This window comes from Phalacrocorax aristotelis, chromosome 3 (genome assembly GCF_949628215.1).
Source record: "Phalacrocorax aristotelis chromosome 3, bGulAri2.1, whole genome shotgun sequence".
Lineage (NCBI taxonomy): Eukaryota > Metazoa > Chordata > Aves > Suliformes > Phalacrocoracidae > Phalacrocorax > Phalacrocorax aristotelis.
In genome coordinates, this window is record NC_134278.1 from 127,382,259 (window position 1) to 127,620,883 (window position 238,625).

A 238,625-nucleotide genomic window follows, 5' to 3' on the forward strand; every position below is an offset into this window, starting at 1 on the left:
ATGCCTGCCACCATATGAGATCTCTGAGAGGGTGGGACACTGTGAAATATGTCACTCCTGAAGAGCTTTCCAAAGCTTCTTTCACAGGGCGAAAGCAAGCAGGGGCAATTAGCACGTGAGGAGCCAGCCAGGGGCTGCACATGCTCACCATAGTCATCACTGAACTGCTCAGCTCTTCATACTTCTAACGCCTCAGGGAAGTCCTAGCGAACTCACGTGCCAGCCGTGATCGCTGGCACGAATTGTTGCTTGTAACAGGCCAGCCGGGCTCTGCGGCGGCGGGGTCAGGCAGAGATGTACACATTGGCCCTGCCGAAACGCTGGCTGCCCAGGAGATCTGGGGGTCTCCAGCCCAGCGTACCACTACAGTGCCACTGAACCCCTGTCCATTGGGCAGGGGGAGTCTTCTCCACCCTTGCTCATGGAGCAACTGGCAGAGCTACAGTGGATGCAACCTTACAACTGTTTGGTAAGGCGCTGGGCTCGCTCCTCGTTTGAGCTCACCAAGACAAAATTAAATCCATAAAATATACGTGCCAGGAACGAGATCGTTTGCTGTCTTCCATCCTGAGGTGGTAAACAGAAATGCTAGTGACAGCAGGGAGGCTTTTTAGAGCTAAATTTGTCTGCGCTAAGGCATAAGTGACCTTGAACAAAAGATTTTGAAGTAAACAAGACCATAACAGAAGAGTCTGCTGAAAAGCAGGAGGATGGAGGAGGTAAATTACGCTCTGACTCAATTCCTGTTACTCAGGACCACATGGGCACAAGTACAATAAATTTAAACATTTTTTAAAAAACCTTTTTTGGCTGTTAAGAGTGGTCAGACCTGGTGACACCTTGCCTAGAGAGGCTGCGGGGCCTCCACCCCTGGCGATACCCAAGCCCCGAGGGGCTGTGGCCCTGGATGACCCCACTCAGGGCTGGGGGCTGCACCATCCTGCCCCCTGGAGCCCCTTCCCACCTCCGCAACCCTGGGTCTCCACAGCTTGCGCTATGGGCCCTGACAGCTGGCCCTTGCAGCTTTACTGGGTCAGTTTTATGTGCTCAGTGCCTGCCGTGGGGCACCAGGCGCCCCTTCAGCAGCACAGCCCAGCTGCCCTGACTTTACATAGCGGCAGGAACCAGAGGACTTCCTCTGAAGGGGGTGGGAAGGCCAGCTTTAAAGCCCCGCGTCCCACACGCTGGCACCCACAAGCCGCCCCGCCATTTTGGGATCGCTGCCGCCCGCCCCGCCCGTTGCCGCCCGCGGAGCCGCTCGGAGCCCTCCAGGGGGCGCTGCCGTGGCGGCGGGGGCCGCCGCGCCTCTCTGGGCGCACGCTCCGGTCTGGCCCGCCCCGCCGCTGCCGGCCGCCGCCGCCGTGCTGGCGGGGCGGGGGGGCGGTGCTGCGGCAGCGGCCGGGCCTGCCGCCGCCTTGGGCCTGCCGGACCGCGGGTCATGGAGGCGAAGAAGATGAACCTGCCGCGGGGCCCCGAGAACCTGTGCTTTGACAAGGACGAGTTCATGAAGGTGGGTGGGGGCTGCCGAGGCAGGCGGGGCGCTGGGGGCCCGTGGGGGCCTCCTGAGGCGGGGGCTCCGGGTTTCCTGGGGGGTCCGGAGCCTCTGTCGGGGTCTTATAGCTCCGCCACGGCTTTTTCCCCGGGCCGAGCCCCCGGGAGGAGCGCTGACTGGGCGGGGCTGGGGGGTCCGCGCCCTGCATGAAGGCGGGCGGCTTGCCTCGCACCTCCCCGGCTGTGTCCGAGCAGGGGCCGCGTCTGAGTGTGGCGAGGCTCGACGCGGAGCGGGGAGGGGAGGCCGAGGCCCGCCCGAGGGGAGAGGCGGCAGGTCTGCGGCCGGCTGGCCCGGGCCGGTGCTGCAGGCCCCGCCTGGGGCAGGCCCGGGGTGCGCGTCCTCCCAGGCGTGCGGTGCGTGCTGAGGAGCCAAGCCGCAGGCGGGCCTCGGTCCTTAGAGAGCTTAAAGTAGTTCTTGATACTGTATTTCGGCTTTTGTTTGGTTGGCTTTCTTTAAACTGTATGCAAGGAATATACAAACCTGTGTTTTGGAGAGCTAGTCTTCTTAGGTACCCAGACGCACGACATCGTGTGCTTTTGAGATTAAAGATCAAGACCTTGGAACGTTGGAAACTACTCCGTTAAGGGGCCCTTTTGCCCCCCTGACCTTTATTTTGGTCGGCTCACTGGCATATGGAATACTTTATTTTGGGGGTGGGGAGGGGTGTGTCCCTGGTTTGAACTTTTTCCCTACATCCTTCTCTCTTTCCTGTTTCATTTTCAGCCGGATTTTGATGTTGATCACTTTGTATCAGACTGCAGGAAACGTGTGCAGTTGGAAGAGCTCAGGGAGGATCTGGAGCTCTATTACAAACTCCTTAAAACTGCCATGGTAGAACTCATAAATAAGGACTATGCAGATTTTGTTAATCTCTCAACAAATCTAGTAAGTCTTATTAAGTTACATTATGCAGTTCACACTTAACACGTTTTAGTATGATTTTTATTTTTCACATGAAAAGTATGTGGTTTTATTTTGGCATTACTAGATTTAAGACATCTTAAACTGTGACCCCTTGCACTGAGAGAAACTGAAAGATCGTTAGTGTAGAATATAGCTGCTGTACAGAATTGCTGTTGTCCCATAATAAATGTTTGAGAGATGCTTTTTGTCTTAACAAAAAATCAATTCATTAGGAAGTTAGATTCAAGGCAAACCTTTTTTTTAAAAAGCTAGTAGTAGTAAAATTGAAGGAAATAAGTCATTAAAATTGAATAGCAAAGATAAAATAAAGCCATTCTGGGGGATTCTTTCAGGAATCTTTATATTTATTATACAGTCAATATATCTTAAAAAACCCCAGCTACTTGACTGAGAATTTTAATAGTTTTCGTATTGAAATGTCTTGTCCACTGTGTATCCTGCTCTTTTACTCTAGTTCAACCAGGTTCCAATTATATAGGTTCAAAGACTGAGATTTAACATTTTTATTGGAAGAAAAATTTCCATAGGTCAGAGTTTTCTTTTATTTTGGCTTTGTGTGGCGAGCGGTCTGATATCTTTATCCCTGTACTTGAGGGAACGTATTTTTGCATTGTACTTAAAACGAGACTATAAAGGGAGGTATCATTTGTCAGTTCTCTTTTTGTTTCTGTAAAATGTTAGGCTTTGTCAGTAATTCACATATGAACTAATCAAAAAAGTCATCAATGTTTTTATGGTAATTTCTTTAGGTTGGCATGGACAAGGCCCTTAATCAGCTTTCCGTACCCTTGGGACAGTTAAGGGAAGAAGTTATGGTATGCTCAAAACAACCATTATACACGGCTTGGTGGAATTCAGCTCACTTCCATATGATATATAGAATGTCTTTTATTCATTATAATAATTATTATAATAAACTCTTCGAAGAGGATCACTCTTCCCTTGAAGAAGTCATTGACTTCTTAGAGCGGTAGTAAGAGAGGCGTGTTTTCAAGCAGTTGTAGAAGCAGTAAATTTATACTATTTATAGTACCTTTTAATGAAGAGATCAATGATTTGTTAAATGTGATAAATGAACAGGCTCTTGCAAGACAAGAGTAGGGTGAAATATTGAACTGTTCATATTTGAGTAACTTAAAGATGGTAGTAAATAAATCAGATACAACAGAGTCCCACTAAGGACTTTTTTGCTCAGCCCTGTGGTTTAACCGTGAAAGATCTACCTCTTGAAGGTTGGTCTCATTCTGACTCTTCCACAGTGACTTGGTATTTGGTGAAGGGCAATTTTTGTTCGTCGTGGCAGCTGGTGGAAAGGGATGTTTGCTGCATAAATGTGCCTTCAAAATATCTTAGCCTTCATGTCTGAAACAGAAAATAGGTTCACAGTTAGCATAAAGAAATATTCTGTGAAAAATGCTACTTAAGTCTGATTTATAAATTCACTTTCAAGATGTAGAGTCATATTGGTTTTATTGCTTATTTCTGGGTGAAGGATGGTTTGTTCTCTATAAGGTACTAAAAGAATGCTTCTGGTTGAGATAATCATACTTGTAACGGCAGTACTTTAGGAGCAGGTTAAACCTTTGGTTATTTAGTCTCATTTCTGTTTTTTTCACTTAGAGGACAGTTGGTGTACTGTAGCTTTTATTTGTCCTACATTCTTATTAATCTGTTTCCTGTTTTAAGTTTAGATTTTTGAGTTAAGGTTTTTTTTAAACCTTAAATGGGAAGCCAACTTTTCATACCGACTTTCTCTCTCACAGAGCCTTAAGGCATGTGTCAGTGAAGGAATTCAAGCAGTAGATGACCGAATGACTAAACAGGAAGATATTAGAAGAAAAAAGGTACAATAGACGAGTGATTACCTCGGAAAGATCCTCATGAGGGCAACTATTGTTCTTGCCATTAACCCAGAGAAAATGAGATTTTAATAGTTTTAGGCTGTCTAGATGTATGCTGTGCAGGATTTTGCACTTGTAAAAATAATGATTGACGTTTTGATTGACAGACTTCATTTTTACAGTGTCTAGCTGATCATAAATCTTTATTTTATTTTATTTGCAAAAACTTCTGTTTGGTTTTATTGGCTTTTTTTAATTATGGTTACTCATGTTTCTGCTTGTGGTAGTACATAAAGTTGTTTATTATGAATGTAATTGAAATACAGCAGTTTAATTTTTATATGGGGGGAGGAACTAACGTTTGTCTTTGTGCTTAACTTGGTAAAATCAGAGATAAGAACAGCTGTTCTAAATCTATGACAAACATTGTGGGATTTTATGGACTTACGTGAGCAAGGCTTCAACTGAGACATGACTGAAGTATTAAGATGGAAGGAGAGACCTTAACACCGCGGGTGGAGGGAGGGTGGAGAGGAACCTGAAAAAAAAATCCAAAATATCTTCAGGGCTGTTAGGAAATGTAAATTGGGATTGGGGTCAGACGTGAAAAATCTTTCTTTAATTACAGATGTGTGTCCTGAGACTTATTCATGTCATTCAGTCTGTTGAGAAAATTGAGAAGATTCTACATTCCCAAGGCACTAAAGAGTTGTCCTCGTTAGAGGGAAACAGGTAAAAAATATGTAAACGTTCAGTTCTGTTTGTAATTGATGAGACTTAATTTCATTGTATTGGTGTAGACGAATTTACAAATAATAGGATATATCTTGAGAAACATAACTGATGGAATAAGTGACTGACTTTAGTATTTTCTCAGGTTTAGTCTTCTGCAAACCAGTCATTCACAGAACATGTAACTCGGCCTCCAAAGTTCTGAATTACTTCTAGTGCTTCCAGTAAATGTGTCCTTTTTGAGATTTGCATCCAATAATTATTATTTTTTTTCTTGGAAGTCACTAATCCTGTCATGTCTGAAATACTCTCTACAGTACAGATTACTTCAATATCATTTGGAAGTAAAATGGGAAATAGTTTTTCTTGTTTTCCCTGCAAGAATAGTCTGAGGTAGGGAAGCCACACATGTAATACTTCTGGTGGAAGGAGAACTTGTGACAAATTCCAGTCAGACTCAGGTTTTGTTTCTTAACAACTTTATGGAAGGCGTGCTCTCCCTCTGTCTTTGAAAGATGGAAAATGTCTTTCAGCCAGTTTTGGAACTGATGTGCCAGCTACGTGCTTGAAATAATTGACTGGGATGCAAATGCAAATTGCACTGGAGGAAAAAGACAATTTCATGAACCTGTTTGTATATGAGACTGTCTCTTCAGTTCAGTTCACTGGATCGCATGGTAATGAGTTGGGGGAGGTAGGCAGAAGAGTAGGTTGATACCTAGAGGGACAAAGCATGTGCAGATGTTTTCAGTCAGGGTGAGGCACTTTGCAGAATCATGTTTTGAAGCCAGATTGCACTAAAGTGGCTGAAAATTTGGCGAATTATTGGGACTATATAGACCTGAGAAGGGTAGGACTGTTTCTGTAGAGGTAGCTGTCATTAGTTTTACCCCTTACAGAAAGGGTAAATAAACAAATGTAGCTGGCGAAGAGCACTTACTGCAGTATGAGCTGTAAGACTGCCTTTTCACGTGACAATAAGCAGCACTACCATAAAGAAAACAGTGCTTCATACTGCTGACGCGGCTTCTTATGTTCCTCTCAGCTTCTGCTTCACCCACTTCTTATCTTAGTAGCTCCAAAACAGCTCTAATCACGTAGTCTGTTCCAGATTATTATTGCATGATTGCAATAATTATAGTAGTACCTGTCAGAATTCCAAATATTTAGATTAAACCACAAAAAATGGGGGAGAGCGTTATCTATCTGGTGCAGAGGAAAAGTGAGTTGATTTGAAAGGATCTAACTGTGTGTTCTCATTTTGTGTCGCCTCTCTTCTAGCCCGCTTTTAACTGGACAGGTTTTAGAAAGAATTGCCACAGAATTCAATCAACTACAATTTCATGCAGTACAAAGCAAAGGAATGCCCCTTCTGGACAAAGTGAGACCAGTAAGTGTTGCATGATAGCCAGCTTAACACTTGTAGGATGAAGCAAAACCAGTACAGTTGGAAGAAAAATGCCTGTTTCCATGGAGTTTTACTGAATTGATTTATGGGGGAAAATGAGTTTCAAGTGGTAATTTTTGTCAGTCGACTAGAAGTATTGTGTCTTCTGAGGGTTTATGCTTTGTTTGCTAACTTCTTTAGGATAAATTACTTAGAATAGGAACAGGAAATAAGACATTTTTGTCAGCCTAATGTATCTTGCGGTTTGTCTGCTTGCTGATATTGAGGCCTAGTTCTAGAGATTTATGTTGGGTTTGTTAGCTGCAGCGTACAGACCAGAATATAAATGGAATGTGCCTCCAAAGTGGCTGGCTTGAATATATACAACTTTGTCTTTTGGTGAAATTTGTTGCCTAACTCTGGCTGTTCAGGCTGGTAGGCTAATCTCCCTACTCTTCTGTTTGTAATAACTGTCTACTGTAAAAAATGGGTTGATGTATTTTTTTCTGTTCTGTCTGTTCATCGGAGAGAGGGAACAAATGAAGACTGGTGCTTAAAGGCAGGTAGTGTGAATATGGAGGCAGGGTAATGCTTTAAGCTGAGTAGCATGGAGCTGACATTCTTGATGGCTTTTGAGCTCACTAGGTAGTTCATAGTTCCAGTTTTTCACTATATGTCTGTTGGCAATATAAATGTGTTTCAGCTCAAGACTTCCATGGTACCACGTTGATGCACAGGCAGTTTAGAAGACTGTTCTGGCCACTCAGTTATCAAACATGGATAGCAACAGAAGTGTGAGCAACAGGGTAGTATTTATGGTGGGAGGACCTTTGTGTGTGGCTTCCTCAACAATGCGTGCCAGGGCTTCTGTCCTGTACCTGGTGTTGCTAAGGGTCGTCAGATCATAGTTTTCGTGACTAGTTAGCAAGTGGGTTATGGGCTTTGCGTGTTCAGAACAAATTCTGTGTCTATTTAAAGAATCGTTTTGGGATGAATGGACACGATGTAGCATACAAAAGACCAGAGAAAAAATTTTGACGTGTTAAAGTGGTAGTTCAGCTGTGATTAAAGTAATGCGTGTTGCTGAACTTGCTTCAAATACTGAGTTGTAAGGGACCATTTTGGGCTAAGCGTATATCTGCAGGGAGCGTAGCAGGGAGTTGGGTCTGGTGGAAGAGATGTTGCAGGAGATGAGGAACAATGGTTAGCAAATGGGAGAATGTATGTTGACTGAAGCAGCTGTTTGGCAGAAGCCAGAAAGGATCTAATGGCCTGTCTTTTTTTTTTTGTTTTTTCCCCCCCCATCAGCGTCACTCAGTGTCTTTGGTTTGCAGTAATTTGACAAGTAGTGCTGGGAACACACTATTGTGTTTTGACAATGAGGGGTAAATGCTGCAGTTGTTATCCCTGGTGACTTTTGTGTATTATCACTGTGTTAAATAGCATCAGTAACCTCTTCAGCTTGTGTTAATATTCATCTGATGCTGGCAGCTATCAAAACTTGTGCATCTTTCAAAATAAAATGGAACCTGAATTAGGTATTTTTGGAAGAATTTACTTCCGTGGTGATAACGAGGCTTTGATTTTTTGTTTTTTTTATTACTATATTCCATTTCTTTTCGTAGCGTATAGCTGGAATAACAGCTATGTTGCAGCAGTCTCTGGAAGGACTGCTCTTGGAAGGCCTTCAAACTTCAAATGTTGACATAATTCGTCACTGTCTTCGCACTTATGCAACAATTGACAAAACACGAGACGCAGAGGCATTAGTTGGTCAAGTGCTTGTAAAACCTTATATAGATGAGGTAAGATAAAATCAAGAAACCTAAGCAAGTTTGTAAATCAATTGCTTTTTCTTATTTTTCCTGTTAACCTTCAGCTTTCATTAGCAGCTTCTAAAAGCCTTTGTGGAGAGAGCAGAACTGGGCCCCACCACAGTGTCAATTTGTTTGTTGTTGCTGTTTAAGAAAAAAGGATGGAGGAATTCTCTATCTGCCTGTCATTAGTTTCAGGTTATATCCAGCTGTGATCCTTTTTCTAACCTATATTTTCCTTGGGGTGAGGAATTCAAAAAACAAACCTTAAACCAAGCATATGCCTGGAGTAAAATCCAGTTTATTCTGGACCAGGGTGCGTCTGTGGGAACTGGATCAGATCTGGAGTTTGCATTTCTCCATGGCTGGCTCAGGAGCAGGCAAATGCAGCAAAAATAGTCCTTAGTGTACTGTCCTTTTCTTTCCATTGTATGAAGAAGCAGTTTCTGCAGTTCCCAGCTGGAACAGGACATTAGCAGGAGCTGGAACAAGTGTTTGTTAGGGAAGCATTTGCTGTTGTCTGGTGGGGAAAAATGTGTCAGATGGCCAGTTTCTCAGCTGATGACAAACTGATTTTAGTAGGCCATCAATTCACAGTACCAAGTTGGACCAGCCAGAAAGTACTGGCTGAATTTTCTGAAATTAGGGGGCATTCTGCAAATTCTCTTGACTCTGCAACTTTTGCTGCTACCTGTAAAATGGCTCCTCACCTTCTTGGAGCACTGTTCTTACCGCTTCTTCTGGCCTGAGCAGTTGGTGACCAGTCTACACTAGTTCGTTTTTTCTTTTTCTTGTGGTTGGTGGTAATGTAATTACTCCAAAAACAAGTTCAGACAGTAACCTGCCACAACAGTGTCACAGTCAGCAAGTCAGTCAGATTTTCTTGTGTGTCAGCACACCTGCAGTTGCCACTGAAAACACTTTTAAGGACCCAAAATTCTATTGTGGTAACTCTAGTTTCAAACTTCAAGTAAAAATCTAAAGATTCATTTTAAGCTATTTGATAGTCTGCTGTGTTTGAAATGACTTCATAAACCAGGTTTGTGCTGAAGTGATGTTGCTGTAATACCAAGACTTCTTTTGACTCTTTTCATCAGTGTGTTGGGAATTATGTCCAGGTCAGGTAATGATTCCGTATCATTTCAGGCGATATTTGCTCACTACTGAGATCCAAATAAGTGTCCTTTTACAATGTCATTACTAGTGGTAACTGTAGCCCTGTTCCAGGCATTTCCCTGGCTTTCACTAGATTGTCAGGGTATTTCATAAATGCATTAAATTCACTGTCCTTAAAGAAGTTGTTAAACTGGGCCAGCGCCAGGGCTATAAAGTTGTTCTGAAACTAGCATTATGAATCTTTCAGCAGGATTAATTTTCCTGCTCCTGTAGGGAGATAAAACTGTGAAGTACAGGAGCTGCCTTGGTGATTGCAAATATACGCTTGCTTGAATTTATGCATGTTAACAGAAGGTAGAATAGATCTTCCCCTCATCGTTGCCTCTGTAATACAGAGCACGTTTCAGTGGCTTTGAGTCCCAGGTTATGCCATTGATGGGTCTTTCTTTTTGCTGTCAAGATTTTTTTACTGTCATTACTCTTTAAATCGAGGTATTTAATAACATTCTCTTTGCTCAGTAAACTATGAGAGGCATGTTATGATGTGAGGTACTCTGTTCTGCTTTCAGGATATTTAAAACAGTTTGTTCTCTACTGGCATTTTACAAAAAAAAAATGAGACTGCTTATAGAGATGACATTTTTATTAAGACCCATAAAGCAATGTGAACATTGTTTCTAAAAGTATTGGATATCTTTCTGTAGGCAATAATACATTTGCTTTTTCTTACACTGACTGCCTTTCTGAGCATGAATACAGAAGTGACCTTAAGGTATTTGCTCCCTTTTTAGTGGCTGCTTGCCACAGTGTTTCCAACCAAGGTGAATGAAGAGTTAATATGTATAACTTTTGCTGAAGGAGTTCTTCCAAATCCAGATAGAGATAAGAAATGACCTTTTTTCCACTGAACAATGTCATTAGCAGACAAGAGATGGAATTGTTACCTTCCCCTTCCCCTCCCTGTGAAAGAATAGTATGTCTGGTAACACCTGAGCTGTACATCATTCAGTAGGATGTTTCTTTTCTGCTGTTCGAAAGGAAACATGTAAAATTATTCTGGTTTTACTTTGTAGGCATACAGATCTATAAAGCAAAGCCAGCTCCTGGCTTTTGGATGGGAGAGGTAGTCAAACGGTGGTGACCTCTGTCCTGAAGGACAAATTTCCTTTGGGTGTTTGCTAATGCTGTAGCAACTGCTATAGTGGAGGACAGGTTATCTTCCGCACTCGATTTTTCTCAGTGTCTATTCCTTCCACGCTTCTGTACCATTCCACTTCTTTATGTAGCAAGAGGCAAAAGTGTTCAGACAGGTGGAAGAATACCAAGAAATACAAGCTATTGTTCTTTTCCTGTATTGTCTGACTATTGCCTGCCTTCTCTTTATGGCAGAGATAACCCCTTTTCACTGGATGTGAGGTACTGTCCTGACAAACTGCTTTGCCAGCAGTGTTAAAGGCTTAGCATTGTCACAGAAGGTTCTTGGCTATTGACTTACCTGCCTTGGGGATTGGACCAACAAGCTCTAAATTTGGAAGGAATTTTTTACTTTATTCTGAGGTTTGATTACCTTTTGCCAGTCACCCATTTAACTTTGCAGGCTGCTTCAGGGGACGGTGATGTGTGCAGTGGGTGGAGAGCCAGACACAGTGGCTAACTTCTAAAAGCCAGAAGCTCATTCCCATTCTTGTGGCCAGTCTTGCCAGATGGAGTGCTGCATTAAAGGAATTAATAATTCAAGCTGGCAAGTGATACTTAGAAACTATAACGTAAAAAAGTAATATACTGACTGTCCCAATATTTGGGATTATGGTGTTAAGGAGTTTTGAAGGAGTAGACTGTGAGTCTTTCATTATGCTATTCCATATTCACTTTTCTGACATTTAACATGGAGCTCTTCCTGGCAGGTTATTGTGGAACAGTATGTTCAGTCTCATCCTAATGGCCTCCAGGCTATGTACAATAGGCTATTGGAGTTTGTTCCTCATCATTGCCGTCTCTTGCGTGAAGTAACGGGGGGAGCTATTTCAAGGTAAATATCTTGGGATTTCTTTTGGTTGCACTGAAGTTACAGCAAGTATCATATACTTCTGAAATGTTATGCATAATTAGCTTCCATGTGCAAACTATTTATCTGGCCTTTCCTGAAGGTTCATAGTCAAATTTGGTTTTTCTGTCATGTGTGCCTTTCAAAACAAAACAGTGAACAAACTTCCTTGTTTGTTCTGGTGCGGCCCAGACCTTCAGAGGAGGCGAAGAGAATCCTGTATTTCAGTAGTAGAACTGAGTACTGTTCATAATAAAATGTGTCAGATACCTTGTTTTTTTGGATCCATGAAACATAATTGTACACTTCATCCAAGGAGAAGGGCATAATAAAGCTACTAAAACATGTAAGTTCAAAACTTAATGCATTGTTAGTGTACATCGGAAAAGTAGGGATGATCCCCAGAGGTTTGACTGATGTATTGCATGTACTGGAACTACAGGTTTAATTGATTTGTGTAGTGCTTCCACTGTCTTCTCCAAAAGTGCTTAATTCCTTATGCAATTAAATTGCCTGTTTTGAAGTTTAAATAATTCAGGTCTATTGAATTGTATCATTTGTTCATCTGTTTGCAGGCTGGTTAATATACTAGACTGCTGTAATTAGCAGAACTATGGATGTAGCCCCTAGGGACTGTAGAATTACTTTTCTAATTAGTCATCCATTGCTGAGCTTTTTATGACTCCTAAGTTTTACTAACACTTCAATTCCTTTAATCCTTCAGCAAGTTTTAATCTTCCTTCTTAATAATGGAACGTTTCTACTTTATACTGTGGTGTACTGAACTTGAATTAAATACTTGTATCTCTTCTGCTTTCAATTTATAAATTTTCATAATCAAGGTAGCTTTTAATCTTTCACTTCGAAGTACAATATCATGTATAAATACAGCTTGGAACAATTATTAAAAGTTCTGCTTCTTTCCATTGCGTTATTCACAGTCCTACTTGGTACCTCTTTGAAGTTTGGAGCTGTTAAAACTTGAAATATACAAGTAAGAATAGAAGTTGTGAGCTGAAATGTACTCATTTTCCAGACAAACTTGCAAAATGTTTAACTAATAAAGTTTTAAAACACTTTGAGAATTATAAAAAATGCCTTGCATTTGATGAGTCTGTGGGATCAGATAAAAAAAGCTGGAAGGAAGAACAGTTTAAGGGAATCAGCGTACCTATGAGAAAACCTTAATTGCGTTTTGTCTAATGCAGTGCATGTCTCTTTAGTTATCCCTACCTCCAAATAGAAGCCTGGTAGTAAAATATAACCATGGAATAATTGCCATTTTATTTCAGTGAAAAAGCAGATATTGTTCCTGGATATGATTTCCTGGTGAATTCAGTGTGGCCAGAAATAGTACACGGTTTAGAAGAGAAATTGCCATCACTGTTTAACCCTGGAAACCCAGATGTATTTCATGAGGTAATTAATTTTCATTTTTTCCATTTGTGATTCCTTTGACACACACAAGAATTGAATGAGTCGTGTTCTCTGGCTTTTCCCTGCTGCTTCTGTGTAAATTCATGTTGCTGCATAGGTCAGGAGAGGAGGTTATCTCAAATAATTTGATTTAATTTTTAGAGTAATTAATTCTCCCCTCAAGTTTGTCAGGAAAGTTCATACAGAAGTTATTGGAAGCCATTTGGTCATGTGAATTTGGGCTTAATATTTCTTTTAGGAGTAGACATACGTTCTTAGTTGTAGAACTGCAACATAAATTAAGGCAGGAGTGGATGACTCCAGTGTTCACCCAAGACTGGGACTTCTGTATAGGAGGGACTGTAAGGTTAAATACCTGGGGTACAACTTGCCCCGTATTATGGGAAGGTTAAAAAAAGTTCTTTGTTTCATTTGCTTGTTTAGCTTTTCCTCTTTTTCCGTACTGCAGAGTATGTTGTGATGAGAAACACAAGTCAGCTAAAAGAACCAAAAACATTTGGAGGCAGTGTGATAAGTTTCAGAACGTAAAAGAAGTATTTTCTCTGGTACCGCAAACAATTATGAAGGGAGCTTGCATTATAAAATGAGTTTCAAGTATTTGTCACTCTCATATTTTCATCATTGGCAGTGCTGCTCTGCCTCTAAAAGATAATCTTTCAGTGATGTTGAAACAGATATCTTGGTCTAGGATGAAGATTGGCTCTGGCAGTACTTTATTAGTATGTCACAAGTAGAAAGGGTGAGCTTTCTGCTTCTCTTCATGTTCTGTGTGTCTGTATTTAACCAGGGTTGCTGAAATATTTGGATTTTTTTTCCTTGCAGCTTGACTTATGATTAGTGTGAAACCTTTTGTTTCCTAGTTGGAGATGGCAGGCATAGTAGGTGGTCAGGACAAAAGACTTAGGGAAATGTTGGATTGCTGGTGGAGGCTTATGAGGCAAATGATTCTTCTTGTGTTCATGCAGAACTGCTTTTACTAAATACTTATATTTTTCTTGGAATTTAAGATCTATTTCATACAGATACATTGAATATTTGAAGGCAGGCAGGCACAATGGTGAGTGTTTGCAGGGCTGGCTCTGAATAAGAAGCAAATGATGAGGATGTTGGAGAAAGTTGTGGTAATGCGATGCAAATGACATTATAGGGTGTTTCCCCCTCCCCTATGAGAATGCTTCTCAGTTTCCTATAAAGTTTCTATGCCTAATGCCCTGCATGCTGCAGATTGTGAGCCGTGCTGGGCTTTTGTCATCTGTGCTCCTTGGTTTTCACAAGAATGTATTTTTTCTTCAGAAATACTTGGTTTGCTGTTTTAAATGAATTATTTTTAAAAGGCTGTCATCTTATACTAAGCTGATATTGACCAACAGTACCATTGAGTTTGTTTAAAAAACCAAAACCATAAAAACCCAGTATCACCCCACTGCTTTCAAGTAAATCATGTAGTAAGTCTGATGTACTTTTCAGACTGCTTTTGACTACTTAAGTGACTCAGTCTAAATCCTTAAAATATTTTCTCTAAAAATCAATAAGAAGTTGAAATGCTAAGTGTATAAAAGTGCAATTCTATCTGTCAAAAGGCTAATAGTTCTGAATTGAGGGTGGAGGCACTTTAAAATTGTTTCTGCGCTGCTGATAATCCAAGTAATGCAACACAGATTTTAGACAGTAATCTTCTAGCTCTGTTTCCTAAGTTGATAGAAATGCAGAAAAGTCTTTCTCCAGGCTTGTTTGCATATGCATATATGTACAGGTTTAATGCTGAGAAGTTGGAATATGCAGTATTATCTGTTAGGTTTTTAGATGTAGAGGGAGGAATGGAAAATATTTTATTTTTTTAATCCAGTAAAAATCAGACTGGCCACGTTAAGCATGTACGTGAAAATAACTATTGTGCAGAATTTGTCCTTTTTTTTTTTTTAATTGCTTCAGGTTGTTGTGCCCTTATTTCCGAGTCAGACTTGTAGATTTACAGGCATCTGAAAAGGATACTACTTCTATCCCTAAACATCCATTTGCGACTGTTAAGTTTACATTCCCGTGTTTGAAAATTGCTCCATTTTGTTTCCCACTTTAGCTTCTCTTAAATAACTTTGTGCAGTCAACAATCCAATCCTGGAAGCTGAAATGGGAACCAATCTTGCAGTTAGTTCCCTCTCTTGGATATAATGTTATTGGTAACTAGATAAATGTCTCTTGAGGTGTCTTCTATTTCGAAAGTGATAGGTCCTTTTCAGAATGTTTGGTTTATATCTCTGACTAATATTTAAGGTAGCAGAGCATTAGTGGCTTAGAATCATAGAATGGTTTAGGCTGGAAGGCACCTTTAGAGGCCATCCAGTCCAACCCCCTGCAGTGAGCAGGGACATCTCCAACCAGATCAGGTTGCTCAGAGCCCCGTCCAACCTGGCCTTGAATGTTTCCAGGGATGGGGCATCTCCCACCTCTCTGGGCAACCTGTTCTAGTGTTTCACCACCCACAGAGTAAAAAATCTTTTCCTTATATCCAGTCTAAATCTACCCTCCTTTAGTTTAAAACCATCACCCCTTGTCCTGTCAGAACAGGCCTTGCTAAAGAGGTTGCCCCATCCTTCCTACAGCCCCCCTTTAAGTACTGGAAGGCCGCAATAAGGTCTCCCCGCAGCCTTCTCTTCTCCAGGCTGAACAACCCCAAGTCTCTCAGCCCGTCCTCGCAGGAGAGGTGCTCCAGCCCTCGGGTCATTTTTGTGTCCCTCCTCTGGACCTGCTCCAACAGGTCCATGTCCTTGTGCTGAGGGCTCCAGAGCTGTGAGCAGTACTCGGGCTTGTTTGCCTTTTTGCAGCACTGGGTTTATTGTCTAAGAAATGAGGCCTGAAAGAGCTCTAATCTGTTACTCATTCTGGATTTAACTGCCATAGCTTTTACGGTTCCATCATGTTATGGATACAGCCCCGTTGGAAGAAAAGCAGTTACCTAAAAGCTTTTGTGTGCAATTTCCAGAATACCATTTGGATACCCTGAAACTGCCATACCACAAGAAAAAATGCTGTAATTATAGTCTTAACAGAAAGTTATGAACTTACTGAGCTACGCAACACAAAAGCATGCTGTGTCAGTGCGTGTCCTGTGGTCGCAGGAATGTTTCTGAGAGCAGAACCTATAAGCAGCAACTCAGGGGCTTCTCCTGACAATGTTCCGCTGCTTCCTAAGAGGTACAGTCACATCACTCGTGTAGTTCTCTGGTTTTGGTAAAAGCCCTGCTGCTACAACCCTGCTGCTGCTCTTAACGCAGTGAAGTCAGAAGGACTGAGAGATTCAGTCAGGCTTATTTGATTAATTCAGCAGTGGCTTAATGAGCATGTATGATAGTTTTTATGGATGTTTTCTACTTCTTTTTTTATAGAAGAAACTTGACATAAGCCAAACTATTTTTCACTGCAGAGAGGTAGATTTTAACTGTAGCCATATTTTGACTACATTGATTTCTTCTGTAACCTTTGTATTCTGTTAGCACAGTCTGTTTTGTGTGAAAGAATACTTCTGTGCAGTATTTTGCTTCTGTTTTTCACTCAAGTGTTTGCATTCTGCTTTGTGTATGATTTAATTTATTATTTCATTTACTTTCAGGGTGTTAGTAAGTTACTGTTGAGAGTAAGCCCAAAGTGTATTTGAAGATTAATGTAGTTTTTCTTTGCTTGCAACTGACTTAATACTATTCATAAACAACTTATTAGAAGTATACAACTGGATAAAGTTAATCTGAAATTGTTTAAAGTTCTTCTGCAAATATTTGGTGTTTGCAAAACATATTTTTAGGGAAACAGTTTTAGCAATTCCTGTAATACAGGTCCTATATGACAGGAAAAATATCATGCTTTCATTCTCATGTGTGTTTGGTTATGTGTACTTCTGGGTTTTACGCCTGACTATTTCTATTTGTTCTATCCCTTTACCTCCTGAGACTGACTCTGTTCTTAGTTCTGTGCAGCGCTGTTGTTCAGTGAATCAGCTCAGAAATACCAATGCATCTCTCCGATCACTTCTGTTGTTCAGGGTACTTGGATAATTTTATACTTTCTGGAAGTGTCCTGCACTAGCTTTTCTTATCGTGGGATAACACCTACTAGTTAATTGGTTTCGGTTTCACTGCAGTCCAAGATTTTAGCCTTGTGCAATTAGGTGATGGGGTGGTGTCAGCCGATTTTGAACCCTGAACTTAAGTGGAGTGTGGTACAGGAGTTCTGCTGAATGGGTGGCGGCCTTTCTTCTTTGCTGGGACCCTGTACGTGATCAGAATGCTCATTCTCTTTCTGCAGAAGTACACCACTAGTATGGATTTTGTACGAAAATTTGAACGACAGTGTGGCTCCCAGGCCAGCGTGAAACGGTTAAGATCTCATCCCTCTTACCACAGCTTTAACAACAAATGGAATTTGCCTGTATATTTTCAAATAAGGTTAGTATGCATTTTTTTGCAGGGTTCAGTCAGTCACAGCAAGATGATCTGCCTTGGGGTCAGATCTCATTGTTCAAAGTTTTGTTTGTCAGCAAATCACAGTACAAGTCAAACTATGAATTCAGTTACTAAGTCAAGTAACTTTTATATATCTTTCAGCAATTTAGCAAAATCACAGCCAGCTACTCTTCAATATGTACCGTGTTCTTGTTACACCGAATTTGATATGCTACTCGCAAGACTTTCAGGAACAGGTCTAGATAAGTCTTGAAATCTTGTTTCAAATTCTTTCCCTCCACTGTCCCTGAAACTAAACTGTATGTTGAAGGATGCAACTTGTGCAAATCCAGAGGAATACTTACTATGAAGGAATAAGTCTGTCGTTCTTAGAAATACAGAATTAGACTTGACAACTTGCAGCTTTTCCAGATCTAGCCAAGGATCTGTCGTCCTTTTTGTCTCATAGGGTGTACTCTGTAAAGTGCTGGGTATTGTAGCATTGCCTTCCCAAAGATTGCCCTACTCTGCCCTTTTCCTGAGGAGCTAAGCAATAAGTTTTAACTTACTTTTCCAGCAGGCCTGATGTACCTATAGTATTACCTTTGCAGATCTTGCAGCTGGAAGAGAGCAGAAAGACCAAAGAAAGCCCCATTTTAATTCTTGTAATGCTAGAATTTTAATGAAAGGAAAAAACCAGAATATAAAAACCGTATTTTTAGAAAGTGTAGTCTGATTTCAGGGCTGGATAGCAAGCCTCCAGGCAAGAAAGAGAACTGTTGATGAAGTCTGCTGTGACCTAAGTGTGCTGTGTGTGATCTTTCTTGGCCCAAAATCTTCTGGGAATCTCTTAAAACAAACAAAAAACCCAAAACACACAAAAAGAAAAACCTCAAAAAGAAAAAAACAACCTGTAGAATTTCCAAAAGAGAGGGGGGAGAAACTGATGTTTGTTTTCAACCCAGATCGCTTTAGTGGCCTTTTTTATTGCATGATTCTGTAACTGGCAATAACAGTACAATCATATTCACAGTTATACAGTTTCTTTAATCCAGGATAAATCCACATTGCTGCTGAAAAATCCCATCCAGGAATCTTATGAGTGCTGGAGCTAATATAAGATCAATGGCAGGAGCATGCAGCTGGGAGCAGGGTCTTAGTTTTTTGTGGTTCACTGTGTTTTGTAAAATGTAGCCCAGCCTCTTGGCGTCCTGGTTTGGTTTTTTTGCTTGCACATCTGTTCCTGCAGCTGTGTAGTGAACTGATATGAGGATCTTTACCCTGGGCAAAAAAAAAGGCTGGTGTTCAACTGCAGTCAATTCTCCAAACCACTTAACTGTACAAGTATTCGTGCTGGCCCAAGGGAAAGGGCAGCAGTACTCGCTACAGTAGCCGTGCTGAGTGCCCAGACTAAAAGTGTCCATGGAACTGTAGCCATTATGAACCTTTTAACAGATGTGTAGGTCTGTGAGTCTGCCCCTTTTGTTTCTGAATGTGCAGCTTTTCTAGTAAGTGACCACTTGATCAAACTTTGATACTCTTGCTCATAAAATTGAAATGGAGCTTCAGCATATTCTCTCTGTTCAAAAATGTTCTTTCCCCTGAGGTATTTTGAGCTCTGATTAAAAAAAAAACTTTTTAAAAAAATCATCTTCCTTTAATTCAAGATACTATAAATAGTGCACTATGTCAATAAATGGTTGGATAACAGCAGCTGGTTCATCTTTCACCAGATTATTCCTATATACTGGAATAATCTGATAACTTTGGGAAGTGCCCACGTATTTAGCGCACAACTGTCAAAATAATGCAACATATTCATTACATATCAGGGAAGCTTTTTCTTTGTATGTTAATATCCTTAAGTCATACAGGATTTTTACTGAAGTATTATCTCACACTATGGCATTTATAGTTAAGATTGCTGGTTTTTTTTTTTTTCTTTTTTCAATCACAGAAATTACCCAGAACAATCAGCCTTTACTAAAGCCTTTACAAATGCTCTTTTGAGGAACAGAGGGGTGTACAGGCATTTCTCCTGTAGCAGTGCTCGCACAAACAGCCCCAGTAACTCTTTCCCTTGCCATTCCTTCAGTTATGTCAGTACAACTGATCGTTGAACTGTAGTGAACCCCACATTGGGGAAGTTTTTTTCCTACGTAAGAAACATTCAGCAAAAATAATGCCGTTGTTAAAAATCTGATTCCATTCTTAAATCCTTTTCTCTTAAAGACAGTACTCCGTTGGTGGAAGTGCATGGGCAAGAATGAGGTTTTGAAGCCATTTCCCAAATATTTGTAAAAACATGTTTAGTTGCTGAACATGCACCTATTCCATTAGGAGTTTGAACCAGAAAAGCTGGGTGGGCCCCTGTTCTACAGATGACAGTTAAGAGGCTTTAAGAGGAGCCCTACAGGTTCGTAATCAGTAAGTTTGATAGGAAGGCTTACAGAGTTCCTCTCATGCACCTAAAAGCAAGAAAGGGGAAACCAATAACAGGACTGTCTATAGGGGAGCTTAAAATGATAGCTTTGTCTCAGCATTTAGAGGGAAAACCTGGTTAAAGAAGAATTTTGTGCAGATTTTGCTTGACAATTTTTAGGTAAGGGAAATACTATGTTTTATCCAGTGTGCTTTAAATATGGAGAAGTATCAGAAGTTTTAATATTAGCTTTGCTCTTATACCTAAAAAACTGGGAGGAGGGATTTTTTTTTTTTACTTTGAAGGGTGATTTTTTTCAAAAAAAAAAAAGAGGTCAAAGCATCCTGTGAGGAACTATTGATTTTTATCAGGTACAGAACTGTTTGCAGAACCTTATGCCACGGTTCATTAACAAACATGTAGAAAGCTGAAGGCTCCAGTGTCACACGCCAGATCTGAAGGTCAGCTAAAGCAAGTGTGACACAATGTGTTCACTTTTAGTTTAAAAACAGGAACAAAAAAAAAATTCACGCCTCAAAAAAGGTGGGGACTTGACACTGTGAGCTATCATTTTGATAATGTTTGCAACCGTGACTTTAATAATTTCCCAGAGTATAAGCTTCGTATCTGCCTGTAAAATGTCAAAGGTTCTCTTTCAAGTGTTTGAATGGTGGTCTGGTTTATATCCCAATTTATGTTGGGCAAAAATAACCCCATGTTTAAAATCTGTGTATGTGCGTTGATACCACATTGAAATAATATTGAAATAAACATTGAAAAATAGTTTGGCATCAATTTAAGCAGCTGTTGAATTGTAATATTCAAAACTTTTATGTGTTTCAGGTTCAGAGAAATAGCAGGGGCCTTAGAAGAAGCACTTTCAGATACACTAGAGGAAGCACCAGGTAAACTTCTATTGCAAAAAATAACTTCTCTGTTGTGAAGGAATTGGTAAACAGCAGTGGTTACTGCCTGAGTATTTAGTAACACGCATCCCACGGGTTCACATGAGCTTTCTGTTTCCCAATGAACTGATTAAACAGTGTAATACAATTTTATAGAGAAGGCAATGTGAAAGTACTGCTCAGTGATCACTTTCTAAAAACACTCCTTTTGGCAGCAGCCACTAACATAGCTGCGGAACTATCCCCTCAGTGCAGGGAGGAACTAAACTGGCACTTGGCATCCTCTACGTGACAACCAAAAGGCTATGCTGTGTTACTGGCATATTTTTCTTAACTGTTGCAGGGCTATGCAGAGGCGAAAATTACTATCCGTTGGCAGCATTTAGCCTTGCTATGGTTTATAATGTTGGTGTCTGCTCCAAAACCTACCTTGATCTATGAGCAGATGAGGAGGTATGCACAGGAAGGGTTAGCGTGGAAGGGAAAACCTGGTATATTTATTAGAAGTATATTGTAATCAGAAAAACTTACTTCAGTTAACAGAGTAAATACTTATGAAGAACTTAGGTAAGAGCCACATAAATGTGTGTGTAGATGCACACATGGTCTCTGAAGAGATCAAGGAGAAAAAAAATCCTAATGGAGATGAAATGCATAAATTCTACCCCTTCAAGGCGTTTGCCTGGAACTTGCTGACGTGTTCCTTAGCTCTCTAATTGTATGCTATAAAATGTTAGTGCATGAACTGCTCTAAAATTATTTGGTTTAAATATGGATATTCCTACTGTGTTTTAAATAATTATTTCTAGCAGATATCTCGGATATAGCTGTGACAGGAGTAGTAGTTTAGTGCTAAGGGAGCGTTACTGTTATGGCTGGCAAGCATGTCTAATATAACTTCTTCATAAGACAGCCAAACATTATGCTGGAAATGTTATCTCCTGAAGTGGATTATTTGGCCAAGCTGTTCCTGCCTTTGTTGAAGGTGATTTCTCATTTATTGCTTTTGCCTGCATAGCTACAGCAAGACCTAGTGGAATTTGAAATCTAAAGCAATGAGGAGCTAGTGTTTTAGGAGTTCGTTTCAGACAATGCTTAATAAATCCTCTTTGATATCTTTGTCTCTTTGGAAGACTTTTTTACCTTTTTTTTTTTTTTTAAAATGCAATTACACTGATGTTACATCGTTTTAAATGTGCTTAGGAACTTGACCTTTGTTATCTGATTGTTTCTAGCTGGCAGCTCATACTGTCTTTTGGCCACTCACATGGTCTGGATGAGTCTTCTGAGGTGCTGGTCAGATCAAATGTTTTTACCGCTATTAGCCCACCGTCTGTGGAAACTTAGTCTGCAAATTTTGGCACGCTACTCTGTGTTCATTGGTGAGGTAAGAGGACAGCATGCTTAGGGTTTTGGTGTTGGGGTATGCCCATCAGTAAGAGACCTTCTGAAACAAAGTGTGTGACCTCTTTTTAAGTGCTTTCTTTCTGAACTTAACATTCTTTAACTTTCAACCAGTTGATGAGTTTGTTTTATAAAAAATATCACTGCAAAATAATGTTATTAAATAGAAATATCAGTGCTGCTGCAGTATTACTGTCTGGTGGTTGCCCAGGCTGTACTTCCATGTATGCTTAAGGCTGCCTCTGCCACTGAAAGAAGTAGCCACAATCTTTTGGTTTTGTTCTGTTGATACAGTTGATACAGTGAACAAGGTTGTGAAACTGAGCCAGGTGAAAACTAACCCTGCAAAAAAAAAATAATAGGCGGAGGGGAAGGGGTAGGTTAATCTGGATCAGTTGCTCAGTGTTGAGACTGTAAAACTGGAAGTTTCATGGGCAACTGACTCAACATCAGTGATTCTCTGCTTCTGAGCAGGAGAAGTTTTACCTTGCTTTTCTACTCCCTGCTCCCAGCCATACAAGTTTCTCCCTCTTTCTTGTGTCATAGAAAGGCAGCATGATAGAGTAATGGGGGTTTAAAGGGACTTTAGAATGTCATCTGGTCCCAATTCCTGCTCAAAACAGGGCCATCTTGGGTAAGGTTGTGCAGAGCCTTTTCAAGTTGCATTTTGACTATATCCAAAGATGGCAATTCCATGCCTCTCTGGGAATCCTGGCCCAATAACTGATCACTTTTTCCTTGTATTTGATCAGAATTTCCCTTGCTACAGTTCATGTCCATTGCTTCTTACTCTGTCACTGTACCTCAAGGAAAAGTCTGATTCCATCTGCTTTATACATGCCCCTTAGGTAGTTGAAGACAGCAGTAAGGTCTCCCTTTGTCCTTTTTTTAAGACTCAGTGACTCAGTTCTCTCAGGTAAATTGGCTCATGAAGTACTGATAAGGACCAGTGTTAAAACAGTAGTTGAGTGAAGCACATGCCTGACAGCAGAGGGCTTGAGGAGGTGGGAGAAGGGGGTTGTTTGACAGCAGTGAATGGTTATGATTTTTGTACTCCAGCATATGAAAATAGACTGTGTTTCTGCAAAGCAGGCAATGATCAGGCTTTTGGTCTTGCATGTTCCTCCAGTGCAGTAGTTCATTTGGACACCACACAGGTGAAAATTGCTGTACGGCTGGGCTGCCCTCTATTGCAGTGACACATTTGCTCCAAATCATCAAACTCCATAGTGCACCAAAAAGAGTTTTAAAAATATTTTTTACATGCAATTTAAGAATGCTAATGTCCTTGTCAGTGTGGCATTCTAATGCTGAGAACTTACAAATCCTTTATATACTGTTCCTGTTTGTCCAATTTCAACTGCCTTTACTGTTCCTAGGGTTCACATCTCCATTTGATGTTTCAGGTTTCTGTAAGGCCCATTTCCAGTGAGAATACAAAGGAAAGCAAAAAATCTGTGCCAGCTGGTAGAAAGGAGTCTTCTGTAAGCCTCAACCCTAGTGAGGACCAAGGCAATGGGTCTTCTCCAGAAAGTCAGCCGTTGCCTTCTATATCTAGTACTCAGTTGGTATATGTTGCTGCAGATCTGGACAAACTCCAGGATCAGGTTTGTGCTTTTGACTTTACTTACAAAAGAGTCCTCCTTGATCTATGTGCCAGTATTGTTTGGCACCTTGTTAAGGACGTTAAATTGTTAGAAATAATGTATCATAAAGCATTTTTTAATCTTAAATGCTAAAACTATAGTCTGGTTTAGAAAATATCACCTGAAGTAAATGGCCTACTCTGTGCTTATTTGGAGTGGCAGATTAGAGAGAAACCACTTCAGGCATTTAAACTTTTTATCAGGAGCCGCTGGACTTAACCCTTAAAACATTTCTGCTCATTTTTGGTGCAAACCATCACTGTGTCAGAATCTTACCTTTGCTAGCAAAAATCTCTGTTGTGGCTTGGAGTGTGGAGCATTTTTCAGCATAAATATTTTGTTCTTTTTTAAATGTTCACTGGTTTTAGTCTTTGAGTTGAAAAATCTTTTATCATCATGATTATACTTTACTAATGATCCAGAATCTTGAAAAGAGACACAGGGTATTAATTTTCTTCCAGTAGGGATGACTTCCATGGTCAATAAGGCTGCAATTGCTGTAATTCGTGAAGTTGTAAATTGCATCTGGGTTGATGATAATTTCTTAATTCTAAATTATTTCCTCTGAGGGCAATAGTGAGGTTGGGGATTTAGTGCATAGGCCCTAATCCTTGTGAATATTGTGTTCTTCTAGTACTGGTTTCCCACAAATGCAGTAAAAATATAGAAAAGATTGAAGGTGTCTTTTGATGCACTGGAAAGTTACAGAATGTAAGAATAGTAATTAAAATGTGTTTATAACCTGACCGTATCTCTCTTGGGTTTTTTGTTCAGATTCCTGACATCTTAGAAATGATTAAGCCAAAACTTGAGATGATTGGCTTCAAGAACATATCTTGTATTGCAGGTAAAGCTGAGACTGAATTCAGTCCCTTTCCCCTAAATCCCTCTGCCAACCAAACAAAATCAGCTTTTACATACAGTTTCATTATTTACAATGAAAATTTTGAGAATACCCATGCTTTTATTACTTAATGAAGCTTGCTTTGGGTTTAAATTGTTAAACAGAAACTATCTTGAACAGACATGCTGAGTCTGGAAAAGATTTGGTTAAAATTGAGTGAGTTGGAAGTGCTTTGGGTTTTCAGTTTGGGGTTTTCTTTTTTTGTGGGGCTGGTTTGGGGTTTTTGGGTGGGGCTTTTTTGGGGTGGTTTTGTTTGGGTTTTGTTGGGGATTTTTTTTTTTTGAAGTTGTGATTGTCCGGTAATTAGGATGCTTCTCCAGGAAGTGGGGAACCTTAGACTAGAAGATTCATACCATATCTTTAAACTCCTGCTGGTAAAGGAAATGGGGAATAATTAAGGAGAGGCTTTGCGTTACACAGCTGGAGCTAAAATATTTTTCTAAAAAGATTTTTCTCCCTCTGGCCAGATGAATCATGTAAGGAGGAAAGTTATCAAAGTTTCATAGTTAAATACCTTAGCTTTGGAGGACAGAAGCAATTAAGTATTTAGCCTCTTTTTTCCTGGAGGTTTGTTTTCATTTTTTTGTGTGTGAAACATGGAGTCTGATTTTAATTTAGTGATTAAAGCCAGGCATAGAATCACAGAATCATTAAGGTTGGAAAAGACCTCTAGAACCATCAAGTCCAAGTGTCAACCCAACACCACCATGTTTCCTAAACCATGCCCTGACATGCCACGTCTGCACGTCTTTTAAATACCTCCAGAGATGGCGACTCCCCCACCTCTCTGGGCAGCCTGTGCCAGGCATGTAGCTGGGTGAGTGAACTAGTCCCGCTCCTCAAGTATAGCCGGAAGTTCTGCACTGTGAATTCCACTTAAATCTCTAAATCAGGATTATTGGTAGATGTCCAAGTCCATAAGAGAGGTAGGAGCTTGTGCACAACCCCCTGCTCAGTAGATGGTCTGTTGTCAGTCACAACTGAGTTGATCATGTTCCAGTCACGCCATAGGAAATTAGATACTGTGAGAAAGGACCTCACAACCACAGTTTCCTTGGTAGGTCAGAGCCTTTTGATTCAAGCCCATTGCTACATTGGTAATACTGAAAAACCTGTGAACCTGGAGAATGTTAGTTTACCTCTTTTTTTCTTCCCTCCATCTGTTTTTTCTGGCTGAGGAATAGTTGATGTTACTGGTGATGTTTTATATATAAATTGCTGGTGTGTTTTTATTTAGCAAGCATCCTGTACTTGACACCGACAGCCATCTAGGGCAGTGAGTGAGACTGGGGGAGGGGTTCACATAATTTATGTTGTGATTGGGCAGAGTAGCTCAGTTTAAACTTTAGAATTTTTACTTCAATAGGAGCCTTGGAAGACTCAAAGACTTCTTTATCAGCCTGCGTGCCTACCTTGAATAACAGGATTATCCAGGATCTCAGTGAGTCCTCCTTCGCTTACCTGAAGAGTGCACTGGAAGTTCCAAGGTTATATAGGAGAACCAATAAGGTCAGTGCTGGTTGCAGATGAAAAAACAAATATCAGATAGGCCTATGCTAAAAATGTTAACTGGGCAGTATATTTATGAGTTCTTCAGGCCTGTCCGTCTCTGCTTGGCAGTCAAGAGCCCTCTTAAATACCTTGAGATAATTTAGTGATGTACTGTTTACCTCATTGCAAAGGGGAAAAAAAATATGGTATTTTCAAGTCTTCAGGTCGTGTAACAATGATGAGGGCACAGGCCTGAGATAGAAGGAAGGGCAAAGAGTAGAACCGTTGAAGTGCAAAGAATAAGGGTTAACGAGAATAAACGTGTTTCCCTCATGTCATAGCATATACCGTAAGATGCAGTGCTGCTGAGTGGCAGGCTTCTTTTGGGAGGATGACGCTTTTGCCTGCTATGTTAAGAAACTCCTTCCCAGCAAGCCAGCTGCTTGGATTTGACTCAAGAAGTATCTTGCACAGAAGGAAAAAGACAAGAATGGCTAAAAAGAGTAATTTGTTGAGAAACTAATAAAAAGTAATGGTGAAATACAGTACCGAAACCAATTGTCTGATCTTGGCTTGTTCTGCTACTGTGACTTGCCTTTGCCAGTCGTGTTGGTAGTTAGCTTGGTATCATTCAGGCAACAGAGAAAAATTTGAGTAATGGGAACCACAGACTACCACATCCTTGCCTAATTTGAACACAGAAGGCAGGCTTAAATGGGCAACACCGCAATTCTTTCCCATTCACCCCTCTCCCCTTACACACTCTCCCTGCTTGTTTGTGGGGTGGTTTTGGTTGGAGGTGGGAGGAGGGTTGCCTTGATTCACCAAAACAAAAGCACTTTCCTGGCTATCATGAGGAAACTGCACTGCCACCAACGAGGCTGTACTTCTCCAATGGCTAAATGGAAAAAATTAGAGCTGTTAAGTCTACTGCTTTCAAGGATATTAAATTTCCTTTGGGTGGTAAACATTTAGGGTAAGCTGGAAGAGAAATTGTTCCTAAGGGAGTAGTTTATGACTTCAGTTTTTTACTAGAGTTTCTCACAGTCTTAGTTTTAAAGATGTACTTAATGAAAAATTGTATTTAAAAAGAAGAAACAACCTCAAGGCTAATAAATTAATCTGTGTAGTGACTAGATTGTTCTGTCTTCAACAGAGAGTTAAAGTTCAGTCGAGTTGCTAGCTTGAGCTCTGTACTCCATGAGTGTGAGTGCATCAGTCTAACTGGCTTTATGTGGTACGAAGCCTGAACTGATAAACAGGAACATGACAACTTGGGTAGAGAAGGTACATTATTACAGTCATGTTAAGTTCTGGCAACTTTTTTTATTACATTCCAATATTTTGTTTTACAGCAGAATTCAGAATTTGGCATGAGGATAGTCTTTGCAGGAATCGGATGTGGACAGACTTTTGCTTGGCCAAGTTCTAAGATTTGGAACTGTTAAGAGGTTAATGAGGTGTTTCAGGTGTCAGGGATTTTGTGTACCCTGGATATGTTCTGTTGCTTTGCAATGCATGAAGTTCATCCGAGCTGTGTGTGGATCATCCCTCGAGATGAAGCATTCTGCAACCAAAAGTAGCTGGGAGGAAGATAGAGAGGGCATATTGGTTATCCCAAAAGTGTTCGTCTGGAAAATATACTGAGGGAGCAGAATGGTATAAGAACAGAAGGAACAATGTCTTCAGTTTAGCGAAGTTTAGTGTGAAATAGTAGGTATTTTAACAAAAGAATAATAGGCTGTTGTAGACACTGAGTCTGCTCAGCTTTCTCGGAAATCAGCAGAAAGTGTGTTCAGGATCATGCCCTGATAATAGGAGTGGCACCTCCCAAAAAGGTTTAGTCGTTTGGAACCTTGTTCTAGATTACATCCCATAGTATAACAATACTGAATGGTTTTGTGATTGGTGTCTTTCCTGTGTATGATGACCTTTTCATTGTTATGTCACGAATGGAGTATGTATCTATTTGCTTAGGTACAGGCTTAGCATTTTATATATGTGTTATAATTCAGCGTCAATGCTTTCAGTAAGTAAATTACTGGCTCTTTTTCCCTGCCTTCTTTCTCTGTCATCTACCAGGAGGTCCCAACTAAAGCTTCACCTTATGTTGACAGTGCTCTTAAGCCCTTCTACCGACTGCAGAACGAATACAAAGATATATTGAAGCAGCCCGTGATTCATCAATGGTTGGAAGGTGCCCTCTCTGAAAGCACACAGAAGTAAGAGAACCATACGAAACATTCTTTGGGTTAACTAAAAAGTCTAGTGTCCATTGAATGGGCACAGGAAAAAAAAACACAACTATGAATTAACACAACTGTAAAGAAAACAAGAATATATCGCTCTTTTGGCAGGCTGTATTTCTTCAGATTTACTCTGGTGTTGTGTATTCCGCAGATGAAAAGCAGGGCAGGGAATCCAGAGACCTGACTTCTGCTCAGATCTGTGCAAACCATGGCATTGGGGGTGAGGCATTGGAAAAATTGTTTAGCTCTAGTAATGCAACAGTGAACTGAAAACTTGCATTTTGTCTCAGAATTGATATGAGACCTTAACCTCATGTTATTTTCAGTGAACAATGGTCGCATTTTCAAGAAAGTTGAGTTCTATTTTCCTTTTACTGTTTTAATGTATGTAATGATTATCTAACTTCTTAGCGGTTTAAAAAAAAGCCACCTGGATTTTTTTAACTCTTAAAGACCCAGCGGTTCACAGTTTAATAAGGCAGTCATAAAGCAATGCTTTCTTTAATAGATCTTCTATTTCCTAGTCAGCATCTTGAGGACTTCTTCAACATGAATATCCATCTGCATTAAGTTCCTTAATGGATTTTATTTCTTTTTGTCTAGCTGTATTTTAAATTCATACTGCTGTGGGTTGTTGCATTCTGTGAGTTCAACCGGTTGAACTATGTAACATGAGAAAGCAATACTTGCCTTTGTTGGGAAGTTCAGATAATTTCCCTGGATACCCCCTACTTCTTGCATTATGGATAATTTATTCCTTGTGACAGTTGTAATTTTATATATCTCTGTAATCTTGCTTCAGACTAAAGAGTCCCTTTAGCCTATATTGTTGTTTCTTCTTCCCATCTGTATAGGTGCTGTTTGCTGTTCTTCTTTGTCCCCTCGGATCATAGGTGATATGATCAAAAGAGTCCATACTGGTTAAAGTGTGATGCTGGTGGTTTCTCTGTCCTCACATGGTTTACCTATTCCCATTCTTAGCATGTGGGTGCTGCTGAGCATTGGATTGATGTTTGCTGAGAATTAGCCACATAATTCTGAGGCTTTGAATTGTAGTCAGAACGTGAGTCCTTTCCTGCCCTTTGCCTCCTCATCCCTCCCTGCTGCTCCACTCTGGCACCTCTCAGGTTCATGTTAATGCCCAATGCATCTGCAGCACTTTGCAGTCACTTTTTTGGTTATTCAGAATAAACTTAAAATTGTAAGACAGTTTTAACGCTCAAATATTCACTAACTGTCCTTAAAATTATTCTTACGTATTTTGGACAGGGCTAAGCATAGATTGGTCTGGATTCCACCAGTCATTTCCATTTTGCACAAAAACTGCTTATTCAAGCCTGGTGTCTTTTCTTTTGACCAGTTTAGTCCATAAAGAGCAGTTATGTTTGTTTAAATAACATTGCTGAAGGACTCCAAAGACTTCTGGAATGTCAAGTCGCATGCTTGGAGAGCTGAAATATCTTAGAGTAACTCTTGTCTGTCTACCTCGCTGTGTCTACTAAGCCTTGCTTTTAAAGTGCAGTAGACCTGGTGACACCACACTGAAAGTAAGGAGCTGTTCTGTAGTTTCTTGGATCCATCTAGAATTGTGGGGTTTTTTTTCCAGAAAAAGCAGTTTCTCACTTTCTGTGTCAGTGTTACTAAAACTGACTTAAGTGCGAGGTTAAACACTACGGTAATGGTTAAACACAGGAGTAGATTTGGTGGCTTCGTTTGTCAATTCCTTAGATCTTTCTGTTGAATTCTGTTCTCATGATTTGTTGTTACTATTTTTATCAGTTTGTTTTAAAATGTCTTATCCTCACTGAACAAGAGAAGAGACAAATAAACTGAATTTCTTCAATAGAGTAGTCTTGCCCCTGCTTTCTCAATGAAGAAACTGCAAGTAACTAAGTTAATTTCACACTAGGATTATGTGACGATATCTTTTTTGCATCCAGATAAGAAAAACAGAAAAGAGCATAATAAGCTCTGGTTAAAAAAATCACTGGGGACTAAACTTGCTTAAAGGCAGATGAACTTCTAAGTACAGCAGAAATAGGAGGTCTTCACAAGTGAGTGGGTCTGGGAAATAACCAAGATATGGAGAGAGAGCACGGTTGACTTTTATTGGTATGCTTTTACTTCTTGTAGAATGGTATCTTGAAATGGTTTCCGTGGCACTGACAAGCACTTTTTCTTTAGCCATTCCTATCTAATCGTCTCTTTAGAAAGCTTGCTCGCTTTCTGTTGCCTCCCTGTTTAGAAGTAAGCATTGGGAGGATTCTTTCAACTTTCTTAATTCTTACAGGAATAGTTTGATCACTGTCAGAGAGAGGCTCTTTGAAAGTTACTGATTTTAGAAAATTATAGAACTGGTCTGGTCACTTCTCTTATGGATCTTCTAATTTCCCATTGTTGCTCTATTTTCTCCTCTTAGCTGTTTTTACCAAGTCACTGTCTTGGGCATCTGTTAGCTAATTTACATGATATTATGCCTTTCCCATTTCAGCATGGGATTTCAGCCCGTAAGGCTTTTTGAAATTTCGTTGATTAGTTGATTTGTTCACCTTGTTTGATTCCATGCTTTCTTTAATGTGGATCCCAGTATGTGGGAAGCAATGTTCTATTTCAGCTATACCATTTCTAACTTGGCATTAGTGTTCTTCTGACTTCTCCTGCCAACTTCCTGAGAGTCCTATTTAGATCAGTTTCTTCGTTTTAGAAATTGGCCTTTCTGACTGGTGTGCACTTGCATGCTCTCATGTACACATACACTTAAATTTGTCTAAAACTATGCAATTTTTTGGTTTGTCAGGCTGTTATTCTTGTCCTGTTTGTAAAAGAAATTTTACTTAGTGCTCTACTGGTTGTAAACAGAGGCTGATCCAGACTGTTTGAAATTGAGCAATTGCATTCTGTGGTCTCTGTTGAGATGAAACATCTTGAACAGGTCAAAAATGAGATGAGAAGGAGGCTTCAACACTGAATGGCGATTTTCAGATTGACTTCTAGAACTAATGATGGAAATACTGATTAATTGATAATGATGAAAACATAAGTAGCTTCCTCACAAGGAAAACCGTTCCTCGCAGCAGTGTTCAGCATTTTTCTCAGGGCCGGTGATGTACTGTTGTGTATGAAGTAGGATTTTCTGTAAAATTGTAATTTTTTGCTTTCTCATTAACCTTCCTTAATTTAGGTATTATGAAACTGTATCTGATGTGCTAAGTTCTGTTAAGAAAATGGAAGAGAGTCTAAAAAGGTTGAAGCAAGCCAGGAGAACTGTAACATCAAACCCTGTTGGCACGAATGGAGGCATGAGTGATGATAACAAAATCCGACTGCAGCTGGCCCTAGACGTTGAGTATTTTGGAGAACAAGTAAGTTATGAGAAGCAAGTTTGTTTACTATTATTACTGGGTTTGGAAGGGAGTGAGGTAGAGGAAGGAAGGGAAGCTTGGCTTATTTTTTTGGTCTTGAAAACTTTGTCGCTGTGGTTTTGGTTTTTGAGCTTTTTGCTTTGTTTTATCACAGCTGTATAAAGGAGGTGACTCAAGACCTTGGTGACTGTAGCTGCCACCTGAGCAATGCATGCTTTCCTGTGCTTTCTAATACAAATGCAAACCTTGTATTTCTTACTGTTGAAAATTCAAGTACTGCTTGGTGCTTAGAAGCACAGAGGAGAAACACTGTATGGACAGATTGGAGGGCAGGGACCTTCCATAACTCTGATGTCTTTATGGCCCTGCTTCTGTTTGCCTTCTCTCTGGATATTTCCAGCCTTGGCTTACTACTGCAGTCAAGGGTCTGTTCCCAAGAGCTGTGAAGAGTTAGCCTTATTTGTTGTGGTTCATAACTGTAAGTTTGTTTCAGTGCCAAATACGAAACCTTAAATAACAGCAAATAAAAGAAGAAAATATTCCAGGAAATGTGTGCAGTAGCTACATCAAATTGTATAAGCATACTGTTTTGTGCTCATTTAGTTTTGGAAATTGTATATAGAAATAAACAAACCTCCAAGTGCAAGTCCGTATCATTACGTGCCAAGCAGTTGTCATCAGTCTTGGTTATGAGCAGATGCTGTCGATGCATTGTAACAGGTAAAGTCTGCCTGTGTGCGAGCAGGTGCCTTTCTCATATCTGAGACATAGCATAAAGGAAGAAGATTTGGGTGGAAGTACGGAAATCTTACAATCAAGAACTATTATTTGACTGGTTTGGGACTTATTCCTATTATGTGCGCTAACATCACTGCAATGTGAATTTAAGCTGGACTGGGCTAGGTTATTCATAATCATTTGGGAGCTGTTTTGGTACATGTGAACACTACAGTGAGTTCCAGCAGTAAACACCTTTTTCAGAATCATTTCATTATGGTTTTATTTAGGTCTAGATTTTTCTTTTTCAGTGCAGTCTTAGTTTTCTCATGGCCGTATTTTTCTAATTGTCAGAGCAATATATTTCCTGGGTAAGAAACGACTCGTAGCAACCTCTTTATTTGTAAAGCTGTTTTCATCTCCCAGGAAGTTCGAGGCTAGAACCATAGGCTCTCGCAGCTTATTGAAATGCTTTCATCATCATGCTGTTTGCTGTTCTTGGATTTATTCATGTTTACCTTTCAAATTTTGCCCAGAAACATCATTTGGAGTTTGAAAAAAATTTCATTTGAAATCAATGCATTAAAAACAAATTTACAGCCAAGTTTCTCTTTCTGACTGTTTCATTGGAAAAATTCCAACTGGCTTTAGTTACAAGTTCCCTGGAAGATGGTTAAATATTTTCCCGCAAGACACTACATTAACTGGAAAGACTTAAAGTTGGATAGAAATTTGTTTTTTTATAGCGTTCACTATATGCAGTTGTGTTGTTTTGCCCCACGTCGATGCAGGGCAAAACGTATGCTCTGCTAAATGGTTTAAGTAGAATCATTAATGAGCTTTTGATGTTGTAAAGAAAATTAACGTTTCTTCTGTGTCTTTTTAGATACAAAAGATGGGACTGGAAACGAGCAGCATAAAAAGCTTTTCAGCCCTTACAGAGCTGGTTCTAACTGCCAAGGATCAGGCTACAGCGGAACAATCCTAGATATTTTTGAAAGCATGTGACTGAAGATAAACAGTGTCCCTAAAAGAAAGAGAGAATTTAACTCTTCTTTATTTTACCAAATAAGTAGCAATGAAGTGCTTCCTAATGTATCTCGAGCAACAAATCAGTGCATCTTCTGTCAAGATAGGCTCGTTTCACCAAAAGACTGAGAATTTTCCATAGTTTTCCATTATATGGAAAGCAATCAAAAGTTCTAAACTTTCTGCTATAGAATGGAAGTGGAAGAAAATGGATTTTTTTTATTTTTGTTGTACACTTTAAAATGTAGAAGAATGAACTTATATGATGAAAATAATGTGTAATAAATTGTCTTCCTAACTTTTGATGTCCCCTATGTTTTTGAATCAAATGTATTCATTGATGGCTGTCAAAAATCTTTCAAAGAGACTTTATTCCAGCTCTTTTGGAATGAAGAGAATGCTCACAGGAATAGGAATCTATTTCTTGTTACTGCTTTGCACTTACCTGCTTTCCCTCATCATGGAATATCATCAGCTCTTGTCTGGGTTTTGAATGTTTTCATTTTACTGGTTCAGTTTTCCTGTGGTCCTTGTTGGTGAGACGTGCTGCATAAAAAAGCTCACACTTTAAATTTCAAACATAATTTCTAGTATCAGTGTCACTTACTGGCTGTTACATTCAGGCTACCTGTTTGCCTTCAAACTAAAACTTAATTCACTAAGCTAGAATTTATACAGAGTTGGCATATTTCAGATTTGTCTTATATTGTCTATTAGAATTCAGTGGAATATTTTTGCCTGGATACATGTAGAATTCTTGTAACTTCAAACCTAGTTACTTCAGTACAAGGTGCATCTTTATATCGCAGGAAATTTGGAAGTGTTATTAGGGTTTTAAATGGTTGAAGGATTAACAAAGAGCTCTCCTGAACCTAGAGTGATTTGCCTGTTGACGCTTCTCTTTGATATATGAGGGACAGGTAACACAGTCTGGGGACAGCTGGAGATGAATGTGAGGCCTTGAAATGAGAGAATGCGCCGTGTGAGAGAGGGAAGGTTTTGTTCAGGGTTTTGTGTGTTGGGTTTTTTTGGTTTGCTTTTTTTTTTTACCCTGTGAAAATGTAACACTGGATTTCTAGTTCATGTTTAGTAATTAAAAAATAGCCATTTCTTCCTGAAGTATTTAGAGAGCTTGGGGTCTGAATGGGGGAGCTGAAGATGATGCAAATCTTCCAAGTACTTCAAGATACGGAGTTCGTAGCACATGGCTGTTACGTAGCATTGAAGTGGTGGTGAGCATGCCTTTCACAGCATTCAGGCTTTTATTCCTCACTAGGGGAGAACTGACCATATTTTAATTGAGAAGACACAACTGTGGAAACACTGCGCTTCTGAAGCGATTAGGATGGGTGGTAATTTTGACTTTTTCTAAAATTTTATGAAGGGGGGCCATGGGAAAAGTACTGCTGCTTAAAATTATGTTGGTGGTTCTTGCATTCAATCTGAGTAATGGAGAGCAGGATTTGGCTCTTCTAATTTGCTTAGCATCTCTCTGTTCATGGCAACACATAGAATTGAGAGAGCATCCAAATTTATTGCTGAAGAAGGAAAGAGCAAAGCAAACCAACTTGCCGGATATCAGGTCTGTTTGTCTTATTCAGCGACGTGGAGCTTCTCAGCCAGCCAAGGGCTGAATGAACTTAACTCTTCTTCAAAAGAATAAGAATTTTGTTGTCTATTATATTTTTCTAGGCTTCTAACTGGCGATCCTAGAAAGCTTGGTCTCCCTGCACCTCTTCACTTGCTTTTGTCAAGAGCTGGGAGTAGAGGCGCCTTGCTGCCAGTAGCTGCTGTTGTTTTCAACGACGTTTTCTTATTACAAAATAAATGTGAGTTGTAGTCTGAGACTGAGATTGTGGTATTGTAAATGCATTGTGCAACTTCGTATTGCGGAAGATGTGTGTCTCTAAATTTAGATTTCTGTAACAGCTGTCGCAAAAGTAGCAGATTCCAAGCTCTGTGCATACTAGTGATTGAAGATAGAACAGCTTTGTTTGTATCCCCCACAGTTGGGGAAGAGGATGCAATCTGCATACCAGACCAGAAAGGCATGGAAAGGTTACTTGCCCTTCTGTCACATGTGATCTCCCACATCTTCCTGCAATAACAACTCTTCCTACTTGTTGTCATCAGCTTGCTGAGTATGCAGGCTGAATTCTGTTCTTTTCCATTGAAGACCAGCTTTAATTTCGGGGCAGGAAATAACATTGTCTAGAAATCAAAATTATTGAATGGTCCTATGATTGCTGTAAATGTCTACATCACTGGTTTTATGTCAGTTCCCCACCTTTTATTTTTGTTCACTTGAATAACATTTAATTTTCTTTCAGTGGAATATGACGTTGGGTAAAAACTTCCATGATAACCCTGTGGAAAGAAAGAAGAGGTGTGAATTGGCTTTGTCTTTGGTAAAATGAGTTTTTCACACTTTCAAATACTGCGGATCAGTCAGGAGGAGAGGATCTGCCACGTAAGTGTGCTCTGATAGAGATCTCTCCTGCTACTAATCCTCTTCCTTCTATTCCTCAAGTTTGTGTTCTTTTAAGTGTACTTTGCCTCATGACAGTATCGCAGATTTTGTGCCTTTTTCTTCTTCCCTTCTAGGACTTCCAGAAAACTTGTTATGCCTCTCTAAGTCTGGAAGGGATTTAGCTGGAAGAGGTTCTGTATAATATCATTGAGGAGGGAAAGAGTGGTGGCATGCTCTGCTCTGAAATGGTGATTGGATTCTCAAGTTTGTGGGTTGTACCAGAATTGGGCCGGAGTGTGTTAACGTTATCACCAAAACATAACTAGCAATATGTATATTTGGCCAGACCTCTCAATATTGAGGAATATTTCCTTCCACCAGCAGTTGTATCTTCATGCTTGAACTGAAGGGGTGAGGAAGCAAATTGCCTAGATATCTTTTTTTTTTTTTAAGCTTGTCAGCATAATTGTCAGCTATGCTCCGGGATAAACTACATTGTTCCAATGAAACTTTAAAAGCCTGTCCTTGTCTTGATTTTCTTTCTCCAAATCTCCCGTCCGTTAGAGCATGAGTTTAGGTGCTTCGTTCACTAAGCTGTTGAGCTGTAGGCTGCAGCTGAGAGCTCAGCGCGTGGATGATGCTTAGGGTGCTTGGGATGTGCATCCTGTGCCTGGCAGAGGAATTTGTTGGAACTGGAGGAGATCGAACAGCATGAAATGCCATAATTTTAGATGTAAAAGTGATGCCAGGAACAAGGCTCAGGGGAGTATATATTGGTGGGGAAGCAGAGAGTTTTAGTTCGGGGGTTTCCGGGTGGGGTTTTCTGGTTGGTTGGTTTTTGGGTTTGTTTTTTACCGTTGGAGTATGTAGGAGAATGGGTACATGTACAGATAGCTTATCTTTTTGGTACTGTAGCACTAGCTCCAGCACCTCTCGCTTCCCAGCCCTTGCTCTGGCCAGTATGCTTTTTGTTCCCTGCCTCGGCCCTGTCTTCCTTCCTTTGCTTCTCCAGGGTGTCAGTGGAGAGGTGCCCCCCGCCACAAAGTTTCTTCTCGGAAAGTGTTTGGTTTTGTGGGTGGTAGGTTTTATTTGGTTGATTTTCTGCCCGTAACTGCTGAACGGGGAACAGAGTCCTCCAACAGCACGCAGCAGCTACCTGTGAATAACGCCATTTCGTCCCAGAACTTACTGGCAGCGTGGCCAGGGGCTCCCTTCTCTTACCCTACATCTCCACCAAAGAAGTGGAACACCTTGTGGTCTGAAATCTTACTTGTGGCTGATGCTACCTTCTGACTTTAATAGAGTAAATGCGATAACTCTTAAATCAGTATGAGCGTGTGGAAGCTGCCTCCCCCGTGCTTATAGCTGTGTCGCTGGCTGTATCGCGTGATAATTTACAACTTACTGTCTCAAAAAACATAAATCTGACGTGGAGCAAATTTCAGAAGCCAGAACAAGGGATGTAGTTATGGACATAAACCCAATTGAACTGTGGCAAAGCAACTTGGAAGTGGTTTTATTTGCATCTTTCCATCTCTGCATATTTGTAGTTAGTTGCTTCTGTATATAATACCGTACTTAGATGTTAGAGCATCTGGAATACATACAGTATGATTGGATAAATACATGGATGCTGTATCATGGCACTTGAAATCCTAGTATTCTCGAGAGTGAGTTGTGTTATTTATTAGTCTTTTCCCTTAAGCTAGAAGGGCATTTCGCATATCTCCGCCACCGATAGCTAGCCCCTGGCATTAGTGGGTTTGGGTTAGGTAGACATTTGGGCCACTGTGGACGACAATGAGCTACCATGCTCTGGAGCATTCGTCTAGCATCGTACACCGAAGCGGTTTGCGGTTATTTTCTAAATGTCATCAGTGCTAAAGCCAAATCTGGAGGTGAGATGGAAATCCTTGTTCCACAGAGAGACTTTCCTTAGTACCAAGATTTCACTTCCTAATTCAAGAGTCGTCTAAAAATCTGTTGTTCCAGTTTAATGTTTCAAAATTTTTGAGTCTGTTAAAGGTTGGATTGGACCACTGAAACCTTTTATTGAGGTGTAGCAGCACATCCACTGGTTATACTGGTATTGATTATTGCCATTAATACTATTTTTTAAGAACATATGGTTTGGATATGTTGAAGTTTACAGATCTGGGCTCTAACCAGTAATGTTCTTTTTCACTATAAGACTAATAAATGCCTCTCAGGTTAGAAAGTAATCCAAAGAATGGAATTGTATTGGAATAGTAGGCCTTGGGTTTTTTTCCTAAAAAAAAAAAAAAAGTAAAATAAAAAACGTGGAGGTAATCCTGTCAGGCTCTGAGAATTTATCCATCACAGTTCATTAATGCTACCAAACCCTATTTTTAGCTTTTCCATAGAGTTAAGAAATGAACTCATCCATCTGGGCTATAGAAAGAAGAAACTTCCTCTAAATGTGTTTTTGCTTCCAAGGCAAAAACATCTCGTCTCAGTGGGACAAGCGAAGCCTGCCCATGCTGCTGGCAGCATTTTAAAGGAAAATGTTGCTGATGAAGCTAGGAATCTCTGCATAACTGTAAGCCTTTCACTGGGACCTAAAACGGGCTCTGTCTTACAAAACTGACCAAACTAAAAATTAAAAAGTGACCTCTTAAGGAACGAAGAGCTCCTTTTCTGTACCTTCCTATAGTAAATGTTGCTTGTGCTTAGAAAACTGGCTATTTAAGTCAATGCCTTGCTGGCTACTACTTTGTCCCCACTGCAAAAAAGGGAGCTGGAGGCAGAAGGGAGACAAAGTGGGAATAAGGAAAGAAGAGAAGCTGGAGGAAGAGTTTGAGTCGCCTCAGGTGAAATAGGTGAACAAGGATGAAACACTGCAATATTTTAGCTTTCAAAAAAGCTGTATTTCAAACACTACCTGCTTCATCTCAAAGCCAAGTAGAGCACTCAACAGACCATAAAAATAGCTGATGAATAAGAAAAAAGTAATGGGAAATGTGCATCGTTCCTGTCCCTGTGCTCGCCTTTAAAGCCCGTGCAGTGGGTTTGTTACTCTGCCAAGGAAAAGCATTGCCCTTGACTTCTCTTCGAAAACGGCCAAAAGGAATGGCTTGTTCAGCGTTACTTCCAGGAACACCAAATCTTCCTTCTGTGCTGTGGGGTCTTCTGGCTGATCTGTTCCATCACTGGTCAGTTTGAAAAAGGCTTTATTTATTACCTGTAAGGCAAAACATATGAGTAAATCCAGTGTTGTCAGAGCTTAATAGTGAAAAGATGAATGAGGGTTTAAGTGCTTTCTATCACATGAAGTAATCGGTAACTTAGATCAGCTGTAAGCAGCACAGGATGGACTCCATGGGTGTTTAAAAAAGACCTTGGAGACTTGTTCCGTGACATGTGAAAAAGCTGTACAACTGCTTGTACCCTTGGGCTGTATGAAATCCTGGTACCCTTGAAGCCCCTGACAGAACTTCCAAGGTAGGACACCTTCTAAAAAGAAAATAAAATCAAAGGCACTCGAATTATACTTCTGGAACAGAATTTGCCTTCTTTTTATGAAAGACAGCCTTCTCCTTCAGGCTCTCCCTTTTTCCCCTTGGGACTTGAACACTGGAGCCTCTCCTCAGGTGAGGTGGTGTGCTGCACGCGCCTCTGTTTGCGATTTCTGGGAGTAGTCCCAAAGTGATGGAAAATTACCCTCCACAGCCCAGTAGCTGCGGCCTCTTCTACTTGCTTCAGCTGTAGTGCCTGGAGGTGTCAGACTGCATTCGTTACCACCTCCAGCTCAAATTTGTCCTCAGAGTACCTAGCACGCTCAGACCTTAAACTTCAACTCTCTTGCTTGTAATGTTTGCTGCAGTGACGAAATTTAGATAGTTTAAAGTGAACCTGTTCCCGCTGATGGATTAATCTAAAAAGTACTCGCTATCATTCAGTCGTCTGGAAAATCCCCTACTAGCACGTGTCCCGCAGGGCTCTGGTTTGTTCTAGGTAAATTTATACAGTTAGAGAGGCTAAAACTGAGCAGGAGGTGTATTTTTTAAATGCCAGTAATGTGAACCGTACCTTTCCAAGTGTTAGATTGGCGTCACTAATTTTACTGAGATCTGCTCCCTTCCCCAGCAGCGCAGGCAGTCCCATCTCTGCAAGAAGCTCCTGTAGGTCGGAGCTGCCTTCTATTGTCAACTCCGGCAGCGTTAATTTAATTTCTCTACAGAAAATAGAGACACGTGAGCACATACTCTCCACTATGAAAGGATGGTGGGCCTTGGGCATGGGCATGTGAAAACAGCCACAAGAAGCGCTCAGTACGTGGGGACAAACAGCTACCAAGGGCTGATGGGTGTCACGTTACAGTTTCCAAGTGGGGAGTCATCCTAAATCTGCCCCAGGTATGCTACCACATCCCAGATCATCCCACTTCATGGGTCCTGTGTTGTCAGCTATGGAAGAGGCGCTTGTTTCCTTGAAATACCCCCAGGGGAAAAGCCGATCCCACTGAAGTTGAGCTCCCTCGGGGGGAAGGCACCCTGGGCTTGCAGGTGTTTCTTTGCTCGGTGTTAAACCCCCCCCAGCAGGACCCGACCCTGGCCAGCAAGCAGGCGGGCCGGCGCAGCGCGGCTACCCGTAGGCCCCAGCCCTACCTCGGGGACAGCGGCTGAAGCCAGGCCGAGGACTGCAACAACAGCTCCGACTCCACATGCTCCAAGTCGCTGCCATTGACGGGCTGCAGCAGCACCAGCAGCGCTGTCTTGCTGATGGGGACTTCCACCACAGAAAAACTCCCGCTGGCGTCAGTTCTGTACTTGAATGTCCCCGTGACTGACAACATCGGGACCGAGACCTTCGTGTGCGAATCCACCCAGAATTCCTGAGGCTCTTTGAGCCGGGAGGCTTGCTCGATGGTCACTGAAAAACAGATTGAGAAAGAAGACATGGATTCTTTTGTTTCTTCGCTCCTCCCCTCTGCCCCTTAGCAGGTATATGTTTGTTTAAAATCAACACACTGCTTTAGCAAGGGCTGTGTGTATAAAATCATGTTGAGCTACTGTAAACATATGTATTCTGCCTTTTAATATGCCTTCTGGTAGCATCAGGCGGAGGCTGGTGTAGGCTCGCAGGACAGGGACAAGCACCATCAGGACTGCAGCCAAAGCTGCTCTATTTCTACTGGCTTTGTGGCCTTTCCTGGGCACGGTATCTCTGCGTGGTTGCCTGCTTCCTCACAGGCTGCCAGGGGCTCCCGGGTGGCCCGTAGGCCTGTGTGGAGGGTCTGCTTGGATTTCCTCCAATGTGCAGCTGTGCTGGCACATTGCGAGCTCACCCATCAGGGACGGTCCTTGCTGCAGGAGTGCTCCTGGGCAGCCGGGTGGGCTTGGGAGAGGGAAGGCAGTGCAAGCTCTGGCTGAGGTCTCACCCTTGGCGATCTTATGAACCAAAGCAATGGGGAAGGCAGTAAGCATAGAACTGAAGTGTTGACTGAGCCAAGGAGGTTAAAAAGGATGTAGCTGAACACTTGCTAAACCTTAATATAGTTTTCTTACCCAATTCACAAGCTTGGGAAGCCTTGCTCTCAGCTCCTGCTGCTTCTGTGCAGCTTTGCCTTTCAACATGTTATCTGCTCACTGCCACAGATCAGTGCTGTTGCCCCCTTAGGCAGATAGTCCTGTTGGCATTAAAGAAACTACTGCCATCAGTGAGAAGGGCAACGATCAGAAGTCTAAAAATTGCTCTTTGGTGGAATTAGGAAAACAGATGTATATGTTGTGGTAAAGAAAGGACCTCCTTGCATTAAAGTAGTTAATACTGGTATAAAATAGGAGCTGGTCTGGCTGTACTGTTAACTAGTCTATTCTCCAATAAATCCAGATAAAAGCCAGACCCTAACATATTAAATATGTAAGAAGTGGTTTTGCATATGAATACTTGCCTTTTAAATGACCTTGCATAAATAGAGCATTTAGGCGCTTTCATCTATAACTTCACCAAAAAGAAGCAGCATGTGGGAGATGTGAAAGATCTAAGCAAAAAAAAGAATAAGGAAGCAGAGTCGTTCACCTTTTTTTTCTTACTTTATAAGAACAAGGGATGCAAGCAGAAAGGAGCTGCTTTCACAGGGTCTGTATAACCTACAGAATTTATCCTCACAGGATAGCAAAATTCAAGACTCTAACAGTTAAATAAAAGGAAAAAAATAATTGAGCATTCAGATTGCTAACTGTGTCAAGGTGGGATAATAACTGGCTTTAATTAGTCTTGGGAAAGATACTGCAAAATTTCAAAGCTTTGCTATTGACTTTGGGACTGAGTCCATTAATACTGTGCCAGTTGTGAACTGTGACAAATCAGCTCCCCTGTGTTTGAAATGGTTCCCTGCGGCCTTCTGCTAGGTGAAGGTCTGGGCATCAGCGCCCTCAGACGTGTAACTAGGTGTGCATTCCCCTGAAAGCACTCAAAAAGATGTTAGTAGTCTTAATACAGCTATTTGTTTCTTACAGTATGTTTTTAGGACATGGAAGAGAGGTATTTACTAAAGAAACCTTGTTTTTGCCTCAGACACCTGGATTGTAAATCGAGGAAAACTGGAGATGATGAGCATCCCTTCTAAGAAGGTGACAGCTGACGCTTTGGAAGAAATGTTTTCGTACAGTGAGATCTCTCATATCAGAACACAGGCTGTGGGATGGGTCAGCATTTCAGTAACCATATCACAGGAGGGAATAAACCTGTGTTTACAATCTAGGGAAGGTAACTGAAGTGAAAGAGGCTGTCAATCGCAGGGTGAAGAAGTAGCCTGGGAGAGTAAGAGAGTACTGCGCAGTACTGACTTGGGGGTGCGGGAAAGAAAGGTCGGACCTCTCTGCTTCAGGTGAAGATCTCCATGTTCTGTAATACAGGCTTTATGCCAGCCTGACAAGCTTAATAAGAGGATGACTTTCTGTGGAAAGCTATGACTCTCCTTATTCACCTTCCCACACCTTTCCTAATCCTTTGCTTCCTGGCTGAGGAAGATTTCTCAGAGGCCATCTCCCTCCACCCCCTCCCCATTGCCCTTGCTGACTTGTGGCAGAGCGCAGGCAAGACCCCTGGCACAGCGGTGGGGAGCAGGGCACTGTACAAGGAGCAGCGGTCCAGCCTTTCATCTGAGCCCTTCCCTCTCGTCGCTGGCCAGGTGTGACCTTGCTTCCTGCCCAAGAGCAGGGCTGCTGGTCCTCAGCTCAGCCTGCCCCCAAAGCGAGCAGTGCTGCCTCATACCTGCCAAGCGGACGTCCACTGCAAACAGCAGGTCGGCGGATGGATCGATGTCTGTCAGTAAACACTTGCTTTGGCCCTTGCTTTTGGCCTCCACAAAGGCGTTTATTTGTTTCGCTGCTTCGTTTGGGTTTGTAAAATCAACAGCTCGGGCATAGAGAGCATCAGCAGAGGGGAGCAAGTCCTGCACGAACAGCTGGGATAGAGGCACGCCGGGAGCAGAGAACAGGCAGAGCGTCTTGGAAAAGAGCAGCTCCTCGTCCCTGCTCTTAATAAGGCTTTCGATTGTCCTCAGGCTGGAAAGGACTTTGTGTCCATCCACCCTGGAGGTGCAGTCAGGGTTTCCAGAGGGGGGAACAAATCCCAGCAAACCCTGTAAATCAGCTGCCGTCTGGTTTGAGGCACCCAGGTAGAAAGACGCCAAGGAGCCATAAAGACTGGTTGGGGACAGGAGCACGTTTTCGCCCCGCCGCACCTCCCGCAGCTTGCCATAAAACCGCGCGCCCAGGACGTAGACAAAGTCCTTCAGGTAGCTCAGTTTCTGCCCCCCCGAGCCACTCATGCTCGGGGCTTCCAGCTTGTCCTTGTCATTCAGGTCATCTTCATAGGCAGGTGTGGTTTGAGACTCGATCGAGACAGGGACAAAAGTTTTCTTTCCTTCCTGGACCAGGCTTTCCAGCTCCTCACAGGTACTCTTGTCGAAAGAAAACAGATTGAAAGGGTGGACGTAGACCCGGTCACAAGTCACTGCAGTGAGGCACACCAACATGCGGAGAAGGTCCGCTGCCAGGTTCATGTTGAAAAATTGCTTCCACGGTGTCTGCTGAAAGAAAAAGTGGGGAGGAAAGAAGCCTGATCAGCCTCTCGTAAATACAGTTTCTCTTACTCGCAGGGTGAGGTGCTAGTGCTGCGTTGGAGTTACAAAGGCAGGAATTTCTGTATTTAGTGCTGGTTGTTCTGACTGTGCCCCCTGAAAAGCCCAGGGTGGGATGGTCACCAGCTTCAGTGGTGGCAGGTGGGGAAATTCTGAGCACAGGTTTGACTCCATTACCTGCTGCAGTACCCCAAGGGTTTAGCATGGGAAGCAATATGGTTGTGCATGCTGACTAGTTAGGCTTGCAAACTAGAATGTGCTAGGACTGGCAAACCATTATAATAACGCAAGAGTGTTGCTCCCGGGAGCTGGTCAGAGCTACCTCTGCAAACTGCTGCACTAAATCTTGCTGAGACACGGACGGGCTAAGCAATTTGCCTGCTGTTACATGGGAAGAGCAGGTTTGGAAACCAGGTCTCTTAAGGTCCGACCACAGAATGATCCCACTTTGTCTGTCTAGTCAGCATAATACTTGGCACTAGCACAGCATTTGTGTTTTCATAGCCCAGTGCAAACATTCATTCTAGCTTCTAGGCAAACACACTCAAGGCTTCCTTATACGAATGTGGTAACACTGAAAACATTTTCACAGCACCTTCTTTATCGGAATACAGGGTTAGAAAGGGTAAGATGAGTTTTATTCTACTTTACAGGCAGTCTTCTCCTGCAGTAAAAGACTACCTGGTGCTCTCGTTTTTCCTGATGGGAAGTAGAGAATTTTACTGGAGGTGGATGTCACCGGTGTTTTGACACAAAGGAGCTGGTGCACGTTGGGAATGAGAAAGTCACGGGCACACATACATACATATATGTGCAAACACACTGACATTTTTTGCATTTTTATAACTCTACCTTCTCCCAGATTTGATTATTTTAATAACTAATGGTTCTGCTATACCTTCCTTGGATTTCTGGTGTATGACTTTGAATTTGTGCATTTGAAATCCAAGTGCACTGGAAATTATGCATCTATAACACTTATCATCGGCCAGAATGACGTTAGTCAGAGCTGTATTTTTATTCTACTAGTCATTTCTTGTTTTCTGTAGCTCTGTTCACCCTCTTGTGCCTTTTCCAAGCTCTGCAGAGCTCATTGGATCAGCAAAATGCTAACAGACTTGCTGGTAACCAGGCTCTGCTCTCCACCTTCTTTCTCCAAGATTTTTTAAGTCACACCAGCCTGTCAGGTACTGTAAATCTGGTAGCCTGAGCCTTTTGAGAGGACGCAATGCAGTGTCTGGCTCACCAACACTTTAATTTACACAGGGTGGAGATGTCTGGCTTTAAATCCAGCCATTCAAGATCTGTCACCTTCCCAGCCTGATTTATGATGTGTAACCGTATTCACTTCACTGAGGGATCCCCAAGTGTTTCATGCCTAATAATATTCTGGTTTTCAGTATCACCACTCTCCTGCAAATACAAAAACTGAGATGCGCGGGTGTTCGGCGATTAGGCATACCTTGCTGAGTGCACATGCCTGCCAATGTGCACCTCTGCATCCCCAGACTGTAGGCTCCTATCTAACAGCTTGGTTCCCAAATGGAGTTTCTGCTGTTGTGATGGTTCCTTGGGATGTCCGAGCATCTTCCTAGTGGGTGCCTGTGGGTCAGGCCTGAAACTGCTCCCCAGAGGCATGCAGGTGAAGACCTCCAGCCCTGTGCCTTCATCCAAATATTGCTCTTCCCCATTATCTCCCACCCCATCCTCTAGGGTGTAGGCAACGGCAGCCGGCGCTGCCATCCCCCTTGCTCCCTGACATGTCTTTGCCTCCGGAGCCCCACTGGCAACAGGTGACATGCAGCACTGCAGGGCTTCCTCATTCCTCGTGACCTGTTAAAAAATTATCTTGGGAAGCATCTTCCCAACTTCAGCTTCACAATTAGCCCAGCCACTGTGCATTTCTAGTTCACTCCCTGCGTTTTCCAGATTGGGACAGCTCAGGAAAACAACCTAAAAAGCCATGAAAGGCACTGCCCTTTCCACCCTGTTCTATGCACCACACAATTCTTTTGAAGCATTTCTTAATGCTGCTTCCCGTAGCAACAGTGAGGATGACTCTGTGCCACCCGGCCAGGCTGTGCCTTTAGGCAGCGCTGGTGGTTACTTCTCTAGGGCTGCCAGAGCCACCATGTCAACTCTTCTCATGAGCAGAAACAAGAGGGGCTGTTCTCACTGCCGGCACTTACACTAGGCCCCGCCTGTGGGAAGCCAGCGTTGGTTATTTCCCTAAAGAAGTCAGCTCAGAGACTTTCAGAAAAGCATGAAAACGTGAGTTGAAAAATTGGCAATCAAAGTAAATCCAGTAAGCGTGCTTACCCGGCTCTGTCCTGGTGTGTGCCACCCCTCCGTCGCCGTCCCACCTTGGGCAGGCTCCTCACAACACCTCTTCCCCCTGGAGCGGTGCAGTGTGATGGCTGGTGGACTTATGCCCTTTCCACGGGAGGGCCCTTTCTACATGTCCGCAGTGGCATTGCGCAAAGCTACTTTACATCACAGGCTGAGGGGCCAAAAAAGTTAGCCCAGGCCAGACAGGACCCGATGAAACCTGAGCACGGCTTAACACTGACTGCATAGAAAGTTCCACGGATGGATACACAACCTTTAACCGGACCCAGCGCATCTGTGCAGCCTGCAGTTACACATTTACTGGCAGACGCAGGCATTTTACTATGCAGAAGAACTGATTATAGGAGCTGAAAATAACTCAGCTCATTTTGTGCTAGACTCAAAGAAATGCAGGTTTCTTTGTACCTGTATTTGTTGTACAGTTGGACCAGATTCTTCTTGGATAAACTGCCTTTAATCTCTACCTTGCAGCTTGGGTACCCATCAGTGAGTGGGACATGTACGCTACTGCGAGTAAAACGATTAAACTCTCAATTTTTACCCTTTTTTCCCTCTTGACCTATCTAGAACATCAAAAGCTTGTTCTTTTTCCTCTTCAAAACAAGATGCATTGAAAAGGAGAGGATGAAAGTAAGATGAATTAAGTTGCCAGAACCAGATCACCAAAACACCATCCCTTCCAGCCTCAGGTTCCTAAGTCCTATTTGGCGAAAGGGAGTGGGGATTTGGAGGTCTTTCTGCTGCTTTTGAAACGATCCTCAAGTCTGGCATGGCCCTTCTTCCTCTTTAAGCAAATAAACAGTGAATCAAACCAGGGGTGGAGCGGTTGGGTTAGACTGGGTCTCATTCAGTGCCCCTGTTATAGTTAGTAATTAAAATCCCATGGCTCTAATGGGAGTAGGGCTGATTTAACATCTGTGCCCTGATTTTAGATGGCCAGTCAGGGGTGGTTTGCACTGTGGTGCCCAGTTCCGTGTTGGCTTCAAGGAGAGAGCAGAGAGAGGGGGATGTTTGCAGTGCACCTGGGCAGTCAGAGCTGGTGGAGCTGGAGACAGGGACAGCCAAGTCCTGCCGGCCCAAGCGCTGTGTGCCAGGTGACTGATGCCAAAGGGGTGGGAAATTTCTATCTCTGCAGCCCTGCTTTTCATTCAAACGATCTGATTACCTTAGCTCTAATGAGGTTTGAAAGCGGTTCTGAGCACAGGCCCATATGTCATGCTATCACTCACACAAGGCTTAAACAAACAGCTTGATATATTTAAGGTGTTTAGCCCTCTTGCTGCCTGAGCATCTCAGTCGAGGAAGCATCTGGCAACAGAACAGTCCCTGAGCATTTGTACCGTCTCCAGACGGCTATAAAATGCATGCAGCCCAGCCACGGTCCAGGCAACGGGAGAAGTAGTTCCCCCATTAAAAATGCCTTTTGTTCAGCTGAACGCTAAGTGAACAACTGAGGTTTCGGGTTGCAATCCCCCTTCTTTCCCCTCTCCCCCAAAGAGTCCTTCCCACAGGCAGGCTGGGGGAGAAAGCTGGTCCCTCAGAGACCAGTGAAGGTGTGGGTGGGACGTGTGACAGCACGGCCCAAAACTGTCTCCTGCACCTCCACCCATGTGGGTCCACGTGAGGCACTAGGCAGCAGCGGTGTGCACGAGTGGCCAGACCACAGCGTGCCTGTGAGCTATAGCTGGTCTACTGCATCCTTCTATGTCCTTCTAGGCGAGGCTTGAACACAGGGAAAAGGCAAACCCGGCCTGGTACTCTCAGTATTGAGTACACAAAAACCAACGCTGTTTCGATGAAAGGCACCTTGTGCTCTGTTAAACACTGAAAAGTATCCTTATTAACAAGAATTACTGACTTTGGCCAATAAGCTACAAGCAATGCTAATAACATATACAACAGCTGCCAGTCTTACATGTTTACTGTGGAAAATAAACACCGCAAGGGGAAATCACATAACCTGCAGCCACTGCATTTTTTTTCCGCTGAAATCATTATGCCTCTATGCAGGATCCAGAAATGCTGCTTTAGCACCTGGAGGGCATTGTTTGAGCACCTCCTGCTTCCAGCCCCCCTGCAGTCCATGGCCAAGTCATGCTGCAGCTCCTGGTAGTCTCCTTTTGCTGTGGGCACCAGCCCCAAGGCAAGCATCCCTGGCCGCAGGGGACGCTGCCCTGCAGAAGAGGGGGAGCAGGAGGCAGCTGAACGATTACCCCTGTGCGGTACTCTGGTGGCTCTGTCACATAAAGCAAGTTCAGGTTTAAGTTAAAAGTTCTCAGGGGTTTTGGCCAAGTTGACCTTTGGGGCTCTTTTGGTGCCCGTGCACTCAGTTCTATTGTTTTCTGTCGATAAAAAATTGTCAATATCTTTGGGGAGCGCAGGAGTCTTCCCTCCCTCTCCCCCGCCCCCAACTCAATCAATAAAGTAACTGAAATAAAATACCCAGCTTTCTCCATAAAAAAATGTTTCACCAGAGAATGTTCAACAACCCACTTTCACCACAGTGCTCCTCCCGCTTCAGACCACCGAGAGTTTGGCTGGCCTCAGTAATGACGGAGAACCTTTGATTTCAGCTTACGTTCAGGCCCTACTACAAAGCTGAGACACACACCACCCCCACCCCCCACCCCAATTTGCTGGTCACTTACTCTCACTCAATTAATATTCCCCTATTAAGGTGCATCACACACTAGTGCGCTTCTTAGATCTTTATCTTTTATCTTCTCACAGTTTCTACTAAAAGAGAAGCTTTCAGATTATGAAGAACATCCACTGCTACACCTGGAATGTATTTTATCCTAGTAGGACTTAATTACAGTTAGTCTTTCATTTAACTTCTGAGCCATTTTTAAGTAGGAGGACAGAAGCATTATTCCGATTACTATATGTGGACCCTTTTGTCGGGCTTTTTTTTTTTTTTTTTTTGGGTTGCCATGGTTTTAGGAACGAGTATATGCTTAAAGATAGAGCTTTGGCTTCAGAAAGAAGAGAGTCTCTATCCCACCCTTCGGCTCTGGGGTCCAAGGATTTGGCTCCCCTAACAGAGCTGCACCGAACTTGGGAGAAAAGCTTTCCAGCAACGAGGGACCGCAGAAGGTCAAAGAAAGGTTGTTCCTAAAGGCATCCCCTACGCAAAATAAGCCCGGGGCCCACACACGTTTCCTGACAAATCTCGCCCTGCAACAGCGCAGTAAAGGTACAAAGAAAGACCTCTCAAACCTGCTTTTCAGCGAAGAGGTTCGTGCTCTCCTTTTACCCCACTCTTCCTGATTTTGGTGGGGGGAGTCAGCTCCCCCTTTTGTACATCCTCTTGAATAAGCAGGGCCCTCCCTCCCTCCTCCCCCTCACTGCCCTCATTTCTCTTCAAAACCTGTCTCTGTTTTTGCTGCTTGTTATTCATGGTCGCTGCTGAGAGGGAGCAAAGAGGGGCGGAAAAACACTGGTGCTGCAGTTACGGGTTCCCTCGCAGCCTCGCCTCCTTTGCTCTGTTGAGATCTCTGTTGAGAAGTGCTAACGGGGGAGCCCTCCCCTGCCCCGTGAAAATTTCTCAGTGGTGGTGCTGCTAGTGCTACCTCATGTAAATGTCATCAAACGGGCTTCGGGAATTCCAACCCTGGCACAGGAGCACTCACCCTACAGCTGGCAGCAAGTAATTTCATCTTGAATGGGAAAATGATTTTGTCTAAGCTAGAATTTGGATTGATCAGCCAGGCGGCTATTCTTTTGCTGAAGAACGTCGTGTCTCCACTATGTCAAAAAGTGTTTTCATTGATCCGGATCATTCTGGGAAAAGCTGTATAAAATTCAGCACGTTGTGTGGCAACAACAGTAAATATTTTAGCCTGTTTTGTTCAGTTTGTTTTCCAGCTTTTCTGAATTTTGATCTGAGATCTGAACTCAAAGGGGCCAGATGTACTCCTGTGATGATGTTCTTGTCACTTGCTGGGAGTCATGGAGAAGAGATAATAAATTATTCTGCTCACAGCCCTGGTCAACAGACCTTCACATGGGCTCTTCCTAGGCTGAGTTGGCATGCCTGACCTACATAGATTATGAATTAATGTGTGTCTGATTTGGGCATAGTAGCATGTACATGGTCATATATCATTCATTACTAAATTTGAGGGTTTACTTTTTTTAAGATTGAAAGTACTTTGGGTGAGAAGTAGGCCACAAAGGGTTTGTTTATACAACCTGTGGGTTGATGTTGGTAGTCGTAAACATCTACCCCCCATCAACATTCATAATGTTTCCTCTCTCTTCTGCTTCAGTAAGGGAAGACAGCGTCGGGTCTGGACAAGGCACCCAACAGAGCGGGCCAACAGGCATTGGGAAAAGGACAGGAAGGAAAGGAACAAGAGGATGCCCGTGTGGGAGATTCCAACAAGAGGAAGACGGGGAATATCGCTTCATCAGCTGGTGCAGCGGTTGCCCGGGTGTGGCAGGCACTCGTGACAGTGGAAGGAGCACCTTCTGTGAGACATCCAGGGAAAACTTAATAGAGCAACCAAGGGCCTACGGAGACCAAGACGCTTCAGTTTGGAAGAGAAACCGCTGGTATGGGGAGTATAAATGTGAAATGATGAAGGTGAACAGAAAGTCCTGAGTCACTGTTTTGTAGTGACGCCAGAATCAGCAGGTTCCCAGTAAAATTATCAGGCAGCAAATGTAAATGAAAGGAAGGGCCCTTTCACATATATAAACTGCAGGAGGCACTGCTGTAAGATGCTGTGGAGGCTGAAAGTCTTAGCTGGTACAACAAGAGATTAAATGAACTCACACAGGGCACGACCATTGGAGGCTGCAGAACATGATGGCCCAGGTGTGACTGCTAACTCGGGAAATCCCCGGACAATCGGCTGTCGTGAATTTTAGCTTCATCTGTACAACAGCTCTCGCGCTCCTCTCTAAGGGCTTGCCTTCAACTTGCCATGGAAATAGAGATGTCTGAGCTGAGGCCAGCTTATGCTGGCTCATTTCGCGGCACAGATTGGAGATACTCTTTCAGTGGAGCCATTCCAATGAAACATCCACCCAGCAAACCCACCCTCAGCCCCGGCATTGCTGGGCTGGGCTACTGGGCACAGCGTGTTTAGGAACGCGCTGCAATCTCTTCAAAATCAACATAAGCCCTGGAAAATATGAACAATTTTCCAAAACTGTAGGTAGGTTCTCAATATTAGTTAACCACTTTTCAGGGTTTTTTTCTCTCTTAACCAGGGTATGTGTACTGCTTAGTGGCAGAGTTACTCTACAGGGGTCTGAAATGTGCATCTGTCTCCTGCCAGACCTCTGGGCTCTGTTCTCACTTCAGCTGTACACAAAATACTTAGTGACTTTTTCCAGAGTAAATAAGTAGGGAAGAAGGGGTGCAGTCAGGCAGGTTTCTATACATTAGTAAACCAATTTTCCCCGCATTGTGTGAGAACTATGGCAAGCTGCCATGGGCCTGATTTTATTTGTTTATTTTTGCTATCTCTGGTGGGGAAAGGCTGTGCAAAGTAATTTTTTTTTTTAGCTGTTTTAATAAAACTTTGATAAGAAATAGGCTTGCATGTGATTTTTCCCATGTTTTCTCTGTATGCCTGACCTCTGCCCGTGTTGGGTGGAACCACTTTTCTATGAAAGCAGGTGATGAGCACGGGGGATGTACTCAGCTTGCCCAATTTTTTGTGTAAAGAGGATTGCAAAAATGCTTTTCAATAATAGCATTCAAAGTACAGATGATGAAAGAGAGAGATTATCTCGCTTCTGCTATGGGTTCCCACAGCGAGGATCAATGAAAAAATTGGTAATGTGACTGTTACAAACCCCAAGGACCATGTGTGCCGCCCTTGTGCTGGGGCGGAGGGACGCAGCGTGCCAGCCTGGAGGATGCCAAAATACGTGTGTGAGTGGGTGGCCGGAGAGCTGACTCAGGTAGCTGGGGCGTCCCCGAAAGGGCGTGCGGCACGGCGCTCCCTCCTCGCAGCGGGAGAGGTGCCCTGGCTGCGCCGGCTGCCCCGGCAGCCGCCCCCCTGGCAGCGCCGCAGAGCCTCCGTGATGGAGGACGGAGCATCACCATCCCCACATCTCTTTCTGCTCCTCAAGGAACAATCCCCACGAGGGAGGTCTGTGGAGCTCTTCTAATGGTTTAATACCCAAATGAGCTTATATTAACACTAGCACATGTTGTTCCAGCTTATAATTACATTTGATTTGTTACGGCTTCTGTTTGCAGGCCCTGAGTGTAGAGATTGCTTTGAATGTTTGTAAGCTGGTTTTTAACTCTCCCAGTAGAAGATGCAGTTTATAATAGGGTTTTAAGAATGGTCCATGCACAGCCTGCACGTGCACACACAGGCACAACCATCTGCACACTCTGTGTGTGGGCAAAGAGAACACCCTACCCTGGGGATCTCAAAATACTTTGCAGTGTAACAGTTATATGGGCAATGTATATTTGATTTTGGGTCCTTCCCTGTGCCTGTGAGGAGAGACAATCCCGGACCGAACCAGCCAGGACAGAGCGACCCTGTCTGAAGAGGGAAAGCAAACACAAAGAGGTGACGTGATTCACCTTGGTAACATCTCAAGGACAAACATCCAGGTTTCTTGAAGCCCAGGCCAGTGTGTTACCTCTTTGATCACACTGTATCTTCAGCCCTCAGGTGAGGGCTGCAAGGCAGAGGAGCAGGGACAGCAGTGTCTGCACACTGAGGTGTCTGCCTCAAAGCCGGAGCCAGCTTTGTTACCGCAGCTGATGGGCTTTTTATGATGCTCTCCTGCTGAATGCCTTTGTAGCAGGAAGGGATTTTGCACTGTCCCAACATTTCCCAGCTGGGTCAGCCACTGAAGTCTTCAAGTTGTTCCCCACCATGAGTGATGGAAGCAGCCAGGTGACCAGTGTCTGGGAGGCTCCAAAAAGCCTCCACCACCAAACGTCCTCCTCCCCTCAGTATTGCAAGGTTGCTGCTTAGAATCATAGAATAGAATCATAGAATCATTAAGGTTGGAAAACACCTCTAGGGTCATCAAGTCCAACCGTGCATGAAGCTCAGGGAAGATTTGCTCCCTGGGGATCTTCTAAATGAGACGCTGGGAGGCTAATCCTTGCTGGCACTACTGGGATTTTGAAACTCTTACTGCACTTTTTGGTCCTGAGCCAGGGCACCGTGCATGGCAGTTGTTTTCTTCTAGCCTGGAAATGGCTGCTACTCAGTGAAACTAAAAGCAGAGCCATAGAAGGACCTTTGGAAGCTGGGATACCCCTGTTCCCTGTGCAAACTCAGGTTCCCTTTCATCTTCTCCACAGCCTCCCTCAAGCCACCTCTACTCTTCCTCCTGCTCCTCTGCCCACAGCCTCTTGCCCTGGGTGGGCAAATAGTTTCAAGCAGCAGGACCCCTCTGTTTTGGTTGGTATTCTGTGTTCCTCTGAGAAGACTACCTGTGGTGGTCTCCTGCCTTACTCGAGGCATGGGTTTAATCATACATGGTTTATGCAGTTCATTAGTGAGAAACAGACTGGCTCCTTCCCCACTGTGCGGCTTACGGGACTCTTCCATTGTCTGGAGCCGTAGCCACTGAAAGGCAGCTCCCACCACAGCCAGCTACAAGGGCAAAACCACAATTCTCCTGGGCCAGCAGCAGCAATAATCTATGGTCTAAAAAAGGACAGATGCCTTTTGCAGCCTGAGGTAAGGATGTGTCTTTCAGCCTCACTTTAATTTGAGGGGTGCACAACCGATGACAGCAAAATTGTTGGCCTCCCTCCCACTTTCAGATCCTGGTAGAAAGATGGAAAGGTAAAAAGCAGAAGACAGACTGAGCCAGGCAGCGTTGGGTTAAGGCTGCCCAGGCTGCTAAAGCCTCGCATGGTCTCCCTCCTCGGGGCTGCGGTGCAGAGACCCGTCACCTCCTTCAGGACCAGCTCCAGCCACTCGACGCAGAAGCGGGAGCTGCCTTCCCACGCCAGTGTCCACGTCGAACTATTCGCACAGGTCTGAAGTTCTCACTAATCCAGGCCATGGCAGAACCGCAGGGATTGCTGCGGATCCCTCTCTCCTTAGCTGAAGCTGCCTCCGTGCGGAGCGCCTCCGCATCGCTGCTCCCAGCTCGGCAGGGGCTGTGCTCAGCGCCCACCCCCACGGCTGCAGTGCCAGTAACATTTGGAAATGTTATTACCTTACTGCACTTTGTGAAGCCAATAATTCTGAAAACAGGAGGAGGTAAAAGTTAAATTTATACCCAGTGGTGGATTTTTACAGGGGGGAATGCGAGAGCTTGTAACTGAAGTTTCTGGGGTTTCAGTAAGTGGCAAAAATCAGTCTTTTTGCAGATCAGAATTTCCTGCTCTTTTGTTTTTCCTGGATGATTTTTTAAGGAAAGACTTAAATGTTTGCTGCAGTTTGGGATTAGTTTTATTTTTACTTTGCTTTATTTTTCCACCTTTTCGATGTTACTTGTAAAAACACGAAATAACATTTTGGTTTACTGCTTAGGGATAAAGCTGAGGAACAGTAAATTCAGTCCAGGATTTTCCTAGTGAGAAAAGAATTAAGATTGCCTCCAAGTCAGGATGCTGAAACACACACTGATGAAAGCCTCTGAAAATCATAAGGTCCCCCAAAAAAGATTGGTGGGTGCTCTTACAGATATCCTACCAGGAAAAGTTGAGCTCTCATAGGGATTGCCTCTGACTCAGGGGGTTGAAGTCACGCTACAGCTTGGCTCCTCTCCCACACTGTCACTTGGTGTTTCACACTCTAAAGAAACAAAACAAAAATAATCTTAAAAGCCCTCTTTTGTTTGTAAAACAGTCCCTCTCCCGAAGTAATGGATTAATGCAGCGGTGTATGCTTAGCTCTGACAAAAGCCTGGAACAACAGCTCAGAAAGCCATGCCTGTTTGTCTGAGTAAAGCACTTGGACAGCTGTCTGATGATAATATTTGAGCTGCCAGCACAGATAGTGTTGTCATTACTTACCAAAGCACACAAGAAGATGTGTTTCATATCTCTTTCTGGGCATACAAAAGCGGGGGTAGCCCACCGGGTGATGCTGGGCAGAGCGGGGACAGGCAGAGCAGAGCCTCCTGGCCCTGGGGCGCTGTAAGCGTCGGGGTGACCTGGGCAAGGTGGGCTGCTGTGGGGGAGCTGCCCCGGGAGGTGACCCCAACTCAGGGTGACGGCTCAGCACCCGCCTCCCCTCGGCCCTGCAGCATGTCTGGCCCATGTCAGCGTTTCGCAGCCAGGCACGGCGGTGATGGCAAAGCTGCAGGTGGTGTGAGCACAGATTAGTCCTAAAACCACATTTGGGATTGACACCCCTTTAGGAGAAGGACCTTTTTCTATTACACAGCACAGTGAAAGCAGCCAGGCTGTGGCCTCTGGCTCTCACCACTATGCAAAATGATAACGAACATTCACTGTAATTTTAGCATCCTCCTTTGAATGAGATTTTGAAATCCTGCAATTCCTCCTAGATAATTTTTTTTCTTTAATCAGCCTAGGGCAGGATTTTCAAAGGGCACTTCTTAAAACCCCTCCCCTTGATTTTCAGTACCCTTTTTCTCATTGCTCTCCAGCATTTTTCACTAGGCTGTCCATAACATTTTGTAGGGCAGTCCAGTCCTCAGGCCTGGCTTGCAGTCCCTGCACAACCCCTAAAGCTCTGCATGACCCTTCTCACCTCCCCTCCCTCTGCCTCACTTCTGCTTTTGGAAATGAGGGAGCGAAGGATGCTCCAGCCCCGCTAGAGTGAACCCTGGTAATACCAGAAAAAGCGTGTATTACCTTATTGCTGGAAGCTGAAGGAAAATTCCTTAAAAAAACAGCCTCAAGCTGGGCTCAATTTCATCTGGTCGCAGCTGTTGTTAGAGCAATATAACATCTCCCCAGTTAGCAAAGACGTGTGCAGGAGCATGTGCAAACCCTGCCAGGCTGCAAGCCGCTGGGCAAAAGTCCATGCTCTGCATTGAGCCAAAGTAATGGAAAATATAAGAAACAGCATGGTTTCATGTGACCGCGACTGTGGCATTTGGATTCAAATGAATGCAAGGTTCAGAGGGCGCCAAGCAGTATGAAATGAGACTAATTTCAGAACAAAGATGTTTTATATAACTTCATACAAATTCAGAGGAGGAAGGAAGGACAGAGAGCTGCTGAGCTTCACAGATAGTACCTCAGTCCACATATCAACATCTACCCTTAAATCTTTGCAAATATAAAGGAGCTATAAAAGGATGAAGACAAAACCAGTTATGTCTCTCAAATTCCTGGAGAAAAAGCACAAAATTAAATAATCTAGCCTAAACCAGACCCTTAGAGAAGGTCAGATGACACTGAAGGGTCTTAGCCAGCAGGCAACAAGCACTGCAGAATGTGGGATCAAAGTCAAAGGCTATGGATAAATCCTCCAACATTAGACTGGTGACAGGGCATGAGGTTTAATGACAACAGGGTTATGAAAGACTTAATCAGGTTGCTCTCATTTGAATAACCAACTTTAAATCCTGAATGACCAGGGTCCACCTGATGTTAAAAGGGAATTACAGAAGTGTGACTCAGAAAAGCACATGCCAGATGCTGAACAGCGGGGGCTGAAAGTCAGAGCTGTAGCATGATGTAGCAAGGAGGCCAAGAAGTGGAAATCATAGTTTCCTACATCCGGCCTCTTGGGTTCCCTTTATGTCACCTTCTACTCCATGAATTACAGCTGGAGAGAGAGAGAAGAGCCTCTCTTAGATAAAAAGCAGTTAAAAACACAGAAAACCAAAGTAGACTTTCTGCCTTCTTGATGAAAACAAGAACCTCCAAGGGAGTCTGTCCCAATAGCACCAATGATAGACAAAGAAAGGACAGAAATGACTCTGCTCCTGTTCCCATCAGCCGTGAATGTGCCTGAGGCTCTGCTCTTGGCAGAGGATGCTCGCCCTCTGCCAAAGCCACCGCTTGTCCAGTGCAAGGCCCACCAGGCCCCCTCTGTGGATGTCGTGGGATGAGCAGTGTGGCTGGGCAGGAGAGCAATGCCTGCGAGCAGCTGCAGTTGCGCTGGTCTTCATGCCCTCTGTGTGCTTTGGAGCCGTGGCTGAAGGTGACAGATAAAACTCCTGGTGGTTCAGGAGCAGGCGTTTAATGAAGGTGCCTGGAAGAAAACTGTTCAGCTCTAACATACATCGCCAGCTTGTGTGTTACCCGTGCTGCTACGCCGTCACTTCGAAGTCTTGCCTGGTCGAGCGGTATCTGCAGACTGCGGGACCCTAATGGTTTCCAGAGGTGGCCTGTGGGGAATTAATTGCTTTTGACCTGACATCTATCTCTCAGCTGGCAGCACCTTCACACCCTGGCAGGCAATCTCTTTGCAGACCAAGGACAGACCTATCCTACTGCCCCTGCTAGGAGAGAGCTGGTGGGCTGGAAACCTACTCTTCCTGAGACAGCGTAATTGTGGAGGAAGGACTTTGTTACTCAGGGCTGTCTTGTATTGCTTTAATGTCACAACATGTCTGTTGCAATGGTGTGCCAAGAGAAAACGCACACAGCCTGGTTTCACAGCCTTTTATCATCTGTGTTCACCTGCCGTTCAGGGAGTGTTAAAATCTAGCCTGCTTTTACTCAGTGGACCAGCGCATCTAAGGAGCAAAGCAAAGCCAAAGTCAGTGGTTCAAATCCTGCCCGCTGCTCTCCTGAGCTAGTAGCAACGTGTTGTCGGTGTCTGTCCATAACGGAGTATCACAATACCTGTGTTTCGCTTTCCTCCCACCTCTAACAGTCCCCAGGTCCCACAGACAGCGCCAAGTGGCAGCAATAACAAGAGTCGTCTTAGGGGAGAAATGCACTTCTCACAGCTTTCAAAAGGGCTGTCATGGTAAAAAAGCAAAACTGCCCAAATTCCCTTTTTCCTTGTAAAACACTTGAGTGGGATAGGTATGTGATACATATGGCTGTATGTTTCTGCCCTTCCAGGCCAGAGGGCCATGATTCTTAACATGTGACTGGCAAAGTGCTGCAATTTAATGAGAACTGAGACATCTTGTTAGCATCTTCTGCTCATTCCTCTTTTTTTCCACTTGCCCCCGGGCACCATCTCTCCTGAGCGCTTTCAGTGCCTTGACACCAAGGCTGAGATCTCAAAGACGTAGAGTTTCCCTGCAGTGTCATAACACAAAGCAGCAGGGTGAGGAGAGGGAAAGGCTGCCCCTGCCCCCTGGGAGAAAGGCTGCAGTGTGAAAACATCCCTTGTTACACACCAGAGTGGTCACATAGGAGAGGAACTGCATGAATTCCCCTGCCACAGGGCAAGCACCCACAGAGCTCAGCCCACACATTTTTATGTGCATCTGAACTCTGAAAAGCAGGAATTCCCTGAAGTGCTATGGTTACTCTCCTTGGGCTGCAGCGGGTGTGGAGGCTGCACGTCTACAACACTGAACATCTCCTTCCCCAGTCAGCACGTTAGCCTGGTGTATGACAACGTGCCTCGGCCCACACAGAGGTGTTGTGGATAAAGTAAGTTCCTGGGTTTGCCACTGGCTGAATGTGAGATGTTGGATACACCGTGTCCCTGGGTTTGTGCTGGCATTTCAATGCCTTTCTCCTGCCTTAGCCCCTTGGCTGGGATCCCTCTCACTTGACTATACGCATTTAATAGCTGGGTGACTACCCTAAACTAGTCCATGAGGGTCCCTCTGCAGGCAAATAAAAGGCACAGTCATCTCCAGTGGGATCTCATGGGCGAGTACATGGTGAATTACTTTCTGGAGGTGCCAATCTTCTGCACTGACTATAGAAAAAGCTGAGGTGAGTAGCTTGGACTCTCTTCTGCAGACCTAAAATTCGGTCAAATGACAGGCACCTTTGGAGCACCAGGCCTGCCTCCTCTCACACGCTTGGACAGCATCCATATATTTGGGCAATGGGAACTCAGTCTCAGCAGGGAGCCTGCAGGCATCAACAATGGATGCATTTATGGGGATTGAACATGGGAATATACGCTCTGAAAAAGAAAGCTTTCCTCACAGCACTGCTGTGAAAAATAGCAGAACAGAAAGAAACTAATTCTGTTTCACCTAATTGCTCTCCATAAATCACCTCTTGGCAGTAAGCTCGACTGGTCCACCAAAGGGCCAATTAAAGCAAAGGGAAGCTGGGTGCTATTTCTGCTCAGGGCTGTGTTTTGTATTACAGGAACTGTAATTTATTCCAAGAGGGTGGCATCTCTTCCCTTTCCAAGCAGAGAGGAACATCCATGCCCATCTGGCTCCAAGCCTTGCCATTATTCCTTCAGAGCATCCACGGCGCTCTTATCCATGACTGGCGTCCTCTCCAGCACAGTGTTTTACTGCCCAACGTGAGATACGATTCTGCAGGTAAAAGTTGGGTAGCAAAAGAAGCACAGTGGCAGACAAGCACGGTCATGAAACCTGGAAATCAGTGGCAAGTACGCATGTATTTGTTTTTAAAATCCTGTGTTACAATGCACGCAGAACTCCTTCATTGCGTGGCCCATTAAAATCCCTCCTCAAGGTAACATTTTCTGACACTTTCCCTGGGTTTGCCCTGCTGCTCGGTACCCGTCCTGCCCTGAGCCCTCCCCACTAGCTACCACCACCCCTCCTGCACACTCCCAGCCCTTGCCCCATAGCCAGACCCCCCCGGCAGAGTGGCCCAGCCCCTGGCCACCTCTCAGCCCTGCTCTCCTTCCTGTGCATCATCCGTCGAGGACAACACCTGCCTGCTGGGGTGGCCCCACCGGCAGCCACGCCGTGCTGCTCTTCCACCTGTGAGGAGCAGCGGTTACACCCCGCTGAGCAGCTGGCGTGGCCAGCACCGGCCGCTTTTGTTCCCTGTTTGCTTTCAGGGTGTTCATCTCTGCTCCCGTACGGAGATGCTGGGAGGCCAGCCTTGCACTGTGGTTCAAGGAGACGTGACAGAGGAGGGCCAGAGGACGCCACCAGCTTCCCCAGAGCACGCTCCTTTCCTTCCCCTTCTCCTTCGCAAGGCACTAGAGGTATTTTTGCTCCCTCGTCTTTTTCCTCCCGTTCCCCGCCTCCTCCTGCCCCCACCGCCTCCTAAGCCTTGGCTGCCCGGGATCTCTCTCTGGCCGGCGGGAGGGAGCCATGCCCTACCTGTACCAGGACGCGAAGCCGAGGCCACCCACGCTGCCCGGGGCTGCACGTGCCACCCACAGCTCGGGGAAGACCTACAAGGAGCTGAAGCAGGAGTGCCTGTACAAGGGGATCCTCTTCGAGGACATCGACTTCCCCGCCTGCAACTCCTCGCTCTTCTTCAGTAAAAAGCCACCCATTCCCTTCATCTGGAAGAGGCCCACGGTGAGTATGCTGCTGTGCAGAGGAGGGTGAGCCTTCCTCTCCTTTCTGCCTGCCAAAAGTCAGATGTTGCTGTGCTTTGGGGTTGCAGCAAACGCGTGGCATGTTCAGGGAGACGTGGAGGCGAAGTGCGGGGGGAAACCCTCCCCACTTCAGGGGCAGCGGCGTGGGGTCGGGATGTCGTCCACAAAGAGCTCAAGCTGTGGGATTAGAGGGTTGGAAGGCTTCATCCCACTTCTTAGATGTAGCTCGTTGTACAGCCACACTTCATGGATGTATATTTAGGCACATGCATCAACAACTTGTAATCAGCCTTCTCTCTTACATTATTGCCAGACAAAAGCAATGTTAAAATGAAAATAAGAGGACATGCGAGAAATTAAGGGTAAAATACATTATCATCACGTTTTAACTATGTAAAAATCAAGTGTCATTAATGTAGGAAATTCACAATTAACGTTAAACGTTAAAAATTCAAACTTTTAAACTTTTAGAGACTCTTATACTTCCTTGCTCGCCTCCATCATGAAACACTGAGAAATTATGAACACATGCCATGGTTACTGAGCCATTCAGCAGTAGCCAAGGGCTTGATGAGTTATCTCTTAATGCATCTTGCATAACAATCATTAATAACACTGCAAAAGCCTGAAGCTTCACTAGTCATGCACTCTCAGATCACAAACCCAACATCACTCTGGGTTCCTTCTCCCCACTTAACTCTGTAACTAATAGCCACAGAAAATCTGTGGCTACATTTCATTTCTTTGCTAATGACTGACATTTATTCTCTTTTTCTTCATAGTCTGAAAGCTTCTCTTTTAGTAGAAAACTTTCCTTTGGCGACAGTGATACCAAGAGAGAAAAAGAACAAAATAGGCTTAAAGATGGGTTTAAATTTTGGCTTAACTTAATCCACACTGATAGGCGTTCAAATGCCTCAGCGTCAGCTAATGTAGTGCAAAGCAGAATTAAAGCTATCACTCCTGGACATGTTTCAGCTATGAAACAATAGGGGATCCCTACATATGATAAGTGCAGCCTGTGCCCCAAAACCCAGGTGGGCTATAGAGCTGTCCCCAGGCACAGAATGGGGCTGAGATGCTTTTGGTGCGGTGGCTCTGCAGTGCTGTGGGGCATCAAAAATGCAAGTGCCTGTGACACTAAATCAGAAAGAATGGTTTTCCTTTGGCCAGCCATTAGGTGCTAGTTTGCCTTTTTTTCCCATTTGGGGCTTCACAATAGTTAAATTTCGCTGTAAAATGTGACCAGGAGCAGCTGAGAGCTTGTGTGTCCTTGTTCATGGTACCCAGGGACAGCAGAGAGTGGTCTGTCTTGTAGTTGTTGCAGTCTTCTTCAGGATCTTTCCGTGCTGAACTGGAAACATTTCCAGGATGAGTAAATTACCTGAAATGGGATGTGCCTTTACGCTCCAATTCCCGCCATGCAAAAAGGTGAACTTTTGTGAACTGCGCAGCAAGAAATAAAGCTCAGGGGAGGATGAGAGGATGTGTAAGGGCAGGGGTTTAGTTATGCTCTTCTCTGCCTCCTCAGCATTTAAGCTAAATCAGTTTCATCTCTATTATCCAGCAGGAACAGCAGCAGAATAGAGGCACACTAAACACCGTTTCAAGCTAACTCTTTTTACTTTGCAAGTGGGAAATAGGCTTGGAGCACGTGCCAGGTTAGTTGCCACAGCTGAGCTGGCGAAGCTGTGGTGCCAGAGAGGGTGAGCACAAGAGCACGGCCCCTGTGTACGGTATCTATGTTCAAACTGCTTTTCACGGTGACTGGTTTTTACTTCCTCTCCTACCAGTATTTTACAGTAGCTTGGATGAAGTGTAGCACAACTGTGGGTAATTGCTGGGACAAATAATGTTAGTCTTCAGATTTACACCCTGCTGAGTTTAATCTTTAGTAATGAGAGTAGAGAAGGCTTTCTCATTATTTTGACATCTATACACCTGCATGTATACGCTTTTGTACGCAGCATGATCAAGATCCTCAGCTAGCCCCAATCTGTAAGTCTCCCACTGCAATCAGTGAGCTACATGGATCTGCACCAGATGAATATCTTGCTTTCTACATAAATCGAAACTGCTCTAAGATTCAGAAAGCTATTAAGCAATTTTGTTTAGCAGTCCCTTTTCAGTACAAATTAAACCTTTGAAACTGTACCTTATCAAAATTTTAGAATAATCTGAAGACCTTTTTCTCATTGTATTTCCTCTCCTCTCCTCTCCTCTCCTCTCCTCTCCTCTCCTCTCCTCTCCTCTCCTCTCCTCTCCTCTCCTCTCCTCCTTTTTTCCTTCTTAATTTATATCTAAATCCAACTGCTGGGATAAATTCATTAGCTCAGCGTCTGGGAAAGTTAGACATACAAGTTGAAGAATGAAAAAATCCAAAAAGCAAAAAAGGAAAGACAAATGTGTTTTGCCAATGCCAAATGAGTCTATGGTCTAAGGAGAAAGAAGGAAATTCTCCTCATATGAACAGCCACTGGCAACTGGTGTGACAGATATTGTGTGCTGGAACCAGGCAGAGAAGTGTAATCACAGAAATAAGGCCACCTGAACAGCCTCACCCTCAGCCTTTCTTAGGTCTCCATGTGCCCCTTCTAGCAATGTAAGACAGAGGCGCAGGGGATGCAATTTGTTTTCTTTTGAGTCTAAAGAAACACAGCTTTGATGCAGCATCAGGAGAGCCACAGGTTGCCTTGTTTCATCTCCCTGAGGACTGCACCCCCCTACTTCCAGGCAGTATCCTTGTGCAGGTGAACCCTTGAACTCCCATATGCTGTGCGTGAACGCAAGACCCAGCTCTGGGTTTTGCCCTTTAACATGCTGAAAGCCCTGACACACATTATTATACCATCCAGTCTGAAAATCCCTTTAAAAATTATGTTATTTTTGCAACATCCACATAAAAACTGTAGAATGTGCTTTTGTTTTGTGTAGCAGAGAACGTGACACAGGTGGAGTCAAAACCCCTTCAATTCCTTTTTATTGCTTTTTTATCATTATTTTTGTTTGCTCAGTCTCATAGGAGATTGGAAATATTTTTCCATACATCAGTTGTAGAGCTGTGTAATAAGCAATGAGCCATGAATCGAATCTTCAACCTCATACCAGTGGAAAGGTTTTTTTTACCTCATCCCTTGCTAACACATGGAGTTTCTTGGTAACAGCTAAATACAGTTCTTGCCATGAGAATTCTGTTCCCCAGGAGCAACGGTGCTAAAACAAGGTGTGTTATTAAAGATCAGCTACTTTATCAGCCGCTGTTATATTTATGTCTAAAGGCAGTGAGCTGTGTTTTTTATTGTTCACGGCCAGTCCCAACCAGACGGTGTGTATTTAACAAGCAGGCGGGCCAGGTAAGGAGGAGCTGCTCTTTGATTTCCCTTTACCACTGGGGACACAACGTGCTGCAGGGCATCTGTGGCTGAGGCACAACCTGGCCGCCACCTCAAACGCAGCCCACCCCAGCAAAGGCAAACAAAAAATACGCAAGCCAGCTTCCTCCTGAGTGTTGCCTCCGCAGGGTGAGCTCAGCAGGAGCAGTGCTGATTCACTGGGGAGAGTGTCCTGGCTCCAGCAGCGGCCAGCAGCAGATGCCCCAGCAGCAAGTGCAGAAAGCTGGAAAAAACTATCAATATTCTGCCCTGACGGCCTCACAAAATGCAGCGATACGAACCAAAAGCACCTCTGTTTCCTTCTAGGCAAATGCAGGGGTGAAATGACTGAAAGTGTTCTCTTTTTTCCCCCTCCTTTAATTTTTAAATTTTTTTTGCAAGCTTCTGCCGCTTAGGCAGAAGGGTCTGCTTCCTGCCATAAGGTCTACAATAACATATCAGGGCAGACTGATTAACTACCAGCATGTTCCTCTAGTAATATATTAGACACCCTCCTCCTCCCTCTTCTGTTCTGTTCAATCAATTAAATTCAATTTACAGTTCATGGGAAAGGGGAAAAGAGAGGGGAATTTCTGCCACATTTATTGGTTTACCGCTGTAATTTCTCTATCCAGTTGTGGTGCTAGTAATTGAACTAAAACAGTCAAACGAATGCTTGAGAATTGCTTTAATGCCACCGTGAGCACCAGTCCCTCCGACCTCTAAGCACACACGGGTGGGTTGTGTTAGCTCCTCCTAAAAATTAACTCTGTAAAACAAACAAGGCTGGAGTCTACCTTTGTTGTTTGCTTATTTGAGGAGGAAATGGTCTCATGGTTGTCAGACACTGTATGTTCCAGGTAAATAAAAGGCTTAATAGGGCATTTAAAGGTAAATTTCCAGTTTTAGGGTTTTTTACAGCCATTGAGGGAAAACAAACAAATTAAAAAAAAAACATTAATCAGGGTTGTAGACTAGAGTCAAGGTTCTGGACCAGGTTGTGCTATGATATTTTAACAATTGCGTACAAATTAATAAAGAACGCCAGCCTTTCATTAGCAGCCAGCCAATTATGAAAAAATGAGGACAGCTGATTCTCTACACCTAGTTTTTCGTAGTGGCCGCACTGCTGCAGGATAATATAGCTCATGTGGCACACACCACGCAGCACATCTGGGCTCAGAGTGAGGGTGATATTTTCCTGGCATATTCTAAGCCTTTTCTGTGTCTCCCACTCTCGCAGGACATTGTCAAAGACCCCCAGTTTATCCTTGGAGGAGCCACAAGAACTGACATTTGCCAAGGGGATCTTGGTGAGTGATTCCCCCTGGGTGGATGTGTTCATGCCTACACCCCATGAGGAGCAGCAGAAATAGCCTCACACAGGAGGGGATGTTGTGCCTCCTGAACTGGTGGGAGAGGTGGAGCTGGAGGTACTGCCCATGCTCACCTTGCCCACAGCCACCTCTTTGGTAGCACCCTCCCATCCGTGCCAGGGACCATCCTGGTGCAGTAGGATGCAAGATCAGGAGAGGATCTCTGCATGAGGGTACTGTGAGCCCAAGGGAGCCTTTTGCCTACCGGCACCTCCAAACTGCAGCCCAGTCTGCCCTGGCCAGGCAGGGACAGGCATCCTGGAGACACAGGGGCTGTCTTTTGGATTTCAAGAGGGATGGCAGCTAACTTCATAACATCTCCTCTGGCCCCTACACCACCTTATCCTCCTCTTGAAGGGAAGAAAATGAGGGTCTTTTTCCCCCTTCTCAATTCACAGGTGACTGCTGGTTATTAGCAGCCATAGCTTCTCTCACACTAAATGAAAAAACACTAGCCAGAGTGGTGCCACTGGATCAAAATTTTGGGCCAGATTATGCTGGAATATTTCACTTCCAGGTAAGACGAACATCTGACACAGCATGAAAACATTTCTGTCATTACATGTCACGGTCTATTTTGCAGTGGGGTTGCCGGTTATTGCAGAGTGGATATTCAAAAAACAGGGATTGCGGAGCTTACGCTGTTGTCCGTGTTTTGAGTGACAACCTAGAGGGCTACCCAGCCTCCCACAGGCACACACATAGCCGCTTCTGTTCTGTGCAGAGAAGAATGCCTTTAGAAATCATTTCATATTTTCCAGAGTACACAAACCCCACTTAGGATAAGGCCTTAAAAGAGTTGGACTGGGATCTATAATAGGTGTGTATCTTAAAGGTGTCTTGAATCACTGAGGGGCTGGAGCGTGTCCAGAGAAGGGCAGCGGGGCTGGGGCAGGGTCTGGAGCACAAGTGTGCTGGGGGGCGGCTGAGGGAGCTGGGGGGGTTTAGCCTGGGGAAGAGGGGGCTGAGGGGACCCCTTCTCGCTCTCTGCAACTACCTGAAAGGAGGTTGAAGCAAGGCGGGGGTCAGTCTCTGCTCCCTAGTAACAAGGGACAGGACGAGAGGAAATGGCCTCAAGCTGCACCAGGGGAAGTTTAGGTTGGACATTAGGAAAAACTTCTTCACCGAAAGGGTTGTCAGGCATTGGAACAGGCTGCCCAGGGAGGTGGTTGAGTCTCCAACCCTGGAGGTATTCAAAAGAAGGGTAGACGTGGTGCTTGAGGATATGGTTTAGTGGTGGACTTGGCAGTGATAGGCTAGCAGTTGGACTTGATGATCTTATGGGTCTTTTCCAACCTTAACGATTCTATGATTCTATGTCGTGACCACTTGTGTAGCTACATGAGTGACATTATCCAGACAAGAAGCTACAGTACGGCTCTGCACTTCTGGTCTTTTCTTAAGACAGATTACCCTTCCTTCAGAGCAGCCTAGCATGGTGTAGTGGGAACGGATGACTTACATATGCCTTCTAATTAGCCTATGACTGTCACTAACTTAAAATTAGAAGTGCTGGGACACCAGAGTCCTACGCTCAGGAAATGACATGCTGTCAGCAAACTCATGCCCCACCCTTTCTAAATAGTTTTGGCAGCACAATGAGTGGCTGGATGTAGTGATTGATGACCGATTACCCACCTTCAATGGCCGGTTGGTTTTCCTGCACTCAGCCGAACACAATGAATTTTGGAGTGCCTTACTGGAGAAAGCCTACGCCAAGTAAGTCGCACTGCACATACATAGTTTGCTATTTGTACATACATTATTCAATGTGTAAATACATTATTTACAACTCAAGCGAACATCTTCTATCCAGTATTTTTTGGTGGTGGTGGTGGTGGTGGTTTTTGCATTCGCTGCTGCCCTGATCTAGAGCCATTAGGCCTATCTCTTGTGAGCTGGTCCAGCTTCCAACACATCATTAGGTACAACCCTAGCGAGAGCAGTAGAGTTGGACCAAAGCCTGAATCCTGCCATTTGTGTCTCTTCTGAGACCTCAGTTGATGGTTTTGGCTAACTCTGTATTTTTAAACGATTTGGCAGGTAGCAAGTCACTGACACGCAGTGATATTCAGTCCTTGCCAACCTTACAACTGGCACTAAAGAAAGAAAAGCCCCAGGCTTTAAGGATGTGGAGAAATTAATGAATTAAAAATGCAATTAAGAAGAAAAGCAGAATAATCCCAATACTCCTGCCATATATCCTGGGTATATATTCTGGGGTACTTCTTTTGGCTTCAGTGCCATTGCTGCAATTTTACACCCTTGTGAGAAAGCTCTCAAATGTGGGTAACTTCAAAGCTCTGAAAGCATGTCTCATGGTCAGCATGTGTTTTCCAGGCTGAACGGCAGCTACGAGGCTCTGAAAGGAGGCAGTACAATAGAAGCCATGGAGGATTTCACTGGGGGCGTAGGAGAAATGTATGAGGTTAAAAAGGCTCCTGACAATTTCTATGAAATCCTAGAGAAAGCTCTGAAAAGATGCTCAATGGTGGGCTGCTCTATTGAAGTAAGTAAGAAGTGGGGTCTGAATTTCTCAGTTTAGTTTTGTGCTTTCTGCATTAAAGCCCCCCTACTTTTTAAAGATCGATGAAATGAATGACAAGTAGATGGATATACACTTAACTCTGCAAATAAGCCATGAATGAGATAAGTAATATTAATGTAGTCCTTAGTACGGTTGTTTAAAAGAAAAGAAAAACATTAGTCACTTTTCAGCAGGTGGTGGCCACTGTATTTAAGGCAATAATGACATGAGTACGAGCACTTGGTGAGAGTGAGCTGTATTTCCTGACTTATTTGGTCACTTAGTATTAAAATTGGCCATAGCTTTTTGAGGACTAACTGGTTTCAGAGACTACAAAATTGGTTTTTTTCAGCCCTGAATTCTGTAGCAACACTTGTGGGGACTTGGGGGACTCAAGACAATTTTCAGGATCAGTGTGTTTGTTTGTAAACAGGAGCTGGGGCTTAGGGTATGTCGGGCTTACCCCTCCAGAGACTAAAACCTCCAGCTCTCCCAGAAAAGGTGGGTAGCACATGCATGGGTGGGTTACACTGCTCTGCCAGTGTGTCTGACCCAGGGTAAAAGGAGCCATCCATGTGTCCTTGGCTTTCTGGTGAAAAATTCCAGAGCTGCCCAACAGCAAGAGTGAAAGCTCCGTTGCTGTTCCTTGCTGACTGCGCTGAGCGGGAAAGGCAGTTCAGAAACAAAAGTGTGCTAGATTTCTCCACCGGAATGTGCAGCTGGAGAAAAAGGTTTCAGAGCAAATGAAATAGCCCACCAAGCAAAAAACGTTTAATTTCCCTTTCATGCACTCACAGCAAAGGCAAAGGAAGTGCCCAGGCTGGGGGAGAAAAAGAGACGCTTTTGTTTGCCCTCTGCCCAAGATCCTCATCATTGAACTTTTGGCTGAGCTGAGGGAGACCTGTTGTCTCAAACCCATTGCCTGCCTGACTGAAAGCAGGGCTTTTCCACAAGCTCTCTCTTTTACTCCAGACTGTAACCTCAACTTTGGCATTTAGTGTTTTCCAATTTGAGTCTCCCTTTCTCTCCTGATGAAGCTTTGCTGCTTGCAAAGACTAATTAAACATTCGTTGGACTAGAGAGAGAGCGTGATACTCACCTGACTGATGGGACCCTTCACTGCCATCACCACTCCACCAATGCCTTTTTACAAGAAATTAGACCATATCAACACTTGATCACAGTCTAAGAGCATCTTTTCCCATCCTTTAGCTGATATAAATTACATTTGAATGGTAGTTAAGATTTTGGTCCTGGAAATGTAGATGAAGTTGATACAAAACCACAGGGCTGGCAAAGGTATTTCAGCCTGGAACCATGTTATTTTCCCTCTGAGTGAACAACGCTAAAAAACCAATCCTTTCCTTTCCTCAAAGGGCACCATTGCACCATCACTGTCTGCCTCAGGCAGACAGCCAAGTTCCCTGTTCATAGTACTGGTTAGCCGTTGACCTCCCACCTGATGCTTGGAAGGGACCAGGTGGCACCACTTGTGATCTCACTCTGAAGAGAGAAATTCACATTTTTTCTCCCCATATTTCAGACCAGCAGCGCTGCCGAGTCAGAAGCCAAAACCCCCTTTGGCCTTATAAAGGGCCACGCTTACTCCGTGACTGGCATCGACGAGGTACGTTCAGCAGCGTGGGGCAAGGAGAGACCAGGGGAAAAGATAAGGGAGTGTCCTCCCACCTCAGGTGACAGGGGGAAGTTATCCTCAGGGAGTTATCCAAATTCCCACCCCTCTTTCCCTCCCCCATCTCCTGCAGCAGTCTGCACCCTTTGCCCAGCCATTACACCAGCTTGCCCAGGCTCTGCACACGGGGGAGGTCCTGCTCCCTAGCAACTGACTCTTGGTATTTTCTCTATATTTTTCTTTTCCAGGTGAGGTATCGGGGCCAGCAAGTGCGGCTCATAAGGATAAGGAACCCCTGGGGACAGGTCGAGTGGAACGGCCCTTGGAGCGACAGGTATCCCGTACTCGCTGGCCTCACAAAGGCCAAATCCCAGCTGCTGCTCCACAGTTAGCTTTCTGCAGCCCCAGCTCTTCCACAGAAAATTAAATCAAGGGTTTGCACATGCATAACAGTATTATTGCCGTACTAACATCCCACCCTCAGTATTTTCAAAGCTACTCAATTATGGGGACCCTGACAGGGTTGTTTAGTCCTCAAAATCTAGCATTAGCAAAAATCATGCATTAATATAAATGGGATAAGTGAATTTTAAGACAGTCCCAACTGGAAAAAATTATACATTTAGAGTGATTTTTTGTTTATTTTTTTTGCAAGCCTGTTGCTGTAGTACTTGTAACACAACATCCATACTTTGTCCTACTGCAGACAAGCTGGAAACTGATATTTCATTACCCCCTTTAAGTAGCTTATGAGTTTCTAGCTTCATTTACTGTTTTGAGTTTCTAAACACGCCAGGAATAGGAAGGAACCTTAAAGGTTGATCATTAAATGAGACCCTCTCCATGTGGTACCCACCAAGGTTGTGGAAGCACCCAAAACCAACACAGGATTGGTCTGAAAACCACTCTATTTTTACTACCAAAGGTACACAAAGTGCAAATAATACAGAAGAAAAATAATTAGAGAGTAAAAAGCAATACTGCATTCCCCTCCAACATACGCTTTTCAATATATTTTTGCATATATGCATTGTTTCAGTTTTGTTTCACTTCCTTCTACAAAGTTTTTTTTATTTACACAGATATAGAGGAGCCATAACCTGCCTGGCCCTTTAAAATTGCTGAGACACATAGTCGTCTGTAGGACTACTTTGAATGTCCCTGTCCTTAACAGGGCTCAGAAATAAATTAATTATTTCCACATCAGCTCTGAACCTTTTTTATCTTGAAAACAAATGTGGATAATGGCGTATATAATGAGTGATTAAATCTCAAAAAAACCTGGAGAGGTTAAGATCAGGAGAGGCCTCTGGCAATTTGTGCTGTTTATTGAAAAGGCTGTCCCTGCAAAGCGGAGCTCTGACTCTGCGCTTTGGAGGTTTTTCAGAACTCAAGGTGCAGGGAGGCTCACAGGTCAATACAGGAGTCTGCATTAATATTTCGCAGTGGTTGCTGGACTTAAAAACCTCAACACAAGGTGCCTGCTGCTCCCTGTTTATTATGTCCGACTGGAAACGTAGTAGGGGATCAACTCTGTGCAGGAAAAGGAGCCTATTCAGTTCCCACTGACCTAATTTTGAAGAAACATCTGGCCCTAAATTGCTGACAAACATAAAAGAGGAGATGGTGCTACAGATGGAAAATGGATTTAAGGAGGCGTGTGACTTACCAAAATCTTGAGGTTTCCCAATAGCCACCTTATACCCGACACCGACACCAGACACCAGGATGTCCCAACTCTGAGTGCAGGCAGTAACTCACACAGGACCATCCTGGAGCAGCTTTGGGACCTTTGGCCAGGTCCTGCTTCCAGCTACATTAGTTGGGTCTCTAAGACCACGAGTAGTAGCAGGATTTGGGAAACCTCTTAAATGCATCTGTGTTTGTGTGAGCCGCTCAAAAATAACACATCCAGAAGAAGAACAGCCTGCTGCTGTGACCAGCAAGTCATTCTGAGCCAGGGAAAATTAATTGCCATGTACCCATCATAAAGCTCGACTTTTTCTTGCAGCTCTCCGGAGTGGCGCTCAGTCAGCCCATCAGAGCAGAGGCGCCTATCTCAGGCAGCCCTGGATGATGGAGAGTTCTGGTAAGCCATAGCTTTTTCAGGTGTGTAGCTCTAGTTGGAAATCAAGGTGCAAGTGACCAAGACAAGCAATAAGGAAGAAGTCTCTGTGTGAGGAAATGTTCGCTTGCTGCCTAGGAGAGGGCAGGTAGAGTGCTCACTTGGATTTCTGTGTGTTTCATGTGTGCCCATGTCTATTTTAATAACAAAAAGCATTTTAAAAGTCAGCTTAGTTAATCGCATTAGCATATTTCAAATACTGTGTGTCGCCCATGAATGTAACACCCTTTAAATCCTTCCCATGAACAAAGGCAGGCTCTACAGAAGGGACCATTTTATTGCAGCGTATCACTTACGAAATGCCTTCAGGGTTGATGCTAGGCATACACTGGAAGGCAAGGGAGTCCTGAGAAGCAATACTGCTTGTAATGAAAGCAAAAGTACACCAAGATATGTGTGAAATGATGGAAAATTTTAAGAAATGAAATGGAAAAAAAAGTGGTAGAAATTGCTTTAGAAGTGTGAAGTGTTCTTGATGCCAAATTCCCGCTCTCAGACAGAGCAGATGGCTGACTTGCACATGATCCCTCCCTGTATCAACCATGCTGTGCACTACCGACAAGGTGTCTGGTCACATTTTCTAGGCCCAGATGCTTATGTCTTTTACACAGAGGTAAATCTCGAGAGGTACGCAGTGGGGCTATCCCAGATTTTTCCCACAAGTTAAACCAAAGTTCAACTTTAGGCCTGGAAAGTGACTTGAGATAGACAACGCAGCACATTAAGTCACATAAAATTATATATCCCAAACTTCGATAGCGCTGGAGGGAAGTGGGTCCAGCGGCTGACCCATTACTTAAATTTTTTTTTACACAGGACACTCCGAGTTACCTTGCTAGTCACATTGCAAATGCAGGAGGGCATTTCCAGTTTTTCCAAAAAGCCTTTGTGGGTTTTTTTTTTGTGTCTGTATTTGACCCAGCTATAGCTGGAGCTTATGGGGTGAAAGAAAAGGAGGCAAAGACTTTACCTGGAACCCATGTAACTCCAGCAAGTCTCTCAATACAGGGTACGACTTAAAGCCTGACTGTGTAAAGGAGGTACAAGTGTGTAAGTAGGCATCAAGTGAGCAATGAAATTCATGAAAAGTTGACTGTCCAACAGAGCTAAGCTGATAGTTCAGTAAGTCCTCGCAAGGTCAGGAAAAATTAATGAGGTTGAGCATACCCAGACAAATGTTGGCCTTCCTCATGCAGCATTTTAGCCATTCAGAGCAAAACCAAAAGCCATTATGACTGAAATTACTGCCGATGAGGTTAAGCGGACAAAAGTCATATGCAGAAGATAAGAAATGCTTCCAAAACCGGTCAGGTAAGTTTCATACCACCTAAAACCTCCACCCAGTCCATTAGACTTATTTTTGCTAATGCCTTTTGACTTCTGTGTACTTCTCTAAGGAGTGTTTGCCTCTTTGCCCCGTCTAAGCCACACCTTGATGGTTTCCCCATCAGGCTTCACATATAGGCTTTGCATGAGCAATAACATGATGTACCACTAAAGACATTAAAACGGTCAGATGAGGAAAGAGCTGAACATAGCTGCTTCTCTCCGGCTTTCAGGTTGCTCCTACTGTGGTTTTTACTGATGCAGTTTAGCTGAGGAGATGGTGAATGAGCTATATTCCTACTTCTGCAGCTGAGGACCTTCAGCCGGTCTATTCACCACTCCTGGCGGTGACTTGGCTGGCCTCCCTGGAAAGCTGGGGTAATCTTTATGAGGTGCTTTGAAACCTGCTGCTAGAAGTAGTGAGTAGCAAAGTAATTATGTCATAAAAAGTTGATAACATGTTCTCCATGACATGCATTATCTTTGGACTTAGCAAATCCTGTAAGGTGCAATGGGGCTTTTCTCCTTGTTGACCACACCAGGTCTACTGAAGTAGTCTTAATACCAAGTTTTACAGTCAGCAAGATCTTTGTATGTAATTTCTTAATTTGTCTGGAAGCTGAAAGGGAGCCCTGCTTTGCACTCATGAACAACTTCTGTAACTGTGCCGCAGGTTTTGGACCCAGCTTAGTCCATGTTTTCACTGCACACAAAGCAATGGTCATTTCTCCTACACAGGCTCATTTATGTTAAATGAAAGAGAAGAAGAGTAAGAAGAAATATACCTGTTTATTCTCATGTATTGTGTTAGATTTCATCCTAGGTAGAACAGGAAGTCTAGAAGGAAGGATGGTGCAGCAAGGGAAGTTAGATCAAAAACTATGGAACATTTAAAGCAAGATAAGTGTCATATCACCAGTGTCTTCAGTCGATGCAAAAAGGCAGCACAGCTGTAGAGGACTACATGGGATAAGGCAGCCAAGGTGGGAAATGTGGTCTAATAAGAACTTTTATCCCTTTTGTTCTTTGGATTTGTAAGGACTGAAGAAAATCTTCATGGTAACATGCTGAGGGCCTGCCGACCTCATTAACTACCCCAAAGATATTTTGGCTACATATTAGCTGTTCAGATCAGTCTTGTCCAGATGCTTCTACTAGATGCGAAGACGGCACCCTGCTGTTGGCTAAGAAATGAGCTTCTCACTCATTCTAGTCCCTTCCCTACTAAAATCAGAGGGTCAGAGTCTTCTCTTCCCTTCACCAGTACAAATCCAGGACAGCCCTAGGGAAGTCAGAACAGGTGTTTTACCCCTTAGGAGCCAAATCTGATCTACAAAGCACAACACCTTCATCTGCTTTGCAGCATGTTTCCAAAGAGCCCAAAATTGCATAGTGTGGCCAGGAAATGGAGCCACTGAGATTTTGCCATGCTGCCCCGGCTCTAGTGCACTGACCATCAAAGTGAGAATTAGCAGTGCCTAGGGCTAGCAGCACATAGGAACAGCTGACAAGAAGGACAGAGCTCAGGAAAGCAAACCCTGCTGTTTCTTACCACACTAAAAACAGGGTGTAAAATGGCCCATAGCAAGTGTAAATCAATACCACCACAGACATTTATTTCTTATGCAGCAGAAAAAATGGACCTAGCTGTGTTTTGTGAGCTACACTGAGGGCTCGCTAGGTCCTGCCTGTCACTGCTGCAGGTAAACATGCAGTCTTGGAGAGCTTTGCTCTCCTGCTACTCCATTTTGTTGTTAGGCATCAGCCATTGGAGGAAAAGGGTAGCTATAGACGTTCATGTTAGAGAGGAGATCAATTTCTGTATGTTATTTCTGTGGTCTGTGGAGAGAGAGAGGCTTATAGGAAGATATATAAATATATATATATATGAGCAGGGTAGTTTCAACCAGCCCAGTCTAGCAGCTCAAAAACGTCCATACTGTGGTATTTGCTTCCTCCTTCCCATGGCCATGTATATGTGTCCACCTTGGGTATAAAATATATGTAGTGTAATCTACGTGACACGGTAGCAGGCAGCAGTGTCCATACCACCTTCAAGGGCAGGTTGGAGCCACTATCAAGTCCGAACACACTTTTTGTCTCTTGTGTTTGATGTATGTTTTTGCTAGGACAAGGTCTCAGGCACCCATAAAGGAGGGGAGGGTGACCAACTTGAGCCTAGGCACCTTAGCAGAGGCTCAAATGTGGTTTCAACTGCAGTGTGGAGAGGTTAATCATACCACAGCTTGGCTAATCCATCACCACGTGTCCCTTGTAGTCCTGTCATGTGGCTGGTATTGAAGACACAGCTGATTTGTAGGCAGATACAGCTCCTGCACAGATGCCTGCCGTCCTTTGGTTGGTGCTTTGGCAATATAGATGCAGCCATTAAGGCTGAATAAAATCAAAAGGGTTATAGTGTAAAAAGAACGGTATAAGAGATGTCAGAATCAGACCCAGACAATACAGTTACTTGTGTTTTACACTACAGTGAGTGAGAGCTAGCTTCTCCCCTGGCATACATCAGCATATCTCCACGGACACTGAAACTATTCAGATCCACAGGAGCTGATGATCTGGCCCTGGGCCTCTGGGGCGTAGATAGTTCTGCTGAGCATCCTTCACTGAAGTGAATGACTGTCTGTTCCTTCCCATGCCTTTTGCTCAGGATGAAATTTGAAGACTTCAAAGTGCACTTTGATAAAGTTGAGATCTGCAACCTGACTCCAGATGCCCTAGAAGACAGCACTACCCACAAGTGGGAGGTGACCGTCCACCAGGGAAGCTGGGTCCGGGGATCCACCGCAGGAGGATGTAGAAATTTTCTAGGTAAACAGATACTTCTTTGAAAATGAGAAACAGACACTGAAATCTTTACCCACCCTCAGCCACCTCTCCTGTTACCCCATAGCCAGAATTGTGGGTGCAGGCCGGGCCAGCTGAGTCTTGGCTAGCAGGAACCAGCCAAAGGGACAAATGTTCATATGGTCCCACTTGAGACTTTGTGGTAAAGAGCCTGCTTTCTTTGGCTCTCAGGTTCATTGGATCTGATGTGCCTCTCATTTACATTTGCATGAGCAGGACTAGCTCCAAATAAGTCACTTAAACTGCAGCAGTAAGTGTAAAATGAGACAAAAATCCAGCTCAGCCAGCAGGTTTATGTGGCTCTGAAGTAGCATCACGGATCCGAACTGTGTTATGCCAGACTGGCACCAGCACTATGGGATCATTGTAGCTATGTATTTTTAACAAAATCCCATCTGACAACTTTATTTAAACCATGGTAACTTAATAAAATATCAGGCCTAAAATCTTTCTACACCTAGTTCCATGAAGGACTTTGGGATTTGGCTTATTTTCTGCAGAGCTTAGTGGAAAGAAGCATGACAGCTAATGGAAAAACTAAATTTGAGCAAAACCTCAGCTTAATTGTCCTTTTTGTCTCTTTTTTTTTTTTTTTTTTTTTTTTTTTTTTTTGTGGTACTAGTAATGGTGGTATTATTGTTCCGAGGCAAGAAACTCTCTGGTGTTCTTTACATTGGCAGAGACTTTCTGGACAAATCCACAAATCAAGCTACGTTTGACAGGGAAAGACGACGGACAAGATGACTGCACATTCATAGCAGCACTGATGCAAAAGGATCGCCGTAAACTCAAGAAACTCGGCGCTGAAATGCTAACCATCGGCTACTCTATTTATGAGGTACTCTATTGCTTTTGCAGTGCAGTAGCCACACTACCAGTATCTTTCTCTGGGTTTGTACCCCTGCCAGTCACCATGTATTTTTAGGGCCCTTGTTCTTAAAATAATCTTCTCAGTTACATCAATCCCATGGAGAATTTTGCTGTGGTTGGGGCAGAGTCCTGTCAGAGGAGGATTTAGGAGTCCCTGGGGGGTCACGGGCTCCCAGGATAGACTCCTCAGCCCCATGATTCTGCCATCCCCTGCCTGGCTCCAGGAGAGGGGACAGTGCTTTTTGTGAGCCTGTTGGGGCACATCACACACAAGGGTGCCTGCCCCTGAGTGAGGTTGGGACTGGCAAATCTGTTGTCACTGCTCTGTGACACACTGCCTGGCATGGTGATGTTTAATGGCAGAGAATGTTTAAGCAGGAAGACAATGTCCCAGAGTCCTCTTAGACTGCCTTCTGGGTGGGAAAGGATGACTGGTAACGGGTCCTTGCCATAATGTGGGAGCTAGGTTGCTGTGAGCACCTGGGTGAAGGGATGAGAGCCAGGGTCACAGCCAGGAGAGAGGCTTGTGCCAGGTAGAGTTTGGATCTGTGATTGGGAAAGGGAAAAATACGGCCCCCGGCACACTCCGGCCAGTGCAGTGCTGCCTTTGTTTCCCATCCTAGAGCCCCGGCAAAGATGGACATTTGGGAAAAGACTTCTTCAGGTACCATGCCTCCAAGGCCAGGAGCAAAACCTACATAAATTTAAGGGAAGTATCTAACCGATTCAAGCTGCCGCCGGGCGATTACATTCTTGTTCCGACGACGTTTGAGCCACACCAGGAGGCAGATTTCTGCCTGAGGATTTTCTCTGAGAAGAAGGCCATCACTGAGTAAGTCAGCAGCGAGCCCCAGGCCCTCCGGCGCTTGCCTGCGCGTGGGGCCAGAGGCTGCTGGGGACGGTCTGGCTGCCAGGCACCCAGCCCTACAGCCGAGCCCTGGCGTGGAAAGCTCCCGATGGTTTTTTTTTTTTGCATTTGCCTGTTTTTGCTAAACGTGGCCTTTGTTTTTTGGAGAGGAGTTTAGGAGGTGGGGAAATAGGGCTTGTCATAGTGAATCTGCGGGAAGGTTGGCAAGGAAGAGTTGCTGGCTGCCTGATACTGTTCGGGAATCTGTGAATGCAGAAGTGTTTGTTTCCTCCCACAGATTGTCCAAATGACAGGTGTATACTTAAAAGGGGTATTGAGGAAATTGTGTGCATAACGAATAAAGAATGAGGTGAATTCTTTAGGAAACGGCATGCACAGCTGTGCCCTCCCTGAGTCCTACTTAAAGTCTGTTCTAAGGGATTATACCAAAATTTAAACAGTGCAAAAATCTGATTGCCTGGTGAATTTTATCTAAACTTAACCTGTTCAGTAGAAAATGCAGCTTTATCATTGACCTCTGGAAAATCTAATAAGCAAGCTACCACCCCAAGCAGATGTTGAATATCTCCAGATACCAAATAAGGTTTTGTTTTCTCCAGGGATCTAGATGAAAACGTTGCCATTGATCTCCCTGAGGTAAGTCTACAGAGTTGAAATAGGAAGAGAATAGCTCAGCAGAAGCCGGCACACACCGCTCTTACTGTCTTTGGCTAAAACACATTCATTTCACAGGAATGTTACACAATTGCCAGCTTTGTATATGTGACTGAAACAGTCAGTTCTGCTGAATATGGTCAAAGAGCTGTAACAATCAAAACCATAATAATTATGCCTCTGCATCTGCTTCAAGGCAGTCGCGTCAGCAAGCGTCAGAGGCGGGTGTGAGCCACTGTGGGTGCGCTGAAAGCACACCCGTTAGCGCTGGGGAGGCACATGTCCATTCACATCTTTTAAAATTGTATTTATTATGAAAAAATAAGAGGCAAGAAAATGTCCACAGCCCTACATTCATTTTACATACAAATATCTTTATTTTACTTATTAGTATCTGCAGGGCTTGCAAGGGGATGCTTGATACATGCTTGTGCCTACTAAAACGATTAAACTATTTTTGTTTCTGAATGGCCTGGTTTGCCTGCTAAGCACTAATTGCAGCTGTGTCTGAATCAGCTCCTGTTTAAATGTATCCCTGCAAATAAGGCATTAATTGTGGTGTGCCTTCCCATGGAAAGCCAGGATCTCATCTGTCCCTCTTTAGTAAAACTCTCCTCCAGGGACCAGCTAACAAGTTTGTCTCCATTTCTGGGAACTCAGGGCCATGTTCAGTAGCAAAGTAAATCTGTTCACCTGTCCCAGCGTCATTAAGTGACTGCATCCAAACTCAAGCAGAAGGAAGTGAGGAACACACATACGGTCAAAAAAAGTGTGACCAAGCAATGTCACCAGGGTCACTCTGACGACAGCACCCATGTTGTATCTTCTGTGGGTAGAGAAAACAAAACCTGATTCTTTGTTTCCTGTGCTGTGCTGTTAGCTTCTTTTCCCTCACTTTTCTGGCCGAAGAACTCCTCTCTGTTCACACAGTCACCCCAACTCTAGCAGTGGCTCTCCGCTACTGCACCTCCCAGCTCATCAGCATAGACTGGAGCCTGGGCTCTACTCCCCTGCAACTGCACTGGGGCACTCGGCTGGCAGCCAGCTGGAAGTGCTTCCAGGCTCGGGATGGCACTAGGTAACGTGCCCAAGTGCAGCCACCTCTGGCTGGTGCTCTCAAGAAGGGCCGAAGTTGCTGGATGATGCCACTGGAAAGAGCTCATGGTAGAGCTATGGTTGCTCAAGGCCCAGGGAAGCAGAGTAGCACAGGGGTGGGATGAGAGGAGAGGTGTTTTCCAGGATGGGTGCTCTTGGTTCTGATGTAGCCAAGGCAACAGCACACTACGCAATCGCCCAGGCAAAGGAAATGAGGGGGTGAGACTCCCCTTGGGCAGCTAGATGGTTGGGAGGCCTCAGGTCTAGCAATGTTCAGGAGCATGCGTACCCTTGTTTTAAGGCATACTATGGTCCCCTGATGCACAGAGGGGCTATGTGCAGGAGAAATGTCATAGTTTACAATTACTTATGGTTTATAATGACTTGTGTGGTTGATGTTGCAGCCTTTAAACCCAACCCCAAGCCTACAAGAAACTGAAGAAGAAAAGCAGTTCCGGGAACTGTTTGAACAGATTGCAGGAAAGGTGAGTAGTGCAAAACCCTTGTGGGTCATATCAAGAAGTAGAAAGAGGGAAGACACTTCTGCTCCCACCCAGGGCCAGGTGAAATGAAAATTAGGTATTTTGGGAGGAGTATGCTTAGTTGTAGTGTGTTGTTTGGGCACCAGGTGTCACCATGCCTTGTAGCTAGATGGAGGAGGGTGCAGTCCCTGGTGAGCAAGCAGAACCAAAGCTAGAATGCAAGCTCTGAGGGAGCCTACCTGGTTCGGTGTCCAGCTGCAGTTTATTTTCCTTTGAATCAATGGTTCCCACTTGATATCTCCTTCAGACAGCCTTATGCACAGCAGCACTCCTGTATTTGCCAGCCCTTTAGTTTTTAGCCTTTTCTGGCTTTTGTATGGTACTCTTTTCCTGAACTGCAATAAAGTACAGATGAGTGATGTTTGTGTTTTCTGAGGTTTTTGGTACGTCTGATTACAGAAACATTCAAGTAACAGATGCTGCACCTTTTTTTTTTTTACTTTAGGACATGGAGATAGATGCAGAAGAACTCAAATATGTTCTAAATGCTGTTTTAAAAAAAAGTAAGTGCTGATAACCCATAAGTTAAGGGCTGCAAGAACTTTATAAAAGCTGCCACAGAATTCACTTACAGATAGAAAAATGAAGCCTGGTGTCCACCAGCCAGCCGGGGCAGAGCCAGGAAAACATCTGGTCCATGATCTAACCATGAGCTTGCCCTGCCTCCAGCATGCTCCATGTCTGCTCAGTGAGGCCAGCTCTCCATTGCACTACTGCTCTGCTGTGGAGACAGACACGGGGTTGGGACTTGTAAGGCCTCGACGTAGCTCATGACCTGCTACAAGCCCTTGGTACAACGGGAAACCTGTCACTCTCTGAAGCTCATCTCCTGATTTACAAAACAAGGGCAGTATTTCCTGTCATGTCTTCAGTAAATACCTCTTCTGTCTGGACTGTGACTTTATAGTGAGGGCTGTCTTCATCTTCCAGTGCACAGATCCTCCCACAATGAGGACTAAGAGCCAGCTATCTCTGCTTATGAAACCCTATTTTCTACTTTCAGTTTACAAAAGGCAGACTTGCCCAATGACTTCTTTCTTATTATTGTCCTTTTTCAGAAAACAACATCAAATTCAAGAACTTAAGTCTCATTTCATGCCGAAATATAATTTCTCTCATGGATGTATCCTTTCAAATAAGTGCTTGTGAGGCTAAATGACTACTGAATGTAATTGCCATAGCATTACCTGCCATGGATATCAGAGGTGGATGTGGTGACGCCATGGCAGAACACTACCCAAAGAAAAGTATTATGTGAAAGTTGTATCCTAATTTTTATTTTAGAAAGTTAGAGTTAGGAGCTTCAAGACAGACCATTTTCTACTGCAGACTTAGAGGCAGATGCTTTAATCCTGAGCATTTTTAAAAGTAAACCTCAAATTACTTCTGTATAGAACGGTGCATTTTTCAAGCTGTGGCTTAGTTGAAAAAAGGCCTAGAAGCGATAACTCAATAAAAGTCTGTTGTCTGAAGGGTTAAATTCACCGGAGCTATGCATGCAAGCCATGGGTCAGAAATTAAGGATCAGCAGAGTGTTGAAAATTACTGATATCAAAGCTGTGGTTTTTCTGACAACCAGACTAAAAGCTGGAAAAACTGGTATTTCAGCTAGATCCTGGAACTCCAGGAAGCAGACGTGGGCGAGAGTTATCTGTCCAAATTTAGGCACTTGTGGTGTAGGTGTCTACATCTAAGCTAGTTTTCTAGACTTCCTTTGTAGATAGTGAAAGGATGGCTTGTTCTGGATGAGCCTAACTGCGAGGGATGCTAAATGACTGCTCAGACATTACATGAGATGAATCACGGCCCTGGTACTTCCCTACCAGATTCGTCCTTCGCAACGTTCTCGTGTCTGCTGAGTTTGCTTAGCATGGCTTCTCCTCAGGTAGAGCTGGTTTTTGCGGGAGGCTTTCCTGATAGAAGATCTTGTTACACTTGAGACAAAACAGATACAGTCTTAACAAGGCAAGATTCTAACATTTGGTTTACGTCTTGCTTGTTCAGCTGAGAAGTTCTTTTCCCTTTGTTGCTCCAGTCCATGACAGAGGTAACATCCTCTCGAACATTTCTAACAGAAATCCAAACACACAACACTTTATCCCATTAAAGCTATGTCCATAATGTCAAAATTCTCTATCATCATGCATGTACAGTGAGAAATAGGGGACCAGTCCTAAATTTCCTCCCTTAAAAACAAAGCTTCAGCAGGGAGCTGGTCCATGTTCACATCTCATCCTTACATGGTATTGGGACAGAGCCAGGGTCTGCACTTGACCCAGAAGCATGGCAGCAGTCCTAGGTTTACTATTTAGGATATAACTAAATAGTTTCCATGATTTGCAATGCTTCCAAGCAAATCTCTGCATGGTTTTGAAAAAAATGGGGAGACATCTCTTCCTCTGCTTTGGAAGCACAAGGAACACAGACGTGACCATCCCACTCTGGATGTGGTATTTGGAGCACAATGAAGGAGCAAAAGGACACGAATGCAAACCTCAGTCAGTGCTCTCAGAGTCCCCTCCGTGTCATGTGCCACCAAATTCCCTGGCTACTGTCACCGTGCAGAGGCGTGGAGTGAGGGCAAAGCTCTGCATGACCCCAGGAAGAAGAACCTAGCTGGGTAAATTTGCAGGAGTGGTAACGTCCTCGGGATCTGTGGGTGCCCTCAATAACGTCACTGGAGTAGGCGCTTAAATAATGACAGGCATTAGCTAGACCCCACCGGCACGTTTTGACCTTTGTGAGTGCTCGCTGAGCTAGTGTCCATCTGAGCAAGGGCTTTGTCCTGGCAAGTAAGATGGAAAGCAGAAGGGGAATGGGCCCATTCCTTATTTAGCTTTTCAGAGCAAGTGCCTCATCCTGCAGGTGAGCTGTGCTTGGGCTACATCTGTAACTCAGTAAAATAAGTGTCAGGACCCGTACAGTTTAGGCAGAGGAAAGGCCAGGCAGATCTAATCACTGCCTCTTAGAACTGCTATACAGACATTTTTTTTCAGACCATAAGGACCAGATTTTGCCAGCCTCACCCCACAACACCCATTAATTTTTGGTTGAGACATGGCAACAGAGCCTGGCCTCTAGATAAAAATACTGAATAGCACATTGGTTGACTAACTCCCTTGAGTACAGTAGCAATTTGTTTTAATCAGGTAATGTAATTCACTGAATCATTTATATCCCATTTACATCCAAAGCTGTTCTTGCCTTAGAACAATCTGTCTTTCCTTCTCCTGTGGAGCCTGCATTGCTCAGCTGTGTTTTTATATCACATAATGTTCCCCAAGTATCACAGCCACAGCCATGACTGTAAGTGCTCGAGCTGCACCTCATGAGAAGTCCCAATATCGGTTTCAGCGGCACCATAGGCTTTCCAGGCAACTTAACATTTTCTGCTTAAAGGAACAGCGCTGATAAATTCAGACAGAATTGGGACCTTTGTGTAACAAATCCTTGTCCTTAATGCAGATTACCAGACCAGCGGCAATGGGAAACTGGAATTTAGTGAGTTCAGAGTTTTCTGGGAAAAAATGAAGAAATGGATAGTAGGTGACATTGTATTTCTCTGTTTTGTTAGTTACTATTTCCTGCGTAGTTTATTATGTATGCACAGACAAAAATGGAGACAGGAGTGTTTACAAGCCATGAATTTTAACTCAAAACAAATGTTTTAAAAGTATGGGGGCTTGTTTTGAATAGTTAAAGACATTCTTAGCTTTCCATGATGCTAAACCATAATGGTTTTCTGGAAATAACAGAGATTTTTGTAAGTAAATCGACTATGTTTGGGATAAAGAATGCAACGGGCACTAATAAGCAAGCCAATAACAAAACTTGAGGAGTTTCCATTACTGCTGTTGTACAGAAGAAGAAAGTGATGATTCATGACTAGTAGGAAACAACCATTTCCTAAGACACTGCGTTTCCATTATTGATCTCTCAGGAGTCAACTGTATTGAAGTCTCAGAAAGCATTGGTTCTAATTTTAAACACATTTCCCTGCCACTGTATGTGGCAGTAAGAGTAAACAGGATTGCAGAATCAAGCCACAGAGGGAATATTCACATAAAGGCATCATAATTGTTTCCTCATGGTCATTAATAGTTTCTTCTGAACTCATGCTTCACCCAAGTATTCAAAATATGCAGTTCTCTGCTTCTTGTCTAGCCCGTCGGAAATGGCAAAAGCTTTTTCTGGGTACTAATGCCACATCTCTTTTAACAAAGGACGTATTGTTTCTTAACAAGGGGGCATGAGAAATCCTTGTATTCTGTAGGAAGATTTGCACGTATATCCACTGGAAAATTTTAAGCTGAATCTGACAACAGCTCTAAATAACTCATATTCCAAGGGACAGTCATGTTTGTCGTCTCATTAAAAGGATGGAATTTAACTCCAGCTTAACAATTATTTAATATTTAGGTCAAAATTCAAATTATTTGTACCAGTTCTCTTGGTTGTACCATTAATGTGGCTGTTTAGGTCTTTTATACCTAGAAGCAAATGAGTAAGAGACAATCTTAACTTCACGTTAAAAAATTGGTCTCTAGCCTTCAGAATTATAGAGAAAAATATCAGAAGAGGTTAGAAGAATGTGTCAGTTCAGAGTTAAAAGGCAAAGAAAATACATCCTTCCCAGATAAAATCACTTTCTTAAAAATCATGGAATTTTTTATGAAGAGCATCTCATTATTTTTGAATGCTTGGGTTTGGCAGCACTTGTTTAAGTTTCACAACAACATATTCATATGACAAAGAGTATTGGGACCCAGATTTGCTCCTCAGTTACAAAATCAGGCTGGATCTAGACCAAAGTCTTGTCAGCTTTCTTAAATGTTTATGCTACGCAGTTAGTGATAAACTAACTTGCCTTTCTATGCCATATCTTTGCTCCCTTTCATATGCAAATACTGAACTTTCCATGTGCCTCTTTCATAACAGAATATCTTTCTTCAATTTGACTTTGATAAATCTGGCTCCATGTCCTCCTATGAGCTTCGCAGTGCTCTTAAAGCTGCAGGTAAGATACTGCATTTTGTCTGGGAAACCTGTGGAGCCGATCAGCTGTGGTTGAAGAGGGCTGCAACCAATTACACAGGCCAGGTGGCCCTGAACAGAGAAGATGTCTAAATCCCAGAAAGTCCCTGGGCATCTAGAGACGATGCCCTTTTTTGGGCTTATTTTGCCCCAGGTATCTCCAACCCTGCAGGGCACTCCGTCAGAGCAATCCTTCCCTTTTTATTGAGCTTTGTTAAACTCAACGAGGCTGCGCATGTTCAAGGTTAGACCCTGAAACAAACCACTTCAGGGTCCATCTCCACTCAAGGGTTGGAGGAACAGCAAGTAAGTAGTTTGTTATGAAGAGCAGTAAGTGCATTTGTGTTTCACCTCAAAGTGTTTTTATTAAAGCACCTCATTTTGCAGAAATGCCTCCAAATTTCAAGGAGGCAGAATGGTCCCTCATAGATCAAAAAGCACATGGACTAGAAACTGCAGTGACTGCAAAATTTCCTGTTCAGAGTTCGTTATTCATTACAAGCTTAAAGAACTTTGTGGTCAGATTGCTTTCTGGGTGGATGTGTGCCACAGAGCATCCTCCTGTTAGCTGGTGTTCAAGATCAGTTAGTAGAGCTCTGCAGATTCCTCCCTGGCCTACGAGGTTGCTCACTTTTCCTTTGTGCATGTGTCTTTGGGAAGGCTACCAACTCAGCAACTACCTGCTGCAATTGATTGTCCTCCGATACTCGGACGAACAGTTCCAGATTGAATTTGATGATTTTCTGAACTGCTTAATTCGCTTAGAGAATGCGAGTCGTGAGTATCTTCTTATTCTGGAACTTCTTCCCCTCTGAAAAAAAAATTGTTCCACTTTTCGGCTGTCGTTGAGCATATTGAACAATATCTAAGATCAAGTGTGTACATGGCTAACAGAAAGGAGCTGTGTTTAGCATTTGCTTTTAGGATGGCTTTTCCTCTAGAAAGAGAAAAATGTTCTGCTGCTAATGGAAAATTTCCCCCTGTGAATAGAGGCTGCTTCATAAACTCTGCAGCAATGTAGAAGGCATGTGAAGAATGCTGGCAAAGTCCGTGTTATAGCTCTTCTTGTGGCTCACCCACGAGCTTAATTTGGGATAGCAGAAGTTCAAGGTTCAAATGTTGCTTGTGCCTCATGCAAAGAGATAATTGGCACGTGCTTGGGCAGGTATTGCCTGTACTTTTTATGTCACTTGTCCACTTTCAGCTGAAGGTAAGGTTTCCTGTACATCGAGACACCCTAGGTCTCAGTTCATTTGTGCTCAGGGTCACTCAGGTTCCAGAGCAGCAGTAGTAGAGATAGGCAAAATGGCTGGATAAATGCTGAAGTAATCATTAACGTGGCTCCAAATTCAAATCAAATACAGCTCGCCCTATGAGAAGCAAGATCGACTTTCTTGACTGATTCTTTTTTGTTGTTGTTGTTCTGTTCTTCTCTTTACTTTCTGGTTCAATCTGTGGCAATAGAATTATTAATCTACTGAGATAAAAAAGTTAAGTATGATATATAAAGAAATGTAAATTGCTTGGCTTCATTTCAGAGTAACATCCAAAGCCGACTGTTTAACACATCCAGGACACCCTCTTCCAAACAAGTCCTGAAGTGAGACTTGCACAAAGGCCTTAAGTCAGCAAGACATTTCCTCTTGCAAGGACTTTGTTTTGTCAGAGCAGCTACCACCACCAAGCAATCGTCAGCGATCCGCCTTTGCACCAGGCCCTCCCTCTCCTGGCACGGCCACCCATCGTTGTGGGATGGGGAGCTTATGTATGAATATGAATGAGGTGTATTTATAGCGCCGGTGTCCTGTTTTTCATTTCAGGAGTATTCCAAGCACTGAGTGTGAAAAACAAGGAGTTCATTAACCTGAATATAAGCGAGGTATGAGCACAGCTTCATAAACACTGACAAGATGATAGGGCTTCTCTAAGGTTTTGTCCTCTTGTAAGAAATGGAATATTTCTGCGTGACGTTTCAGTGACATCTATGTCCGTGAGAGTGCAGGGGGCATCTGCCATAGGTTTCAGCAGGGCTGGGGTTTTATAGCACATGCACTGATTACATCTCCTCCCTGCTATCTCCTTCCTTCTTTGCCCTGTGGCATACTGACAGCTTCCCATCTCCCTTTCTAGATTCCCTGCCTTTTCCTTCCTCAGGTGTCAGCTCTCAATGGGGGAAAGGGGAAGCAGCAGATGGGAATGGTGGGTCTTTCTGTCTCCCTGAGTTCTGCAGGAGTTCAGATCAGCCTCTCCTGTGCATGTCCATCATCTGCTTTTCACACTGCTCAGCACAGGCTTCTTATTTTCTTGTGCTCTCTTTGTCTCCCTGTCGCTTAAATGGGCTGTCTCTCCTTTTACACGAACCCAAAGCTTGCCAGAGCAAGGCACAATGAATTCCCTGGCACAACAAACATGGGAGCCTGAGCTGGGATGCAGACAAAATCACTGCCATTGTCAGCATCTAGTGCTTGGAGAGCTCGACCTCCTTCCCTCCAAACACAGAAGTAAATGTTGGGTGAGGACTCTCCTTAGTAACAGGACATAAAAGCCTAGTGAGCAAAGGTCCTTTTCCCTGCGTGGGGTCAGTTCAGAGCACGACACTGCTTTTGAACACCTCTCTTTCATTTGGGGAGGGGGAGGGAGAAGGGCCTGAAATAATTTATTATAAAGTTGATCTTTCTTCCAATATTAGTTTATCAACCTGGCAATGAACATCTAAAGATGTCTGACTTGGATGCCATGAGTTTCTTGCAACACTGCTGCCAAGGCTTCTGCCCCAACAGCTGAGGTCCCCTTCACCTGCAAACTTTACCAGGAGATTTCGTGTGGAGGAACATGCATGCTGCCCACCCTTTCTGGTCTCCAGCCCTGTTGATGAGTTCAACAGTCAGATCACATTTTGTCTTTATTTTTGGTAAATGATACCGGTCTTGTTACTGTGAGAACCATTTGGATGGGGCACACATGCCTCCCAAGCAGACTGAAACGGATGTCCCTGGGTGCCCACAGGTTTTTATGAGATAATATTGTATTTGGTTTCAGCACAGCACAGAATAGAGTGATTAAAAGTCTTTATTGCTGCTTGGCTACAGATTACTGTAAGGTGTTTTTGAAAATATAAGGTTGCTTAAAACTTCATTCAGTTTGGAATTTATTTCCAGGCATGCTGTGTGGCTACATAACAAGTCCCCTGTTGTAGCCACATGAATTGCAGTCTGGTGGACTGCAAACAAAGGAAGACTAGGGAATGTACGGGTGAAAATTCATCCTTGAATATTTATTACAGAGGTCCCTGGTCCGGGCTTCCTTAGAAGGACGCTTACCCTAAGGTTTGCCATTCATCACAGATTTAGTTTAGGGAAAAACTGTTGCATCTCACATTCCCTTAGTCCTTCCTCTGCTACCAATGAAGTTCCTCTGCTAAAACACTTTGATCTGTGACCAGAGCGTGTCCCACAAGCCAACCTCTGCGGAGTTGCACACAGCTTGCCTTCATCTTCAGAGAAACATGTGGCCCCTGAGACAATGAGCCGGGGGGGGGGGGGCATTTTCTTCCAGGCAGTCCAAAATTGTGTCCCACACCAACCATGCTGCAGAAGAGCAACTCTAACCATTTTAGATTAATTAAATGTACCCATTGATAAAGTCTTGATCTCTGCAGCTACTGCTATTTTGCATCTGTGACTTACAAGTCCAACAAGGACAAGTGTAAGATCATGCACCTGGGAAAACATAATCCAGGAATGCAGCACAGACTGGGATCCACCTGGCTGGAGAGCAGCTCTGTGGAAAAGGACTTGGGGGTCCTGGTGGGCAGGAAGCTCAGCATGAGCCAACAGTGGCTGCTGCGGCCAAGAAGGCCAACAGGATGCTGGGTTGCTTCAAAAAGGGCATTGCCAGCAGAGAGAAAGAAGTCGTCATCCCGCTCTACTCAGCGCTTGTCAGGCCACACCTGGAGTGCTGTGTCCAGTTCTGGTCCCTGCTGTACAAAAAGGATGTGGACAGGCTGGAAGGGGTCCAGAGAAGGACCACCAAGGTTATCCAAGGCCTGGGAAGCTGCCATATACGAGGATAGGCTGGGAGAGCTGGGTTTGCTCAGCCTTGAGAAAAGGAGGCTCAGAGGGGAGCTCATCCCCATGTACCAGTACTTAAGGGGTAGCTACAGAGCAGATGGAGACTCCCTTTTCACAAGGAGTCCCATGGAGAGGACAAGGGGGGATGGAAACAAGTTGCTCTTGGGGAGATTCCGATTGGGCATGAGAGGGACATTTTTCACAGTGAGGACGGTCACCATTGGAATAATCTCCCCAGGGAAGGGGTTGACTCGGCCACGTTGGACACCTTCAAGAGTCGGCTGGACAGGGCGCTGGGCCATCTTGTCTAGGCTGGGCTCTTCCCAGAAAGGTTGGACTAGGCGGTCCCTGAGGTCCCTTCCCACCTGGGATTCTGGGATTCTGTGATTCATGTGACGTATGTAGCCAATGCTGACTTAAAAAACAACAGTAATAGCAACTAGGGACTTAAGAGGCCTTCATAGGATTTGTTTCCATTATTATCTTTATAACTTATGTCTATTTTATAATGAATCAACTGTCGGGATATGTTTTCCAAAACCGGTCTTGCAGCGAAACAGATGGCCCTAGAATAGCCTTGCATTCCCTGCTGTCCAGGATCACTGAGACAGCCAGGGTTTTGTTTTCTCTAGATTTAGACCTAATGAGCAATTCTGGAAGGAAAATCAAGCTGCAGTAAACGTGAAGTTCAAACATTGAAAAAACATGATATTTAAATAGCCACTTTCTTTTTTTCTAACAATTATAATCTTGTAACTTCACCGAAAGTGCTCTGGAGCTATCTGGAAGCTGAGCAAAAGCTAATGGTTGCAGTATTTGATTAACCGAGGTACTGCACCCCATGAGGTGTATTGATTTTCAGATGTGCTGATTGTATGCCCTTTAGACAGCACCGGAGGCAGCTGTGTAAATTTTTGAAAGTTTGGATTAAAATCTAGACTGTCCTATAAACATTCGGCCACATAATTGAAACAAAAAAATCACAAATCTTTAACTGGTTCATTGTGCAAACTTAGATGTGGATACAAATTTGTTGTAATATAGCATCATTCACAAGCTATGCAGAAGAAAAGAGATGTCTCAATGCATGGCATTGCCACTGAAGCTTTCTGTTCCTCTACATAGAGCTGGAAATGTCTTGGCGGAATCAGAATTGATGTAAGAATGTGATAAATATTGAGGTGGGAGCAATGGGACACAGGTAAACATCTCTGCATTTAAAAGAAAATTCATGCATTTAAGAGAAACACACCCTGAAGTGTCTTCTGCCCTCTTGGAGCAGTTACTCGCTGACTGTGTCACAAGGAATTTGAGAGCTAACATCTGAGTCAAGCCTCTTTTCTGGCCAGCCAGCTCGCTGCAGAGACCCAAGTCCCTGTCCTACCTTGGGGTTTACGCAACACCCGTAGCCACAGCAGAGGTGCATGTAAGGGGAGTTTGGGACAAGAAAACCTGTACATACGGTGGGGCTGGCCCATGACCACCATGTCTGTTGCAGCACAGTCCCTATCTCACCACCTTGGCTATAAAGATATTATGGGTGCCTGTGCTGAAAGCCTTGCTAAAATCAAGGTGAAGAGCAGCAACTGCTCCCCCTTGTCCTATGTACTAGAGCATTTTCTTTCTGCATTGGAGTAAGGCTCACCTTAAAAAGGGAAAAGTAATCTCAGAAGTATGTGCACGATAAGATGGAGGGTTATACAATTCCCGGTAAGGTTTTGTTTTGCTCTGCTATCATACTGCTTGTGTGAGAGTGGTCAAGAGAGAGACGCTTGACTTCACAGCCCCATCTGAATATGAAAACCTTCTCAGTACTGCACTCACGTGGTGTCTGAGCAAGAGGGCAACTCAGTGCCCAGAAGCAGGGGTTTGGGTTTGCTGGTCTTCTTTTCTTTCAGTCAAGGATCTTGAATTTAAGGCTAGACCTTGCTGCCTTCTCTGAGATGAGATGTAGATATCTTTGGTTCTGCACCATTACAGGAGCTGTGGCAAATCACTTACGATGCTCTGAAAGCTGTGTGACTGGTACATTCCCTAACGTGGTACGCACAGACCTTGTTAGCAAGAACTGGCTCATGCTGAGAGCCTGCCCTGCCTGCTAATAGCAACATTAATGGGGAACACGAGAGGCATTTTTCATAATTATACTACTGGAAAAAAAACCTAAAAATCAGTTAGCGACAGGGTTGCAATCTGAGCATGCTCTCCCACTCCCTCAGAGAACCAAAATATCTCTCTCTAAAGCCTGCTGCTGAAGCCTTGGGCAGATGTTAGCAGGGGTCAGCTGCTGCCCTGGTGCTAGTTGTCCCTCCTATGCTCCCCTGTGCTCTCAGCATCCCCAGCTCCCAAGATGTTGGGCGGTGCTCAGAGACGCGGCTTAAAGGAACAACATCAACTCCAAGCATAAGCTTTTTGAGAGGGGATTCAATTGGAGTCTGTCCCAAGCTCAGCCACCTCCGCCGCACTAATCACCCTGATCATGGCAATGGCATTTTCCTGTCTCGAAGGTTTCCTGCCCAACCTATTGCTGAGGCCAGAAGGGATGTAGTTAATGAAAACTACCATGAAAGACTGCCTTAAAAATGTAAAGCAACTGAAAAATTTGCTTTCTGCCATTTCTCCATGCAGAGACAGAAACAGTCAGTAAACATTTTGGACACGAGTGTGGGCAGAAGCATCCTGTGCTTCTTCAAAAAGCTCCCAGGGAGTGGCTCAGCAATGCCGAGCCTTCAGCAACGATACTTGCCTCAGAAAATCGTATATTTTTCACTGGCCTTTTTTAATCTCCAGTAGATTTTTTGAAGGGCCTGCAAAGTCATGTGTCAGCTCAGGGGGTGCATGAGGCGCTGTAGGGGTGGGGGAAGAAAAGAAAGTGAATTCTAGTCATCCTGCTGCTGGCAAAGCATCCATATTGTGGTGCTGTGGTATCAGGCAGGAGACATACTAGAAGTGATGGGGCGGTTCACCCCATATGTAACAGTTGTGGTTGCTTCCAGTCATGAAAATTAAATATTTGTGAATAGATACTGAGTTATCTAAATTATTTTCATTTCAACTGCATCATCTCCTCACTTCTCCCCCGCCTCTCCTCTGAAATATTTGAGTCTTTGTGCTTTTTGACTTGTGGCAGTATATGTTTTGGAAGCACAACAGAGTGCTGAGGGCAGTTTATAATGATTCCAGTAAGGCTGGAACTTCAACATTTTCAAAATTAATTACAAATACTTGCTGATTGAGGTAAACACACAAGCTGTCAGCAATTGCCAACAACCATCTTTTGCACGTCAGCCACTTCTAAGGGCAAGTGTGTTATAAACTGCTCGCCTAAAAACTCTAATTAATTTTCATCCCTTGCCCTTCAAGGGAAGTCAGCACTGCTGAGGAGGGTTTGGCCTCCGGGGTAGCCCGGATACGTCTTTGAGTATTATCCGCAGAGGTAGAGGAGTCAGGCAGGGCAAGGACAACAGCAGGCACTAGTCACATGCCTGTTCTTCTGGCCCGAAGAATGTATAGCCATAACTCTTTGTGGCCATTTTTTCTTTGTTTGTATTTAAAATGCCCTGAACCAAAATAAGATGGTGTAGTCATCCCCACTTTCCCTAAACGCACAGCCAGGAATGGTGAATATTTTAATTTTCAGGTACTTCACGAGAATACTACAAATGTACTTTTTTCCTGGTCTTTCAGAGAGGAAAAAGGATTTATCCACTCCGATCCAACAAGATGCCATGATCAAGAGCGTCCATGTTTCACCTGCCCCCGGGGTGCCGCCAGGCGGCGGGGGGTCGGGATGGGGAGCTGCCTGCATGCCTTGCCTGCAGTGCAGCGTTTGCCATGCATGAGGGCCAAATTCCCTCGCACCTTTGGGACGGCCCACAGGGGGGACAGGGACAGGGATTGGGGCCCTCCATGAGTGCTGGGTGGTCACCTCACCAGGCAGACAACCCCCCCCCAGGGACACAGCCCAGCCCCTGCCCTGGTAAGGAGGGCACTGCCAGCATTTTGTGACAATTTTATCCAGTTGCTAAGCAGCTGGGCCCCAGGGACACAAATACAGTGAAAACAAACTGTCCAGAGGGAGAACGGCTGCGCTGCTCTGGGAGGGCACTCCCCGCTTCGGACCCCATCTTCTCCTCTCCCCTCCTCGCTCAGGCCGCAGGGTTTCATGGCCTGTGCCAGGGTCTGTCCCAGGACCTGAGCAAGGGCGGCTGCATGTGCAGCCCCCTTCGGGAAGGGGCCCTGGCAGCCAGGGTCTGAGCTGAGCTGTCTTCTCTGCTCGAGGGGGTGGCAACCCACACCTGCCTGCGGAAGGCCGAGGGCACAGGCCTGGCTCTTCCAGCCCCGCCGGCTGCGGCCATGCCTGTGCAGGGCAGCATGAAGCACTGCTGCGGCCAGAGAGCGGAGCCGTGTCCAAGTCTCCAGCCCAGCACTCAGGGCACCCGCTGCTGGGGTGCGGTTTCTGCTCCTCTTGGTGGTTAACTGTTTTATGGCAAGTGTTCTCCTTGTCTGACCAGCAGACCAGCAAATCATACTTTTAAATACTTATATACTCCCTCCACTATCCCTGACCTCTCAGAGGACTACTTTGTTTCAGTGCAAAGCAGAGTAGCTCCAGCACAAGGAGCTGAGAAGACCCCTTCCACTGCACTACGGTGTCTCATATCCCAGTGTTAGAGCAGAAACAGGAGATCTGGGCTCAAAGGCCTTAAGCAATTCAAATAACATTTACCTTTCTCCAGTCTCCTCTAGCTGATAGACACTCAGCTTTTCTGTATCAGTTTAATACCCAAATCAAAGGCTGTCAGCCATCCAGGCATTAATATGTGACACCTTTAGAAAGGTGCATCCTTTCTGTGCAGCATGCAAGTCTGGGGTGTTCCATACCTCAGCAGGGCATTTTAGGACACAGTACTGTGTAGCAAAACCATTTATTGTACAAAGGGACACCAACACAAGTCTTCAGGGATGCAGCCACATTGCACAGTCCTCTTGGTCACCCAGCAGCAGGCTGCCAGGACAGGCATCTCAGCACCTGGTCCAGCTAGAAAACAGATTATCTGGTGACACAGAGAATGGATTTATCATGACTGATCCCATTCATTTCCTAAAGGACAAGCCAAGTGACTGAAATAGAAATGGCATCAGTAATTAATAGGGTAGCTCTCAGTCACTGTCACCATATGTTGATATGATGATGGCTGGTTTGCATATTTACTTGATAAATAGCTTACTGAAAGTTTTAGCAGGATACAGGTCAAGGGGAGTGGAGGCAAAACTTGAACTGCTGTTGTACAGAAAACTGCCATCCTCACAAGTTTTTTCTTCAGCATGAAAGCATGCATAAATACTTTACCTGTTTCAGGGAAGGTTTCTCCATGTCACTGGGAAAAAGGGGAATGGATGACTTGCAATCAGCTGCAGCGTCAGCTCAGCTTTCTGCCCCACCAGGCTGAGCTGAAGAGTGTCTGACTTTATTCCTCACAAGGACGTCATATATGCTCTATTTTCTTGAACTGGGGTAGGCAAATATTTGAGCACAAGAAACAGAAGTCGAGAAATGTCTTTATGAAGGTGCCACAACAGCAGCGACCCAAGCTGCATCCTGTGCTGGAGCCAGGAGCTCTGGGACATCTTTATTACTGCCGCCACAAGGGCTATTTCAGTTTCTGAACCTTTTAATAAGTCCAACTTTCTCCGCAGCTCATAGGTCATACCTCTCCAACAGAGCCCATGGCGCCCTTTTAGAGAGATGTTATTCCTTCCTGAGGCAGGAAATTTTAAGCTTGTCCAAGCAGTTTTCTGAGCCAACAAGAGCTACAGTAGAAAAATTCTGATCAAAAACAGGTGCACGGCTGGCTGGCTGGCTGCAAAAGAGTCACAGTGCAGTTTGCATAACCCCTGGGGGAAAGACACGTACTCAGCGCAAGGAAAAGAAAACGAGCGCTGGGTTGAGTGTGACATGGTGAGCCTGCAAGGAGCCAGGGAGCGATGGCTCCCTCAGCAGCTTGCACTGCGGTCCACAAACATTTAATAGCAAGTCTGGCTTAACTGGGTGGTGTTCCAGTTTGCCTAGCCCACTAGGGAGCAAATGCGCTGCTCCCTTCTGCCAGTGTGATGAAAATGTGCAAGCCATAAACAGCTGCGGTGGTCATGGGTTTAAGCCTTGGGAACCAGAAGCAAAGGCTCCATCCCCACCCCAAAAATCCTGAGGTGGAGATTGTCAGGGGGGCTGAGGGTCCCACAGAGCCCACTGACAATGAGGAACAATGGGTGGGGCAAGCCCTTCTGGGAAAAGGAGGCCATCTGTATGCCATTTCTGGGGATGGGACGCTTGTCTTCATATTTTTAGCCTTTAAAGACCTCCAGTAAAACCATTTAACCTGATTAGTCAGACACCTATGAATGGTGTTGGAAAAAAAATTTCCCAAATGTGTGTAAATTTTGCATCCAAGCTGACCTCCTGCTCTTCCAGGCAGGAAGAAGGCAACCATCTAACTTCTGCATTGCCTACCTCATTGTCCCAAAGGCTGTTTGAAGAGCTGCGTGCACCGAGCGGCTTTGCTGCCAGGATGCAGCCACGTTGCACCCCAAACACCCAGATGAGGATGGCGTGAGGGGCTGGGTGGGCAGCGACTGGACCCCTCTGCTGTGAGCGGATGCAGGGATGTACCCACAACACCCGTGGCACAGGGACAATACGCCTGCGTAAGGCAAACGTGGCCCGGTCCTTATTTCCCTCCATAGACCGCAGCGAATTTCTCCAGCAAGGTGCCATTACCACACAACACCTGGGACCTAAGACAGCCCAGGAGGCACCAGACACGGCAATTCTGCCCTGGTTATGGCAGAAAGACACAGCCCATGACTTGAGCTCAGCAGAAAGATGCTCTGTGCCTCACATGGGTGGAAATCACTCCACTGCTGCTCAGCATTTCAATCTGCATTAGAAAGGAGCCTTCCTTGCTGGCAGCCTTTATGATTGCACTGTCAGCGCCACAGAATTTCATTTTCTCCAGAAGCCTTTGAGAAAGTGAGAATTGCCAGCTTTTTTACTGAAAGTTTCAGCTTTTATGATTACAGAGGATATCTAGAAAATGGCATTTGAGCAGGCCTTAAAGGTTCAGAAACCAGAATACCAATAAAGGTCAACCCCAATTTATTATTTTTTAAAGTCTAAACCCTGTTGATAATTTTAGTGGCCCTAACTCATGGCTTATGAATGTGTTGGCTTTGATGCGTTGTTAATGCTCCTGACATGAAATAACCCTGCACTGGCTTTGTTTACAGGCAGGGATTTCCTTCCCTAATAAATGATTGAAAGTGTTCGGACAATTAAGTCTCCAGAGTTGTTAATTTAGTAGTTTCCCTGATCACTAACAACCAGCTCTTGAAAAACATTAACACCAAACTACCACAAGGGTGGGAATTAGTGGTTTAAAGACCTTGAAGACCTAACATTAGTTTTCTAATGCTGCATTTTTTTAACAAAGCAGTATTCCTCTTCTCCCTGTAGTCCCTCTGCTCTTGGGCATCTCTCAGATGCGCAAACAAGGGAGGGGAACATTCAGTTTCTCCAGTTACTCAGTAACACATCCGGCTTGAAAAGCCAACAAAAAATATCCCTTGGGTTTCATGGACCCCTGAAGGGAAAGATGTAGCCACGTGCGTCAGTGCCCACGTGGGGAACCTGAATGTGGTGGCTGTATGGAAGAGCCCGTTGTGGCCAGTGCCCACGGCAAGCTCTCCTTCAGCGAATCCCATCGTGCCAAAGGCCCTATCAGACTTGCATCACTTGTTTTGCCTCTAAAAGGGAGCCAGCCTTCAGAACTCTAAATATTGGCCAAGCAGTAGCTGGACCAAGGAGGCAATAGCGAATGCAGAACTCCCAGCAAAATGCCATTTTTTCTCCAGTCGGTCCCTTTGCTCTGTAGGTTGGTGAAGCCTCTACAACATGGTTGGCCTTCCTGAAGCAAGAAACCAGCTGTCCCTCGTGTCCGTCCGTAGACCTGAAGGATGCTCTGCACCCTGCAGTTATTTGCTGCTTATTTCCGTGCTTCTAGTTTTCATCCTGCATACACACTACATACATTATTATTCTCAGTCAAATTTGCATTAGACAGCAAAACAAAAATATCCCAAGCATTTTTGCCTCTTCTTGGTGTCTCTTGTAATTTCCAGACCCCACAAGCCTCAGACACCCTGGGTAACCGTATGCTGAAGGCAGACACCTTCAGCTTCAGTCAAAATTATGTTTAAAATTCAGCAATTAGCCTTTTCCCTCTGAAAGCCAGCTTTAGGCCAAGCAGCATCGATTTAGATGATTTATCAAGGTGTGCTGCAACTCAAGAGGGCTTTTGTTGCTTCTGAGGCTAAAATTAGGTGTGCCAGTTACATTCCATCATTGGCAGCGCACGGTGCCCTCCTCTGCTCCAGCTGGCTCTGCTGGCCGTCGCACTGGGGCGAGATGCTCAGCAGTGGGGTGACCCCCAGACCCCAGCAGTGCGCCCCTGACCCAAGGGGATCTGCCCTGCAGAAAACCTGGAAAACCACAAAACTGACCTCCAGTGGGACATCATCAGTGGAAAGGCCTCATGACGTCTCCAGGCACAGGGCAGGATATTTAGCTGTGTTTGCAAAAGAGGTTGTGAATAAAATAAACAAAAACGCTATAGATCCATGAGTAGAAAGTGCATCCAAAAGTGGCTCCAAGGCTGGCCCCGGGTGCACACCGTGGCAGGCGTTTTGGAGGTGCTGCCTTTTTTTCTGCCAGCTGTCAGCACGAGCGTGGGTGAAACACCGGGTCTGCCTTCCCTTGGAGGCACAATAAGCTGGTGTTTTCCCAGCACAGGATTTCAGGGCAGCAGCACCTGCCAGAAACATGGCACACAGATATATCAGGGAGAGAGGATCCCTGTTACCTCCCTTGCTGAGAGCTGGGAAGCCCTTCCCCAGGAAGAGCTACCACGTACGCACGGCTGGGATGTGTCCTGCCCCTCATCGATCCTGCTCCCTCTATGTGTGAGTATCCTGAAACACCCGTGGGCTATACAAAGCTCCTTTTCAGGTGTGTTTAGCAACTGAGAAGGCCTTTTCTGTTCATTAATGTATTTTGTTTTTATTTTTCTCCATAATCTGTACTGAGAATGACTTGCTCCAGCAAACACTTGCTTTTATTGCATACCGGTGGGTGCCACCTCTGCAGGACACGTCAGTTTGGGAAATGCTTTCAGGTCGCTGGTGGTAAACTGGCCAGCCATGATTTATGCCACGACAGCATCCCTGTGCAGGCCCCAGCATGAAGCCTATCAAAATGTGGTGACATTTACTCCACTGCTAGCCTGTGCCTTCAGCTAGTATCCGCAAAGACATCTTTGTTACAATCTCAAGTGACTTTCAAAGGTCTATTTCTTGCACTTCCCACCATCAGGCTGCTTCCAAGTGTCTTCAGCTGATGCTTTTTGCAGCTTTTCAGGAGGTTAAAATGATGTTTTGAGCTGCATGCTGGCACTCAGCCTGGGTTGGGCATTGCCATTTCTCACCAGGATCAGAGCCTCCTGCCTTCACTAGAACTCTCAGAACAGGAGTCTTGATGTACTTCCCATTATCAAGAGAATATCTGAAGGATTTCAGTGCAGAAAGGCTCTTTGGAATAACTTCAATGCTGGAACAGAAACGATGTCCTGTAATAACAAAATTTGCAAGTTCATTCATTGAGCTACAGCTCATAGAGTCAACTGAGGAAAGGGCATCTTCTTTGGCTCTTCACAGCAAGGAACTGTGGGCTGTGAGTAATCTGGGGAGGGAAACACTGCCGTCACTACTCTCACTGAGGCTGACATGGGCCATGAGGGGCATGAGCACATGGTCTTTACCATGGTTTTTAGCAACCACTTTTGCCAGGAAGTTTTCATATTCTATCTCTATTTTAATTTTCTATTTCATATGTAAAAACCTAATTCACAGGTCTCCATGGTCTTTGTCTAGCTGTCCTTAGGCTCACATGTGCTCTACACAGACAGCCAGCATCCCTGCAGGACAACCTGTACTGGCATCTTGAGGCGAAGCGAGTGATCTGGGGTCACGCCAAGTTTGCAGGCAAAGACTTGAGCGGAGGTACCCTGCAGCAATGCCCCAGTCGCTGCAGCTCAGCTGTCCGGGGCTCCCATCCCAGGTCACCCCTTGGGCACCAGAGCAGGAGGAAGCGCTTCAGGGTGGAAGCCAAAAGGGACCGCAAAGAGCCAGGCTGTGCCACAGTCTGCTCCGGAAACAACGTGATGGATGGAGCTGGCCCGACTGTCAGAGTTTTGGTCAAAGGGGAAACGCTGGCAGATTTTCAGTGTTTTGATTGCTGCTCTCAAGAGTGAGCATTTCTAAGCCCTGATTTCTTGAATTTAACAATATACATATATATTTGTATCCTGTTGACACCTGGTGTCCTTCAGAACCTTGAATGCCCCTTCCCTACAACCACCTCCGATTCTGCGTCCTGCTGTCTCCTGGAATGACTGGGCACGGGAAGAAAACACGTGTTACACAAAAAATGGATCAGCTGTAGGTAAGGGCTTTTGAACTGAGGACGTTTTGCAGGTAGCTGGCTGCAGGCGCTGAGGCTGTTGAACTCAAAAGTGATTTTAAAAGTGGCAGAAATAACTTGAAGCCTATGAATTTTTAAACAGCGGAGCTCTGGATCAACTAAAAGTCTTTCAGTGCACCTCTCCAGTAACAACTTGTGTATGTGCCATGTGCTTTTTCTCTCTTTAATTGAGTTATAATTACTCTGCTTACAATGTTATGTGTGGTGAGGGCACTCGCATGTCTTGCCCACTCTTCTGGCAGCTTGTATCTGGTTCTGCCCTGGCTCGGGAAAGTCGCTGCCCCCACCGGGGCCAGTTTGCAGCTGCTCAGCCCTGCACAGGCAGCTCAGCTGCATCAGCAGAGCAGGGAATTGTGCTGCATCACCCGTATGCCAGGAGGATGCTGGAGCTGTTGGGTTCTACCTTGCTTTTGCTGCCTTTTGGTTTTTTAACTGAAACTGTGAAATACCCCAGCCCCACCTTGAGGCAGTGGGAAGCTCTGAGATGCTGGGTTTTCCCCTTTTGTGGGGCAGGAGCCTGGTTTGCTCCCCCACCAGTCACTGTGCGCGGCCCTTGTCTCTCCAGGGTGGGTGAGGGTGTGGGGTGGGAACAGTGCTGGCCTGGAGGCTGAGACACCGCGGGTGCTGGCCATCTCCTCTCCCAGCCTCGTGGCAGCCACTAGCAAATACAGCTCCCCCAGAGCCCATGTGTTTCGCTTGGGTGCTGGTCAGGCTGGCTCTGTGTCCCAGGAGTACCCAGAGAGCCAGAGCTCCGGTCCACCGCGGTCGTTGGTGGTGGTGTTACAGGGAGAAGCTGCAGAGGGGCCAGGACGGATGGGCGCTGCTGACCGTGTGTGGCAGCACGGCTGAGCAGCCGCTCCAGAGTCCCCCTGTGATGGATGTAGCGGGGAGACTGCTTCTGAAATGCTCCTGCAATGCATCCTACAAAAACATATTTTTTTGATTGAAGGTTTAATAATTTCTTCCCTAAGTATTTCTACTGCTTGGCCAAAAAATGATGTCTAAAATTAGCTTCTCCAGATAAAGACATTTTTGTCATATTTGGTACATTCCTATCCAAACACTGAAAGCCAGCTGTTGGGGCTGGGTTAAGGAGGCAAATCTGTTTGTAGCTATACTGATCTGGCATTGTTAGTCCTGGAATTAATAGCTTTTTTTATCTGTCTACATCCTATGCTCATTTTTTCCATATGAAGAGAGGGCCAGAGGAAGCATTATAAGGGCTATATAATCAAAACCAGAAGTGCCTCCCAGTGAACTTAACAGTAACTGCTAATGGCATTTCTAGCAAAAGTAATGCCCTGGGGGACCCATTGCAAATGGACTAAGACAGACTCGCGCTGTTGCTTTTATGGATTTTAACTGAATCCGTACAGTTGAAAGGAGTCAGGGTTTAGATTTTTTTCATGCCAGTTGAAGTCCCCTGTAACCGCGGTCGCTGACTGCTGGGTAAAACCTGCGAGACCAGATTCAGAAGCCGCTCCTGATTCTGTTGTTTATCACTGTATAACTTCCCTTACCAGGACTTTACCATCACAATGCAGTTTTTCCCTCTACTCTTCTGGCTTTACGCTGGTGAAAGTCGTTTGACTTCAGGCAGCGGTGTTGGAATGAAAAAAGAGCTGGGCTCTGGTGTGAGGACAGGGCAGAGGGAGGCTGGTGACCTTGTGGTCCCCAATGTCCACCTCTGGGTTGATGCCAGCAAAGGGATTGAGGTCTGTTTCTGCACATCTCAGGGCCCTGCACCCTTTAGGGTGGAAAAAAAAGATGTTGAGAGAGACAGAAATAACATATTTAAAGAATGCCCACAAAAATCCAGTGGTCTAGTAATGGCCATGCTTTGCAAATGCTTCTGAGCCTGATTTTCCAGGCATGCGTGAGAAGTTTGCACAGGGACTTTTAAACTGAGCGTTTCAGGAGACTGTGGTGTAACTGGCGAAGCCTTCCTGTGGCCTGGCCACCGAGGTGCTTGCTGCAGGGACGGGGCCTTTGGCAGGAAGGCAGAAAACTGGAGAGCGGACAACAGCTCAGGATGAAATGCTTTTCTGCACTGAGGGTGATGAGGATCCCACCAGTGGGGTGCAGACGCGCTCTGGTGCCTGGCTTACATGCTACTGACAGCTAAATGCCTCAAAGGGAAAGCATCCCGTCCTGGCACGGCGCCTTTCACTAAGCTGCTTCTGCAATAACAAAGTGCGCTGCTGGGGAGCAAACCGGCAGCCCGGGAGGGGAAACCTTCCTTTAAAAGGGCAAGCCCAGCGCTGGAGCAGGCTGGGCTGGAGGCAGGCAGCTAGTGCCCACTTTGCCAGCTCCCGGTTCCTGCTCCATTTGTCAGCACCAATCCCCCTGCTAGAGCCCTGGAGAGCCCAGATAAGCCCAAATGGACACTTCTAGGTCTGCTAGAAGTGACCTAGAGCAGTGACTGTCCTGGCAGCAGAAGTCTCAGTCGCTGGAGCACGGCTGTAGGCCTGAGGCACCTGGCTTGGTGCTTGGACAAGTTCCTGCCTTGCTGGGAATGAGGGGAGCAAACGTGTTCCTGGCAGAGTGGTGCTGAACACATCAGCGATGACAGACTGCACGGGGCCACAGGGCAGAAGTTGATTCATCTAAGTCATAAGCAAGCGTTGTTTGCTCCCAGCCAGCACTCTTTTTGAACCAGCTGGTAGAAAGACCATATAGGAGCGTATGTCACTCTTTGCTAAGCTTTTTCTTAGTCATCTGTGCTCCTGTAACATTACTGGTGAAATCTTAGTGACGAGGAGCTGCCCTGGGGCTGTTGTGGGATTTCCACGCAGCCAGTCGAGGTGATGCCACAATTAGCAGGTCGACCTAAAATTTGGGTAGTAGAGATATGGTACAACTTGATCAAAGGCTGGGCACTCAAAATGGTTTGATCTGGGATTTTTTTTTTCCCCTTCCTCAAATCCTTTTAGGGGTTTCTGGAGAAAATGCAGCCAAGATCTGCATGAAATTTAATAGGCCAGGTATGCCTCATGAAAGCAAGTACCCGACACCCATCTATGCTATTAAAACATCTTGCAACTTTATATCTTCTTGCTAAGATGACACTGCGTGACTTCAGTGACAGCAAGACCATCCTGTCAGAGAGACGAGAGCCCGAGAGGACAAAACAGAGGACGAGCAATAAGCAGTATTCCTGTGTTGGCAGGGCAGTGGGCCAAGAAGCTCTTATCTATTGGTACTTTTAATGTGACTTTGGCCAGACTCAGTTTCTGGAGCCAGCTCAGTGTGTCTCAGAGTGCAGGTCATGGGATTTGCTGAAGGGCTTAGGAGCAGCGGCACAGCCCTTGGCAGCTGCTCCCAGCAGCTCAGTCCCCCCCACAGCTGCCGGTCGCTGCCTGCACTGCTGCCAGCCTGGTGGGAGCTCCCAGGTGCCCTGAATCACCGGCAGCAGTTCAGTTTCTCCAGGATGGAGAAGTGAAAAAAAATGCCATAACTACTGGCCACAAGCATTTGCAGCATTCTGTGCTCGGGGGAACTGAGCTGCAGCCAAACGGGTGGAAGCCAAAGGGTTCGGTACAACGCATGAGCCGGAGCAGTGTTTCTTAAACATAAGCTTATAGGCACACACCAGAAGTTTCCTTCTTGGCAGATGTAAACTCTGAAGAATGTGTCAAGGAGAGCAGGATGTTCAGTCAATCCTTTAATAACAAACAGCTGTAATAAAATCCGGGCTTCCTACAAGTCAAAATAAATTTTGCCACCAAGCTAACTGGAGCCAGTGCTTCAGCTCACGTAGCTGGGAAATGTCAGGGTGGGGAGGACTCACGCGGTGCATTTCTCTCCTCCCATTTGAACTTTGTTCCTTCTTCCGTCACCTTTCCTTCTTCTCCCGTCTCCGGTGCGGTGCTGCATGCCACTGTGTCTTTTCATAGCAGCCGGCACTTTACAGCAACAAAAACAACCCTTGTGACATACTTCGCATCTAGCTGCATGTGGGAAGTTTTCAAAGGCTGCCTTCGCTCTGGTTATCGGGCTTCAGAGAACGAGCCCAGGAGACGAATGGCCAGTTGAACCTCAGGGTCGCTGGCACTCTTGCCACTTTTGGTAAGAAGGGAAGCTAAGGCTGAGGTCAGGCCCTTGTGTAAACCTCTGGTTGGTCACTGAAAATATTTGAACCACCCAAAAAACACTGAAGACATTTTCCCTCCCCACCCCCAACCCATCTTTTTTAATTTCCTCCTTTGTTTTGGAGATAAGCATTATAGGAAAACTGCAGTAAGCTATTTTCAGGGCAGCTACATGTTTTTTGACTTGTTGGCATTCCCAGTAAAAACCTGACCTGCCAAGGGCGTTTAGCCCTGTACCTTGGTCCCGTTGGAGGCCCAAGTTTCGCAGCCATTAGGCAGCAGAGCTGATAAATGCTGTGATTTAGAGGTTGCCTAATAGAACCTTTTGTCCCGGAAGACATTCAGAGTAAAACCCACAGCGATACTTCGAGAAAAACAGTAAGCTTTCAAAGTAGCATGTTGGGCTGAAGGTGAGTAGAGACATGGCTGCCAGGCTCCAGCCAAGCCTGACTCGGGGGTAACGGGCTGTTGTCCACCCCAGCAGCTGCCCTAAGAGAAGATACCTTCACTGCGCTGAACACATGAACTTGTCCTGGCAAGAAAATCAGGCTGCTGGTGAGCAGGATGAGCTGTTGCTCGTCCCTTGGCATTTTCCCCTTGAACAGCAGGGAGAACAGGAAGAAGCAACGCCCCTGGGAAGAGGAGCTTAGGGGACAGGGGGTCTGCTGAAGGAGATGGAGGGATGAACTAATCATGAGTTATTTCCTTCTCTGCCCCATTAGGATGGAATAAACTTGGTCTAGGATCAGCATCCTTTGGGTGTGGTTCAGCACCACTGGGGAACTGCCGGATTAGGGATGCAAACAAATCTCGTGGTCATCTCCCACCTCCCATTCATTGACTCTTGAGGGTGCTGTCAAAGCTCCCCAGGTGGTGGGAGGTCAGATGAAGATGTAGATCCTCGTGGTGAACTACTCGGTTATATTATGCGTTGAGGTGTAAAGCCCACCTGTGAAAAGGGGACAACAGATTTTCAATAGAAATGTAGAAAGTGGCCTGTTGAGAAGAATCGCATGTGCCTGGCTTGCCTGCTGTGTAAAGGCTTCCACTGGCATTAGCTCATTAACTCACAAATGTAGGACAGCAAAGTTATGGGTTTGTCCTTACAGTAACAAGAATATACCGATGCAGGTGGATCACGGACAAACGTGGGCAGCAAAGCCCGGGGGTCTGTCTGTGAATAACGCCTACAAAGCTGGGTTTGTATCTCAGGGGTGTGACTTGCAGCCTCTTTGGGGGATGCTCTTTGCTGAGTGATCAACAGGGCTCTGCCTGCCGGGTGCTGCTCCAGCACCCCCAGCTGTGCCCGCAGACAGCTCCGTGCTGCCCGAACCTCAGCAACTGTGACTGGTCACCAACAAATGAATCGATCGCTGTCCTTCGGCAGGCAGCCCAGCGTGTTTTCTACTCTGCGTTTACAAGTCTTCACTCAGTCATGAGACCTGCTGACTCCACAGCCGAGATGGAGCCCAGATGCTGTGGATTTGCCTTTATTAGAGAGGACTTTTAAAAGTTAAGACAGAGCTTAAACAAGACTGAAGCAAACTACGTGTAGGCCAGATCCTAAATATAGTTGGAATACCACCCCTTAATTGGCTGCCGAGTCTCTCCAAACCAAATTCTTCTTCAAATGCCTCTTTAGTTGTTGGTAGAAATTCAGCTCAAGTACAAAACAAATTGAGTTGTTCTTCAAAATACATTTCTGGAAGAAGTGGATATGGGCACGCAGAAGAAAAACTAAAAAACTACCCTTGTAGCTGCCTGTTTGATTCTCTTACACTTTGAGGACTTGCTGCGCAAGGCAAAAGGCAGAAAGCGAGACGACCCAGCAGCCTCTGCTAGCATCTTCCTTTTCGTGACATGCTTTTAAAACCCGCACATAACCATCAGCTGAGAGGAAAACTGCCTGAAAGTTTGTCGTTGCCAGTTCTGGTCATCTGCAGTAAGTACAGCGAGCCTGCCGATGGGAAGTCGCGAATGAATTCCTTGGTTTGCATTGCTTGCACACACGGCTTTTGCTTTGCTTATTAAACTGTCTTTGCCTCAACCCCTGAGTTTTTGCACTTTTACCTGTGTGACTCTCCCCCCCATCCTGCCCGGGGGAAGCGAGTGAGCAGCCGTGGGGTGCTCAGTGGCCAGCTGGGGTCAAACCACAACCTCCAGTTTTCAAGTTGCTCCTGGAATATTGATCCAGATACTGCTTTGGATTACCTGAAGATGTTGGGGGTGTGCATGTGTGAGGTTTAAGCCGATGACAGTGAGGTACAAATAGATTTTAATCTTCATAAAGTCCCAAATCTCATCCTGTCCCCAGCTGTCAGATAAAATGATAAAGCAACAATGCTTCCCCAAACAGCCTCACTTAAAATCTTGAAAAACAGCTGCAGTGTATTGATTTTTTTTTTTTCCCCTGATCTGAAAAAATCAGTTTCTGAATTCTAGACCAAATCATTCTTGGCTGGCTCTCAGGCAGATCCAAGATGCCCCAAACAACTCCAATGGCACCACAGAAAGCGGAGTATAAAGAACAGTACACAAAGCAGCACAAAAGCCTTGAATGTTCTATTTAAAGTGACTTTATTAAAACATTGTTAATATAAAATGTGACCAAGTACAATTTTTTTTTTGTAAGAATGTTTAATAAAAACATATTAAAGAAAGAAGGAGCATCAACTCTTGTCAAAGCACAGGAAAAACCTACCAGGATAAGTAAAAAGTTCTGCAGCATGTTCTACCAGCTGGTCCCAATGTGTATTCGGGTCAAGTTAGCCGATGGAAGAGACAGGCAGCCCAGGTCCTTCCCTAAGAAGCTTTAAGGTATTTAGCAGAGGCTGAAAATAACACTCCTCAACAGCAGGAGACTTTGCTTTCAGATCTCCCCGTATCAAACTAAGATGAGAATGTGCATCTTCACTTTGGATTTGTAACTTTTCAGCAGCTAAATGTACAGAAAGTTAGATTCACTGGTAACTGTAAACCCCAGGGTTAACTTTTGTCAGCTCTGAAAAGAGGGTGCGACTCAGTACTAATGATATACCTAACGAATTTGCGCTGAAGTTGTTCTAAGCTATATTAATGCTGGATGCTTGTAGCAAAAGCTTAAAAAGGTCTGCTACAAAAAAAACCAGCAGTAAAGTCCCAGCTGGTAGAAAAAAGTATTCTCTGAACTGCTGAATGCAGAGACAACCACAAATTATAGGAGTTTGTACATCTCAGGAAGCATGTAAAGAAGCTTTCAGAAGTCTATAAATAAGGCTACACAATGACTTACACTCTGTAGCAATCTTCCCCTTAAGCTAAGAAACCTTTTAAGAAAACACTAGAAAAACTGGAGATTTTGAGCTTGGTGGTTCTATTATTTTTCGGGGGGGGGGAAGGGGGGTAGCTTACAGGATTTTCCTTGATCAACAAGTAAGTTTTACTGCTCTGTCAGCATCCTCTGCTTCTTCAGAGCAAGCAGCACACCAATTAGAGGCAAGGATTCTTCCAGGACATCTCAAACTCTTCCTGTAACAGGCAGAAAAAAAATCCTGCAGCATCCAATTCTGCACATTTAACCGCCCCTGGCACTGAACCAAATGTCAAGTGCTAATCCATGAGAAGCCTAGCACAATTACGGTCCAGGAGATGGCGACCTTCTCGGAGCCTTGGCTGGGACCCATTAGAGCCCTGTGTTTTGCCTTCTACCCCAAACAAATGCTATGGGACTATTGCTGAGGTAAATGGAAAGGTCAGACCTTTGGCATTGGAGCAGACCAGTCGCTGGCTGTGCGTCGGGGGAATTAAGGCTTCAAGGTGAGGTAAACACAGTGAGAGTCAGTGTGTAAATCATGCTGCATTTCAGAGACAACAGATTCAAACGACAGCTAGTCTTGTTCTCTACGTTTTAAACACCAAACAAAGACCGTTCAAAAGCAGAAGTGGAGGCAAGTCTGCTGAGGGCCACCTGGAGATGCCTCGCTGCACCTCGGGAACAAACGCAACCCAGATGTTGAACGCTGAAGAGAATGTACCACAAGGAGGAAAAAGCACCAAAGTTGATGAGTCCTTGAGACGATAAGCTGCTTAAAAAACCAAAGAAGCCTTATACTGCTATGACCTCCCATAAACATAGTGGTTTCCTGACACAACGGTAATCCACACTCCAGCAATTCCCAGTGCTGTACTTCCAGCACTACTATTATGAAGAGTTATGCTCCAGTAAGGAGGCAGTGAAATCGTCAGGCTTGTGTTCCCTGAAGACAGTTTCTCCCGTTCATTAGGTGTTTTCCCATTCCCCTCCACCCACCCCCAAGTCTTTAATCCAAAGACCAGAAACACCTGACTTTTCCCCAGGTCATTTTTCTAACACTCTGATGTTACTTCAGCAGATTGGTAGGGTACAAACACAGTGCTTCTTTGGATCCATCGTTTTGGCAATGCCTTTGGCCTCTTCAAAAGGAAAGTGTTTTCAAACAAGCGGTACAAAAGTTACTTTCAAACTAAATACAGAAATCAATACAAGTCTTCTGTATGCTTATTCTTCGAAGTATGGAATTATTTACTTATTTGGAACCATTGCATGTGCAACACTATTTCTTACAAGCCATGCTAGCAAGGTTTCGACTGAAAATAGCAACCTGGTCCTGTATGTTCCATTTCTACGATATGGAGACTCTCTTTTGTTTTTCTTTAACATGGGTACGGTAACTTCTCCCATCCTTTCAATACAGTAGCTACTAAAAATTTTAACAGGTACTAAAAAATATCCGAACGAAACCACACTTCTATCACTGTTTAAAAAACAAATACGCATAAGGTATTACAAAAGTTTATACAAAGGCAACATTTAAGAGTTTGAAAGTTACTTCTAGAAAAAGACACAAATGCTAGTAAATTAACGTACAAGGAGAAAGATATTCCACTCCCTCCCCAAAATTGGTTTGCTCTATTTTGAAGTATCTTTTACCAGTTGTCCAGAAAATCAAAGCCAGTCTTCAAGATAACATTGCTTGTACTAGTCTGCAAGGAAAGAAAAAACATAAGATGTGGTTGTTAATTATGGTATTACAAACTCAGTACTTGGCTGCCTACCTACAAAAGGAAGTTTAAAATGTTGTCTGCCAATATTTCAAGCTCTTCACCTTGCTCTAGGATACCTAAGAACCTACACCAGAAAATGCTAGACATGGAAATGTACTCACAATGACCAAAAAGGCAGTTCCAGATGAAAATAAAAATCTTGTAGTGGTCTGCAGGCAAAACATTATTTTTTTCGTCCATGGAAAAATTCATAAACATCAATTTTGAGACTGGAGTAGGAATTGCAGAGCATTAAACACAGAATGTAAGCAACAGGAATTCAGTGGATTGCCTGTTCCAATGACAGCCAGTTGTTTCCAGAAAACTACACAGTTTGAACTTTGTTGACAAGTCATTTACTGGGCTATCAAGAACATGCTCGCTCCTGCAGTGCTGCACTTCGAGCCATGACATTTAAGTTGATTTCAGCGTTCAGGAAGACTTTCACGGGACACAGCTGAGTCTCCGGATTCTCCTCCTAGAGCACGGCTCTCTTCCCCAGAACAGGGAAGATAATCCAGAGAAGAGGAAAGAAAGAAAATTCGATCGTACTCTCTCCTCTGCTACTCTGTTCACATTTTGATGTGGGAGGATTGTTTCCCCACAGAGAGGAAAATCAGGATTTTCAAACTATTTCAGTTAGCGAGAAAACATTCATGAAGGAATTAAAATTGTAACAAACCATTAATTTGTAGGAAAACATGATAAAGCCTTTGACTGAAATTAACGGACTACCACAGTCACGATTTGTAGCAAAACAGCTCAAGCAGCATTTTAACTTAGCTTCAGAAAAAAGTAACCGAACATAGGGCTCCAAGTACTGAAGTGGCTTAAGTATTGTTGTCTCCTGAGTGCTGCCACTTCTCTTGCAAAGATTTTCCTCACCCTGCATCTTTCTGACCTTACATCATCTTATTCGGGATTTAAACAATCACTGTTGGGAAAATAGGGTAGAGAAAAAGCTATGCGACATGCTTAAGGTGTGCAGCAATATGTCAGGCTTATGCCAGAGTGAGGCTACAGATTCCAGAGAGAGCTGCACTGCTCTGTTTGAAGAACCACTCCTCTTCTCTACTTCAGTTTTCAGGCTTCAGGTCTCTTCCTTTTCTTTCCCTCGCCATGTCATATCCTGTTGTTTCCTTTCTCACAGATCAGCATCTGCTTTTTAAATAGCTTCGATTGGCTATCGAGCTGCTTAAGGTTATTTTTTTTGTTGTTGGGCTGTTTGGGTTTTTTTTTTTATTTAAAAAAAAAACCAAAACAAACATTAAGAAGGCTAATTCTGGAAGCTCATTCCATTTCCATTTTGGACTCTAAGAGAAAACACATTTGAAAGCAGCCCAGCTGCCTGGGACAAGGCACTGGGAAGTGGCTGTTAGGCGACTGCTTAAAACTGCTGAGAAACTAGTTTGCAATTCACCGCTATGCTGTGTGTACCAACAAAGTATCCTAGACACTAATTTATCTACTTTTCAAGTTTAAAAACATCTTTTTGCCATTGTTTTGCTGTTTTAAGGGAAAAAAAACCCAACTCTTTTACTTGATATAGCAAGCTCTTTACCCAAAGCTGTTAGGTTGCTTGCTGTCAGCTGGCTACTGGACGCCACGTCACCGCTTCTGGTATTATATTTAAACAATGGCTATGCACTTTACTACATTAAAAAATACTTGACTGAAACAAACAATAGCACATAAAATGTTGGTTAAATAGACTTTAAATTTACAGGATAAGAAGCCAGCAAGCTTAGCTATAGCTTAATGCTTTATGGAGTCCCTAATCTTTCAGAGCGGCCTTGTCAGATTTTAACATGCTATACAGTTTTTAAATCTAAGGACAGTAGATATAGCAGTCCTTACCTGTCCAGGCATTTGTGGATCTGTAAGTATAGTACCATCAGTATCTTCCTTGTTTGTCCTAGATGATGCCAGGTCCTGTGGTGGGTCAGGAAGAAAGAAGTCATCTAGAGAACTAGCAGGGAGTTGAGTGGGTCGAGGTTTCTCCCATTCGAGAGATACAGAAGGTAGGCTGGGGGCGACAGACTTCTCTGGTTTAGTTATGCTGGGCTTCTCAGCTTTTGCCATCTCCTTTGGAGCAGACTCTTGTCTGTAAAAAGAGGGAAGGGGTTTCTCTCCTTTCTCCATGGACTTGATCTGGCTGGGGGTCAGGGACTGGAACTCAGACTTGTCTCCTTCGAACTTCGAGCGTTCTGCATTTATCTTCCAGAAAGACGACTCCTCTTCCTTTCTGGATGCTATCAACCCATCAGAGCCAGGGGTCTTGTTGGCCTGAGAAGATTTAAGGACTTGGACACCAGATGCTGCTTTAATGGGCTGCCTCTGTTCATTCTGCAACTGGGCACCACCTTGTTCTTGTATGGACAGAGACGCAACGCTGAACTCCATCTGACTCTGTTCAGGGTTAAAGAAAAACAGCATTTCAAAGCCATTCACAAAGACAGTTTTGAACTTCCGATCTTGCCACCTACAGGTAACACCTTACCCACGGTTAGGCAACTCCCAGACATTAGATACCACAGCAAAGCTAACTTATTTTCTCCATAAATGTCTATGTAACTGCATAAGAATAGAGATTTTTAAAAGTCTGAATTGCAAACAAACGTAGGAATCCTAGACATGCCTCAGAGGAGTCAGAGGAAACAACAGTATTGGAGTTACTCAGTGCCATCCACGACAGCAGTGCACAGCATGCACAGCACTAAACCATTAGAACAGCTGTGGATGCATTTTGAAGCCATAGATGTTTTACATGAAAATATAAACCAAAAAAAGCTTTACAGTGTAGTTTAAAAGGCAATCTTCCATTACAGGCTTTGAAATAGTTGGCAACGCGTTACAACTCCATCTACTTCTAAGATAGAGGATCAGATGTAATGGGTATGGGTAGGTAGGTGGTTTTTACAATTCTAATGTCCCTCTGAAGGAAAAGAAACAACTCCAGCAGGACCAGCTCTCCACTTATTCCAGAGCTTTGCTTTGGTTTTACTTGCAGTACAGATAGCTGTACTCATTTGAGAGGTAACAGTGTCAAGGAAGTAAGTGACCACAGTTAAAGCTTGAAACAGATCTTGCAAAGGGGAACAGTGCTTCAGAATGTTCATTTTACTTACCACCGCTTCAGTAACCTTGGTTGCCAACTAGCTGGACACTCTTTAGGCTAGTAAAAGTTCAGCCTTATTTCACTCTGAGGAACACGTAAGCGTTACTGTATTTAGGAGCACAGCACCATAGCAAGTGCCAGAAAAGAACAACCTAATGTTTAGACTTTTGTTTGTAAAATGGAACAAAGAATGCAAATTTTTTTAAAAAAAAAATTGCATTTACTGTTAGAGCTATGCTGTTGTCGTTATGGGCCTGCTCAGTTTTGAAAGAATTCAGAGGACATACGAAACCCTAGCTTTTGCTACAAGCGGTTAACAGGTACTTTTGAAGTTCATTACAGATTTGTGATGTTTTCCCCATTCTACTTCACTACCTGGCCTTTCCTGAATGAAACCGCAATAGCATCTATGGGCCTGAGTCTAAAACAAGTCCTAGTTGTATATAATTTTCACTAGAGGTGTTTGATCTCAAGTCCTACATCATTGTGCATGTTAAGTTCAAAGGGACTCTACATCTATCAGGTCTCACATGCCTAGTATTTAATATTCAGAAACTTCCCATCAAAGTGCAAATGTTAGCTCAGCAACTGATTATTTATAAAACATTTTTTTTTAAACAGTCAGCAGCTGACTAAACATAATTTGATTCATGGACTAATATCTGACCTTTCTAAAGAATTAGATACATTAGACATTTTTTCCAAGGTTACGAGCAAGGAAGCACCAAGTTCCGTGTCTTCATTACGAATATACTGTGTTATCAAAAGATGCAGAACATAAACAAGCTGTAAATAATTACAGCTCAGGTAGAATAAGGTGAGTGCAAGGATACACGCAACTCTTACCACACAGCTCAACACCCCACCCTTCCTGCAAAAACCTAATAGGGAAAACCTTAGTGCTCCAATTTTCTTTTTTTTTTTTTTTAACCAAAAGTCATGATGTGAAGTTAAGAGCAGGAGATTTTTCCTTAGATAAATTCTGCATAAACAAAATACGGATGCAATGGTTTAGAGGATTACTTACAGTGATTGCCATTCCCTATGTTAAAATCTTGGGATTTATTTCCCTGAGCTCATTTGGCAATACTACCAAATAGATAATTTACCACCCTGAAGTTAAGATGCTTTAAGACTTCAGAACTGATAAAACCCCAGCTTAAAAAAAACAACATAAAATAGACCTGCACTTCCCCAATATTCAAGGGGAGAAAAATCCTAAATTTTCTTCTTGGAAGACTTAAGTACCTTGCCATGTGGGAATTAAAACAGTGCTACTTTCTGTCCTTCAACAGTCTTCCTTCTGCTGAGTAGCCTGTCCCAAGGCTCCCACTAGAGATGACAGTAGCTAAAGGCCACCACAACAGCAATCAGTTTCGGTAAAATGATTCCTCCACCCCCCAGACCAAGAGAGAGGGAGGATCGGTGCCTGGGGGCGGCGGGGCCATCACAGCCCCAGATCCACCAGAATAGCATTGGAAACAAAATCCAGCAAAAACAGTGATGGAAGGGAAAGGGAAGCAGGGTCTGATAGAACAAAAAGCAGAAAACCGAAAACCAACAAGATGGCTTCGCCTTTCAGCGCTGTGAGACAAGCAAGGCCAGGCCTCCTGGGAAGTTCTTACGCTGTGGAGCAAAAGCCACTGCCTGCGGTCATGTTTTATGTCCTTTTCGTATGGGTCCAAACACCAGCTCAGAGGTCTGGTTTGGAAGTGGCAGACGGCTTCTCGTGTAGAGAAGAGTGTGGCACTGCGGCACATCAGGCAGTTGTACCCTCTCCAACCCGCTGGTGGATGCGTGCTCTGGGAGACCGTGGGGTGTACCTTTCCATTTCACACCCAACATTTAAGATTGCATATTTGTGTCACGGTACGCTTTGGGGATCAAACCGTTCCTAACCTGACAGGGAATAATCTGAATGAAAATACTTCAGGAGCTTGCTTTCTCCCCCCGGGAAGGCGAAGAAGACAAGACTACCCTGACAGGTTCTGAAAGCACTGTGTCTCAGCATGATGTAAATACAGCCCCGAGAGGTCAGGTGTATAATTCTGCTTCCAGCATTTAGCTTGAGAAGACAAGAATTTCTGTGGACCAGCCACAAGTTATTCTATTTTCCCTGAAATACATAATGCTTCTATTGATTTCCAAGGTTATCTAAGACATCTGAACCCCTAAGAAATGTAGCTGATGAAAGAAAATTATTAACATGCAGCACCTTTCAAGTTTCAAAATTGGCAATAAAATACTATAAACACCCTCCCCCCCCAAAAAAAAAACCAAACCCACAACAGAGCAGCAGTATAAGTAGGGAGATAATTTCACGTACAGAAGACGACCCATGTGTGAAACACCCCATGCTGACATTTAAGTCATGAGTAGGACTGTATGTTCCGATGAGTCACTAGACACTAGGAATGTGAGTTTAATTAGTGTTCTGCTCCCAGTTTCTTACATCAGATTGCAAATTGCCAACTGACTGGGTCAGCAGGAGAGAGAAGGAAACAACTTTTAACACAGAGTTACCCCCAAAAAACCATTTCCTTTTCCTTTAGATTTGACAGCCATGCAAATACCTTGATGCACGTCTCTCCTGGCCCCAATCAAATCTCCCTGCAGAGAAGGGAGAGCTGGTCTGCGGGGAGATCTGGACAGGCTGGAGGAGTGGGCCAGCAAGAACCTTATGAAGTTCAACAAGGACAAGCGTAAGATCATGCACCTGGGAAAACATAATCCAGGAGTGCAGCACAGACTGGGATCTGCCTGGCTGGAGAGCAGCTCTGTGGAAAAGGACCTGGGGGTCCTGGTGGGCAGGAAGCTCAGCACTGTTGGCTAACAGTGGCTGCTGCGGCCAAGAAGGCCAACAGGATGCTGGGTTGCATCAAAAAGGGCATTGCCAGCAGAGAGAAAGAAGTCGTCATCCTGCTCTACTCAGCGCTTGTCAGGCCACACCTGGAGTGCTGTGTCCAGTTCTGGTCCCTGCTGTACAAAAAGGGTGTGGACAGGCTGGAAGGGGTCCAGAGAAGGGCCACCAAGGTTATCCAAGGCCTGGGAAGCTGCCATATACGAGGATAGGCTGGGAGAGCTGGGTTTGTTCAGCCTTGAGAAAAGGAGGCTCAGAGGGGAGCTCATCCCCATGTACCAGTACTTCAGGGGCAGCTACAAAGAAGATGGAGACTCCCTTTTCACAAGGAGTCCCATGGAGAGGACAAGGGGGGATGGACACAAGTTGCTCTTGGGGAGATTCCGATTGGGCACGAGAGGGACGTTTTTCACAGTGAGGTCGGTCACCACTGGAATAATCTCCCCAGGGAAGGGGTTGACTCGGCCACGTTGGACACCTTCAAGAGTCGGCTGAACTGGGTGCTGGGCCAGCTTGTCTAGGCTGGGCTCTTCCTAGAAAGGTTGGGCTAGATGGTCCCTGAGGTCCCTTCCAGCCTGGGATTCTGGGATCCTGTGAAACTTACAGTGGCAGCTAGTCCGTAAAGGGCCGTACGGCGTGTTTGCCCTCCTGGGGCTGAGGCAGAGCTGCCGTGAGCTGCAGGTGCGCACGTGAGCATTCAGCGGCACAACTGCACTTGTGGCACGTCTTGCAGCTGCCACCTCGGGGGAGCAAACACTGAACGTCGCAGTAAGATTTGATGGTCAAAAGTGAATTGCCATTTAGGCACGGTTTGGGATTCTAGAGATAGGGTTTCAGTCCCCAGCTGCTTTCATAGGCTTTGTATGACTTTGAATGAGCTGCAGTTTCTGTGCTTTAATTCCCCATCTAAGGAATAAAATAAAAATACTTTCTTTTTCCTACCATTTGTCCAAACTGTATTTGTGAGAACTGTTCAGCCCAGAAAGTCTCAAGAGTTTACAGGCAGGCTAGTACAGTCCTAACTGCAATTTCTAGAAGTTATCATCAGAATTCAAATAAAAGCTATTAAAAGCAGTAGTATTTTCAAGATACTGCAAGAGCAAGCCATTCTCCACACATGAAGGGGGCAGGGGAGGGGAGAGAGAGTGCACATCAAAGCACTCACAAAGTAGTACTTTGAAGCAGAGCTAACCTAGAAGTCTCTGTCCTTTTCACTCTTATCCCTCTGTTCCCAACCCACTGCAAGGGTTAAAATAAAGGATGCCTAGGTCTGGGATCATCTTTCCATCTAGTAAATACAAGTACTATTAAAAACTGCAGGTTTTAGGGTTGTGTGTCCATCTTTCCTCAAAAAGACCATATTAAGGTATTTAGGAATTTTGTTTATTGGATTAAAAGAATGTAGACTTAACTTCAGTCTCAAGGCAGGAGTAATCCACCAAATCATAATACTGGCTGTATATACTCGTGGGAAACAATGTAGTCTAAAAGACAGGCACCACACACTAAGAACATAATGATTTAATAATACTGTATAAAATCAGATCTCAGTTTATAAGTCTGTATTAAAAACAAGATCACCACAAAGCACCCAGGAGCTTTTTGTTTTTCAAGCATCTTATTCATTCATCAGGAATGTATAGTATTTTACTAAACATCAAGCAAATACAGCCAAAACAAATTGTTTTGCTTGGCAGCCTGAAAAATTCACATTGTTGAGACAAAGACTGCAGAAACACTGTCAAAAGCAACTTGTTTTAAGCACAGCCCGATATACGCAGAGGTAAGAAAGCCAAATTTAAAACGATTTAGAAGATGCTTTTGCTTTGCTGAATGGACAAAACCAAAACCAATATGGGGTCCCAAAGTAGCTGCAGTTTTTGCTTTGTTTCCTGTGCACACTGTGGGTGTTTTCAGGACCTTTTCAGAGTCAGAAAGAAATCCTTAGGTCAGCAGAGACCAACTGCAAGGACAAAAATAGAGCAAAGCACTTAAAAACAATTTAAGTAATTTTAGTCCATACAGAAAAGACAACATCAAAGACTGTGGAGCTTGAGAGGAAATTTCAAGGTCTACTCTTTGGTGGTATGAAGAGCACTCTGGTCTGCCACTGTTACTGGTTAGCCTGAGCAAACTCATACTGATATATTGGTATGTGCATGGCTTTACACTCAAAAACAACTGTTTAAAGACCAATGCAGGTACTTGAATCCTTACCCAAGAACATCTGGCCATGCAGATTAAAATAAACCTCGAGCACAGCTACTATCACCACAAGTTGCTGGGTTTTTGGCTTGCCTTTTTTTTTCCTCAAGAATTAATAGTCAACAGTAGTCTTACAGCACTGTGTTTTAAATATTTGTAGTCTAGATCAAAAAAGGAAGGGAAAACCCAAAACCTCAGGCATCACTCTTCTTTCTTTCCAAGGAAGCACTGCCACCTATGCCAGCTTGATAAAAATAATCACACCAAAGTATAGTTTGTAGCAAAGAATTCTAATATCAGGCTGCTGAGGAAGCGGGGGGGGGGAAGGGAAATTATTTTCTGCCACTTCCTTGCTATTAAAAAAAACCCGAACAAACCACAAAAACAACTATGAATTGTACAAAGAAGGATATTGAAGACTGCTTTTAGATAAAGGAAACAGTTCGCAAACCACATTTTTATAAGTGTATCATAATTTTTTTTCTTTCTAAATCATCGCTGGGATTAGATCATTTCTTTAGCAATACAATTAGGGAATTCAGACAGGGAGGCAGCAACCGGATTATTGAAGGGAATGAAGCCTGACACTTTCCCTTTTTGCCTTTTTTTGGTTGGTTTGTTCTTAAACACACCTTGCAGGCTTTCTCTTTTCAACAAATATCTGAGGGCCCGCTGAAAGGAGAAGAGAGCTGAAGGAGGAAAAAGCTAGGAGTTAAAAAGAAAAAAGCACAAAAAGGACTCTCTAAAGCTGCCTTCATAACTTTTCTACCTGTTGAAGACCAACAGATTTTTAGATGTGCATATGTCAATTTTAAGCATTTGGAATAAAACCTGCTTTAGTTGATAGCAGGAATTAGAAATAGATTCCAACTTATTCCCATGCTGCTGTGTGCATTCAATATATTAGCTGAGGTGGCAGACTGAAATGATATTTTCTGCCCACTACTAAATTTATTTTAAAAAAAAAAAAAAAAACACATCAAAACCAGAAAGTTCTGAGTTCAGGAAGAGTTGCAGAGAAATTTTATTTCCAAACCCAGGCATGATCCTTGTTTTCCATTTATATCTTGGAGTCCATGCTGAGTTTCACTGAATTTTTACTTCAAACCAACCAAGAAACCTCAAAGGCTAAACTCAGCCAAAATGTCAGCTTTCATCCCACTTAAACCTGAAGCCATAAATAGAATGTCCTACATTCATAAACCTGGCTTTAGCTCCAGTTACAAATGTAACCCACATTTCAAGACATGTTATGTTCATGAGGGCTCCACCCATGATCCAAATCACTCCCTCCAATTCAATCTTGGTTTTAAAACATCAGCCTGTTGCAGTGCCACCAGAACCGGTTGCTTCCCGAGTAGTTTTCCTTCTGAGAAGTGCTACAGTTTCCTACTAAAAACATTTCCATTTTAAATGCTGGCTAACAGCTAACTCAGCTATTTATATTGCGTTTCTGCTTTGTTTGCCTCGTTTGAGGGTTTAAAAACAAAGAGATAAGAAAAGAACTTTAAATACACATCAAACAGCTAAAAATGTGGAGATACTCATGCAGGCGTTTGCTGTGATATGAACAACTTAAGCCACATCTCACACCTGTGTTTAAAATGAGAACATAGGAAGTTTGCTTTTGACAGACCTGAAGTTATCAAGCCCTTCAACAATGTTCTGCCCAAAATGAGATCAATTTAGTACACGGCGCTCTGGTAAGTTTGACAGCCATGGAATTAGGGAATCCATTGCACCAGCTACTGTGAGAAGAATTTGTCCGAACCTGATCAACTGGAATCATCGTTGGCATCACTGTATCAGTTGAGAGAGGCTCCAACTTGCAGAAAACATGCCCTCCCCTCTTCTCACTACCCTCAAAAGTCTTCCTGAAGTTAGTTACAGACAAATATGGATTTTGCCGCTTTATTTTTCTTAGTCTCAATGTTAAAAAAACGCCCAAACCCTGTTGGTTTTACTGATTTGTCTCTCTACTTTCTCTGAGGCAGCAGAAAGCGAATACCACGTTCCCTTCCTTGGGGAAGCCAGCGCACATTCATGCAAAGCTACAAAAGAATGAAGGAATTTCATCATCATGCCAGTAACATGCAAAAACCCAAACCAAACCAAAAACTCTGCATTAAGGGGAGATCAGGGAAAAGAATATTATGGAAAGAATAACCCACCTTGGGGTAGAACTCACAGAAAGGAAAGAGCCTGACAGCTTGAAATAACAGCGGGAACAGATCTAGCCCACAAGACACCGAACGTGCATTACAACACATCATCCTTATTAAACAGCCTGTTCTGGTTTCTTCACTATTTCCCAACACTGGACTGACTGGGATGGATACTTTTTCCTCAGCCAGTAGCTCATGGAGAAACTGTCTTCCAATATTATCTTATTAAAGTACTGGCTAGGGGAGAGATCAAAGGGTAAGCATGAAGCAAGATCTCCACCTTTAGAAATGGAAGACTCAGCAGTTGAAGGATTTGGCTGAAAGACCGACACAATATGAGACACTGGTGCGGGGGGGGAACCAAAAGAAAGAATCCACATAAACCAACCAACCCTCAACCACATAAAGCTGGACAAAATGGATTCTCTAGAGTTTTGCTAAAGGAAAAGGTCATGCAACGTTTCAACCTACAGCTGAGGCACGGCTTTTAATTCTGGTCAGCAAGGAGGGAAGGGGGGAAAGAGGGAGACATGGCTTGATTAGCTGAGACAGTTATTTCTAAAGCAACCTCCTCCCCACCTCACTTTGCTTCAGCAGCCATACGAGTGTTCCCATATCATTCTGTGATGCTCCATTCATTACAGAAAAGCATGAACCTAGAGCATCTACTCATTGCGGTCCCTCATTTTGAGACAGCAAGAGGGTTGTAAAAATAATCTTAATCAGCAAGGGGTAAACCACAGGCTGGGTTGAAAAACACTTCACTAGACACACAAGCATTTAAAAGAAAAGCCAACTATCAATTAAAGAGAAAATCCATTTGCGTGCAGATGCATCTCATCATGGATCACTAGTCAGTGATTACACAAAGCACTATCTCCAGAAGTTCAAGTATTCAAATCTTACAAAATCCTGTGAAGGCAGATCTTAGAAATACGATTACAGCTGCCACGTTCCCAAAACTGAGTTTTAGGGTTTGCACCAAAAAGTAGGGGAGAGACAACACCGCTGTCTTCAACATACGATTTATTTCACCTCATTGTCAATGAGGTCCACACTCTTCTCACTTTTCTTTTCTTGACAGCTTCACCCAAGTACACCCATGCTAAAAGCCTCTAGTGTTACACTAAAAGCTGCTTCTTCTAAGGGTCCTGAAAGACAGGAGGGCTTGCCTGAGCCACCAGGCTTCCACTGCAGGGAATCCTCCACTGGCTCCGGAACCACCACAGCTTATAAGGCAGTTCTAAGGCAAGTGAAGACTGGCAATGGTTTCTCTTAAACTGCAGCACTGTAGGCTGCAGGGATCCAGGAGTCACATCAAGTTATAGGTTAATCAGCATCTGCAAAGCCCAGATGGGGTGCTAGCTACAGGCAGTGACCTTGAGCAGGGAAGGCTGACAAGTCATCTAGGGTCAACTGGATTAATTTAGTATTCACTGGCATTTCCAAATAATTACTCTGCATTAGGCTAAGATTATATTCATAAGCTCATACAAGATTATCTACATAGTTCAAGGGCATAATAAGGGAAGAAACAGGGGAGGGAGAAGCAGCTTTCTCTGGCAGATAAAGCCAGAAAACACAAAGTCTGAAATGTGTGATTAAATTAACATGCCCACCATACCCAGCTGAGAAAGGCAATGAGCTGTGGTTTTGCTCCCAGATTTTCTTCAACAAGAAGAAATAAACTTGATTTCCCACCACAAATCTGGCGCAACTATATTTCCTCACAGTGCAGGTTCAGAAAGGTGGAGAAGTCTGGCTCTGTGTTAGCCTTATGAGAAACCCACTGTAAATAACACTTTAACAAAATACCAGAGGTAATGTGAGGGGGAAAAAAAACAAAGGAGCTGCCTTTTGGAAATGAAATCTTGCTAAACACAGGAAGTTGTTTAAAAAGTTTACAATGAAAAACCAAATAATTTGTAACTAATCAGTTTTACACCTGCACTTGATGCCAGAACATTAGCTCATGAAGTACATCTTGTGTTTCTGTTGATGTCAGCCGAAGCACTCCAGTCCCATTTCATTTGCAGGATGGTCCTTTTACACAGCCCTCGTAGAATAAAGGTGACATTAGCCTATCAAGTCTCTAAATGAAGACAATATAAATGTACAAGGAACAGTATGAAATGACAAACCAATATTAAAAACAAAATTGCTGCGTATTTACCTTCGTTTCCCAGGAGAACGGAGCCGAGTGTTCATCTTGCCAAGTTATGTCCTGAAATAAAATTCAAGAATGACTAAAAATCAGAAGAGCAGCTTTGCCTGCCCAGGAGCATCACACAGATGACATCATGTTGCACTGCTGGAAGCATAACACCCACTACCATAGAGCTTGCTAAAAAGCAAGAGCACTACTTAGAGATGGCACTGATTACATTTTGAGACTGACTGAAAGCAAGTTCTCTGAGGGGGAGATTATCTATTAGCATACCAATTGAACCTACAAAATACACGAAGGTTTAACCTGGTCTAAACCTCTTGAAAGGGTTTCTCTACAAATAGCTTTAATATGTATTATATTTCCAGTTTTCTATTAGGCATTTTCTTCGGTAGCCTCCAGCAACCCACAGGGGCAGAAATAACATGAGGAGCAGGGGCCTTAGGGAAATAAAGTCCCATGTCCTCCTCTCCGCAGACTAAAGAGCATGTGGGCAACCAGGCAGTCATGTAGCAGTGAAACAGCTGTGCCTCCATCAGGCCCAGCCTCAGCCGGATCCAGCCCTGACAAAATATATCATTACACCATTTCAATGACGATCGGTCTGAAATAAGTATTCAGTGCTGTTGAAAGAACTGCACAACATCGAGTGCAAAATCCCAATCTGAAATAACTTCTTTTAAGAAGCCATTTTTCTGAAAATAATGCCAATTTGATAAATTTAAATAGTCTCTTCATACACAGCATGCCCTCCAGCAGCACATGCGACCCACACTGAAAAAAGAAGGGCTGACAAATAAATAAAAAAATAATTGTTCGCATTTGGTCAAGGCTCACCACAAAATGATCACGCTTCTATTCCTAGTCATGGATGAGACCCATTTGTACATTGGACATTCATGCTGGTAGGGGTAGAGTGGCACGTTCCACACTGAGTGTACCACTGCTTGGCCACTCCAGTACGTCAGGGGAGGAACAGGCATGGGAACAGTGGGTGGAAGGAGAAAGGCCAGGGGTAACCATGCACAGGGAAGGAGAGGACAGGAGGGCTTGTTTCACACCCCTGCTGTTCAAAGAATAACAGAACTAGACCATGTTTTAAGCTAACACAGGAACCCCACATCTTTTCTTCTTATTTCTGACCTCTGCCTTCATATAAATACATTTCTCAGACATCTGATAGAATTCTGCTGATCCGCCATCTCTTATTTCACCCAAGCAGATTTTGCTGGCCAAGGGCTATGAAATCACAGTCAGAAGCATCTGAAACCATCTCCTAAACATGAAAATGTGTCATTCTCCAACTATTACTCATCTGTGAAACACAGGGTTTCTAGCAGCAAAGTATTTGTGGTATATATGAGGGTGATCCCATGCTCTTAAACAGAACTGGGCTGATAGAAACCATCTAAAAGGACAGGCCTGGGCTCTGCTGGACTGCATATTCTGGCCAAAAAGGAAATTTGGTACAGGAAATTTTTGCCAAGAATACAAGTGCAATACCAGGTTCTCTCATTCCAGGAAATGGATACTCATATTTATGAACATTTAATGGAAACGAAGGGAGTTAAATTCTGCTTTTTAGTATCTGTTCTAACTTCAAGCAGTGTTTGTGCTCTGGAGTGCTGTTGTCCACACGGGAACGCCACACCACTTAGTTGGGATGCCTCGCAGCAGGTGGCTGTCAAATTATTTCAAAATCATTTTAGGACTGTATCCTTCGCCTCTGAAACTGGTGGAGTCGGCACTTCATTTCTGAAGCGCACGTGACAGGAATCATGGCCCAGGAGAGAAGAGAGATGGGAGAGCCCAGCCACTGGATTGAGTCTTACACACGAGGTAGGACCAACCCTTCCGTCCACATGGCGTCTGGACAAATCAGTACTCGATTTCAGCCACAGCAGTAAAGAACAGAAATGAAGTCCAGCAAACAGTGTAACACTCCTACGTGCTGTCACAGCACCTTAAAGCTCCAGACACGTAGGTATAGCTGTCAGAGGGTTTTACCTATGTTGTTTAATGGAACCTCTGACTTCTTGCCATTCACAGGACATGCAAACCAGCTGTGGACCAGTTTTAAACTTGGGAGTGAGCTAAGACCATCCTTGTCCTGGATCTGAGACAGCCAGTTCTCTATTCTCCTGTATTTAAGGCAAGCGTAGAGAGCACTGGGAAGGACACCTCTTCACCCAAGGCTCCCTGGACACCCTTAACTCAGCGACAACACCGCTGCTGCAAGTGAGTCTTGCTGACAAAAGGCTGCCTGCAGAGGGATAGACCAGCAGCACAGGGAAGGCGGAGCGAAGGCATGAGGTTGTGCACCATGTCACTGCCTACAGGACGCAGGCAGTCAGCTTCCCACCTCACGGAATCTGATGTCTTTTCAACCACCATTGCACTTGCTGGCACCTCAACTTGTAACTTCAACCTCCAGCTCAGAGAGACAAAAAGCTCGTGAAATGAATTAGCAGTATTTTGGTACCGGTTGTTACAAAGTTCTTGTCAGAGACTAAATTAAGACTTCCATAGATTATTTCAAATGATGGAAGCAGTAGACGCTTGTTAGGCAGGGGCAGTTCCCTGAAAGAAAAGGACCACAGATTTTCCTTCTTAAAAAGATGGCTTATCGTATCTCAGGCTGCGCAGCCCACCGCACCTCTGAGCCAGTAAGTCTGAGGAGCTTTGCACACATTCAAGAGATCTTCCACAGGACCTAGCAAAGGATAAAACAGGACAAGACATGGTTGGAGGATACAAAGCTTCAAGGAGCTGATGTCTGTGGTTATCTGAAGTGTACTTGAAGCTAGGATGAAGGAGACAGCTGCCAGGTTCTGTCAGGGAAGGGAAGGAAGACTGTGGCCCCCACCCCCTGTGCCCTCACACAGAGGACACGCAGGGGACCAAGTGAGAAGCAGAACAACAGTGTTCAACAGTTTCTTGTCCGATGCATCTGATTCATGTTTATCACCAACAAAATGGGATAAATAACTTTGCTTTCTGTAGAATAAACAAGTTCTCACATGCTTGAAGAAAATGGGAGCAAAAGCGTCAACTATTTCAATATTCACAGAATTATGAGTGGAAATTCTAGAGAAAAAGGCTTCAAGGTTATTTATCATCAACACAGATTAGAAGAGATCCATATCTGATAAGCTTTTGTTTTCAGCACACAACAAAGCCTTCTTCCAGAGAGAAGGCAAATAAATAAACTTTTGTTCACCAGCATTAAAGAACCTATTTGTAAGAAACGTGGCCTCATGCAACATATTTCATAGCTAAATAAATTTAAAAAGAAGAGAGGGAAAGAGAAAGAGAGGCAAAAATCCAGTTAGACACTTGACTTCAACAACCAGCTGCAGAATATATAAAAAAGAATCACAAACTACGTTCGCTAAATGTAGGCAGCTTGTTGCAAAACAGCGTCTGAATTTCAAAATGGAAGACACTGGTAGCAACGTGCCAGCTTATCTGACACGAGCATTGCTCAGAGCAGCTGCCGGTAAGCAGGCAGTCACAAAGTCACCAACAAATGCATCTTAGAAGTGTTCTCAGAACAGGACTTGCTGGTTGTTGGGGTCTAACTGCACTCAAAAGCTGCACTGCATTTTTTGTTTTTAAAAAAGCACCAAGCCATAACAGGCCCAGCACAAAATGTATTGCTATATTGCATATTAGTTGCTTTAAAGCATTTTTAAGCAGGAGATAAAAGGGTCAATCCTTTGGCTTGGTGCCAAAGCTCTTAAGGCTAAGCAAACCAGAAACCATACCTTCCCTCAGGTAGATAATTCAAACTTCCCTATTAAAAGACGATGAATGAAGCTGAACAAGCTCTCCTACCTGTCTTCCCTCCACATGAAATGTTTACCACTTCCTAAAGAACATGGCATTTTCTGCAATGAAAGGTTTAGTTATTTCAAGTCTAATTCTTTGAGCTGGTGAGTATCGCTCAAACTCTCAATATCCCTTAAAAAACAACCTAAAAAAAAAAAGAGACCTTAAATCCATGTGTATATCACACATTTGTGGATAAAGAGGGACAATATTAATAGACGAGTGAGAACTTGTGGTAAACTGACTATCTACACTATCTTTCACTGAACTAAACAGGGAGGATCCAGTGGCATCAACTAACATCAGATACGATGCTTGACACAAGCTGACCACTATGGTGGTCAAAGGGTGCTACCCTCTCCCACACGGCTGTTTTCCACCTATTCCCCTCATGATGGCTCATAATTTACAGCGTATTTCAAAAAGAGCCCATTTATATTACACATTTATATTCAGCCCCGGATTCTATTTGCAGATTTTCCCCTGCTAAGTTAACCTTACTTTCTACCACTATGAGCATTAGAAATAAATGGAGAAATGCCAGCAATTGGAGGCTTGTTGGGAACGAGGAACCTCTGCTTGAAGGTTGCAGCCTCCGAAGGCCAGAAGGCCTAGGATGTCTAGACACAGCAAATGATGGTGAAGCAACAAATAGTCGCCTGGTGCTGGGCCCATGTGCGATGATAGCAAGGCAACCTTCAGCACACAGGACAAAACTTCTTTCATGGGGGTGTTAAATGACCCTATTAGCCTGGAAGAGACGAAAAATATATGCATGACCTAGACGCCATGACTCTAGGAAACAGAACAAGATAGAGAGGCAAGAGATGTTGGGTTTCGCTAGGAGGAGGTGTTGGAAAATACCAAGGCCTGCAAGTCCATCAGGTTTATTGAGCTGGTGTATTCTGGGGTCTGTTTCAAGTAGGAAGTCTGAACTTGACACCACGTCACATGACTATGTGACGGTGGACATGTAATGGCTGGTGTTAGCAGGGGGGTGCATCCTCCCCATGACAGCACGATGCACGCAGGCAAATGCCAAGTGAACTGGGTGCCACCCAGCTCAACTCTGTGCTTAAGAGAGAAACGCTGTTTGGGGAATCGGGGAGCCTGATTCCTGTGCTCCCACTTCTATCATCAAGCTTTTTGAGACTTTTTAAAATACCTTTAGTCTCTGATAGCAAGAGGAGATTAAACAAGCAGCTCTGGTGTCCTGGCACCAATCCTCTTTAGGAACTGCATTCACAGGGTGTGCACTGCTTCAGTTATTAACTCCACGAGCAGCTATGCTGTAATGAGGATAAGATAATGGAAGAGAAAGAGCAGCGGCACTCAGCTGGCTCTAGACATTTGCTAGGAGTCACACATGATGCTGCAGTGCTCTAGCACTAGGAAATGACTGGATCATGGCTACAGGAGGCCACGGTCCTGTTACCGCACATCTATTTTCTGTCACAGCCTTCCCACACAGCCAACATGCTGAGAGGTGTTTTGAAAATGTTAAGAGGTGCTTCTACTTTGAGAACTTACAGTCCTGGGCTACGAGTTCAGGAGATGAGCTTGGTGTTAGAAAAGACAGGCTGGAAACGGTGGGGGCCAGAAAGAGGGAACCAATTGTCCAGAGATATAAGACCACATTACATATCCTCTGGACGACCTTATCGAAGTGGCCACATGCATAAAGTGGGACTGAAATGGTGAGAGTCCTGGATGGGTAAACCAGTACCTTCAGCATTCATCATTGTTTTGCTTTCTCCCAAGCCCTCCAAAGAACACTAGGTGAAAGAGATCAACTTTCCATGCTTAAGCAAGCACAGGTAGATCACTACAGATTTCAACATCAGTTAACAGGAAAGATGAGCTGTGGCTGGAAACACGAAGCTTTTGGAGCAGGTGTCGGCAAGAATATCATCAGACCGAAACACTCAGACTGAACATCAACAAGTGATTCTGAGATCTGCAGACTACTCTCTGTTTCCTTGCCTCAGGATATCGTACACCATGAGACAGGGACAGCAGGACCAGTCTAATTGCCCTGAGCGAGGCCTGGGTGACCACAGTACGTGCAGCAGCTGGGTCTTACAAAGACGGCAGTGGCACAGCTCAGTAAGCTGTCAGACCAGAAGACAGCAAGATAACAAAGCTTTGTAGGCAAAGCATTTGCAAGCCTGGAAAGTTGAACCGAAATGGCAAGATACCGGCCACAGTAGCTCTGTAACAGCAGGACAAGGGGGAACAATTAGTCAGCCAGGGCAAACGTCCAAAAATCAGGTCGAATGCCAGCAAGGGAGCGGGGAGAGAGGAAGCTATCAGATGAGGAGCCAGGAAAGGCTCCAAGGCTCAATAGTGCAGTTGGAAGAACTAAAATGGAAATGGAGGGTGCCAAAACAAGTGGAATCTCTTTTCTTCAGAAACAGGATTAATATTAACTTCAGCTTGGAAGTCAAGGAGGAAGCCAGTTGAGGCAGATGCTTCCAAAATTAAACACCGCATCTAATATTTTGACGAACCATGCTTTCTTTGGTTAACGGCTCGGCAAACGCTAACATTACATGTGTCATAGCTGTATTTCGGGGGAAGAGAGGAAAGAAATCAACTTGCCAAATTTCAGATGGACTCTAGCCTTTTTGTCAAGCAGGAAATGATTATTTCCATACAGCACAGCACCACGACCTACAACACGCTTGCTTTCCTTCCGGATCCATGTAATTCAAAGCAGAAAGCACAGCAGAGCTGTCTGAGGCTGGGAAAGCTGAACATATTTATTTTCCACAGTCATTAACCTAAATCCTTTTGCAACTAACTTCAGGTTTAGGTTTCTTTTCAAAGACTCCTTGCACAAATTTGCTGTCTTGGGTCCTTCTATACCCCTTTTTCACCAGGAGTTATGGTCTATTACTGGCAAATATTTACCCAGAATTTCTGGTATCATGGACTAAACAAAATCGAGCTTGACCATATGTTCTCTAGCTCTAGGAATGATGTGTGTGTGGCACATCCTCACACCTTCTTGACAGGCAGCAGCCTGCTAGCACAAGGCTGGTGGGGACCCATGATGCCGAGTGTCCATGTGCTTCAAACGCTTTTACAAATCCCATTGCAAGGGATATTGGTGAGGAGGCTAAAAGCGATGCTGCTCTTCTTCAACTGGATTGATGATTACAAATGCAGAAGCAGATTACGTTTTTTCTGGTAGAAGCCACATAAGTTAATGAGCTATAGGTCACTTTAAGGTATTATATGAACATAATGAAGGATAACGTCTCTGTAATCATACCAAGATGTAAAAGAAAACAAAAAGGAAATCTCATACGCAGCATAAGAGGGATAGAGTATCCGAAGAGCACCGTCAGGTCTTTGCAAGCATTGTTAGACCTTCCCCTTCACAGGATCAGGCTCGGTAACATGACCCACCGCTCTGGACTGGGTACTTTTATACCTATGGATTTCTAGAAGGGCTATCATGCTTTGCTACTAGATAGGTGGCTCTCAGAAGCTTCAAAACTCCATACTTTTTGCCTTCTATCTTTCCACACCCTTGTTTTTGCTGGCATGTGACATAGAACAGGGTGCATTTTTTTCAGGTGTCAAAAATACCAAGAGCTGGAATGTTTTCAGTGTTGCTATTTTTAACCGTGTCTAAAATTAGAAACAAAAAGGAAGAGATTTAATTCAGTGTAAATATTCCCAACAGCCCATTTTCAGCGAGGGACTAATTCCAGAGCCAGCCGCGGCCATGCCCCGCTTTCGGGGGCAGCTGGTACCGGCCTCTTCTCTAAGTCCCCGCTTTGCAAAACCCACCTCAGAGTTACTTCTGCTTATCTCGGACAAGCTCCGATTTGGTGCCTTCCCCGCTTTTACGGTCCGACCAAGCCCCCGCCGCTTACACTAAGCCTAACATCCCGCCCCCCCGCACAGCCACGGAGCGGGGAAAAGCCGGGAGCCTCATCGCCGGGGCACGTCGCGTCCCCCCGCTGCCAGCGACCAGACACGCCCGCTCCTCCCCGCAGCCCAGCGCCGGCACAGCCGGGCAGAGGCAGCCGTGAAGCCGCCGGGACAAGGCTACGGCCACCCCCGCCCGTGCGGCAGCGGCTGCGCCCCCCGCCGCCAGGCCCCGCCGCGGCGGAGCCCCCGGCCCCGCCTCAGGCAGCCGCGCCGCGCCGCCGCGCCCAGGCGCTGCCCCCCGGCCCCCCGCCCGAGCGCTGAGGCGAGAGGGGCGGGCCCGGCCGCCCCCCCCGCCGCCGCCGCCGGTACCTCGTCGCCGAAGCGCACCACCTTCTGGCCCGTGTTGAGGCGGAGGCTGGGGTAGGAGGCGGGCGGCGCGGCGGGCCGGGCGGCGCCGCGGTGCGCGGCGTAGCGGGCCTGGACGTGCGGCTCCACCAGGCACTTGTCGATGATCTCGTCCTGCTGGCGGGGCGGCAGCCGCTCCCACTCGGGCCCGTAGCGTTCGCGGATCCGCTCCTTCTCCGCCATGATCTTGCGCGCCATGGGGCTCAGCGAGGAGAAGTAGCTGAACCGCTTGCGCTCCCGCTCGTCCAGCGGCCGGTTGCCGTTCATCACCGCCGTGCGGGAGGCGGCGATCGCCGCCGCCATGGAGGCCATGGCCACCCCGCCGCCGCCAGCCCCGCACGCACCGAGCCCGGCGCGCTCGCACGGCGGGAATGGGAATGGGAACGAGAACCGCCTCCTCCTCCTCCTCCCTCCTTCCCTGCGCCGCCTCCCCGGCTCCCTATGGGGGCCGGCCGCCGCCCCGCACACCCCGCCTCCCGCACGCCCAGCGCCCGGGGCAGCCCCCGGCGGCGCCGGCCGCCCTCGGCGGGGGGGAGAAGCGCGTCCTGCCCGGGCGGAGGGGCTGAGCGGGTGGGAGCCGCAGCCGAGGCCCCGGGCACGGCCAGCCGGGCCCCGCGACCCTCCGTGCCCTGCCCCGCCGTTGCAGAAGGGGGGGAGCAGCAGTGTTCCCCCGCTGCCGGGGCCAGGAGCACCAGGAAAGGAGTTGCCTCAGCTGGCAGAGCTGGCACCTGCCTTTCCTCACTCCTAAATAAGTTTTACTTGTTTCTTGATGCTATAGGAGAAGGTCCAGAAGCTCCTGTCGGACGCCTGGGATGGGCTATTTCGTCCAAGTCGACAGGCTCAGCGGCAAGTCGCTCCAAAGGCTTTTTTATTTAGGAAAATGAAGTTTCAGCCTAAGGGTAACAAATCCACGCAGTAGGAATTAGTTGTATCGGTAAAACAGCTTGCCTATAGGCTGGAATAACTAGGTTTTTTGGTCTTGGATGTGCTGCAAGAGGAAGAATGCTTTCTTCCAAAGGTACAGCGAATTAGGGGAATGGGGGTAGAAAGTAGTTTGTGAAGAACATTTGCCGCACAACACCAACATCCTAAAAGATTCTTCCATTGCCAAACTGTTGCAACTTCCTGAAATCAAGGTGCCAGTGTTACGACCAGCTTGTATCAAAAGTAGGGTTCTCTTTAGACTCAGAGAAAAGATTTAAGGCTATTTTCTCTACTCACATACTTACAGGGAGATCCTCCGTTAAATCAACCTTCGCTCCGGGACCCTGCTCGTTCTGTTGGCCCTCCTCGCTTGGTGCTGCCTGAACACATCTTGACTGTCCCCCAGTGGCTGGAGCTCCCCCCCAGAGCTCCCCAGTACACCAGTATTGCAGAGGACAGCCCATCAGTGCTGTGTGACATCTTCAAAAAAATTCCAGACTAATAGCTTTCCTGGTGTACATGAGGGTTTCTACATGCCTCTTCCACAGCCACCTAATCATTGCAAATTTTATTAGTTGCAACTTGTAATACCCAAACCTGAAACTCAGTATCAGGCTATTACAAAACACTTGGGATTAAGTTGCACTCACTAAAATCATTTCAGGTACTTTTAGATGCTGAGTTCGCCCTCCTTGCTATTCTGTGCTGCATTTTATTAACACGCCCAAACCTTCCATAACCTGCAAATTTCATTGGCAAGCTACACTATTAGCCTTAGCTTGCCGGGCAGCCCGCCACCTCGTTTCTGCCTTTCAGATAGCTCCTCATTCACTCTACGCACACTCTCTTTTCCTGTGTGAAGTCCTAACTTTGTGTGTGGTACCTCAGCAAATGCTTTGCCAAACTCCCAAAAGAGCCCCAGAAGCTCCTGGGGTGGGGCAGGGAGGGGAAGCATAGCTCCTTTCCACAAAAACAAAGCAAACTTACCGAAGACAGGTAGATATGTCAGACGATTTGGTCTCAGATAAACCTATTTTGCCTTTTGTCCTAGGTAGTTGCTTGGGAATTTTTACTGTCTTCAAAATATCTTACAAAGTCACACAAATATTGGGGTTCAGATTAATGGGGTTTCATCGCTTAGCCTATTTTTTCCCCTTGTTCTGCCTTCTTTAATATTATTCTTAATAGATAAATGGTTGGGCTGCAATACATTAATGCTCCCATTTAAGAGTTCAAATGATATCGCTAGAGCAGCTGTGTAAGATGACACAGAAGAGGATGGAAAATGATAATTAGATTTCTCCACATATCTGGTTCTTAGGAGGTAATTACAGTTCTCCAAGTCATCACATACCAGCCCAGTTATACAACCCTGCTTTGTTTGTTAAACTTGTTTGAGATCATTTGAATTTAGCTCACGCTCTTTCTTAGTCATCTGTATCACACCCAGGGAAACAAGCCTTTAAAACACGTATGCGTGCGCACACACACACTCACAGAGGTGCGATACGTGTGACGCCGACCCTCCCTCGACCGCCCATTAATACCGGCGTTCTGTCTGTCAGCAGGGGGATGGGCATCAAGTCAGACACGGGAGCAGGAGAAATGAGAAGGAAAGCCGGACAGCTGTACGTGGTTCGTTTGTCCCGGGAATTTGCTTCTTCCCCACCACCCCTTCTCCAGTCCCTCTGGTCTAATCCCTAGAACAAGAACACTCTTATTTTATAGTTCCAAGAACTCTCTGGTTAGTGCCAATGTATATTTCCACTTTCTCTATGAATAATACATGGTATAAGAAAACTTAAGCTTAAAGGAAAGATCATACTATTAGAACACAATCAAGGCATAAAGCTGGGCACCTCTTCCTGGCTACTGTACCTGTTTCTCCATTAGGTAGGCTTCTTTCCTCCATGACGAAACCCAGAGGTTTCTGAAGCTTTAGACCTCTAAAAAGGCGGCACCACAGAAGCAGAGAGTGCTTATTTCTTGTGGGAGAAGGGAAGGCGCTCAAGCAAAAGAATGGTGGGAACATACCTTTGTCACAGCTCACAGGAACCCCATTCTTTCGATGAAAACTCACAAGCCTCCTTTACCCTTACTTGGAAAGAAATACCTACGTTCGTCCTTTACGTAAATTCTGATCAAGAAAGTTTAAAACATGTGTTCATTAGTACTGGCCAGACAGGGGGTCAGATCTGCCTTTATTTTGGTTTAGTTAATGAACCTTAGCTCTGCATATGAAATTCCGCTTCTATTTTTTTTTTTTTTTCTGATGAGTTTTACTTACTCAAAATTACACCTACCCTTCCAAACGCTTAGCAACATTACAAAGTGCATAGAGCTCAGTAAGGGCTAACAACTTGGATTCCAAACACGTGTTTCCCCAGTTTCTAAATTTCCTTGTGTTTTGGGTGTTCATCTGTTATGCATCCCCTGATCAGATATACGTACCTGAACTTACTTAATGATTTCCCCTGCAAACAAGCTGGAGAGGGAAAAAAACGGGCTCACCATTTGCTTTCTGATATTTGCAAAACAAGTGTTCATTTTCATAGTTCAAGATATTGCACATTAGGTCATTCTTCCCTTGGCTGGGAGTCGGGTTACTACTTTTTAATCAAATCTAACCACGTTATCACTGTAGCTCCAGTACAGTCCATGCAAATTTTGAAATAGACTCTAAGCCTACTCTCAGACGTACCAGAATCAGGATTAAAAAAAAAAAAAAAAAAAGTCTAACAAAAAAGTCTGCCTCCTATTCCTTCCCCTGCCTTAATACAACATTACTTCTGCTGTGCTTACAAGGCTGGTAACGGTACCAGAAGTTAGCAAGGCAAGAAGTTACTTCTCTAACAGTGCTTGTTCTTAGGGTGGAAGAGTTACTCCACAGGCAGCGACATGTTTCAGCAATAGATGGTAAAAGGCAGTAAGTGAAGGGAAGCCCATTCTTTCCCTACCCTTGTATTTTCAACATACAATCTCAGAATGTAAAAAGTTTATGAAAAAAAGTTCCCATGGGTATATATGCACCATGGGTTTAATTTGAACCGGGAGCACACTTTTGAAGCACATCGCATTTTCTCTACTGAACGCCTTTTGGTTCACAGTGCAGAGGTTTCAGAATACGTGTTGTTTCATCTAAAAGATGTCCAGACTGGAAGATGCGCTGCTAACATGCACTCCAAACGCAACAAGCGGCCAGTTTGTAAACCTGACGAGCAGACAAAAGTAGAACCTATGAAATGCATACAGTGTGGGAGGTGAGCTATTCACACCGGGTGGGGTGCACCGCTTGCTAATGCAGACATCCGCTTTCTGGGATTCGTTTGCTGCCTCTATGAAAATCCTTCATACACGTAAACGTGCAGGCCTCTAGCTACCCGTGGCTGACCTATTCTGGCAGTGATCAAGGCAACAAATAGTGAAATCTAGCTTTAAATCAACAGGGCTTTTCTTATAACAGACATCAGTATTCACAGCAGCTTCTAACTTACTGTGTGGCACTCCCCACCCCCCCGCCCCTGAACTTAAACACACACATAGAGTTCACTTTGAATCCGACAAATACTTGTGTGGAATAATCAAGAAAAGACCCTCCATTCAATAAATCCACCCAGTTTTCAGTCCTGCTACTAAAGCAGGTCACCTTTATCAACATTCTGGATGCTCTGCTGCATTTTCTTCTTCATTAAAGACAGGATGGAGATTGCCCTGTGCTGTAGCCAGAGGAAAGCAACCACACCGCTGCTCTCGGTACGCTTGTGGAATGCAAGATGTTTTCCCCTCTCCCTTGGTAAATAACGTTCTTTCTAATATCTCGTATTACATGGTTAGGACAGATATTTGCAATTGCCCAACAAAGCCCCAACCTCTGGAAAACTGGAAGCAGGCAAAGCGAAGAAGAGAGTATTTGTGTAAAAGACAACGGCAACAGTTTAAACCGTCAATATTAAACAAGTTGAAAGCCGTATCTAAACCAGAAGAGTTTTGTACGTTTTCTGAAGTGCTGAATATTCAGACAGGGAAAAAAAGTTGATCAAAGCCACGGAGGAAACCAGACATTTGCCCCACCATTGCTCACTGTTTCTGAAATCACTTAACCTGATAAAAAGCTCTAAAGTCAGAGCTCAAGCTAAGATGAGTATAATTCAGTTAGGACTCACCAGAAATAATATCACCACTATTAAAATCAGAAATTAGTTTATGGTACTGTCCGTGTTGTGTGAACTGAATTAGCTCTGCCCTACTGGAAGCCTGCCTTTCCAGAACACTGCCGGGCCCTTCCAGCAAAAAGAACACGAGGAGCTGTAGCGAGCTCTCCCAGTACAGGGTCAATCCATGGCTATCTGTTGCCAACCACCACCACCACCAGACACTTGCAAAGGAAGACCGACACACAACTGCTGTGTTTCTGACATTTACTCAGCAAGAGCCTAACTCCAAATACGTGATTTGTTTGTGTTTCCAAATGATGCTTTCCTGAAACCCATTTTTTTAAGCTGACATCTGTTCCTTCACTGGATTGCATTGCATGAAATGCCTCTGCATTTACCAATTACTCACACATGTACAGCTCATGAAGTTTCCCATGCAGAAGACAGAGGTTTCGGCAAAAAAAAAAACAAAAAAGGGGGGTGGGGCGGAAGTAGTATAACGGTATTTCAAACTTTTATTATTTTTTAAAATAAATTTTTACCTGCATTATGTTCAGATCATAACTGTGATGGAAGCTTCTTATTGCTCTTCGGTTTGGCCCCTGAACACCTGTATTTCCTGTTGGAGTGTCTCACTATGAGAAATCAGCTGTTCTGCTTCTTATTTCCTTTTTAATATTATTGATCAGGAAAGATTCCTTTTATCCCAGTGATAACTAGTCAAGTAAGTTTACTCTATTAAAAAAATAAACAACAAAACAAACCCAAACCATCCTGACCATCATTTCCCCTTCAAAATAATTTATGAAGCAGTACCTCTTGGCCTTTTATTTGTATAAATTATACAACAACTATGGTTTTTTTTAGACAATGTGATGAGTCTGTATTTAGTACTTCAATCATTGTTCTCAGGGTTTGAAAAGTCTCTGATACTGGTGGTAGGCTCTTGTAAGAAGGTGAAATACTGAAAGAGGAGAAAAAAAGAAAATTATTTATCTTTTGCTGAGTTTTACAATTTACCTGGAAGTTAACACCTTAGCTTATTCTTCTCTTCATCCCCTTCTCCAACAGATTTGACACCTGAAATCAACAATCTGTTGCTCACAACCAGCTATTGCTTCTCATGACTCCTCACTCACTCTACGGAAGGAAAAGAATGACTACGTAAAAAACCTTCGAAAGTGGCAGAAGTTAAAGCAAAATTTTAGTGCTTGACGTCTTCAAGCCTTACCTACCTTACCCACTATTATTCTTCTACCACAGACAAATTAGCCACTCAGGTTAATAACCTTTGTATTATTACTTCAAGTCCTTTGGGCTGTGGTTCTACAGATATTTTTCTGAGCACCAAGCAAAGCCAACTTTAGCATGTTCTCCACTCTGGCTCATTCCTTGCCCATTACACATCTCTCATTTGAGCCAGCAATGCAAGAGGGAAAAAAAAAAAAAAACCACTGGGACTGTGCTACAAAATGGTCTCAGTTAAAAATAAATTTTGGTTTTGGCAAGGTTATTTTTTAACACAAATCAGTTCCCTGATCTGGTTTGCTACAGACCCCCATAGATCTCAACGGTACAACTGAGAGGGTCAAATACACATAGGCAGGGTTGAAACTGCTTAAGCTGACTTCGCTCCCAAGACAGAAGTTCCCCTTTGATAAAGATATGGAGAGGCAAGAAAAGAAGAAAAAAAAAAAAAAAAAAAAAGAGGCATGAACAGAAGATTAAGAAAGAGGTTGAGTATATAAACCGGGAGATTTACAGTAAAAAACTGTGGGAACCATAAATATTTTATATTTCCACGACAACCAAGTCACAATATTTATGCAGACTACTTTTAATAAAAACCACAACTTGCTACACTGTAGTTTAAAAATGTCACTCCCCAATAAATGCTGAATTTAACTCCATTTACACATAGATTTTTAGCCTGAGTCTGACAAAGGTGTCCTTGCGTCTTCTTAAGAGCCTTCTTCATTTAGGCAGAGATTTTATAATCTAGTGAAATTCACCAGGCTGAGAACCACTGATACTGAAGTTAAACACCACTAATTAGCATGAGATATTTGGCACTAACCTGAGAATAACTCAGGTTGGACCAGCCCTCAGGGAGCCTGTGATCTAACATCCTGCTCAAAGCAAGGTCAACTGCAAAGTCTGACCAAGGTGTCAGGACTTTACCCTCTCAGGTCTTGAAAATCTCCAGGGACGGAGACCGCACAGCCTCTCTGGTCACCCTGCTCTGATGCTTGACTATCCTCAGAGTGAAAACATTATGTTCTGTCTGAACCTTGTTCCAACTCACACACATTGCCTTTCGTCCTCCCACCAAGCACCACCTGGCTCCATTTTCTCAATACTCACAGGTACTGCAAAGCTGCTGTTAGGTCAAAGCCTTCTCCAGGCTGAACAAGCCCAATTCACTCCTGTTAAGGCATGTGCTCCAGCCCCCTGACCGCCTCGGTGGCTCTCTACTGAATGTGCTCCAGCTTATTATTGAAGACTTTACTGCAGCTGCCCCTAAACTGGATGCAATATTCTAGCTGTGGTCTGAAGTGCTGAGTACCCCCTAAATCTGATTACCCAAACAGCTTTGTACCCATCTAGCTGTCCATTCGTCCAGACCATAATGCACTATCTTGGTTTGAGAGTTGCTCTCTTCTCATCCCCAAACCTAGTCTTTTATCACAGAAAACAGTCATACTGGGTCACACAAGGGTTGGTAGACCCATGCTGAATGTCCCCAGTCACCTTCTCCTTCATATACCCTGAAAAGCTTTCCTTGAGGACTCGCTTCATGACTTTCCCAGGGACCAAAGTGGGGCCGACCAGCCCACGGTTTCTCTGGGTTGTCCTTCTGGCCTTCTCGAAGATGGATGCAAGATTTCCTTTCCTGCAGTCACCAAAAACGCCCCGTGACGTGCACAACCTTTCAGAGGTTATAGATGGCCTTGGAAGGCCATCGGCCAGCTCTCTCAGCACTTTAAGCGTCTTGACCCTGACTTGAAGGATCCTAATGCTGGTTTTGTCTCTGGCCCAATGTTTAGATTTTGTAAGGGGAATAATCACTAACAGAGAAATCAATGCACCAGATTCATAACACTGACAAGGAATTAACATGTTCAGTATTCAAAACTCAATTCATATGAAAAATCAAACTTTTAAATCATTAATCACATGTCCTGCAGTTATACTAAGTAACATAATTCTGTATATTTAAAACTTCCACCTACTATGAAAATACTCATTCTCCAAATTAAAATAGCACTAAAGGACAAGTGAATGACTTTTGATATATAGTTCAAGGAGTTCCATAAGAATGGGAAAAAACCCAAAACCTAAGTTAAAGGTTTCCCCTGCTTTTTCACAAAATTGCCAGATTTACTAATGATAAATAAAATAATAATAAAAAGGCAAATTTGACCACTGGACAAAAAGAAAATATTAACCCAAACAATCTTCTCAGAGGGTAACACTCACATAACTGCATGTCTAGACTACTAACTACCCTGTTAGACTAGAAATAAACTATTGTGTGTGTAAATCCAGATCTTATCAATCCCTAAACAGTTAAAAGATACACTGAATCATTTACTAAACTCAATTTCCAAGGAACATTTTTTAGTATAGGTTTAAATTTTACATATAAAGTCTTTCATATTTTATTTCCCCACCCCCCACCCGAACAAAAAGATTTACCTTTTTAGATTCATCCAGCTCCTTGCTATTTTGCTAAAAGCTTCAGACCCCGGTGCTGTCATTGCTTCAAAATCAACCAGCTGAAAATGCAACACAATAAAAAAAGATCTTAAGAAATTAGGGAAGTTTTAAGTTCTCTAATTCTAGAAAGTTAATCCTCAAATAACCTTAACACATAAATTGAATTCTAAAACATACCCGTCCTCTTGTGACAAAATGCAGTTATTTATTTTTTTTAAATCTCTTAGGAAGTTGTTTATACTAATGAGTCAGTGCCAGAAAAATACTGACTGTCTTCAGCCCTTTTTAAAATGTCCAAATAAGATGGGGATATTTCTCATTTCTACATACTGTATTCTGCAAAATATTGTATCACATGATTGCTAGATTTATATTGGACTTTCCAGGCATTCCATACTACTTCTTTATGCAGTGGGTTTTCAGACAAATTTGACTACACACAGCCAAGAACTCTGTGCAACTTCATAGCTACAGCTGAAAATAAGTTTTCAGCAAAACAATGTGCAGTCGAAAACCTGGGTTACCTCGTACTGAAACATTTAAGCTGACACATTTGTGGTTCAGTGAACTTTGGCTGAATTCAAGGCAGGGTTCTGAGAGCACACTACCTATATTCTTGGTAAGACAGGAGTAAGCTTACTAACTATTCTGTGCCCAGACTCCTTTTGTCCCTCGTCACCAGTCTGGAAGGCAGCATGCATGCCAGGCACCAAAGCTCTCTGTGGGTTTGCACACCCCACCGCAACCAATACTGGAAGCTGCACCAGCCGTGGCCACTGACTGACCTGCCAGGCAACAACAGGACTCGTGACTACTTTGTCTTCAGAGCAGTCTGATAACGCACGCTGTCACATGCTTGTGACCAGAAATACCCTCCTAAGGAATCTAGCAAAACACCAAAAAATAGCCCAATTTCATTCAACTGGGGAAAAAAATTTCTTCCCGCTGGAGAAAAGTTCTTTAAAAATGGTTTTGTTACAATTCAGGTACTGTTTCAGGAAAAAAACCCAAATGTAAAAATGTCCCCAAAGCTTCCTCTAAGTCAGAAATCCAGCTCTTTAGTTATGCTGAAACTCTGCCTGCCTGCCTAAAATCAGTCAGCAAAATGCACTACCTCATTAAATACTATGAAGATGCATGGGAAAACCCACTTAAGTCTTTTACCTTAGCTTGAACTCCCACAGAATGGTGAAGATACCAGCTTAATGGCATGCCTAAAAGGAAGCTTTCTTGCTACTAAGAGCAGTTTGCTCTTAAAAGCTATTAGGAGTTCATTGTACTGAAAGGACAAACTTCATTGTTTTCAGGGCTTTCTAGAACAAAAGGGAAAGTTGCTCTTTCTTCAGTTATCCACTTGGGATATCTTCTTCAACAACTTTGATTCTCACTGGAATTTCACTGATTCCTTTGACAAAACATTAAAGAGACAGAGGCACCCTCACTCCTTTCATTCTGAAGAGGCAACACAGCTAACAGACCAATAGTTGAATAAAGAAAGGGAAACCCTGGTGCTATAATATTCAAGTGTAGTCACTTAAAAACTAGAACTTATTTTAAAATAAGCAGAATACAGAGAGGAAGGAGAAATTGAGAGAAGTTGCAAATAACATTTTTACTTAGCGAGCCCTAAATGCTCTGGAATACATCGAGAGCAAAGACAGAAAATTTGTGCTGTGTGCCAAGAGTTACTAATTCTGCCCAAGTATTCTAGGAAACCTTCTCAAAGAAAGCTGGAAAGAGCCGCTCAGCACACTAGAAATGTAATTACTGTGGGACACAAACTGCTACAACTTGACTAACCAAAATTATTGCATGTACTGTCTCTAAATCTCACCTGCTGTGAGAACAGCAGTATTGTCAGAACCTTCTCAAGCTGCAAGGCACCATGGTATGCAGCTAACCCACCTCCCGTGAACAAGTGTGCAACTTCTGTTCATTTTACAACTCCTTCCTCACATGTACAAGTATTACTTCCTCCATCGAGGCTGAACCAGTGTATGTTGATACTTGCCTTTCCTTTAGGGATTTTTCCTGATACTTCTTTTCCACTTGCCATTAGTGCTCCCATGATCACTGAATATGCTATCACACTAAAAAAGAAAAAAAAAAAAAATCAAACTCAACACACTAAGTACAGTAAACATCTTTCCACTATGCTATTTTAGACTACAAACCAAATAGAATATAGTACTGTTTCACAGAAGGCTAGTAAAAATTACTGTGCTAGTTACTTTATTTTAGAAGTAAAGCCAGGCATGAAACACTTGAAGTGAAATCACCGTTACTTTCCATAGGATCATAACTTCATGCCAGAGGTATTGGACTTTAACTCCTGAAGAGCACTGTTTCTACAGTAGTCAGAATCATAATTTCAGACTTACGAGTTCTTAAGACTCCACAGAGCTGGGAAAAAAGCAAACTCCTGTTCCCAAGAAGCTTAGCTGTAGCCCAGAAGAGTTTATGAACTCTACTGCAACAGAGCTAGAGGCACTGTAAAACTGCTCGGTCACTTATTTTTTTAATTGTGAAACTCAGAATTTCTGTTAACTTTTACATTCTGTAAGATAAAGGCAAAGTCTGATTATAAAAATCAAGTCTCAGGATCTTTTAAATTTTATTTTCTACTGAACTGTGTTTAATATTAAGCTTAAAAAGATCTTAAGTGCTTTGTGGAACGCAGGTTCACAATAGTCTTAGATGTAGCCAGGTTTGAATTAAACTAGAATTTCAGCTGAAGAGATATGTGACATAGACTATTCTAGGGTTTTATTTGGTGACTCTAAACAGTTGCAATAAAATAGTAAAATAATATTTTAGTGCATTTTATTAAAATAAGTTATCTCAAAGTATATTTCATCTTAAATAAAGCAGTAAAGCTTCTTGAGTGAAGTTACAGTGGTGTAACATAATATGGACTAGGAACCCAAGCATTACAATTTAAAAATGACACTTCTCAATCTGTGAGCTGAACCCCATAAATACAGACTATGCATCATGTCAAATAGACACACAGCTATGAATAGTTACCATCAGCAATTACAAACCAGCTTCTGAAACAGTACTGAGTCAGCACCCGTTGTCCCAGAAGGACAAAATGAGAGACTGTGCAGGACACACAGCTCAACCCAGAGAGTTTTTTGTATTAAAAAATACATTAAGATACCTCAACACATGGACATTTTACCGCATGCATCCAAGATAACAGACATGATAAAGACAATCACTAACCTAGATCCTCTTGAAAGTGGCATTAAATTATAGAAGTAATAAACTAATGACAGGATCAAGTTGCAAACAGCATCCACTTCCTAAGCAAGAGAAAAAAAAAGTGAATTAAAGATAATTTAATAGCCAGGTAATACCATATAAAGGAGCACATATAGGAAAGTCTTACAGTACTGTGATTTATTTTTTTTTAAAAGAACCATTTCAAATGTGAAAAATGCCAAGCTAAGAAGTTGAAGTCTGATTAACAGATGTTTAAGCAAATTGTTTCGTAATAGCTTTAAAATTTAGATGAACACAGTTCATCCACATTATGTTAAAGGATGAAAAATGGAAAGCACAAGCTCAAATCTAGTCAGATTCTCGGTGCACTACAAATCAACACCAACACTATTCTAGTGCTTCTCAGGAATTTGCGTTCCTTCTCATCTTGTATGTAGCCACCACAAGCCAAATCCCAAGCAGTGCTTACAAAGGTGATGAAACAGGGAACACAGACCCATGAGAAAAATAAAGAGAACAGGAGGGTGGGGGAGAACACGCTGTGATACTGAGATATTATCGGGACTCTCTCTAGTACTGCAGAGCATAGCAAATTTTAAAGTAGCACACAAAATTATGGCAACTTCTTATGATATTTGTCATAATTGGGTTTTAGCAAGCAGTTGATTTTATTGCTTAAGATATCTGTCAAAAAATTATTACAACAGTGACAGTTAAACAGAAGGTATAAAAACATAATAGAATTTTATCATGGAATTCATAATTTCCATTAAAACAGCCTTACCCCCAGCTCTGCAGACAGAATTAGAACTTTTCCTTTAGCTGTTAGATCCTTATATAGCGCATCTATTTCTGCATGATACAGCTGTGTTCTCTCTTCTGTTGTCTGAGTTTCTACCGAAAATAGTATGTTCCCCACTCTATCAAGTGGATGAAACAAAAAAGGAGGTAAGAAATTTTTTTGAACAGAACTTGATGCATAATCTAATACCCAGGGTAAATTACAAATGTGCTGCCATTGAATACCACATCATAACCTTTTTCCTATAATTTTGACTTAAGCAGGAGATTATGTGCACTTTCCCCCTTTTAGTTTAAAACAAAATCACTGAATTAAAACCGTTTCGTGACATTGCAAGTTTGTCTGCAAGAATACTTGAAGATTGCTGTCTAATCACAGTTGAAGTCTTTCCATTGAAGAATACCTGACAAGCGTTACTGTTTCACTGAAAATGTCATATTTCTTTTTTTTTCCCCTACAGTTTGAAATATCTTCATGGGCTTGACATTTTTGTGTAGAATGTAAAGTGTAGTTTTGTTAACTTTTAAACTCCCAAAATGGAATTGTTTTGGTATGAAAGCAGAATTACAAACTACGAGTCAAAAGACTGACTGGTGCAGAACAAAGTTAGACCGTTTTACTCACACCAAAATTTTTTCCCCCAAAACAGTGAGGCCATATATTTAATGCCATTTCGCTGTATATGGGCATAGGATTTAGAATGTAAAATTAAAACCCAAGAGATAAGTTAACATTTTAGAGGGGAAGTTTGGCCTCCATGCCACTCATTGGAAGCACACAAGTTTTAGGAAAAATTCTAGTGCATAGAATTTTAAATCCCATAAGCCAAAGTTTTAATCAGTAGTAGGACAGAGCTTCTGAGATTCACATTAATGCTCATTCTTCAGGAAGATGAGGAGCCAGCATCCATAAAGTGAGAAATGTACTATCTCAGCCAAAGGGTGGCCCAAAGCCTCCCGACTGTACCCTCATACATTCAGGTATTTCTCAATTGTCATTTGCAGATAGAAGGTGTGCAAACATCTCAAAACATAAAAAGGGCCAAAAATCCAAACAGAAGAGTCTCTTCCATTCTTCAATCACAGAAGTTTCCATTCCGTTCAGGACTTTTCAGTTGCCGTAACAGACAAGGTTTCACAACAAGAAATGTATTTTGATGAGGATAGAGACTGTTATTTTTGAGATTTTCCCCTTTAAGCATTTTATAGTCTAAGACGAGTAACAAGGCATCTCTTCACTTTTGCGCTACATGTTAGAGAATCATCTCAATGGGACCTACTCTACCAACGTTATATCCATATTCCCTCTTTGTTAGGGAACACAACAGGAATTGGAAGTCCTCAAATGAGCAAATTTTTTAGTTATTTACAAAAATGCCACTAGTGAAAAACAAAACGCACTTTATGCAAGCAGAAATGGCATTTGAGAAGATTAATTGCTAATACTCCATCATTAATTAGTGTACTGGAACCCCTGAAAAAAGCAAACATACTTATCTCCTGTTATTGTAATTGTGAATCCATCATATTCTTTCCCTTGATCCTTGAGGCTGGGGACTTTTGTGTTCACAGTAAACCCATCTCTTGTTTTACTGTTAAACTGCTTTCAAAAGGAAAAATAAGCAATATTAGAGCGAACAGACTACCTAGCTATTGTTTTGAAACATTTTAAATACATGGAGCAGAAATGAAAACGGACGAACAGAGGGAAGAGGACAAAGAGTTGCTGTCAGCTACATTATTTCATTTATCCTTTATTTCCTACTGAATGGAAATAATTAATAATGAAGGAGACATTTGACACTTAACTTTACAAGTATAGGGTGAATACAAAGCAGCACCGTTTACGAAAAGCAACTGTACGAAGCAGTTTGAGTTGTTCAGATTTCTCCCCAAGTTGCATGTTGATAGTAACCTTTTGGTGTAACAACGTAAATGCAAAAGCAGGAACCTGAGAGCTTGTTTTATGTTTACACTAAGAGGTAGCTGCATTAGTCTGAGTGCGGATTCCAGAATACGGCTCACAGCAACGACTTCTTAACTGTGATCCAGTTTCAATTAATGTTTATCCTCATCAGAAGGAAAAACATCAAAGCTTTAGAATTTTAGAAAGCTACATTATCTAAGTGTAATAATGTAGCCAAAGGGTTGTATAAACCAGGCAAAACTGTATTAAGTAAAGCCAAAAGCCCAGCTTTTGACATATAACATTTCCCAGCTACCCAAATAACCAAACTACATCAATATTAGCACTCATTTTTTACAGGCACTATTAATGACTATTATGCAATAGTGTTGAATGCATTACTCAGGCAATTATTTATTTAAAGAGAGAATTTGTGATCCAGAATGTTTTGTTTAAAGAGAATCTCTATTTATTTTAAAGAAGCAAACCTCAAAGACTCTAATGAGAAACAGCGTTCCACTTCCATACAATTCAGAATAGGATACAGAAGATTCAAACCAGAGCAAAGTGTAGAGGTTATGAAAATCAGGAGGAATATTTGCTGCCAGTTGAGACTTTTATTTTGAAATAAGTTAGGTATAGTCCACTGTGCTCATATATTTTCATCATCTGCATGGAGTAACCTATATTTTTAACTTCACTAATAGCATTTTTTTCTGTCCTACAATTCAACAGTAGCCACATTAGGTGCTCTACAGGGCCCTGTTTGCACCTTTGGGTGTCAGCAGGGAACACTTTAATGTCTATCCACCCCACCATCTACTACCTCTTCATTACAAGCTTTTGTTTAGGTTTAGTTAGTATCCACTTGGCTTCATCTTTCAAGGCCAAGAACAAGACAGTAATATAAAAAGGACCTTCAAAATTATGGTACATTCTTTGAAGACATATTAGTCCTACATGCTGAAAAAAAAAAAACACCCTTAGAAAAAATTTAGTGCTTGAGCCATGTAGCTCCTGTAAAGACATCTGTAGCACACAAGTGAATGAGGACTACTACCATGAACAAATCCAAACCCAGGTGCTCTACCAGTAGTAGCAGCAATTTATCTTCAGAGAGCTCGGTTCTATGGCAATCCATCAGCTTTGGTTAGATACGAAATTGCAATGTGGGCACACCCAATAAAAAATAGCAATGGCTTTGTCTCTATTTAGAATGACTGTTTCTTCCCAAATTTTATTTTATTCTAGATAAAAATCCTGTCCAATCCTTTAAAAAGAAGTACTTTATAACAGCATTTCCCCAAATGCAAATACTTACACACTGCTCATCCTAGATTAGTTTGGGGGAGTGGGGGAGAGGGGGAAGACCCTTTACTTAAGGCTTGAGCTAGGTTTATTGCTTCAGTTAAGGGTATAAGTCATTTTGCACATCATATACCCAAAAGCCTTTCTATGAAGGCCACCACCAGCAAGAACAGCGTCTGCAGGTTTCCCCACTCCTTTTCTGACACTCTTCCAAAAGCACAAGTACGTAAACCAGGATTTCCTTTCGGATTAGCTGTCAGTCACTAAGGGCAGCTGTTCCTCCTTTTCCCCGTGCCAGCCCCACCACTTACTGACCTGCACCAACGAACCTAAGATAAAAAGAGCTTCCATGTTCCTCATCTTTCAGACACACATCTTCAATTTTTTTCCTTCATACTGCACAGGCATACTGTGAGCCCGTTACGGTGGATCTGACCACAAACCCTCCTGGCTGATAAGGCCGGCTTCAGAGAATTATATTCAACATTATGTTTTCCTGTCATTTCTTTACCAATTCACAGTTAGGCCAAGCCTTTCAAATATACATCACGTGCCCACATATTTCAAAGGGAAGGTCATACCCTACGTATGCAGATTTGACATAAGTTAATGTTTCGAGTTACTCATTTGAAGCTTATACACAATGGTTTTACTCTGAGGAACTGCTTATCTCCCAGAATACACTTCATTATTTTTATCATATTTTGAAGTTTTTAATTTACCTTCATTATGGGAAGAAGATCTTCTACTTTATGTACCTTTTCCAAAGCTTCTCGAACCTCTAATAGTCCTTTTGGATTATTAGCACTGGAATAAAATTAAATATGGAATTGCAACAGTTATACACATGCAGCATTTCTGGAAATCCATCTAGCTTTAACCTAATTAGCCATAGTGGAGCAAGTTATTGGAAGTTATTTAATTATTTCTTTTCTGAAAGTTCCTTCCTACTTGGCCATATGCCCTCCTATTCTTCAAAAAGTAATTTCCTCCTATATCAGCTCAGCTTATTTTTTTTCAAGCTTCAAACCTCAACTTCAAACTTCACATTTATCTTATTAGTTTGCTGTTGGCCACTCTAAAGAATTAAACAGTGCTTGCATGAGTGTGTGTGGGCAGGGGGCTGTTGACGAGGAAAGATGGAAGAATAAAGTTAGAAATATTCTTCTCAAAATATATGGATCTGTGTAGCCTCAAAGGGATGTAACTACTACAGATGCAGGCACAGCTGGACCATGAAGAAACCTATTGAACTCGTGCTCTAATATTTATTAATCACTGTACACCCAGATTTTAAGAACAAAATTATTAAGAAGTCATGCACAAATTGCTCTGGTTTAGCAGAGGTTTAGGTTAAGGTCAGATGCTGCTACCTAACAAGTAATAAAGATTCTCTGCTCCTTCAGAGCTACTTGTCAAACACCAGCTTCAGTTAAAATTAGCTCCCATATCTTCTTTTCTCTTTTTCTCACTCCCACTATTTAATAAATTTATCTCAATATTCAGACAAACTGTACTCTGTTCTACCAGAATGAAACCCAACATCTTTAATAAATCATATTTTTCGAAAGAATTTAGAACCACTCATGCCAAAACTGTGGGTACAAATTCAACACCATTATTAGTTTCTAGGTATCCTGTAATTCACAATGTTTTTTCCCTATTCGTTTAAGTTTTTGTGGCAATGAATAGGATTTTGCATTTCCAGTAGGAAATAAGACAATTATAGATACTAAGAAAACTAAAACTAAGAAAATATCCGTCAGACTTTCTGAAATGAACATTATTTACACTTCAAATCCATATTACCAGGGGAGTGAAGCGGGGGGGGGGGGGGGGGGGAGGGAGAGCAGGGGGAAATAATCAGTAAGTTACCCATGATAAACAAGGATCCTATCTTTGATAAAATGAAGAATTTTCTCAAAATATTCCAGGTACCGGATGTTAATGACCTGTCCCCTACAAAGAAAAGAAATGTTTTTTTCAAGTCTTGTTTTTCCAACCCAACATTCCAGGGCTAAGACACAAATATTACTCATCAATATTTAACAGAATTTTATCCACAGATGCTCTGTAAATTAAAGAAATGAGCTAGAGGTTTACCTGAGGTGGTGAATGACCCATCCCCCATTTTGAACACAGGCTCCATAGTGAACTTGCAAAGCTCATGCATCATTAGTGGTGGTATCACATGATAAACTACATTTCATGCATATTTCCCCATTTTCAGTGTGCCCATGTCCAGTAAATCTTATCTATATGATAATTATCAATTTGTACAGGTATATAATCTTCCTTACACAGTCATTTACACTCATAGATACCGCAGAACTAGGAGAGAATTCTCAATCTGCACAATGATTTACTTTGAGAAACAACACTCTCCAGTTTACATACTTGCCAATATATGTGCTGATCTGCTCTGACAGTCCACACACGTTTTTCTTTATTCACCTACGTCCCTCTATGTTGAACTAATTTTGCTTTGACTCCTAACAGTTACAAGTAGTAATTATTAAACAAAAACATCAAGAAGGTGGTGGTTTTTTCCCTTGGATTACTAAGGGAAAAAAAAAAATATAAAAAACTTAGTAGAAACCTGCTAGGATTATAACCACTCTGAGAGAAAAATTACATACCATTATTGCATTTGTAGCAGTCCTTCCTCTTCTCCCAGTCTACAAAACAAGATTTTATAAAGCAAACGTTATCGCTCTCTGAGGAAGCAAAACCACTGTCAATCACAGGAAGGTGTGTACACCTAGCCTTCTTTTCCACTCTAAGTGATTCATGGCAGCTTAAGTCCCTGTCTAACGTCTCACTCTAGAGTCTCACACTTCCATAGGCCTAGTCTCAGAATAATGGCAGAATCAGTCTTTACAAACTGAACAGAATTAGAACACATATACATATCTGCACACAGGAAAGGGAGGCAGGGAAAGCGGAAGTATGAAGACAAAACTATATACATAATTTGCCCTTGTTGTACGTCCCATCATTTTCCATCTGTATTTAAAAAAATATCTGTACAACAGGCAGAAGCGTGTCAGTATAGTGAACTGGATTTTCGTTTAGTGGCATCTTGGGAAATACATCCAAACCAGACCTATTCTTCTGAAAGGCCATCTAGAAGCAGTAGTACCAAAAAAAGTCTTTTGGTGGGTGGTCAGAAGTGATTTGTGTTTATGCCCACTCTTTCTCCTTGTTTAATAAACACTACCACCAGGAATTCAAAAATAGCAGTGTTCCAGAGAGTGTTTTGATCTTTTAATGAGAATATTGAATATATCATTAATGTTTAGCTGATCGCAAACCCTTGTTTTGCCTATGAAAATAACTTAAGCTTTCAAACACATTTTCTCTACTTCAAAAGAAACTTGGTAGCTTTGATCATTTAAGCCAGAAAGGAGATAAGCCAAAGTCATGCTTATCTACAGACCCAGGAAGAAGTAGTGACAGCTGATATACTTGCATCTTGAGAATGGTAAGATCTGGAAGCCTTCAAACACTGTAAAGTGCAAGACGTTTCTTATACACCTTTAACAGAAGGTCCCCAAATCGACTTAAAACAAACAAAAAACCTTCTTGTTTTCTGACACTCTCCGAACATTTTGCCACTCTGGAAAAGAAATCTTTCATTCTGCAGCCACTGAATGCTAATGTCTCCATGCCAAGGCTCACTTGACAGGAATCGCTTAACAAAAATGGACTTTAAATGCAAAGGATTCTGAGTAAAGAAAAAGGTTATGTTAACAGATATCTAACCCAAATACTTTTTTTTTTGCACACAGAAGTTACTGGTGTACAATTTAGACCAAAGAAAACCTAGAGACAGCTTGAGCTCAGCATGACTACATCTGTTATGAATACTAAAAGAACACCCAACTGCTATTGTTACACTTATTTGACTGAACAGCTTATGTCCTTGTATGTTCAATAACCACAAAGGCTGCCATTTGTCAGCCTAAATAATCTACTCTTACACCTGGTTTTCAGGTAGCCATGCTGTAGGAAGAATTCAGCCTTAGTCATACATTTATGATAATAACTTTCAAATCATAAGCCAAATATCAAGCAATGTACACCTTCCTGAAAAACAGTTACAAGACTATAAAGTGACCTCAATTATCAACAAAAAGGTGTTCTGTAGCCTATTAATATCTTCAATCAGCAGCCATTTTGCAGTTGAGTAATGCAAGAAGATTATACAGATCTGTATAATCCAGTAAGAGTAAACGGTTATTTAGAAATCATAACGGACTAGAACATACTTCGAAAGTAAAATAATAAAAAAAGAAACCTATTACCACTTAATATATTAATTTCTTTTATCCCTCACCTCTTCTGAAATCACTGGGAGGGAATCCAAAAGCAGGAACAAATCACTACAAAAAGCTGACCAATGAAAGCAGCTATTACTTGGGATGCAGAACAATAAAACAAGTACAGGTTTCCAGACTCAAAAAGGGTGCAGTCACCACGCAGTACTAAAGTATGATCAACTCCTAAGGCACTGGTATTTAGGCTGCTTCAAACCTATTGCTCCTTCCAAAAAAGTGCCAAATCAATAATTTTCAGAGAACCACTACTTGGCTATCAAAAAGGCACAACCAAAATGCTGACGAGATCCCCAAAAGTCAAGGCTGAGCCAAAATCAAAAGGTTAGAATTAGATGCTCTGTGGGCCTACCATTCTGAATGTTCATGGAGATTATTTCAGATTTCTATGAAGTCACCAAAACAGCTGAAACAGTAAATCAGGAGTTTTGCTAGCATTCTCGCATGACAGCAAAGTAGTAAAGTACTTTGGCCAGTGAAAAACAGACTTGCGGACATACAGAGATCCTGTACAGCAACACATTTCCCCAGATTAAATATTCAATGTTATTTTCAGCATGGTAATCAAGTGCTGTTATATGAATGCCCTTCTGCCACCACAGACCATCTAGAAATTAAGCTTTTACTCTGCCATTTAAAATAAAAGCAGGCTTAAAAGAAGAAACAGATGAAGTATAGAATGCATCCCTGACTCTGAGTACAGATGGTTGTGGTTTCTGCTGCATCGTACATGTGAGAAGAGAGAAATGAAGCAGCAGCAAAGACGAGGGAGAGCTTGGAGCCTAAATGTAACACTTGGCTTGAAGGAAGACAGAAGCCTGAGCATAAGACTGTTCAAGAAGCAGCATATCCTGCAGGGCAGCTACTGATCTGCATTGGAGTTTAACGCTACATTGCAACCAGTCCCTAAAGTAAAGCGGAGGCTGCTAGGGTCCTTTCCGTAGAGTGGAAGGAAGAGCACAGACAAATTCTCATTAGCCTCTGTATGTGAACATTAGAGTATCACTGTTCTCCTCTGCCTGAAATAATTCGTGAGAAGGCTTTGCTTCCCTTATCCTCCTTCTTCCACACAGCTTCTCAAAAAAGAGAGAGAGATATATAAAAGCAGAATGACAGATCAAAAATTCAATACTTCCCATGGAGGGCAGGGAGGAGGGAAATGAGATGAGACCTGGCTACATATTTACTTACACAAACACTCTGCTCCTGTGATTGACAGTGATGTTGCCACATGGAGACTCTCACACTTCTGCCACCTCATGGGAGGTAGCACTGTCATGACTACAATACTGAGTCTTGCAGCATGGGAGAAGATGGAACGTACAACAGTGGTTGAATCTTTTAAATTTTACCTTTGTTTGAAAGTGCAACTGTTACCTATTTGTAGTTTTTGATTTACTTGGGCCTGCTTTGAAAACAACTAGAAGAACTATGGTTTTCCTCTCTATTGTAAATTGGTATTAAAGCTAATAGACCAGCATTGTTTCATTACTGCTGCCACTGTCTTTTAAAAGCAGCATTTGCAAAAATTACAACTGTGATGAACTTAATCTAATTTTTACATTTAAGGTAATTTGGGAATTAAAAACAGCACATAAAAATATGCATCTTCTGGATCCTAGTTAGGTCTTGTACTCAGTTGTACAAATAACGTTCAGGAAAAAGAGGAAATGTCGTGAGGGAAAATCTGAGGTACACAAAAGCCAAATGTTCCATTATAAAATATGAAATGAATATTAAAGCAAAACAATAAGCGCATATACATCCAATACTGTAATACTCTGACAAACAGCCGGTCAGTTTTGGTACAATCCCTTAGTGTGTGTGGGAAGGCTGTTCGGTAAAACTCTCATACCTGATTAAGTTAATGTGATTATTGAAACCTCTGCTAAGGCTTCGGGCAGGCATTTGGTCCAACCAAAGCACAGGCTGGTCAGGGTCAGCTATCCTACAAAGACACAAGACATTAATATTGGCACACGTTTCACACACAGCTTTGTTCACGCACAGAATAATTTTAGGCAAAAGCTAGAATTCAGAGACCACAAAAAAACTTCATTGAAACGCATGTACGATTTCCATAAGAAAAAAAAAACAACTCAAAAGCATTTTATGTTGCTGGAGTTTGAAACTGTTAATTTTTGTTGAGGCAAAGCTGCAACATATCCTATGGTCTTTCACAGCTTTGCCTCAGCCTCAACCAGAAAATGCTTTTCCCAACTCTTTCCCTCTTTTAAAAAATAAAAAAGAAAAATGGAGTATTTTCATAAGTGCACTCCTTGTACCTAATCCATCCTTCTCTTTTGTCAGAACACTTTGATACAGTTACAAAGTGGTAACAAGTGTTCGTTTTCTCCTCTGTGACTTCAACCCTTCGTTAACTGAATGGTGCACCATTATTACAGCCAACGTAAGGCTTGTTCTCACTCTTCTTGTACCATTACCTTCGCCACTTCACGGCAATATCAAACATATCTCTCCACTGCATCAGTCTGGTTTTCCCATTCATCCGAACTTTTGAGTTTGCCCAAGTCCGCTGCACAGCTTGCATGACTTCTAGAGTGGCCAATCCCATTGCTGGGAGTGGGAGAGGAGGAGAGAGGGACAAACAACAACAGAAGCAGAAAAACTATTAGAGCCAAACACTCGTTTTTGTACAGATAGGAAAACTGAGGCAGCAAAGTGATGTATTTACAGGAAAAGAATTGCCAGCACCAATAAGATCTGGGACATCATGATTTCCAGTCCCAATCAGATCAAGAAACTGCTGACATAATGGTTATTTTAATTTTAGACTTCTTATCCGATTTGAAAGGAACAGACCATAAAACTAATTTGCAGATAGCAAAGGTATAGCATTAAATTACCACCACACTGATTCCCCCCCCACCCCCTGCTCTCAAATTTACAGGGCATTTTGAGTATACCTCTATGTATTCTTTTATTTGGAAGAAATCCTGGTGTCTCATACTGCATCATGGAACCCAGATGATCAGCTACACATATGAGCTCTTGCACATCAGGCTTATAGCTTTCAAAATTCTGAAATAACACATCTCTTATAGAGGAGAAAAACATCCATCAGACATAACTTGTCAACAGAACTCCTGAAAGTTATAAAACACAGTTTTGTTTGTCTGATAATCATACCGTTTGTGTGAGAAATACTGAAAAGCAGTATAAAGAACACTCATTCCTCTTCCCACCCCACCGAACATATACCGTACATGGCAGTTACACTCAATATCTCAGATTAAGTCCTGGTCTTACTGAATTCAACAGCAGATCTTATTACTGTCACAACCAGTATTTCACGTTCAGACTTGCTCATAATAAGCAATACTAAATGAAGAATAATGCATTACCTGTGAACTTTAATGTTACACTCACCCTGAGGAACTGTAACAGTAAGAAAAGAGTAAGGCTTCCAGTTTATACACCTATTCCATAACTTCTCCCATAATTCTGTAAAAGCTTCTTGTGCTAAAAGGTGGATTCTGTTCCACATACACAAAAGCCATAAATTTTTAACTCAGCAGTTTTTTACATAGATAAAGTGAATACATGAAAATATATCTAGATACTAGCTAATAGAAGGAGAAATTGCTATTTTTCCTTTAGCTACATAATTTTGAAGCCTATCCTAATAAATTCCCTGCTTTGTTGACTGAAATCACCCTCCTCATAACACGCTGGTTGTCTAAATTACTCCAGAGAATATTTTTTCCCCAGTGAAACTCAGCTGCCATTAAAAATCTCTTAAGTATCTAGGAAATAACACCTATAACAAAATAAAAACTTAACACACAAGGAACTGTAATAAGGGCGCTACATAATGCTACACTGAGCATTTTAAACTTATCAACTCCTTAACATTAATTGCAAGAAAAAAAGAAACAGAACAGTTAATCACAGTGAGGCCATTGAATATGGAACAACATTATGTGAATATTATTGATTATGTGAAGAAAGTCATCCTAAGTTTCATTCTTCTTCTTTTATGAGCTAAACCAACTCCAATCCCTATGATATTGAAAAGGATTTACACACCCAGTGGAACCTCACTTTCACATAGTATTAAACATTTATGCTGTTATAATACCTCGGAATAGCACTTTTTAAAGTCAAACTGAAAACAAACATTTGGAATAGGCTTTAAAAAAAAAAATGTACTCACTTTATATGTGGCTGTAACCCTGGCTGCTCTTCATAATTTTCTATAAGAAAAGGAAGATTTTTGGCCCAGTGGTCCTTGAAATTTCCAGGAAGATCTGTATCAATATTATACTCTGTAAGAGGGGTATCCAAATGTGCATGCAAATATCTAGAATACTCTGGAGGAAAGAAATAAAATTAAATACCATTTGCATAATCAGCCTACTTATGTAATTACATAAAAACAAAAACCAGATTATGTTTGTCAGTTATCCAACGTAACTTTAGTCATTACTCTTCAAAAATTTAATTTTGCTATTAGCTAATTTCCACAACAGAAATCAGTCTATTTCAACTAAGTATCACAACACTCTTTACCATTATACAGAAATGTATATTTCATTTGCAGTCCTAGTTTTTAGCTGTATGAACAAATAAGAGTCAGTGTGCTATTTTTTTTTTAAACAGATATACTCAACAGTGCCCATGAGAACGTACAATGGGTTCTTTAAAACGGCCGTAACTACAAGCATGCTCACACTTTTATGGTTCTCGAAGGATTTAAGAAAATTAAAAATTAAAAAAGAAAAAATAAAAACAATCCTAACTTACCTCGGAGGTATTTTACTTTCAGATATTCTGGGCTGGCCTTCTGACCCGGTAGCGGATCATTTAACATCACTTTAGTCTGAGCTTTTATGCCTTCGTAAAACTGTCCCATTGCAACATGACTGAGACCTTTCATGTACTGGCATACTTCATTGTATGGTTCTAGCTGTAGACATCTCTAGGAGATTAAAGAAACAAAGCATCTATAAATCAAAAAAGAACGACTACCTTCAAATAAACTAACCTGTTTGGTCAGCAGACTGCATGAACAGATTTAATGATTATTAAGATCCACTTCCATGACAATTTTGTTTCAAACGATGCTAAGCACTTAAACTGCTAGCAAATGCAAAAAAAAAAAAAAAAATCAGCTTCATAAAAGGGGGGGGGGGGAAGGAACTGTCAGTGCAAATGTGCTTTTGATTACACTTTGTTATGAAAACAGATCATGTTTGCTCTAATATTAGCACTACAGAAGTTTCAACATTAGTTGAGTGAAATTAGACAAAACATACTCCTGACAATATTAGTAACAAATCAGTTTTGGCTAGTTCAGCACACGTATTGCGCCATTTCTTCCCTCCGTATCTTCGCTAGTTAATGCATTAGTACGCTTCGTTAGTCAACTATTTACTACAGGTTAAACACATAGCAAGTTCATATTTATCATGCAAGTTCATATTTATCATGCAAGTTCATATTTATCATGCAAGTTCATATTTATCATGCAAGTTCATATTTATCATGCAAGTTCATATTTATCATGCAAGTTCATATTTATCATGCAAGTTCATGCTCTGATTCTTCTAGCAATCACATGTCTTTAGAAGGTCACCTCTGTCTTAAAAGTTGAAATATCTTTTCAATTACACCAGTACCTACACATTGTGTCATAGAAGGTGAATGCACAATAGTGCACGTGCAGTATTCTTGGGATGGGCACATGCTCATTCAGAAAGGGATATCATCATTTACACATCTCATTTCACTCCTTTTAAGGATGTGGACATATGACTGACATATGCCTTTATTGTTCTGTCTGCAAAATGAGGCCATTATTTAATGCCAATGGAGAGGCACAAGATTTTGTTTACCTACGGAAACGTGCACATTTTTACAAGCTCAATGAATCGCAACATATTCTGAGTTTTTCAAAACAAAAAAAGTACCTCATTAATATTAAATATTGGAATTTTGTATGCTTATTTTAAGCTTAGAATTACAAAGACAACTACATTCCTCCTTCCATCAGATATGAAAAAAACCTTAGGTTTCAACCCAAACTAAAATATTAGTAGGAACTCAATTTTTTAAAAAAAATTTTAAAAAAACCCCACAGTTAAAACATTTCAACAAGAGCTTGGTTTTAGAAATTCATAGAACAGTTAGAGGAAGTATCTTAGTTTTAGCAAAATTCCATTTTTAATTAAAAACGGTAATGTTTTATCCATCTTTTAAGACAGGCTTCACAAAAAAATCATTTTAGTTCAAATGCACACACACTCTCAAAATTAAAAACTTCGACATCTGTCCATTTTATTACATTAGTTGAACACCAGTCTTTGTTAAAAAATTTTATTTTTTTATTTACTTAGGGACAGCTTACCTTAAAATTCTTTAGGGCTTCATCTAGGCTACCGTGATGATAAAGCATCATTCCTTTGAGCTGTAATGTCTGAACATGATTTTGATTTAGCAGCAGCGCCTTCTGGAAGCTCTCTGTAGCCGCATCAAAGTTGCCAAGTTCTCTAGGCAATTCCAAAAAGCGGAAAGTGAAGAATATAGAAGGCGACAATGACAATGAAATTGCTTGTTAAAAGTTGTTTTAATGCATCAAAACAGGATATCATTAAAGAGGAACACAGTACGAATGGAAAATTTCTTTAACAAAAAGCAGTAAATCTGCAGCTGTTCTTCAGTGGTAATAACAGAACAGCTGCACTAGAGTTTTTCACTCCCAGAAATGTGTCCTCCAAAATACAACCCCACGAGACCACAAATCTTCACAATCCTCAGCGGACATAAACCATAAACACCCATACCTATGGTATTTCTTCAGAAACTAAAAGAAACAAAACTTCCACAGAAAGCATTCTTGGAAAGCACTATCTATGACAAGTGTTTTTTAATTTCTAAACATAAACATATTTTTAAAAATATACTAGCTACTTAAGTGCTGAACAAGAATAAAGCTCTTTAGTTTCAAATAAATGCATGAACAGTGAAGTCACTAGATTTGAGGCTGGAATTAATGGGTAAAATGCTGTAACTCCTGTTGTACAGAAGGACAAATCAGACTAAGTATTGTCTACTTCCACTATAAAAAGAACTCTTTAAAAGGTATTTTTAAGCATTATATTTGAAACTTACTTGGGGCAGAAGAAAGCAAGCGTGAACTTAAAATACAAGATTTTAGAAAGCAAGAAGAATTTGACAGCTGAAGTTAACAGCGCCCTGGAGAAATGAGATGATTATTTCTGCCTGTTTTGAGACCTGAGTGTTCATGGAAAAGTAACTCAGACTAGTTGGTCACTAGTTATAGCATCCTCAGTTATTAAATAATATTCTGTTCAGCTTTTGGCCTTCTTTAACTGCTGAGCATTTAGAAGAGTCAACAGTAATTGTGCTTTGTACATTAAGTTCTTAAAAAAAACTAGAAGGAAGAGGTAGATTTCTTTGCATTCCTTCCCCTATTAACTCCTGAGGAGCAGAGAACTTTTGGAGGCCGGGGACAGTGAGAGGGAATAAACAACAAATTTAAGCTGATTAGGAACACTCTGGTTAAGGGACTTTTGATCTGTAAAACACCAATGCAGTGCAAAGGTGAGACATTTTAAGGCTTGATTTTTTTGTTCCTTCAAAATAAAACTTCTTCAGATTAAGGTTTCTTGGACACAGGGTGGAACATCTGATCAACTCAAGAGGCAGTCCCATAACCAAATAGAAAACAAAATAATTGAAGCTTTTATTGGAAATGTAAGAAGGAAACTGTCCATCTTCCAGGCTAAATTACTGACCGTTATTTAGCACCTTGAAAGTACTTACCCATCACAATAACCAGTACCACAGAAGAACTCATGAAGAAATTAGTGATTCTACATTGAGTTCAGAATTTAGATATCGTGGTAAATAAGGCACAAGTCCACAAAGCAAAAAACAACAACAAAAATTTAATTGATGCTGCCTTCAGTGAATACCGCGTGTTCTGTGTGCTGAAGGATGCACAAAGCCTGAAGAAAGAGCATGTGATCATGTAACGCTTGCACACCAACCCTACCCAACTTAACCCTTCCTACACAAAAGCCATTTATGTTGCAGCAGCATCTATGCTATAGATCGGTGCTTTCGAAAAATAAAAATGTAAAACAGGAAATAAAAAGCTGACAAGACAGAGCAGGTTGGGAGAAGAACTACAATGGGCAGAGATATTCAGTTGCTGACTATCTTATGTTCTGGTCTTGTTATATACAAGCTATATGTACTTTTCTCCTTTGTAATTATCTGCAGACCACCTTTAAAGTAATCCATTTTATTCAACTATAAATTAAATTTTATCTTTAATGTAAATTTAAAAAGAAAAAAGTGACTAGTTACCTTACTAAACAGAGATTGCTTAATTATTTGATTAATAGGTAAGAAACGTGTCTATATTAAAAATACACTAAACAGGAAATTAGCTTCATTCTCAGAACTGTAAATCTCTGGTGAGAGATGAATTGATATAGCATCTAGCCGTTCTATAAAATGATATGTACTATGCAGTGAGTTTTTTGTAAATTTAAGTAGCACAGTTACATCAGATGGCAACTAATGAGCATATTAATCAACAGTTTGCATTAAACATCTCCATCATTTAAAAATCATTTAGCATACATAAAACACATCTTACTGAAAACCACTGTTTACCTAACTGTTGAGTCTGGTAGACTCAAAGAACTATGGAGACTGGCTTAAAAAATACAAAACAAGCCTAGAAAGTATTTATATTGAACTTATCCTGACATAGCCGTACTGGCTGTAGGAGCTACCAAACACACATACGATAGTGCACGGTTCTGCAACAGACGTGTAAAACAAAGAGTGCATTTTAAAGAACATAATCAGACAGAAAACTGACTGTAAAACTATTTCTGAATGCAATTACCTGTAGGCTTGTCCCAGACTTTTATATGCATCTATGAAGTCTGCTTTCTGCTTCAGAGCTTCTTTGAATGATTCAATGGCTTCCTACAGAAAGACACCAACAGAAAAATTTGTCACTTACTGAGCTCATTTAATTTTAGCACCCTCGGGAGTTACTAGTCATGGATTTACAGTTATTCATCAAAACCTTTGGAAGGAACAAACAAGGCATAAATTTACTACAAAAAATATAGAGTAATAATCATCATATAACAAATGAAATATTGCAACATTCACAGAATCCCAGGCTGGAAGGGACCTCAGGGACCATCTATTCCCAGAAAGGTTGGACGAGCCCAGACTAGACAAGCTGGCCCAGCACCCTGTCCAGACGACTCTTGAAGGTGTCCAATGTGGCCGAGTCAACCCCTTCCCTGGGGAGATTATTCCAATGGTTGACTGACCTCACTGTGAAAAATGTCCCTCTCGTGCCCAATCGGAATCTCCCCAAGAGCAACTTGTTTCCATCCCCCCTTGTCCTCTCCATGGGACTCCTTGTGAAAAGGGAGTCTCCATCTGCTCTGTAGCTACCCCTTAAGTACTGGTACATGAGGATGAGATCCCCTCTGAGCCTCCTTTTCTCAAGACTGAACAAACCCAGCTCTCCCAGCCTATCCTCGTATGGCAGCTTCCCAGGCCTTGGATAACCTTGGTGGCCCTTCTCTGGACCCCTTCCAGCCTGTCCACACCCTTTTTGTACAGCAGGGACCAGAACTGGACACAGCACTCCAGGTGTGGCCTGACAAGCGCTGAGTAGAGCGGGATGACGACTTCTTTCTCTCTGCTGGCAATGCCCTTTTTGATGCAACCCAGCATCCTGTTGGCCTTCTTGGCCGCAGCAGCCACTGTTGGCTCATGCTGAGCTTCCTGCCCACCAGGACCCCAGGTCCTTTTCCACAGAGCTGCTCTCCAGCCAGGTGGATCCCAGTCTGTGCTGCATTCCCGGATTGTCTTCCCAGGTGCAAGACCTTACACTCATCCTTGTTGAACTTCATGAAGTTCATGTTAGCCCACTCTTCCAGCCTATCCAGATCTCCCTGCAGAGCAGCTCTCCCTGCTGGAGTGTCTACTTCCCCACTCAATTTGGTGTCATCCACAAACTTCATCAGGCTATATTTGATCCCATTATCCAGATCACTTAAAGATGTTGAATAACATTGGGCCCAATATCGATCCCTGGGGGACTCCACTAGTGACAGGTTTCAGTTAGAAAAAGAGCTATTTACCACCACCCTTTGGGTGCGGCCTGTCAGCCAATTCCCCACCCACTGCACAGACCACTTGTCTAGGCTCTTTACAATAATGACAGATTTAGCTGGAATTCCATTTAATGGAAAGAGATTTTGAATATAACCACACAGATATTAGCAGAGGTACCAAATATAAACAACTTTCAAAGCACTCCATAAACACATCAGTTATTGATTTACCAAGATCCTGCAAGACCAGCAGTATTTACATGTCAGCAATGGCACCTTTTCATTTTGTGTGCACTCTTTCGCCTTAAAGGGTCTTCCTTATGTGAGAGAAAACACTTATGCCAACACCTATGATATTTCTACTATTTTCTACTTCAAATAGGGGGTATTCTTATACATAAACTGTTATTTAACATAGCTTTACCTTCAGAAGTCCTCTGTGAAAAAAGGTTAAGCCTTTATAAAGCATAGCTATGGGCTGATTTCTGTTCAGTTCCAATGAGTGCTGAAAGTCTTCATGGGCTGTTGCATAATCCTGTGATAAAGCAGATTTCAGATGACAGAGGAAACACCACACAAGTAAAGAGGAATGCACACTTCTATTTTCATAGAAGTAACCTACACCACTTTTTTTAATATATGAAGACAGCCTCAGGGCTAAGCAGCAACTTTTACAGCAAGGGCTAGTAAAGTAGGTGGAAAAATAGCTGGAAACAAACAGTGAAATCAGAAGAATAAAGTGGGAAATCAGCCATTTAGTATTTACACAATCTTTGAAGTTAAGTTACCTGTTTTACATTAACGTGTAAGAACACAGAGATTGCATAGCAAAATAGGATGTTAGCATTTTTGTAGGGTTTTGTTTTGATTGATTGTTGTGTGGTGTGGGGTTTTTTGGGTTTAAGTGTGTAGGACAGTTACTGCCTTAGCCAAAACTGTTTTCCTTTTTGACTGGCATTTAGCAATACTACTTAAATGCAGCTGTAGGTTATAAATCAAGTCAAAGTCTTGATCCTACTTCTCAAACACACAAAACAATCTGGGATGTACTTGCAAGGTACTTGCCCTCTGATTCTCTGCATTAAATAGATACACAGATTAAATACTTGAAGAATACCTCTGAACTGTCACGAAGTCAACTACAGGAAAATGGGGGCTTTTGTTGCCATTTTGTTTGTTAATTTAAATAGGAAAGAAGCTCTTGAAAAAAAGTAACAACTGGCATAAGCAACAAGAAGATAATCAACAACATCCACACAACCGAAACTAATCAATCCCCCAAATCCACTAACCTCGGATATGAAGTAAAGGGTACCTCTGTGCCGGTAGAGCCGTGCTGATGGCTGTAGCTGAATAGCTTTGGTGAGATCAGATAATGCTTCACTGATTCGTCCTAGTGGGGACAATATCTAAGAGTATAGAACAAAAACATAGCTTAGAACAAACAGGCTGAATAAATTTGTTTTAGAAATATGAAGAGTATTCTTTTTCATGTTCAGATCTAACAGATTAACGGTATTTGCTAGAACAGGCTGGAAAGTTCTACTAAAAATTTCAGTACTTATTGCTTTTAAACCCCTATCAAAGGGAAAGTCTGGAAGTATTTTTCTCCAGAAAAGTATCAGTGTACATGAACATCACCAAAACATTTGCAGAAAGCTAGTATTCCAAATAAAAACAAGTCAGCCAAAGCAAAACACTCTACTTCAAGTTATTTCAACACAATCAACTGGAAATGTAATCGAAGTATTCTCATAAACCTTTTTATATTGACAAAATATTCCCAATGAAAAAAATGGTTTATTTTGCAATCATTTGAATGCTGTTCACATTTTTAGATCACGATTATCAACAAATGTATTAACAAATCATTAAAAACATGAAAACTGTGAATTACAATCTCATATTATGGCAGTTATTATATAGTACACTGATTTTAATATCTATGCTTTTGATTTGCCTACAAAGCTGCTTCCTGAAACCCATTTTCTGTAATTTAATTGGCAAAACAAAACATGATTTTCAAAGTGAAAAGTATCTGTGCATCTGAATGACATTTAACTTACATGCACGAATATAAGACCAAAACATTTGATTAAAACCTCATTTTTTACAAGTTTGGCATTTTACCAACTAGTCCTAACAATCAATTTACTAAGGTGACACTAAGTGCAAACTGTAAGGTTCAAGTGGTATTTTGAGTCATTATATTAAAAAAAAAAAACAACCAAACCAACTATCTTGCTATCTAGTATGTCAAAACCTAAAGACTTAAACATAATATATGCTAGTCTATTGGCTATAGTAACTCCATATAGCATATGTTTCATTTTAAAAATAAACATTCCACAGATGACAGTGCTTGAGAGCAAATATATATATTTTAAAAGAAAGGAGGGATTTTCACAGAAAAACACAGATAAGAGCTTTAGTCATTAAATCAGTGAATAAATACTTGAGGACAACATATAATTGCAACTTCTCCAAAAATCTGAAAAGAGGCAAAAAAATGCTCACTTCTGCTCGCTGTTCAAATACTTCGGGGTGATCTGGTTCTAGACTAATCACCCTACTGAGCTCAAACAGAGCAAGTTCAGCATTTTTCATATCCTGAAAAAGAGAAAAATAAACATGGTAAACAACTGTGCATGGAGTAATATACTCCGAAGGACAACTAGATTGGCGAAGTTTCTGAAGCCGTATCGGGTTATATTACAAGCCCTTCACACCTTTGCTCATTATATTAAGATTCAGTATTCTACAAGTAGCTGAACACACTCCTACCTGCTATCAATAAGAAAAATAAACTTTGCTCATACACATTATCTTCGTGCCATACCTCTGATTATTAATACAACTCTGAATAAACATTAGATTTACAGCTCCATAGGCACCTTTCTTGGCAGTGAAGCTGGCTCAAGCTCTCATGTGGACTCCAACACACATGCATACTCTCACCTCCACTGGTTTCATCATTCCCGTCTGTAACTTAATCCAAGCAGTTCTGGTGAATGGGTTGATGCCACCAGCATCTGGCCTATATAAATTTTTATATTTTAAATTGTAGGATGGAAGCAGCTACTTAATTGGAAAAAAAAAAAAATCCGAACTGGTTATGCAGCAAGTTCTATGTTAGACTTCATTGATCTTTTTCTTCTTTTTCAAGGCAAAGAAATCTTGCATGTGCTTATCATCATCTTTGTGCCTTGAATGTGTCACTTACAGAAACTTTTATGAAGTGAAGCTGTCTCAACATCTAGCCAAACTTGGAAAACAAACTCATGCTGGTGTTAAAAACATGCAAATATGGGGGACTTCAAGCTCCCATCAGCACCACTAAAGCATTCAATATTCTGCACAACGGAAATTTTCAAGGAGTTATTCAACTATTCTTTCTCCCAGAATTCCAGCAACCATTCAATCATGACTCAACAGGCCACAAACTCAAACTACAAGGACTCTAGCCTACTTTTAAACTTATTTTTACTCAGGAAATTATTTGAGCAGTCAGCTGTAACTGTAAGTAATTTAACTTTGAATTTTTTTTAACAAATTCAAGGTAGTATACGTTATCAAGAGGCATAGGCGATCAAGAGGTAATATAAAGCCTACTGGATTGCAAGAGTTGATGATGGTTCCAAGTTGCGATAAACTGTGTGATTTCCAAATACAGATTAGCTGGGGAGACAAATTCAGTGGGACTTGATAAATCTGCCTCCCACAGGCAAGATGCTGCCTGTTATCTTATTAGATAATTCTTTCAAGCTGCTAAGGCTCCCAGCCTTACTCTCCACCACTCACAGTTGTGCCTATATTCTCCTCTGGCACCCTTGCTCCATGCTGCTTTACTTCCACAGGCTCACAAAGCAAATGTACACATGGCTTGAGCAGTATGATCCGCTAGATCCCTCTGTTACAGAGAATCTACCAAGGGATGGACACATCATTATAAGAGAGCACAAAGACTTTGTAATGTCCCTTTGGGATATACCTAGCAAGTTCTCATCAGCCTAGCTCCTCCTGTTACAGGCCTTCTTATATTTTGGTTTCAAATAATTCAGTCAGATGTTAATTTAATTAATGATCTACTCACATGTAGTCCTTTTTTTCCATATGCTATCCCCCGTCCGTAAATTGCACTAACCAGCTCTGGTTCTTCCTGTTAAGATTAAAAAGGAATACAATCCATAGTTGTGGGGTTTGGTTTATTTTTGGTTTGGGTTTTTTTTGTTGGGTGGTTTGTTTGTTTGTTTTAAAAAGAGGTATATTTCTTCAATACGTATTTAATTCTTGCTGATCTTAAGTAGTAAGTAATGAACAATCACAGTTGCCAGGCAAAGAAACTGTATAACAGCCCATACTTTCACAGGCTCCCAACTTCCAATTCAATTTACTGGAATTGTTCTGGAGTGTTTGTCTGGAAAATGGGCTAAACAGAGTGCAGTTATCGTGTCAGAGACCACCTATCAGAAGCTATGTACACATTAGTATAGTCTGTTCTCCAAATTTCATTACTTGTAACCTTATTGGTAATTATATGACTTCTTTTGTCTAATGTCACTGAAGTGATAATAAACAAATAAAATTCAGCCATTCAAAGCTTGTTTTGTTTGTAATTTAAATTTAAGAATTAAAATAGTTCTGCAAAATTCAAACAAATCTTCCTTGGGTTAGATTTAAGTGTCTGGCTTTCCAACTCAGGCACTTAGGTTAAGTTCTCTTCTTAATAAAGAAAAGGCAGGAAACATTATGTAAGTCTAATGGGTTTTGAAGCAGAATTTCTCAGTAGGGTAAAAAAAAAAAAATTCATCATCACATTAAAACGAAATCAAAGACAGAGATCACTAAACTTCTAAAACAAACAACCAAAAAAAAAAACCACAAAAAACCATTCTGGTCCTCTGATAAATTCCCTGGAATAATTCCATTAAATTGCCGCACTTTCACTCGATTTAAGTACGAGTCATATGATATGTGAGTGTAAAAAAAAAATACATGCTAGGATTTGCAGTATTACTTTCAGCTTGCATTTGTCTACTACAACCAGTTTGGATCAAAAAGCAGGTCCATGTTTCTGGTAGTCCCAGGTTCCAGCCATAAAAATACAGTCTTCTGAAATCAGCTTAGGTGCAGCTTTTAAACTGTTGGGTTGGTTTTGTTTTAAAGTGGCTACCTTCTACTCCATAGAAGAATATTCCAAATTTTTTGCCTTGGTCAGAAAAAAATAAATGTTGAAGTTCTACTTATACATTAAACTCATCATATGCATACCACTGAAGAAGGATAAACCCAGGATACAAAATCATTTACCATCACGAAAGCGACGCGGTACTTGCCACTAGCAATAAGGGATCTCTGTCAGGTTTTTTTTGGATGTCACTGGCAATACACTAACTGTCACTCCAAAAAATCCACATTAAAATATCTCAGCCTACACATTAAGAGGGCAATTAAAGCAACCTGAATTCTGCACAGGTCAGGTTTCTGAAGATGCTTTTTTTTTTTTTTGTCAAAGTGTCATAAAAAGTTTATTCCTACAGATGAGAAAAATATCAAATAACCAAGACATTGAACCATCAGATTTAAGAGTATGCTTATGTCTGGATGGAAAAAAATGAACAAATAATAGAATAATTACTCTCATTTTAAAATCCTTAACTGAATCTTTGTTTTAGTAAAAGCCATATGTTGTAATGGATGATTTCATAAAGTGACTTTTTAGGGGTCGAAACAGAAAACTTACCTGCAGCATTGTTGAAAAATGTCGTATGGCTTCATCATACAAGCCGTTGCCAATCAACACATAAGCAATCGCTGAGAAAAAATTACAAATGTAAAAAAAATCAGATGTTTTTTACTGTTTTAATATATTAAATAAAACCAAATTGTAAAATGTAAGTTCCTGCGCTGCACTGACGATTTAAGTAGTCAAACGATTTCTGAACTGCCACTGAAATGACTTCGCTCAACCGTTACCTAGCATTCGTTAAATATTGAATTCATACCACACTCATCGGAATTGGTTTTGAGTTTTGTGGTTTGTTTAGGGATTTTTCTCTCCGTTTTACAAGTTGTTCAGGAAAGGGTCCATGTTTGCTTCTGAAGTACTTAGGACCATGATCCCATTTAGTAACCCTAGATGCTCTCTCAATCATAAGCAAGCCTGGCTAATACTAACTTTTTTTTTTTTGACAATTCCATTACAGAGCATCTGACCGCACTCATTGGTACACATTTTGCTAAACTTCCCTTGCTCACAATAAGTTCTTCCTTCATCTGAATATCTAGAAAAACCTCAACTATAGTGATTCCATTATTTATAAAAATGAGATTGAAGAACTGCAGTCTTTACCCATGTTAAACCTATGAGAAACTTGGAAGTTCTTGCATAGCCCCCTGCTTTGGAATACAAGCCAAGTGTTTGAAAAAGAAACAGGCCACTGTTTTAGAAACATGTTCCTGTACTCTCCACAAGATATAAAAATACAGTGAAGTCACAAGACTGGAAAGCTGTGGTTGTGCTTGCAAGACCGAAGTTCAGTTCAGACAGCTGAATATCTTAAGATTAAATCACGCAAAATGAAACAATCTCTCACAGTTCTTAACTCTGGACTAAGGTCTCTCTATACCTCCCACAAAACCCAAGTATGTTGCAGGCCACAGCTATGAAAGTTTAAGTACAACTTTTCCCCAGGCAGTTTGCACAAACGGCTGACAGTGGAACTAAGAGCAGGAATTCACCTCTCCCCATACACCTAATGAGTTTTAGCAGTCACCCAAACAGAATGGAAGAGGTGCCTTAATTATTTACTCAAACATGAGAAGAGAAAAGTAAGCCAGTTAGAACAAAGATATTTTTAATAGGACACAGACACTTATCTTTCATGCAGGCAGAGCCACATTGTTTTTTGGCAGTGTTGCTAAGCACTGTTCATTCAAGGAGGAAAAAAGTTAAATGAAAGAGAAATAAGAAATTTATTTAATCCAGAGTTTGCCTCATTCTTAGAGCATTTCTTTTATGCAGAAGAAAATACTTGTGTGCAATATAAGCTTTCCCTTCAATACTTAAAACACTTCACTTGGTACAGATACATAGCATTGCCAAAGAAGGAAAGAAAACTGGCAGTGAAGGACAGGTTGAAGGGCTCTTGAGTTTTTGACATTTCATTCCCCTACAAGACTACACAGTTCTTAATATCATCTTTATGGTTCCAATCCCAGAACACAGAACAGCTGGCACATAAAATAAAATCAACTCAAGCATGATAGTATTAAGAAAAAAAGTGGAGGAAGCAAGATAATGAAGACTCATTGTCTTGTTGATAATGAGCTTATTTTGTTTATCCAAGACTCTTGGCAAACGCAGGAGGTTGTAGACTATGTCTGTAAAACAACTGACTGGCAGCTAGTAGCTGACACAGTATCAGCTTAAATGTTACCTTTTAAAAATTTCATTTAAAATGTTATCTCTTTGATTAATCTTTTCACCTTTAATTAAATACTACAAAAATAAAAATAATTACTTTATTATGAAAAATCTAAGGGTTAACAATGGTCCATTAGCCTAAGTATTTGGGTACCAACACCGCTTCAGAATGGCCCATAGATTTCACACTACTTTTCCTCAGAACAGTTAAAAGTTACACACACAAACAAAAAGGACCCAGGCTCCTCACGCCACGACATGCTTGAGTGCGTAAGTAGGTGCTAGCCTACAGGCCAAACATGAGGATAAGGACCTTCTGGCACAGTCTTCCAAGTCTACAGAGCAGATACTAAAAGCGTAAAATATTTTCTGCTGGATGGAAGTTTGGTATTACCTGCAGGATTCTATGAACACGGTTAGATATGCTAGGAATATGAAAAGAGATTAAAGGCCCCAAATTTTCCTGGATAAATCCCTGAAGGCAGAAATTATGTCAACAAAATACTGAATTGTTGTGATTTCATTAGACAACTTATGAGTAAAGACTCCCTTTGCTCTTACATAAATGACAGTCTGCTGCCTTCCCTGATATACATCCTCAACAATCTCTTTGCTGCCTCACACTACCTCTGCTTCCTATAGAGTATACCAGTTTGGAGAAGCAGTGCAATTCCTTCCTCCAGTCCTTTGAGAAAAGTATCTCCTGTTGCCTTATTTGAAATGCCTCCATTTTCTGAGTATGCTTTGCAAAAACATCAGGTAGCAGCCTGTATAAGGACATAATTCAGAAAGCCTTCCTGCTGCCTGTAAGAGTTGATGAACAGGAAGTAGCTGAAACTGTTTAACAGGATTTAATCAAAATGCTTTTTGAACACCTGCTTAAGGAGACACGGTGAAGATTTCTAGTGAGCAAAGCAGAAAAGATTTTTAGGAAGAGAGATACTTGTTTTCTTTGTATGATCAGAGAACACTCACTGTATTTCCAGGCTTATTAGGATCACTTTAAAATTAATGCATCACTAAGGAATCATCAGTTTAGTTTCAAAACATAAAGTGCTAATAATTAGCACGTAATTCACCTGCACAAACCTTATATAAGGCATCTTACCCAATTCTTCATTTGTGTTGTCATTATCAGTAGCAAATGGAAATCGTTTTTGCTCTGCAAGCAACTTCGCTTGACTCTGTAAAACATCATGTTTTTTAAGTGTTCAGCAAACAACAGTATTTAATAGAAAAGCTGTGTCTTAAATCCTTAAGAGAACGCCTCAAATCAAAAAGTTAAGACTAATGTGATTGCTTTAAGATAACTGAAAACAAATTCATTCCTAGTCTCACAGGGAGAAAAACTGCTCTTCAGTCAGGGCTGCTGTTATCCTCTCTAACATAACACTAACCGAATGTTCCAGAGGAAAGGAAATTGTCAGCGTTTTACCAGTGGCTGATGTTTCTGTATTGCATCTACTTAACAGGAAGTTTTGGAAGTCTTTCTAAGACATATGCGACTTCATAGGAAAGCTTATACTCTACCCCATTCATCATTCCTTTGTCTCCTGCAAAGGGAAGGGTATTACATCAGAGTAAAACACTGAAAATGAAACACTGAAAAGAATATTGCTCCAGCAATAAAGACAAGTTTAACTTAATAGTGCCATATTAAGTCCTTTTGACAATAACTTCCTGTCAGTTACAGACTTTGTTCAGCCAATTGTAGCGTCATCTACGATTTTTGTTCCCCAAATAATGCGCCTACAGACACCAATACCACCAGAGACAGGCCCTCAGAAATACAGAAACACTCTGCTCATTTTCACAAGTATTTTCCATAGACAGCTGTAACCCTACCAGAGCAGTTTGTTTCACAAAAATACAAAATACACATTTAATAGGCCCTCCAAACTGTTTTAAGAAGCAAGAAGGGGAAAAAATAACCTCTCACTGCTCAGTTCTCTTCGTTTCAGTTTAACAGCACGTATCTTTAACTTTGGAGAAGACAGTTAAACACCTTAAACTTTAGAGGACATGTTTCACTCATCATTTCCTCTACTGAGAGGACTGCACTTCGTTCTCCTCCCTTCTGCTTTTTTTAGCTTGTTCAATCAAAAGTAGCCTCATTACTTGTGTCCATGACACAGACATTTCAATGCTGCATCAAAGCACATAAGTAACTGGCCAAATCCCGTTGCACTGTTTCTGCCCTGTCCATCTAATAATCTTAGGAATGAAAACAAAGTTTGGTCTGCTCTACAAACTCAAGTATTTTGGAAGGTATGAACGATTAGGATAGGATTTTACAAACCTTGTTTTTACTGAAATTAGAGATCATGTATGAACTCTACATTACACTATAACATTCTGAGAATTATTACTCCACCTACTGCTGCACCTACAGTAACAGAATGGAAAAGTTCTTTTCCGCATAGAAAAAAGTCATTAAAAAACAGCACAAGAATGAGCAAGGTTCAACAGGTGTACCAATTAGAAAGCTAAATCTGCATTGCAGACCAGATATTTACTTACAAATCACACACCTCCAAACACAACCATTTGATATCATCAATGGCCTTCAGGTAACTTCCAGAAAACCTCCTTCAGAAAGTTGTGTTCAATATCTCTGCAGAACATTATTCTTCTATAATTGTCTTAATACTAGAAAAAAATAATTTTTACTAAAGTACAACCTCTTCCTTGGTGGATTTACAAAAAAGGACTACTCTTCTTTGTCTGTGGATAAACGATAAGATACAGCAAGATTCTACAGTGGTTATTGGAAAACAAGCTACAACCAAAAAAATCTGGCATTACATTAATATCCTATGACTTACCAAGCTGCACGTGACACTCAGCAAGAGAAGTACTACACAGCTTCTCCTGCCCTCATCTACCTCGTCTGTTTTGTTATCATAGAATAATAGGATAATCTCTGGGGAAGAAGGAGATTCATATTTCTTCAGCAAATTCTGAATCCAGTTGTAGGTTAGACAACCTGCACCTCTACAGACAAAAATTGCAAGTCATTCTGCCTTCAAAAAATGAGAGAAAAATTTTCATCACAGCACCAGCTCCTGATAGGTTGAATTGTTGTTCTCTTCAAAATTTTTTTTTTTTTTGAAACAGGAAAATTTCTAACAAACTAACATACATTTCACTGCCTTAGAAAGAATTGCTGGTACCACTGGACTAGACTAGCCACGAGATCTGACCAATATCTGATGAAACAATGTCTGAAGAGAATATTCAAGTTAAATAATTGGCTTGGTAGAGTTGCAGTAGAGTAGCTTTATTTCCAAATGCCACCTTTGGAGAAGCTGCTTTGAATGAGAATATTGTTTTCACGTTCCCCCATAGCCAATAATTTCTACACTAATTTCCCAGGGCTTCTTTGTATATTCACATGGGAATTATTTGAAGATTTTCACTATCTGTGACTCTACTGGACTGAAGAAGAAACATCAAACCTGTGTTCTGATGTAGACTGAAGATTGTATTTGTCCAGTATCAATAGGTTAACAGTAGCGTTGCAAGAAAACCCAAATTCCAAAATAATCCTCTCGAAGTCTGTCCTGGTTTCAGTGGGGTAGCAGTAATTTCCTTCCTAGTAGCTGGTACAGTGCTGTGTTTCGGATTTAGGATGAGAATAATATTGGTAACGCAGGGATGTTTTAGTTGTTGCTGAGCAGTGCTTACACCAAGTCAAGGACTTTTCTGCTTCTCACGCTGCCCTGCCAGCGAGGGGGCTGGGGGTGCACAACAAGCCGGGCTGGGGCGCAGCCGGGACAGCCGTCCCACACTGGCCAAAGGGATATTCCACACCGTATGACATCATGCTGAGCAAAAAACTGAGGAGGTTGGCTGGGGCGGGGCCACTCCTTGGGATCTGGCCGGGCATTGGTCAGCAGGTGGTGAGCAACTGCACTGTGCATCACTTGTTTTGTATATTCTTCTATCATTAGTATTAATTTTGCTTCCTTTCCTGTCTTACTAAACTGTCTTTATCTCAACCCATGAGTTTTACCTTTTTTCCAATTCTCTCTCCCATCCCACTGCAGGGGGAGCGAGTGAACGGCCGTGTGATGTTTAGCCGCCTGCCAGGTTAAACCACGACTAAGTCTCTACTAAGAGGTACTCTTCTTTTGTTAGAATATCCTCCACATACCATGCCTGTATTACATTTAGTGAAATATGGTCTGAAGCCACGAACTGTATCATCTGTGCACAGTCTTATTTCTGTAGCGATTGCAAGTTATCACTCCTACTCATACAGCATTTTGTAGTAAACCTCCTCAGGTACTTAACCTGGGTAAAAACTAACACACCTTTCCCTTTTTCAGCCAGACCCCCTGCACCCCTAAATATAAAAAAATAATTGGTAGACTATGTAGATGAAGGTTAGCCTTCAATGGAAACATCAGCTTCAATTAGTTGAAACTGCTGACAGCCCTAAGACACTCACAATAAAGTACTACTAAATCACACTTTCACGAGCGACTTGAGTTCATTCACACGAAGCCTTTTGGGAACCTATGCCTACTGATTAAAAAAATTCTATTTGGAGTTATTTGCCTGAACTCCATTCTAACTGGTTAGGCAGCTAAAGTGATCTACCACTTCAACAACCTATTAAAAATTGTTTTGCCCATTATATTCTTGATAGCATACCAGAATTTTTTCTGTGTTGAGAGAAAGCACAGATTCACAAGATGAAGATCCTCCTATGTCACAATCCGACTCATGGAAGTGCAAAAATGATGAATCTGGGAGAAAAGAGAGAAAACACCTTTAGGAATTCAAAGAGTTACATATATGTTCTATTATCACATCTCACATTTCCTCATGTTCTTTCTGAACAGCTTCTCCACTGGCCATTCCACAGGGCAGAACTTTCATGAAGTGCCTCCTGTACACAGTATTACATCCACACAGCTGGGGAAGCAACAGTTGACATGACTGCTTTTACATAATTAGTTTTATCACTACTTCTGCTTATGCTTTTGGCTAAAAATACATGAAAAAATTTAAATGGAGGTGCTAAAAAAAGGGGGTTGGGGTATAAAAAGGGAGGAAGCTGGAGGAAGCTGAAAGCAAAAGAGAAACGTTTGGGGTAGGCATGTCCCCATTTGGCATTATGATTCCCTTCTCTGGTGCAAGAAATTAAAGACAAAATTATCATTCCAATCCTAGAGAGGAAAATGAATGGAATGGACCATACAGAGGTAAAGAAAGAGCTGCTGCTGGAAGTGCATGAAACAAAGGTATAAACACAGTAAAAAGCGGACAGAACAGTAAACTATAATTGACTGAACATATACAAAGGTCCTCACAGGTATATTACTAAGTAGGGCATTACAAAAAGAAGATGATCAATTCAAATCTATGAAAAGTCAAACACAGCTTGTTGCCATAGCAGAGAAAAAGTTTAACAAAGGAAACAAACAACTAAACAACAAGGAACAAAACCCCCTAGACTGATATACCATAGAAGTCACTACTTCACTTATATGGTGCTTTAACCCAACAGAATTGTTAGCTTTTAAATCTTCAGATCTTAAAGCTTCTATTACCTTGAAATATTTCAAGGGTAAACAAGAAAAAGCAAATGAACAGTATTACCTCTCTGATTTCACGTCACAAATACCAAATTTTATCATCTCCCCTATTGTTTGTAAATACAAGCTTGATGCTAAGTTTGAAAGGCTGGGAGCAGTGTATGGTTCTAATTCACTTTACAGGCATTGCTTTTCTTATACTTTGATTACACAGGGGTTGCAGTTAGTCAACTCCCTATTTCTCACAAGTACAGTGCTAAAAGAGAAAAAGAAATAGTCATCTTATAAAGAGAATTCAATATAGCATCTAAAATCATTTCTTGTAAATAGAAACTTGGAACTAAGTTGAGCCATAAATGATAACTGGTGGGAGCAGTTTTACAACAGAAACAAGAGCGGTGAAAAGCAGAAGGTCAAAGTTTAAAGTCAAAGTCCTGTAAGAACAGTGGCTCAACACCCAGAGTTTCCAGAAGAAGCATTGCCAGTAACAGGTTTCAACACTGCCTGTCGTTCATGTTGGCCAAACCCTCCTGTGCTACAGCAGCATTATTAACATATTATTTGTTCTGTGTTGGTGCTCACAAATCAGTGATAGTTAAGAGCCATCACTGTGATCTCACTGAGCAATTTTTACTCCACAAACCAAAACAAAGAAGTACAGGCATGGCCTACCTCCAGAATAATTTTCTGCATAACAGCAAGAATTTATTGAAGAAATTTTTTAATAAAGTCGCAAGGAATAAGAACAGCCTGTTACAAGCTATAGGGGAAAAGACCCTTCAAATCTTGCAACTCTTTGGGCAACCAACTGCTTTACTCATAGGGAAGAACGGATCTGCCCTTGTCTGCAAGTTAGATACAATCAAATCTGTGCCACACTGCCTCATTAACAACTTTATGAAAAAGCAGAAACACCAACCAAATTACCCTGGACCTTGTAGTAGGCTAAAAGAGAAGCTATTTGAGATAAAAAGATTCTCAGCTTCTGGGGAAGTTGTACTAAAACAAAGACTGAGAGCTTAAGGGAAATTTTCAACTGGCAATTTATTTAGCCACAGGATTTAAATAGCAAGGAGTGAAATGGTATACAGCTATTTCAGGGTAAGTATGCTGTTCTGTAACTAAGGGCTACCTTATTATCACTGTATGCAAAGTATCTGATGATTTAAGCAGAATTCCTTTTATCAGTCCTGGTCTTTTAAAAACAACATCCATCATTAAATCATCATATAATCTTCCAGACACAGCTCTGAAGGAGTATCCCGAATCAATCGTTCATGTGTTAGTAACAGAAGAGATGCAATCAAATGCTTTGCCATTCATTAACTTGTTATGGTGTACAAATTTTATCTCAGCACTGGGTGAAAGCCTTTTTGGTTTTATGCTTAAGTTGAATGATTTAGAGCAATGGTCACCTGAGATAAATACTGAATTAGATTGTGAAAGTTATGTACTATGGTTCCCAGCCACTGTAACCACCCTCCCCCCAGCCCACCCCGGGTGAAAAAAAAAAAAAAAAGCAGATGATGTAAAATACCTACTTAACACAGATGATATAAACAAAACAAAGAATTTTAAGCTGTGATGGCAAGAGCACACATACAGAGGGGAAAAAAATGCACATGTAGAAAACTCATTACAAGGTATTTCCAGGAAGTTTGTAATTTTGAATAAATTACTGTAGCTGTATATTGTCCTTAGCGACCACAGCAATTGCTGATATGAGCACAGACTTTATGAAATAAGGGGAGAAAAAACTAAAGCCCTGCAGATAGCTAAGCAGTCATGACACACCTCTGGTTACTCTCACATAAATAACAGAGTGTCTATGTTGCGTTGAACTGCTAAAACCTTTTTCTTCATCTGTATTACACAAACATTGTGATTCAGATTGGCATTTCTGTACAGCAAATTCACACTGGGCTCATGATCAAAGATCCTGATATATTGCTTCAGGCACATGATCCTGATACAACAGATATTTAAGCACGTAAAAATAGTTTTAACTGCGCCTGTATCACAAGCTGTCGGTTAACCTGAAAAAGACCAGATCTGCTACCTGAACTCGGCGCTCCAGTTCACCAGCAAAATATATACCCCTGTGGCTGAAAATGAATCGGGCCCCATTCGACTCGGTAATAGGAGCACAAGGGGCTGGCGTGTTCGCGCACTGCGGAGCGCAGGGATAAAACAGCACGCAGAGCCCGGCAGCTCGGCTTGGCAGGCTGGCGAGGGGGGCGAAGGAGCCCCCCGGGCGGTAGGGCAGGCCCTGCGGCTTGCCCCTTCAGGCGGAGGGAGCTCCCCCGCCCCTCAGCGCCGCAGCCTCGGCCCCGCACGGCGGGGCGGCACAGCGCTACGCGGGGACGCGGCGCCTCACACACAGGACGCCTCGGTATGAGTCAGCTGAACAGCAGCGAGGCGCACAGCCCTCCCGTCCCCCCGGCGCCTCCGTGTGAGGCGAGGCCAGGCCGCCGCCCCCAAGACCCCAGCCACTGCCCTCGGCCTCAGGGCTTCGCAGGGCCGGCCGGGCCCCGCCGTGCTAACAGGCCCCCCCCCGCCCCGGCACCGGGGCTGGTGGCGGCGACCATGACAGCGCCCCGCCGACTCACCGCACTCGGCCGAGTACTGCTCTCCCCACTCCCCCGTCGAGGCGCAGCCCCCCGCCGGGCCCCGCCGCTGCCGGTGCAACTCCTGCTTTAGGAGGGACAAGGCCGGGTACTGCTCGGTCAAGGCCAGCGCCGCCCGGGCCAGAGCGAGCACGGCCAGCGGCACCCACAGCCCCCTCACGGGCCCGCGGCCGCCGGCAGGTGCCATCTTCCCAGGGCGCATGCGCACCGCTCCCCCCGGGCCGGGGCGCAGAAGGCGTCCCCGCCGCCCCGCCCAGGGGGCGGGCAGGGAGAGGGAAGAGGGGAGGAAGAGGAGGAGGCGGAGGAAGCCGCCGTGCTATCCCGTGGGACGTGGAGTACCGCGGCGGCGCGGCTCCTCCCCCGAGGGCGGAAGCGGAGCGGTTTGAAGGAGTTCTCGGGAGTACTATGGCGGCGCTTGGCGCCTACCGCTGCATCGAGTGCAGCAGGGAGGCGGCGGAGCTGTACCGGGACTACCGGCGCGGGGTGCTCCGTATCTCCATCTGCGTGAGTCGGGGCGGTGGGGTGAGGGAGCGGGAGGGGCACGGTCCTCCTCCCTGCAAGGTGGAAGCTCTCTCGGTCCGCCGGACGCGTTTCTTCGCGGCCCCGAGGCCCGTGGGTCGGACTTTTTCCCTCGATCCGGGCGGAGGTTTCCCGTTCTGCCGCGCTTCCCGCCGCCATTTCCCCGCGTTGTGCGGGGGCGGCTGCGCGGGAGCGCTGTCCCGCTTGGCCTGGGCGCGCCGCTCCCGCGGCTCTGCTCCCTGTCTGATGACACCAAATTGGGCGGGAGTGTCGGTCTACTCGAGGGCGGGAAGGCTCTGCAGAGGGACCTGGACAGGCTGGATCGATGGGCCGAGATCAACTGTATGAGGTTCACCATGCAGCTGGGGGTCCTGCCAGGGTCACAACAGCCCCCTGTAACGCTCCAGGCCTGGGGCAGAGGGGCTGGGAAGTGCCCGGCGGAGAAGGCCCTGGGGGTGCTGGCTGACAGCCGGCTGGGCATGAGCCAGCAGTGCCCGGGTGGCCAAGGAGGCCACCAGCCCCCGGGCTTGTGTCAGCCCTGGTGTGGCCAGCAGGAGCCGGGCAGGGATGGGGCCCCTGTGCTCGGCCCTGGGGAGGCCCCACCTCGAATGCTGGGCTCCGGTTTGGGCCCCTCGGGACAAGAAGGCCCTTGAGGGGCTGGAGCGTGTCCAGAGAAGGGCAGCGGGGCTGGGGCAGGGTCTGGAGCACAAGTGTGCTGGGGGGCGGCTGAGGGAGCTGGGGGGGTTTAGCCTGGGGAAGAGGAGGCTGAGGGGAGACCTTATTGCTCTCTGCAGCTGCCTGAAAGAAGGGTGTAGTGAGGTGGGGGTTGGTCTCTTCTCCCAAGTCACTAGTGATGGGACAAGAAGAAACAGCTTCAAGTTCCATCGGGGAGGTTTAGATTGGATATTAGGAAAAATTTCTTTACTGAAAGAGTGGCCAGGCATTGGAACAGGCTGCGCAGGGAGGTGGTGGAGTTGCCATCCCTGGAGGTGTTCAAAAGCTATGTAGATGTGGCACTTCAGGACATGGTTCAGGAGGCCTGGTGGTGTTGGGTTGGCAGTTGGACTTGATGATCCTGGAGGTCTTTTCCAACCTTAATGATTCTATTACTTTTTGCACGCTAAAGGGCAGGTCTAAGTGCAGCTCATGGTTAGACAGCATCAGGAAAGCTGGTGAACAGTGGGAGATAAATGTTGGGTTTTCACCGATGATTATTCATCGTATGCCCAGATGTTTCCGTATTGCTTATCCAGCTACAGTGGTTGTACTTTCCAAAGTGGTACCAGCATGTTCTAGGCTGTTGACTGCTCCCCCTTCCCACTCTGCCTCTCACAGGGTTCATTTTTTCCCCTCATAGTGTTTTCATAATGTTTAAGTAATCATAGAATCATTAAGGTTGGAAAAGACCTCTAGGAATATCAAGTCCAACCGTCAACCCAACACCACCATGTCTCCTAAACCATGTCCTGAAGCGCCATGTTTACACTTTTTTTTTTTTAACACCCCAGGGACGGTGACTCCCCCACCTCTCTGGGCAGCCTGTTCCAACTTCCTTCCCTTTAGTGTCTCCCACGTTTTCTTGGAGACCTTGCAGAAAAAAAAAATTACGTTCTTAAGCAGTGTTTTCAAGTATTTCTAAATTACTGTGTTCAAATTTTGATAGGGTTTACATAGACTCATCTCCAGTGGTTAGTTTTGACATATTTTTTTTGTTGTGTGTTAAAAAAAAAAAAAAAAAAAATTGGCTCACTTAGCACCCTGATTTTAGTGTGGGGAATTTGGAATGAAGGGATCTGCAAATACATCTTGACTAAGCCTTTGATTTTATCTGTGGTTGTGTTTTGCAGCATCCCACCTGCTCCTTATAAAATTGTGAAACCTTGTTTTTCAACGAGTTGTTGAATAAACATTCTTGTAAGGAATCTTGTAACATCTTGTAAGGAATTAGTTGTGTGTCGTTCAAACTTCCTTTGTGGTTGTTTTCCCCACTTTTGTAGCCTTTGGCATTCTGAGAATGCTGCTAGAAGACAGGTTAAGTTACTAACCATGAAGCTATAAACATAAGATGACCAGAAAGCTTTGTGTGAAACCTGTGATGAATCCCTTTGCAGCTTTATAGCTTTGAGTCATTCAAGCATTCCTTAGATCAAAAATAGATATTGTAGGCAGTCAGATCATAGAGGTCTGTGGCCAGTTTATATTTGGGGAAATAGTGGTTAGGTCAAGCTGAAAGACGTACATGTTAGAGCTCAGCTTCTGTTATCAACAAAAAGCCGTGAAAACAAGATATGTACAAATTACTGATGATATTAGAAAGAGCTGATTCACATCCTTCTTTTTCCCAGCCCAGCACTCAGTTAAAATAGCTTGTTCCCGTCGAGCATAAACCAGCTGAAAATGTGCACAAAAATCTCTGCAGATGTTTCAAAGACTAGAGAAATCAGCAGTTTTCTTAGGTAAAGACAAACGAAGTAGTAGAGATCGGTTTCTACTGACTTTAGACATGCACACTGCAAGGAAAAATGGATCTCTTGTTGCTTTTCCTTGTTAGTATAATGGGTCATCTTTAGTAGTGGATATGAACTACGTCAAATCATTGGTAGTCAAATCATGTAGTCAAAATTTATCACTGGTACGTGATAAAAATGTAAATGGTTTTTTTCCGAGCTCTTTCATGTGGTGCTTCAAATTTGTCTCTGAAATCAAGGACAATTGGGATACAAAAGGACAAGTATCAAGATTATGCCTGCAGCCGTATCATGAAAGATTTAGCACATCTCATAAACACAGGTCATCAATTACGGTTATTAATTTGGCTGTGATAATCTCTAAGGGAAACTGGGAGCCAGTAGATGGCACCCATTCCTCTTAGCATTTAACCATTTGAGGACTGAAGATCCTGGTCTTCTGGAGCTGTGGCATCACATATAGAATCAAAGACTCAAATCCCAGTTGCTGTGTTCATCACAAGTGCCAAACTCTTACAAAAAGAGTAAAGAACAGTAAAAGAAGGGGTAAAGAATCACATTTTTCTAGTAACTTGGAATTCTGTCCACCTTCCTTCATGCAGATCCAGATCAGTACCGTTTTTCACCTACTCCTACGAGTCTGTTTCCTCTGTCCTATGCTGTGGGTTATCAGGGTTCAGTTTCAGTCTTAATCCTAGTTGCTCTTATGGGGTGCCGTGTCATATCATCTCTAACCCTTTCTCTCCATTTCTGGCCATCCAGGAAGTGCTGAGGGTAGGACCAGTCCACATGAGGAGCAGGCAGTATGAAGCACGTTAGTAAGAAACACTTTACCTCACGGTTTATAAAGTGGAGATGAGAATGTTAGAAGATTGCCAAGATCAAACGATTCCTTCAATTGAACTGATCTGATTTCGGCTTTATCTGCATATTGCAGGAAAGCACTGATGTCTTCTCCAGCTGCCAAGAGCTCATAGTTTCTAATAAGGCGATTCTAGTTTTACTTTTTCCTTTTAATCTGGAAGAACTGTTTTGTCACTGCGCTAACCCTCTGCAGGCATTCTGCTCCATGCAGGCAATGCTGTGCTGCGGCCAGAGACCTGAAAAGTTTATTAGCCTCACACTGCTGACAATAAAAATCAAGTACAGAACGTGTTTTGACACCGTTCACAAACTTTCATGAGCGGTGTTATGAATCATCTTGACCTGAAAATAATGATAGTTCAGAAGTCTTTTTCCACTTTAGAAAATATGAAGATCTCACTTAACATAGTGAAACGTCATTTATATCAAGTATTTATAAAGCTAAGACTGTCGGCCTCTTAAAAAGTTATGAAAAGCTGAAGGTATTTAAGAAAAATTTGAAGTCTGAGGTGAGATGAGAAGGTGTGACCACTCAGCATGAGAACAGTTTTCATCCTTCTTTGTGGAATTAGATCATCGAGTACTGCTACCCCATTGTAGCATAAGGGAGAAAAAGTGAAAAATAGGTAAAAAGATTGTATAGCAGTACTCAAAGTGAGGCCAAGGGGCATTGTCTAGATAATTTTAAAAAAAATTAATCTTTGAGATACATGTGTTTCATTCCTGTTTTCAAGCAGTGCATGAAAACACTGACACATTAAGGGGGGGGGAAAAACCCAACACAACATTTGTCCATATGATATGTAACATAAAGGGTTTCTTCCCTTATTTTTGCCCCAGAAAATTAGGAACAAGCAGAACGTTGCCAAGATCATCACTGTGTTATACTGGCCTACAGACTTGCCCCATGCTAGTTTAAAGTTACCCTTGATAAATTAATAAATCTGCATCTAAAAGGTCTTTGCCATTCTCAGGGTGTTGCTGTCATTCAAAACCTTTTGGAACATCATCTTGAGGTTGAAGAAGCTAAGTTCTCCCAACAGCATCTTTTATCTAGTCCTACATTTGGTTTTAGGATGTGTTTAACCTGATCCGGGCCTGGTTTTCAGGTGGAAGATTTAAATTTGAATGCCTAAGCAAAGTACCATGATTTTGTATTCTGTTATTAATCTGTTGAAGGGAAGAGTGGATTTTTTCCAGAGGCAAATACTAAAAGCTTCCATTAGGGAACATGTTCTGTTTCCAGCCCATGATATTAGAGTACAATTTTGGAAATTCAGCCTAGTGTTCATGGTGCTGCTTCAGTTTTGTTCCTGCAGCGTTTGTTATTGCTCTTAAGATAATTGAAAGTTTCTCTGAGGTCCATATTGTAATGCAGGCAAGCATTAAAGACCTCACAAGCATGAATATCCACTCTGGAAACAAATTTGGATACTGAAGAAGCTAACCTTCCTCTGTTAAACGTGGAAGTCCAGGCAGTACCGTGAAACTCTGGATGGGAAGGTCATGCCTTTTGTTCAGAGCTCCGCAAGGTGACTAACTGCCACAAATTCTTCAAGTTCTGTAACATTCTTTTTTAATCAGTTTTGTCTAATCGAGGCCAGTTTCAGCAGAAGCCTAGCCCAGAGGTCTGGTATTACACAGTCCTTCTTGCTTGAGATTCGCATCTAGTGAATGAACCTCTTTCTCATCCTGCATATATTTGGCTGTGAAAATGCTATTACAAGAGGCAGGTGGGCTACTGCTCCTTAAAAAGAATGTAAAGGTACTTAAAAACAGATTATAAAATTCTGAGGAAATTCCACTCCTCAGGGAGACCTGTGCAATATGTTTTTTTCTTCAGTGGGGTAACTGGGGGGGCGGCAGGGTGTGTGTGGGGCTGTGCAGGCATGTTAGGATTGTCTCCGGCTAAGGTGACTTCTGGTGGTTGCTTTGCAAGTCGTGGGTCTGGTTCTAGTCCTGTGCTGTCAACATGCTGATGTCTTCCTTATTCCGAACCAAAGTGATGGTGAAAGTAAGCCTAGGTGGTTCTTTATAGAGGAGATTTTTGTTAATTATTTTGAGATCCTTAAAACTTAAATGATCTGTAATACAGTGAATCTTCACTGAATATTTTACGAACTAGCCATTAACAATAGTAACAGAAAACACTGTTCAGATGACATTGCCAACTACAGTATTAATGCTATAAGGAAAAAAATTCCACGTTTGTCTAACCTGGAATGAATTCTGCAGTCAAAGTGCAATGAATGTAAAAGGGAATTACTAAACGTGACTTATTCAAAAATAGAAGGAAAAACATGCAATTTTTAAGTTTGGTTAATTACATATATGTTGTTTTGTTTAAAAATAAAGTTTCAGAAGTGTTAATTGTTCCAGGCCCTAACAAAGGGAAAGGAATTATTCACTGCAATATGTAGAGCTCAGTCAGGATGCCCCTTGTGTTTCGTAATAAGCAAGGCAAATTGCTTGAGCAGTGCACACTTCATTTAGCTTTTCTGCAATTAAAAAATAATTGAAAAGCTCTTTTATTGCAGCAAGGCAGACAGACTGTAAATGCTTTGAATGCAAAGCAATTGTGTAGTAAGGTAGAGAATCTGTCGAGAGTACAAAGGCCATCCTGGAAAATAAAGTATGTTATTTTTCTTATTTACATAACTCAATCTACAGACCAACTCACTACTGGAAAATGTGTCATGTAGGAAAAACTATAAAACAACATTTCTAATTTCAGTTTTCTGAAATGGAATTCATCTGAAAGTAATAAAAAAAACCATTCCTGAAAGCAGCACAGCTAATTACATTTTATTGTTTAAGGGTGCAACTGGGATTAAGGGCGCTCTCGCAAGATGATGGGTCTGTGTTAGCTTGCCCTATGAACCTATGTAAATGAACCTATGTTCACGTTGAAGCTAGGTAAATGTTGTTAAAATTTGCTGTATATGTAGTCGAGCAAAAAAATGTAGCTTAATTTTGCTAAACGCCAATCCCTGGAGAAAGGAATGCTAAAATGAGACTGTTTCACTGGTGTTTCTAATATCCAGAGAATTGCAAACATATTCCTCGTGTGGTTTTCATGTTATTTTTAGTTCAGGATGAAGCCTGGTTATTCAGTGTACATTCTGTAGTGTCCTGTGGCTTCCTCTTCAAGAATGTTTTTCCCTTCCACCAGCCCCATACCAAAATACTTTTACTTAAAAATTCAGTTATGTTTTAGTGTTGGAGAGAACACTCAAAAAGTCACGTTCATATACTGTAGGAACTTTGCCCTTCAGTGACTGTACAAATACGTGAGGAAATACCTACTCTGTATTGTGTTTGGAATGTGTTTGTGAACTGTGTTTGCAGGGGAGTATCTTTGATGAACAAGGAAGAGGTAAGTCTTCTGAGTAATGCCTTATAAAAGGCTGATAAACATGCAGTCAGTTAACATTTCACTATTTCTTTTGTCTTAGTACGACTGAGTTGTTAAAACATGTTACTTTCCTTAACTGTTTTGGATTGCTTTGATCAGAAAGGATCTGATGCACTATGCTGTGAAGGACATGGTTGTACTAGCTTTTGAAAATTTCTTTTTTCTTAAAGCTGCCTTTGCTCATTTTTTAAAATAATTTTTTTAAGATAACTAAGCAAATTTCTAAGTTATGAAAATGGAAGCTTTTTTTTTGAAACAACAGACAAGCATAGTGAAATAATTGATTTGAGTAGGCAAACACTTCCTAAACCAATATCCATTTAAATTCATTATAATATTGAAATACATTCAACAACTTTTTTTCAGGTATTTTTTAGAATTTCTTACAGTATCTATTGGACTTCTGTGTGTCAGTGTCAAACATTTGTAATTTTGCTTAAATTTACCAATTCAGAAGAAGATGGGTACATAGAATTTATGGCATCAAGCTTGACCTTTCTCTTTGCAACATAATCTGAAAGTACCTTTTACTCCAGCAATGTCTATTTTTTTTTCCAAGACAGAAGCCAGTTATTTCCCATGTCTGATGCTAGTTATATATTTAAGGAAGAAATTAATAACACAGAGAAATCCAGTTACTTCTTTTTATCATTTTAGAACTGGTTACGATAACTGAGGCATTTCTTCGAGAAGTCCCAAAGAAGAGTGGAAAAGCTCAGTTTTGTTAAAGATGTGCTTTCTTTAGTCGTGCTGAACAGGCCACTGACTACAGCTGTGCAGAACTGCAGTTGGGAACGAGACGTGAGCACCACTATTGGAGTTCACTCTAAACTGCCTGGCTACAGTCGTAAAAGTAAGCGTGCAAGCGGTTCTCCCTGGCTGAGCTGCTCATACTGATCTTCTCTGGAAGTGTTAGTGATTATCGATGTCCGTAGAGTTACATCACTTTAACTAGTTAAAGCTGTCTAGTTAAACTTACATGTCCTTAAACTGCATTAACTGACTGCATTGATTTTGCTGAAGTCGGACTCTAGGCAAAAGTCTCCTTCCTAATGTTAGTGTTAGATGTTTTAGTAGTACAGCTGGAAAAAATAACTAAAAAGCCAGGTATGGAGAAAATGTCATCCTAGAGTGTCTGTTAATTCTGTAATGTTCTCATGGTATAGCAATTGTCATCTTCGTTTTGTCCAAATAGCCTATGGCAGCACACATGCAAGTCTTTCGCAGAAAGGTGGTTTGTAGGTCTCACAAGTCCCAGAATGAACTTGCGCTGGCTAGGTCACCAGCAGGGTAAGCGCAAAGGGCCTTTCCTTCATACACCTGAGACTCAAAATTAAAGTATATTAAGAACAGGGCTCTCCTCAAGCTCTACAAGACAGTCAAACGAGAATATGTGTGTGTCTGTGCATGAAAAGTCCTTGAAGGTGGCTGCTCTTTTGAAATACGGCAGATTTTCTTTTCCCGTTGAAGTAACGCATGAGAAATAGGATCCTTAAATGTTTGGTGGCGGTATGCTGAAATACTGAATTAAATATCATTCTTACGGCTGCAGAAGATTTGGTTGTGGCTGCCAGAAGCTGTGGCACGGAAGACCCTTCTTATGGGTAACACCCATGTATTCATTTGTAGCAGTCTCCTTATATACCTGCAGTAACTTTCTGCATCATTGGTTTTGCCTGGAGGGTTGGCCTGATATATTTTAATTGGCTAAAATTCATGTCAGCTGTCAGTGAAAATTTTTCAGTACCTCTTAACTGCAAGGTTTTTGATTGATGTTTGGTTGGGACCCTCCACTTGAAAAGATGATTCCTTACTCTTTTCAGAAAGATTTTTTTGACCCTGGTCAAATAATGTTCTGTTGTAGGAAAATTGGACAGCATAATAAATCCTGGGGTATGTAAGATATCCTTCATCTAACCTTCGTGACACCCATTGCGTTCAAGGATAATCTTTTTGTTTGTTGTTGTCCAGTGCCTGTGTGAATAAGTCTATTAAAAAAAAAATATTGAGTTTTCCTGTGCTACATCAATGCAGAGATTTGACATGTAAATTCCCACCTATAAGAATATCTGTTCATGATTTCCCCGGAGGAAGAAATAAAGCAAGATACTACCTTTAATTAAACTTGCAATTTCTTTTTCCTCTATTAAATGCATTAGCTGTGGTCTTCTGTTAATTATGTCCTTTCTTCCATCTCTCTCACTTTTATTTTAGACCTATCAAACTGTCGGTTAGTTGGGTCAGGTTATTAACTCAGTACCTCTAACTTGTGTCCTGTCATACACAGTATTTTCTTTTCTAATCCAAATGAGTTTATTGGGTTTCTTTTCTTGAGCTGGACCATGAAACAGTGATTAGTAGTAGGAACATTCCTTAGACACTCTAATCAACTTATGCGTTTGTTTGGACGTTTTTCTTGATATGGATATTGGACTTTTGAGTCAGTTTGCTAGTGAAATTTTGCTTCTCAAATTCTCCAGTAACAAATCTAGTACATAGCAAGGCAAAGTTAACTTTGGACACAAGGAATTGCTATAAAACTGAAAAAACCTTTTTGTTCTTTCCTGGGAGTTTGTCTGTGGGTGCGTGTTGTCTAATGCTGCGTTTTTGAGCGTTACAGCATTTCAGAAGGCTGTGTGCATAGATTTCTCTTCGGGCAGCGCACAGCCGTGCACGCATTAAAATGGAAATAGAGATTGTTTCTATATGCTCTGAGGATGGTAGCTAATGCGAAGGCCCAGGGGAGCGGGATTAGCTGAGGACAGGTCGGAGGGAACAAGTAGCTGAACAGGAGGATGGGCAGCAGCAGAAAGCTGACCTGCGGGCGAGCCCCCGTTTGTATGTGCTTTTGTCTGAGCTTGAGGGGTTGCTGTGATGAGCTGCTGCTGCTCCTCAGCTCTCTGCTAGAAGTTATTTCCCCCTCAGGTCTGCTAGATGAGCCTTCTGTAAGGTGGTTATTTAATCATCCTGTTCACAGTTCGTATAATAGCCTTGTTAGCCTTTCTCACTTAAGTCAAGGAGTGACTGCCTATGCAGGTAAGTCAATAAATCTGCAGGGGGTTGATGACGAGCGGTTCCCAGTGATCTGGGTGAAATAACCTCTCCAGTAGGCATGGCAGGAACCAGCTGATGTGCTGGAGAAGTAATGGTCTAGGGTCTTATCACGATTCAGTAGCAACTTCCAACTCTTTGGCTGTATCTGTGTGTGAAAACTACATAATCAGTATTTTAAATATATTAATGTTTGTTCAATAATGGAAAATTAATTGAAAATCTGGACTACTTATTAGTATGGAAGACCGATGCAACAGGAAAAAAATACTGTCTTTTTTCCTTGAAAGGAGGGAAAAGGTAGGATAGGAGAATAAAGCACCTCTTGTTTTAAAAGAAGGAAGTGATAAAAAATTAATTTTCTTTCAAAAAAAAAGTTAAAAAAAAAAAAATCTCAAAATGCCCAGTAGATGGGCCATGGTCAGATAACCTTTAACAAGATACTGGTGTGGGTTTTTTTCAGTGGTGGGAAGGCAATTTGGGTTTTTTGCATCTGTAGGACACAAAATGATAACTAAGTACATCCTTGCATAGTTTATTATCTGTGTTAATCTGAAGCCTATAAAAATCAGTAATGTGTCTTTGTGTTTTGTAAGGGAAATCCTCGTGTCAACTGTAGTGTCAAGGGGGGGAAGCACTTATTCTGGATGGATTAAAAACCTATTGAAAATGAAGATTACATTAAGGAAAGACTCATAAGAATTGAATAGCTACTTTGGATTTATGCAATTGTGCTAAGCACAGAGGAAAATTTAATAAACGTTTGCGCTTTTTTTGTTATTGTTGTTTCTTCTAATCCTTGTTACTTTGTGACTTTCAGAAATCCTGCCAGAAACCTGTGGACAAATATATTGAGTATGACCCTGTTATCATCTTGATTAATGCTGTTTTATGCAAAGCACAAGCATACAGGCACATTCTTTTCAATACAAAAATAAATGTAAGTTGCTACACCCCTACATTGTGATTATTTTTTTTTAAGGTATATTTAGGTTTGGTGAGTTGATTGTAATAGTTGTAAAATTTTAGACCCTTAACCTGTTCAAGAACAAAATGGATTCAGCTTGATGGAACCTGTGGACGGGCAGAAGAGCAGTTCCTAATGTCGTTAATAGAACCAGCAAATACACCAGTCATCCTGCATGTTAAAGGGAGTCCTAACTGGGCTCATTGGAAGAGAAAGGCCTAATTTCAAGTTTGTTTTCAACTTAAATTTCTGTTGGAAACAGCTCTTTTTGAAATGAGCTATAGTAGTCTAACATACTATATTAACAATACTGTGCCAATGAAACCTACTGTACTAATTTCTCATTACTTTCCTCCTGAGTAATTAACCCTGTCCTCAGAACCACAGCAAAAGATAGTGACTTTAACATGAAGCGTTGTTGATGCAGAGTTATGTAGTCAACTTAGTTGTGCTGCCCGGCTGGAGTGCAGGGGTGTCGCTTTTCTGGCAGAACTGTGTATTTTTACTTTAAGGATTGGTTTCCTAGGAGAGGGAAGCTAGTTAGAGCCAACTAGCCAAGCGTAAGTGTATGCTGTGTTCATGTTGATACCTTCTAGCCAGTCCAGTGTTAAGCAGTGTAGATAGATACACTCACCTCGTCTTTAGAGCATAAATGTTATGAATTCACTGCTTCTGGAGACTGGTAATGATGTTTTCCATGAGGCTTCTGGAAGAACTATTCCATCTGTGGAAACTTCATCTATTCAAATAAATTGAGTTGAATTTTACACTGGCTTAGCCCATGCATGTGTGTGCAATTAGCATAACTAGTCTGTAATGGAAAAAGTAGAATCCATGCACAGAAATTGGATTGGTTTATTTAAATCTGTATAAAATCAGAATTCACCCCACATACATGCTGGCTTAAAGTCTGTTTAATGTGGAAACATGCTAACTATGGACCCTCATGACATAATTTTTTGCAGTCACTTCAAAGGATACTTTTAAGTTTTGTTTAGTTATGTCGCTCCATTTATTTTTGGTTTTTCACCCTTATCTGAATTAAGAAATATTTTTGGTATGACTATGCTACCAGTTTCTTCTAATGGAGATTGTCCCAGGGAAAAACAGAAACAAGGCTATTTAAACCAGCTTACTAAAGGGAGTAGTTGCCCTGAAACTGAAATTTTTGGTAGTATAGTTCTGCTAGGTATGGCACAATTGTTTTTATATTCCTAACTGAAACACCCTTCCCAAATTTTTTAAAAAAAAGGTATAGAGCAGGCATTACAAACTACACTTACATGCTTTCGTCTGTATGGAACTGTGCGTGCAGTTTCCTATCTTCTATAATTGACTTATGTTTATTTATGTTAAAAGGACTATGTGCTAAACCAGTGGCTCAGCAGTAGTTATTTGCTTATATTTTTAAACAAAATTAATAAACCTATAGAGCTTGTTTGTGTGGAGATGTAGAAATGTATTTTAAATACCAATTTAATACTAATACTTTAATTTATGCTGATTTAATACTAATGCTTTTATTATTCTTTCATTTACCAGATTCATGCGAAGCTCTGCATATTTTGTTTGCTTTGTGAGGCTTATCTCAGGTGGTTGCAACTACAGGGTTCAAGCCAAAATACAGATCCTGATGACTTAATCAGATATGCCAAGGAATGGGATTTTTATAGAATGTTTGGTATAGCTGCTTTAGGTAAGATCGATGATCAGTTCATGGAACTATTTACTCTTGAAGCATTGCATAACTTCATGAGTCTTTCATCAAGCCTGTATTGCAAAAATTAGTACAGAATTGGTGTCATGTCCTACCCAGTATGGTTAAACGATTATACACATACTCTCTCGTTTGCCTTCATTTAATGCAAATGCATAATTCAGTCCTGATTCAGTTCAGGCTGATATGATAAGCATTAGATACCGAAACACTGAAAAGCGGCAATATTCAGAAATCTTTGTCTACACCCATTTATATAGTTTTGAAGACCAGTGTAGAGTTCAGCCTTATTCCTTGGAGTCAACATGAAATATATGGTTTATTATTCATTAAGGTGATGCAACATTAAGGATGATCCTTACAGCTTTTCCCAATTGTTTACTTCTTTATCTGGGTGTTTTTTTTCACATGAATACACAAAGATACAGAGCAGCAGCATCACTGGTAAAGAGTAAATACTTCTGTGCCGCAAAACAATTTGAAAGCAGAGGAGGGTTTTGTTTTATTTTGGTTAATATTTTTATCCTCGTATTTTTTCTGGTGATAGAGTTTAAATCAAGCCCACAGACTAAAACTAGTATTTCCTTAGACTTCCAGAGTTTAATGTCAGTCATTTATTGTCTAGTGTTGCTCTAAGAAGGCTTTCCTAACCGGTCAGTAAAAATGTTGGAACTTGTTTTTCAGTAGTAATTGATCTGTTACAGTTGTTGAGAGTTGCTTTGACGTCTGCATTAATACCAGTGTTACACAGGGACGCGGTGTCAAAAGAAGTCCAATAGCTCAATGATATTCTTGCCTTAGTGTTTTCTCATGCTGGATGGAAAGGGTTCATTGCTGGTGACCTTTTCAAAAAAGGCAAGTATTGATTTTGTTTTACAGGCTAACAGACAGTTGAAAAAAACCCTCTCCTTTGGTTTAAAAGGAAAAGTAAAGGAAGTTCATGTGCTAAACCTCCTGTGCTGTGCAGTGTCAGAAATTAAGAGTATGAAAATCCTACAGACAGAATGCCTGGGTAGAATTATTTTGAATCTCATGAATGAACACAGGAGAGAGAGGACATGTTCATGTCTGCATGTGTTTTTTTTAAATAGCAGTCAGTTGCATTTGGGACACATAATTTCACTGAAACTCATAGAAAAAAGGACTTGGTTTTGGCACTTCATTCTCTCTTCCCAACTCCTCTTATTTCTTCTTAGAACAAACTTCATTTTTGCTTGGAATATTTATTACTTTATGGTGGATGAGACCTGAGATGATGAAAACAAAGTCTGACTTCATTTTACTTCTCAAAGCACTGCTGTTGTCCAGCTATGGAAAGCTTCTGCTAATTCCAGCTGTTATTTGGGAACATGACTACACGCCTTTATGCCTTGTGTTTATAAAAGTGTTTGTCTTGATATCAAACTCCCAGGCAATTAGAGGTATGTTTTTGCTTTTTTAGTACTACATTACTTGTGTAGAATGTATGTGAGAGAATGCAGCTGTTATAGAAGTCATTATCACTTTTTTTTTTAAATTGGTATCAGGCATGTGACTAAAATAGCTCTAGCTTAAAACTGTTATTTAGACTTTAATAGAAAGTGAAGAAAAAACACTTTAAAAAAGAAAAAGCACTTCTTATCTAACCATCATCTCTTCGTATGTGCTTATTATATCTATCAGATCCATCAGTTAGAATTTGAAACAACTCATTGTGGATCATTGAAATATAAAGTAGAATTCTTTGTGTGCCTGGAAGATGAAAAATTAATGTTAATTTTAGGCATGGCTTTGGAATGCAGACTTTAACAGATTTGGGTGATTTCTTATACGTACGAATTAATACGAATTCTCACATGGTTTCTGTGATCTTCTTAAAAGGTGATAAATTTGTTCTGTTTCCTTTCACAGTTACATTGAACTTGAACCGAATGCTCGCTTGGTTGGCCATCATCTTTGGATTAATTTTGGAAAATGGTGTGGTCTGCTTGTTCCAGAAAATGGGATGGGATGTTTGAAACCTCAGCCCAGAGCTGAAGAAATACCGACATCATCTTTTCTAAGAATGATCTCTGCCAGCAAATTCCAAAGATCCTATTTTCATAGTACTTAAGAAGGTGATAGATAACAAAAACTTGCATTAGTGGTGAGTGTAAACAGCTTTAGGATGAGTGAAAATGAGAAACTTCAGAAGTTTGGCTATTTAATGTGGTTAGCCACAAAACCTCTGCCTTAGCTTGTTTATTTTCCCATTAAAAATATGATTGTGTCACTATCCTAATAGCTTTATAAATCTGGTTGTGTACCTATGGCTGTAACAAAAAAGGTACACTAAAAATTTCAGCATTGCTACCAATCACTGCATTTTGGCAGGAGGAGGATGAATTGTTCCCTTAAGAGGAAAGAAGAGAGTCAGTGGGAAAATGTAAAAGACAAAATTGGTATGTCCGCAAAAACAGATTTTGAAAGAGAGAAGTGAACATGTACAAACAGATTATTAGAGAAAAGGCAAGTATTGCAGAGTGAAGCTACAGTGGGAAGACTAAGTTCTGTTGTTCTGGAGTGTTCACATAACAATCTAAAATAATAAAATCTCTAGTTCTAGAGTAATCTCTAGGAACTATCGTTTTAACTGGCTTGAAATTTTATGTGCTCTCAAACGCTGCTGCTTTGTTCTGAAGGCTGAAAAGAGAGTGAAAGGACTCTGACCCCCAGCATACATGGTTGTTTGGGATACCGCAGCTTCTGCATTTAATATTAAGCCACATCCCCTGCACCCAGCCCTCATCTGGCAGCAGTTTAGTGGAAGCAAAAAGTGAAGTATGAGGCTGCTTAGCAATAAAGGAGTACTTTTTCTTAAAAAAAACCCACAACATGTTTAGGCCCAAATTAGTGAAGAAACATTTATAGAAGTTCTGCACCTCTTTTCCCAGCAGGCAAAGAGAGGTCTAGACAGCCCCTAAAGGAGCAGGCAGAATCGGTTTCTGCAAGACAGTGATAAGGACACAAAGCTACTTTCATGCAGAGCAGTTTCCATGATGTTCCATCCAATGTTTAATTCTCCTTCTTCAGTTGTTCGAAGGCTGTACTGTCTACAGGCACTTCTTCCATTCTTCGTTTTCCTCAGATGCAGGCTCCTATCTATGTTTTGCAAAACCCATCAAATAACATTTTGCAACATCTTCAAGTTATTTCCAAACAGGTGTAGAGTAAGTCTAGATTATGATCACAGGAGACGTCAGACATGTTTGTCCGATGCAACTGTCTGCGCCATAGTAAGTTTTTTTGGTCAGAAAAGCAAGTGGTTGCTGATTCTGTTTTAATAAGTCAGAGGCTGACGCCACTCGTGCTGTTTGTGTTACATTTGACATCTCTCTGAGCATGTGATGGTATGGCTAGAGAAGGCAAAAAAAAAAAACCCAAACTGCAACCTCTTCTGAGTACATGAGACAGTTTAACACTGCAACTGCCCCAGCAAGCGCATAGTTGTGAAGGTGTATGAGGGATCCACCTTGTTACTGGTGTGAATCAGTGGCCAGACAAGTGTAGGTGTGCAGTTGCTCACTGCCTGAGCAGCAGCTTTGGCAACACAGTACCTAGGACGTGCTTTGCTTTACATAATTAGAACTGGGGAGATACTCCACCAAAAAAGCTTTTTTTAAAAAAACCTGTACATTGCCAAAGGTGCTTTGAATAGGGCTCATGTTCCTCCCACAACACCAGCACTGCAACAGAGGCTGCAGGTTGAGAGGGTGCAAAGGGAAGGAGCAGTAGAGCTTTCAGAAAAGCTTCAGGATGCTGGTCTGGCCTGCTTTCGCTTTCCTCCTTCACCTTCTGCCGTCAGAGGGAATGAAGTTGTGCTGTAGCAGAGAGGATGACAGAAGGTTATGCACTAGGAAAATGCTGGTGCCCGCTGAGCCAAACCCTGTTTGTTATTGTAGCTGTCATCTGGCTTTTACCCAGCGCTCTGTTCATCTTAGTACGACCTTAGCATTGCAGCTGATAAAGTTTCTCACCACTCTGTGTCCCTCTTCAGGAAACTAATTTCTACCACTAATTTTGCTTTTCTCATGATGTAACAACAGCGCTTTGGTTTGTTCCTCTTAGATTTTTTTTTTTTTTTTTTTTTAAATCTTGTTTGTAACCATGACACATAAGGGTTTTTTTTTGATCCCTCTCCCCCCCACCCCATCCCCCCCCACCGAAAGTTCTCCCTTTTCTGCTCTGGCATTGGTTTCAGTCTGAAGGCTGAGTGGAGCACATGTAAGTGTGACTAATGCAAGGGGAAGATATTGCATTTCTTGTAAATATTATCTAGTCAGCAGCAAAACTCTAAATACAACGTATGTAAATTTTGTTTGGGATCAATTTCCTTAAATTAAAGTTTATTTTGAATTAAAAACATTTCAGGACATTTTCTGAGCTTTATTCAGAAGACCTAGAATGGACATGAACACATTCCGAAAGAAGAAATGCTTATCTATTGTGTCACATATGCCAATAACGTATCAGTTATGCACTCCATAATGCTATCAGGAGCCACCACTGTCCTTATGCAACTTTGAGGACAGAGAAGAAAATGAAGAGCTACGGAGCTGTGGAACGAAAGCTATTTGTTATTGTCTAGTAATGTACAGGTAATGCGTCGTACAGGCTTTCAGAGACATCGTTATTGCCTAGTGATGTAGGACATTCTGCCTTGTGTGGTTTTATGGCTACTCATTTTCCAGAACTAACAGGACAAGTAAGCTAGTATTTCATAAATCTAGGAGGAACTTGAGGATGCCCTCTGTGTGTGTGGGCAGGTGCGTGTGCATTTTTGATGCCTTAGGAAAAGGATTCTGTATGGTGCTGGAGAGAACCTAGCCTATTTTAAGGTCCTGCCTGTTTAAAGTAGTCATCTCCTTCTTGCTTTTATTCCTTTTTGTCTTTTGAGCTCCTCTTCTTTCATAAACTCTTCATAATGAAATAGTTGTCTGTGCAGGAAGATGTATGACAAATAGCTTGCCCTTTCTATATATCTTCAGTTGGTTCCTCAACTTAGGAGAAAGGATTTACTTGGGTTAAAAATCTAATGGCCTGGAAATGAACCCATGTAAACTTTGAGTTTTGCTTGGAATCAAAGAGGCTATTGTGGCCTATGGGAAAGTCATGGGCCTGTGGAACAAATTGCAGAATTCCTTCAGATGACATGCACAGGAGAACCAGAGATGTTATTTAGACTTGGGTTGAGCAACAGTTTAGTGATTGTGCAGTGGGAGCTGGGACCTTTGGGTCCATAGGTCAGGTAACAAATACTTAGAAGTTATACAAAATTGGAGAATTAGAGTAGAAGCTAGGAAGGGTTAAAAGAATGTAGGTGTCAGACTTTTAAATTAAGAGTTGAGAAGACTATAAAACCTAAGAGGATAGAATCTCAAAGATTAATGCAGTGAAGATGAGTGTGAGTTTATGATTAAGCAAGTATATGAATGTCCTACTCCTACATTTTCAAAGGATTAACATGAAGGAAGAATATTATTTATTGTAGACGTTTTTACACACACAGAATTGTATGTGTGGCCGTCTTGGCCACCTGGGCATGCTGCTGGCTCACATTTAGCCAGCTATCGACTAACACCCCCAGGTCCTTTTCTGCTGGGCAGTATTCTAGCCATTTGTCCCTAGGCCTGTAGTGTTGCGTGGGGCTGTTACGGCCCAAGTGCGGGACCCGGCTCTTGGCCTTGTTAAACCTCACACAATTGGCCTCGGCCCATCGATCCAGCCTGTCCAGGTCCCTCTGCAGAGCCTTCCTACCCTCAAGTGGATCAACACTCCCGCCCAACTTGGTGTCTTCTGCAAAATAGGTGCATTTGATCCCTATGTCCAGATCACTGATAAAGATATTAAAGAGAACCGGCCCCAACAGTGAGCCCTGGGGAGCCCCGCGTGTGACCGGCTGCCAACCGGCTTTAGCTCCGTTCACCGAACTGTTTGGGTCTGGCCATCCAGCCAGTTTTTTACTCAACAAAGAGTACGCCTGTCCAAGCCACGAGCAGCCAGTTTCTCCAGGAGAATATTGTGGGAAATGGTGTCAAAGGCTGTACTGAAGTCTAGGTATACAACATCCCCAACCTTTTCCTCATCTACTAAGCGGGTCACTGCGTCATAGGAGGAGATCAGGTTAGTTAAGCAGGGCCTGCCTTTCATAAACCCATGCTGACTGGGCTGATCAGCCGGTTGTACTGTACGTGCCGCGTGGTGGCACCCAAGATGATCTGCTCCATTTTTGTAATAGTCTTAAGTGATAACAGGAAATGGCAAAGGATGTCTTCCAAACAGTGAAGTCTATGGGCTTCCCTAGAAAAGCTACCAATAACATCATTACTTCAGTGGTTTGCACTCCATCCTGGAAAATACACTTTTATGAGAATTGCCAATTTTACAGAGATGGAATTCATCTCTGTGAATAGGAGGAGCTGTGCAACAGCAGACCTTCATTCCGCAATAGTATGCGTTGCATTAGGTTTTGCTGCTGGAGGCAAGGGCCACTACCCTCGTGACCTCGTGCAGATACAGATAAGTGAGTCCATTCTTCCACGACAAGTCATATCTCAAGCATTGAAACTGCCATTTGTTAGCCCAGTCTTCACCAAACTGAAAGTAAAATAGGACATCTGCACTGGAAAACTATTAGCAGCTGATTTCTCATAAAACAAGAAAGCCGTTGTTTTTCAGGAGCTTGAATGCTGTTGCAATCCATCTCTCTACCCCCATGGGTAGCGTTAAGCACCACAGTGCCATCTGGAGTTGAAAAGTAAAGTACTATTGTTTCCAAAACTGGAAGGAACGTAAAAGGGCTAGAAGTACATATTCTTTGATTAATTTTTTTGTGTCAAAACACAGATTCAAGCTTTCAAAATTACCATTTACTTTCAGTCTGGAGAAATGTTAGAGTGAAGTTAGTCATGGGAAACAGGTCGCAAAATACTTGTTTTGGTGGCTTGATATCAAGACCAATTCAATATGTGCACCATGAAAGCTACAAAATGCAAATTATCTTAGCACGGCACCACTCTAAGACATAAACAGTCCTGCAAGCTGGGATTATTCTAAGCAGCCTCACAGAGCTCAGAGAAAATCCATGTGGCAAAAGACATAGTGAATTTGTTCTTCCACTGCTAAAAATCAGTAGAAATTTTGTTGCTGAATTAATCTGAAACCCAGGTTGCCGCAGTTAGAATTTGCGGGAAAGTATATAGATTCCTGCTTTCTCTCCTGCCTCTTATAATGCTGTTCTGACCTTCTTACTCTTTCCAATAACGCTTACTGTATTACTGAGGTGGCAAGAAAGAAGATCTGAACATGAGGAGCTTTGTAAAATCTTTTTCGTAAACATGATCTGCTGTCCTAAATTTGTGAAGTTCTTTTGAGCCCTGTATAAATAAATGGGAGGTCTGCAAAGCGGCTAGGAAATACTGCCAATGATATTTTATTTGCTGTTCATTAGAATAATGGATATTATTTGGTCTGGGTTTTTTTTTTCCTGGGTAAAAATGTGGTTTATGTTCCTTTACAGAGTGGCATAGGAGTATAAACTCACGGTTTGTACATGTGCTGACTGCTACAGAAATAAATCAATCCAGGTGACCCCCATAATTTCTCTTAATCTCTTACTGTAATTCTGAATACATTTTTAGGCAAAAGAACTCTTGTCCATAAGCTGCACAGAAGTCCCTGCCGTAGCTCTCTGAGCAGAGGAGTGGGGACCTGAATCCTAATCCTGGCTACAAGACCGCCTACTGCTGCGACCTTGAGCACATCGTATATGTGGCTCCATACAACGATTGTACCTCCACCATCACAGGATTTGGGGGAGGATTAATTTGTTCATGTCCGCTTAAAAAGATGAAAAGCATTAAGTCCTCCCAGCTGCAGGTTGTTGGGCATCAGTCAACACCATGAATGTCAGATATTGAAATAGACGTGCCAGGAGCCAGAGAATGTGAGTATTGAAGGTGACATGTTTAAAGAAGTCATCTTTGTTATGTTACGGGAAGCTTTAATTCTGACCCTTGCTGGCATCCAGTTCTATAACATACATATCTGAAGACTTTTAGGGGTATACGCAGCAAATCGTTAATCTTTTATTGTGAATTTTAAGTTATTGCAGCTGCTGTGTGCCAAGATAAATCTGAAGTTTGTTAAGAAACATGGTGGGGAGGGACCTGGCACATTAACTGATCTTACATTCAGCTATCTGAAAGGAAATATTAAGGTATCTTTTTTGACAGTTGGAGGCTTTGAGGTAGAGAGCACAGGTAGGGCTTGCATAAAAATGAATTTTTAAAAAAATATTATAAACCATTGGTTTCAGTAAACGAATCCAGTAACATTGCACAAATTTAAACAAGAAAACAACCTCAACAACACAGAAGCGCTTCCACTCACCTCGCATTCTCTTCTCAGAACTGCTCATTCACTCTGTAAGCACCCATGGGTGTTACCTTCATGGTGATTCCCTGCCTTACATGCTGGAGCCCATCTGATGCTGTCATACAGGCATCAGTCCTAAACTTTGATCCCTTCTTTGGTCTCTCAGTTCACTTGCAGTATAAAGCTTTGGTTCTGACCTTCAAAGCTACTGATGTATCACGTCTTGACTACAGCAGAGAGAGCATCCCTTTCTCTCAGCGGGACTGCAGCATTCTTTTGATCACCAGAAGTCAAAAGCCAACAAAAGTCTAATAATAACTAGGAGGAAAACATTCTCCATTGAGAGCATCCACCGCATAATGAAGTGCCACATACCAGCACTTGGGAAGATGGCTTGGACTTTGCAGGATAGGGAGCAAAAGTGAATGTCTCACTTTGAGCATACTCCTTATCAATGTTTTCAACAACAGCAATCTCTTCCCCTGGGAGAACATTCTTCTTACCTGGTAGTGTGGAAATGGCAGGTGGGTTGCACAGCAAGGAAAACACGATGCATCTCTTACTTGCTCCATCCTGGGAGAGAGCACAATGAAGATAAGGCAGTGCTCAGCAGTGAAGCATTTTTTTCAGCAAGGTTGGACAGATTATTCAAAACCTTTCCTTTGGAAAAGCAAATTAAATTTGCTGTGGATGAACACAATGGTAGCTATACATTTCTTTTATATAACCATATGAGAAGACTTAGTATTAAAACTGGCATCTTTTCAAACTTTATTTTACACTTCTTTAATTTTAAGTGGATTTTTCCCAAAACACTTTTCAATTGAATTGTGCAATTTATCTAAATGGTGGGGGTGTGTGGGTGTGTAGATGAGGAGAGAGGGAAGGTCAATCCTATTCTTACAGCCTGTGCATTTTCTGCCTTACGTATTTATGAAATTGTGCAGCTTCTGACCACATAAGGGTCCTACGCTGACTGAAAGAAAAGGCCACCTTATCCTCACAATAGATTGACTATTGTACAACAGGACCGATTGTACCAGATGTAAAAAACACCAGGCCATGTCCCTGATAAAACAGCATCAGAAACATGAACGGATCGAGTCTCCCTTGTTGTTACTCATCTGCTTTTATTTTAAAAAATGCCAGCATGGTGATGCTAATCTAGTTCAGCTGCAGGAGTGCTTTGATAGAAAGTTCAGAGAGGTGTTTTTAATCCTCTACAAAACATCCTGATAGAGGATGGCAAAACAGGAAGCCCTCCCGTGTGGATCCTTCCTCGCGATAATGCCAGGGTGGAAGATGCCGTCTGTAATTTCATGCCATTATACCAAAAAGTGCTGGCTCCTCTAAACTGGCAGCAGCAGCTGCTCCCGAAGGCTCAGCGCTTTGTCCTGAGCCGGCAGCTGCCGCTGCCACCGCCGATGGGAACAGCTTTGTTTTCACCGCATCAGACGGGGTTAGAAGTGAACTGGGAGGGCATCTGGTCCTTCCTCCAGCCACACGGCTGGACGGGCACTCTTGACAGATGTGCTCGCTGGCAGCCGGAGATCATGGCTCTGAGAGACCAAAGCTAAGCTGCCTTTCCTAAATTAGGGGGCCTGTCAGCTCTTACTGTGTGCAGTGGCGCTTTGATGCCCAGTTTTTCAGCTTTTCAGCTATGGCCATTTATTCAAGCAATATGTTTTTGTGTCAATATAAGGTCTTCCTTGAGGAACCCATTGTGAAGATGGTGGCTTTATCTTTTAGTAAATTTGTGTCCTCTATTTTTATTTTCCAGGTTGCATGCTTCAAATTCTCTGCTACCCCCCTGCAACAGCTTTGCTAAGCCAGCAACATGAAAATCCATCAGTCAGATTCCTTGGCTGTAGGACTGCAAAGCATTTAGGACTTTTAAATAAATAAGGCAGCCTGTACCTCTTCAAATCTGCTACAGGCTTCCTGTAAGGACTTTCACATTGGGTTACACACAGTTAAGAAACAAAAATCTGATCACTGCCTACAAACTAAAGCATTTAATTCAGAAGGGAATGAGAGAATGGGCTCAGTGAATTGAGATCTCTGTTCCTGGAGGATAAATGCATCTGTACAACCTCCCTTCTAATTGGTAAAAGAAATTGTAGTGTAAATTTCCATAGTCGACACACTTTTAAGCAGACTTTCTTTCAGATTAACATCTGCAGTAATAGTGAGATATGCTTGGCTTCTCTAATACTGATTGACATATTCTGTCCCTACGCACCTGCATTTGAAGGCATAGAAAAGAGTTTTATTCTCTATGAGAAGTGACATTGAAAGCCTAGAACAGTCCTACATTTGCACCAGAAACAGAAAGGACTTTTTGAATGACTGGCTAGTGATAAGTGGTGCAGGGGAAAAAAGTCCTATTGTGCAACCACATAAAGCACTGGAGACAAGACAAATCTATTTACATATGAAAGCTCAAACCTCAAACAAATCTTACCGAAAAGGACGTGAGACAGGATAAAGAAATGTATAAAACAGAATTCCTTCTTCCCCACAGAGATTACTGCAAATTTCTACCTCTCTCATTTATCATTAAATTTTAATCCTTTATGCAAGCACAATGATGGTCCCCAAAATATACTAGAGCTTTGTTCATAAATGTCTTTCCGCTATTAAAAATGCACACACAGAGAGGTATCAATTATATAGGGAGTAGGTGCTGTATATTCCATTGCTCTCTACAGGTTATATCGTATGATGCAATGTATTTAAGGAAATGCTGCTGCAATTTCAGCAACGTGACTTAAGTATCGGTCCAAAAGAGCAAGGGTAATTCAAAGATAGAAGCCAGAATTCCGTATGATTTGTACAATATTAGAAGAAAAAAAAAGGGAACAGAGACTCTTAAAACGTAGACGTGCTGTGTTCAGACAGGGTAAAATCCAAATAGTAACAGGACTTTGATATGGTAGTGCTGCGAGAAATTGATTTTCATCCTGATTTGATTATTTTTCTTTCAGCTGATTCTGATAAAATGGCCTTCCCCTATACCAAACAACTATTTTAATATTTCAGTATTTTACCTTTTGTGTAATGTAGCATATAAACAAGAATGTTATTCCATTATATGAACAGCCTATCGCGTTTTTTAATAGTAATGGAACAAGTTAGAAATGTATTCCTGTTTAAGCTCGTACTTTACCTGTTCAAAACTTTCCATCACTCCTTGTTAATTTGCCTCTGCATGCCCTGCTTGAACTTTCCAATATCTTAATGAAATTGCAGGCCATGAGGGCTTTCATACAAATAATTAACACTACGGGATTTTGTTAAATTCCAGGTTCAGTAAAACTGAAGACACTGTAAAGGGTTGAGTGGAGAGGAAAAATAACGAGACGTACCGTCCCTGTTGTCCAGGTGCTTTTATAACTCAGGTAACGACCTTATTATGTTGTCTTGTTGTAAATGATTTAAAAGGCTCTGCTGTTTGACAAGTCAGAAGAGTTTAAGCAAGAGCTGGTGGGGCTCAGACAGGCAGCTTTATTGTTTGTGACAGTGCCTGGTATCCTGAGCCAAAGCGAGCTTTAAAACTCTTACTCATGTGTCTAGCCAGATAATCACAGGGACAGGGATGTTTCTGACCTAGGCGAGAAATGCTTGTGATTTCTGGAAGAGAGTAATTAGCACTGCGAGGACTGAACTGCTTCTGCTAACATGAATTTAAGGCAGTGGCTTCACGCAGGGTTGACCTCTTTATGCACTCACAATTCTAAACAGTCTGCTTCGGTCACGTTTTTTATAAACTCTAATAATCTATGATTTGCATAGGATTTCTGCTCTCATTTTAACTTGAGGAGTTCTCAAAGATGACATTCTCTTAAAGACGTTATCTTAACAATGTCTTAGCACGAATGCATTTAAAGCCCCAGCAAAAGTTCAGTAGAGAGCTGAAATAGTCACAAGCCTGTGGATTTCAATAGCAAATGGGTTTGTCTCTTTAAATTGCATACCAACCTTATCTGAAAAATGCAAATTCTACTGCTAAAAGCACATTCCTCTGAAATCAGATGTGGGCTTCATTAATCAGGGCTGGTTGTTTCCACATTCATCTAATGAATTTTCCTGAATAGAAAGGATGAAAGGGAGCCAAAAAACTAAGGGAAACAGACTTCTGCAGTGAATATTCATCCCCTCCAAAGTTCCTCTGTTGTTTAAAAACAAATGGCCAAACTCACTGCTGGTCAGCTCAAGGGAGAACTCCTTACAAGGCGTGACGGCCCTGCCAGCTGCAGGCGCCAGGCCAGCACACATGGAGCCTCACCTGCGGTTTAATCCATCACATCTGTCCCGGCGCACATCTGGGCTCTGTGGGGCCACCTCTGCTCTTCCAGACAACCTCAGCTGGGGAGAGTTTGTCACCATGCGCAGGCCACTGGGCACAGACACCACCACCCCCGGGTTCTTTAAGCCATGGCAGAAACTAGTCCTTGCAGCAGACCTCGGATGTTTGCAAAGCTAATTGCGTCGTTAGGGCCGCCAGGACCATGGAACAGCCAGTTAGGAAGGTTTAGCGCTTAGGATAGGGAGCTTTGAAATTCCCAGAAAAAGTTGAAATCAATATAAGATGAGTTTGAAAATAAGACAGAGCTTGTAACTAGTTTGCTAAGAAAACAAATTAGTTATTTCCTTAGGTCATACAGCATTGTCTCAAGTTAAATTTAGTAGCTTCAAATAAACCAAAGATAACAATGAATGGGAAAACGTACATCTGAGGAGCTGTTTTCTGAGAAAATGCATGTAGTATATAAAAAGTAATATGAACCTCAAACGACTGCAGTAATATAACCTCTACAGGTACAGGCAGGCATCACGAGAACAGGAGTAAATTCTTTTGAAGTGGCTGAAGGACACAAAGCTGCATGTTGGACAAGACCTGTCAAAAGGGTTCCTTTTGGCATGTACCTGATTAATCCTCCCATTTCACATTCCCAGCAGTCAGCTGAATGGAGTGGGGGAATTAGTTCCCCTTGCCCTCAGAGCAACCTAATTCCTCAAGCAAAATGAATGGCTTTAGCTAGGCAGCAAGGCAAATAAAAGGCATTCTTTCCAGTTAAGCAAAACTGTGTACTTGCAACAAATGACTGTAACATTAAAAATACATGACAAGTAGCGTATATCCAGACTCTAAAACAGGTTGGAAAAGGACATGAAAAATCCCCCCAAGCTCTGAACAGCAGAATTAATGAAATGTGGGATCTTAAATAACCTGTGTCCCAGGACGCTGACGATACCAAGCTGGGAGGAGCGGCTGATACGCCAGAAGGCTGTGCTGGCATCCAGCGAGAGCTGGCCAGGCTGGAGAGCTGGGCCCAGGGGAACCTCAGGGAATCCAACACGACCAAGTGCCAGGTCCTGCCCCTGGGGAGGAACAACCCCCCGCACCAGCACAGGCTGGGGGGGACCTGCTGGAGAGCGGCTCTGCTGAGAAGGCCCTGGGGGTGCTGGGGGGCAGCGAGGTGACCCTGAGCCAGCACCGGGCCCTTGGGGCCAAGGGGGCCAGCGGTGCCCTGGGGGGCATGGAAAGGAGCGTGGCCAGCAGGGCGAGGGAGGTTCTCCTCCCCCTCTGCTCTGCCCCAGTGAGGCCACACCTGCAGGGCTGCGGCCAGTTCTGGGCCCCCCAGGTCAAGAAGGGCAGGGAGCTGCTGGAGCAAGGCCAGGGCAGAGCTGCCAAGGGGATCAGGGGCTGGAGCATCTCCCTGGTGAGGAAAGGCCGAGAGACCTGGGTCTGTTCAGCCTGGAGAAGAGAAGGCTGAGGGGGAGCTCATCAATGCCTGTAAATACCTGAAGGGCGGGTGTCAGGACGATGGGGCCGGGCTCTTTTCAGTGGTGCCCAACGCCAGGCCAAGGGGCCACGGGCACAAGCTGGAACACGGGAAGTTCCCCCTGAACATGAGGACAAACCCCTTCCCTGTGCGGGTGCCAGAGCAGGGGCACAGGCTGCCCAGAGGGGCTGTGGGGTCCCTTCCCTGGAGACATTCACAGGGCCTGGACGTGGCCCTGTGCCCCCGCCCTGGGGGTGCCTGCTCACAACAGGGGTGGGACGGGGTGAGCTCCAGAGGTGCCTCCCAACCCCCACCAGTCTGGGATTCTGTGTGACCGCAGTATCTCCTTCCAAATTCCATCCTCCAAAGATTGTGGCATCTCTCGCCGCGACACTCACCCCTTCCAACGTCCCATTTAGTCCCAAAGGCAACACCTGGGGCCTTCCCTGGGCCCTTTGCCGTATCCAGTTTTCATCCTCGCTCCCTAAAAGATGTGCCAAAGGCTTTCCCCTCCTTCCCACATGGCACCCAGCACCGTGGAAGATACGGAACACGCCTGGGCTGCCGCAGAGCTGCCAGCAGCAGGGTGACCACCCGGCTTTGGCTTTCTGGATGCGGGGTGGCCAAACAGAAATCAAAAAGTGAGTTTTACCTGTGAACCTGTCCATGGAAGCAGCAGCAGTGAGTCTCTCTCCTCCTCCAGCTGCTTTTTTTTTTTTTAATGAGGTTTGTGAAAACAGAGCAACTTTCCAATTTCTATCAGATGTGGTTTATAGCAAACAGACTGACAGAAAATGCATGGACACAGTCATTGCATAAGCTTTCTTTCCTTAGGAGCTAGACTACGTATGAGGCAAAACCCTACGTTTGTAAATAGGTACTAAGTGGATCAACTTCTTAATAAAGATTCTGGGGGATTTGCTACTCTCTTCATTGCATTTAAAATTTTGCAAACTGTATTATTTACAAGAAAATATAAACATAATTTTTAAAAAATCAACTTATTTTGAAGGTCAAGCAAAATTATTTGGCTACCTATGAGTAGAATTAAATTAATTACAAATATAATTTTTGCATAATCCTTCTCCTAGTCTTCCAATTCCATGTGACTACACTAAATTTTGTATTAAGAACTCAATTTTAGCAAGCATCCAAGTCCAAGCTACCCATGAAGAGAGTGTAATTTTGCCCCACCTTTATGGGAAAGCTCTCTTTGAAGCAACACTGGTCTTTTTTTACAAATTAATCAGATAAGCTCCTACTGCGTTTCACCACATTACAAAGTAGTACCTTTGAAAACATTTGTAGCATGTATTTGAACACCACGTGTATCTCAGTATAGCTACCATGCAGCTCTCCCGTAGTCGTGGCAATAAGAGACCAAGCAGCAGTTCTGATTTCAGGAGGAAGATCCCTACTATCAAAGTCCATCCCCACTAAAATCAATAGGGCTGACAAAGAATTCACCAGGAGCCAAAGGTGAATGTAAAAGCTCACGTTTTAGCTGCCAGGGCACCAGCCACTGTGTTTTGTATGACACCTGCTTTCCCCAGAATGGAGCGCTTCTTCCAGACTCTTTCTTGTAGACTAAGATCATTTCCAAGGGACTAGACTAATGTAATTGTGACTGGATGACTCTGCAGCTGTCACGGCAATAAAATGAGGGAGGTCTGTAGTTAAAAAAAAAAGTAAATCTTCAAATATAGCTAGCACAGACCTAATAATTCCTTATTTCTAACCGCTTTACCACATTTGTAGGCCCTTTGGAGAAAGACCAGAGAAGAGCTACCCATTGTAGATTGCCTTCTGAACCGCTGCACTCAACTTTTCCACCTCTGAGCAACAGAAGCATCGACTGTCCTTATTTCCTTGAAAAACGTGTCTTTTCCTGCGCCTGCTCGGTACCGGCTAAGCTGGCTGCGCTGTTCAGGACTGAGCGAGTTGCACGGTATTCAGTGGGTAGGGAAGTTTTCAAGAGTTTCTTTCGTTATACCCTTAAAATGTATCCTTAAAAGGTTATGTGTAATTCAGATTGGGGCTACGGACTAAAAATGGTAAAGGGATTGTTGGTGGTTGCTACCAAGGGTAGCAAGCTTTTGTAGTAACACAGCTTGTCCTGTCATGCACGCAGCCAAACTCTGACTTGAAGCTGCATGTAACAATTACTCGGTATTTAAGCTATACTTTCTCACCAAGCACCTCTCTTGCAAAGCCATTGCCCTACTTCATGCTGTTATAATGCGGCGAAGAGATAGAGCTCACAAGGGAAACACCGGGCACAGAAATCTGCCCCTGGAACAACTGCGTATTGACTTAATAACAAAGTGACTGTTTTTAAAACCTTTGTCTAGCTAGCCAGCCTTCACAGCGTTTGAATTTGCCTTAGGAATATAGACTATAACTCCTCTCCCATGCAAGAAGGTTTTATTAAAAGGGACAAGGTGCTGAAAACTTCACAAGTCCTAATAATTCATGCGTTTTCCAGGGCAGATGATGTTGTGGACTCATGCCTGGAGACTTTTCTGCACCTCTTGGTACAGCAAATACCAGCCAAACATTCCACATTGCCCAACTCACAAGCGTACTGCGTTAAGATTAGAACATAAATAATGTGGCTTTTTAAGTTTCATTTGTGTAAGAGAAAGCACCGTGAATTTTGCTCAAGTCCATTCTCACCAGTGGGACTATTAATGAATGGCACCGTGTAAGGATTTGTAAAACAGTCTTTAATTCTAGTAGAGACAGGAGTTTCTCCGCTGAATTCAAAATGAGTAAAATCCAGTGAAGACAGAGAAGCAGGAAATTCCCATTCCAAATATAGGCAGGTAGAGCCTTTTCCACTGTAATTTAAATTGCTTGCTTCAATCCAGGGGTGATGACTAGTCCTTGGTTTTTTAGGGGGAGGTTGGGAAGGGGGAAGGGTTTGGGTTCACTAAAATGGTAAATTAAAATACACACAACATTTAAAGGTTACGCTAAACATCATGCTTTTTATTTTGGGGGAAAGAGCAAGAAAATAGCAGTATTTTAACAGACTAGAAAAAGCCTCATCTAAATACCAAAAGCACAGCAAATTATATTCAAAGCTGATACATTCTTAAGTCAAAGCATTAAGTTGTATGCACATATGCATGTATATACACTCATACATATATACACACATACACAACTTTTTAAATATAGTTGTAGCCGTTTGGATTATCTGTGTTTGCCTTATTGTTCATTTTAGGTTTGGATGAGTGAAGTAATTAGACCAGAATTAACATTAAAAAAAAAAAACAAAAAACCCAACCATTGCCACAGACTAGATTAAGAACTTACACACATACACAATTACAGCACAGTCTTTACTCTCGTGGCCTTTAAATTCCACTAAAATAAGCAGGTTTTAGAGGGAATGCACAAAAACTCCACCCTGGAAGTCTCTTGGCTTTTGTCACTGCAACATTCTAGCCTTTGCTAAAAACTAGTAAGAGAGGAGCTACCCCAGAATGTGATCTCCAATTCTTTCCGTAAACTCTATACATGCCAGACATGAACCATGCAAAAACCCTTTGAGATTTAAGCCCTTAATTATTAGCTTGTGTCAAGATTCAGGCACTGTGCTTTGCAGCAATCTTTAGCATTAAAGTCAAGAAATGAAAATTGCATTGAGAGCTGATTTTACTTAAAACAGAGAAGGGTGAAGACTCGGATAGTTGGCAACTCTCATTTCCCAAGCTGATGAAGCATTATGGGTACGCACTATGAAACAATAAAAACTTAACCGAGTGCTTTAGTAAGTTCTGAGAACAAAAATAAGTTACACTTCAAAGAACAAGTTAGTATAAAAAGTTTTAACATATGCAAAGTATGTGCTCAAAATACTTCTTTTGCATTTTTAAAAAGAGCTGTAGTCTACCTTACAGAAACAAAGTTCACTCAGTATAAAATATTGCAATTTGTCCCATTTTGTCATATGAGAGGTTTCCTTATTCTTCATATGATCAAGAACACTTGCACAAGAGTTCACGGTATTCCAAGCCACACAGTGGCAGACAGACTATGTTTGAATCTGTGCTTTTACTATGCAGTGCAGTAAAAGCTAAGCAAACCATTTCAGAACAGAGTTTAGCAGGTCAAAGAGCTACACTGACGTGAGAAATCCAGACCGTAGTATAAAAGTTAATGCCAAGTGGCAGTACCAAGAAAGTGAATTAGATCAACAGAAAAAAAAACCTGCTGATAACATTCACTATCACATGTACAGCTTGTAAGCCAGAAATAAGGAAAAGTCAGATGTAGCTTACAGAGAAAAAAAAATTTAAACTGTGTAAACAATCCACCCAGTACAAAACCGGATGCAGCTGATAAGAGCAGAACTAGCTTAGTAGAGCTGAGGGTGTGCGTGCATCCAGATGCCTGTTCAAAATGCATTTATTAATACCATTGACCAAAAAAACAAAAATCACCTCTATCTATTTACACCACAGCAGAGGCTTCCCTCCCCACTTACAAAGTTATTACAACTCAGGAAGTCACTGCTGTCTTCTACAATTAAAATTCCAGTTATAAGCTACCAACGTTTGTAAGTTGAAAACACCCACCTTGCAAATTAAATTGAAAACTCTTGTCAAGCATGTCTGAGGACTCTTCAACAGTGAGAGTACAGCACTTTTCCTCAAGTGGTATTTGCATAAGTAACTTGTACTGACAGCCTGTTAAAATAAGTGAATTTAACACAACTCGGGGTAGCTGGGTGTTCCTCCTCAGGAAGGGAGATCCGTACAGATTCCAGTCGTTCTTGATGAGGTGTGTTACAGGGAGAGGAGGACAAAAGAACCTTGGTCAACCTGGAGGTGAATCTTCCTGCTTCTAGAAGTATTCCTCCTCTTCATCAAAAAACCCATTTTCCAGAGCATATGTGCAGTCTGCGTTAGAGTCAGCTTGGCAGGCACCTTTGTATTCTTGAATTGATTCGTACAGGGAGTACAGCTGACACAGTAATGACATATCTAGCTGCCGAAGGCCAACCTGAGGGGGGAAGAATACAAACAAACAAGCAGTATTACAATTGTGATTTTACTGGCAGTATAATGCTATGTGTCTTGTGCTGCTAAGGAGGATTGAGCTTCCTTCTCCCTAAACAGTTATGAAATATGGAAGTATAATTCCTTTTCTAAGGTGACAGACTCCCCACGGGATAAACTGGAAAAAAGAACCAAGGAACACGATGCGATACAGCAGGACATGAGCCAAGTGTTGTTGTTTGTCATATTACAACGCCCTGCTTAACTTCCAATAAGCGGGTCACTCCTATCCAAGGCATTACAGATACAAACATAAACTCTATATTCCTCATAATGCAAGAGACACGCTGCTCCAGTAACCCCGTGTGCCTCTCGCACATCTTTCTGACATAGTATCGGAATTAAAAGTTGCAAATGGAGCTCTGGCTAGTTTTCCACTTTCCAGCTAAGTATCTTCTACTATTGTTTTCTTTTCTGTACCGACCGACATACATAGGCGTCTGACACGGCTAGGTATGTCTAGCACGATACAACATGCTACTTGAAGGCAGCAAAACTAAAGCAGAAGTGAGATAAAGACATACATCATAGCCTGTCAATCTTCAGAATATTTTCATGTGCTATTCAAGCACAGGCTTGATTTATAATTAAGTGCCCAATATTTTCGTCCCCAAACTTCCAAAATATTAGCTCCAGAGCTAATTAAAGATTTGGAGCAACATTTTTAAAAAGTTACCTTGTAGCCTGCGTATTTATGCCAGGCACAAAACCAGTACATTGCACCACAAAGCAAAATAGAGCTAGCAGTTTAACTCAAAGGGGTTTCCCTCTCTGGCAACAAAATGGAGAGTTCATTTGATATTGTCACCTATCCAAGTCAGATGAAATTAAATCTAGCTTTTGTCTTGCAGTAAATTAAAACCACTACCCCATTTAGAATTTTCAAGAATCGGCCATTTCTGCCTAAATTTTCAAACAAGCGTTAAGCTGACGGGCTGCTGCTGGTGAGCCTCAGCTTCATCAAACAAAAGTTTTCACTACAACTCATGTTCAGAGGGAAAAAGAAAAATGATACGAGCCTTTACTGCCGCCTGAATGCCACGCTACATTTCACCCAGAATGAGAGCTCTTACCTTGAAAATCTCTCCTTACATATTTAAGTTCTAAGGACGGATACACTCGGCACACAAGAAAACCACAAGAGGCTGGTATGAAGATCTTCCTTTGGCATTGCTGAACTATCCTACCACATCCTTTTTCTCAAGGTGGGAGGAGGAGGAAGGAATAAAAAGAAAAAAGTATCACACACCATTATGCCATTCCCACTCAGAAAAATAGGATACGGCATCTTTCAGGACCAACACAAATTACTTGGCGAGGTCACAAAGCCGAGACATGATGTCCCATACAGACCGAACGGGAGGACGTTAGGACAAGACATGGAACAAGACGCGGAACGCTGCGCGGGCTGCCAGGAGGTTACAGACAAGCCTTTCCATCACCTCGGATCTATGCTGCTTTCCTTACCCATCTCCATTTTCCTCTGTAATGAACATGACAACTTTCTCTCCCCTTGTTGTTTAAGCATGCACTCCGCAGGAAGCATATGCTGCTCTTCCTTGCTCTCTGTTCTCTAAGAGGAAACCAGCACTTGCGCAAATCTCCTGCAAAAATTTGTAAAGCAAAAACCAACAAACCAAGACTGCGGGAGGAAACATAAAAGGGTGCTATTTATACGATAGCCAGACCCCTCTGTCTAGCCCTTCTGAAGTAATTTCTTCAGACTTGTTAAGCTAATGACTGTTTACCTGCCCAAGAATAAAAGTCTGAACATCAGCCTTTGGAGGTGGCAGTCGATGAAGTTTGGTTCACCCCACCTAAACAAACTGCTCGCCTTAGGGTAAGAAAGGATGCTGTGAAGCTCGCCTTAACGCTATGACATGCAAACATGACACCCAGCAGGCAGACTTGCATCAGAGCTAAATGTTTGAAGGAAAAAGACTGCGGTGAAGAACTGTTCAAAGAGCGATTAGGAGTGAGTTGAGCCAGAAAACTCAACCTGGAGACAGACAACTGGTTCTTTGTCTCCTGAGGAAAGTGGGAGCACTTTCACCAGCAGCTCTCCCTCTTCAGCACTCTAAAGCTCTTCAGTCCTTTCTGTGAAGATCAGTTTGATGCCAAGCAAATCTCCAAGACAGAAATTGCTCACCAGAATTCACTTAGCGTGCCTTAACACCAAGTATTTTAGTATCTTACGTTTCTGTAGCTGCCACTAGTCTCAAACAATCAAACAAGAACAATAAGTCTATTGAGAAAAATGCAGCCTCTAGCTCTTCACAGCTTTCAAGTATGATCCCCAAGGTAGCCAAAGCTTGAAAAAATGTCCAAGCCTGCTAGCACAAGCATAAAGTTTTTAATCTCAGCCAATCTGCATTTGACTCCAGAGTTTTATTGTAGCGCCTACAAGGCAACCTGTAAGGCACAGTTCCCTCAAGATCACAGTCTGAAGCAACCTCTCCTTTCATCCCTCCCCCTCTGATCTAAATCTACCACTTCCTTGTCTTTAAAAACTTATATACATAGTACCTGGCATGATCATGCATGAAAAGATGCTGCTATGCATTTCTTCCTCGTTCACTATTGAAAATTTAAGGCAAGCTCATTACTCAGTAGCAATGCGATCTTTGCCTGCTTGAAGAGAGTGTTCAATATAAATATTAAAGTGCAATCACCTACTTGATGAAAGGAAGCCTATTCGTACGTGAGAGCCTCTCTAATTTGTACAGGCCCCAAAAAGCACACCTGGAACCGAGGACACTTGCTTGGAAGTCTTTGATGTTTTCAGAGGTAAAGTTGTTTATTTTTTTCAGGAGTGTTTTATCAAATTATCATCAAGGATAACAGAGTATCAAAGGGGAAGTCTAGTTGGCAAATGACTTCAACAAGCATCTCAGTTGATTTTTCCATTGGGAAAAACAGATTAGACTTTTTTATCTTCAGTTATCTTTGCTGTTTTGGAAAGGATTAAGACAACTAACATCATATCCTTGTTTCCCCTTAGAGCACTGTTGAAAGAAGCCCCGGCGGTCATTAGCCACTTGCCCTGCCTGGGCTTTAATGCAAAGGGGCAGCTCTAATACTCAGTTTTAAGAATATCCCAAACCGTATTTGAACTACTTGTTGAAACACTGGTGGCAGACTAAGATCTCAGCACACTACATTGTCCTTCGAAACCCACAGAAAGGTCTTTCAACAGTTTTTTGTCCTCAAACCCCTTTCTACCATCAGAAAAAAACCGGCCTTAAAACAGGCAGATTTTCAGCAATATCATATTTTATATGTTTCAGACCACCAAGTGCACAACGCCGAGGTTATTATTAGGCATGACAGCTGCAGCTGGCACCGGCAAAGCACCGACACCCGAATTAGCGTTGAATCAAAAGGTGCGCCGGGTCGCCCGGAGGAATTTCACCAACAACGCCGCGCTCGCTGCGGAATCAAAACAAAGTCCTGAAGGAAACTATGCTTAATTGCACTTCACTTGAACTGAACGAACCAGCGCCGATACTTCTGGTTTTCTCTTTTAACGACAGCCTCTTAAGATGGGTGTCGGGTTCAAATGGATGCCGCGGCGCTCGTTAAAGGGCTCTCGGTCGGCAGGCGGGGGAGGGCGTGTGTCCCCCATTACAGAGGCAGGCTGCCGAGGGCAGGGGTCCCCTCCCTCCCTCGCTGCCGTCACCGGTGCCTTCCAGGGGGCACCTGCCCCCCGCAGCAGCCGGGCCGGCTTACGCGGGGCCGGGCCTGGGCCCACCCGCACCCGCCCGCTCCGCCGCCGCCCGGAGCGGGAGCGGGGCGCCCTTCCGGCCCCGGGGAGGCCGTCAGGGCGGCGGCAGCGCCCCCCGCCGCCGCTCGCCACGTCCGCCGCCCCCGCCGAGGCCCGACCCGCCCCGCTCACCATCTCCTTGCGGAGCAGGGCCAGCGCCGCGTCCAGGTTGGGAGGCTTGGGCGGGCGCGGCGAGCCCCGGCCGCCGCCGCTCAGCTCGTCCTGGATGCGGGACTTCTGCGCGTAGAGCCGCTCCAGGTCCCGCCAGCGCCCGCCCTGGCCGCCGCCGCCGGAGGAGGAGGAGTTCAGCAGCCCGCTCAGGCTCTTGGGCAGCGGCGGCAGCCCCGCGCCGCCACCGGGACCCAGCAGCCCCGGCCCGCTCATGCTGCGGCGGCGGCGACCGAGGGAAAGAGCCGCCTCGGCCCCGCTGCGGGAGGCGCCGCCCGGAGCCCGCCCCGCCTACGGGCCGGGGCGGAGGGAGGCGGGCGGGGAGGGGGCCCTGGGCGGCGGGGAGGCCGGGCCGCAGGTGCCCGGGGGAGCGGGACGCGCTGAGGGGCTGGGCCCGGCGCCGCACCGCCCACACGGCGGCTTTGTCCCAGGCGAGGCGCGCCGCGGTGGCCCGCGTCCCCTCGCTCGGGCAAGGCCCGGCTGCCTGCCGGCCTGCCTCCCGCCTCGGCCTGGGGGCTCCGGCCGGGGCCGGCGGGCCTGGGCTCCGCCGAGACACCCCCGCGACGCGGCTGCCGCCTGCCCGGGGGCGGGGAGAGGCGGGAGGCGGCTGCGGGGCCGGGGCTGAGCCTCAGGGCTCGGTCCTGGGGTGCCGCGGTGAGGTTGTGGGGAGGATGTGCGTGTGTGTGTGAAATGCAGAAAGCAGGCATGGAAGCGGATTAAATGCTACAGGCGGCGGGTGCCCGGTTCTTCCGTGGCGAGGGTGGCGTTTCAGTCACCTGGTAACGGGAAGGTGCTTTCCCCATCGAGGTGTTTCCCTTCACATCCTCGCAGCAGTGCTTTGTATCAAAAGCCTTTCTCTCCAAGCGTTGCAACTAAACGTGCTTCAGTGTATCTGCTCTGTGAATCAAATCTCTCAATCACGGAATCATTAAGGTTGGAAAAAGCCTCTAATACCGTCAGGTCCAACCATCAACTCCAACACCACCATGGGTCCCAAACCATGCCTTAAAGTGCCACGTCTACATGTTCTTTGAACACCCCCAAGGATGGTGACCCACCCCACCTCTCTGGGCAGCCTGTGCCAGTGCCTGACCACTCCTGCAGTGAAGAAATTTTCCCTAATATCCAATCTAAACCTCCCCTGACACAGCTGGAGGCCGTTTCCTCTCATCCTATCACTAGTAACTGAGAGATGGCTCTCTGTTTTTATTCCAGGTTTATTCTCGGAGCGGTTTATTGCTCTGGCTTACAGAAGTACCCACCTGCTTTCGTGCAAGGGTGATGGAAAGGGTGCCACACTGCAGGACAGGGTGGGTTTGGGCAGGGGTGATGTGCCACGGGGTCCCTGAAACTCCCGGTATGTCCAACTCTAAGTGTCTTTCTGCGCCTTTTTTTTCCACCCCCTTTTCCCTTGATAGTTTGTTTGTATCTCTGGCGTCTCCTGAATAAATTACAGCCATTTTGGATCATTCAAAGTCCAAACCGAAGCAGGTATAAAATTGGAGTTCTGGGAATGGGCTGCCATTGCAAAGCCAGCTTGTTTAAAGGTGCAGCTCTATTGTCACAACCCTGCTTTGTTTGTGGGGTTCCTTTTCAAGAAATAACCAGATACAGTGACATTGAGTTAAGCCTCTGTGTGATTTTCAGTTTTGTTCCCAGGCTCGCATGGCTTTTTCATGGTTTAAATGTTATCAGACTCTGTGACGATAGTTTTAAAACTTCTTACAGTGAAGGAAGCTTTGCCAATCTTTATTCATGTTTACACACTACTTTAGGCATTGATTTTTTCAGACGACCTGATGTGCTTTTTAATGCTTCGTACATTGGAATCAAGAAGATTTTTTCCCCCCATTTGTCATGGTGCTACTTCTGTCCAGGTCAATTGCAAAAAATAAAACAGTGCTGATAGCTTTTATGGAACTAAAGGCATGTAAAACCATCCCTATATTAAAAGCGTCAAGAGTGCCTGAGAGCAAAAATATTGATTCAGTTTGATAAGGATGTAGGCACTGTATTATCTTTGTGCTTACTAACAAATAGATTTATTTGTTCTTCCAAACCAGCCCCCCGTTTTTTTTTCCAGATGACAGCTATTTGGAAAAGCTTATGAATATTCTTATTTTATCTAGACCAGCTTATCTTAATTATTTTTTTCAGCTTGCCTGATCTCATTAGATGCATTTTCTCCACACTCGGGTCCTTTAGGCACCTTGTTGCCATACCTTTACTGTTGCAAAAACCATTATTCTGGCTTACTGCTCAACTTTGTCATCCAAAAAGTAAAAAAATTTACTTCCTGGGTTCTCGTGACCCTCCTCTCAGTTGATAACCTTATCTAGCCTTCATTCATATTAAATTCTTAACGGTCCTTTAAAATCTAAATCGCCTGCTTTATTTAGTCTGACCTAGTTATAACGTGGTGATAATGGAAGCTGGAGCCTTTTGCAGTTATGTCTTTTGGTTATGGAGTAAGCTTTCGGTAGCTGTATAAACCTCTCAGTTTTTGTTGATTTCTAGAATTGAACTACAGAAATGTGTTACTCATCTAAACAGGCCTTTGCTAAGGATGTTACCTAAAAAAAAACCCCACATTAAAAATACATGTAGTTTATGTCATAAACAATTAGGAAGTGCCAGAAGAGAGGTGTCCCATACCATTTCCTTAGGCAAATGTGTTATGGTATATTTTTAATTTACATGTTCATATGTGATGTGTTTTCCTTCCTTCATTCATTAGGAGGATGCATAATGCCTGTGTATCACTTGTACGTCATTTACTAACATTCCTCTTTCCAATGCGGTGATCTATGTGCGTTATAGTGTATCTTGAATTGATACATTACGACTGTTTCCTACAGCCTTTTCTGTCATGTTTTCCCCTCTAATAACTGACTTATGTATAAACGTTAACAAATTCTTCTTTATGACAACGCTGTGCTAGAAGGTGGCATTGTTATCCACACTGGAACCAGGACACGGGGAGCTAAAGGTAGGTCATGGAAAAAAACATCTACTAATTTTAAGTGCCTGGTGTGTGATTCCTAGGGTTGATTTTCTGCCCAACAGAACTGACAGAAGGACGTCTGCTTCAAGCTGCCCTGCGCAGAGCAACACCTTTGCTTAAAGCCACCTTTATTAGAGATTTAAAGTAAGACAGCAGATTTTGCAGTGATGTGGCTAGCGTCACATTCTGTCCGCTGTGCAGTAGGGGTATCTTAAAACTCGCCAAACAAGGTACATCAGAGCCCATCTGCCCGAGCCATCGGCCTTTTTAAGACCCTGTTGTGTTTGCAAGATGTCTCCCATTGGGTTAACTTGCAGTCGGGATTGCTTGTCAAGGACAGGTCAGGATCCAGATATCACAAACCGGGCATATTCAAGACAAATTAATGATTAGTGACACACGCTTTACTCTTCCATTTGCTCCTGTAGTCAAGAGGGCCTGAACATACTCTGTTTCTCACGAGGCCTATGGTTTTCATCACTGATGTGGAGGAACAGGGATCATGCTGTTCTGTGGTGCTCTGGGAGTGACGTGAAGTTCGGTCCTTTGGCTAAGGAGGATTTAGAAGATGCTGGTGTAATTGGCGCCTGATATGTGACGCCACATCATGGCATATCCAGAGAGAAATTAGATTTTCAGCTAAACTTCATTCAATTCTTAGGCATCATTTTTCATCAGAGAGGTGGTTTTAAATAAAAATGGTTGAGCCCTAATTTTGACACTTTTTTTTCCAGGTGTATTTCCATATCTATGCCTAAAAGATGAAAAGCCAAGTATATTCTAACACACAGAATATCACAGTGGCTTCCAGCTAGGTCCCCAGCAAAGCGCTATCCTTAGATCTAGAGCAGAGAGCCTCCTATTTAAGCTACCTGAGTAAACACAAGAAATAGTGGGCTGTTACCTTTTTGTATAGATACTGCAGATACCCAAGATACAGGTACCTAAGGAGGACATCTCAGCCTTTGTCTACGGGGCTCAGAATTGACTGCTAGAAACACAGAGGTATGGAGATTTGGGGATCTGGGCTTCAGTTTAAAGTTCTTGATGAAATGTATTCATGTAGTTATAAACCCTTGCGCATGCCTTTTGCTCTCCCAGCCTGTTCCTCTTGTTGCTGGTTTCTCACCAGTTCCTGTCCTTGTCCTTACATGGGCCCTGTTCCAAAGCAGTGTCCCTTAGCTGTGGTCTCTGATGCTGTAGTTCCTATCCCTGCCTTTTGCTTTTGTCCCTCTTGCTTCGGTTGCCACACGTGTGCTCTCGCGGCTGCCTTCCTCACGTTCTCTGCGATATCTAATGCTGCCCTTAGCCCTCTGCAGTGAAGTCAGTCTTCTTGTTCTTCCTTTTTCATGGAGAACCAAAAAAAAAAAGCAAAATTTTGATGACAAGGAGAAATAATATGGCCAGGGCATGAGGGGTAGGTATGACAGAAAGGTGGTTAGGACTGGGCAGAGCAAGGGCAATAGATTCAGAAGGAAGCAGGAATCAGAGGTTACATGGAGGGGCTGGTCTGTAGAGATCTCTAAGTGTGTGTAAGTAACAGTTGCACCACTGACGGCATCTTCCAGCCGGCAATAACGTGCATGTAGGGTTATTTTTTTTCTCTGTTTGCAAGTGGCAGCTTCTCAAAGCAGGGCTCTATTTCCCCTCCTTTTCACAATGAGGATGGTATGGGTTCTTGAACTAATTTACGTCCAGCATAAAGCAGTATGGAAATCCAAAGAGCATGTGCATGTGGCAAACAGGCAGTTACATTTCTGCAATGATGAGGGGTCTAATTCCTCTTAGTGTTTTTGTACATTGCAAACAGTTACCAAGTGATGCTCGTTTGTGTTGTGAAGGGGAAAAAAGAATCAAAGCCCATACTTTCATATCAGAAATTCTGGTTCAGGATTATAGAGAGGATCATACTGAGGAGGAATGAGGACTTGATCTGGTAGTGAAGTTGGTGGGTCTCCCAGTTGAGGTAACTAACCATTTATTTTCCTGTTGGTGCCAAAATCTGGCTTGTTCACATCTCTGTTTAACCTTAGATCAAACTATAAATCTTCTCCACAGTGCATCACTCAGTACTCTGCAATGTTGGTTTTAAAATCTCCTCACTCTGTCCTCACACTTTATTAAATTAGATGCAGTGGTATCATCTTTTTTTCCTACCTCTTGAGTCTCCTAGATTCTTCCCCCCTATGTGAACCCTAGCAGAAAAAAGAGTTGTCGTTTAGACCACAGCAAATTCATATTCCTGCGCTGTGGTCCTTGTCTTCAGGATTTCTGCTGTAATTAACAAAGCAAGCCATTTTAGTATTTCACATCAGCTGGTAACAGCAAATCCACCAAAATGAAATGGGAATCAATGGTCGGTTGTAGGACTTAATAATTTATTTTAGTATTATTTGAAAATTCATAGGCGTGAAAGAACCCAGCAGTTTTGTGAGATAATTATGTAATAAACTAGCTTGATTCCCACAATTCTTAATGGCTCTGAACATCTTCCCTTCATCTCCTTTTACTGTGTCAAAAATACAAAAGGACTTCAAAGCGACTTTTGATATTTTCCCCCCTTTCCTCTAAGCTCAGTATAGTTCTGATAAGCATTTGCCTTTTCAAAAAGGCGGCTCGAGGGGGCATTTATTACTGCTGCTCTGCCGTTAGTTCAGTTTGTTAGCCTCACAACGCCGCGCGTCTTCCTCTTAACAGTACCGACTTGACTTAGAGTAACAGCTTTCCAGAATCTGATTACTGAAAGCAGATAGCCGGGGGATCGGAGCTACAGGCTTTAAGAGTATTTGTCTTATTATCCTAGTGACACTGAGCAGACCCTTTCCTTTAGTGACATCTGCATCGGGGTCAGATCTGGAGGATGCTGTCTAAGCTGGGCTGAGGTCGTCTGAGGTAAAAATGACGGGAGTCCTAAATCTGCAGGCAAAACTGCCCGGCAGAACGAAAGCGCTGCTGAACAGGGATGGCTGCGGGTGTGCAGAAGTAGTGAGAAGGATTTGTGCTTGCAGGGTGCAGAGTATTGCAGAGTGTCCAGCGTTTGATGGCTGCCTTGAAGCATTTTTGAGTGAGGAGCAGTAGTCAATCATTTTTTAAACAGAATTATTTATTTCTTTGCAAAATGGTTGATTGTAAGCAAATGTGGAAGTTACCATATAGTATTATGTTCAACTAATGTTAACAAAGAGATCATATTTCTTGCTTTGTTCTGCATTCTCCCATAGTAGATGTGTATATGAGATTCTTTCTCCAGGCTGAATACAAAAATCTGATAGATAACATATCTCCATAAGACAGACATAGATTACACTGCTCAGGAGATAAACACTTCTCTTCAGCTGTGAATGGCTGTAATGTTTGCTGAGGAAGGGGGCATAATTTTATATATATTTTATATAGTCTTGAAAAATGACCTCCCTCTCCCACAATGCAAATAGACAGATTTGTGTCTGAACCAAATTGCTGAATCATCAAATGCAAAACTGAGGCCACAAACCCCACAATTCCTGCCCTACACTTCGGCTGGGCCAAATGCCGTTCTCCCGTACTGCCCTGGCGTTACTGCCGGGCGCTGCACACAGCCTGCGCTCCTACGCAGGCTCTCAGAAGGGGAGCAAGACGAGCAGATTTCAGTAGGGCCTCTTCCTTCCCGCAGCTGGGCTTGCACAGGATGGTTGAGGCTGAGCACAGAATCCAGAAGCTGAGTCAAGGCTGGGCCAAAGCTTGGGTGGAGCATCCTTGTATGGACCTGGATCTCTTTGTCTTCTGCTGAAATTGAGCCTCCTCTGAGGTGGGACAAGGGCAATAGTTTAACAGTGCATAACATTATTTCTAAGCAGTTCAGAGGAGAAAAGTACTCTCTGTAATTGGAAGTTCATTTAGGTAGAGAGAATGTAATTACCTGGCAGAGTTAGAGGAGCAAAGCTATTGTGAGTCTGTGATGGAAGCTGTCACCAGTTATTTAATGGCCAACAAGTGATTAGAATTTTTATTTCATATTTCATACAGGAACAGCACATTCAGCAGCCCAGTGACCCCTAAATTCAACGCAGGGGCACTCGGGAATTACTGACTCAGAGGCAGATGTTCTACTTGCTGAACTATGATCGTTGCTTCCTGCAGCATTTCAGCATGAGGCGCCTGAAATGCACCATTTCAGTATGTGCACCAGGATGCAGCAGCAAGACTGAGCCTTACTTAGTGCGGGCAATCAACTTTTATAATGGTATAGGCAAAGGAATAACTTTAAAATACTGTCAGTATTTAAAAATAAAATATATTAATGCAGCAAACATAATGCTTGAAAATAACTTCTTGATGTAAGTCCTTACAATACCAGACTTTTTACCTGATGTGAATCTGTCAGAGAAATACTGTCACAGCGGTTCGCATTTCAAATAGCGCCAAAACAATCCACCCCTCTTCTCCTCCCTACTTTTCTATTAGAAATGCCCCTCTCAGGCCCTGCAAACTGCGTGGTTGCTCCTCTGACTCCTACCCAAGAACTGTAGCTGTGCCTGGCAAGAGGGAGGACGCTCCCTCTCGTCATGTGCTAAGCTCGTGTGCTTCACAACACAATCGCTCTGCTCAATTTCTTGCAGCCAGACATCATGGTCCCAGACACATAGATCGAGAGAAACACATCCAGAGCACTGGGGCATCCAACGGCTTGGTTCATCTTCCCTCCCCGAAGTCCCACCAGCTTTTCAGAGTTGTTGTCCCTTGGCAGAGCTGTTGGGGAAGAGCTGTAATGCCAACGGGCGCCGCTGCCAGGTGGGAATTGCGCTGGAGTGCAACGATTCCTGCACACCCCTTAGGCACCTGTCGTAGTGTTGGAGACAACTCACACGTGTGGCAGGATCGAAGCTTAGGATAATCCAGCCATTTCTTTGCCGTTTTACGGTTTGGTGCCGCCTGGAGCGTGGCACAGACGGAGCCTAAACCAAAAGGCAACCTGCAGTATCTCTTAAGGTTGCAAAAGGAAACAAAAAACTAAAGTAAAACAAAACACAAGACTAAAACCCCTGCAGGGGGAAACGTGACAAGAAATATCCGCAGGGAGGGGAAGCCGCGAAAACCAAACATACGTGCTGGAAATGAGATCAGATCAAGCCGATCGCTGCAGCCGTAATCAGCGGCTGACAGGAACAAACAGGCATACAGACGAGTTAGAAGGAAAGAACAGGGATTTCTGAAGTATTTTTGGCAAGTCTGGAAAAATAAGAGTCATTCTGCCTGGGCAACAGCAAACTACAGGATTCTTTGTCTCTCTGCTGAATTGGCCAAGGAAGATGGAAGCCTGCAGAGACTGCCTGCACAGGAGCCGTCAGAAATGCCATTGCTGACAAGTCCAACGCTTGCTGTGAAAATGAGCTTTCGATAATGTGATGTTGTACAAGCTTACTGCCTCACAGACGCCTGTTCCTTTACCTCTGAATGTCTAGTGCATCAGCAACTAGCAACTTTGTACTGATGTATAAGTGTTGGCAATAGTAAAAAATACGTCCTAAAAGTCAATTTTAAGGCCCACCAATAACTTGATTTTGCATCCCTAAAGAGTGCTAATGAGACAAAAGTGGGGGAGATCTTTTGCAGCTCTGGAGTTTACAGGTCTGACGGGCAAAAGGAACTTTTCCCTTCTCACCCTCCTTACTCCCTCAGCCTCTTTATTAGAAACTGTGGCAGGGTAAACCAAATGTCATTTATACAAGGCCACAGACCCTTACAGTGTGAGAAATAAGATTTGGAGAGCAAGGTATGCATGCTTTGAGTTCAACTTACCATTTTTACATGGCCACTTTTCAGAGTGCAGTTGCTTTTTAATCAATTATGAGTTTTCAGAACTTTTTGGAATATCAGCGACCTGAAGTAACTTTAAGATACCTCACAACTCTCATAGATTTTCAACTGTCAGCAAAAAATGACAAGAACCAGCTCTTTTATGTTTCAATGAATACAAAAATTTTTAAAATAGAATTGACATAATTCTGTCAGTGCTCTGAAAACAGGTTACTTCGTCCTGTGGCACTCGCTTTTTTGATGAAGCCATTTATATTTACCAACTTCATTCTTGTCAAGCCATTCTTTGCTCTGATATTGCTTTGAGGCAGAGAGAGGGGTAAGATGATAATTTTATATCGCTTTGGTGAACTGTCGTAAATCAGAAGATAAGCAAGTAATAATTTATAAATACCGTGATTTTTTAATAATTTCAGAACTTAAAATACTTCGCTGTCTCTGCTCTGGACTTGATTCTGAAAATGAATTACTTTTAGTTCTCATTCATTTAATGAAATAACAGCAAAGCCCTAGCTAGTTAAAACTGCAAGAAGCATGTGATTTAAGATAGTTTCCAAGATTTTCATAGGAAGATGCTTCCTAATACGCTCTGGAGATCTCTGGCATTCCTAAGACAAGACCCGCAAAGCTGGATCCAAATCTCATGGACGTTGTGACAGTCTGTCCACTGGCTTTGGCTGTAGAGGGAATTGGTTTATGTCCTAGGACTGAAATTAGCTCTGTACTGAAGGCCTGTGCCTGTCCTGCTCATTGAGTAAGCGATACTCAACCTCAAAGAGGAGCTCATGTCAGTTTTTAGTGGAGGCAGCAAATGAAGGTTGTCAAATGCATCCCGGCAGCAGCGATGACTCTTGGAGCTGTTCGTAATACATAAACACAGCACAGCAGAGAGCCAAATCAGTGCACATGGGTGATTTTTGAAGCCAGCACCAGATGCAACTGTACTGTCAAGGGAGGTATGGCCTCTTTAGCTTTTCATCCTGTGTGTCCATACCTTCCTGAAGCACAGCTTGGACTGTTCTTGGGGAAAACGGGGCTTCTAGGACTAGTGCAAACCTGTGACATAACAGCCCGAGACAGGTTCGTATAGCCCTGCTGAATCAGTGCAGTATGGTGTTTGGGGTTTCTTGTTCACCTCTGGAAGAAACAAGGCTAGGCTGAGCTGGAAACGGTCACACAGATCATTGTGACCAACCACTTCTCCCTGCTCTTAAAAAGCACCTGGATGTCTGTGGTGTCTGGATGTTGAATATTTCAGTGAAAAGCTGACTAACAAACTTGCTGCCACCCTTTTACCCAGGGGAGCTAGGCCCTTACAGCAACACTGATTGGCCAAATAGAGCTGGGAGGTTTATAATAATCACACAGACAAGGGTCAAGAAAGATGGTGTCATTTCTAATACTAGCCTATATAAAGGACACAGAAAATGTGGGGAATTTGAAGGATTTCGTTAAACTAAATATTAACAGGAAAGCTTTATCACATTCCACAAATAGCCACTAAAATGTTTGGGGTTTTTTTAGCTGTGGACAATCACTTAATGCGTGCTTTACGAATGCTGCTTCCCATACCGGCAGCAATATGAGAGGATCTGAAGGACTGCAGGTGACCGTACCCTGGATTGCTGGTGTACGATAACAGCACGGCTTCGCTGCCAAACACGCAAGCTGTGCAGGTAATGTGTCCTTAGTCTTGTCCTGATTGGTTTTCATGCCATTACTGCTTCTTGCTGATACAGCTGAGTGTACTTCAGCCTTTCTCAGTTTTAATCTTCAGCTTTCCTCCGGTATTTTCTTTATTTTATTTTCTTCTTCCCCCTCGCCCCCTTTTTTTTCTGATAGCCATATAGCAATACCTTTACCGTTGCAGACTGAAAAGCCTGGTTTGATGTGATCACTCCTTTTCCTCAAAACTTCTCCTAGCAGTGCTAAGTGCACCGCCACATCTCTTTGAACCTCAGCACAGCAGGACCACGGCAGGGCAGGCAGGTTGCGTAATGCACTTCTCTAAATCAACTTGAGCAGATGGGAAGGAAAATAGCTTCAGCTAGCAAAGCATAACTCCGCTTGGGCCCTTCTCAGAATGCAGAGGAAGTGCAGCCTGGCAATGCCCTACTGTCTTAATTTTGTCCTTTCAGATGACAGAGGCAGCTTAGCCTGAACAAAGGGTTATTCCCCTCTGGCTCTTTCTCTCCTCCCAGTTTACAGATCTGTTCAACTACATTCTTTTAAACATTGCTTGTATGGTAATTTTTCCTCAATCATCACGCGTTGCTTCATTTCTACTGGTATTTAGGCAAAAAAATAAAATAATGCATAAATAAAAAATGAAACACTCAAGTGAAATATAAACAAGAACAGTGTAGGTTAAAAGATGGCTAAAAATAGTGATATTAGTAAGCCTTGTTTTATGCTAATCAGGTAGGGAGCCCATGGCTGTAAGAAGAAATTAGACCTTGTCAGTTTATTAAAAACCCATGATCACAACTGGTTAATTTATGAAAAACGGAAGGGAACACTACCAAGCAAGGCGAAACACATCACTTAATTCCACTCCACTGAAGTCATTAAAGCCATACTGGCATAAATTTGTGTTTAGCTGGCATCATCTGTTCTCTGGTGTAGAAGCGAATGGTTATACAAATACAGTGGAAAAATAAAGCTGATTGTTGCAACCGACCTTTAGAGAAAACAAGCTACATTTTAAGACAGTTGGAACAGAGTCCATTGGTTTTGAGCAAAAGCTTCAGCTGCAGAATTTGTTCATGCAAATTGAATTGCAAACATGGATGTCAGTGGTGGCGTCAGGGGTGTTGAAGTCCTGGGTCAGCTAGTCAGTGGAAGAGGGACACATCCCTGATCTGGCTGGAGGTGCTGCTTGTTCAGGCTGCCTTGTAGGGGCCTGAAAGGAGGAAGAGCTCAAGTCTGTTTAGCACCCTTGCCCCAGAGCGAGCCATGGCTGCACCTGTTCAACATATTCATCAATGACCTGGATGCTGGGACAGAGCATAACCTCAGCAAGTTCGCTGACGATACCAAGCTGGGAGGAGCGGCTGATACGCCAGAAGGCTGTGCTGGCATCCAGCGAGACCTGGGCAGGCTGGAGAGCTGGGCCCAGGGGATCCTCAAGGAATCCAACACGACCAAGTGCCAGGTCCTGCCCCTGGGGAGGAACAACCCCCCGCACCAGCACAGGCTGGGGGGGACCTGCTGGAGAGCGGCTCTGCTGAGAAGGCCCTGGGGGTGCTGGGGGGCAGCGAGGTGACCCTGAGCCAGCACCGGGCCCTTGGGGCCAAGGGGGCCAGCGGTGCCCTGGGGGGCATGGAAAGGAGCGTGGCCAGCAGGGCGAGGGAGGTTCTCCTCCCCCTCTGCTCTGCCCCAGTGAGGCCACACCTGCAGGGCTGCGGCCAGTTCTGGGCCCCCCAGGTCAAGAAGGGCAGGGAGCTGCTGGAGCAAGGCCAGCGCAGAGCTGCCAAGGGGATCAGGGGCTGGAGCATCTCCCTGGTGAGGAAAGGCCGAGAGACCTGGGTCTGTTCAGCCTGGAGAAGAGAAGGCTGAGGAGGGATCTCATCAGTGCCTATAAATATCTGAAGGGTGGGTGTCAGGACGATGGGGCCGGGCTCTTTTCAGTGGTGCCCAACGCCAGGCCAAGGGGCAACGGGCACAAGCTGGAACACGGGAAGTTCCCCCTGAACATGAGGACAAACCCCTTCCCTGTGCGGGTGCCAGAGCAGGGGCACAGGCTGCCCAGAGAGGCTGTGGGGTCCCTTCCCTGGAGACATTCACCCCCCGCCTGGACGCGGCCCTGTGCCTCTGCTCTGGGGGTGCCTGCTCCAGCAGGGGTGGGACGGGATGAGCTCCAGAGGCGCCTCCCAACCCCTGCCAGTCTGGGATTCTGTGATTCTACGGACCAGCCCAAAGGGCTTTGAGAAGATCACAGACTTTTATCCTGTCCTTGCTCTGATAAGACAGCAGCAGTGCCTGCCCTCTTTTTCTTCTTGTACTTCATCCAAAGATTCAGTTCCTTTCCAACCCACTTTCCTCATATAATTTATTGATGTCAGTGGCTGGGAAATTGCTAACTACTTTAAGCTTTTATGATTTTCAAAAAGACGACAGCCCTGCGTGCAAGGATATTCCCTTATGCATGTCCTCTGCAACTTAAATTGTGCCAGACCTAGTTTAGGATGACGGCAACATGGGCCAAAGAACTGATAAAGCTACAGAGGGTTTAGGGTGTCAAATCCTTTATAGTGTAGGGACAAACATTGACTATCAGAGAGCCTGGGGCAGCAAGGTGCTGAGACAAATTTAAGCCGTTCTATGCCAACTTGGTCCTGTTTGCTCATATATGCAACAGTTGGGTTTACTTAACTTTGATTTCTAGACTCTAATTCCTCACGGTCTCCTTTTTTTCCTGTGAAAGTTTTATACCACTCTGAGTTTTATACTACTCCGCTCTGTATCACCCTTTCGTCTTAACCCAGCGCTGTGTATTTCCTTCACATTTCTGAAACTCCTTTAAATAAGTCATTCTGCAACATTTTGCTTCACTTCCTTGTCTTGCAAAGGTTGAATTTATTTATCTGTACCTTTTTGAAGCTTTGGTGTAACGTGAAGCACCAGGGGAGCCCTTCCGGCTTTTATTTTCTCTGCCGGAGCTCGTGCTTAGTTTATCATCTTTGCAGGATACCATGTGAACAGCAGAGTTCACGATTGACATGGGAGGCTCGAAAGGGCTATCGCTGTCAGCGCAGGTAGAGCCGATGCATATTTCATCACTTTGGCAGGGGTTGCTTTGGGGCTTGTGATCTTTGCGGGGATCCTTATGGGAAATTCAATGAGAGCCTCAGGAGAGGTTGGAAGACAAAAAACACAGGGGGAGCTTTGAGGTGGTTGTGTTGCTGGTGGAAAAGAGATAATGACATTGGAAAAGAAGTCGTGAAATAAGAAAAAAGCAAAGAGAAAAAAAAGACTCTTTTGAGGTTAAGACCTCTGCAGGGAAGAAGGAGCTGAGTTCAAAGGTCATTGGGGCTTTGGCTGGAGCGAAGATAATGGGGAGGAATAAGGAAATATGAAGTGTATGTTTGGGGGATATCGCCCCAGCAGTAGGGTGAGGTGTGTAACCAGTGAGACAATAAAGGAAGGAATAAAAAGAAAGATGTGGCTAAAGCAAAGAAAAGTTTGCTGGAAACAAGGCTGAGAAAAAGAGCACCCTTAAAACAGTTATTAAAATGGTTAGCAGGTAGAAAGAAGCCAAAAGAAAGAGGAATAGAGAAAACCAAGAACAGCTCTGCTGTGAAATGCATGCGGAGGAGAGAGGGCTCTGACTCCTGTATTTCTTCTCAAATTTCTGTTAATGTACATAGTGAAAAGCTCTTATTTTTCCATTCACATCAATCCATTTGCACCATTATGGCTTCAAGCTGCATCAGGGGAGGTTTAGATTGGATATTAGGAAAAATTTATTCACTGGAAGAGCGGTCAGGCCCTGGCACAGGCTGCCAAGAGAGGTGGGGGAGTCACCATCCCTGGGGGTATTTAAAAGATGTGTAGATGTGGCACTTCAGGGCAGGGTTTAGGAGGCCTGGGGGTGTTGGGTTGGGGGTTGGACTTGATGATTTTAGAGGTTTTTTCCAACCTTAATGATTCTATGATTCTATGTAGCTTTTCTATGATTACCCATATATAAGTGACTTATGGATGGGGTTACCCCATTTGGCATTGCCCCTCAGAGTTTTCAGAGAAGTTACAGCCTCAGCAGAACACAGCTGTCAAAACCATCTGATGGTTTGCAGTGGGAGCAATCTGACGGGCAGTAGCTGATGGACATTTCCGACACTCCTGATTCTCAACAGTTGGAGGGTTTCTTGTTTACTTCTGATAATACCTCAGCATTTGATTTTTGATCAAATTCCTTCAAGAGCTGTAGGGGGTTTACAAACCGCGTGCCTAGGCCTAATGTGCCGCAGGTATGCAACATTCCCAGTGAAGACCTCCACTGTGCCATGTCCCAGTCGGGCAAGGACTGTGAGTGGCTTTCAGGGAAAGGTTACCATTTCATCTCTTCACCCGGGTCTTTGTCTGCAGGAATATGGAAGGATTGAATAGACAGGGGATGTGTTTATTTCGGGAAATACTGTCTTCTGTCTCTGAAAGGGAATACATTTGGAGACATGTTGCTCTTAAACTAAATGCATGCTCTCTGGAGAGTCTTGTACGCAATGTACTGCATCTGTCTGTAAGAGGAATAAACAGGTACATGCTGGTACAGAGCTGGGATCTGTAACAAGGACTCAGCTCTTCATTGACAAGGAAAGTGCAAGTGACATTTGCGCAGGACTTTGCAGCGGCTTCTCACACAATATTACAGACTGAGAAAAAACAGCCCCTGAAGAAACAGATGAAGACACGTTCTCCTGGGATTACTGTGTGACGAGACTTCAGGAGCAGCGTGCACTAGTCGGCGTCCCGAGAGCAATAACCGTTCTCTTGCCCAAGGCACTGCCATCACAGATGGGCAGCCTGCCTCTGTAAAACTGGGGGGAGAGAGACAGTTAGAGGCAAACCTTGACATTTGGAAATTAGTCAGCCACTCTGCCTCGCTCCTGCTTGCCTGCCTGTTCGGCAGAGGAGCAGGCTGGTGAAAATGTGCCTCTGATCACAGACGGCTTGGAAATAAACTGGCAGATTGACAACTGGAGCATGTGTCAGCATTACCTTCAATCAAAATGCTTCACTAATGGATTCACTTTAGTATCACAAAAAATAAAGGCTTGGCTTAACGTTTTGCCCTTCTCATCCTTGTCTCGGTCCTTCCCCTGGAGAAACCTCACGCACACCCCAGTGAAGGGGAGGCAGCTTCAAACGAGCTTCTCAAAAAAGAGCCACACTCCCCACCCAGGACTTGTACTTGCCTCCCCCCAGCTCAGTCCCATCCCATAGTTCTCCAAGGCACCCAACTGATGTTCAGGATAAGTCAATTCCAATCCCAAAGTCTGTTTTATGTCCTTGTATAGCTCAAGCATGAACTTGCGGCTCATCCTCCTCCAAGTTGTTGCCCATCTCTATGTCACATGCTGCCTCTGCAGAAATTCTCATCCCAGTTAATCGCCTTTCCCTTCTCCCTCCCTGTCCCACTATTTTCTCTCTGCAGTACCACATGTGGCTCAGGCTCTTACCGCCAGCTCAACCTCCTTCCCCACAGAGGTCACAGGTCCTCAGAATGGAGGAAGCTGCTGCCGAGAGATGAGGAAGAGCCAAGAAGCAGTGAACCCCTTGCAGACGTGAGCTGGAGAGGGTTCTTCTCAACTCTCTGCTTGACCTCCGATGTGAAAGTCACAGAAGGGCATTTTTTGTCTCAATTTGGCAGCAACCAGGCAGTCAGGTAGGGCAGACGGGTGCGTAGCTACAGTTTAAGAAACAAATAAATCTCTCAAGTCACTGGAATAAAGTTGCACAAAGCCAGAGGGTGACTGTGAGAGACAGGGGCTTCAGACAGGTTTGCTCTACAGTAACCTTCACCGTGTTGGAAAATAAGTTTCTGCCATTGTTGTAACAGAATTGTTGGGCTTTGACAAACACATCTTTCAACTGCTTGTTTCTTCTTCCTCTGACAGAGCTCTCTTTCAATAATTCAGATAAATTCTCCTTGGGAGCTGCGTTTCTGTACCGGAATAATTAAGATCTGAGATTATTCCCTTAAACTGTTAGACAGTGGGGCATCAATCACGTCTGTCAGCACGACTTACCTCGGCTGTAGCAGCAGGAGTCTGCGAACACAAGGGAAGCAACACAGGTAGGGAGACACAACACTTTTTATTAGACCAAATGACAGACTTGACAAAAGCCCTTTGTATCAAAAGTTGCCCATTTTCTCCAACAGTGTGCGCTGCTCTAAAAAAAGACGGGATTTCTCCCTACCGGCCTCCTGTTCCTTACATTACCTGTGCTTTGATCAGGGTCTGCAGTTTGCTTCAAACTCTTCCCCAGGACGCTTGCTTCTTTTAATCACCACTGGCTGTCTCTTTTGCTATCAAACGAGCTCCTTTTGCTAGCTTTTGATATTGGGAATGCATCGCCCTGTAATCAAAGTGATGGTTAACTCGTCCCTGAGCATCTGGAAAGAAACCGTGAACAGCAGTTACTGGCTAAATGTAAAATACATATTTATTAACAGCTGTGCAGGCTGGGGGTGTGTGTGTTGTGTGTGTATGTATATATATGTGTATAATTTGTCATGCTGTATTTGTTTTGCTAGAATGTGAAGGCAGCTGCTTTTTTATATTACAGATTCAAGGCATACGAACTTTACTTTCTGAACAGAGGTCTAAAATGAAAAAAAAAGCACAGGAAAAATAGTTTTAATTTCCTATAGAATACCATTCAACTGAGTGTCTTAGAACATCACAGAAACATACTTCAATACTTACAGTGATCTTGTGAGTATCATTGCAATTATTAGTAGTGGACTGACAAATGGCTCAGTAAAAATATTGAAAATTTTAAATATTAAGAGGAAGAAGCAAGTGGAAGGTGAATGCCTTCCTGGTCTCACTGGGTTCATCTCGGCAGCCTCTTCCAGAACTCCTGCAGACCTCCTTCACCCCTGATTCCCATCCACCTTCTCTGGGTTGTGACAGAGCTACAGAAAAACAGGCTGAAATTGCTCAGAACTCATCAACAGGTATATCTTATGTATGCATATACTCACATAGAACAGGCTTATTCGTGAAAACAAATTCTACTGCTATTTTTAGACCCCTGTTGTCTGAAATAACGTCTTCACTGATGATGTCACTACACGTGGGTAATAATAGGGGCCAACCTGTGTATCAACCAAGTTTTAGCTTAGAATGTCCTGCCATTTGCCTGAGCAGGGGATGCTTGTTGGTGGCAGCTGCACCTTAGATTGAAATATCGTTAATTATGGCTTCCGCTGAAGAAATGGTTGAACACATTGCCCTACCCAACAAGCCACGAAGTGAGCCATCTGCTGTTAGTGGCAATTTCTGAGAGGACGAGGAGGACCAGGGGAATGTCCTTCAGCACACAAGAGGTGGTAGAGGGGACCAGCACCCTCAGCGGGGCCGGGACTGGACCATCTGTTTCTTCAGCCTTGAGAAAAGGAGGCTCAGAGGGGATCTCATCCCCATGTACCAGTGCTTAAGGGGCAGCTACAGAGCAGATGGAGACTCCCTTTTCACAAGGAGTCCCATGGAGACGACAAGGGGGGATGGACACAAGTTGCTCTTGGGGAGATTCCGATTGGGCACCAGAGGGACATTTTTCACAGTGAGGACAGTCACCACTGGAATAATCTCCCCAGGGAAGGGGTTGACTCGGCCACGTTGGGCACCTTCAAGAGTCGGCTGAACTGGGTGCTGGGCCGTCTTGTCTAGGCTGGGCTCTTCCCAGAAAGGTTGGGCTAGATGGTCCCTGAGGTCCCTTCCAACCTGGGATTCTGGGATTCAGTGATTCTGTGATCTCCATGGGCCAGAGGAAGGCTGCACAGCCATGCAGCTGCTCCTGGACATGTGCCTGGGACAGGCACCACAGAGAACCTGCAGTCTCACTGAACCCCCGGGCGAGATGATGACAGGAGAGATGAAGGGCTCTCCAGACAAGGATTCGTGGCCTATTTCAGTGTATTTATAGCGTAGCCTTTCTTTGTTCTGCTCCACGTCCTTGAGGGATGAGGGTCAATTAAGTCTGAATGTCAGAGCTAGCATTGCTACCCGCAGTTATCATCTGAACAGAAACGGCTGTCAGCAAGGCCAGAAATAAGCTGATGCCCCGAAGCAGGCAGGACAGTGAGTAGAGTGGGGATCTGTTGTACAAACTAGTATTTTGCCAAAAGAATGATGCCCCCATCTCCTCTGGTGTTTGTGTCTGCAGTACCTCTCCAGCCCCTAGCCGGGGGTTCTGCTGTCACTTTAGCAGGCAAAGTCCCCAGAGGCAGCACTTCCCTCACCCAGCTTGACCCACCTGAAGGGTACGTGTCAGGTCTAACCTCGCCAGCTGCCTGGAGCGGCGCAGGCAGGGCAGTGGGTGGCTGGTCCCCGCGGCTGGAGGCACCTGTCCCACGGTGGGAAGAGCCACACTCTCAGGGTGGAATAAATCCCACCCTCCACCCCTTGCTTGAGGACCTGGAGACTCAGTTTTATCAAATCAGAAAAAAAAACCAAAACCAAAACAACCCAGCAGTGTTCAAATCAGAGACATTCCCATTATTAGGAACAAATAGAAATCACCGCACTCTTCTCGTATAAAACATTTGCAGTGGTGCTAAATGAGCTGCTGCAAACGTTGTAATGCTCCACTGATTTTTTGTTACTCGGCAACTACCGTGGTGGTTCAGCAGCAAATAGGCTAAACTGCATTTTCCTAGCAGAAAATAACGAAAGAGAATGGAAAGATCGGGACACCGAAAGGGGCCGGTGACACTGGTGGCACAGCGGGAGGGAAACGAGGAGCAAATATAAGTTTGGCAGCCTGGAAAGGTTACGTTGCTGGCAGAGCTCCTGGAAAGGGATCAGGGATCACCATCCTATTAGGAGATCAAGGGGAGGCAAATTGTGAAGCCAAGTGGAATAATTTAAAAGAAGGCTAGTGAGAGGGAGAGGTGAGGACAGGACAGCATACTACTAGGGCAGAGATTTGCCCAGTTTGGGACAGAGGAGTTTGGAGGACTGTTATAATCTTAATCTTCCCATTAACTGAACAATTACAGAAGATGCCAACACATACTTCGAAGATACACGATTTCTGCTTGCAGTTAAAACTGGTTGAATGTTAGGGGCAATACCTCAAGTTAAAAGAAAAAAAAAATTAAAAATGAATGGTTGGCCAAATCCCCGCCGCTCTGCCTCTGCAGAGGGAGAGCTGATCTCCATTCGCTGCCGTCAGGTAAGGGAGCACTCATGCTCAGCCAAGAGTGCTGCTCCCTGCGAGCACCGCTTCTGCTTGGAGCTGCCTCTCTAGAAATCCATGTGCGCTCATCCGAGAGAGCAAAGCCTCGCGTGCCCTGATACGGTGCACGTACAGCCAGCTACAAAACTAAGGGAATTATTTTAGTTCCTCAACCTGCCTTAACCTATTTTTCCTCAAATTCTCCTGAGCCCTTTTTTGCCACGTTGCGCTCCTACTTTGTAGGGTTCCCTCCGTATCTGTTACTGGGTGCTGTCAAAGACAAGGTGGACCAGGTTCATAGTTGGGCTGATGTGGCCTTTTTTTATGTTCTTCCTTGGGTAACAGCTTGCTAAAAATTAAATCATTTAGTAAAAGGACAAATTAAATAATCAGCTGGGTTTTTTTTCCTTGGGTAACATAAGAGTATGTATGTTACTTCTGGTTTGAATTAAGGCTATAATCATATCCACATTGCTGAAACTGTTATGTTTCATAAAGCAGCCCTATTATTTTCTGCATATTTTTCTTTGTGTGTGGAGCTTTTTCATTTTATTAAATTGCATATCCATGGAGGATTTGGGGGTACTCAGCCAGTCAATCCAATTTGCAGTTGGACGGTGGTTGTAGTGGGCTAAGTCCCTTATCTGTCCCCTTCAGCTGTTTTACTCCTCTGCTATTGACGGAAACATAAAATGAAAAGTGGAATCAACTCAGAGGCAAGAGCCCAGCAAGAGACTTAGGAGGGAAAAGTCGAGAGGGGAGATTCTGACTAATCAGCTGGGGTAATGTGCTGACAGATTTGGTTTTAAATATGCATGCGATAGATTAGGTATTTCACAAATATTGCCATTTCGTTTACCTTTGTGGGTATCAAAGCAAGTGTAAGAAGAAAACTGAAATCAGATTGGCAATGGTGGGGTTGGTTTTTTTTTGAGAAGTGGGATTTATAGAATTCTGGTGTCCTGCGTGGTGTGTATTGGGAAATGGTGAAGCTTGAGGAATGAAGAGGAGGCCTGAAAGGTGATTAGCCATTCCTATAGGGTGATAGCAGAAGCATAAAGAAGAACTAGTCGGTGAATATCCTTGATTCTGTGCATACTTCATGTTATGTACAAACTATGTTGAAAAGCATTCATGCTTTTGAAATCAGTGAATTACTGAAATCAGTGGTTATAATGGTAGAAAATCAGCATAAATAAGCATTTGAAGCTGACGGACCAGACTGTCTGGTGTGCTTTGTAGGATTCATAGTTGTCTTTGTACCTTCTGACTCCAGACCAGAGAGGGTCTCGCATTTCTTCTAGGTTAGTACTTCCCAGCAGGCTAGATGGTGACAGCTCCCCACGCCCCTTGACGACCTAGTTTGGAGGTTGTCACCACAGGAGTGTGGTGATGCTGCTTTCTTCATGCAAACCTCTCTGCTGTGCTTCTGTTTGGGGTCTGGCATTAGGCAGCGCACAATGATGAATAAAATCTCTTATGTGAGGGGTTCTTCCCCAGGGAAGATCCTCTGCCTCTTGTACCCCAGTGATGTGAAAAAGAAAACCTCATGGTCAGCATCATGTCCCATCAGCTGGCTGGGGTTTTCGCTGCAGTGAGGGCGAGCCTTTCGTGCCTGAGGGACAGGTAGGCAAATCTTCCTTCTCTTGAATGAGGGTTTCTTGCCACGGCCACTACAGAGGAGTGATGGGATAAACTCCACCTCTTTGTGTAGGAATCACATTCTCCAGATCGCTTCCCTCTTGTCCATGGGGGAGACAAGGGTGCACCTGGGGCTGGGCTCAGTGTGAGGTGGGGAACAAGCAGAGTACTGGAAGGTGGAGGCGTCTGTCTGCGAGACGAGCGGTGGGAGAAGGGCAGAGAGGCTGCGATGGGTGTCAGGAGGGCAGGGCAAAGGAGCAAGGGAGTTTCTTGGAGACAAGGAAAGAATGAAGTGAAGAGTAGCAAGGGAAAGCAGCATAAGGAAGAGGGAAGCAGAATCTCTGTACTTATTTGAGAATATTAAAAGATACTATCATAGATGAAAGGAAAACATAGCAAAGCGAAAGAAAGGACAAAAGCAGAAAGAAATTTTTCATATCAGAAAATGTAATGCTAAATGAAGCAATAAAATACATTGCCGGTGCAAATGTGATTGATTTGGCTGACTTCCTTTTCCTCCCTCCTACTGGGCAGCTGCTGAAAGACAGGGCCACATAAAACTCAGGTAAGTGAGGTGGTGTGTTGTTGAAAAAAGGTATATAGAGCGTGGCATCTTGCAGACTTGCCTCCCCACTTGATTGATGCTGATGTCTCAGGCCACAGACGTTGCTCTTTGGCTCTGGTATGAATTCTCAGCGGTGCTGCAAGGGGCCACTCCTCCCCTCTCCCGTCCTTGTGCAGGCACAGGCATCTCTGAATTAAAATGCTGATGCTGAAAAAGAACTGTTCTGGGCTGGATTAATCCTTGTGGCTGCATGAAAGCTACTGTGAGCGCAGGAGAGGTGACGAGAATGGGCAGCTAGGGGTGATGGCGGAAAGGACCTCCCTTTATAGCGGTGACACAGATTTATGCCAGATTACAGTGCTCGTCTCATCACCGACTGGCAGGACACGAGTCCCCGTGCTCATAAGAGGCCTCTCCTGTCTTGCTTCTCTGGTGCATAACAATGTAGGTGTTCTTGTTTATTTATCAGAAACCCAGCTGAAAAAAGAAGGGGAAGCCCAAGGCAGCCCCTGTTGCTGCAGTGTGTCAGCCTGGGGCTCACTCGCAGTTATCATCTCCTGCACTTCTCTCCAGTGATCCTGCTTTCTCAGCTCCTACCCCTTGTTTCTCCACGCAGCTTTCAAGTTTCCTCCTGATTTTCAATGCTCCTGGACAACACTGCAATAAATGGCTTTGGTCAAACCCGCTAGAACGTCGTGCAAATTTTGCCCTAGTAGCTCCCGCCAAGGCAGGATTCACAGGTCTCCTGGTCTTTCAAATATGAATTCAGGGCGTGGTTGCTGGAGACCTCGTGGGAGGTTCTGATCTTGAGCTACTTGCAGAATAGAAAAGCAAAGCTCACCTCTTAGGGTATTTGTAGATCCTTTATGGCTTGGGGAAATTTCCTCACTAGTTGTCTTTTGATAAATAACAATAGCACTTTTTATCTTTTCTTATGTACAGTAAAGCTGTAGAAAAGCTACTTAGGCCTCCATTCGAGATAAAAGACCTTTCTCAGTGAGTCAAAATGGATCAGCTCCCTAGCCCAGTTCACAGAATACCGCCTACACTTTCAAGGACAAAAATTCACCACACCATTTATGCATATCTTAAAGAAAAGATGTGAAGTGATTGTGGAGATTGCCACACGGTGGCAATTTACCTCCACTTTACAACTGTATATAAAAATACCTAGCCCAGCCCAGCTTCTTTTCCAACTGCCTGTTCTCTTTCAGCCTGTCCTATGCTTTTAGGAAACGCTGGCACTTCAATGTTAATATTATTCACTTCCTTAGGTTTTGTTAGCAGTGTTTGTCCCGCTTCTCTCTTCCCGCCCTCCCCGCAACGCTTAGGATGCCATTACTTTTTCCTACCTCCTTCCAGTCTTCCTGCCAAAAGAGAATATTGGGACAGGTTTGGATTTTATGCAATCATTGGCTAGTTTCTTTAAAAGCAAAATAAGCTTCTTTCCCTCACAGGCACGAGTGGGATGACCAGGGGACAGCTGGGGAGAGCAGGGAACCACGGCAGGACGGGTGCGGAGGGTTGAGACAGGCGGCAAGTCCGTGCTCAGGACAGTGTCCTACGACCCCCTCCTCAAGTGGGCACAGGGAACAAAATGAGGGCCATAACCTAATCTCTGCCATAATACCATTGAAACCAAATCAGCTCTGTGGGAAGTTTACACACTTACTTTAAAGAAAGGGGAGCAAACGCGACAAGAGCTCTATTATAATAATTGTATTGTGAAGACGCTGACCATGATCCCATCGTCAACGGCATTTGGAAACGGGTCCGAAGCAGGGCTCAATTTCCTGCCCTCCTTTAGAGGCAGCTGCTCAGGGTCCTCTCGCCTCTCGAAAGAGCAAGCACCCTTTTGAGGATGCTGCCTGCAGGTTGAACTGTAGCAGCGAAGGAAAGGACCTCACTCCACTGCAAGAACAGCAACAAAGAAAGGGCTCCTCACACAGCAGAAAAGCCAAGATGTCCCTGGAGTAATTCCAGAGCCTTGCAGGCCGAGGTATTTTTACAACATCACAGAAACACGAGAACTTATTTTTCAAGAGTCCTGACTGTAGGTTAGTGCCTTTTGTCCTTTCTTTCCAATACAAATTTGTTAAGAAGTGTTGAAACCGACCTGTTACTGAAATTTGCCTGTGCCAACCTACCGCTTTTTGTTGGCATATATGTTTAAAGCAGTATTCTCCTCTGTATCAAATTTCATTCATAGATTGCTGAAATAGATTTAGACGTGTATTTGTCAAGTAATATTTAGGATCAAGCATCATTTTTTGCCATTTAAACATCATAACAAGCGTATACCTAGCAGGCAGTCTGGATAAAATTGTAGAGAATGGTCCTCCGTTGTGAATTACATTTTTTACGGCAGATTTACTCCGACTGAGAAAATTCAATATGCAGCTGCATTTCTATTACAGATACAGTCTTCTGCTAGCCAACAGATAAGCTCTTTATCAGCAGCCACGCTTCTGTGGCACTATTCTGGGCTCCTGCCAAGCTCTGCCTTCATTCCTTTCATGAACAGATCAATGTGCAAACATCTGAAAACCCTAAATAACATAACAGCTACTTGAATGCATGCTCAAAAAATCACCCAGAACCAAACCAATTTCAAAAGTGTTACACCTACATATTGTATCTAACGCAAAGCCACAAAAGCAAGGAAGGAAGGGAAAGGGGTAGCACATAGCTGCCATTTCCAAAGCTGCCCTGCCCCACAGACCATATACATCAGTCTTTCCTCTAAGCCGCGGTGGAAGCCTACCCTCCCACGCCTCTTTGCCACATCACCCCTCAAACAGAACACGCAACACCAGCATCAACCGCAGCTAGTAACGTTGGGAAGAAGAGTCTGGATAAAGAACGTGATGAAGAACAAGCAGAGAAGGGAGGTTACAGTGTGGCGTCTTGCTTGTTATGCGCAAGAGCAATGCTGGGGTGTGATGTATGTGTGTGCATCAAAACACAGAGCCACTGGTTAGTACTCCAGCCCAAAATTCAGAAGATGACGAGCCGTGGCAGCTGCGCTGTCCACAGTGGTTGCTGAGGGCATCCTCCGCTGATAACTGAGCACCGTGCATTTATAACGAGGCATCGAGACTCTACACCTTACACTGCCATGCAAGCTGCTGCCATCAGCCCAGGTGCATTTTGCCTTCTCTGCTCCTGTGAACTGTCTGTCTTTCTTTTTGTAATGGAATAAGCACTTGTGGAGATAATCCCAGAATCCCAGGCTGGAAGGGACCTCAGGGACCATCTAAGTCCAACCTTTCTGGGAAGAGCCCAGCCTAGACAAGATGGCCCAGCACCCAGTTCAGCCGACTCTTGAAGGTGCCCAACGTGGCCGAGTCAACCCCTTCCCTGGGGAGATTATTCCAATGGTGACCGTCCTCACTGTGAAAAACTTCCCTCTTGTGCCCAATCGGAATCTCCCCAAGAGCAACTTGTGTCCATCCCCCCTTGTCGTCTCCATGGGACTCCTTGTGAAAAGGGAGTCTCCATCTTCTTTGTAGCTGCCCCTGAAGTACTGGTACATGGGGATGAGATCCCCTCTGAGCCTCCTTTTCTCAAGGCTGAACAAACCCAGCTCTCCCAGCCTATCCTCGTACGGCAGCTTCCCAGTCCTTGGATCATCTTGGTGGCCCTCCTCTGGACCCGTTCCAGCCTGTCCACATCCTTTTTGTATAGAGGGGACCAGAACTGGACACAGCACTCCAGGTGGGGCCTGACAAGCACTGAGCAGCGTGGGATAGATCCCTTTTTTCTCTGTTACACTTCAAACCATAGGATGCGTGCTTGGAGTGATGCCTGTTAGTGGGAGAAATGCTGGAATACTGGACTTTAAAAGTTCCCATTGGGGAAACAGCAGCGGTAAAAGAAGACAAGTGAAGAAAGTGACACGATGTTGGTGGACAGCTACTGAAGGAAAAAAATGAGAAAAAAAAAAGAGGGAAAACTAATTGGAAAGGAGTTAATGTGTGAGTGCAATATAAAAAATAGGAGAACGGAAATGGGAAAACAATAAAAAAAGCAACAACAAATGGAAGGCAAAGGCATAAGCAATAAAACAAGAGAAGCAGAAAGACGATTCAAATCCTTTTCCTTCCTGAGATGTTGTACAGCAACCCGCCTTATCTTTTATTATATAAATTTATAAATAAACTTTTTTTCCTGTCAGGGGGATAGAAAACATGCTAATAAGTTCTTACAGAGGGTAAATAGTTTAAGGGGATGATACTAGTGATATTGAAATAGTAAAATGAAGATCAAAGCTGTGACTGCCAGAATAAGGTTTCTAGGTTATCCATATACCGTTACAGCTCTAACAGATTAAAGACTCATTTGAACACAGAAAGAGGAAAAATCATAGGGATCATCTCCGTTATAAAGATGGCTTGATTACAAAACAGCAGGCTTAGACTGAACAGTGCTTTATGAATAGCTGTGGATATTAAATGAATATTAAAATCAGTGGGATCGACTCAGTGCGGTCTGTTCTTCAGCAAGAGTAAAGGTGTCCAAAGCCAGGCTGCTGAAGCTCAGCGGCATTTTTTCAATGCTCAGGTCAGTGTCTGTTCCAGCCTCTGGAGCAGTATGGGTGACAGCGGTGTTTTGACTGTTCACCTCCGTCATCAGCAGCGCACTTACAGTTTTATAGATAAATATTTGTCTTCAGGAGGAAAACCTGTGTTCTGCCACCTAAACCCATCAGAGCATTTAGTAGGTGCTAGCTCCACCAGTCCCTGGTGCTACGAAGACGAAGGTTTCTGCATTCAAACTCTACAATTCCTTAGAAATAAGAGCTGTTCTGGGATCAGTAGGACAGATAAACGGGGGCACCGGCCCACCCACAGCTCTCCCGTCTCTCAAAGCCGTAGCTGTCCTGGGCATAAACATTGCAGACAAACTTCTAAAGTAGGTGCAAAATGATCCTGAACAAAGTGCAGCTCACACCACAGTACAGAGGAGTCCAGATCACTTTTTCATCTTTGTTTCA

The 238,625-nt window shown here is 43.2% G+C and overlaps 7 protein-coding genes and 1 long non-coding RNA gene across 10 annotated transcripts; 4 read left to right on the top strand and 4 right to left on the bottom strand.

Moving 5' to 3' along the window:
• The first annotated feature begins 1,309 nt into the window (after positions 1–1,309).
• On the top strand, positions 1,310–33,708 carry COG2 (component of oligomeric golgi complex 2). The gene is made up of 18 exons (XM_075089526.1): positions 1,310–1,510; positions 2,276–2,437; positions 3,226–3,291; positions 4,240–4,320; positions 4,946–5,049; positions 6,331–6,439; positions 8,062–8,241; positions 11,271–11,395; positions 12,703–12,829; positions 17,144–17,283; positions 20,546–20,607; positions 21,843–21,994; positions 23,418–23,618; positions 24,432–24,504; positions 25,928–26,070; positions 28,135–28,274; positions 31,483–31,663; positions 33,267–33,708. Exons 1-18 carry the CDS (start codon positions 1,439–1,441, stop codon positions 33,366–33,368), a joined length of 2,220 nt encoding a protein of 739 aa, XP_074945627.1. The 5' UTR covers positions 1,310–1,438; the 3' UTR covers positions 33,369–33,708.
• Positions 33,709–38,745: 5,037 nt separating this feature from the next.
• Positions 38,746–46,436, bottom strand: AGT (angiotensinogen). 2 transcript variants are annotated; one of them, XM_075089528.1, is made up of 5 exons: positions 46,309–46,436; positions 43,119–43,938; positions 40,508–40,772; positions 39,930–40,074; positions 38,746–39,081 (listed from the first exon to the last, which is right to left on the bottom strand). In XM_075089528.1, exons 2-5 carry the CDS (start codon positions 43,909–43,911, stop codon positions 38,890–38,892), a joined length of 1,395 nt encoding a protein of 464 aa, XP_074945629.1. In that variant the 5' UTR covers positions 43,912–43,938; positions 46,309–46,436; the 3' UTR covers positions 38,746–38,889. The 2 variants fall into 2 exon arrangements, with proteins under 2 accessions (XP_074945629.1, XP_074945628.1); XM_075089527.1 differs by having other exon boundaries at positions 43,119–43,935; positions 46,309–46,394.
• A 13,761-nt stretch (positions 46,437–60,197) lies between these two features.
• Positions 60,198–88,038, top strand: CAPN9 (calpain 9). The gene is made up of 20 exons (XM_075089529.1): positions 60,198–60,648; positions 65,283–65,352; positions 65,814–65,932; positions 67,001–67,134; positions 67,756–67,924; positions 69,486–69,569; positions 69,824–69,909; positions 71,587–71,664; positions 75,695–75,855; positions 76,572–76,729; positions 77,385–77,593; positions 78,229–78,265; positions 79,783–79,863; positions 80,366–80,423; positions 80,979–81,043; positions 83,394–83,462; positions 84,859–84,937; positions 85,615–85,731; positions 86,775–86,833; positions 87,644–88,038. The coding sequence occupies exons 1-20, from the start codon at positions 60,436–60,438 to the stop codon at positions 87,668–87,670; spliced, it is 2,073 nt and encodes a 690-aa protein (XP_074945630.1). The 5' UTR covers positions 60,198–60,435; the 3' UTR covers positions 87,671–88,038.
• Positions 88,039–106,269: 18,231 nt separating this feature from the next.
• Positions 106,270–129,833, bottom strand: C3H1orf198 (chromosome 3 C1orf198 homolog). The gene is made up of 4 exons (XM_075089530.1): positions 129,371–129,833; positions 121,292–121,342; positions 110,628–111,179; positions 106,270–108,710 (listed from the first exon to the last, which is right to left on the bottom strand). Exons 1-4 carry the CDS (start codon positions 129,716–129,718, stop codon positions 108,654–108,656), a joined length of 1,008 nt encoding a protein of 335 aa, XP_074945631.1. The 5' UTR covers positions 129,719–129,833; the 3' UTR covers positions 106,270–108,653.
• Positions 129,834–135,285: 5,452 nt separating this feature from the next.
• TTC13 (tetratricopeptide repeat domain 13) lies at positions 135,286–175,774 on the bottom strand. Of its 2 annotated transcripts, none has more exons than XM_075089533.1 (23): positions 175,511–175,774; positions 172,015–172,109; positions 168,464–168,539; positions 165,673–165,743; positions 164,023–164,088; positions 162,447–162,539; positions 161,222–161,338; positions 160,354–160,464; positions 158,693–158,775; positions 156,155–156,296; positions 154,552–154,726; positions 153,962–154,118; positions 152,712–152,842; positions 152,229–152,361; positions 151,640–151,732; positions 147,323–147,406; positions 146,170–146,254; positions 143,727–143,833; positions 142,217–142,352; positions 141,433–141,512; positions 140,216–140,294; positions 138,184–138,263; positions 135,286–135,448 (listed from the first exon to the last, which is right to left on the bottom strand). In XM_075089533.1, exons 1-23 carry the CDS (start codon positions 175,728–175,730, stop codon positions 135,325–135,327), a joined length of 2,538 nt encoding a protein of 845 aa, XP_074945634.1. In that variant the 5' UTR covers positions 175,731–175,774; the 3' UTR covers positions 135,286–135,324. The 2 variants fall into 2 exon arrangements, with proteins under 2 accessions (XP_074945634.1, XP_074945633.1); XM_075089532.1 differs by having other exon boundaries at positions 143,727–143,836.
• A 19-nt stretch (positions 175,775–175,793) lies between these two features.
• Positions 175,794–192,910, top strand: ARV1 (ARV1 fatty acid homeostasis modulator). The gene is made up of 5 exons (XM_075089534.1): positions 175,794–176,032; positions 186,666–186,785; positions 188,355–188,508; positions 189,726–189,950; positions 190,420–192,910. The coding sequence occupies exons 1-5, from the start codon at positions 175,934–175,936 to the stop codon at positions 190,524–190,526; spliced, it is 705 nt and encodes a 234-aa protein (XP_074945635.1). The 5' UTR covers positions 175,794–175,933; the 3' UTR covers positions 190,527–192,910.
• A 1,732-nt stretch (positions 192,911–194,642) lies between these two features.
• On the top strand, positions 194,643–205,798 carry LOC142055513 (uncharacterized). The gene is made up of 3 exons (XR_012659962.1): positions 194,643–196,492; positions 200,231–200,324; positions 204,471–205,798. It is a non-coding gene; the product is annotated as an uncharacterized LOC142055513 (long non-coding RNA).
• On the bottom strand, positions 205,683–212,016 carry FAM89A (family with sequence similarity 89 member A). The gene is made up of 2 exons (XM_075089535.1): positions 211,677–212,016; positions 205,683–207,725 (listed from the first exon to the last, which is right to left on the bottom strand). The coding sequence occupies exons 1-2, from the start codon at positions 211,926–211,928 to the stop codon at positions 207,567–207,569; spliced, it is 411 nt and encodes a 136-aa protein (XP_074945636.1). The 5' UTR covers positions 211,929–212,016; the 3' UTR covers positions 205,683–207,566.
• Between the last annotated feature and the right edge of the window lie 26,609 nt (positions 212,017–238,625).

What these genes read in the sequence shown, in the direction of transcription:
- FAM89A (XM_075089535.1), bottom strand. Translation starts at nt 211,928, where the DNA reads ATGAGCGGGCCGGGGCTGCTGGGTCCCGGTGGCGGCGCGGGGCTGCCG. An exon ending in CCCTGCTCCGCAAGGAGATG is followed by an intron (nt 207,726 to 211,676) that starts GTGAGCGGGGCG and finishes TTCCCCCCTCAG; the next exon opens with GTTGGCCTTCGGCAGCTAGA.
- CAPN9 (XM_075089529.1), top strand. Translation starts at nt 60,436, where the DNA reads ATGCCCTACCTGTACCAGGACGCGAAGCCGAGGCCACCCACGCTGCCC. An exon ending in CATTTGCCAAGGGGATCTTG is followed by an intron (nt 65,353 to 65,813) that starts GTGAGTGATTCC and finishes CTCAATTCACAG; the next exon opens with GTGACTGCTGGTTATTAGCA. An exon ending in ATATAATTTCTCTCATGGAT is followed by an intron (nt 81,044 to 83,393) that starts GTATCCTTTCAA and finishes GCAGATTACCAG; the next exon opens with ACCAGCGGCAATGGGAAACT.
- C3H1orf198 (XM_075089530.1), bottom strand. Translation starts at nt 129,718, where the DNA reads ATGGCCTCCATGGCGGCGGCGATCGCCGCCTCCCGCACGGCGGTGATG. An exon ending in TGGTGCGCTTCGGCGACGAG is followed by an intron (nt 121,343 to 129,370) that starts GTACCGGCGGCG and finishes ATTTTATTTCAG; the next exon opens with GACATAACTTGGCAAGATGA. An exon ending in CGTTCTCCTGGGAAACGAAG is followed by an intron (nt 111,180 to 121,291) that starts GTAAATACGCAG and finishes AACCCTGAACAG; the next exon opens with AGTCAGATGGAGTTCAGCGT.
- TTC13 (XM_075089532.1), bottom strand. Translation starts at nt 175,730, where the DNA reads ATGCGCCCTGGGAAGATGGCACCTGCCGGCGGCCGCGGGCCCGTGAGG. An exon ending in TATTTGAACAGCGAGCAGAA is followed by an intron (nt 161,339 to 162,446) that starts GTGAGCATTTTT and finishes CTATACTCTTAG; the next exon opens with ATATTGTCCCCACTAGGACG. An exon ending in AGCTGGATGAATCTAAAAAG is followed by an intron (nt 135,449 to 138,183) that starts GTAAATCTTTTT and finishes CTCCTCTTTCAG; the next exon opens with TATTTCACCTTCTTACAAGA.
- AGT (XM_075089528.1), bottom strand. Translation starts at nt 43,911, where the DNA reads ATGAACCTGGCAGCGGACCTTCTCCGCATGTTGGTGTGCCTCACTGCA. An exon ending in AGTGGACGTCCGCTTGGCAG is followed by an intron (nt 40,773 to 43,118) that starts GTATGAGGCAGC and finishes TCTGTTTTTCAG; the next exon opens with TGACCATCGAGCAAGCCTCC. An exon ending in CCAATCTAACACTTGGAAAG is followed by an intron (nt 39,082 to 39,929) that starts GTACGGTTCACA and finishes TTTGCCTTACAG; the next exon opens with GTAATAAATAAAGCCTTTTT.
- COG2 (XM_075089526.1), top strand. Translation starts at nt 1,439, where the DNA reads ATGGAGGCGAAGAAGATGAACCTGCCGCGGGGCCCCGAGAACCTGTGC. An exon ending in AGTTAAGGGAAGAAGTTATG is followed by an intron (nt 3,292 to 4,239) that starts GTATGCTCAAAA and finishes TCTCTCTCACAG; the next exon opens with AGCCTTAAGGCATGTGTCAG. An exon ending in TATATAGGAGAACCAATAAG is followed by an intron (nt 26,071 to 28,134) that starts GTCAGTGCTGGT and finishes GTCATCTACCAG; the next exon opens with GAGGTCCCAACTAAAGCTTC.
- ARV1 (XM_075089534.1), top strand. Translation starts at nt 175,934, where the DNA reads ATGGCGGCGCTTGGCGCCTACCGCTGCATCGAGTGCAGCAGGGAGGCG. An exon ending in TTTTCAATACAAAAATAAAT is followed by an intron (nt 186,786 to 188,354) that starts GTAAGTTGCTAC and finishes TTCATTTACCAG; the next exon opens with ATTCATGCGAAGCTCTGCAT. An exon ending in AAACTCCCAGGCAATTAGAG is followed by an intron (nt 189,951 to 190,419) that starts GTATGTTTTTGC and finishes TTCCTTTCACAG; the next exon opens with TTACATTGAACTTGAACCGA.